The sequence below is a fragment of the Jaculus jaculus genome, chromosome 2 (genome assembly GCF_020740685.1).
Source record: "Jaculus jaculus isolate mJacJac1 chromosome 2, mJacJac1.mat.Y.cur, whole genome shotgun sequence".
NCBI classification, from domain to species: domain Eukaryota; kingdom Metazoa; phylum Chordata; class Mammalia; order Rodentia; family Dipodidae; genus Jaculus; species Jaculus jaculus.
In genome coordinates, this window is record NC_059103.1 from 129,680,938 (window position 1) to 129,969,295 (window position 288,358).

The 288,358-nt window shown below is 38.2% G+C and overlaps 1 protein-coding gene and 1 non-coding gene across 2 annotated transcripts; both read left to right on the plus strand.

Moving 5' to 3' along the window:
• The first annotated feature begins 10,508 nt into the window (after positions 1 to 10,508).
• On the plus strand, positions 10,509 to 145,129 carry LOC123458692. Its single transcript, XM_045143541.1, is given in 3 exon segments — positions 10,509 to 11,001; positions 11,302 to 15,963; positions 144,945 to 145,129. Coding segments are annotated over 3 exon segments (5,340 nt in total).
• Positions 93,201 to 93,306, plus strand: LOC123458997. Its single transcript, XR_006635929.1, has one exon. It is a non-coding gene; the product is annotated as a U6 spliceosomal RNA (small nuclear RNA).
• Positions 145,130 to 288,358: the final 143,229 nt, after the last annotated feature.

Sequence of the window (288,358 nt, forward strand, 5' to 3'; positions counted from 1 at the left end):
TACAAAATAAATACACAGAAATAAGTAGCATTCCTCACTGCTAACAACAATCACAGAGAATGAAATCAGAGAATCACTCCCATTCATAATTGCATCAAAGAAAACAAAGTACCTTGGAGTAAACCTAACTAAGGAAGTAAAGGATCTCCACAATGAAAACTATAAAACACTCAAGCGAGAAATTGCAGAGGACACTAGGAAATGGAAAAACTTCTCTTGTTCCTGGATCAGAAGAATAAATATTGTGAAAATGGAAATCTTACCAAAAGCAATAAAGACATTTCATGCAATCCCCATCAATATTCCAACAACATTCTTTAAGGAAATAGAAGAAACAATCCAAAAATTCATTTGGAATCACAGAAAAACCTCGAATATCTAAAATAATACCGAGCAACAAAAATGAGGCTGGTGGTATCATGATACCTGATTTTAACCTGTACTACAGAGCCATAGTACAAAACCAGCATGGTACTGGCACAAAAGTACACATGTAGATCAATGGAACAGAACAGAGGACCCAGATGCAAGTCCAAGTAGCTATAGCAACCTGATATTCGATAAAAATGCCAAAAAATACTCACTGGAGAAAAGACAGCCTCTTCAGCAAATGGTATTGGGAAAACTGGATATATATCTGTAGAAGGAGGAAAATAGACTCTTCTCTCCCTCCATATACAAGAATTAAGTCCAAATGGATTGAAGACCTTAACATCAGACCAGCAACTCTAAAACTGCTAGAGGAAAAAGTAGGGGAAACCCTTCAACATATTGGTCTTGGCAAAGACTTACTGAATACAATCCCAATTGCTTTGGCAATAAAACCACAGATTAACCACTGGGACCTCATGAAATTACAAAGATTTTGTACTGCAAAGGACACTGTGAATAAAGCAAAGAGGAACCTACATAATGGGAAAAAATCTTTGCCAGCTATACATCTGATATGGGATTAATATCCAGAATATACAAAGAACTCAAAAAATTAAGTAATAAGAAATCAAACAAGCCAATTAAAAAATGGGCTATGGAACTAAATAGAGAGTTCTCAAAAGAAGAAATATGCATGGTGTATAAGCATCCAAAAAATGTTCTAGGTCCCTAGTCATCAAGGAAATGCAGATTAAAACTACATTGAGATTCCATCTCACTCCTATCAGATTGGCTACCATCACGAAAACAAATGACCATAAATGCTGGCACAGATGTGGTAAAAGAGGAACCCTTCTACATTGTTGGTGGGAATGCAATCTGGTCAAGCCATTGAGGAAATCAGTGTAGAGGTGCCTAAGACAGCTAAAAATTGATCTACCATATGACCCAGCTATAGCACTCCTAGGCATATATCCTAAGGACTCATCTCATTTCCTTAGAAGTTCATGCTCTACCATGTTTATTGCTGCTCAATTCACAACAGCTGGGGAATGAAACCAGCCTAGATGTCCCTCAGCTGATGAGTGGATAATGAAGATATGGCACATTTATACAATGGAGTTCTGCTCAGCAGTAAAGAAAAATGAAGTTATGAAATTTGCAGGAAAATGGATGGATCTGGAAAGGATTATACTAAGTGAGGTAACCCAGGCCCAGAAAGCCAAGCGCCCCATGTTCTTCCTCATATGTGGATCCTAGCTACAGATAATTGGGCTTCTGTGGGAGAAGGAAAAAAACTCAGTAGCAGAGGCCAGTAAGTTAAAAAGGAGATATAAAGGGAGGAGAAAAGAAGGGAGGAGAGTACTTAATAGGTTGTTATTGTGTGTATGTAAGTAGAAGAATAGATTACTGGGGGTGAAAAGGCCCAAAGTGAGGTCAGGGGAAGAGATTAAGTAAAGGAGAGTGGAGGGAGGGTTAGTCAAATCTAAGAGGATGCAAATAAATCATATGGAATCCTCCAATTTCGGACAATGGAACACTCAGGAGCCATAGATCGTTGTTAGGAAATTTTCAGTGCCAGGGATGGGATACATCCAGTGAGTTGTTGGCCAGGGAGCTCCCTGATGCCCCCAAAACATTATAGGCCATTGCCGAGGCCCTGGGTTTCCTACCAGGAATCTATGGTAAGACCCTATTGCTGAAGACTCCACATACTTGGGCTGCAAGGCCACTGAGAAATCCTGCTGTAACTGAGTTGATAGCCTCCTGCATGTAGCAGCTGACAGACAGCTGGAAGAAGCCATTCTACATGTAGTTCAATGGAAGAAAGTGATACCATCAGTGAAGATACTCAACAGTGGACACTGCAAGCCTTATAATTGGCCAGCCAGGCAAAATGAACCAAAAGGTGCAATAGTGGCATGTCTGTCATGGTGAAAACCAACAGCCCTCCAATTGGACTAGATGCCTGGTCCTTGGGGGGGGGGAACACATCCCTGATACTGAAAACTTAAAACAGGGGTAGTCATGAGCCCTAGGGGTGTAACATCTGCTGATGTCTGGATAAGTGCATATACTATGCTTATCAAACTGCCCAGTAAGCACTTAATATTTATACCCTTATATTAACGCTATTCTCACTTTGGGTAGAGAATCTTCTCTTTTCAGATGGCAGTGACCTTGGGATGACTCAGAAGCTGTCATAGTGCTGGAAAGAAGTGACTGGAGTACTGTGTAACATCTCTATCACACCTTCCAAGGCTCATGGTCTCATGCGAAAGAGGTGGCAGAAAGAATGTAAGAGCCAAAGGAAGGGTAGGACTTCATACAACGTGCTCCCTCCAGATATAAAATGGCCTGGATATCCACGACTTCATAGTGCCTGACACTACCTACACAAGACCATCATGAGAGGAGGAAAAGATCATGACATCAAAAGTAAAAGAGAGACTTATTGATATGGGGAGGGGGTATAATGGAGAGTTTCAAAGTGATAAGTGGGGGAGGGAATGTATCACCATGGGGTATTTTTTATAATCATGGAAGTTGTTAATAAATAAAAAAATTAAAAATTTAAAAAATAAATCAATGATTGTCCTTTATCAACCACTGATAGGGGTGAGTACATGCTATGCCAAAACTAAGACAGCTATGGAGATTGAACATAGGCTGAATGGAATTTGAGAGTAGTAGATAATAGAACTGTCTGACTATTCCCTGAAACAAGCCATAAATAACTCATGTGAGAGGTGCCTAGCCTAGACCCAAGGAAAGGTTCATCTCTTCTCAAAAACAGAGATACTGAGAGGAATCTGAATGAGAAGTTTCTGCTAGGTTTTCTCCAGATTACCTATAGCTCAAGCCCTTTTTCCTGCCACACCTTTTTTTCTTTTCTTAAATGTATTTTTTTAATCTCAAAATTTTCCATATTGCTTTATTGTATTACCTATAATATATGAAATATATCTCTATGCTTTTTCTTGTCTTTTATTGCAAAGGTCAATATATGAAATGTTATTAATTAATCAAAAGTCTCAGAAATAAATTTATGTATACATAATATATATTAGCATATTTATATAAATTACTATGTTGTAAATTATATAAGATAAAATAACTGAAATTATATTTAGAAATTGAATAAGTTATATTTATAACTGTTAAGGCTATACTTTTGTGGTTCAAAGTAAGTGATACAAACTGTATTATATCTAGAACTCTGATGACAAAGTATATGTCTCATGAAGTAGACTAATGCTAATTCAAAATCATAAAACCAAAATAGAGTCAATTGAAAAATTGAAGAACATCATTTGAGATATTAGTATATGGTATATGACACTCTGATATGAAGTTAATAAATAGAAAGTGTTAGTAATTATTTCTGCTACTATTGATCTAAAAGTCCTAGCAACCTACTGTTAGCTAGATAAGTGTCACTTATAATATTTCTAAACATATAGGTAAATTTTCCATTTTCTTCTATTCTAAGAAGCTAGAAATCCTTTAATTATTAAAAAATATAAGTAAGCAATTAGGTATGGAAAATGAGAGCTGAGAGTGTATGAGAGCATAACTTTTGCATTGCTAGACAGAAATGCATATTTCTATTAATTTTTGTGGCATAATTACAGTTATTTCCAGAAGAAAAGATAACTCAAATGTATAAGCATATGTAACTTTTCAGCCACATACACAAGAGTGCTTTTCTCGTTTGTCATACTGTTCTTAACTTAAAGTATTCTGTATCTCTCAACAGAAATCATGACAGTTGATATTTTCTTCCTTTTACTTCTACTTCAACTGTTAATTGCATATTTACAATCCTTCAATCAAGAAGAAAATAGAAACAGATTATAAAACTTTTCTGTCAACAGAACTATATACTATAATGAAATATCTACTCATTAAATATAGAGAACTTCATGGCATCAATAATAAGTGTTAGAAAGGGCACAAAGGTACTATTAATTCTGAAGGAATGCAGAACTGGAAAAACAATAAGTCATTTTGACAGTTGCTATGAAGACTATTACCAAATGTTATGTTTACTTGACTAGACTCAATTTATAAAACAGGCCTACAAAAAAGTCTACAGTTTAATCAATTGAGATGCGCTATTATAAACAACTGCTAATGGACTGAAGCTTTGCTTCCCTGCTTAATGATTGAATATGTTACTGCATTTAAAAAAATAGTGTAATTACTAGTGTGGGCAGTTACTGTACATTTTTAAAATAACCTTAAATCAATGAAATAAAACTGTAGAACAGATTTAATCAAGACATAAATGTTTCTTTTTTAAGTTGAATTATGCTAAAGAGGCAAGTCTATTTAAATACAGTAGTTATTACCTGTTCAAAGAGAATTCATAAAGGTATTTGTTTATCATACAAATTAAGAAACAATAGTTGTTTAAAATCTCTAACTATAATCATTAATTAAATTACTCTGTATATCTCATATGAAAATCTAATTCAAAAGCACAGAGAAGAGTGTTTTAGCCTGAACTGGAATTTGTTTAGTTTAAAAGAAAAATATTTAAAACATTTGATTATGTAGAGATTCCAGTAGTTTAGAGATAGACCAGACTACAGTCAAAGGAGTTGTAAGGTTTTTTGTTTTTTTTTTTTTTTTTAATTTTCTACTTGATCTTGACAAACTCATATGGAAAGTAGGTTTTGGTCACAATACTGGCTTTTTGAAAATGATAACATTATTCATTTTTGTTTTTATTCCACAAGTTGATAAAAATTTTTATACAGTAATGAACAAAGATTGTTCTGAATATATAGACATGATTTAGACTTGATTTTCCTTAACATGTAAATGCTTTTCCTATATATGAGCATGTGTAAATATATATGCTTATATGTATTGTGTTTTATATGAATGTAATAATAACCAAACCAATCAGATAAGAGAAAAGGGATTAGGTAGGATTCCAGAAAGGCAGAAAACATAAGAGTGTATATTTTGGAACTTTGTGGATTTAAACATGTTCACAAAAACACACATGTGAGGTATAGCTAACCATTGTCCATTTAAAATACATAGCTGATACAGTATCTTAAATTAAAAAATGATCAGAATTTTCTAAGAACCCAACTCCTCAGAAGTGAAGACAGACCAACAACAGATACCAACCTTGTTTGGCATAATTTATATGCAGAAGGAAACATAAAATGACAGTGGGACATCTGATGCTACTCACATCAAAAGCTCACAGACAAACAGTGTTCACTAGATGCAGCAGGCCAACACTCCACAGAATAAGCAGGAGGAAGCTTCACCTATGTTGTAGTGATTGAGACTTTGGAGTCTGACTGCTATAGAGCATCCAAACCCACACATTCTCAGGTGGCAAAGCAGCAATGCTCCTTGTAAGTCTAGGCAAAGGAGATATACTTGAGAATGGAGTAAAATAGAATAGAGGCAAAGAAAGATAAAAGTTAAGATAAACATAGGTATAAATGATTCTAAGAAATCTCAGAAAGCAAGCAGCTATGTTTTCCTAACAAAATAGGAAAATGATAGGAATATGGTTGCCCCCACTTTTGAAGGTAGTCATGGTTACAGGCCCCCCAAAAATATCACTAATGAAAAATCCAGAGATCAGAGTTCTGGGACTGAATTCCAAAAAGCCTGACTCACCCTAACCCACAAAGATGTTAACTGATCACTAGCCCTTGTGCTTTTGTTCTTTGCCAACAGATCCCATATATGGTCAAAGAAACCTGCCCAACTCACCGCAATCCTGATGCCTAGTTTCCAGTGTAAAGGATATAAAGAACTCTGATCCAAGTCTTCACCTGAGCCACCTAGTCAGACCCCTCACAAGTTGGGAACTTTTTTCTTGCTTTTTTTCTACAATAAAAAATCGTATTTAACTTCCCTTTCTGCCATGTCTGCACTAGTCAGTTCTTTGCAGGTCACAAGAGAATGGACTTGAGAGTAACTGGCTGGAGGAATTCTAGTGTCCCTTGACTATCCAGCATTCTCATCCCTAAGCTAAACCCAACCAATGCTTATAATGATTCTGTCATTCTCACAATTTGCAATAAAAAGTAAAGGAATCTTTATATGTTAAAAACTGATTGGACTAATAGATAAATCTCTAGCATAAACAATTCCAATGGTATTGTAGATTGTAAACTTAATTTTTTTTTATTCATTTGTGTGGAGAGAGAGAACAAACCAGGGCCTCTAGCTGCTGCAAACACACTCCACATGCATGCATCTTTGTTCATCTGTTTTTGTGTGAGCACTGGGCAACTCAGGTCATCAAGCTTTGTGGGAAAGTCCTGAGGAGCCATCTCTCTAGCTCAAACTTCTGAACTTTTAAGTGTAAGCTGAATGTAATGACTTTCTCTAAGAAAAAAAAGACTCTTACCATTGAATAACTCAACCATCACCTTAGCCAGCTGATTAAGTCCAACGTAATCAGTGGTAAATCACAATGACAAAAAATACCCTTGACATGTGATGAAGATGGTACATTATCCTTATTGTCTTCATCCCCACTGACCATCACCCCAATGTAAAAAAAAGTGAAAGAATACAAGAAAAATTATGATTGTCAGACATTTTGCAAATATTAGTAAATTATATCTCATAACTGTCAAGATTGTTAAAGACAAGGAAAAACTTCTATATGCAAAAGTCTTTGATGAAGCATGATAAACATGACTAAACATGACTTGATGCCACAGGTGAAACACTTAGTAATTCAAGAAAACTTAAAGTGATCTGAATTAGAGTGATTTATTTATGATTATGACAGGTATATTAACCTAACACACCATGGTAATAGGACCCACTGACTGTAATAAATATGGAAAAATTCTATAATCATTTCACATTTTTGTAAGATTATATTTTAAAATAAAACATCTGTCTATTAAAAATTTATCTAAACCCAACTCCTTTGAACAGTTCACAAGAACTAGATTCAAATATTAACAAAGAATGGAAACATCTGAAATCAAATTCAACACAATCTTTTTTAAAAACAAAACACAATCTTAATATAAAGGGAAAAAGGAGTAAGGGCTACAATATATCCCTTCCATTCACATAAATAAATAAAAATTCTTAAGAAAAACATGCTAGAAGATTAAAATAAAAATAGTTGTAAAAATAGTTGTAAAGAAAAAAATCATATATGATGAAAGGAAATAAAAGCCAGATTTCTTTTTTGATTTATTAAGGTAGGGTCTTACCCTAGCAAAGGCTGACCTGGAATTCAGTATGTAGTCTCAGACTGGCCGTGAACTCGCAGCAATACTCATACCTCAGCCTCCAAGTGTTGTGATTAAAGGTGTGAACCACTAGGCCCAGCTCAAAGTTTTTCAAATCCCAAATTAGGGGAGAACAAAGTTGAGAACTGAAAATATGAAAAATATATGTCAGGAATTAATACTTAACTAGAAGGGATACAAGAGAAATCAACAGAATTGGTACTGCCAGGAGTAAACAGATGCAAACAGAAAACCATAAAATTCATGGAAAAGAAGCATAAAAAGGTTTGAAAGACAGTGTTGTATATTGAAGACAAGATCAGAAAGGAAATGAAACCTGTGGATAACTGGGGACTATAAAAAAGAAAAGAAATTAAAGAAACAATAAATATTGAAAGTCTAATTGAGGGAAACTTTCAGGAAATTAGAAAGAAAAATACAAATTTCAGTTAAAATAAAAAACCCTCCTTCAGTTTACTAAGCATAAAATCAAAGTACTTTTTAAGAAAACTGGCAGTTGGGTGTGGTGGCACATGACTTTAATCCCAGCACTTTAGAGACAGAAGTCGGAGGCTCTTTGAGCTCAAGGCCAGCCTGGGATTAAAGAGTGAATTTCATGTCAGCCTGGGCTAGAGTGAGACTGTATGAAAAAAAGAGAAAGAGAAAGGGAAGAAGGAAGGGAAGAAAGAAAGAAAGAAAGAAAGAAAGAAAGAAAGAAAGAGAGAGAGAGAGAGAGAGAGAGAGAAAGAAAGAAAGAAAGAAAGAAAGAAAGAAAGAAAGAAAGAAAGAAAGAAAGAAAGAAAGAAAGAAAGAAAGAAAGAAAATAGCGAAGGAAGGGAAGGAGGGAGAGGGGGAGGGAGGAAAGAAAGAAGAAAAGGGGGGAAGAACAACCAGCTAGTGTCATAACATGCATTCATAATTCCAGCACCCAAGAGGCACTGGGAAGAATATTGCTGTAAATTTTAGACCATTATTGTCTACATAGCCAGCCAGGGCTAAAAAGAAAAGCACTTTCTCAGGAAAATATAAGGAAGGAAGGAAGGAAGGAAGGAAGGAAGGAAGGAAGGAAGGAAGGAAGGAAGGAAGGAAGGAAGGAAGGGGGAGGAAGGGAGGGAGAAAGGGAAGAAAGGAAGGGAGAAAGGAGGGAAGGAAGGAAGGGGAAGGGAAGGAAAGGAAGGAAGAAAGGAAATGAGGAAGTCAGAAGAAATAGAGTAAAATGTTTAAGACCACACCAAAAAAAAAATCAGCAAAAGGAAATATGTATAATTATTGTGAGAAAATCTTTACATCTCACATTTTCAATTAAGATAAAATTGGCTGGAAATATGGCTCAGAATTTAGAGGAACTTGAATACACAAGGTTCAATTGCCCATTATCCACATAAAGCCAGATCCACAAAGTGGCCCATGTGTCTGGAGTTCTTTTACAATGACAAGAGGCCCTGGTGCATCCATTCTTACTCATTCTCTCTCTCTCTTTTATATTTTTTTTGGTTATTTTTTAATGTATTTATGTGAGAGCAACAGACAGAGAAAGTGGCAGACAGAGAATGGGCACACAAGGGCCTCCAGCTGAAAGGCCCAAGAATTCAGAAGCTCAGAAATACTATCACGCTCCAAAGGGAGCTTAAGCGGGCCACCTGCATACCTCAAACTCCAGGTTTTACTCTCTGTCAGAAGCAAGTAAAGAATCCCTCTTCTCATTGTATCAGAGCCCACTCCTAATATAAAACTAGGAAAAAGGGCATGAGATAGCCCTCAGGGATGGGAAATAAATAATAAAGTAAACCACTTATTTAGTTTCTGTAAATAGCCTGCACCATAAGCCTTAATAGCTCACACTGTAAGCCTTAGTAGCCTACACTGTAAGCCTTAGTAGCCCACACTGTAAGCCTTAGTAACTCGCACCATAGGCTGTAGCAGCCTGCCTCAGACCACCAAGGTCATAGGAGGCTGATACCATACTCTGTTACCCCCACCTAAGGAATTGCACAAGTGCTGACCTCCAAGGTCACAGGAGACTGGTACCATACTCTGCTACTCCCACCCAAGGACCTGCGCAAACGCTGACCACCAAGGTCATAGTCATAAGAGAGTGATTGGTCCATGAGGGGCTTGAGCAAAGTAAACTAATTGGCTTAGAAACTGTGGGGTGGCACAAACTGACTGGCTAACACCCTGCAGGGGCTCCTGATATTAAATAATGATTGGTCTAATACACAGGCTTTGTTAGAAACCCTATAAAAACTACCCCATTCCTGCATTCGGGGCTCTGCAGTCCTCTACCCCTGTGTGGTGTACGACTGTGGGCCCCAGCGCGCTTGGAATAAAATCCTCTTGCAGTTTGCATCAAGACCGCTTCTCGTGAGTGAGTGATTTGGGGTGTCGCTTTATTCGGGCAGAGCGTGGGGACCCCCTGGGGGGGTTTTTTCCCACATTGGGGGCTCGTCCGGGATAGAAGGTCCCCCAACACACACCCGAGAACTGACTTGGAGGTAAGCGGGCCCCTTTGAAATGAGTGTTTGCCGGCCGGTGTTTATGTTCTGAGTATCTGGTTTCTGGGACGCGCGCTTTTGGCTCAGTCTGATTTGCAGCTGTCCTCTAGGGCCTTAAAGGGCCAGGGGACTGTGATCCACAGACGTGCTAGGAGGATCACAGGCTGCCACCCTGGGGGACGCCCTGGGAGGTGAGGAGACCCAGGGACGCCTGGCAGTCTCTTATACCCGGTCAGAAGACCGGGTGCTGTTATTAGAGTGGAGGCTTCCTCCTCCGCGGCCGTCCGATTCTTTTGCCTGCTTGTGGAAGACGCGGACGGGTCGCTGGTATCTGGATTTGTTGGTCTCAGTTGTGTGTGTTGTTGTTGTTGTTCTTTGTGTCTTTGTCTATAGTTCTAAGATGGGACAGACGGTGACGACGCCCCTTAGCTTGACTCTTGACCACTGGACTGAAGTTAAAACTAGGGCCCATAATTTGTCAGTTGAGGTTAGAAGGAGACCCTGGCAAACGTTTTGTGCCTCTGAGTGGCCAACTTATGAGGTCGGATGGCCACCAGAAGGCACCTTTAATTCTGAGACTATTCTGGCCGTTAAAGATATTATTTTTCAGAGCGGACCAGGCTCCCGTCCCAACCAAGAGGCTTATATCCTCACCTGGAAGGATTTGGTGGACAACCCCCCGCCGTGGGTCAGGCCGTGGCTGAATAAACCCAGGAACTCAAGCTCCAGAGTCCTGACTCTTGAAAATGAAAAAAAACCCTCTCCCACCCCTCGCATCTACCCTGAGATCGAGGAACCTCCTCTGGCTTGGCCGGAGACTCAGCCTGCCCCTCCCCCCCCTTATCTAGTCCCGGGAGCTGATAGAGGGCCTCTCGCCCCTCCCTAAGCTCCACGCTCTGGCGTGACTGCTCTGCCCCTCGCCCCTCCCGAAGTTCCGCCCTCCACCCTTCCCACACCTCCACCTCTTGCCCCTCCCATGCCTCCGCCTCTCGCCCCTCCCGAAGCTCCATGCTCCGGCACTGCTCCGCCTCTTGCCCCTCCCGAAGCTCCGAGCTCCGGCGTGACTGCTCTGCCCCTCGCCCCTCCTGAAACTCCGCCCTCCACCCTTCCCAAGCCTCCGCCCCCCTTCCTCCCAGAGCCTCCACCCCCAAGCTTGCCCGGGCTTCCTTCCTCTGCCCCTCCCGAGCTCCTAGAAATGGGAAGGCCAGCTGCAAGGACGCGGAGCCGGAGAGATGCTACCCCAGAGGGAACAAATGGAATTGTAACACTGCCGCTACACGAGGCAGGTCCTCCCATGCTGGGGGGCCAACTACAACCCCTCCAATATTGGCCTTTTTCCTCTGCAGATCTTTATAACTGGAAAGCTAACCACCCCCCTTTTTCAGAGGAACCCCAACGCCTCACGAGGCTGATGGAATCTCTTATGTTTTCTCATCAGCCCACCTGGGATGATTGCCAACAGCTGTTGCAGACTCTCTTCACAACCGAGGAACAAGAGAGAATTTTAATAGAGGCCAGAAAAAATGTCCCTGGGGCCGATGGGCGGCCCACGCAGCTGCAGCATGAGATAGACATGGGGTTCCCTCTGACTCGCCCTATTTGGGACCACAATACGGCTGAAGGTAGGGAGAACTTAAAAATCTATCACCAGGCTCTGGTGGCGGGTCTCCGAGGTGCCTCCAGAAGGCCCACCAATTTGGCCAAGGTAAGAGAGGTGATACAGGGGCCAACAGAGTCTCCCTCAGTGTTTCTTGAGAGGCTCATGGAAGCATTTAGGAGGTTCACACCCTTTGATCCCACCTCTGAGATTCAAAAAGGCTCAATAACATTAGCTTTTATAGGACAGTCAGCTCCTGATATCAGAAGGAAACTTCAGAGATTGGAGGGATTACAGGAAGTTGACTTGCGTGACTTAGTAAAAGAGGCAGAAAAGGTATATTACAAAAGGGAGACAGAAGAGGAAAAGGAACAAAGAAAAGAGAGAGAGAGAGAAGAACGTGAGGAGAGACGTGAAAAAGAGAGAGAAGAAAGGGAGGATAGGCGCAATAGAAGACAAGAGAAAAATCTGACCAGGATCCTGGCCACAGTGGTAGAAAAAAAGGGAGAAAGGGAGAAAAATTTGCAAAAGTTTAGGACAGGCCCTAGGCAGATAGGGAACCTGGGCAACAGGACCCAACTTGATAGAGATCAATGTGCCTATTGCAAGGAGAAAGGACACTGGGTAAGAGACTGCCCTAAGAAGAACAGCAAAAGACCTAGGGTCCTAACCCTTGGAGAAGATGAAGTCTAGGGAGGACGGGGCTCGGAGCCCCTCCCCGAGCCCAGGGTAACTCTGAAGGTGGAGGGGAAGCCAGTCAGATTTCTCGTGGACACTGGCGCTGAACATTCAGTACTTTTGGAACCAATGGGAGGGCTAAAAGATAAAAAATCCTGGGTTCTGGGTGATACTGGACAACGGCAATATTCATGGACTACCCGAAAAACCGTTGACCTGGGAGTGGGACGGGTAACCCACTCATTCTTAGTCATTCCTGAATGTCCAGCGCCCCTCCTTGGAAGGGACTTATTAACCAAGATGGGTGTTCAAATTTCCTTCAAATCAGAAAAACCAGAAGTGTCTGCTGGAGGTCGACCCATCACCGTGTTGACCCTCCAGCTAGATGATGAGTATCGATTATACTCATCCCCGGTAGAGCCTGATCAAGACCTAAAGCCCTGGTTAGAACAATTTCCCCAAGCCTGGGCAGAAACTGCGGGCATGGGCTTGGCGAAACGAGTATCCCCACAGGTCAGTCAACTAAAAGCCAGTGCTACACCGGTATCAGTCAAACAATATCCCATGAGCCGAGAGGCCCGAGAAGGAATTCGGCCCCATATCCTAAGACTGATTCAACAAGGCATTCTGGTATCGGTTCAGTCCCCCTGGGACACTCCCTTACTGCCAGTTAGAAAACCTGGAACCAATGATTACCGCCCAGTACAGGATTTGAGAGAAGTCAATACGAGAGTACAGGACATACACCCAACTGTCCCAAACCCTTACAACCTCCTTAGTGCCCTCCCACCAGAGTGGATTTAGTATACAGTGTTGGATCTAAAAGATGCTTTCTTCTGCCTAAGATTACATTTGGACAGCCAACCTCTTTTTGCCTTTGAATGGAGAGACCCAGATACAGGAAGGACTGGGCAGCTCACCTGGACCCGGTTGCCCCAGGGATTCAAGAACTCCCCAACCATCTTTGATGAAGCCCTACACAGGGACCTAGCCAATTTTAGAGTTCAACACCCACAGGTAACCCTCCTTCAATATGTTGATGACTTACTTCTGGCAGGAGCTACCCAACAGGACTGTTTAAAAGGTACAAAAGCATTACTGCTGGAGCTGACTGACCTTGGTTACCGAGCCTCGGCTAAGAAGGCCCAAATATGTAAAAGAGAGGTAACATATTTGGGGTACTCCTTGCGGGATGGACAAAGATGGCTGACAGAGCCACGAAAGAGGACTGTAGTACAAATACCGGTCCCAACTATGGCCAGACAAGTTAGAGAGTTCCTGGGGACAGCTGGGTTCTGCAGGCTATGGATCCCAGGGTTTGCAACCCTAGCTGCCCCCCTCTATCCACTAACTAAAGAGAAAGGAAAATTCATTTGGACCTCTGAACACCAGGGGGCATTTGATGCCATCAAAAAGGCACTATTAAGTGCACCTGCCCTAGCCCTCCCTGATGTGACCAAACCATTTACCCTTTACATAGATGAACGTAAGGGGATAGCCCGGGGAGTCCTAACCCAATCCTTAGGGCCATGGAGAAGACTCGTTGCCTACCTATCAAAGAAACTTGACCCTGTGGCTAGTGGATGGCCTATATGTCTAAAAGCCATAGCGGCGGTGTCCACGTTGATTAAAGATGCTGATAAACTAACCCTAGGGCAAAAGATAACTTTCATTGCCCCCCATGCCCTGGAGAGCATTATCCGGCAGCCCCCTGACCGATGGATGACTAACGCCCGTATGACTCACTACCAGAGCCTGCTCCTCACCGACAGGATAACGTTTGCCTCTCCTGCCATCCTCAACCCTGCTACTCTTCTGCCTGAAGAAACTGATGAGACAGTGACTCATGACTGTCATCAACTGCTGGTTGAGGAAACTGGGATCCGAAAGGATCTCACAGATGTCCCTCTGACTGGAGGAACATTAACCTGGTTCACGGATGGAAGCAGTTACATTGTAGAAGGTAAGAGGATGGCTGGGGCGGCGATAGTAGACGGGACACGAACAGTCTGGGCCAGCAATCTGCCAGAAGGAACTTCAGCACAAAAAGCTGAGCTCATGGCCCTCACACAGGCCTTACGACTAGCTGAAGGAAAGTCTGTGAACATCTACACGGACAGCAGGTATGCTTTTGCTACTGCACACGTACACGGGGCCATCTACAAACAGAGAGGGCTACTTACTTCAGCAGGGAAAGAAATTAAAAACAAAGAAGAAATTCTAAGTTTGCTAGAAGCCCTACATCTACCCAAAAGACTGGCCATTATACATTGCGCTGGCCACCAAAAAGCCAAAGATTTTATCTCCAAAGGAAACCAGATGGCTAATCAAGTGGCCAAGCAGGCTGCCCAGGGGGTCAACCTTCTGCCCATAATTGAGAAACCAAAGAACCAAAAAAGTGAGCAACGATATACCCCAAGTGACTGGCAAGAAGTCAGAAAGTTGGGCCAGTTCTCTGAAACTCCAGAGGGGGCCTGTTTTACCCCAGAGGGAAAAGAGATTCTACCTCAAGCAAAGGGACTAGAGTACGTTCAACAAATACACCGCCTAACCCATCTGGGAGCCAAACATCTACAAAAACTGCTGCAGACGTCTCCTTACCATATTCTGAGGTTGCCAGAGATATCTGGCTTAGTAGTCAAGCATTGTGTACCTTGCCAGATGGTCAATGCTAATCCCTCAAGAATGCCTCCTGGGAAGAGGCTAAGGGGAGACAGCCCAGGTGCTCACTGGGAAGTGGACTTCACCGAGGTAAAACCGGCTAAGTATGGTAATAAGTATTTACTAGTTTTTGTAGACACTTTTTCAGGATGGGTAGAGGCTTATCCTACCAAGAAAGAAACCTCAACCGTGGTGGCTAAGAAAATACTGGAAGAAATTTTCCCAAGATTTGGGATACCCAAGGTAATAGGATCAGACAACGGTCCAGCCTTTGTTGCCCAGGTAAGTCAGGGACTGGCCAAAGTATTGGGGATTAATTGGAAATTACATTGTGCATACAGACCCCAAAGCTCAGGACAGGTAGAAAGGATAAACAGAACCATTAAAGAGACCCTCACCAAATTGACCACAGAGACTGGCGCTAATGATTGGATAGCTCTCCTACCCTTTGTGCTCTTTAGGGTTAGAAACACACCTGGGCAATTTGGACTGACCCCCTATGAATTGCTATATGGGGGGCCTCCTCCACTGGTAGAAATAACCTCTATACATAGTATTGATGTGCCACTTTCCCAGCCTCTGTTCTCTAGGCTCAAGGCGCTCGAGTGGGTGAGACAACGAGCATGGAAGCGACTCCGGGAGGCTTACTCAGGAGAAGGAGACTTACAGGTCCCACATCGCTTCCAGGTGGGAGATTCGGTCTATGTCAGACGTCACCGTGCAGGAAACCTTGAGACTCGGTGGAAGGGCCCCTACCTCGTCCTACTGACTACTCCAACGGCCGTGAAAGTTAAAGGAATACCTGCCTGGATCCATGCATCTCACGTCAAGCCTGCTCCGCCACCGGGCCCCGAATGGCAAGCCGAAAGGACAGACAATCCCCTTAAACTCAGGCTTCGCCGTGTGGCTTCTCCTTCTCCAGCTAGGTGATGCCTCCAATCCCCATGCCCCCCAAAAATTGACTTGGCAAGTGCTTTCTCAAACGGGGGATATAATATGGACTGCAACTAAGGAAGCGCCTCCCTGGACTTGGTGGCCTGTCCTGACCCCAGACATCTGTGCCCTGGTAGCCGGGATAGAATTTTGGGATATCCCAGAGCTCATCCCAGAGGAGGTCTCTAGAGAAGTCCACTCTCATGTGGCAAAGCGTGCCCTCACACAAGGGGTCATCTCCCAAGGCCAATACATGGCAGACAACCTGGGGTGCAGCTCTGGGCCAGCCCAACGTAAGATGCAGCATACCCCATTTTATGTCTGCCCCCGAACTTCTAAACGAAGTTGTGGAGGGACAAAAGAGTTCTACTGTAAACACTGGGGTTGTGAAACTACAGGCAATACCTACTGGCACCCAGCTTCCTCCTGGGACCTGATTACTGTGCAGGAAGGATTAGATGGGAAACAAGCAGTTCCTCTCAGCATCTCTTTCACCCCCCAAGGTCGAGCGTCCTGAGATTGGATAAAAGGAAAAACTTGGGGACTCAGGTTTTATATGACAGGATGGGATAAGGGCCTAACCTTTACTATACGACTTAAGATAGAGCCTCCCACCCCAAGACCAGTAGGACCTAATAAAGTTTTGGTAGAACAGGGACCCCCTAAAATGGCATTACCCAAGCTCCCACCCACAATGGCAACTAAGACCCAGCACATAACGACTGCTAGGACACCCTTGACTAGCCCACTCACGGAAGCCCCATAAGCGACAGGACAGAGGCTCTTTAGCCTAATCCAAGGGGCCTTCCTCGCCATAAACGCCACCAACCCCAACATTACCTCTGCTTGCTGGCTTTGTTTATCCTCAGGACCACCCTACTATGAGGGGATGGCGACTATGGGAGAGTTTAATATAACTAAAGAACATGATAGCCGGTGTTCATGGGGGACCAAAAACAAGTTGACTATCCCTGAGGTCTCAGGAAGGGGGGCATGTATAGGAAAGGCCCCCCCATCCCACCAACACCTTTGTAATGTTACTCTGACCTATAGACAGACTTCAGACAACCAATATTTAGTGCCAGGATATAACAGGTGGTGGGCATGTGATACTGGGCTGACTCCCTGTGTTTCTACTTCAGTTTTTAACCCATCCAAAAATTTCTGTATTATGGTCCAGCTTGTCCCCCGGGTTTACTACCATCCTGAGGAAGTAGTCATCGATGAATATGACTACCATCCCACCCGATCCAAAAGGGAGCCTGTAACCCTTACCCTAGCAGTCATACTTGGCTTAGGGATAGCTGCCGGTGTGGGGACAGGGACCACAGCCCTGGTCACGGGACCACAACAATTAGAAAGAGGGCTTGGTGAACTACATGCTGTCATAAATGAGGATCTCCAAGCTTTAGAGAAATCTGTTAGTAATCTAGAGGAGTCCCTGACCTCCTTATCTGAAGTGGTCTTACAAAACCGGAGGGGATTAGACTTACTGTTCCTAAAAGAAGGCGGATTATGTGCAGCCTTAAAAGAAGAATGTTGCTTTTATGTAGATCACTCAGGAGCTATCAGAGACTCCATGAGCAAGCTCAGGGAAAGACTAGAAAAGCGTCAAAGGGAGAGGGAAACTGACCAAGGATGGTTTGAGGGATGGTTTAACAAGTCCTCCTGGATAACTACTCTACTTTCCACCCTGATGGGACCCCTAATGGTTTTGCTCCTGATGCTTTCAGTTGGGCCTTGCATACTTAATAAGATTTTTACTTTTGTTAGAGAACGAGTGAGTGCGGTCCAGATCATGGTACTTAGACAACAATATAAGGGCCTTCAAGGCAGCAGAGAGGAAGATTATGACTAGTCTTTCTAAGTTCTAGGATTAGAACTATTGACAAGAGAAAAAGTGGGAAATGAAAGGCCCAAGAATTCAGAAGCTCAGAAATACTATCACGCTCCAAAGGGAGCTTAAGCGGGCCACCTGCATACCTCAAACTCCAGGTTTTACTCTCTGTCAGAAGCAAGTAAAGAATCCCTCTTCTCATTGTATCAGAGCCCACTCCTAATATAAAACTAGGAAAAAGGGCATGAGATAGCCCTCAGGGATGGGAAATAAATAATAAAGTAAAACCACTTATTTAGTTTCTGTAAATAGCCTGCACCATAAGCCTTAATAGCCCACACTGTAAGCCTTAGTAGCCTACACTGTAAGCCTTAGTAGCCCACACTGTAAGCCTTAGTAACTCGCACCATAGGCTGTAGCAGCCTGCCTCAGACCACCAAGGTCATAGGAGGCTGATACCATACTCTGTTACCCCCACCTAAGGAATTGCACAAGTGCTGACCTCCAAGGTCACAGGAGACTGGTACCATACTCTGCTACTCCCACCCAAGGACCTGCGCAAACGCTGACCACCAAGGTCATAGTCATAAGAGAGTGATTGGTCCATGAGGGGCTTGAGCAAAGTAAACTAATTGGCTTAGAAACTGTGGGGTGGCACAAACTGACTGGCTAACACCCTGCAGGGGCTCCTGATATTAAATAATGATTGGTCTAATACACAGGCTTTGTTAGAAACCCTATAAAAACTACCCCATTCCTGCATTCGGGGCTCTGCAGTCCTCTACCCCTGTGCGGTGTACGACTGTGGGCCCCAGCGCGCTTGGAAAAAAATCCTCTTGCAGTTTGCATCAAGACCGCTTCTCGTGAGTGAGTGATTTGGGGTGTCGCCTTATTCGGGCAGAGCGTGGGGACCCCCTGGGGGGGTTTTTCCCACACAGCCACTGCCAACTTGTCCATCTGGTTTAGGTGAATCCTGGGGAATCGAGCCTTACACCAGGGACCTTAGCCTTCACAGGCAAGTGCTTAACTGCTAAGCCATCTCTCCAGCCCCCCTCTCTCTTTTTAGAAGATAAATATAATATTTTTTTAAGTCAAAGTGTGACAAAGTACACCAATCATGTATATTCTTCCTAAGATCTCTTTCTTTTAAAGTAACCAGTGGACTTCTGGCCAAGATGGCGACCACCTAACTGCACTGCAGATCCCTGGGTGGGGTGGGGGGAAGACATTAAGGGTTCACTGGGTCTTTTAGGGGAGAGCAATTTCCAATAGATTGCCAGTGAGAGGGCACAAAAGGGGAAAATCAGGGAATCGCTGATTTCCTCGTGGGCAGGTAGTCCAGCCCTCCCCCCAGTCAGCCTCCATACCCACAGTCCCAGCTTCAGGAAACTCCCACACTTACCTGTAGGTAAAGGGTCCCAGGCCAACAAAGTTCCACTTGCCTCACTGCACAGGGGAAATCACCCTGCTCCTCCTGCCCACAAGTGACCTTGGCCAGGCTACGCCTGCTGGCCCATTGGAGCTCAGGCTCTTTTGATCAATTTGCACGCCAAATGGTGCCACTGCACCAATTGATCCCTGCTTGTGGAAGCTTAGATTGCTCTGCCCACTTGCTGACTTATTGCTCCCACAGCCACCCATTGCAACTGCCATGCAAGTCCAGACTCTGTCTGTTGCTTGCACCAGCTCAGGTGCCATCCCCTCCCTGTCTGCCATGCTGGCCATCCACCATTGTCCTGCTGTGTGGGAGTGCAGACTGCTTCTGGGTCCCAGTGTTCCCCCACCAGAGTTTTGGCTGCTTTAGTGTTTGGTGCCTCAGTGTCCCTCCTAGTGTGAGTGCAGGAAGCTTTGGCACATTACCGGGAGAGATCAGGCAACTTTGGGGTCTCAGCCAGGCATGACCTCAGGCGGTTTTGGCAAGTGAGAGCCAAAGACCAGGCTACTTGGCAACTGCCTCTGGCTGCATCAGATTCCCAATGTGCTTGAGCCCAGCCTGATCGACCAACCTACTTGCCCATACACTGTGATGGAGAGACCACAGCACAAAAGAAATAACATGAAAAGTCAAATGCAAGAAAATCCAGTTATATCACATAGTCCTACAATAAACAACTCTAATCAAAACATAGAAGAGTCATTAGGATCAGAACACCAAAATGAAGTTATTGGCAATGCAACCCTGACCAAGCTACTAGTAGAACTTAGAGAAAAGAAACAAATGACCGATAATAGTGTGGATGCTGCCACCACTAAACTAGACCTAACAGATAAGAAAATGTATGGTGTTCAAAGACAGTTAAGAGATTTGAGGGAGAGTGAAAAAAAAGAAGAGCTCAAAAATCAGGAGGCCATGCTAAATGAAGACATAAAGAAATATAAGGATGAATTCTAAGAAGAATCAAGGAAATCAGAAAATGATGTGAAAAGGGAGCTTGAAAGAGGGATGGAAATTACACAAAGAAAAGTAGTAGAAAATGCAAACCTAATTGAACAAGTCCAAAATTCTATAGAAGCTCTCAAGGATAGAGTCAGCCATGTGGAGGATAGAAACTCTAATCTGGAAAACAAGATGGAAGAAACAGTTCTAGAGTTCAAAAATTTCAGTAAGTTCAAAAATTTCTGTGAACAGAACATAAGAGAACTGTGGGATACACTTAAACGTCCTAATATCAGGATCATTGAGATACCAGAAGGAGAAGAAATTCAGACCAAAGGCATGGATAACTTATTTAAGAAAATAATTGAAGAAAACTTCCCCAGTCTCTTAAAAGAAAGGCCCATCAAGATACAAGAAGCCAACAGAACTCCAAACAGATGGGACCAAAGGAGAAACTCTCCAAGACATATTGTCATTAAGACTCAAACATTGACACCAAAGAGAAAATCCTAAAAGCAGCTTGGGGAAAACAACACCCCACTTTTAAAGGTAACCCCATCAGAATTACTCCAGACTTCTCAATGGAAACCCTGAAAGCCAAAAGGGCCTGGAATGAAACACTGCAAAGTTTAAGAACCTATGGCTTCTAAACCAAACTACCCTATCCAGCAAAAGCATCCCTCATAATAGATGGTGAAAGAAACACTTTCCATTACAAAACTCACCTTTACAATTACATAAACACAAAACCAAACCTACAAAGAGTATTTCAGGAAATTCTCCACAGAGAAGAAACAAATAATCAAACTCACATGCCTACAAGAAGCAGATCACAATAACCAAACTCAGAGTAGACACAAAAACTTAAAAGTCCATGAAAACACCAAACCATATATACCATCACAACATGGCAGGGATTAAATCAAACCACACAGTCATTACCCTAAATATTAATGGCCTTAATTCACCCATGAAGACACATGAGCTAACAGGAGGAATGAGAAAATTAGAACCCTCAACCTGTTGTTTTCAAAACACCAACCTCACCAATAAAGACAGACACCTCTTCAGGGAGAAAGGGTGGAAAACAATATTCCAAGGAAACCAGAATAAGAAAAAAGCGAGTGTAGCTATATTAATATCAGATAAAAAGCCAAGGCCCTTGGTTTCCCACCAGGAATAGATGGTAAGACCCTATTGCTGAAGACTCCACACCTCAAAAAACTTAAAAATAGATAAATTAACTTAATTAATTAAATTAAAAAAATAGACTTCAAGCCAAAAATTATCAAAAAATTCAAAGGCCATTTCCTACTTATCAAAGGAACAATCCAACAAGAGGATACCACAATCATAAATTTGTATGCACCAAACATAGGGGCACCATAGCTCATAAACAAAACCTACTTGACAATTAATCAGAAATAAGCACCAAAACCATCATATTGGGAACTTCAATACACCATTATCAGTAGTAGACAGATCATCCAAAAAGAAACTCAACAGGGCAGTAAGAGAGCTCAATAAAATCATAGATAACTTAGACCTAAAGGACATCTACAGAACTTTCCATCCCAAATCCACAGACTACACATTCTTCTCAGCAGCCCATGGAACATTCTCTAAAAACACCATACACTGGTTACAAAGCCTGCCTCTTCATATTTCAGAAGATTGACATAATTCCCTGCATGATATCAGATCACAATGCTATATTGCTAGAAATTAACAAAAAAGACCTACCAAGAATCTCAACAGCACCGGAAAACTGAACACCACACTTCTAAACAATAAGTGGATAGTGGATGAAGTAAAAAATGAAACTGCAAAATTTCTACAATTGAATGACAATTAGAACACATCATACTAAAATGTATGGGACGCAATGAAGGTGGTCCTTGGGAAAATTCATAGCACTCAATGCCTTCATAAAAAGACAGAGAGATCCCAAATAAATAACCTAACTACCCACATAAAGGGCACTGGAAAATCAAGAAAAATCCAACCCAAAGAGCTCCAGAAGGAAAGAAATAATTAAAGTCAGAACAGAAATTAATAAATTGGAAACCAAGGAAACAAAACAATTGACAAAACAAAGAGATGGTTCTTTGAAAAAAGAAAAAAAAAAAAAAAAAGATTGACAAACCCCTGGCCAATTTTATCAAGCAAAAAAAAAGAGATGCTTCAAATTAACAAAATTCAAAATGAAAAAGGAGAGATCACAACAGACATAAGTGAAATTGGAACAATCATCAGGACTTATTTCAAAAAACTCTACTCCACAAAACTGGATAATTTGGAGGAGATGGATAAATTCTTGGATGCATACCATCTATCAAAGCTAAACTCAGAGCAGATTAATATCAATGAAACTATCACATTCACGGAGTTTGCAAAAGTAATAAAATCCTCCCCAAAAGAAGAATCCAGGACCAAATGGCTTCTCAGCTGAATTCAATCAAACCTTCATGGAAGAACTCAAACCAATCTTCTTCAAATTGTGCCAGACAAATAGAGAACAGGGAAAGCTACCCTACTCCTTTTATGAAGCTAGTATGACCCTAATTCCAAAACCAGGCAAAGATACCACAAGAAAAGAAAATTACTGGCCTATTTCCCTGATGAACTTAGATGCAAAGATCCTGTACAAAATCCTCACAAACTGAATCCAACAACATCAAAAGCATTATCCACCTTGAACAAGTGGGATTCATCCCAGGAACACAGGGGTGGTTCAACATATGGAAATCTGTCAATGTATACACTACCTAAACAAGGTTAAACACAAAACCACATGATCATTTCGATAGACGCAAAAAAGGCCTTTGACAAGATACAACATCACTTCATGTTCATAATATTGCAGAGAATTGGCATGGCTGGTTCATATCTTAACATAATAAAGGCAATATACAAAGCTCCTTAGGCCCAAATAATACTTAATAGAGAGAGACTGGAGAAATTACCATTATGACCAGGAGCAAGACAGAGTTGTCCACTCTCACCTCTGCTTTTCAATGTAATACTGGAAGTCCTAGCTCAAGCAATAAGACAGGAGAAGGAAATAAAAGGGGTACAATTTGGAAAGGAAGAAGTTAAGTTAGCTCTATTCACTGATGACATGATTGTATATGTAAGACACCTGAGAGACTCCATCCCAAAACTCCTGAAGGTGATTAACTCCTATAGCAAAAGGAGCTGGATACAAAATCAATACACAAAAATCTGTAGCATTTCTATATGAAAATGACAAAGATACAGGGAAAGAAATAAGGGGCATGGTCCCATTTTCTATAGCAACAAAAATAAATAAAATACCTTGGAATAACGTTAACCAAGGAAGTGAAAGATTATACAACAAAAACATAAAAACACTCAAAGATGAAATTGAGGAGGACTTGAGAAATAGAAAGACCTCAAATGCTCCTGGATAGGCAGAATTAACATTGTGAAGACGGCAATCCTACCAAATGCAATATACAGATTCAATGCAATTCCAATTCCAATCCCTATAATGTTCTTCACAGAGACAGAAATGGAAAAAGACTTCCTGAACAAAACCCCAGTAGCTCACAATCTTAAACAGTTATTCAACCAATGGGATCACTTGAAGCTGAAGAGCTTCTTTACAGACAAGCATACAATAAGCAAAGCCAATAGAGTACCCACAATATGGGAGAAAATATTTGCTGGTTATCCAACCAAAAGAGGCCTAATCTCTAGAATCTATAAAGAACTCAAAAATCTAAACTGTAAAAAGTCATACACCCCACTCACAAAATGGGGCAAAGAGCTGAACATGCAGTTCACAGAGGAAGAAATGCAAATGGCAAACACACACTTAAGAAAATGTTCATCATCCCTAGTCATGAGAGTGATGCAAATTAAAATTACTATGAGATTCCAACTTACCCCAATAAGGATAGCAAATATCAAAAAAATCAAATGAAAATAAATGCTGGCAAGGATGTGGAGAAGTAGGAACACTCATCCACTGTTGGTGGGAATGTAAGATGGTACAAACACTTTGCTAAGCCATATGGACACTCCTGAAAAAACTGACTCTAGAGATACCAACAGACCCAGTTATTCCCTTATTGGGCATCTATCCTAAAACCTTCAAACCATAGGCAGAGAGATTTGCTCAACCATGTTTACAGTGGCTCAATTAGTAATAGCTAAGAGCTGGAAACAACCCACATATCCATCACTACAATAATGGATAACTGAGATGTGGTATATGTACACAAGGGAATTCTGTACGTCAGTAAGAAAAAAAATGACACAATAAAATTTAAGAAAATATGTTTGAACTTGGAACAGATCATTCTAAGTGAACTTACCCAATCACAGGAAAAAAAAAAAAATCACCACATAGTCTCACTCATCCACAGCACCTAACATGAATCTACCCAAGATGCCATACATACCCAGCGAGCATCTCATGCACTAGTCAACAGAAGGGGTTGGGATGGAGGGGAGGGGAAGGGAGGGTGTGGGAAACACAAATCTATACCCAAATGGCAATGGTACCATAAAATTCTATATCCTAAAAGGCAGACAAAATGGCTGAACCTTCACCAGGACCTTAGAGACCTGAGCCACAAGGCACTGGAGAGTGTATGATGAAGACTGACCTTAATCTTATAGAGCTTTTATCCCTCTCTCTCTCTCTCTCTCTCTCTCTCTCTCTCTCTCTCTCTCTCTCTCTCTCTCCCCCCCCCTCTAACCCCTTTATATAGTTATATTTTTCTTCCTTTTGTTAGTGGGCACTGACCTGTAACTCCCAGCACCAATATGTGGCTATCATCCACAATGAGCTTTTGATCAGGGAGACGTACAAGGTTTCCTAAAAGAAAGACAGATTTCTGTCAGAGTACTTGATGACCCACCACCCACCAAAGGTTAGTGATAAGACCCTACTGCTGAAGAAACCTTTTGTGTTTGACATGTAAAATGGAATGGCATGGCTGGAAGCTGGAAGAGAGTCAGTCTAGTGCCAGAAAGTGCTACATGGGCGACTGGAGAAAAATGTGCAATATCTGTCCAAGCAATTCATGATCTAACCTACTTAGCAGCAAATAACCTGTTTTGATGCCCACACAAGTGCAATAGTGGCACACAGCCATGGTGGGGAACCAACTGCTCTCAATTTGGCTAACTGATCCTATCAGTGGTATGGGACCCGTAGCTGGAACTGGGAAACAAGTCAGAACCCTATCCAAACATAAGCCTGCTCTCCATTGTCAAGTTACCACCAATCATGGGATACAAGAGGGCCTACACCTATTAAATTCTCTATAAAAAATGTAAAGGTTAACTTATTTGGCTGGTGCTAACTTACCCTCTGTTGGAGAATCTGCTTCTCTTTTCCAGATAGATATAAATCCTAAGGACATAGCCATCCCATCATGTTTCAAAATGGCCCTGGCTGAAACTAAGAATAATTGGCAAAAGAAGCAAGGGTGCTATTTTCTTGGTGAACTGGGTACCAGCACAAGGGTGAAGGAGATCAACTCAGAGAAAGATCAACTCCTACCAAATCAGAGATACAGAGACCCAGAGGCCCCAACACCTCATCATTGAAGTACACCAAAAATGAACCCAACATGGCTCAGGAAATTTTGCGGAAGAGGGGATGGAAAGAATGTCAGAGCCACATTTTGAGTCATGATATGCAGACATTTATCCTACCCATAACTGTGGGCTAACTCCACAAGGCATGACCCATATACCTCAACAAGGATGGGCCAGGTGGAGGGGGTAGGTCATAGATGAGCCTAATAATGGTACCAAACTGAGCTGTATTTGCTGAGTATAAAACTAATTAATAAAATATAGTCATAAGACCTAAACCTTCAAACCAAAGGCCAGAGATTTGCTCAACCATGTTTGTAGCGGCTCAATTCGTAATAGCTAAAAGCTGGAATCAACCCAGATGTCCATCATTAGAAGAATGGATAACAAAGATGTGGTATATCTACACAATGGAATTCTATACAGCAGTAATAAAAAAACGACACAAAGAAATTTGAGGAAAAATGGTTGAACCTGGAACAGATCATTCTCAGTGAACTTACCCAATCACAGAAAAAAAAATCGACACATAGTCTCACTCATCTACAACACCTAACCTGAATCTACCCAAGATACCTTACATACTCAGCAAGCACCTCATGGATTAGATAATAGGATGGAAGGGGAGGGCGGGGAGGGCATCGAAGGGTGGAAAACAGTAATCTGGACCCAAACGGCATTGGTACCATAAAATTCTACTTCCTAAAAGTCAGACCAAATAGCTGAACCTTCACTAGACCCTTACAGGAAACACATGAACCACAAGACACTGGAGAGGGTAGGATCAAAAATAACCTAAATCTTCTACATCTTCCCTCCCTCCCTCTCCCCCTTTCCCCTCTATCTCTCTCCTCTCTAACTCTTGTATATTAGTTATGTTTTTCCTCAATTTCTTAGTGGGCACTGGCCTGTAACCCCCACTTCCAGCTTGGGGCTACCATCCACAATGAGCTTTTGATCAGAGAAACCTACAGCATTTCCCAAAACAATGACAGACTTCTGTCAGAGTACTTGATGACCCACCAAAGGCCAGTTGTAAGAACTTATTGCTGAAGACTCCACATGTAGCTGATACGCAAAATCGAACAGCATGGCTGGAAGCCAGGAGAGAGTCAGTCCCCAGACAGTCAGCGTGTCTAGTGCCAGAAGGTGCTACATGGGCGACTAGGGGAATGACCAATATCTGTCCAAGCAACTCATTGTCTAATCTAATTAGCAACAAATAACCTGACGTGATGCTCACACAATTGCAATAGTGGCACACAACCATGGTAAGGAACCAACTACTCTTGATTTGGCTAACTGATCCACTCAGTGGTACTAGACCCATAGCTGGAGCTGGGAAACAAGTCAAAACCATACCCAAACACAAGCCCACTCTACAATATCAAGCTATCATTAATCATGGGGTACAAGAGGGCCTACACCTATCAATCTGTCTACCAAAAAAGTAAGTGTTATTTCAATTTTCTGGGTGCTAACTTACTCTCCGTTGGAGAATCTGCTTCTCTTTTTCATATAGATGCAGATCCTATGGAGAGAGCTGCCCCAACATACCTCAAAAGGGGCCCAACAGAAACTAAGGACAATTGGTGAAATAAACAAGGGTGATATTTTCCTGTGAACCTGATACCAGCACAAAGGGGAAGGAGACCAACGCAGAGAAAAATCAACTCCTACCAAATCAGAGAGCCAGAGCCTCAGAGGCCCCCAACACCTCAGCACTGAAGCAGACCAAAAATGAACCAACATGGCTCAGGGAAATTTTGAGGAAGAGGGGGTGGAAAGAATGTCAGAGTCACATGTTGGGTCATGATTTGCAGAGACATTTAGCATACCAATAACTGGGGACTAACTCCACAATGCACGACCCATTTACATCAACAAGGAGGGTCTAATGGGAGGGGGTAGATCATAGATGAGCCTAAACAATGGTACCAAACTGCCTGTATTTGATGAAAAAAAACTAATAAATCAAATTAAAAAAAAAATTCCTGGAATTGGAGAAAACTAGTCTAAATTTTAAATCTTGTACATCCTAGGGAAAACAAATTAGAATTTCAATTGAGTTTGGTGAGAAAAGGATAAAATATTAGCTGTAAATACTAGCTGTTTTTCTTCATACAAAATATTGTTTTGTACTTGAAAATATTTAACTCGATTTTATTTTAAAATAAATATATATATATATAAAGAAAAATTAAAAGGCATAAAATATGAAGTGAAAAAAAACTAATTAATGAAAAAGAGTCACAATGACCCCCCTCAAAAAAAAAATAAGCAACTAGAGATAAAACTTCAGAATTCCAAAAGATTAAATAGAGTTTGGCATAAATATTAGTGATATAGTTGCAGTGGTATTCACACCATGTTCACCTAAACTTGACTGTGCACCAAAATAAGCTGTCACAGAGCATACCTCATTGTGGAAAGTATGCTTCAAAGCTGATCTGTAAATAACTAGAAACATTGAAGATAATTTGAATTTATACCTCTAAAGAAAATCTTCCAGGAAGAAATGACAAAACCAGGAGAGCCACTTTGGGATGCTTGGATTAGCTTCTGACTTTGTGGCATAATACAGGGTTACCACTGAGCAACCCCCAGCTCCCAGTAAAGACACTTAGTGGACAAGACATTGAACTAAATCTTCCCAATAAGTCTTGCTTTCTGCGTATGGGATTTTATTTTCATAGTTTTTCCTTATCTCTTCTTCAGAGCTTGTTTGGAGGGTCTAGCTGGAGAGTGCCACTACTTGTGTACGCTTGAATGCAGACTGGTCCTTCACTAGTCTGAAAGGTTATCCTCTAAGACCCAGCACTGTAGTTTATGAGCACACCCACCTAGCCAGTCAAATCAGCCATAACAACCCTGGAAATCAATGGAGTTACAGATGTTTCAGCCAGATCATCCTCACATCCTCCTAGTTCATCTTAACAGAGGCTTACTTCACTCTTCCCTCTTCAGAGAACAATTGTAGTTAATCCAAGGTCAAAGAAAATATTTGAGTTTTAAGCATTTATTAATTTCTCTGAATTACCTACCATACATTAAAAGGGGCAACAAAATATTGAATTTGTTTTTCTTTTGTTAATCTGTCTTTTGTTTTAGGCAGTTTTGGCTAAGACATAATAAAGAAAGAAAACATCACTGCCCCCCCACCATAGTTCCTTATAGACTTGAGAATAAGAGTTTGAAGAAAGAGTATACATGTACAAAAAAAAAAAAAAAAAAAAAAAAAAAAAAAAAAAAAAACAGAGTCTGCTCTTCAACATCAAGCTCTTACCAATGTTGGGCTACAAGAGGGCCTACAGCTATTAAATTCCCTCTAAAATAATAATGGTTATCCCATTTATCTGGTGCTGACTTCACTCTGTAGGAGAATCTGCTTCTCTTTTTCAGACAGACTCAGAACTTCATCACAACACAAGCTGAAACCATAGAGGAATTGGAGAAATAAGCAATAGTACTGCTTTCTTGATGAATCTGGTACCAGCACAAGGACAAAGGAGATAGACCCAGACAGTGCTCAATCCCTACCAAGCCAGAGATCCAGAGACACAGAGACTCCCAAGACAGCATCACTAAAGTAGACCTAAAATGAACCCTACATGGCTCTGGGAAATTGGTGGAAAAGAGGACAGAAAGATTATAAGAGCAACAAGTTGGGACATTATACACAGAGATGTTGTCTCTTCCCCATAACTGATGGCTACTAGTAAACACAAGAGAGCAAAGGTAAAACTGGAAGAACTACAAAAAATGGCAAAAATGAATAAACACCTTTTAATAATATCTCTTAATATCAATGGCCTCAATGCCCCAACCAAAAGACATAGGTTTGCAGACAGGGTTAAAAAGCAGGATCCTTCAGTTTGTTGCCTCTAAGAAACTCACCTTTCTACATAGGATGGACCCTATCTTAGGGTGAAAGGATGGAAAACAGTGTTTCAAGCAAAAGGACCTAGAAAACAAGCAGGGGTTGCTATCCGAATATCTGACAATAATATCTGTAGACTTCAGTCCAACATTAGTTAAGAAAGATAAGGAAGGCCACTTTATATTATATTGATTAAAGGCACCCTCCAACAGGAGGACATTACAATCCTAAACATATATGCACCTAATATAGGGGCCCCCAAATTCATCAAACAAATACTATTATAACTAAGGTCACAGATAACACCAAACACAGGATAGTGGGTGACTTCAACATCCCACTCTCATCAATAGACAGGTCATACCAAGAAAAAAAGAAACAAGAAGGCATCTGGACTAAATGAGGTCATAGAAGGAATGGACCTAACAGATATATACAGGACATTTCATCCAAAGGCTGCAGAATATACATTTTTTCAGCAGCACATAGAACATTCTCTAAAATAGAACATATTAGTACACAAAGCAAATCTTAACAAATACAGGAAAATTGAAATAATTCCTTGCATTCTATCTGACCACAGTGGAATCAAACTACAAATCAATAGCAAGAAAGGCTATGGAGCATACATAAAATCATGGAAATTAAACAACACATTACTAAATGATGAATGGGACAATGAGGAAATCAAGAGGGAGATCAAAAAATTTATAGAGTCAAACGAGAAAGACAACACAACATACCAAAATCTCTGGGATACAATGAATGCTGTCCTAAGAGGTAAATTTATAGCTTTAAGTGCCTATATTAATAAATTAGAAAGGTCACAAGTAAATGACCTAGTGCTTCACCTTAAAGCCTTGGAAAATGGAGAACAAGGCAAACCTAAAATAAGCAGATGGGAAGAAATAATAAAGATTAGGGCAGAAATTAATGAAATAGAAACTTAAAAAATCCAAAGAATCAATGAAACAAAGAGTTTGTTCTTTGAAATGATAAAGAAGATTGATAACCCCTTAGTAAATCTGACCAAAAGAAAGAGAGAAGAGACACAAATTAATAAAATTAGAGATGAAAAAGGTAACATCACAACATATACCAGAGAAATTCAAAAAACCATAGGGACATACTATAAAAGCATAGACTCCACAAGGTATGAAAATCTGAAAGAAATGGATGTTTTCCTTGTTGATATGACCTACCTAAATTAAATCATGATGAGATTAATCACTTAAACAGACCTATAACAAGCATGGAGATCCAAACAGTTATCAAAAAACTCCCAACTAAATACAGCCAAGGCACAAATGGAGTCACTGCTGGATTTTAACAGACCTTCGGGGAAGAACTAACACCATTGCTTCCTAAGCTTTTCCATAAAATAGAAAAAGAAGGAATTCTACCAAATTCCTTCTATGAAGCCAGCATCACCCTGATACCAAATCCAGGCAAAGATAGAACAAAAAAAGAAAATTACAGACCAATCTCCCTCACGAACATGGATGCAAAAATTCTCAACAAAATATTGGCAAACAGAATACAAGAATGTATCAGAAAGATCATTAACCCTGACCAAGTAGGCTTTATCCCAGAGATGCAAGGATGGTTCAATATACACAAATCAATAAATGTAATACATTATATAAATGGATTGAAGCCATAGCAATAAGGCAAGAGACGCACATAAAAGGGCTACAAGTTGGAAAGGAAGAAATGAAGTTATCATTATTTGCAGATGACATGATTCCATATATAAAGGACCCTAAAGACTCTACTAGCAAACTGTTAGAGCTGATAAAAACCTACAGCCATGTAGCAGGATACAAAATAAATACACAGAAATCAGTAGCCTTCATATATGCTAACAACAAACACACATAGCATGAAATCAGAGAATCACTCCCATTCACAATTGCATCAAAAAAAAGTAAAGTACCTTGGAATAAACCTAATTAATGAAGTAAAAGATCTCTACAATGAAGACACTAGGAAGTGGAAAAACACCCCTTGTTGCTGGATTGGAAGAATCAATATTGTGAAAATGGCAATCTTACCAAAAGCAATTAACACATTTCATGCAATCCCTATCAAAATTCCAAAGGCATTTTTCATAGACATAGAAAAAAAAATCAAAAATTCATTTGAAATCACAAAACACCTTGGATATCTAAAATAATACTGAGCAACAAAAATAAGGCTGGTGGTATCACCATACCTACTTTTAACCTATGCTACAGAGCCATAGTAACCAAAACAGCATGGTACTGGCATAAAAGCAGACATGTAGATGAATGGAACCAAATAGAGAACCCAGATGCAAGTCCAGGTAATTATAGCCACCTGATATTCGATTAAAATGCCAAAAATACTCATTGGAGGGCTGGAGAGATGGCTTAGTGGTTAAGCGCTTGCCTGTGAAGCCTAAGGACCCCGGTTCGAGGCTTGATTCCCCAGGTCCCACATTAGCCAGATGCACAAGAATTAAAAAAAAAAAAAAAAAACTCATTGGAGAAAAGACAGCCTCTTCAGCAAATGGTGTTGGGAAAACTGGATATATATCTGTAGAAGGATGAAAATAGATTCTTCTCTCTCTCCATGTACAAGAATTAAGTCCAGATGGATTGAAGACCTTAACATCAGACCGGAAACTCTAAAACTGCTAGAGGGAAAAGTAGGGGAAACCCTTCAACATATTGGTCTTGGAAAAGACTCTTTGAATACAATCCCAATTGCTTTGGCAATAAAACCACAGATCAACCACTGGGACCTCATGAAATTACAAAGATTTTGTACTGCAAAGGACACTGTGAATAAAGCAAAAAGGCAACCTACAGAATGGGAAAATATCTTCGCTAGGTATATATCTGATAGAGGATTAATATCTAGGATATACAAAGAACTCAAAAAGTTAATTAATGAGAAATCAAAGAAGCCAATTAAAAATGGGCAATGAAGCTAAATAGATAGTTCTGAAAGGAAAAAATATGGATGGTGTATAATCATCTAAAAAAATGTTCCAGGTCCCTAGTCATCAGGGAAATGCAGATTAAAACTACTTTGAGATTCTATCTCACTCCTTTCAGATTGGCTACCATCATGAAAACAAATGATCATAAATGCTGGCGAGGATGTGGTAAAAGAGGAACCCTTCTACACTCTTGGTGGGAATGCAATTTGATCCAACCATTGTGGAAATCAGTGTGGAGATTCATAAAACAGCTAAAGATTGATCTACCATATGACCCAGCTTTAGCACTCCTGGGCATATATCCTAAGGACTCATCTCATTTCCTTAGATGTATGTGCTCAATCATGTTTATTGCTGCTCAATTTATAATAGCTGGGAAGTGGAATCAGCTTAGATGTCCCTCAACTGATGAGTAGATAATGAAGATATGGCACATTTATACAATGGAGTTCTACTCAGCTGTAAAGAAAAATGAAGTTATGAAATTTGTAGGAAAATGGATGGATCTGGAAAGGATTATACTAAGTGAGGTAACCCAGGCCCAGAAAGCCAAGTGCTGCATATTCTCCCTCATATGTAGATCCTAGCTACAGATGATTGGGTTTCTGTGTGAGAAGGAAAACCCTCAGTAGCAGAGTCCAATAAGCTAAAAAAAAGATACAAAGGGAAGAGAAAGGAAGGGAGGTTGGTATTGTATATATGTATGTAGAAGAACAGATTAACAGGGGTGAAAAGGCCCAAAGTGAAGTCAGGGGAGGAGATTGAGTAAAAGAAAGGTGGAAGGAGGGCTAATAAAAATCTAAGAGGCTATAAATAAATCATATGGAATCCCCCTGTTTTGGACAATGGAACACTCTGGAGCCGTAGATCATTGCTAAAATGTTTTCAATGCCAGGGATGGGATACCTCCCAGTGAGTTTTGGCCAGGGAGGTCCCTGATGCCCCCAAAACATTACTGGCCATTGCTGAGGCCCTTGGTTTCCTACCAGGAATCAATGGTAAGACCCTATTGCTGAAGACTCCAAATACTTGGGCTGCAAGGCCACTGAGAAATGCTGCTGGAACTGAGCTGATAACTTCGCCCATGTAGACCAATTGACAGAATGCTGGAAGAAGCCATTCTACATGCAGTTCATTGGGATAAATAGGTACCACCAGTGAAGATACTCCACAGTGGACACTGCAAGCCTTACAATTGGCCAGCCAGGCCAAATGAGCCAACAGGTGCAATAGTTGCACGTCTGTCATGGTGGAAACAAACTGCCCTCTAATTGGATTAGAGGTCTGCTCCAAGGGAGGGATTACATCCCTGATACTGAAAACTTTAAACAGGGTTAGTCATGATCCCTAGGAGTTTAACATGTGCTGATGTCTGGATAAGTGTATATAGTATGATTATCAAACTGCTGAGTAAGCACTTCTCTCAATATTCGTACCCTTATATTAATGCTACTCTCACTTTGTGTAGAGAATCTTCTTTTTTCAGATGGCATTGACCTTGGGATGACTAAAGTATAGAGTATCATGTCAATCACACCTTTCAAGGCTCAGGGTCTAATGTGGAAGAGGTGGCAGAAAGAATGTAAGAGCCAAAGGAAGAGTAGGACTCCTTACAAAGTGCTCCTTCCAGACAAAAAATGGCCTGGATATCCATGATCTCATAGTGCCTGACACTACCTACACAAGACCATCATAAGAGAAGTGAAAGATCATGACATCAAAATAAAAGAGAGACTTATTGAGATGGGGAGGAGATGTGATGGAGGATGGAATTTCAAAGGGGAGAAGGGGGGGAGGGTATTACCATGGGATATTTTTTATAATCATGGAAAATATTTAAAAATATTGAGAAAAAATTAAATTAATAAAATAAAATAAAAGCATCATCATACTATATCACTGACAACAAAATCTGAGAAATTATTCACTTTCTGACACAGAGTTTAAGAAGATATAGAAGAATTCATGGGAGTGTAATTGTGTGACTAAAGTTATAGGAGATCAAGGAAAACTAATATAGAAAATGTTTTAAGAATGTGTTTTAGTTTAAAAATGAAATTGAAGGCAATGTTGATAACTATTCAAATATTAATGAGAACTATGTAATTAAAGGGAAGAAAGGAAAGATTATAAACTGCTACTCATTCAGTAATTTATCAAACATCTTTTCATTCAGGGCAAGCATTGTATTAGGTGTTGCACTAACTGGGAAAATGATCCTCATCTGTAAGAACAAGAGTTTCTCAGGTGCACTGAATCTTAATTAAAGTTTCACAGAACACTTACCATTTTTAAACAAAATTGTTTTGTGTGTGTATGAGCTGTGTATAACTATTAATATAGTTTGTATATTTTGGGAATAGGGGATAAGGCCTCCCTTCTTATAGGTTCTCAGAAACTATCAATAATTTATGTGGGTTTTTTTTTCAAAACTCCTCATTTTAGCCTTCTAAGTATAATAACTTGAAAGTATCATAGCCAAAATCCCATTATCCTCACTCTTCAACTTTCTAAAATTATTGCAGTATACTGGCAAAAATTCAAATTTACTTCAGTCCTAAAGCATAAACTGTACTCATTTGAATTGTGGAAAGTCATTGATTGATATGGTACATTAACCAATCATCATATTTAAAAGATTGAAAGATATGTTTCCTTGTGTCCCCATGTACATAAAATATTAAAATAAGACAAGCCTTCAAAGTAATGCTGAGCAGAGAGTTATTACACATCTTCTATATTTAAATTAATAAACATATATGTTTAAATTCATATGGGCATGTGTGCATGTATAAATATGTAAGAACGCATTTTTTCAATATAAAAATTCAGCCTAAAATATAAAGGAAAGGAAAAATTTGCAATTCAAAGAAGACCACACTATGTCAAGAAAATCAAAATTTGTAGGGTTATCTCCCTGGAAAGCAAGGGTAAAAAAGGAAAGATAATTGCATTGCAATTCAAGTTCCAAAGCACAAAACTCTATCTAGAAAATCACAGCCATCATGTGCATGAATAAAAATTTGCTATTGCTGAGATACTGTGATTAAAAAAATAAAGTAATATCGGGGAGAATATTGAAACTGACAGTCCAAATATAGCAAAAAGTTAACTGATTCTTGCAACCTCATAGGAGATAGCATCAAGGTTGAAAATGTGTTCCTTTGGTTACTTTTTCTAGGAAAAATAGGAACAGGAAAGATTCTGGGGGAATATAACTTTAAGGAAACCATGGAAATAAGCACTGCCCTATGTCTCCTGGGTCTGAAACCAATCAAGTGTGGCTTAATAGGAAACAGGCTTTAGAAAAATGTAATATTCTCTCTCCTCTTATTTTTTTTTCTTCTTTGCCATGAGAGATCTATACTTTTGCTATGAACAAATGTTTTTGTTATTTTAATCTAATAACAGAAGTTGTAGAAGAGAAAGGATGCCTGGAAAGAGAAAGGTGTGACACCCCCACCCACCATGTGTGAGCCCAGATCCGATCATCAGCACCAGCCACTGAGATTCAATGCAAGCTTCCAGAGAGAGGGAAATAATCTTCAAGATGGTGATGCATGGGGTTAGAAAGGTATGTATGGGAAAACAAAGAGTGCAGCATCATCTTCTAATTCTCTTTCCTGGGTTTATAGTGATTCCCAATGAAACCATCCTGTGTGCAAGAACACAACCTGGCACTTAATTACACATGTCAAAGACTTTACCAGTGAGAAAGATCATATTAAAATGGATATGCTGGCACACGGGACTGCTGCTGCTGTGCTTTGAATAAATATAAGGGCACATGGATGGTGGCAAACCAGCTTACATTTTGCTAAGTCACCATCTGATCAAGGACCAGGAGCATGTCCTTTTGCATTTCCCTTTCTTCCTCTGCAACATGACATTGTAGGGACGCTATGCTATATCCTGTTTGCTATGGGATATATTCACAATGACCTTTTCAGTGCATAAGAATTGGCCAGGGGATTCTTTTAAGGGCAAGAAGTGGGTACAGTACATGCAAGAAAGAAAGAAGAAAGAAAGAAAGAAAGAAAGAAAGAGAGAGAGAGAGGGAGGGAGGGAGGGAGGGAGGGAGGGAAGGAAGGAAGGAAGGAAGGAAGGAAGGAAGGAAGGAAGGAAGGAAGGAAGGAAGGAAGGAAGGAAGGAAGGAAGGGAAGGAAGGAAGAAAGGATATTTCTGTGTTCTATTCTAGGCATAACACCAGAAACTTTGGGTGAGGATTGGAGTGAGGCCTGAGGGTCTGCTCAGGTGATTCTTATGCACCCAAAGAAGGAGAACCATTAGCTTAATAATGACTCAGTATCTCTCCGCACACAGTTACAGAGATGAGTTACTACATACATTTAAAGGCCTTCTAGACAAGCCACTCCTTTGACCGTAGGAGCAGAGCTAGTGTGAATGAACTTCCCTATCCTTGTGTTCTGTTTTCATAGTTCCATAGGCCCAGTTCTTCTAACACATTGTGATTTCTTTCATAGCATTTGTTACTATCCACTGTCCACAGGAGCGAAAATATATTTCATTGGGAGTTGTTGATTATTTCAGAAGTAGATGAATGTCCAGCTAGGACCAGCTCAGTCATGAAGATGTAAAGTTGTTTCTTTTAGAATACCTTAATGGTTCCAAAGAAAGCATATTTGTGGGGGAATATATCAACCTACTCACTCCTCGATCAATTTAAGTTCTTATAAAAAGTACAAACAATTTTTAATCTTGGACTACCTCTTTTTTATGGATGGAGTTTGCTTTAAACCAGAAGCACACTTCTTCATTCCTTAATCAGTATGGTATTGACTACATTTTCTGCCATTAAGCAAACATGGTTTTTATTTTATAGTGTACAAGCTATTTAATTTTTGGTTCATAAGGCCAGCATAGCTATATCTTTACATTGCCCAGTATCTACATTAGGTGCACAGTAAGTAATTTGTCTATTTCTTCCTATACTTGAAAGGCATGTTTATCTCTGGCTAATTTTTTTTTAATTTTTTTTTTATTTATTTATTTGAGAGTGACAGACACAGAGAGAAAGACAGATAGAGGGAGAGAGAGAGAGTGGGCGCGCCAGGGCTTCCAGCCTCTGCAAACGAACTCCAGACGCGTGCGCCCCCTTGTGCATCTGGCTAACGTGGGACCTGGGGAACCGAGCCTTGAACCGGGGTTCTTAGGCTTCACAGGCAAGCGCTTAACCGCTAAGCCATCTCTCCAGCCCCTCTCTGGCTAATTTTCAACTGGATCAGTATAAGGGTAACTCAAGTAAATTTTGAAAATTCACTTTTTATGTCTCAGAATAGACAAATCTTGTTGAAGTTCATCTTAGTTCATCTATGCTTACTGGCAATGCCAATCAAATTTTATGTTACCTTCTATTCTGTGGTATAAGTCTTCCTTAATCAGATTAAATGCATTTCCTCAGTTAGTTTTGAGAAGACAACTTCTCAAATGTAAGGTGTGGGCTTTGTGGCTAACCAAAGAAATGTGCAGTAGGAATGATAGGTAAGATTTGGAGTAGAATGGTTGATGCCTGCGGAAGCCAGTATGGCCTGGAGGAAGGGGCCTAATTAGAGATTTATTTCTTTCCTGTCATCTTATCTCCTAGCTTTGCCCCTTAGAAGAGTTGCTTAACCACAAACTATCTAAATGCAGGTAAATATGTCAGATCCTATCTTGTTAAAAGGATTGGAAATAAGATAAAAAATAATTACTGTCATTTAAAAAGTGATCTATAGCAATATGACATTGAATTCAGCCATTTTTAACATCACTAAGTACATAGAAATCATCAAAGCCAAAGCCAGTTGCTGGCATTTCTTTCAATCATTTGAAAGGCTAACAGAGGCTTGAGCATATGCTATATTTTCCTTGTCTTGATTTTTTTTTTTTTTTTTGAGGAAAGATGGCAGGATCTTACTCTAGCCCAGGCTAACTCAAAACTCATTCTTTTCTCCCAAACTAGTCTTGAATTCATGATGATCCTCCTACTTGAGCCTCACCAGTGCTGGGATTACAGACCTGGGCCACTATGACCAGGATTTTATCTATTTTTTAATTGTTTTGTTCATTTTTATTTATTTATTTGAGAGTGACAGAGAGAGAGAGAGAAAGAGAGAGATAGAGAATGGGCACGCCAGGGCTTTCAGCCACTGCAAAGGAACACCAGATGCATACGCCACCTTGTGCATCTGGCTAACATGGGTCCTGGGGAATCGAGCCTCTATCCAGGGTCCTTAGGTTTCACAGACAAGTGCTGAACTGCTAAGCCATCTCTCCAACCCTGTATCTATTTATAACTTGCCTTATTGAGATATTTGTAGTTTAACATCTATTTATAAATAATAATCATTCTGATTATCTTTTGCACATTATCGTCTGATGTAAACATATTGCATACTACAGTAGAATGTCAAAAAGTAAAATTGACCATGGCTCTTACTTCTGTCCATGCTTATTACTTACACCACCAGTTTTCATGAATTCATTTGTGTAACTACATATATTTACCTGCACATAACAGTAAAGATATGTTGGTTTCATTACCTGAAATATGCACCCCATTGCCTTTTGCAGCTATATCAACTACACTTTCACCCTCCTTCACCATGTGCCCTACAGTACTGACCTAGCCTCAATTTTAATAATTTTGTCACTCCAACAATGCTGTACAAAAGAAACCAAATTTCACCTGCTAGGTTTTTTTTTTTATTCAACATGATCACCTGAAGATTCATCCAGAGAATAGAATGTGTCAATAATTTGTTCTTTAATTTACAGCTGACTAGAATTCCATAGTACCTGTTCAATAATATCTGCCTTCTCTTTCAGGTCATTTAGACCCTCTGGACTCTTTCCAGTTTGGGAATACTATGAATAAGTAATGAAACTTTGACTGGTAGGTTATTCTATAAATCTAAATTAACATTCTTCTGACTTAAATGTCTAATAGTAAAATTGATCTATCATAAAGTACTTATATACATTCCTTGTTTTAGAAAATGGCAACAATGTTTCCCAGAGGGGGGTTGCCATTGTACATTCCTACTAGCAACATATCTATATCATCAGCCAGGTGTGGTGGCATGCACCTTTAATTGCAGTACTTGGGAACTTGGGAGGCTATGGTAGGAGGATTTCTGTGAGTTAGAGGCCAACCTGGAACTACAGAGTTCCCTGGAACTACAGAGTTCCAGGTCAGCCTGAGTTAAAATGAGACTCTACCTTGAAAAAATCATGTGTGTGTGTGTGTGTGTGTGTGTGTGTATTCATTGAATGATGTCACTATTTACTACTTAAGTATGTACTTACTCCGGAAGCTTTATGGCAACCACTGACTATGATCTTAACTTGTATTTACCTCATCTATAACAAAGTTCTGTACATTTTCTTTTTTAAATACTTTTTGTTCATTTTAATTTATTTATTTGATAGTGACAGAGAGAGAGAAAGAGGAAGAGAGAGAGAGAGAGAGAGAGAGAGAGAGAGAGAGAGAGAGAGAATGGGCACACCAGGGCCTCCAGCCACTGCAAATGAACTCCAGACACTTGCGCCCCCTTGTGCATCTGGCTAACGTGGGTCCTGGGGAATCGAGCCTCCAACCCGGGTCCTTAGGCTTCGCAGGCAAGTGTTTAGCTGCTAAGCCATCTCTCCAGCCCTTTTTTAAAAATATTGTTAAGTTCTGTACATTTTTATGTGTGTTTTTATCTGTATACTCTGTTTGGTACAATGTCTGTGTAAGTTTTGGCTTATTATTTTTTTTTAATTGGTTGGTTTGAGTTCCATATTTGCTTTTGTCTTATTATTTGTAATGGCTTATATTGACTTTCAGTTTGACAGGACTCACAATTACAGGTGAGACTAGGTAAGACTCTGTGCATGTCTGTGAAGAATTATGTCGAGTCGGTGAACTGAGATAGAAAGAGCTACACCTTAACTGTGGGTGGCACTGTTCAATGGGCTGGGGTCCAACAGCTTTGCTTTGAGACAATGGCAAAGATGCCTAAAGGTAAAACCCATTCATAGAAGGCTCAAAAGAGTAGGATTGAAAATTCTTTTGCAAAGAGAAAGTTTGAAGGATGAATTATAAAGGAATAATCTACTCCTCAATGTCAAGGTTTATTCCCTCCTGTATTAATAAATTTAGCTATGCCTCACACTTGGCATTAGTTTTGGAATCATGAAAAATACTGGAAAGACAAGGTCATTGGATGTACATCACTTATTTGTTTTTTGGAAATTTCTCCTGGACAAAGTTAAATTCCTGTGTAGAGGCCCAATAAGGGCATTGTAAGAAAATGAACTGGTTCAGTTACTGCTGAGATACACAATTGGGAAACAGGGTTGAAATCACTGGGTAGAGACCAAGTAAGGCCACTGTATGGAGCTATGAAAATGAACTATGGGTTGCAATGGAGAACAGGAGATGTTTTGGATATACCATGACTGTGATGACTGTGGAATGGCTGATATGGAGAACTACTGGCTTGCAGCAGAAGTTTTCCTGGGCTGCTCAGCCCAGCTAGATGGGCAGTATTGGAATCCATAGATTTTGGTTATAGATATTGAACTTGTCACACTGTATGTTTGATGGTTTCCTGCTAGTTATTGATTTTTTATTGATTCACCCTCTTTTTGTTATGCCTTCCTACTATGGTAATGTTTACTCTGTGCCATTTTGCTGAAGGTATATAGCTTGCATCTGATTTATACAGGGGTCACAATTATGAGAGAGACTTGAATCTCAGATGTGACTTTGAATTTTTGAACAATAACATTGGTAAAAGTATGGGAACTTTGAAGTTAGACTAAATGCAATTTTCATGTGATAAGATCATGATTTATGGAAACCAGGGTCAGAATGGAGTGATTTGAATATGAATTATATTTCCAATAGCCTATGCTATTTTTGATTAATCTTTCTACATAAGTCTCCAGAAGTCTGCCCATGGAGATGTGTAACTATGTGATGGATCTTGTAGACCAGCCCTACAAGATGTAGGGAGCCAATTTGAGCTCTGGCTATTGGTGCTAACTGCTATTGGTTGCTGCTTCTCTCTGCTATGGATGCTAAAGTGAGCCAGCTTACTTGGCCATTGATGGTGTTTTTACTGGAATTTGTAGACTTGAAACAAACTCTTTGTTCCCATAAGCTGCTTCTAGTTGGATGTTTATCCAAGCAAATGTAAGGTAACTGCAACACAAATCTTGATATTAGAAAAGTACCATGTAAAATGGTAAAGTGAACAGTGTACATAAATCCAAGAAGATAAACACCATATCTGTATGCTGAATATTATAAATTATTTATGAAATAACACAAAGAAGATTGGAATTACATAACATATTCATTGATGTGAAGACATAATCATAAAAGGGGGAAAGTGGCATATAAATTTAATATAAGTTCTATCAAAATGCCTGAAGGGATTTTATGAATACAAATGCAATACTGTAAAAGAAAAAACTTTGGAGCAGCTAAAACAGTGTTGTAAAAGAAAAATGGAAGAAATTGCTTTTCTTATTGATAGAATTACTACATAACCATAATAATAAATAAAAATATAAATTAGAGAAACAATTGACACAGAGATCAATCAAATAAAAAAAATCTAGAAAACATCTGTGCAATTGAATTTTGACAAAGAAACAAGCAAATAAAAGAAAGAACCAAAAGTAGCAATTTTAAATGAATAGGGCTAAAGGAATTGAACATTGGTAGCTTAAAATATTACCCCAAGTCTAAGATTTACATTTGATAAAAGGTTAATTTAAAATTGACCACATAAACATCAACTACAACTTAGATTTGGATATGAATGTATAAATTTTATAGGGACCAATTCTTTTCTTATAGACCACATAATTTTGCAAATTTTTTTTTCACATCAACTTTCCAAATCTATGCTTTATTGGTCAGTGCATTAAGACTACTTGTGTTTAATTTCATTATAACAGTTAGTAAGGTAGGATAGAAAGACAGGAAATTATGGTGGAGTGGGAAAAGAAACCTGGAAGAGAAAAGAGGCCCTGGGTTGTAGGTCTGTCCTGCCTTTTGGGCTGGAAAAGACAGTTAATTAGAGTCAAAAACTGATAGTGCCTGGATGGATCACAGAATGTATATGATTTCATAAAGGCATCTTGTCAAATACAGTAAATAAAGTATGTTTACTTAGGACCAAAATGATATATAACCTTGTATATTTGGCACATTCCTGTCATACCTAAGTCTGTACCATACCCCTTTTTAATCTTCCTTATATCTTTACTTACCAAAAAAATAAATAAATAAATTAAACAATAGTCAGGCATAGTGGTGCATACCTTTAAGTCTAGTACTTGGGAGGCAGAGGTAGGAGGCTTGCCAGGAGTTTGAGGCTAACCTGAGACTACATAGTGATTTCCAGGTGAACCTGGGCTAGAGGGAGCCCCTACCTCAAAAAAGAAAAAGAAAAAAAAAAATTAACTGTGTTGACAACTACAATCTTGGTACAATGTTAAAGGGGAGGCAATTTCTTAGTAAACCTAACAGGAGAGCCATCAAACTCCTTAAAAAGCCGATGACAATGATAGTTGCAACTCTCCCTTATAAAGTCCTTACCCACATGTGTGTATTATATGGTTAGACTAAAAGAGGAAAACCGAGTCCTACTATGTGTGGGGCCAAAAAATTTATTACTGTTGGTTATTAAAATCACTGTCACAGATGGGTGTGATGGGGTTCTAATGAGAGCTTTCAGTCAGATTGCCTCTGATTCCTGAATGGAGAGGCTTTCACCCCACTATTACAGCAAGTGTTTGTCATCTCTGGACAGAGAGCCTGCTGCTACAGGTAACCTCACATTTTCAAGCCTCTTTTTTAGGAAATTGGAGGTTTAGAAAAAGGAGATGGAGTCTATGTGGCATTCTTGTTGGTTTCAGGATGAATGGAACTAAAAGGTGGCTAGACATGGGCCTACGGATACAAGAATTAAAATAGTTATTGAGACAATGACAACATGTATTAACTAGGATATCCAGGATGAGTTCAGAGAACATTTGGAACTTCCTTTTAAATTTTTTTGAAGAAATTAACTATATAATCTTATTGAGAAGAGGGGTCATAGGTAAGTAGTATAGTAAAAGAAAGAACAGGCATTGTAAAAAGAGTATCCACAAGACCCACATTTTGGTGTATGTGTATGCTTGTCTCTCTCTCTTTCTCTCTCTCTCTCTCTCTCTCTCTCTCTCTCTCTCTCTCTCTGTATGTGTGTGTGTGTGTGTGTGTCCCATGAGCACACATGCAGAAGCCAGAGGAAAAACCTGGGTGTCCTCCTCTTTCCCTGTTCACTTTATTTACTTGAGATTAAGTCTCTCCCCAAAACCTAAAGTTACCATTTTTCAGATTAGCTGACCAGCAAGCTATAGGAGTGCTCCTGTCTCCACCTACCTCAGCATGGTGGTTACAGAGATGTGTTGCCATACTTAGCTTTGTATGTGGGTACCAGGGATTGAACTCTGGTCTTCATGCTTATGCAGTAAGTGATCTTGCCCACCAATCCATCTCTAGAGACCCAATATCCAAGTTTTTATTTTATTGGCTCCCTATATCACTTTCATACTTATGCAGGCTCATCTACATCAGATCCTAGGAAGTTTCCCAGGTGACATGGAACAGTGCTAATATGGCTCCTGAATACCCTAAGTGTAATGCCTGGTCAGCAGGGAACCACAAATTAAAATTCCCAGAGTAAAAGCCACACTTATGTCATTAGAACTTCAGTGATGAGCTTCAGGATTTGTGGACAGTGAAAATGTTAAGGTTCCAAAGCCAAAAATTGTTATTATTTTGGGCTATCTTAGCCTTTAAAATCATGTTATGTTATCTATCTGTCTATTTATCTGTCATCTATCTATCTATCTATCTATCTATTTATCTATCTATCTATATGTTATCTGTAATTTCCATGACAAGATTTGTGTGCCAAAAGAGTGAAATAGGTTTGCTTCAGAGAACATACTGCTATAAATCAATATATGATTTGAAATTTGATTTCATAAGACCCCCCCCACACACACACACAAAGAAGATACGTAATTGCTGATCAGTACGTTCTGAGATATACTTTCTGTTGCTGGAAAGAACATCCAAACCTGACAAGTTTAGGTAAGGAGGGGTTTACTTCAAGCTTACAAATGTGAGGAGGGGCTTCTATTGAAGAAGCTGCTTCTATACATCCAAGCACAGAGAAACCATCATGAGCCAGCAAACACTGAAATCAACAAGCACAAAAAAGGCAGCACAAAGCAGGAGCCCCACTAGAGGTCACACCTCTCTGCATACCCAGAGATCAGATCTGCCCCCCAAAACACCTTAGGACTAGACTCCAGAATCAGCATCCCCATGGCACCAGGTTGGGGGCTAGAGATCCAAGTTACAAGCTTTAATAAAACAGCTGAGTCTAAGAGTGATATACATGCAAACTACCACACACACCCTCTTCTGGGTTATAGTTTTAGAGATGTTCCTTCTTTTACTAGACCTATGCATGAAAGCTTTCTTACTGTCTCTGGAGTAAATGCATTGTCCTATGGCAAAAGCTGGCATTAGCTAAGTTCTTCCATTGCCTTTCAATATCATGAATATCATTAAGGAAGATCTTTTTAACTATTCTATTATCTCTTACAACTGTTTGTGCATATATTAACCAAGACAGAATTAACAATTACTCTTCTGTGTAAGTAATAAAGGGGCTCTAACCCACACATAAACTTGAATGCTAATAGATCAAAATCTAGGGTCTTACAGACTATTCTCATGATTCCTATTTTGTCCTTAACTCTTCCATTTACCATTTACCCCTTCTCATAAATGAACTAATATAGTTTACTTCTTCCAAAATTTAACTAGGCCAATTCAAAATTATTTCAAAACACATTCTGGACTTTCTGACTCACACCTCTTGTCACTCTCTTAGTAGCTATGTTTGATCATTATAACCATAGGCTTCTTTCTGGTCCATCTGCTGATTCAGATTATCCAGACCACCATCCAACATACTGCATAAACCAAGATGGTATAGATTCATATGGATATTATCCTCCTGATGAGCAAATTCAGATACGAGCCTCTAAACCAGAAGGCATCTCTGGGGGCCTGTCACCAAACAGAGGGACCTGTAACAATTCATCTCAGTGCACCAGGAATCAGCCAGGTGGGATTCAATGCCCTAACCCCTAGGCCTCTCTTTATCTGGTTTTATATAGAAACATCCCCCTGGTCTTTTTATGTAAACTAAGGGGCTAGAATGTTAGAATATAAATTTTGTTGCTCTAAATGAGAGTAGTGATGCTCCCTTGTACCTTCACTCCCTCAGACTCCAAGTAGAGTGAGAGCTGACTGAAAGGGTCAAACAGAACTAATGTGACCAGAGGCAGGGCATAAAAACAATACCAACACCCTTGCTGCCAGAGGTACAGGGTTACTTGAAGTATTGCATCATCCTTCGTCTAGTGATTATGTGGCACTTAGCATATAGTAGTAACAAAAAGCCTACCTTCTCACCAGGCAGGAATTCCCTGCCCTCAGAAAGGTATAGGAGCAAGGAACTCCTTTAATGGGTAAAACTGGAACTTTCGTTCAGCACACATGTAATGCTGTACACAGTATGATACCCTTCCTACCCCATTAACTTCTCTCCTAAAAGACATCCAATTCAGCACCTCTCCTCCAAACTGGTTTTGGAATCTTTCTTTCCATTTTCATAATTATAGGTATATCTTATTCTTCACATGAGCATCTATACACTCTGTGCTTAAGACTTATGATTAAATGTCAACAGTAAAATTACACTGCTTTATATTGGCTAATCCTGGAATTCCTTTCTGTGGTGAAGCCATGAATCTGGCTTTGGACTGAATGGAGGTGCCTACGGTACAAGGGAACTCCTCAGGCTACCGGGAGTGAGGAAATGAAAATGTGCCTCTTTTCCTACCACCAGTTACATTGGCACTTATGCATGTCCTATTGTTTGCTGCTTCCGTCTTTTCTTCTTATTCTTATACCTATAGAGAATGTCTTAAAACCCCATCTTATTTCTACTATTTTTGAATATTTGTTTTACATATTGGTTGCTCTGGATATGACAATATTTATATGTAACTGACTATAGCACATTTTTAAATAAATATTTCAGCTTGCAAATAATTGACATCTTATGAGTTCCTTTATTCTCTCTACATTTTAAATGTCTCCCATATTTGTATAAATTAAGCACCAATGGATACATTTTTTCCTTAATCGTTTGACATGATTGAAGAAATCTTAGTGAGATGATCATTCTGATTTACCTATTTTCATATATTCTGCTTTTCTTCTTTTCAAAATTTCATTTCATCATATTTTTCATTTCCCTTCTGCTTAGAGAAACTTCATTCATTCTAAATATTTCTCACAATTTCTTTACTTGCAAGTACTTCTTTCTTGAGTGATAGACTATAACATATAATTATAACATACAACTAGGTTCTCCATAATGAGAAAATGACTGATTCAAGTTTCCCTTAAAGGCCATGTGCTATTTATATCTTTGAATCCTTTTAGTTGTTAGGAGTTTGGTTAGCTTTCAGAGGGCCAGTGATGTGTCTGCAGGATCTCCCTTGGGTGATCGTCTTTGACTTTCCTCACATTCTTGAATCTGTCATTCAAGGCATGTCGTTCAAGTTTTTAAAGCTTCCAGGCATTATTCACAAATTATCTGAGACTCATATTTTCTTCACTTCTTCTGGGACTCTGACATTATGAATAGTTGATCTCTCACTGTTGTCCCACAGGTCTGAGTATCCATTCATGTCTGAAGTCTACTATTCCTCTGTGGCTAAGATTAAGTAAATTCTACTAATCTGTCTTTGTGCTCACTGATTCTGTTTTGTATCATCTTCTATTGAGTTCATCTAGCAAGTCATGAATTTGATTTATTGAATTTTTCAGTTGTATGATTTCTATTTCACCATCCTCTTTTATACTGTTCTATTTCTTTGCCATGTTCTTTAGTTTCTTATTATTTTATGAAGAATTGTTTTGTGATTGCACATAATCCCAATACAAGTTTGGCATCTCCACAATTTGAATTGCTCCTATACCTGCAACTTTCTGAATGCTGACATCACAAAGCAATACATACGTTACTGTTTCCTGAAGATGCAAAAGGACCCTCTGAGATCATTCAGCTTCACTACACAAATTATTTTGCATGCACAAAGTTATTAAAATATTATATAAGGTTACCTTCAAGTTATGTTCATGAGATATATCTGAAACATAAATGAATCTTGTGTTGATGTTTTGTTCCTATCTCTAAATTATCTCTTTATGTATTCTGAAACCAGTTAAAAACCTTAAGATATCCAATATCTTAAAAATAATGTTTTCATGTATTTTGGATAAGGAATATTTAGTTCATACCTTATTGATTTCATGTTGTGTGTTCTGAGATAACTTTCCAGCCCATTGTTACTATTATGAGCAGATAAGATGCCGTGCTGCCGGCATGGTGGGATATGTGCCTTGACCCACCTGAGTTCTGAGATGGTAACTGCTCAGAGAATACTGGGACACCACTGCCACTGAGGATCTCCCCACTACATTCCAACTGTGCTGCTGCTTTCTTGATCCAAGATAGAACCATTCTTGTTTTCTTTCTTATTTTCTGTATGTTACTGTTGGTTCTATAGGTTAAAAGCATGTATGGGAGATAAAAATTATAAGCATGGGATTTGTCACATTTGTACAAGTTCCGAGGTTACTTGCTAGCCTCCTTTCATTTTTTTCACATTTCAGATATGGTTATCTGGTGAATTATATCAGGAGTATATATGGTACTTAAAGAGAAAGAGAAGGAAAGATGGGTTGTATGCAATTTCTTTCCTCATATCTTTTTATTATCAGGAATATCAGCATGAATAACATAATTTCTCTTTCACTATTTTAATATCTATGCTCCAGATATTGATTCCAGGTATGATTGACAGCCCCATACCATCAAATATCTATGCTAGGAAGGGAATTGTGGAAAGTGCTAATGCTCCTATAAAAATATTTCCAATGAAATGAATACATATCCTAATATAAATATAATATAAATTTGAGCTACACAAAACAGTAGAGCTAACATTTTAAAATACATCATTCAGAGACATGCAGACATTTATTTTGTTGTGGGAATCTAGGACAGAAACTTCAGTGAGGACATCAGTATGCTAGACTTCTATAGCTAGCATTCTTGCTATTGTTAATTACTAGGAACTTGACAAGACACGGTATTTTATAATGCATGATTCACTCTACTGCAACATCAAGTTGAAAATTTCCACTTCCTGTCTTTTCAAATTTCCTTTTCTAGCCATCAGAAAATAATTGTGCACTACTGGAATTTTAAATAAAGTGTTTTTTATTTATTCTGTATTCTTTTTATGTTAGTTATTCCTCCTTTTTATCTTTACCTAAGCCTTTTCAATGCAATGAATGAGAAACTTCACAAATAATCTATTTTCTACTTTTACATTGTGTGCCCACACATGCACCACATGTATTTGTTGTCCCACTCAGTTTTATTAGGATTCCCTGCATGACAATGAATGGACACTCATTTGCCAGAGCACACACAACCTATCAATGACTATATCACTGCAGAAAATGTCTCCCACTACCCCAGCAACCACTAATTGCCAACAAATACTCAAGAAGTGATGGGGGCCTTATGACCTCCTCCATCATCCATGACTGAATGTTCTAGGCCCAATATTACACTGGACTTGTACAGATAAATACAGATGCTGTGAGGTCGTGAATGCAGAAATCATGATGTGTCTAGAAGACTATGATCCACATCACTTCTCCCCATCCCCTAGCTCTTACTTTCTTTCTGCAACCTCTTCCACCATGTTCTCTGAGTCTTAATAGATAATATTAATGTCTCTTTTTGTACTAATACTCCACAGTTACAGATTCTTAACACTTTGATAAGTTTTGAGTCTCTGGGAGACATTCAAATTTTAAGGCATGTCCAAAGGGTCAGAGATAGCCACAGAGTTCTACTGCTGTCCATAGGCTTAGTTCACAATGCCTATTCTCCTGAAGTAGAAATAAGCATCATGGGGCTTGAGTCTGTTTAATACTGCCAGAGAAAGAACATAGACAAAATTAGCCAGGATCTACTTGAATATAGAAAAGAAAGTTTGGATTACCAATTGAAAATACTATGTGAGCTAGAATGTAGTGACTCAGTGGTTAAAGGTGCTGGCATACAAAGCCTGATGGTCCATATTAAATTCCCCAGTACCATTGTAAAGCCAGATGCACAAAGTAATGTATACATCTGGAGCTTGTTTCCAGTGGCCCTGGCCCCCTCACACACTCTTCCTTTCCTCTCTAAATTAGTAAATAAAAAATACTATTTGTGGTGATATGATGAGTCCAAGAAATCATGACGTGCAAGAAATTTAAATCATGATATACCTTTCCTGTCATGATAGTAATTAATGGTTTTACCTGCATTACCACTCGTCACTTCAAAGATTTCATTTTATAGCAACTGCCATTACTTGTTGAAAACTAGCTTTCAACTTAACAAAATTTATATATAGACTCCTCACTAAAAGTTCTGTGTTAAGCTTTTATTATCATTCAAGTTAGAAAAAGAATTCTGCCTCTACTGACTATATTTGACAAATTGGGCTTCTTACATAACTTCTCTGTGATTCCATTTTCTCCTTTGAAAGATGGAAATATTAATCATTGCCTCATGGAAATGTTGTCAGGATTAAAATAGTCAGAACAATGCCAGACACACACTAAAGGCTCAGTAATGATAGCTGTGCTCAGTAACCATTGCATCAGGTCCAAGCTCCTGTTTGACTTTCAGAAATCCAGCTGTGATTACTACATCAAAGTATCAAAGTATCATTGTGGCCTTTGGAATATAATGTATTTATTAAATTTTAGCATGCTTTCTTCTAAGAACTGTATCTTCTTATACGTTTGACCTTATATTTGTTTTTTTTATTTAAATTTATTTATTTATTTAAATTTTTCTTGAAATATTTTTTATTAATTTCGTACTCAGTGAACACAGTCAAGTTGGTACCATTGTTACCCTCCTCCCTGTCCTACCCCCTCCTCAGGGACCCTCCCAGTTGGGGAATATGGGTCATGCATTGTGGGGTTAGCCATCAGATGTGGATAGGAGGCAATGTCTCCGTGTATCATGACCCAACGTGTGGCTCTGAAATTCTTTCTGCCCCCTCTTCTGCAAATTTCCCTGAGCCATGTTGGGTTCATCTTAGGTCTATTTCAGTGATGAGGTCTTGGGAGCCTCCGTGTCTGTGGATATCTGGTTTGTAGGAGTTGAGTGAGTATTCTCTGTGTCTATCTCCTTCACCATTGTGCTGGTTCCGGGTTCACCAAGAAACAGCACTCTTGCTTGTTTCCCCAATTATTGTTAGTTTCAGCTGGGGCCCTTTTGAGGTATGATGGGGTGGTTCTCTCCTTAGGGTCTGCATCTATCTGAAAAATAAAAGCACATTCTCTGACAAAGAGTAAAGTTAGCTCCAGATAAATGGGATAACCATTTTTTTAGAGAGAATATAATGGGTGCAGGCCCTCTTGTAGCCCATGATTGGTGGGAGCTTGATAATGGAGGGCAGGTAGTGCTGTCATCACTGAACTTTCTTTTCACTCAGTTGTCATGGCTATGAAAATCACACAGATTCTGCATGGTACAAATGATTATCACAAATATATCTACAAATACGTTATTAATTTATATAATTATTGTTTTTGCCTACCAAATTGTAAAGTCCTTTGTGTCTATCCTTGAGTCATTATGGGTGTGTATCTGTCTGTTACACTGACTGTAGCAGTGAAGGCTAACATCCAGAGGGGCTGATTTTAGAAAGTGTCTCTTTGTGGACCTTTTCTTCCATGAGGTTAGGAATTAATTTTACCTTACTTACTTTGTTCAGTCTATCTAAAAGAGATAAGTTAAGCTAAGCAGTTCACTCTTCTCAGACAAGTGAAGAAGTAAATACAAATCCTTTTTTTGTTCCAATCATCACATAGTGCTATGATAAGTGTGATCTCATAATCATAACTTTTAAAAGTCCTTCAGACAGAGCCACTATAAACAAAAATTATTCATGCTAAAATAAATAGCACATCAGAATATGAAAGCATATGTAATATGAAATAAGTATGTTTTATATGTTAGAGAATAAGATGTAGAAAGGATGGCACTAGGTACTATTTTGAAAGAAAAATTTGAGCCTACATAAAAAAATGAAAAAATGTAATTAAATTTTCAATGGTTTGAATAGGTCCTATATCATAATTAATTTTAATAAGGAAAAATCAGTGAGGTAAAAAACGAATGAAACTGAAACACAATTCCAGAACAGAGCACAGGGATAAAATGATAAGCATTGTGAGAAAGGAGGTCTTTTGTGCAGAATTGGATAAGAATATATGACATACAAATAGACTTTCAGAAAAGCTGCACAGTAATAATAAAGAAATGTAATATTTTAACTGACCAAGGCAGATGAGGAAAGATCAAAGCCCTGCCTGATCCTCAAGCTGAATTATATCTCTCCTACCCATGTGCCTTCATGCCTCTGCACACCCCTACCCCTGCCATAAGCAGGGAAGAACAGCTTCTTCCCCTTACAGAAGTTGAAGGGCCAAATGCCTTTGGTATCTCCCAGTTTCCATTTCCTAGCACATAGACTGAGTGAGTCTGGTGGCATGGAACTTTGCCCTTTCCCAGAGACGCATGAAATGGGACCACCTTGCTGTGTTCTTCAGTGACCCTGCCATGCTCCTCAATGGAGTACCAACTCCTTTCCTAGGACTTTAAAGGATCTTTCTCTTGGTTTGGAATCCACTGACAACTGTCCCAAGCAAGTTTAAGTTTAAAAGAACAATAGTTGAGCAGTGATGGCTCACAAACGTACGGTACTAGGTTTGTAACCTGGCCAAGGAAGAAAGAAAATATTTATGCTTTAAAAAGGTAAAATCAAGGCTTATTAAATAGCACTTACCACTTTTATTCATGTTGGTATAGCTTAAGGTAGCAACAAGGTGATTTAGAAGATAACTTGGAGGTCTATTTCAATGATCTACTTTGTGTTTTAAGGCTTTGGAGTTCTTTTGTTGTTGCATGTGCCACCACGCCCAGCTCTAGGCTTTGGATTTTTTAAAAAATATATTCTCTTTTATTGACAACTTCCATAATTGTAAACAATATCCCATGGTAATGCCCTCCCTCACCCCACTTTCTCTCTCTCTCTCTTTCTCTCTCTCTCTCTCTCTCTCTCTCTTTTTTTTTTTTTTTTTTGAAGTAGGGTCTCACTCTAGCCCAGGCTGACCTGAAATTCACTATGTAGTCTCAGGATGCCCTCGAACTCACGGCAATCCACCTACATCTGCCTCCCGAGTGCTGGGATTAAAGGCATGCACCATCATGCCCGGCTTCACTCCCCCCCCAATCAGTCTCTCTTTTATTTTGATGTCATCATCTTTTCCTCCTATTGTGATGGTCTTGTGTAGGTAATGTCAGATGCTGTGAGGCCATGGATATCCAGGCCATTTTGTGTCTGGAGGGAGCACGTTGTAAGGAGTCCTACCCTTCCTTTGGCTCTTACATCCTTTCCGCCACCTCTTCCGGAATGGACCCTGAGCCATGGAAAAAGGTGTGACTGAGATGTTTCAGTGCTGAGCACTCCTCTGTCACTTCTTCTCAGCACCATGATGCCTTCTGAGTCATCCAAGGTCACTGCCAGCTGAAAAGAGAAGCTTCTCTAACCAAAAGTGAGAGTAGCATTAATATATGGGTATGAACATTAAGAGAAGTGTTAAGCCGGGCGTGGTGGCACAGGCCTTTAATCCCAGCACTCGGGAGGCAGAGGTAGGAGGATCTCTATGAGTTTGAGGCCACCCTGAGGCTCCATAGTGAATTCCAGGTCAGCCTGGGCTAAAGTGAGACCCTACCTTGAAAAAAAAAAAAAAAAAGAGAGAGAGAGAGAAGTGTTAACTGGGCAGTTTGGTGAGCATAGTGTATACTTACATAGGCTTTGGATTTTTAAGTATGATTCGTGAAGTAGGATACTGAAAATAATAATGGGTCAAAAGAGTCCTGCCTCTCTAGACTAGCCACGTGCTCTAAATGAGTACTATCATCTTAACAAAGGTTTGAACAGATAACATTATAGTACTTGAAACAGGTTTTCTGTAGCCCAGCCTGGTTTCAAACTCACTTTGAAGATGAGAAGAAACTTGAACTCCCACTTCTCCTGCCGCCATCTCCTAAAAAGTACTAGCCTCGCAGGCCTGTACCGCCACATCCAACCTCTTTAGGTGGTTATATTTGCTTAATTTAGAAGGTTAAATGTTGTTACTCATGGTTTCTGTCTCTGGATTACATCTGTTGAATTTCCTTCTCTTTCTCTTCTCTTCTCTCTTCCCTCTATGTTTCTCTTTCCTTCTTTCTTTCTTTCCTTCCTTCCTTCCTTCTTTTTATTTTATGAAGCCAGGGTCCCATTTGTAGCCTAGGCTGACTTCAACTCACTGTAACTGAAGCTGACCTTGAGCTTGTTGAAGCCTAAGGACGCCAGTTCAAGGCTCGATTCCCCAGGACCCACGTTAGCCAGATGCACAAGGAGGCACATGCATCTGCAATTTGTCTGCAGTGGCTGGAAGCCCTGGCGCGCCCATTCTCTCTCTCTCTCTCTCTCTCTCTCTCTCTCTCTCTCTCTGCCTCTTTCTCTGTCTGTCGCTCTCAAATAAATAAATAAAAATAAACCAAAAAAAAAGAACAATAGTCCCAGGGTCTCTTTGATCCAGTCCTGCTCTTCCTCATGACTACCTGTCAGTCTGCATGCATTATTAGGATACTAAAATAATCTCCAATATCACCACAGCAACAAGAAAATAAATTCATATTTGAGTTCCACAATTGATCATTAATGATTTTTAACATCCTTTTTTTATGTTAAATCAAATCCAAAGTTATGCATTGTATTATTTTTGCTTTGTTCATGTGTACTAGAACAATTTTTCAGTCTATTTGATATCAGCATTATATTATGCATTTTGAATTTACTTTATGAAAAGCACAAAAGGATAGAATTATTTTGTCATCTTTGCATACCAAATTCCATGTATTATTATGTATTCACTGGCCTTATTTCTTTTTTAAAATTTTTTTTGCTTATTTTTATTTATTTATTTGAGAGTAACCGACAGAGAAAGAGAGAGAATGGGCCCGCCAGGGCCTCCAGTCACTGCAAACAAACTCCAGATGCATGCATCCCCTTTGGCATCTGGCTAATGTGGGTCCTGGGAAATCGAGCCTTGAACTGGGGTCCTTAGGCTTCACAGGCAAGCACTCAACTGCTAAGCCATCTCTCCAGCCCTGCCCTTATTTCTATTACTGTCTTTTGTCTGAAGGACTGTTTTATTCTATGTATTAATATAGCCACATAAACTTTGTTTGGGCTACTATTCACTTAATAAATATTTTTCTATTATTTTATTTTTAATAGTTTCATATCTTTTGCCTTAAATATGTCTGTGATAGTTGAAGTAAAAAATATAGCATCGTGACCTTCAGTGGAAGCATTGTCTCTGTATGGAAATATTTCTTGAATTTTTATACATCATTTCCATTTGTGATTCTCAGAAATTTAAAACATGGTTAATCATATTTAATTCATTTTCTCTGTTCTTAAAAATTCTTGATTTTGGAAGGAAAAATATCTTAGAGATTTTAAGGCTGTGTATGGGGTTAAATAAAGGATTCTTCTCAAATCAAGTTAGGGAAAGCAATAAAAACAATCTACCAAGACAGGTAAACATTATCCAGCTCTTGACTATGACCCTAATTTATCATACCATATCACATCAATCATGAAGAATGTCCTAAACTCTGTGTATCAGGTTCTGTGACTCTCATCAATGCCCTGGAAGACAGTGGTTGACCACAAAGCAGGACAATATCAAAATGAAAAAACTCAGCCTAATTTCTGTGCTTATGATATACTACATTGTTCTTTTCTATTCTTTTCTTGTCTGTTATGTTCATGCTCATGAACCAAGTTTAGCATTTTAATCTTTACATGATTCTTCTTTGTTTTATAAATGACTACAGTAAATGTAAGGAGAATAGCTGTAAATCACTGAACATATCTGAATGTCAATATGTGACAGCACAAAAAATCGATCCTTTAGTAAATGACATCTATTTTAACATAAATATTATCTCTAACCACTACAGGAAGAAATTGTAAAAGTCTATTATGAAATAATAAATGAATATTAAACATTTAGCCCTATTCACAACTAAGAGTAATTATTTGTTTGCTCAGCATAAACTTGTACCTGTTCAAAGCTACCTGCCTTCATGATAGTTACTAGGTACTGTAAATACAAGATAATGTTTAAGATTTGCACTTCTACTATTCCAGAGAAGAGATTTAAAAGAAGTAAGTTTTGATTTTTCAACTATGGTCAGTGTGTAATATTTTGATCAAGCTTAAAATGTTTATCATAAAAGATAACATTAGAAAATTTGATAGTAATTCTTTTCTATAGAAGTTATCTATAATACATACATCTCTGCTGATAAAATACTGTTATTGCACCATATAACTTTTGAATTTCTGAATTCAAATGTATATGTATGGGGAGGGAGAGGAGGGCATCGAAGGGGTGGGAAACACAAATCTAGACCCAAATGGAAATGGTACCATAAAATTGTACTTCCTAAAAGGCAGACCAAATGGCTGAACATTCACCAGGCCTTTACAGAGAACACTTGAACCACAAGACACTGGAGAGGATAGGGTCAAGGCTAACCTTAATCTTCAACATGTTCCCTCCCTCTCCCTCTCTCTGTCTCTCATATCTCTAACTCTTGTATATTAGTTACCTTTTTCCTCATTTTCGTAGTGGGCACTGACCTGTAACTCCCAGTACCAGCATGGGGCTATCATCCACAATGAGCTTTTGATCAGAGAGACCTACAAGGTTTCCTAAAAGACAGATTGATTTCTGCCAGAGTACTTGATGACCTAGGTTAGTGGTAAGACCCTACTGCTGAAGACACCATATGCGGTGGACACATAAAATGGAATGACATGACAGGAAGCTAGAAGAGAGTCAGTCCCCAGACAGTCAGCACATCCAGTGCCAGAAGGTGCTACATGGGCAACTGGGGGAAAATGAGCAATATCTGTCCAAGCAACTCATGGTCTAACCTCCTTAGTAGCAAATAACCAGTTGAGATGTCCACACAAGTGCAATAGTGGCACACAGCCATTATGGGGAACCAATTGCTTTTGATTTGGCTAACTGATCCCCTCAGTGGTATGGGACCCATAGCTGGAGCTGGGAAACAAGTCAGAACCATATCCAAACATAAGCCCACTCTCCAATATCAAGCTACCATCAATCATGGGCTACAAGAGGGCCTACACCTATTAAATTCTCTATTTAAAAAAAAGTAAGGGTTATCTCATTTGTCCTGGTGCTAACTTACTCTCCGTTGGAGAATCTGCTTCTCTTTTTCAGATAGATGCAGATCCTAAGGAGAGAGCCACTCCATCATACCTCAAAAGGGCCCTGGTTGAAACTAAGAAAAATTGGCAAAACAAGCAAGGGTGCTGTTTTCCTAATGAACTGGATACCAGCACAAGAGGGAAGGAGAACGACACAGAGAAAAATCAACTCCTACCAAATCAGAGAGCCAGAGCCTCAGAGGCCCCCAACGCCTCATCACTGAAGAAGATCAAAAATGAACCCAACATGGCTCAGGGAAATTTTGTGGAAGAGGGGGCAGAAAGAATGTCAGAGCCACATGTTGGGTCATGATATGCAGAGACATTTATCTTATCCATAACTGTAGGATAACTCCACAATGCACAACCCATATACCTCAACAAGAAGGTGCCAATGGAAAAAATAAAAATAAAAAAAAAAACTATTAAAAGGGCTGGAGAGATGGCTTAGCAGTTAAGCGCTTGCCTGTGAAGCCTAAGGATCCCGGTTCGAGGCTCGGTTCCCCAGGTCCCATGTTAGCCAGATGCACAAGGGGGTGCACGCGTCTGGAGTTCGTTTGCAGAGGCTGGAAGCCCTGGCGCGCCCATTCTCTCTCTCTTCCTCTATCTGTCTTTCTCTCTGTGTCTGTCGCTCTCAAATAAATAAATAAATAAATAAATAAATAAAAATAAAATAAAAAAAAAGAGAAGGTGCCAATGGGGAGGGGGTAAATCATGGATGAGCCTAATAATAGTACCAAATGGACTGCATTTGCTAAATACAAAAGTAATCAATAAAAAATTAAAAAATGTATATGTATAAGCAGAGTTACCTATTTTATACATAAGAAGCTCTTTAAATGAAAATGGTTACATGCTCAAATAACTTCAATCACATTGCCTACATATGAGTTGAAGAATTCAGCTTCTATTCAGGATGCTGTGTAAGACATACTTATATTTAGGCAAGAGGGTCACTTAGGCACTGAATCAATTTGAGAGAGTTTTGGTTCTGGGACCTCTTATGGGTATGAATACATGACTTCCCTATATAAAATGGTATAGTATTTTTATATTATGTATGTGCACACGCTTTAAACCATTTGTAAATCAATCAGAGTAACTAAATGAGAATGCTATTCAATGTGAATGTGATATCAACAGACATAGCCAACCTAAGAAATAAGAAGACAAATTAAATATTAATATATTTCAAACATTTTATATGGGATTGTTTGAAATGACAAATAAGCAACTCAATCACATGTAGAGGTCCAAAGGTATTTAAACTTAAAATTTTGATATATATATATATATATATATATATATATATATATATATATATATATTTGGTATATATATGTAGGGAGAGAGGGGGGTGAATTTGCATTATTTATTTTCACCAAGAAAGTAATTTTTTTCTTTCATTTATTTTTTAATTTTAATTTTTAAATTTAATCGCAAGCAGAAACAATGGAGATAGAGAGAATAAACTCCAGGTGCCTGAGCTTCTTCATGCTCTGGCTTTACATGGGTACTAGGGAATTGAACCTAAGTCATGGGGCTTTAAACACCTTATCTCTGTGCTATCTCTCCACCTTCTAAAATTTTATTTTTACTAACATTCAAATAATTCTCTTTCTTACAGTGTTTTTTAAACAATTTTTTTTTCCTCTTCATTTTCTTGCTTCCCTCTTCTCCCAATCTCCCCTACCCTGTTGTAGAGCATAAAGTCCCTTAGGTATATGCCTGGAAGTCATACAGCAAAAGACATCATAAACATTCTCTAGTAAAAATAGAACCTATTCAACCAATGGTGCTGCCAAAACTGGATATCAACTTGCAAAGAAAGAAATCAGATTCACATTTTCAGCCCAAAGAGACTAATTCAAAATGGATCTAAACGACTGATTCAAAACTGAAAATGACATAATTACTGGAGAAAAGATAGGGAATATATTTGAACGTATACATAAATGTAAGTATTTTCTGATAAAGACTCCAACCATATTGTAAACAGGTCTAAAAAATCAATAAATGGATCTACATGAACTTGAAAAGTTCCTTAGCACATAGGAAACAAACAGCTGAACAACAACAACAACAAAAGCCCTACAGAATGGCAGAACAACATCCAACAAGGAGCTGATATCAAGGCGTATAAAGAACTGCAAAGTGTAAACACCAAACCTATAAGAAAATTGCTAATCAATATAAGGGGTAACAAAATGAACCATTTTCAAAAGAATAAACAAAAGTGGGCATTAGATATTTTTTAAATAATATTGAACATCCTTGAGTCATCAGGAAAATATAAATGCAACTACTGGAGATTTTATCTCACTTCAGATAAAATTGATACTGTTGTACCTAGGGCAAACTTCGAAACACAAACATTTTGTGGGAGGAAAAGATATTTTTTTCTTTTCTTTTTTTTTTTTGGCTTTTTTTTTAAATTTAATTTATTAGTTTTCTTTCTAGCAAATACAGGCAGTTTGGTACCATTGTTTAGGCTCATCTATGATCTACCCCCTCCCATTGATTTTACAGATAGGCAGAAATTCTATCAATGGCAGAAAAAGACGGTTCCTTTTCATAGGTACAAGCAGAGACAAAACCAACAAACAACCACCAAGTACCAAAAGCAACCAAACATGAGCTCAGAGCTCAAACTCTTCTACATGAACCTTTGGACTAGAATCAGATCAGTCTCCACTGACACACTCTTTCCAGCAGGCTTCTTGAAACTTAATCAGGAATCATAAAGACCTATGGCTATGCAGGAAATATATTCACATTCAAACTATCACATTTCACCCCTGGTCTCCATAGATTCATAATCATATCATATTAAAGTTATATTCAGAAGCCAGACAAAGGTAGGAGGATCACTGTGAGTTCAAGGCCACCTTGAGACCTCATAGTGAATTCCAGGAAAGCCTGAGCTAGAGTGAAACCCTACCTCGAAAAGCCAAAATAATAATGATAATAATAATAACAATAATAATAATAATAATACATTCATTGCAACTTCAAAAGGTCTCATACCATTTACCAACATTAAGATTATTCCAAAGTCTCAAGTCCAATCTGAGATTCAAGATGTCTTTTACTGTGAGCCCTGTAAAATCAAAACAAGTTACATACTACCAACACATAATGGCACAGAACAAACATTTCCATTGTTATAAAAGGGGATCATAACAAGGAGAGACTAGACCAATGTAAAATAAATAACCAATAGGTAAACATCAAATACCTGTAGTTCAAGTCCAACACCCATAACCAGTGACATCAGTGTCTGGATTTCCAATTTCCATTCCTCCAGCTAGGCTGAGTAGCCAGGAGAAAACATCACCCTGGGCCAACAGTGCTCCACGGTAGCCTTTGCATAGTACTTTTATTTCCAAAATACCTTCTGGTCTCCACTACAAACCATGGTCCATCTCAAGCTCCATACACTGGCCATTTTGGTCCTCAAAACGAGAATATCATTCTGCTTCCCATTTTGCACTCAGCAATGGCTCCTAGTCAACCTTAGTCAATGACCTCACTTTTCATGCTGGGACATCACCCTGCTTCACATGCCACATGTCATGAAATCATGTGCACTCATGACCCACTTCCATACATTTTTCACACTTCTAAAACCAATACCAGGTGTGCAGTGACACTGCCAATTTGTTAATCAAAGGAAGAAATAAACCATGACCCTGATGAACTGGTTATCTTTTCAGAATTCTTCTTTCAATCATCTCCTTTCAAAAGAATTTGCATTCCTTTATCACTGTATTTCAGTCTTAGCATATTTTCTGTTGCTTCAATATAAAGCAAATAGCTCACACTTAATGGTGGTAATTTGTTTAACAATAGCAACTTAAAACCAGTCTTTGTGCTAGAAACTTTAAAGTTGCTTCAATTTTCCCAACTTTAAGTTGTATATATTTTCAGTTCTATACCTTTTACCAAATACACCTATTGCTTTTAGATTTAACCTTGATTAAAATTTCTGAGCATGGACACAAAAGAAAGTTCACAAGTTAACACCACTGTCTGTGCAGTTAGCATATTAAATCTCTCCCCAGAATAGTCCATGATATTTGGCTTAACTCTCTGTGCTGCTTCTGCAGTCACAAGTACCAAATCCATCAGAATTTCTCCAGCACACAAGTTCCAAAAGACCAAAATCCACACAGATTCATCCTCAGCAACATCCTAGTTCTTTGGTACCAAATTCTGTTGCAATAAGCTCCATGTCTTTTGGACATATTTCCCAACAGACACAGTTTAATAAAGGGATTTAATTCAAACTTCTAGATCCAGGGGAAAGTTCCATCAATGTTGGAACACACTAGTAATGGCATACACTGAATTTTGTTAAAATACAAATATATTTCATGTAATGAGGTCATAAGAAATTGATACTTAAGTTAGAATGTGGAAATATATATTTATATCAGAATTATATATATATATATATATATATATATATATATATATATGCTCTGTTAGTGGAAAGACTGTTAATATTGATAAACACAACTGTTTCTTCAAGTTATTGGGGCACTAAAATTAGGATACCCAAAGTTAATTTGTTAGCATAGTATTCAAGATGCAAGAAAAGATTAATCAGCTTGTTTTGCTTCATGATACTCTGAATTTTCTAATTTCTATGTTAGTCATCTTTGCTGAAGGCTCCTCTACTTAGATACAGCTTACTCATATCAGTGAAAGCTGTATCAGTAATGTATACTTCATCTTACTTATTATATGGGCCCCAAGACACTAAAACCAGCCCTACCAATTCCTACTGTACAGTTGCTAATATAATAGTTACTCAGATAAGTTCCACTATACTTGTCTTATCCTAACATATTATTTTATAATCAAAGACAGAGTTTCATTGTGCCTAAGACCTTTTTTCACTTATAATATTTTATATTATATATGTGTGTATATTATATGTATATATACATACCTATATATATGATGACTTTCTTATAAGAAAGTACTATAGAAAATCTGCTAGTGTACTTATTGGCAACTTGTAGATCTAATTTTGAAAAAAGTTTATTCAAGTTTTATGCCCACTTTTTACCTTTTCATAAAAAGCCTTACCTTTCAGAGCAATTGGCATTGACAGTTAACTGTGATTGAAAGTCCATTGATTTTTCAGAATCTAATGTTGTTAATATAGTCACATTCCCTCAACTTTTCTATAGACCCACTGTAGTACCTACCAAAACCATAGCTTGTTGAATCACAATGATGACTGACCATAAATTCATATGTGTGGCAGTTATCTTCTCATTGTTGGAATAAAATCTTGACTAGAAATAGCTTGTGGGAGGAAAGAGTATATTTCAAGTTTACAGATTCCAAGGAAAGCTTCATCATGGCAGAAGAAGATGGCTCACATCATCATACATTGACAACAGCAGATGACAGCCCGGATAAGCAAGCACAAGTTGACCCTGTACACCTTAGAATTGGACTCAATATCAACCCCCACCCCCTCGTAACACACCTCTTCCAGCAGGGCTCTGCCTGCTGGGGACTTAAGTATAAAGCATAATCTTAATAAAAAAAAAAAGAAAGAATACCTGAGGCTTTGGAGGACATTTACGTTCAAGCCTCCAATGTAATTACCAATGGCCCAGTGAAGAAAAAATAATAATAAAGAAGAAAGAAAGAAAGAAAGAAAGAAAGAAAGAAAGAAAGAAAGAAAGAAAGAAAGAAAGAAAGAAAGAAAGAGTTCAAAAACACAGAAATAAAGAATATTACTCATCCTAATTTCAAAATTCACCACAAAGTACTGATAGTTTCCTAGGCTTCATCCTCACTGTCAACATCCTCTATAGCATTAATTGTTATTTCATTTCTTGATGACAACCATTCTTACAGGAGTGAAATGTAATATCAAAGTAGTTTTAAGTTGCATTTCCCTTATGGCTAAGAATATGTAGAATATGTCTTCAGATATTTATTGGTCTTTTGAGTATGTTTTTTTTGAGAACTCTGTATTCAGTTCTATAGCCCATTTATTGCTTAGATTGTTTGCTTTCTTACTGTTTAGTTTTTTGAGTTTGTTGCAAGTCCTAGATATTGTCTGTCAGATGTATAGATGAAAAACATTTTCCCCCATTATGTAGGCTGTCTCTTTGCTATATTCACAGTGGCATTTGCTGTATAAAAGCTTTTTTAATTTTATGAGATCCCAATAGTTGACTAGTTGTCATGCTGCCTGAGCAACTGGGGTTCTATTCAGAAACTCTTTGCCTATGCCTATGTGGTGAAATGTTTCTCCTATTTTTCTCTGACAGTTTTATAGTTTTAGTTCTGATATTAAAGTCTTTGCTACATTTGAACTTGATTCTTATGTATAAAGAGATATAAGGATATATATTCATCCTTTTTATGCATAAATATGCAATTTTCCCCTACACCAATTATTAGATACTGTCTTTTCTTCAATGAATATTTCAGATATTTTATCAAAAACAGGTGACTATAGTTGCCAAGGTTTAAACTTGTGTCCTCTATTCTATTCCATTGGTCAACATATCTGATTTTTATCAGTACCATGATGTTTTTGTTACTATAGCTGTGTAATATATATTAAAATATGGTATGCTGATACAACCAGCCTTATTTTGGGTGCTATTTAAGTGAAGAATGCCATTGGAATTCTAATGATGATTGCATTAAATCTGTAGATAAATCTTCTAGTCCATCAACATGGGATGTTTTTCCATTTCTTAGTGTTTTCTTCCTTTTTTTCTCTTGAGTGTTTTTTTTTAAGTTTTCTTTTGTCTTTTTTTAATTTGTTTATTTGAAAGTGACAGAGAAAGAGGCAGAGAGAGAGAGAGAGACTGGGCATGCCAGGGCCTCCAGCCAGTGCAAACAAACTCCAGACGTGTGCGCCCCCTTGTGCATCTGGCTAACGTGGGTCCTGGGGAATCGAGCCTTGAACCAGGGTCCTTAGGCTTCACAGGCAAGTGCTTAACCGCTAAGCCATCTCTCTAGGCCTCTCTTGAGTGTTTTTAACTTTGCATTGTAGAGATCCTTTACTTCTTTTGCTAGGGTTATTCCAAGTTATTATTATTATTATTACTATTATTATTATTATTATTATGTGTGAAACAATTGCGAGTGGGAATGTTTCCTGATTTAATCCTCAGCACATTTGTTATTGGCATATAGGAAAGTTCTTGATTTTGTTTTATTATTTTTGCATAATGCTACTTTGCTGAAAGCATCATCTATCACCTGTGATAATTTTCTGGTAGAATATTTAGGCCTATTATGTATGGAATCATATCAGCTGTATATAAGAATAATTTGACTTCTTCCTTTCCTACTTGTATATTGAACCTATGTAATTCAGATCTGAATTATTTACATATTCTGGACAGAAGTTCCTCAGGATATATATTATTTGCACAGGTTTTATGCCATTTTCTATGTTTTTGAAAGACTAAGGTTTTAAATGTTGATGACATGCAAATTATTTATGCCTGTGATAGCTCATGTTTTTTCTATTTAGTGATCTTTTGCTATGCCTGTAATCACAAAGATGCACTTATATATTTTCTTTAGGAGTCAATTTGCTTAGCCATGTCTCAACTATTAGGCCTTGATTCACTTAATGTTATATTTTGTTTTCTCTTTTTATTGACAATTTTCATACATTTACATAATGCATTTTAAACACAATCCTCTCCCATTACTTTCTTTTGTCCCCTTTCCCACTCTACTTTGATGGAAGCCCTTCTTCATTCACACTAGTCTTTCTTCTATTTTCTTAAAAGTTTATTTATTTATTTCATTTTAAGCAAGAGGAAAAGAGGCAGATAGATAGAGATAATGGGTGTGCCAGGGCCTCTAACCACGACAATTGAATTCCAGATGCATGTGCCACCTTATGCATCTGGCTTACAGGGGCTTTATAGGCAAGCACCTTAAACACTAAGCCATCTCTCCATCTCTCTCTTCTATTTTGATGACTTTTTTTATTTGTCCTTCTCCACTATTCATAGTGACATGTTAGTGGGCTCAATATTTTACAAGTGACTGTACCTACTGTGGAATCTTCATTACAATGCCTACTTTGTGTCCAGAAGACAATATTCCAAAGCCCTACCACCAATTCTTTAACTCTTACATTCTTGACACTGCTGCTTGCACGATGTGCCCTCAGCCTTGGCAGGTGTGATAGAGATATCTCTTTTAGGGATAGACATTCAACTTTTGCTTCTCAGCATTTTGATGAGTTTTGAGTCAGGCCAGTAGTCATTGCCATTTTGAACAGTAGCATGTCTGACCACAAATGAAAGAAGCACTAATCTATGGTCATAAACAAGTATTTAGAGGGCAGTTTGATGGGCACCACACATCCATTCAGCCAAACAACAACAGTAACTTCCTTTCTAGGGCCTATGATCCTTTAATCCTTATACTTTCAAGCAGGTTTTTGGTACTAGACATGAAGTCCTCTAAACCCAATCAGTGAGCAGTTGGTGAGCACCTTGATCACACTGATGAGCACATCTTGACAGGTTGGGTGGTTGTGTAAGTTGCAGGGTCCACTCCTGGCTCATACTGTTGATTATTTTGCTACCTCAGAAACTAGCATAGCAATTTCCAGCAGTATTACAGCTAGTCATTCAAAAGGAGGTTTCTCACTAAGTTCTATCTTTATTTCTCAGTATTGCAACTGAAGTATTTGGTCTCTTCAACAATAGCATATTACCATCTAGGCCTAGTGTGCAACCAAAAACATTGCCAATGGCATATATAACTTGGGGCCTCATGAGCCTCCTTGACTAACAACTGATTGGAATATATCTTACTCCTAAAATTAGGGTTTTCCTGTATAACATGTGGCTTACACCTTTCCATTCCCAGTAATCTGTCCCTCTATTTACATAACTACTATCACCTCCCTTAAGTTATCCACCCTCCTCCCTTTTCCTTCCTTGTGCCCCTTTCTAGCTTCTTTCCTTCTACAAGTAACTCTTACTCCAAAACACACACAAATATAAAAATTAAAAGCCAGTAGCCATATATGAGAAAGAACATGTGGCATTTATTAACTCCGTATATATTCCAGTTCTATCCACTTCCCTGAGAATTTCATAATTTCATTTTCTTTACCACTGAATAAAATTCCATTGAGTAAATGTGCCACATCTTTATTATTCAGTCATCAGTTGATGGGTACCTGAACTGACTCAATTTCTGAATTATTGTAAAGGGAGCGTCAATAAAAATGGCTGAGCAAGTATCTCTACAGTAAAATGTGGAGTTCTTATGTCCTTATATGAGTAGGAGTGGAATAACTAGATCATATTTCAAATATATTTATAGATGTTTCACCAGTTTATACTCCCAGCAGTGAATTTGGGTTCTACTTTTATTACAAAATTGCTAGCACTTGTTGTCACTTGATGTTTTAATTATAGACATTTTAAAATGGTATCTCAAAGTAGTTTTAATTTGCATTTCACTGATGCCTAAATATGTTGGAATATTTCTTAAATTATTTAATGGGCATTTGTACAGTTTCTTTTGAGAAATCTCAGTGTAGTTCTGTGGATTATGTTTTTGTTGTGTTTGTTATTTTATTGCTTAGTTTTTTGAGTTCTTTGTATAGTATAGGTACTAATTCTCCATCAACTATATATCTGGCAAAGATGTTATTCTATTTTGTAAGTTGTCTCTTGGCTTAGCTGACGTGTGATACATTTGGAGTTGATTTTTGGGCAAGGTATGATACAAGGTTCTACATTCATTCTTCTACATGTATACTTCTTATTTTCCTAATACCATATGTTTTCACCAAATTGTGTTTTGTCAAAACTCAGGTAGCTGTTATTTCTTGATCTTTATACCTGCATCTTTTATTATTTTTATGTATGTGTCTGTTTTTGCATCAGCACTATCCTGTTTTTATTATTTTGACTCTGGGGTATAACATGAAAACTGGTATGATGATACCACCAACACGTATTCACTTTATTGGATATATTTTTGTTTTCCTTGGCCTTTTAAATTCCTCAACATGAATTTCAAGAGTATATTCTATTTCTGTGAAGAATAGTATTGGTATTTTGGAATTTTCATTGGGATTGCTTTGACTCTGTGTATTGTTTTGCATAGGATAGCCATTTTCAAAATGTTAAGTTTTCCAACCCATGAGCATGGGACAATTTCCCATTTTCTGCTGTCTTCCTCAGTTTGTTTATTTGGTGTTTTAAAGTTTTCATTGTGGATATATTTACTACCTTAGTTAGGGATATTCCAAGATATTTAACTTTGTGTGAATATTGTAAATTTGACTTTTTCCATTATTTCTTTTTCAGTATATTTGTCACTGCTATATAAAGTTATGGATTTTTGTGTGTTAATTTTGTATCTTGCCACATGACTGAAAGTGTTTATCAGCTCTAGGAGTTTTATGGTGGATGCATTATGGTCTAATATAGAGATATATATGATATGCACATAAGGATAGTTTACCACATTCCTTTTCAATTTATATCCCTTTTATTTATCTTGTCTTACCACCATAGATAAGGCTTCAAGTATTATATTAACTAGCAGTGGAAGTAGCAGACACACTTCTTGTTCTAGAAGTTAGTGGGAATGCTTTGAAATTTTTCTCTATTTAGTATGATGTTGGCTTTAAATTTGTTAACTATAAACTTTATTATGTTGAGATGGATTTCCTCAATTTTTAACTCTGTTGGTGAGTTATCTGCCTTCATGGTTTGAAGGCAAGAGGAGTTTTGAGGGTATTTTGAGTGCTAGAATTTGAATGCAGGTCCCAATCACAATGACAGGCTGTCTGTACTTGGGAGGTGAAGGAAAGAATATTTTTGTTTGTTTTTATGTGGGGGCAGCTCATGGACATTTCTGATCAACAGCTCACTGTGGGGGGGGGTGACCCACTAACTAGGACTGGTTAGGATACCCACACAAGATCTGCACTGTTCTGAGACCATCAATATTTTGACATGGAGGCAGGAGACAGATGAAAGGAATGAGATGTCAAAAGACTAACTTGAAAGTAGAGTGTTGCCATATACAGCTTCACATAGTTGGAATGAACAGCCAAACTAGGCAAAGTTTGGGGGAGGAAGGGATTTATTGCAAACTTATAGATCTGGAGGGAAGTTCAATTAGTGCTAGAAGCAGCTGCTTCTATATATCCAAGCTGAGAGAAAAACCAACACCAGCCAGCAAATGCAAAAAAAAAAAAAAAAAAAAAAAAAAAAAGCAGAGTGCCTCATATGCATGCAGTCTCCACTTCACTAGAGGTCAGAAATGTCAGAATTGTCTCCTTGTTACTTAAGGTTTCTTCCCTAAAGGAACTCCTCCTCTTTCCTAGAAGAGATAATATCTCCAATTGAAGAAAAAATACTATCTAGAGGACTAAAATTCCTGAGAAGTTTGCCTTCTTTTCTAGGCATCTTGACTCCCTACCTAAAAACATGACATCAAGACTAAACAGCAACAAGCTCAGCATCTATCCTATATAAGACCTTAATCAAGGTCTCTAGGCAGACAGTCCCATTTCTGGAAACACAATTTCTGCCTCCTTTGGGGCAGGATTTCTATATTCCTCCCTTCTCTTACAGTCTATAAGATCTATCTCTATATGCTCTAAATAATCTACTTTATCTTCTGGTCTGTGGGCTTTATTTATCAAAATCCATAAGACAAGAACCAGGAAGATAGTAATTGATTGAAAGCTTTTTGTGATCATGAGGGTCCTACAACCTACATCCTGAGTTATTACCTACCCAAGTGTTAAGTAAGGCTCCATTTCTCTCAATTCCCATATCAGAATGACAAAGAGATGTCTCTCATTGCCCCCCCTCTATTTCAGTGTGGATGCCAGACCGACAGCCAGGTTAGACACAGTGCATCCTTTGGAAAACAAATCTTTCTCTGAATTGCTTGGCTAACTTACAGATCATAAGATGAAAATGCTTAACCACATGCCATCTCTTCTAATTCTCCAATAAAACAAATGCCATGTGTTCAAGTCTACAGGTACAAGGTTAAAATCTTGAACTGCACTCCTCACACCTCCCAGGCCTGAGTTCCTTGCTGAGACAGTGATTGGACAGGTACCACAGGCTTGAGGGATTAGAACAGACCCATATTCAGGCTCCTTCCACTTATCTGTTCTGAATTTCTTGCTTGGACAGTGTGTGGGCAGGCATTGAAGGCTAGAGTGAGTAGGGCAGACCCATTCCTGGCCTCCTTTGATCTCCCAGGTCTGAGTTATCTGCTCTGGTCTATGTTCTGGAGGGCTCATCATAAAATAGGCCAGATCACTATTACCTTTCTCCTTTCAGTCCTCTGATTCTGATAGGTTCCATTGTGCTCTGGTTGGGGAGGCCTGCTACTTACAACACTTAACAATGCAAATAGAGAGTGTTAAAAGCAGCAGGAGAGAAGCAATTCACAACATACAAAAGCAGTCTCAGAATTCCATCAAATTTCTCAATTGAAACCCTGAAAGCCTGATCTAAAGCTATATTACAAAGTATCATAATAAAAACAGCATAGTACTGGAATAAAAACAGAAACATAGACCAATGGAACAGAATTGAAGACCCAGACCTTAGGGAAAGCAACTATAGCTGCTTGATCTTTGACAAAGGTGCCAATAATGTAGACTGGAGAAAAGACAGCATCTTCAACAAATGGTGTTTGACAAATTGGATAAGCATATGTAGAAAAATGAAATTAGATGTACTCATTTCACTATACACAAAAAAATCAACTCCAAATGGATTAAAGGCTTCAACGTAAGACCAGAAAATCTTCAACTACTGAAAGAAAAAATAGGAGGCACTCGCCATGACATAGGACTGGGCAAAGACTTCCAGAATAAAACCCAAGAAGCCAAGGAAATCAAAGAAGCAGTCAACCAATGGGAACTCAGGGAGCTAAAAAGCTTTTGCAAACACAAACATACCATAAGTAGAGCCATTAAATTACCCACTGAATAGGTGTAAATCTTTGCCAGCCCTACCAAGAAAAGAAAACTATACCTAAAATCTACAAAGAACTCAAAAAAATAAAAAATAAAAATATCAAACAACCCACTCCAAATATGGGGCAGAAAACTAAATAAGGAGTTCTCAGAGGAAGAATTACAAATGGCTAGTACACACTTAAGGAAATGTTCAACATCCCTAACCATTAGGAAAACACAAATTAAAATAACTACAAGATTCCACCTTACCTCAAACATAATAGCAAACATTAAAAAATCAAATGAAAACAAATGCTGTTGAGGCTGGGGTGGCGGGGAATAGGAACACTCATTCACTGTTGGTAAGAATGTAAGCTGGTAAAATGATTGTGAAAATCATTATGCAGACTCCTGAAAAGGATGAATATAGAGTTACCAACAGACCATGCTATTCCCTTAGTGGGCATTTACCCTAGAAGCTGCACATCTCAATTCATAGTAGCTAAAAACTGAAATCAACCCAGGTGCCCATCACCTGGATGAATGGATAACCAAGATGTGGTATAGCTACAAAATGGAATTCTACTCAGAAGTAAGAAAGAATAACACAATGAAATTTGTAGAAAAATGGCTGAAATTGGAACAGATCATTCTAAGTGAACTCACATGACCACAGAAAGACAACTGTCGCATAATCTCACTTATCTGCGGTTCTTAACCTGGATCAGCCCAAGTTGCTGAAATAATTGAATTACATATTGAGGCTTGGACAATAGAGAAGGTAGGGCTTGGGGGAAGGGAAAGGGTGGGGGTGCACACAACAAAATCCAAATTGAACTGCTACCATAGAATCCAATATCCTGGAAGTCAGAATAAAAGTGGAACCCTCAAGAAGACCTTAGGGGGAGCCCCTGAATCCAAGGTCCTTGGAGAGTGTGAGATGAAACCTAACCTGAAATTTCTCCTGTTCTTCTTTCTTCTCTTTTCTTTTCCCTTGGTGTAATTCCATGTACTAGGATGTGGTCTACATCCACAATGAGCTGTTGATCAGAAAGACCTACTAGAACTCCCAAAACAAATAAGGCAGACTTCTATCAGAGCACTTGATTACCCACCAGAGGTTAATGGTAAGACCCTACTGCTGAAGATACCAAATGCTGTTGGCAAGACCTAGAAACTTGGTTGCAATCCAGAGGAGAGCCATTCCCAAGACAATTAGCACATCTAGTTTTGGAAGATGCTATGTGAGCTTTGGGGGGGGGGGGAGTGGACAACATCTGTCCAAGCAACTCAAAAGCAAACCACTTGATGTGGTCCTCAAACAAGTGCAATAGTGTCACACAGCGATGATGGGTAAGCAGCTGCTCTTGGATTGGCTAACAGATCCCCTCAGTGGAAAGGAAACCATATCTTGCACTGAGAAACAAGTCAGAATCATATCCAGATAATGATTCTGATTTCCATAGTCAAACTCCCACTAACCTTATACTATAAGAGGGTCTACCCCCTTTTAATTCTCTCTAAATCAGTAATGACTATCTCATTTAACTGGTGCTGACTTCATTTTCTGTTGGAGAATCTGATTCTCTTTATTAGATGGGAGCTGGACCTGAGGAGATAAACAACCCAATGTATTCCACCCTGGCCCCATCTGAAACCACAGAGTAATTGGGGAAAGGGGCTAGAGTGCTACTTTCTCAGTGAATAATGATATCAGCACAAGGTTGAAGGAGTTAATCACTGAGGACACTCAATACCTACCAAACTAGATATCCAGAAGCTCCTGAGTGCCCATCACTGAAGAAGACTTAAAATGCTCCCAGCATGGCTCAGGGAATTTTGCAGAAGAGGGAACTGAAAGATTGTTAGAGCGACAAGTTGGGACATTTTGCACAAAGACATTGCCTCCCCACCAATAATGTATGACCCACAATCCCCATGGGGTTGACCTGCATCCCCAATGAGAAAAGCCTCTTAATAGAAGGGGCAGGGAGGAGGGAAAGGGAAAGGATTGCACTAACATGTTTTGCTTACATATAAAATATGTCCATATCTAATAAAAAATACTTAAAATGAAAAAAAAAACTGTTGACATGCTTGGTAATCCATATATTTTCTATCAAATTTTCTTATTCAAACTTGTTAGCATCTTCTATTTCTACAGGTGCTTTTAAGACTACATCTACATTTGCATTCATTGTTTGGAATATTAAGATATTGGGCTCTCTATATGTTTTCTTTTGCTATATCTTACAGTAAACTATATTGAGACTATCATGTCATGTGCTGTTTAAACATAGGTTAGCTGATTTTAAGAGACAAACACTCTCATGACTCAGATCCCAAGCAGATTTAATATAACTCCTGTATCCTCCAAGACCCTTCTCAAGAGACAGGCTGTTTCTCTGGCTCTGTTACAAAAGAAAGGAGAATAGTTCACGGGTTTAACAGTAAAAAGTTTGGCCATAAGCGCCACATGTTCTCTCTCATATGTGGATCCTAGCTACAGATGACTGGGCTTCTGCGTGAGAATGAAAATACTTAGTAGCAGAGGCCAGGAAGTTGAAAAGGAGACATAAAGGGTGGAGAAAGGAAGGGAGGAGGATACTTAATAGGTTGATATTGTATATATGTAATTACAATGATTGTAATTGGGAGGTAATATGATGGAGAATGGAATTTCAAACGGGAATGTGTGGGCGTGGGGAAGGAGGGAATTACCATGGGATATATTTTATAATCATGGAAAATGTTAATAAAAATTAAAAAAAAAAGTTTGGCCATATATATTCCCTTTCTTGTTTTTGGTTTCTTTGAATGTATCATACTCTCTCAAGGTCATGAAAGTTCTATTATTTCTTGTTAGAATATAGTTCTCAGACTTTAGTTAGAAGACAAAATAAATTAAAAAGCTTTTTGAAAATACAAGTGACAATTAATTTTACCTATGGCTTATAGCAGCATAGACCTTTTAAAGTTTTGTAACATGTAGAGATATGTGATCAATTTTTACATAATGTAATGAATATAATTCAGGTTCAACCCTTTCTTAATAAGTTGGCAAATTTTCTGATCTCATAATTTGTCATAATATCAAGGTTATAATGAAATTCATTTATAGTGATCTACTCATAATAACAGTTACAAAAATTTGCTTCAAAAATGACAGCTATGTTCTGTGTTTGTCAGGATTTTAATTACTAAGCAAACTGAGTATTAAAGAGATAGATTTATTTATTAGTTTCCGTTTGTTTATTTTATAAAACTTCAATTATGTATAATATCTTAAAAAGTTAAACCTTTGAAGGTAGTTAAATTTCTTCCTTGTTAAAAGATTAAAAACAAAACTAAATGATGCTTATTCTGTTCTGTGGTCATGACTGTATATATCCTTTATGTTTTATAAAGTGTGGTCATTTGAATAGAATAGGTGGTCCCCAATATATTCAATTGTTTGTTTGTAGTTTGCATCTTCTGGCTACCTGGCTGGAGGCAATGTCACTGGGTGGATCTTAAGTTGTGGTGGTGGGTTTCAGATTTCAATCAAAGATATGCTAAGTGTGTCTATCTGGAGTTCCTGAAGTGTGTTGTGGCTTTTGACCATTAGGCTTATACTTCTCTCTCTCTGTGCTTGGGCCTGTGAAGTCAGGCCAGCTTCTTTTGCCATTATGGAACTTCCCCTGGATCTGTAAGCTTCAATAAGTCCCTTCCTCCATAACTGTGCCTGGTCTGGAAGTTCATCTCAGCAAACCTGAAGTGGTCTGATACATAAAGTAAATAATCTTTTTTCCTAATTGTGACTTTTGTTCTTAAATAAGTTTCCATGTTTGACAACCTCTGTGTTTCCTTAATTTAAAGACATTTTGAGGGGCTTGATTGCAGGTTTTTGGATCAAAGTGAGTTAACTCCAAATTATGGAATCTGTTACTTACAAAAAAGGTTGGTACCATTTAGACATAAACCTGGATATCTTGTCTAAGTTTTATCTAATTTAGTAGTCATAGGTAACAAAAATAATACATGGAATTATTTATATTAGTCAAAATACCATTGAACAACAGATTAATTACTTTCCTTGCTATGCTTTGTTCTTTCAAACCAAGTTTATCAAGGTTCATATTTTGTACAATTTAGACAAAAATGTAAACTGAATAGCATGGTTTATTTTTAAACCACACACACATGCACACACACACATATAAACACACATATATTCAATATTTTATTCATATTTTATTTAGTGCCTGTCTCAGTTATGCTATCTCAAAAGCTCTGATTGCTTAAAAGTAAATGAAAAACTTGATGCTCTACTATTTAAACTCATGCTCAAACAATCATTTTCATGTAAGAGAAATAGTTCTCTGAGCTGTCTTTCTTTTTTTTTCTTTTTTTCCTCAATTTTTATTAACATTTTCCATGATTATAAAAAGTATCCCATGGTAATACCCTCCCCCCGCCCACTTTCCCCTTTGAAATTCCATTCTCCATCATATCCCCTCCCTATCTCAATAAGTCTCTCTTTTATTTTGATGTCATGGTCTTTTACTTCTCTTCTGATGATCTTGTGTAGGTAGTGTCAGGCACTATGAGGTCATGGGTATCCAGGCCATTTTATGTGTGAAGGGAGCACATTGTATGGTGTCCTACCCTTCCTTTGGCTCTTACATTCTTTCCACCACCTCTTCTGCATTAGACCCTGAGCCTTGGAAGGTGTGATTGAGATGTTACTCAGTACTCCATTCACTTCTTTCCAGCACTATGATACCTTCTGAGTCATCCCAAAGTCACTGCTATCTGAAAAGAGAAGATTCTCTACCCAAAGTGAGAGTAGCATTAATATAAGGGTATAAATATTAAGAGAAGTGCTTACTGGGCAGTTTGATAAGCATAGTATATACATTTTTCCAGACATCAGCAGATGTTACACCCCTAGGGCTCATGACTACCCCTGTTTTAAGTTTTAAGTATCAGGGATGTATTTACCCCATGGAGCAGGCCTCCAGTCCAATTGGAAGGCAATTGGTTTCCACCATGACAGACATGCCACTATTGCACCTGTTGGCTCATTTGGGCTGGCTGGCCAGCTATAAGGCTTGCAGTGTCCACTATTGAGTATCTTCATTGGTGGTATCTCTTTCTCCCATTGAACTAGATGTAGAATGGCTTCTTCCAGCTTTCTATCAGCTGAGCTCTCTTTTTCTTGAAGTCCAAAGATTGACTTGTCTCTGCTTTAATCTTTCCTTAAGTAACTGAAATGCTTGCCTCCAAAGGCATACACATTAACCAAAAATGCAAAAATGTTTTAAATGCAGATAGTAACATCTTAAGTTGCCTTATTTTAATTTTTGACAAGGACAATGATATAAACAAAGATTCTGGCTTACAGACTTCTGTATTTAATTTTAAATACAGATATCCACTTTTCTCCATCATATGTTTAGGGATTATAATACTAAGTTCTTAGATCCTTATGCCTACTTCCAATACAATAGGATCCTCTCTTACTATCTTGATAGCAATCATAATGTTCTTACTCTTTATCTTGTATAAATGTCACCTAAGATTTAAAAGAAACAGATCAAAGCAAAGGATCTACACAGACATGGTAACAAGACAGGTTCACAAGAAATAAACAAGCTTTTCCATCTGGCATGTGCTTCTAGATTCCTTAAAGGGGGGCTTTAACTTCCAAGCCTGCAACCCCACACAGATTAAAGAAGCTAGCGTGGTTATGGCCCGATTTCTATAACAGCAGTTAGAGATTCCTCTCAGGATGTAGGAATGGTATAGATTAGGAGCAAGGTAACTTTCTTTGCAAGCAGTCAGCTAGGGACATAGGCCCAAAAGAAAATAAATTTCACACTGCTCTAGTGTGAACATAGCTCCAGTCTGATTTACTCTGATCCAAGAAGGTATTAGAGAACAGCTTCCTGATTCTTCCTCAGTTTGGCATCCATTGCCAGGCCCTTCCTGAGTCTGCACTCGACTCATGAGACAAACAAATAATCAAATTCCTTCATATGTATTTGAACTTGTCAATGAGGCACTTCCCCATTGGATACCAAATTTATAAAGAGACCTGATCCAGTTTGCTACATGGATTTCCCAACTTGCCCTTTTGAGAACCTTCCTGGTCAGGAGAAGGTAAAGCCCCTTGGCTTGAAATTTTCTCTTTAAATCTTACTCTTCTTTAAAATAAATCCTTCATAACTTACCATTCTTTCCCTCTCTCTCTTCTCATTCTCTCTCTCTCTCTCTTTCTCTCTCTCTCTCTCTCTCTCTCTCTCTCTCTCTGTGTGTGTGTGTGTGTGTGTGTGTGTGTGTGTGTGTGTGTGTGTTTCAATTCTTTAGCTTATAATAGACAAGAACTTAAGACTTGAGAGTCAATGACTTAAACAGTGCTAAGTGCACACAGAGCCCGGTCTCTCTGCCTCTACAGGTTGTAACATCAAGCAACAGTGAGTGGCATTCCCACATAGCCATGTGATCACAAGGGAAAATACCCAACAGCAATGTACTGTAGCTAAGCCATGATGAAGGTACATTAGGTGTAGTATGTGGATTTTTCATTTTAAGATTGGTTTATATCATAAATTGCAGAGCATATGTATTTATGATGACTATTTTTAAGGTATTTTGGATTAAATTCCATATTTGGTTACTCTTCCCTGTAGTTAGTACTTCATAATTTTAATTCTAGTAGCATACCTCCTTTTTTCTTTACTATTTGTTAAAATATGGACATTTTAGATAATATACTAAGGCAGGTCTGGCTACTGGTTCTGTGTCAGCCTGTAGTTTACTATCATCAACCTGTTCATTTGTTTAGCAACAGGTTTGATTACTTCAGTTTTTCAGTTTTGTATCTCCCCTTGCATTTCGGAAAGCCTATGACTTCTTAAGGAATATGGCCTAGGGCATATCCAAGTTACTTTTCAACAACAGTGATACTTGCAGAGCTCCATCTTTTCTTTCCTTAACCACACCCACCTGTTAGAATTCACCAGACTTAGGTTGTTAGCTCTACTGTTTCAAAACTGCCCTCAGGCAAACTAACACAATCAAATTTGGGCTTGCAACAAAGTTCAACCCTGGAGCACAGTATTTGATATTTATTCTGACTTCAGGAGAGGGTCTCCCATCTTTCTTGTCAAAACTAATTATGTCATATTTTATCCTGTATCTGAACCTCCTTCCATTTTCTCCATAATAGCCTCCTCTGTTCTTAAGAACATGCTTAACCTTGACCTTTTCCACTCTCCAAAGCAAGTTCTTTGCTTTGGAAAGAGTTTGGGTGCTGTTGGCTTCCTGGTTCACATTGCAAATTATATGTCAGTCAAGTACTTGCATGTCACTGGACATTACTTCCCATTCTTAAACCTGAGTCCTTTAATGGAAGGGGATGGGCTTCAAGGTAGGGTCTTTTGGGCTTCTTTTTTAGCAGGGTTACACTGTTTCATGAGCCTGAGAAAGAATGAGGACCCAAGAGTTCCCTGCAGATTTTGTTTGATACAAAGCCTACATTTAACAAGTAGGGCCTGATCATAGAAAGGAGGTCTCATTTTTCATATGCACTTGTCCATAACTTGGCCTTAGCTTAGGTAGTAAGGGCCAAGATGAGAAACAAAGATTCTTTTGCTACTCCAAGAAAGATATCCCTCTAAGTGGAAGTTGGGGAAAGACAATATCCTGTGTTCTCACCTGAAGTAGTTTCTTCTTGCTGAGCTAGGAGATGTGGAAATGGAGTAATATTTATTGAAATAACCCAGACACTTCCTTTCTCTGCTGATTTTGCAGATTTTTCTTGAAGTGATATGTTCATTTTTATGCCACAAATACTATTTCCAAAGGCACTAAATGCTAATTAGTGAGTTTTAAAGTTCCCAGTTGTCACATGGAGCAAGTCCAGAGAACACTTTATGACACCATACTCAAGATTCATCCTCCTTTATATTACTTTTTTTCTGTTTCTATTTTATTTTATGGAGAGTGTGATAGAGGGAATAGACAAGCCAGGGACTCTATCCACTGCAAACAAACTCTAGATGCATGTGCCACCATCTGCATCTGGCTTACATGGTTTCTGGGAAATCAAACTTGATTCCTTAGGCTTCATAGGCAAGTACCTTAATCACAAAGCCATCTCTCCAGTTCCATTATTTTATTTTTAATTGACATATATTAGAGTAAATAAATATTAGGTACATAGTGATGTTTCAATACATTCTTATCTCCCAAAAGTTGAGACAGGGGCCAGATACTATGGCACATTCCTGTAACTGCAGCACTCAGAAGGTGGAGGCAGAAACAGTGGTAGGAGGATCACAAGTTTCAGAAGGCCCTGAGCTATGTAGTAACTCCCAAGTCAGCCTAAAGTATATAACAAGGTTGTCAGAAGAGAGAAAGAATTAAGAAAGAAAGATAGATAGAGAAATAAACAAGAAAGAAAGAGAGAGAGAGAGAAAGAAAGGAAGGAAGGAAATAAGGGATGGAAAAATGGAAGGTAGGGAGAGAGTAGAAAGAACATTGTTGAAAGGAGACTAGTTATCCAGTGTGGAGAGTGAGAAAGAGCTGGAAAATGCAGACTCTATGAGCATTAACTTACAATGGCATGGAATACATAAGTTCTGGTGTTTTCTTGCACAGTCAAGTGATATGTGTGTGGGCGTGTGTGTGTGTGTGTGTGTGTGTGTGTGTGATATTCATCACTTTAAACTATTACAACGGTGTCTGTGCCCCAAATGAAACACATGTTTTTATAGAAATTGAACAAACCCTGTGTCTAGTGTGGTATCTGCTCATCATATTAAAACAATCATGTGGGTTGGAGGGATGGCTTAAAAGACATAGGACCCAGGTTCAATTTCCCAAGACCCTTGCACAAGGTGGTACATGCATCTGGAGTTCATTTGCAATGGCTGGAGGCCCTGGCATGCCCATTCTCTCTCTCTCTTTCTCTCCCTCCCTCTTTCTCTCTGTCAAGTAAATAAATGAATAAACAAATAAATAAAAGCTTTTAAACAATCATATATCTACTTAAAATGGAAGAAGAGAATATAAGAAATGTTTTTTAAATAAAGTATAACACAGGTTGGTCTTGCATTAAACCTTTCTTGCTGCTTCTTTTCTAACTTGTACTGAGCAGACTGCTTCAAATGCAATATGCATTTACTAAGTAAGAGAGACTAACTAGAAAAATAGCATAAAACATATCCCCTGAGGATATTGGCCTTATATTAAATGATATGCTTTTTTAGGATAAGAAGAAAGTAATGAATGATTGAAGTGAAACTAGAACAAGTCAAAATGTGTCAAAAGATAAAATTAATCCAGTCCAATTTTTTCATGTATATTATACATCACAGTACTGCAGAACTTATAAATGACATGAAAGTTATGGAGATAATTTCACAGAAGATCAAATATAAGAACCTTATAAAATTTTCACATTGAAATTTGACAGAGAAGGTCCTCTGGATAATGAGTGTTTAGCCTGATGATAAAGTTATCTTTTGCATTCTTGCTCCCTGTTGAATAATCGATACCATTTTCAGCTTGAAATAACCTACATGGAATTGTACCTTCATCTGAGTATGAACTCCTCCATCAGTGTGCCAATGAGTGAGAAATGAGATACCAGGAGGTTAAGCTATTTTCCTATTTTTCTCATGGTAAATTGGCCCCAAGTAATTTCAAATCAGTTTTATTTTAAAGTAAACCAAAACTACATGAGAGACTCTGGCAATCTAGGGTCAGGGTCAAAGTCCCTCTGGAAAGTTGAAGGGAACAAAAATGAGAAGACAAGAGGCAGTTTAAAAATTTTAGATAACCTGTGAGTATATTTTAAATCCTAGAAATTTTTCTTGAGATAAGAAGTTTTATCTAAAATACATTTAATTTATAGCTAAAATAATATAACTGTGATATCTGTATTTTCAGTGTTGCTAGATTTTATTCACAACTTCAAGAACACTGGTGGATAATTTTGCTCAGATGTTTTGTTAAAACTTTTGGCTATCACTCAATTCCAAACTGTAAGAACTGACATTTTATGAAATGATCCCTTGAAACTGCTGAGTTTTAAACTGAAGTTTTAATAAGAGGAGATATAAGCTCCAGTTTCATAATGAAACCTAAGCAGCTCCGTTTGATCCAAGCTTCACATGAACATACCCACCCACCCCCACCCCCCGCCACACACACACACAAATGGAAACAATCACTAAACTTGAGACATTCAATCCAAAGCCAACCTCAGTTTACTCTCAGGGCTATTTTAATAATATGCTTTTAATCTTATCATTGAAATCCAAAGATCTGGAATGACCTGTGAAAACTCACAGTATTTCATAGCCAAATTTGCCTATTATCAGAAGCATGATTTTTCTCCTCCAAGTTATCATCCAATTCCAGAGTTGCAACTGTAAATTCAGGAAGCAATAATAGATCTCTATTATGTGTTAGGCACTGTGATATTCTGGGAAAAGCTGAATAAAAAGATACTTGTCTTCCAAGAATTATAGGGGAAGAAATAGCCATAAAATGTGCAGGGGTTATGGATTTAGAATGACATAGGAGTCAGAGGATACATATGAACTCTATCTATCACAGGGGAAAAAGGGAAGAGATTATACTTTTCATGGAACGGTACTGAACAAATTGAGGAAATTCACAATGGGGAAGTAAGCAGAGAGTAGATGAAAGATTTGGTTAGGCAATTTAGTAGTTCAAACAGAAGTAGGAAGACATGGAAACATGGAACCTTGAAAAAAAAAATAAGAAAACTTAAGTTCTGATTCTGAATTCCAAATATGTAAGTATGAAGAGCAGAAGTGTGCAGCACATAGAAGGCGGGTTGGTGAGCAGAAGGGTAACATAGTCATATTGAATTTTCCAAAGACTAAGCTGGCATCAGGTTGGCAAGAAGCAGCAAAAAGAGGTGGAGTCTTTGGACAGCTAGGGCATTACTATACCAACACAAGTGGAAAATCATTAGGATTTAACAACACATGGTCAAATGAAAAAGAAAAAAGCAGAAGAATATGAATATGTCAAGATAAAGAGTTCTGGATTGGGTTGAAGAACAAGAAAGAGAGAAAGATAAAGAAGGTGAAAGTGTGTGTAAAAGAGCAGCCAATTTGGAGAATTACATTCATTTGAATCCTGAACAGAGGTATTCACTGTGGAATAATAAATAGAAATACCCCTTTGAAGGTAGGTGTGTGGCTCTCAAGTACTATAGGAAAAGAGATGCTCAGTGATAAAGAATCACAAGATTTGCTGGTTAGTGGCACCGTCCATATATATCTATGAGTGACAGCCCCACTTTGTAATTATATACCAAGAAGGGAAGAAACTCAAACCTTACAGATCATAGGTATTTAATTGACACATGGACAAAAAGGAGAGAACACATCCCCACACCATACACAAGCCCTAAGGAGAAGGGTAAGATGGAAAACCAGGTGCAAAAGGCCTCACATAAACAGAAGGAAGTGATCCAAAAGAAATGAGGGAGCATTTAATTAATTAATTTGTTCACTCATTTGACAATGTATCCATTGACTATCTGGAAGAACTCCTCTCATTCCTGTAGTGGGGATGCAGGGAGAACGGGGGAAAAAGTTCTCACCACTGTTAGCCCCTTAGTCATGTTTCACCTGAAATTCCTGGAGGATGGGGACATTTATGTAAGCACTATCTTATTACCTGTCCTTTTTGAATTAAAAAAAAAATCCATGGACTAGAGTCAGACAATAAAATTTTGTGATGCTTATTTACAACCTCTGATCAAGTGATGAGAGGAGCTCTATCCCTGAGTCCTTTCACAGGCTGATCATTATTGGAGAATTTGAATTATTTTCCAATGTCCACTAAGGGGAAAAATACGTCATAAGAAATTATGGTTATACAAGGCCTGCAAATACTTTTACCTGAAAAGTGAATCTGATATTACATATTTTAAAAACCATTACTTTTATCTTTGATGGAAAGCAAAAAATTAAAACAAAATTTGAAAAATCAAAACCAGAAACGCATCTAAATTAGACTGGTTATCTTCATTGTTGCTTAGCTATTTAATTCATTTAACTTTGAAGTTAAGATTAAAAACATACATTAACTTTGATTCGAAATAAGTTATTACTTTTCAGGGAATGGAAAATATGATATTATGTAAAACTTGGGACTCATTTGGTCATGTCTACTATACTCTATAGACCAATAATAGATCTTTATGCACTTACTTTTTCATGAAACTTTGTGATTTGTGCCCTATTCTAAGTGTAGTTTTACTATTATAATGTTTTATTGTTAGTTTAAATAATATGTTCTTCTCTTTCAGCACTTTTTCTCTTTCAGAACTTCCCCACTAGCTACCTAACACAGAACATAGTAGCACATTTCCTGGAATTCATGACAATGTCTGGGCAAGGCTTAGTCTGTATAACCCATTTGGAAATAGTTGCATCTCAAACACCTTTCTGCCTATCACTGTCTGTACCCTGCAGAAGTATGGTTTCAATTTTGCTTCTGAAATATGAGTCAAGCTAGGCTGCTGACAAATACTTCCCCTCTGTCATAACATTTCACTTACTCTATAGTCCAGACAGTCTGTGGGTTCCATCTCTCACCCAGTCTCACTGAAACAGCATTTTCTGTTAGAGTTTATTTTTTGTTAAGGAATGCAAAATCACATCCTGTGCCCAAAGAACAGAAGTGTGAGGACTGTGGACATGTCCTCAATGATGTAACACCACCCTTTGGGTAATGAAGAGCAATCACATGCTGCTTAGCAGCTACTCCACCTCCTGGTGAGTGTACATGAGTATTTGTAGTCTTGAATGATTTGTACCCCAGGAATTAATCAAGCATGTCTAATGCAGAGTAGAAACAGTCTGAAATACATACTCCATTGACTGGAACTTAATTACTATTTTCTCTGTTTTCTAGCAACATGGTAAGGTCACGGATATAGGGTTCCAAATCTCACTGGACATTTGTCATGCCCCTGGTAAAGCATTAGGAAAACATCTACAGTGCTCTCAACTTTAACACTTGAGAACTAACACAATCTTATCCAAGTGTAAACAATTCACTAAAGTTAAACATGTGGGAAGTGATGTGAATTCTTAAGCAAAATGAGTAAAGCCAAAGTGCCAAGACACTCCACTGGGTTTATTAGCAAACCAATCATTTTCAAGTGTTACACTCAGCACAGTGAATATTTCGATTGAGATTCATCTCTTTAGGTATAAAGGTAAAAGTCTGATTGAATTTTAAAAATGTTTATTTCAAGTAAAAATAAAATTATCCATTTTTATAATGAATGTATAAACAGAATATTTAGAATAAAGATAGAAATAAATAGATTTCAGTATGAAACACAAAGCCTGGCACATTTTATTTTAAAAATATAATCAGTGTAATAAGAAGAGAAGAGAAAATGATGAATAAATAACTACCTGATTTTTGCATAGCACATGGAATTTTGTCATTAAAGGTGAGTTTATTGGAGCCAATTCACAAGACTAGCCTCAGGAGCAGAAAGTTACAGAATGGTTCTAATATAGTTTAAACCATGCAGTGAAGACCTCCAGCAGTCCTCTGTATTTTCTTTTCTTTTCTCTCTCTTTCTCTCTCTCTCTCTCTCTCTCTCTCTCTCTCTCTCTCTCTCTCTCTCTCTTTCTCTTTTTAGGAATGTACATAAGGAGAATGTAGTTTGACAAGTCAGTTTTCATTTTCAGTACATACTACAGGGTCTTGGAAGCCTGTAGGTTATGATTGAAAGTTTGCTACAACTTGTCTGAGCTTCTTGAGCTTATGTTAGCTTCCTTGAAAAAATAGTGTTGCCCAAAGAACAAACTACACCTTTATGACCACTGAAGACATGTTAAATGTAGGTGGGAACAAATGATACTAGAAAGGGAAGGGAAGGTGATCTATTGCAGGTTCCTTAAAGTAATGTCATCAGAATAACTTTTAAAAAGATAATCAGAAAAATATGGATAGCGATAATCTTCTAAAAGAGCTGAAAAATAAAAAGTAAGATAAAATGAACTGAATGAAATGAAAATAGCTTGATACTGAAGGAAGGAGACACATTAAAATCAAAAGCAAAAATAATCAAACTGATTCTCCAGGTACAAAAAGGTAAAAACAATTCCAGAGCTCTGTGAAACATATGAGAGCTGAATTCAACAGGCTAAATTGATCTTTGAGCAATTTTCTTCCTGGGGAAGATAATTCATTTTTTAACCTTAATGAATTTATTAAATTCCCCATAGGCAAAAAAGTCATTTACACTTTTTAAGTACAGAATGATCTGTGGGTTTTCAAAGCAGCTTTATAAGATATGAGACATTATTACAAGTGTGTGAACAATTGGGTTTCTAAGTCCTTTAAGTCCAACCTGTGCATGGTTTTGGAAATCTCTGATGCAATATCAATATCCATAACAGTGTTTTCCCTGGCAAAGTAAACAGAGCAGAAGGAAGATCAAGCAGCATCTTAGAAGGTGCCTTACTAATCTCTAAATAAAATGTGGATTGCTAATGCATTGTACCATTGTTGCTTAATTCATTTTGTGTGGAAATACAAAATATCCTAGATAATTGTCAATTGACATAATTTCTGTTCACAAAAAAACTATGCTTAAAATCCTATGTGCCATGCACACTCACACACACACAGAAACACACACACCCGATGTAAAGTATCTTTTTGTTTATTCTAGATATACATATTCATATTTGCCAAATTAGATTGCTAATTTAACATTAAAATACATAATAAGGACTGGAGAGATAGCTTAGTGGTAAAGCACTTGCCTGTGAAGCCTAAGGATCTCATCTCCAGGCTCAATTCTCCAGGACCCAGTTAGCCAGATGCAAAGGGGAGCATATGTCTGGAGTTCCTTTGCAGTGGCTGGAGGCCGTGGAACACCCATTCTCTATATCTGCCTCTTTCTCTCTCTGTCTGTTGCTCTCAAATAAATAAATAAAAATAAACATTTTTTAAAAAATACATAATGAAAATATGTTCCAAATATGAAAATACTGACATCATTATACTCCTAAAATTATTTCTGCCCTTAAAAGGAGGTTGATGGACTACTTCTGGCCAAGATGATAGCCACCTAGCTTCACTGAAAATCCCAGGGAAAGAAAGGCAAGACATTAAGGGTTCACTGAGTCTTTCAGGGGAGAGCAATCTCCCATAGATTGCCAGTGGGAGGGCACAGAGGGAGGAAAAACAGAGAAATGCTGATCCCCTCATGGGCGGGTAGCCAACCCCTCAACCAAAGTAGCCACTGTATCCATGGGACACCCCCTCGCAGATCAAGCAAGGGTGTTGTTTTCCTGGTGAATCTGGTACCAGCACAAGGGGAAAGGAGATCAACACAGAGAAAAATCAACTCTTACCAAATCAGAGAGCCAGAGACCCAGAGGCTCCCCAATACCTCATCACTGAAGAGACCAAAAATGTATCCAACATGGCTCAGGTTAATTTTGTGGAACAGAGGGCAGGAAGAATGTCAGAGCCACATGTTGGGTCATGATATGCAGAGACATTTCTCCTACCCATAACTGTGGGCTAACTCCACAATGCATGACCCATATACCTCAGCAAGGAGGGGCCAAGGGGAGGGGTAGGTCATGGATGAGCCTAATAATGGTACCAAACTGACTGTATTTGCTGAATACAAAACTAATTAATAATTTAAAAAAAATGGAGGTTGATGGGAGCCATCTGTCCCTTCTGGCAAATAGTACAATCAGTTGATATCACCTGTGAAGGAGACAGTAAGCTCAGGCCTTACTAAACATCACATCTGCTGGCATCTTGATGTGAAACTTCATTGCCTCCAGATGAGAAATTCTCACTGTTTACTATTACACTATTCTAAACAGGGACACTCACTCTCTTGACCCAGACTATTTTAAGTACTTTGTTGAAATACCCCCAAGATAGTCATAAAAACATATTTTCTGTGCTCAACTCTTTTTATAGCTAGAGAGATGATAGTAATATAATAGAGCGATTTAAGAGTATACAAATATTCTTAAAATATTTACTATAAAAGAAATATGATTGGCTGGAGAGATGGCTTAGAGGTTAAGATGCTCGTCTGCAAAGCCAAAGGACCCAGGTTTAATTCCCCAGGACCCACACATGACAGATGCACAAGGTAGTGAAGTGCCTGGAGTTTGTGTACAATGGCTGAAGGCCCTGGTAGGCCTATTCTCTCTCTTTCTCTCTCCCTCTGTCAACCTTTTCTCTATCTCTCTCTCAAATAAATAAAATTTAAAAAAATACATTTAATAACATTAACATAGTACTATACCTTATGGTATATATTCAAATTATGTAAATTCCCCATGTACATTATTTAGGTTGTTAGTACTTGGTATACCACTAACAAGATTTGTGCAAAACGTGTGGATAAACTTATAGATTGATATATACCACAATGACTCACAACTCAACACAAGACCACAAACATAATTACAGCATGGCACTAGTTATAAGTAAAGCTAAAAGATGCAGTAGTAATACCTCATGTCTGGCTCTAGCATGCCTATTCCCTCTCTCTCTCTCTTTCTCTCTCTCTCTCCCTCTCTCTCTTGTCTCTTTCTTTCTTTCCCACCTTTAACTCTCTTTCAAATAAATGAAACATTTTTTCCAAAAAATAAAAATAGCATTTTTCTTTAGTAATCATACTGCCATACATATGATATGACATTTATGTAACATTACTTCACAAATAATACTATTTTGTGAAATATAATTTGAATGGTTGGTCTAATCTAGGATAGGATAATTTCTTACTTATTGACTAGCAAAATGCATAGAGGGGTATAAGGATGGCTGGGTGAATGAAAACTTAGGAAACCTTTCAGAAGTTTATGAAACTGCATCATTTCAGTTCTTAAAATGTCATCAAACTTCATCTGTTAGTTCTATATCTGCAAATTCAATCAACTGCAGATTGAAAATATTGCCCAATTCTCTCTATACTGAACCCAGCAAAGTTTTTATATATCTTCATTCCTTAAGCAATACAGTATAACAATTATTTGCATAACATTTATATTATATCAGATATTATAAGTAATCTAGCAATAATTTCAAATATATGGAAGGCTTATATTTAAATGTGATTCCATACTATGTAGAAATTCAAGAGTCTGTGGGGGTTGGTACCTGAGAAAGTCCTGGAACTGATTTCCTGCTGATATTGAGGAAGAAGTTTACAAAGTTTCCAGAAGGTAATTGATGAGGTGACCAAATTATAACAGTTTCATATGCATTTAGATAACTTTAAATTTTTTTATTTTTATTTATTTATTTGAGTGTGACACAGAGAGAAAGAGGGAGAGAGAGAGAGAGAATGGGCGCTCCAGGGCCTCCAGCCACTGCAAATGAACTCCAGACGCGTGCGCCCCCTTGTGCATCTGGCTAACGTGGGTCCTGGGGAATCAAGCCTCAAACCAGGGTCCTTAGGCTTCACAGGCAAGCGCTGAAGGGCTAAGCCATCTCTCCAGCCCAACATTTAGCTAACTTTAAAACATTAAGACATTATTAAAACTACATAAACATTATTAAAAATTAAAATTTGACTTCAAAGATGATAAATCAAAAGGTTTGTCCCTAATTTCCCCATCTAAGACATCCTCCTCCAATATATTTATTGACAAATATCAGAATGCAGAGAAATTGCACAGATCTTGAGGGCATGCTTTCAATTGCTGTAACTGAGATTGATCAATATCCTTCTGGGAGTTTTTATAGTCAGTGGTAGCTATTTAATTCTTTTCTTGAATTAAAATTGATTGTCTATAACTCTACCTACAGCATTTCTTAGGATTCATTTTAACTGAAGTCATTATTTCATAGTGATTAATACCTCATGACAACTTCCCCAGCTTCATAAGACAGTTACTTCCTTCAATTTGACCTCTTATGTGGCATTTAATTACTTATAAAAAAGTTTTGAATGTAATGTGTATCCCTAACATTATGTCATTTTTCTCTGAGATCACTTATTAGAACATTTGGTAAGGCTGCCTATCTCATCTAGTAACAATTAATTTCACAAATGTTTCCAAGTCACCATCATTTCAATCTAAAAATTATTTGGTTATGTACATTAACACCACCTTTTCTAAATATCTCAAAAAGACTTTTTTTTCTTTCCTCTGAAACTATTAATGTGGAAATTTACCAAAGGCCTTCAAAATGGATTTGCATTTCAAAAATGAGTAGTTAGAGGAGTTATTTCCACCTCTATAAATCGTACTACTCCTACAATAACATTTTGCTTACATTCTCATGGATTTCATCTCTTATCACAATTGGATGACCTAGCTTTTATACCAACTTCATGGCCAATGTTACAAAGAACCTTAATGGAGAAGAGGTACTCATGTATTTGTGTGTGTGTGTGTGTGTGTGTGTGTGTGTGTGTATTTGTGTTAACATTCATATATATATATGTAAACTGTAGAACAATTGAACCCGCCAAATGTTAAATTTTGGCCTAAAAGATGCTAGTATAACTCCATGTAACTTCCCTGTGCTAATGAAACAAAGTTGGTAAAACAGCTCAGGGATAGGCACAGGCCAGTGCATTGCATGTAAGGAACTGGTCATTTCCTTCTACTATGCTAGAAATGGTGCAGCCCTTCCAAACACCGACTGTGTGGATTATAAGAGGTTGTGTGAACTACCAAAACTGTTGTGTCTATTCAACTAATTTTGTGTCTATGAAGACAGGGACTTTACTGACAGTGATAATTTAGCAAATTTCCTTTTAAATAACAATTTATTTTCATGTAGTTATCGACTTAACATTCTCTAAGTCACTTCCTATTTTGTAGAGCACATATAGTTTACATATAGACAGAAACAAAACAATTCATAGTTATGTCACTTTTCCTGAGTCCAAACTGATATTTTTTGTTTGCTTTTTAAAATAAAGACTAAATCTTAATGAAAGTGAAATACTTTCTTATCTTTTTTATCTTGATGACAATGATACTTTCTAGTAGGAACTCAGGAAATGTGCAATAAAATGTATCCATTCCTGAGTGCAGATGGCTGAGAAAATTAACTCAAATGTAAACCACATGCTTTGTAAGAGCTTCAGTTGCAAAAGGCAAATGTTCTTTAAAAAACGCTTGGCTGGCATTCTAGAGGCAGCCACTACAAACACGGAATTCCTTTGAAAGAACCAGATGTGGTGACTCTGAGCAGACTGTATTAGGATAGTTTCTCAAAAGATTAAGTGTTAAACTCTATGAGGAGTTTATGTGTAGGACAAGTAATTTCCTCTCAGATGTTACTCGCATAGCAGTTAGTTGAAGTATGTGCAATAAGATATTTCTAAATTGAGAAAGTGGCCAATATATGAGATCAATGCACACCTCAGATTTGGGGAAAATTTGAAAGGGAAAAATGATATCTTAGAGGACTGTTCATAGAATATCCCCAGAATCTTGTGGAAGGGGATTATGGGTCATGTATTCTTACAAGCCAAGTTTGTGATAACCCAAACCAATATGTTGAAACTTTAACCAAGAAAATGTCAGAGTGTGGCTTATTGGAGCTAAGACCTTTAAAAAGGTAATTAACTTAAAATGACTATATTTGAATATGTTGTGATCTGGTCTGATATAACATTGAAAACTGAGCCTGCAGAAGAGCTTGAGGTAGTCATACACAGAAAGAAATCACACTGTCCAAACAAGAAGAAAAGATGCCCATGCAAAAGGTGAGGAAAGAAAACCAAGGAGAAATTTACAAATGCCTTAATTTTGGAAATCTTGCCTTCAACACTATATACGTCTCAGTATTTTGTTATGATTGTGCAATGGTCAATTTTTGGGGGGTTGTCAGAACTCATCAATAGGGATATGGTCAAAGCAGAAGCCAGAGAAGTGGGTCTCAAAGGAAGGTACTGGAACTATTCTCTGTAATTAGGAGTGTTTTTCCTCACACTGGAGCAGAGACTTTCTTCCAGGGATCTGGACCTGACTGGGTTCTGCTGACCTTCAAGACAGGTCTTCATTCTTAGAATGGGTCTTGATGATGAGTAGGGCACATCTGAGAGAGATTGTATGCAGGGTTTCATACATAACCAGGTGGACCCTGATGAATTACTCAAATGCATATGAATTGAAAATGATGCAAGGGAAAGTGTGACCAAAGATGGCAGCTTGAGTTTGTGCCATGGCCAACACCAAGAAGCAGAGGCTTTCAAAAATTGGTAGAGATCTATGTGGCAGAAGTTACAATGGTAGTAAGAATTCTCCAATAGCACTCTATTCCTTACCAGGGGAAGGGCCCCCAGGCTGTTTTGGTACTAAGAAATTGGAGGAAGCACTTATGTGTCAAGTGTATGACATGAGTCTCTCAGTCATACTAGTTCTGATTAACAGTGGTGGTAGATGGAGCCCCCTCATGTTGCCAGTTATGATCCATCTGCTCCCTGCTTTGATCACAGCCAGGATTCCCTCTTTGCTCTCTAAGGAGTAGTTTATAGACATGACTATGTCTAGGCAGGTATATACTTTCACAGCTCTGACCCAGCAGATGATATAGAGAGCATTTTAGGATATATGATCAGTGATCAGGAATTCCATGAAACAGCCATTGGTAGAACTGGTAGAAACAAACACAAGTGTAAAGTGGGCCACATTTTCAAATCAAATACTATTATTATAACAAGGCTCCTTGTAGTTCTCATGAAAAAAAAGCAAAAGTAGATAGATGTGCCAGAATTGGGGAGTGAAATAATTGTAAGAAAATGCTGTTTGAGAGCACTTTAGAAAGATTTTCACCTTTTGGGGGTAGAATGAGATTGTCTGCCAACAGGCAGAAAATAGAAAGAAACCAAGGAAGCATATTAACGCAGATGCATTGTGACTAATACCTCTATAGCATATGAAAATGATTGTCAAAAAGTCAAAAACTTACAAAATGTTCAGAGGAAACTGTCCTTGCTCTATCATTCATTTAATTTCAAAATTGATAGTAAAAATATTTTTATATCTTGTTTACATAATCACTTCTTTCAAATGGAATCTTTCCAACTCTTAAATGAGTGACACATAATCAACATTATTAATCCTTGGAGTTTAAACATGCATTATTATCAGATATTTTGCTAATTCTTTGAATAGTTTTCAGTAGTTCCTTTTCTCTGCCAAAAAAAAAGAAGAGAAGAAGGAAGAGCTAGTCAAAACTAAAGATAAATTTTCAACATTATACCAACTCTTTAAGGGTACAACTTACTTGAAAGTTGGATATGTTTTAAGTGACCACAGTGGCCCCAAGGAGGGGCCACAGGGAGGGGTTAGTACATGGATGAGCCTAATAATGATATCAACTTGACAGTATTCACTGAGTGCAGAACTATTTAATAAAAATAAATAAATAAATATAACCATCCCTATAATTCATTTAGAAAAATTCAATTACCCCAGAAACTTCAGTTGTGTCCCTTCCATGACATTTCTAACTATTTATGGCTCTAATCTACTATGGACATGCTTTTCCCATCACTGTAGATTAAATGTCTCAGTTCTAGAGTCTTCTATATGCATAGTTTTGCAACATGAATCTGTTTGTAACTAGCACTTTAGTTTTGCAACATATTTTGAGAGCCATTTATGTTCCTTTTTATTGTTCAGTCATACACTATTGTGTGAAAATTATGCTTTATTTACATATTCATGTTCTGGCAAACAGGTATTGGGTACAGCTTGGGGTTTGTATGAAGAAAGCTGCCATGAACTTTCTCATGCATGGTCTTAGGAGGCCACACATTTTCTCTTGTCAGAAAATGCCCAGAAGTTACATTGCTATATCATTTGGTAAGTGTATGGTTGATACTGTAAGAAACTGCCAGTGTTCTGAAGCAAGTGTATCATTTTACCTTCTCCCTAGAAATATATGTTTTCTAAATCACAGGCATCATAGCTCTAATGTATTCTACTCCAGCCATTCTAGAGCATAAGGAATGGTACCTCCTTCTGATTTGTACTTGTTTTTTCCTGATGATGAATGATGTTGAATACCTGGTAAAGTGTATATTGTCTGTTTGTAGATCTACTTTTTGAAGTAATTGTTCAGATATTTTGTCTTCCATTACTGACCTCATTCTACTCACTACTGAATTATGAGTTATGTCTGCAAATCCTTGGTCAGTGACATATATTTACAGCATTTTTTTCTTTCTCCCATTGTGTTACTTGGATTTTCTTTTTTTGCATTATTTTTATTTTTATTGACAACTTCCATAATTATAGACAGTAAACCATAATAATTCCATCCTCTCCCCTACTTTCCCCTTTATAAATCTACTCTCCATCATATCCTCGCCCTTTTACAATTTATCACTCTATATATTAATGTATTTATCTCTTCCTCCTATTATGAGGGTCTTGTATAGGTAGTACCAGGCACTGCAAGGTCATAGATAACAAGGCAAATTTCTGACTGAACAGTTTCATTGTAAGCAGTCCTACCCTTTCCTTGGCTCTTATATTCTTTTCACCACCACTTCTGCAATGGACTCTGAGCCATGGAAGGTATGAAAGAGATATTTCAGTGTTGAATAAACTTCTGTCACTTCTTTTCAGAATTATGGTACATTTTAGGTCATCCCAGTGGCCACCATCACATGAACAGAGAAGCTTCTTGGGCTGGAGGGGTGACTTAGCAGTTAAGTTATTTGCCTGCAAAGCCAAAGGACCCAGGTTTAGTACCCCAGGACCCTTGTAAGCCAGATGAACAAGGTAGCCCATTTCTCTGGGGCTGTTTGTAGTGGCTGGAAGCCCTGGTGTGCTTGTTTTCTCTCTCTCTCTCTCTCTCTCTCTCTCTCTCTCTAAAATACATACATACATACATACATACATACATACATACATACATACATACACAAATCTTAAAAACGATAAGCTTCTCCAAAATTAAGAGTAGAATTAATATATGGGTATGAACATTAAGAAATATGCTTACAGTGCTCACTTTGGCAGCACATATACTAAATTGGAACAATACAGAGAAGACTAGAATGGCTCCTACACAAGGATGACACACAAATTTGTGAAGCATTCCATACTTTTACAACATTCCAAGCAAATGGGAATAAGAAACAAGCAGGCATAGCCATACTAATATCAGATAAAATAGACTTCAAGCCAAAAATAATAAAAAAAAAAAACTAGAGAAGGCCACTTCTTACTGATCAAGGGCACAATCCAGCAAGAGGATATTACAATCATCAATCTTTATGCACCAAACACAGGTGCACCACAATTCATAAAACAAAACATACTTGACAATAAAACAGAAATAACTACCAACAACATCATAGTTGGGGACTTCAATATACCATTATCATCAATAAATAGATCATCCAAACAGAAATTCAACAGGAAAGTGTCAGAGCTTAACAAAACCATAGAACATTTAGACCTAACAGACATCTACAGATCATTTCACCCCAATCCATGAAGTGCACATTCTCAGCAGCACACAGAACCTTCTCTAAAATAGATCATATACTGGGTCACAAAGCCTGCCTCCATATATTTAGGAAGATTGACATAATCTCCTGCATGATATAAGATCACAATGCTATATTGCTAGAAATTATTAACAAAACACACACCAAAATTAGCATCATCTCCTGGAAACAGACAGCACATTTTTAAACAATAAAAGGGTAGTGGATGAAATAAATAAAATTGTGAAATTCTAGATATGAATACAATGAGAACACATCTTACAAAAACTTATGGGACACAATGAAGGCAGTCCTCATGGAAAAATTCATAGCATTAAATGTCTTTATAAGAAAGACAGAGAGATCCCAAATCAATAATCTAACCATCCACCTAAAAGCACTGGAAAAGCAAGAATAATCCAACCCAAAAAGCTCCAGATGGAAAGAAATAATTGTGATCTGAGCAGAAATTCATGAATTGGAAACTAAGGAAGCACTAAGAAAATTGATGAAACAAGCATTGGTTCTTTGAAAAATAAACGAGATTGACAAACCCCTGGCCAATTATATCAAGCAAAAAAAAAAAAGAGGTGCTTGAAATTAATAAAATTAGAAGTAAAAACAGAGAGATCACAGCAGACATAAACGATATTGGGAGAATCATCAGGACTTATTTCCAGAAACCTCTACCCCACAATAATGGATAATATGGAGGAAATGGATAAATTCCTACACACATACTGACTACCAAAGCTAAACTTAGAGCAGATTAATCTCCTAAACAAACTTATCACACCCATCAAAATTGAAAAGGTAATAAAAATCCTCCCCAAAAAGAAGAGCCCAGGATCAGATGGCTTCTCTGCTGAATTCTATCAAACCTTCATGGAAAAACTGGAAGCAATTTTTCTCAAACTGTGCCACACAATTGGAGATCAGGAAAGGCTCCCCAACTCCTTCTATGAAGCTACAATCACCTTAATACCAAAACCATGCAGAGATACTACAAGAAAAGAAAACTGCGGGCCTATTTCCCTGATGAACTTAGATGCAAAGATTCTGAACAAAATCCTCACAACACATCAAATTCAACAACACATCAAAAGCATTATCCACCTTGATCAAGTGGGCTTCATCCCAGGAACGCAGGAGTGGTTCAACATATGGAAATCTGTCAATGTAATATAACACATGAACAAGGCTAAACACAAAAACCACACGATCTTTTCCATAGATGCTGAAAAGGCCCTTGACAAAATACATGATCAAAACATTGGAGGGAACTGGCATGGTAGGCTTATATCTTAACACAACAAAGGCTATATACAAAGCTCTAAAAGCCCAAATAATACTTAATGGAGAGAGACTAAATTAAATTGCCATTGACATCAGGAACAAGACAGGGGTGTCCACTCTCACCTCTCCCCTTTAATATAGTACTGGAAGTCCTATCTCAAGCAATAAGACAGGAGAAAGAAATAAAGGAGATAGAATTTGCAAAGGAAAAATTTAGGTAAGCACTATTCACACATGATATGATTCTATACCCAAAAGCACTCCATTCCAAAATTCTTAAAGTTGATAACCTCTTTTAGCAAAGTATCAGGATAAAAAAAGCAATGCACAAAAGTCAGTAGCCTTTCTATATGCAAATAGCAAAATTACAGAGAAAGAAATTAGTGACATTGTCCCATTTTCAATAGCATCAAAAAATAAAATAAAATACCTTGGAATAACATTAACCAAGGAAGTGAAAGATCTATACAATGAAAACATAAAAAAGAAACTGAGGAGGACTTAAGAAAATAGAAAGACCTCCCATGCTCCTGCAGTGGTGAATTAACATTGTGAAAATGGCAATCCCTCCAAAGGCAATCTACAGATTTAATGCAATTACCATCAAAATCCCAACATCGTCCTTCACGGAGATATGAAAATTAATCTCAAACTTCATGCGGAAAGGCAGAAGGCCTTGGATATCCAAGCATATCCTCAGCAAAAGAACCACCTCTGGAGACATCACCATACCTGATGTAAAGCTATATTACAAAGCCATAATAATAATAATAAAGCATGGTACTAGCATAAAACAGGACTATAGACCACTGGGATAGAATCAAGGACCCTAACTTTGGTCAAGTAACTGTAGCTACTTGATATATGACAAAAGCCATAACAATATAGGCTGGAAAATATAGCATCTTCAACAAATGGTGATGGACAAAGTGGATAATCATATGCAAGAAATTGCCATGCACAATAATCAAGTCCAAATGGATCAAAGACCTCAATATAACATCAGAAACTCAGCTACTACTGAAAGAAAAATTAGGAGGAACATATTCCATGGTTTAGGAATGGGAAAAGACTTCCTGAACAAAACCCCAGTAGCACAGGATCTTAAACAATCACTCAGCCAATGGGATCTTATAAAGCTGAAAAATTACTTCACAGGCATACAATAAGCAGAGCCAGTAGATTACGCACAGAATGAGAGAAAATATCTGCTGAATATCCAACTGACAGAGGCCTAATTTATAGAATCTACAAAAAAGTCAAAAATCTAGACAATAAAAAGTCAAACAACCCATTCACAAAATGGGGCAAGTACTGCACAGGGAGTTCACAGAGGAAGAAATACAAATGGCAAGCACAAACCTAAGGAAAAATTCATCATCCCTAACCATCAGGGAAATGCACATTGAAACAACCATGAGATTCTACCTTACCACAGTAAGGATAGCAGAAATCAAAAAAATCAAATGCAAACAAATGTTGGTGAGGATGTGGAGAAATAGGAATGCTCATCCACTGTTGATGGGAATGTAAGATGGTTCAACCACTTTGGAAATCAATATGGAGACTCCTAAAAATAACTGACTATAGAGTTACCAACAGCCCCAGTTATTTTCTTACTGGGCATGTACCCAAAAAGCTCCATGCCTCAGCTCAGAGAGGCTTGTTCAACTACATTTATAGCTGCTCAATTTGTAATAGCCAAGAGCTGGAATCAACCCATATGTCCATCATTAGACAAATGGATAACTAAGATGTTGGTATATCTACATGATGGAATTCTACACAGAAGGAAAAATGACACAATGAAATTTGAAGAAAAGTGGTCAAAACTAAAACAGATCATTATCAGTGAACTCACCAAATCACAGAAAGATAATCACCACATAGTCTCACTCATCTACAGCTGCTGACCTGAATCTACCCAAGTTGCTAACATACCTACTGAGTATCTTGAAGACTGGACAATAGTGAATGTTGGGAGGGAGGTTAGATTAGGGAGGGAGAGGGACACAAAACTGGAACCCAAAGGCAATGGTACCATAAAACTCTACATCCTAAAAGACAGATCAAATGGTTGAACCTCCACCAGGCCTTTAGAGGAAACACTGGATTCGCAAGGCCCTGGTGAGAGTAATGATGAAAACTGTATATTATCTCCTCCTATTTATGCCTCTCTCCCTCTCTCTCTCTCTCTCTCTCTCTCTCTCTCTCTCTCTCTGTCTCTCTCTTCTCTCTCATTTGCTGTCTCTTTTTTTATATCACTTATCCCGTTCTTCCTTCTCTTCTTGGGCACTGACCTGTAACTCCTGGTACCAGCAGGTGGTTATCAACCACAATGAGCTTTTGATCACAGAGACCTACAAGTTCTCCCTAAAGAAGACAGATTTATGTCAGAGAACTTGAGGACCCACCATAGGTTAGTGGTTAGACCCTATTTCTGAAGACACCATACATTTTTGGTATATCATGGAGCTACATGGCTGGAAGCTGGAAGAGAGTCAGTCCCCAGACAGTTAGCATGTCTAGTGCCAGAAAATGCTACATGAGCAACTGGGGGATAATGACTAATAACTGTCCAAGCTACGCATGGTCTAACCTACTTAGCAGCAAACAACCTGACGTGATGCTTATATAAGTGCAATAGTGGTGCATAGCCATGGTGGGAAACCAACTGCTCTCCATTTGGTTAACTTGTCCACTCAGTGGAATGGAACCCATAGCTGGACCTGGGAATCCAGTCATAACCATATCCAAAAATGAACCCACTTTCCATTAAACTCTCTCTCAAAAACAATGGTTACCACCTTTACTTGGTGCTAACTTTACTCTCCATTGGAGAATCTGCTACTCTTTTTCAGATAGGCTTAGATCCTGAGGAGATAACTACTCCATCCTACCTCAAAACTGCCCCAGCTGAAACTAAGAATAAGTGGGGAAGCATACAGGAATGCTTCTTTCTTGGCCAAACTGGAACCAGCACAAAGGTGAAGGAGATAGACAAAGAGAACAATCAACCCCTACCAAACCAGATATCCAGAGACACAGAGGCACCCAAGATCCAACATGGAAGCAGACCTAATATGAACCCAACATGGCTCAAGGAAATTTGTGGAAGAGATGGAAAGAATGTCAGAGCCACATGTTTGGTCTTTGCACGCAGAGACATTTCCTCCTACCCAAAACTGATGGTTGACCCCACAATGCACGACCCATATACCCCAACAAGAAGGGTCCCTGTGGAAGGCAAGGACAGGGAAGAGGCTAACAATAGTACCAACTTGACCATATACACTGACTACAAGAATTAAAAATATATATATTTTAAAAAGTAATGTGTTTACAATGAAATTTGGTGAGCATAACATATGCATTTAGCCATAAAAGTGCAGGCAAGACACACCTAGGGTTTATGACTTACCTTACCATAGGCTTTTGATTTAGGTTTTCAGTACCAGGCATGATTCTCTTCCATGGAGTGGCTCTCCAATCCAATTGGAGAGCTGTTGGTTTTACTCATAAAAGTCATGCCACTATTTTACCTGTTCAGTCATTTGGCCAAACTTAGGTTTGCAGTATTCACTGTTTTCACCACTGATCACTTCTCTCCCATAGTGCAGCATGCAATGTAGCTTTTCCAGCTTTCTATCAGATGGTCTATAGGGAGGAGTTTTTCTGCTCATCTCCAGCTTAATTTCTCAGTGAACTTGCAGCCCAAACATGTAGAGTCTCCAGCAATCCAGTTTCACTATCTATTTCTGGTGGCAAACCAAGAGCTTTTGCAATGGCCTGTAACACTTTGGGGCCATCAAGGACCTCCTTGGCCAACAACTTACTGGAATATCCTAATTCTGGCACTGAAAGTAACAGTCTATGGCTTTTGAGTGTGCCATTATCCAAAAATGTAGTTTGCATATGGCTTATTCCCAACATCTTAAATTTTGATTAACCCTCCTACTGGGATTTTTTTATTCAATCTGTTCCCGTGACCTCAGTTAGGGCTTTGCACCCCCAGTAATCTGTTCATCTACTTACATATATACAATACCATCCCCTTAAGTCCTTCCCCCTCCTTTTTCTATCTTAGTGGCCTCTTCTACCAATTTTAACTCAAATTCACATACAATTCTAAATATTTGTAGCTAGGATCTACATATGAGAAAGACCATGTAATGTTTGGCTTTATGGGTTTGGGTGGCCTCACTTTATATAAACCTTTTGAGATCCATCTGTTTCACTGCAAGTTTTATAATTTCATTTTTTTTTTACTACTCCATTGTATAAATGTGCCACATCTTCATTATTCATTCATTAGGGACATATAGGTTGGTTCCATTTCCTAGCTATTGTGAACAGAGTAGCAATAAACATGGTTGAACAAGTATCTCTAAGGTAGTGAGAAGAGTCCTTAGGATGTATGTCTAGGAGTGGTATAGCTAGGTCATATGGCAAATCAGTTTTTAGCTGTCTCATGAACTTCCACACTAATTTCCACAATGGCTGTACCAGATTACATTTCCATCAGTAGTGTAGAAGGGTTCTTTTTCTGTATCCTCACCAGCATTTATTTCCTTTTTTAAAATTATAGCCACTCTGACAGGAGTGAGTTGGAATCTCAAATTAGCTTTAATTTGCATTTCCTTAATTTCTAAGGATGTAGAATATTTGTGTAGATGTTTATATGTCATCTGTATTCCTTCTCTTAAAAAAGTCTCTATTTAGTTCCATAGCCCACTTTTTAATTGGGTTGTTTGATTTCTTATTTAGTTTTCTGGGTTTTTGTATACACTATATATTAATCCTCTGTCAGATATACAGCTGGCAAAGATTTTCTCCCATGCTGCAGGTTGTCTCTTTGCTTGGCCAAACTGGAACCAGCACAAAGGTGAAGGATATAGACAAAGAGAACAATCAACCCCTACCAAACCAGATATCCAGAGACACAGAGGCACCCAAGATCCAGCACGGAAGCAAACCTAATATGAACAGTGTCCTTTGCTGTAGAAAAGCTTTGTAACTTCATAAGCTCCCAATGGTTGATTAGTGGTTTTATTGCCTGAACAACTGAGGCTACATTTAGAAAATCATTGCCTATGTCAATATGTTAAAAGGTTTTCCCTACTTTTTCCTCAGTTTCAGAGTTTCAGATGTGATATTAAGGTCCATGATCCATTTTGACATGATTATTGTGATATAAGGATCTATTTTCATCCTTCTACATATATATATCCAGTTTTTTTCCAGCACCATTTGTTAAAGAGGCTGTATTTTCTCCAAGGAATATTTTTGGAATTTTTGCTAAAAATCAGATGGCTGTAGCTGCCTCTTAGTATTGCCTTCATTTTGTCCCAAAGGTTTTGGTATTCGTTCGATTCTATATTTTTTAATACATTTTTTATTTCTTCAATGACACATTCATCATTTGGTAGTGTACAGTTTAGTTTCCATGATTTTGTGTATGATCTATAGTTTTTTTCTTATTGCTGGTTTGTAGTTTAATTCCATTGTGATCAGATAAAGTATAAGGAAGTATTTCAATTTTCCTGTATTTGTTAAGATTGGCCTTGTGTCCTAATATATGGTCAATTGTGGAGAATGTGCCATGTGCTGCTAGGAAAAATGTGTATTCTGCAGCATTTGGATGGAATGTTCTGTAGATACCTGTTTGATCCATTTGATCTTTGGCATCATTTAATCCAGATGTCTCTCTGATTATTTTTATTTTTTTTTATTATTTCTTTATATATTTTAGAGTGACAGACAGAAAGAGAAAGAGGCAGAGGTGGGGAGGGAGGGAGAATGGGCACACCAGGGCCTCCAGCTGTAGACAAACTCCAGGTGCATGCACCTCCTTATGCATCTGGCTGACATAGGTCCTGGGGAATTCAGTCTCAAACTGGGGTCCTTAGGCTTCATAGGCAAGTGCTTAACCACTAACCCATCTTTCCAGCCCTCTCTGTTTATTTTTTGATGGGATGACCTGTCAATTAATGAGAATAGTATATCAAAACCACCCACTATAATTGTGCTTGGTTTTATCTGTGACCTTAAGTCTAATGGTGTTTGTTGAAATTGGGAGCACTCATGTTAGGTGCATATATGTTTAGAATTGTAATGTCTTCCTTTTGAATGGTTCCTTTAATCAATACAAAGTGATGTTCTTATCTTTCCTCACTAATGTTGGTTTGAAGTTTACCCTGGCAAATATTAGGAAATCTGCAATACCTGCTTATTTCCCAGGCCCATTTGCTTGAAATACCATTTTCCATCCTTTCACCCTAACATACTCTCTTTTATGGAGAGGTGAGTTTCTTTGAAGCAACAAACAGAAGGATCCTTCCTTTTAACCCAGTATGCAGGTCTGTGTATTTTGGCTGAAAAAATGAGGCCATTGATATTGAGTTATTATTGAAAGCTGTTTATTTATTATTTCCATTCTTCTTCTTTTGTAATTCTTCCTGTTTCTCTTTTACTGTCTTGTATTAAGTATTATTTGCATATTTTGTTCCTGTTTACTCATGTTTGTGTTATCCTTTCTCTTCAGAATGAAGGAACACTTTAAGTATTTTCTGTAATGCTGGCTTAGTGGTCATATATTCCTTTAGCCTGTTTTTGTTGTAGAATGTCCTTATTTCTCCATCAATTTTTATGAATAGCTTTTCTGGATAATCTTGGTTGACAGCTGTTATCTTTCAGGACTTAGAATACATCATTCCAAGACCTTCTGGCTTGTAAATTTAATGTTGAGTAATCTACTGTTATACTGATGGGCTTTCCTTTTAAGTAATTTGCTGTTTATCTCTAACTGCTTTAAATATATTGTCTTTGATTTGTTTGTTTAGTAGTTTAATAATAATATGATGAAGAGAGGTTCTATCCTGGTTTTGTCTGTTTAGTATTCTAAAGGTTTCCTGGATCTGCACTGGCATCTCTTTCCTAATTTAGGTGCAATTTTCTTCTATGATTTTGTTGAATATACCTACTATACCTTTGGAATAAAATCTTCTCCTTCTATTGTACACTGATTTTTTATGTTTGATCTTTCATAGTATCCTGAATTTCCATTCATACTTTCCTATTATTGTATTTCTCTGTGTTAGACTATATTAGATCTGCCACCTGGTCTTCTAGTTTAGCTGTTCTGTGCTCTCCTTCATCCATCCAAACTTTCCACAAATCCATCCATCCAACATTTTCTACAAGTACTTTTTTTTTAATTTGGTTGTGTGTGGGGGGACTCAAGGCAGGGTCTCACTCTAGCCCAGGTTGACCCAAAATTTATTATGTAGGTCCAGGGTAGAATCAAACTCATGGTGATCCTCCTGCAAATGCTTTCTGAATGTTGGAATTAAGGGAGTATGCCACCATGCCCAGCTTCTATAGAGTTTTTTATTTGACTTCCTGTGTTTTTCATTTCTAGTATTTCTGATTATTTCTTCAGTATTTCAGTTTCATTATTCATGTCTTATATTGTCCTTATTTAAGTGAGCTGGTTTCCTGTATTCTCCTTTAGGAGTTCATTTTCTTCTTTGATTGCTTTCATTTATTCTTTGATTATTTCTAAGCATAGTCATAATCATTCTTTGGAAAACTTCATCAGGGATTTCATCTAAATCAGTCTCACTGGAGGTCACTTCTTATGGATTTAAAATTTTTGGTGGAATTATATTGTCTTGATTTTTTGTGCTTCTTGTATTATAGAGATATTTTGCAACTTGGGTTAATTTGATGACTGCATTTTCTCATTATCTGCAGTATTCTTATACATTCATACACAAATCTGATGTTATATAGCTTCAGTGTAGGAGCTTAAGATACCAGGTGTGGCTCTCATATTACTACCAGAGAAACGAAAAACAGCAGAAGTGATCCTAGGTGTTGGGTTTGCCTGCTATGCCAGTATTCTATTAGGCTGGATGGAGCAAAATATAAGCAAATTCTAAAGTTCAACTGAGCAATATATACATTCAATCAAAACCAACATGGAGTATTTATGCAAGAGTGGGTATTACAACAAGCAGATAGCCTAACACTGTCAAAGTCCCTAAGGGTCTGTGTTGCACAACATCCTTAATCCTGTCAACTGGGAGGGTGAGATTTCTGGTCTATAAAAGGTTCCAGGTCAGCCTGGGGTGAAAGTGAGACCCTGACCTCAAGAATGCCAAAAGAAGAAGTAAAGGCATTATAAATCAGGAAGCAACAGAAAACAACCCAAAATATAGCTTATTTAAGAATGGTAAAGCCAACCATCAATCAAATCTAACACATAACCTTCCCTGATATGGAAGGTGCAATTAGCACTTCCAATGTAGGTCATATACCAGGCATTGTGGCATGTACTCATCCAGTGTAAGTAGGCCCTGTTTCCTTTTGGGATGCCTTGGTTCCCTTCTTACTGCGCTGTGGGCTTGTTTAGGCTGGCTGAGTCTGTGGGTCTGCTGCTTTGATCACCAGTGCTGGGTGCTATGTAGATGCCTTGTTTTGGCGATTGAAGACTTAAATCTACACATTAAATACTGATGAAAATTATATATTGATAAATTGATTAGAGTATAAAAATTGAGAATATTTTTAGAGCTTCAGTAAAAGAATATTACCGAAATAACAAAAGATGGCCAACCAAAGGCCTCTCTATAGTCAAATGCAAGTCAAGAAAACAGAGGAGCAGCTCTACTCCAACTCTGGATAAAAGAGTCAAGCTATAATTACTAGAGCTAGAAAAGTTTATATCATTTACAAAGGCAAGTAAAACTAGTTGATCACCAGATTCTGAAGATTTCATTATTATAAGCTCAGTAAAAGAAAGTTAAATTAACAAAACTTGTTTATTTCAAGGTAAGGTCTAACTCTAGCCCAGGCTAATCTGGACCATACTCTATAGCTCCAGATTGGACTCTAACTCATCACATCCCTCCTACCTATCACTACCAAGTGCTGAAATTAAAGGCATAACCCCCCATGCCCAGTAAGATCAATAGATTTTACATTTTGGAAAATTATTATTCAAATGTCAGTAATACAGAAAAGTAACTATAACTTGTAAGATTTCAGATAATATTTTATTTTGAGCCTATTCTAAGAGATTCATTGAAGGATGAAATTTATCCAACTAAGTGATTACTAAAACCTTCAGTGAAAAGTTGATGAATACAATTTCTTAAATCTCAACTACAGTGTGAATGTTGTGTCTTCCCCAAATTCATATATTTCAATCCTCACCCTCAAGGTGTTGTGTTAGGTCATGAAGGTAGAGCTCTCTTGAATGGAATTAGTGCTCTTATAAAAGTGATTATAGAGGATTGCTTTGGCTTTTCTACCAGTTAAGGGTCTTGTAACAAGATAACCATGTGAAAAGAAAGTTATAGGATCTCATCACATAGCTAATACTGCTACGCTGACAGCCTACAAGTCACTCACTCTACTGTATTTTATTATGACTACCCAGACACACTAAGACATATCTCTAAGGAAAAAAATAATAAAAAAAACTTACAAAGACTGTTGAATAGAGAAAAATAATAGGATTTAGAAAGCAAATATAAAAGAAAGAAAATGCAGAAAGTATAATAAGTTCATTGATTGTTCCATATATAGAAGTGGAAATCTGAAAGTAAAATCTGAAATTGAAAGCTAAGCAGAACACTTAACAACAAAGCAAGTATAAATGTAACTCTGCAATAAAATTCCAAACTTTCCAATTAACAATTTTTTGTTAAATCAAACTAAGCTACAAAGAAAAGACAATACAAAAAGTATATTATACATATGGTATTGGTTTGATTCAGGTGTCACCATAAATTTAGGTATTCTGAATGCTAAATTCACAGCTGATGGAGGTTTGGGAATTAATCCCTCCTGGAAGAAGTGTACTGGTGGGGGCAGGCATATGGGTATTATAGTCAGTTTCCCCTTGCCAGTGCTTGGCACACTCTCCTATTGCTGTTGGCCACCTGATGTTGGCCAGGAGGTGATGTCCACCTTCTCTGCTTATGCCATCATATTCCCTGCCATCATGAAGCTTCCCTTCAAATCTGTAAGCCAAAGTAAAACTTTTTATCCCAAAAGTTGTTCTTGGTAGAGTGCTTTCTGCCAGCAATGTGAACTTTACTGCAACAGTAAAGTTGCTAGCAGAGGAGTAGGATGCTGCTACACAACTGACTGTGTGACGTTGGCCTTTTTGGAACTGATTTTCACATGGAATGTGGAAGGATTTGAAACCTTGGCCTGAGAGAAATCTTGAAGTGCTGTAAGTACAGCTTAATGCTCTATTCTGGTCAGGGATGAAAGACTTGAATGCAGTGAGAACTATAGGCTCTGTGAGGTTTGGCATGTGAGGGTGAGAAAGAGCTCTTCCTGGACTGGGCTAGAAAGATTTTGTGTGAGAGGCTTGTTGTTATGCCTGTGTCCTAAGAACTTGTACAGGATTTCTTTGCATAGAAATGGACTGGAGTGAACAGACGGATATGGCACAGAAAAAGAAATGAAATCTTTGGGCCAAAATTGCTGCCTGTACAACTGCAATAGAGACATTACAACTACTGAGATTGGGTCAGCTGACCTGCACTGGGACAACAGAAAAAATGCAGTCTTTTGAAGGTTCCTGAAAGCTCAAGGAGTGTCCTGTTCTTCAAAGTCTGCTTTATTCTCCCTGGATCAACAAATTGGCACCCCATCTGATATTATGGAGCATGAGAAATGCAGGAAAGAGATGGTCTTTGAATTTTCAACATGGTCTTCTGTTTTGGAAATTGCCATGGCCAGGGTGAAGCAGGTTTGCTGGATGCCTACAAGGCGACCCAGTGGAGCCTTGAAGATGGATCGTGGTTTGCAGGGGAAACACAGTAGGATACTAGGACCATGAGATGGCTGCTATGGAGAGCTGTTGGCCCTGGATGTTTTCCAGGAATGTGAGTAGCCTAGCTGGATGGTCAGAACTGGAACACCAGAGACTTATTGTTGGTTAGAACTTTCGGACTTGAAGATTTGACACTGGCTAGAGTTGTTGGACTTGGACCTATAGAGTTTGATGTTTGTCCTGTTTAAATCTTGTGTTGGTCAAATATTTCTTTGCTATGCCTAATGCCATCTTTTGCAATGTTAATGTACATTCTGTGCCATTATGGGTTGTTTGATTTTGTTTTTTTGGATTGGTTTTTTTCTTTTCTTTTTTTGGTTTTTGTTTTGGTATTATGGCTCAGCTAAAAGATCTCAGACTTGGAAATGTTTGAACATCATTAATATTGATAAGTACTAAGGGGGTTTTTAAAGTTGGACTGAATGGATTGCATTTTATATCATGGGCAGTTATCAGTTTATGGGAGCCAGGAGCAGAATGTCATGTTTTGATTCAGGTGTCCCCCATAAAGTTAGGTATTCTGAATGCTAGGTTCCTAGATAATGGAGATTTGGGAATTAACACCTCCTGGAAGCAGTGCATTGGTCAGGGAGGGCTTATGGATAGTATAGCCAGTTTCCCCTTGCTTGGCACACTCATCTGTGGCTATTGGCCACCTCATGTTGACCAGGAACTGATGTCCACCCTCTCCTCATGATATTGTTTTCCCTGCCATCATCGAGCTTGCCATTGAGTCTGTAAGCCAAAATAAACCTTTACTTTTTATTTTTCCCCAAAAGCTTCTCTTGGTGGGTGATTTCTGTCAGTAGTGCAAACCTGACTGCAACATATATAAAGGAAACAAAAATAATAGGACAGAATCATGCCCTAGTGATATCAATAATCATTAATTTGTTTCAAGTATATGTTAAAGATGTTTCCAAATGGCTTTGTAAAGCAAAATTCTAGTACATGTTTTATATAAAAGGCATACCTCAAAAAATAATTTTTGAGAACAAAAAAAGATGGGCAAGCATATACTGGAAAATTGAAAATATAATACAATAAAATTTCAGATAGAATAAAATTTAGATCAAAAGGATTAAGACACTATGAGAAACATACTTTGTAATATTAAAGTCTAACATATATAATGATCTGACAGCTATTTTGAGTAACACTTTACCAAAATTACAAAGTCTCCCTCAAAAAAGATGAATGACATGTGAACAAGGAAATGGAAAGTGACACAAAGATAGATTTTAGGGACTGGAGAGATGGCTTAGCAGTTTAGGTGATTGCCTGTGAAGGCCAAGGTTCAATTCCCCAGTACCCACATAAGACAGATGCACAATTTAGCACATGAATCTGGAGTTAGTGTGCAGTGGCTAGATCCCCTGGTGTCCCTCTCAATCTCTCCCTCTCTTTCCCTCCCTTTGTCTCTTTCTCCCTCTTCCTCTATTTCTCTCTTTTTGAAAAATAAATAAATGAAATATTAAAAAATTAGCACAAGTTGAGTGGGCCAAAAAATGATTTCAAAAGACTTAACAAATATGACTAGGTAGCAGAGAAATTCATTCATTTATTTTCCAATATTAGACATATTCATATTGTTCTTGAACTTATAGAAAACCATCAAAGTTCTCCCATGGGGCTGTAGAGATGGCTTAGTGGTTAAGTTACTTGCCTGAATAGCCAAAGGACCTAGGTTTGATTCCCGAGGACCCACATAAGCTAGATTCAGAAGGTGGTGCATGTGTCTGGAGTTCGTCAGCAGTGACTGGATGCCCTGGTGCACCCATACTTCTCTCTCTCTATCTCTGTCTCTGTTTCTCTCTCCTTCTTCCTCCCTCCCTCTGTCTCTTCCTCTCTCTCTCTCTCTCAAATAAATAAATAATGCAATATTTTAAAAAAACTCTACTATGAACCATGTATAATTTTCTATCTGCATTTAAGAAAAATATTCACTAAGTTTCTAGGGTGATGGCTCAGCTGTTAAAGGTGCTTGCTTGTAAAGCCACCTTGTCTGGTTTCAATTCCCTAGTACCCACATAAGGCCACATTCACAATGTGGTGAACGTATCTTGGCACATCCATTCTCTACCTCTCAAATAAATAAAAAATTAATAAAAAATAAATATATCCATCCCAAAGAGGAAATTCTTTCCAAACCACTTTGCTTATAACATGATAAAAATTCTAAATAACATATTAGCAACAAAATAATAAATTATGACACATTTGTTCTACAAATGAGAGTAGTTAAGTATTAAAAGTCTATTGAATAATTCATGCTAACAGATATGAGGAAATTATAAATATCCATTAATGTTAAAATAACTTTAATAAAATTCTACACTGGCATAAAATTCTAAGTAACATAATTTGAGGATTATGTATATCTCAGTTTCAAAATCAGCATGCTTCTCAAAATAAAATATTATAAGCTTCCTAAACAAAATGTAAACCTCCACAACTTCTTACTATTGATTTGGAAGTGGTAGCCAATGTAACTACTCAAGGTAAAATCTTTAAGCCCTTATTTGCATCTGAGATCTCTACTGTAAAGGAAAATAATGTACTTTCAGAGTGGGAAGTAATCTAAGTTGATAAAGGCCTTGCCATGCAAACATGGGGACTTGAGTTCAAATCCTCAAAACCTATGCAAAAGGATCCCAGTTTGATTTTCTAGGACCCACATAAGCCAGATGTGCAAGAGGGTACATGCAGCAGTGGCTGGAGGCCCTGGTGCATCCATTCTCTCTCTCTCCATCTTTCCTGCTCTCAAATAACAAATTATATATATATATAACATTTGAGTCGATAATACAATGAGTAACTTGGATTTCTAAATCTGTACAATTTTTTCACTTAAATCTGTTGTTGCTTCAAACATTTTTTTAATTTTTTTTTAAATTTATTTATTTGAGAGCGACAGACACGGAGAGAAAGACAGATAGAGGGAGAGAGAGAGAATGGGCGCGCCAGGGCTGTCCAGCCTCTGCAAACGAACTCCAGACGCATGCGCACCCTTGTGCATCTGGCTAACGTGGGACCTGGGAAACCGAGCCTCAAACCTGGGTCCTTACGCTTCACAGGCAAGCTCTTAACTGCTAAGCCATCTCTCCAGCCCTCATGCGCACCCTTGTGCATCTGGCTAACGTGGGACCTGGGAAACCAAGCCTCAAACCTGGGTCCTTAGGCTTCAGAGGCAAGCTCTTAACGGCTAAGCCATCTCTCCAGCACTCAAATATTTTTTTTCTAAACATCATTGGGCGATATATTTCCATGGATTCCACTTCAGCTTATACTGACTTACAGAATGTAAAAATCATTCCACAGTGGAACATGCCCTTGAGATAGCGCAAGTTAAGTTTATCAAGATATATTTTTTTTATTTATTTTTTATTTTTTTTATTTTTATTAACATTTTCCATGATTATAAAATATTTCCCATGGTAATTCCCTCCTTCGCCACCCCCACACTTTCCCACTTGAAGTTCCATTCTCCATCATATTACCTCCCCATTACAATCATTGTAATTACATATATACAATGACAACCTATTAGGTGCCCTCCTCCCTTCCTTTCTCTACCCTTTATGTCTCCTTTTTACCTTACTGGCCTCTGCTACTAAGTATTTTCATTCTCACACAGAAGCCCAGTCATCTGTAGCTAGGATCCACATATAAGAAACATCATGTGGCACTTGGCTTTCTGGGCCTGGGTTACCTCACTTAGTATAATACCTTCCAGGTCCATCCATTTTTCTGCAAATTTCATAACTTCATTTTTCTTTACCGCTGAGTAGAACTATATTGTATAATTCTGCCACATCTTCATTATCCACACATCTGTTGAGGGTCATCTAGGCTGGTTCCACTTCCCAGCTAATATAAATTGAGCAGCAATTGAGCATGTACTTCTAAGGAAATGAGATGAGTCCTTTGGATATATGCCTAGGAGTGCTATAGCTGGGTCATATGGTAGATCAATCTTTAGCTGTTTCAGGAACCTCCACACTGTTTTCCACAATGGCTGGACCAGATTGCATTCCCACCAGCAGTGTAGAAGGGTTCCTTTTTTTCCACATCCCTGCCAACATTTATGATCATTTGTTTTCATGATGGTGGCCAATCTGACAGGAGTGAGATGGAATCTCAATGTAGTTTTAATCTGCATTTCCCTGATGACTAGTGACATAGAACATTTTTTTGGATGCTTATATGCCATTCGTATTTCTTCCTTTGAGAACTCTCTATTTAGCTCCTTAGCCCATTTTTTGATTGGCTAGTTTGATTCCTCATTGGTTAACTTTTTGAGTTCTTTGAATATCCTAGATATTAATCCTCTATCAGATATATAGCTGGCGAAGATTTTTTCCCATTCTGTAGGTTGCCTCTTTGCTTTTTTCACTGTGTCCTTTGCATTGCAAAATCTTTGTAATTTCATGAGGTCCCAGTGATTAATCTGTGTTTTTATTGCCTGAGCAATTGGAGTTGTATTCAGAAACTCTGCCAAGACCAATATGTTGAAGGGTTTCCCCTACTTTTTCCTCTAGAAGTTTCAGAGTTTCAGGTCTGATGTTAAGGTCTTTATTCCATTTGGACTTAATTCTTGTGCATGGCGAGAAAGAAGAATCTATTTTCATCCTTCTGCAGATATATATCCAGTTTCACCAACACCATTTGCTGAAGAGGCTGTCTCTTCTCCAATGAGTATTTTTGGCATTTTTATCAAATATCAGGTGGCTATAGCTCCTTGGGCTTACCTCTGGGTCCTCTATTCTGTTCCACTGATCTACATGTCTGTTTTTGTGCCAGTACCATGCTGTTTTTGTTACTATGGCTCTGTAGTATAGGTTAAAATCAGGTATGGTGATACCAGCCTCATTTTTGTTGTTCAGTATTATTTTAGATATTCAAGGTTTTTTTGTGATTCCAAATGAATTTTTGGATTGTTTTTTTCTATTTCCATGAAGAAAGCCTTTGGAATTTTGATAGGGATTGCATTAAATGTGTAGATTGCTTTAGGTAAGATTGCCATTTTCACAATATTGATTCTTCCAATCCAGGAACAAGGGATGTTTCTCCACTTTCTAGTGTCTTCTGCAATTTCTCCCTTGAGTGTTTTAAAGTTCTCATTGTAGAGATTCTTTACTTCCTTGGTTAGGTTTATTCCAAGGTACTTTATTATTTTTTTTTTTGATGCAATTGTGAACGGGAGTGATTCTCTGATTTCATCCTCTGTGTGTTTGTTGTTAGCATATATGAAGGCTACTGATTTCTGTGTATTTATTTTGTATCCTGCTACATTGCTGTAGGTTTTGATCAGCTCTAACAGTTTGCTAGTAGTGTCTTTAGGGTCCTTTATGTATAGAATCATGTCATCTGCAAATAATGATAACTTGATCTCTTCCTTTCCAATTTGTATCCCTTTTATGTGTGTCTCTTGCCTTATTGCTATGGCTAAGACTTCCAAAACTATATTAAATAAGAGTGGGGATAGTGGACACCCTTGTCTTGTTCCTGAATTTAGTGGAAAAGCTTCCAGTTTTTTCCCAATGTAGTAATATGTTGGCTGTAGGCTTGTCATAAATAGCCTTTATTCTATTGAGATATGTTCCTTCTATTCCCAGTCTCTGTAGGACTTTTATCATGAAGGGATGTTGGATTTTGTCAAATGCTTTCTCTGCATCTAATGAGATGATCATGTGATTTTTGTCCTTCAACCCGTTTATGTAATGTATTACATTTATAGATTTGTGTATGTTGAACCATCCCTGCATCTCTGGGATAAAGCCTACTTGGTCAGGGTGAATGATCTTTTTGATATACTCTTGTATTCTATTTGCCAATATTTTGTTGACAATTTTTGCATCTATGTTCATGAGGGAGATTGGTCTGTAATTTTCTTTTTTTGTTCTATCTTTGCCTGGTTTTGGTATCAGGGTGATGCTGGCCTTATAGAACGAGTTTGGTAGAATTCCTTCTTTTTCTATTTCCTGGAAATGCTTAAGAAGCAATGGTGTTAGCTCTTCCTTAAAAGTCTGGTAAAATTCAGCAGTGAATCCATCTGGGCCTGGGCTTTTTTTAGTTTGGAGATTATTGAAAACTGTTTGGATCTCCATGTTTGTTATAGGTCTATTTAAGTGATTAATCTCATTTTGATTTAATTTAGGTAGGTCATATAGATCATGGAAACCATCCATTTCTTTTAGATTTTCATACTTTGTGGAGTATATGCTTTTATAGTATGTCCCTATGATTTTTTGAATTTCTCTGGCATCTGTTGTGATGTTACCTTGTTCATCTCTGATTTTATTAATTTGTGTCTCTTCTCTCTTTCTTTTGGTCAGATTTGCTAAGGGTTTATCAATCTTGTTTATCCTTTCAAAGAACCAACTCTTTGTTTCATTTATTCTTTGGATTGTTCTTTTTGTTTCTATTTCATTAATTTCTGCCCTAATCTTTATTATTTCTTCCCATCTACTGATTTTGGGTTTGCCTTGTTCTTCTTTTTCCAAGGCTTTAAGGCGTTTACCTGCGACCTTTCTAATTTCTTAATATAGGCACTTAAGGCTATAAACTTACCTCTTAGAGCTGCCTTCATTGTGTCCCAGAGATTTTTGTATGTTGTGTTCTCATTATCATTTGACTCTATAAAGTTTTTGATTTTCTTCTTGATTTCTTCATTGAACCATTCATCATTTAGTAGTGTATTGTTTAGTTTCCATGATTTTGTGTATGCTCTATAGCCTTTCTTGCTACTGATTTGTAGTTTAATTCCATTGTGGTCAGATAGAATGCAAGGAATTGTTTCAATTTTCCTGAATTTATTAAGATTTGCTTTGTGTCCTAATATATGGTCTATTTTAGAGAATGTTCCATGTGCTGCTGAAAAGAATGTATATTCTGCAGCCTTTGGATGAAATGTCCTGTATATATCTGTTAGGTCCATTCCTTCTATGACCTCTTTTAGTCCAGATGCCTCTCTGTTTATTTTTTCCCAGGATTACCTGTCAATTGATGAGAGTGGGGTGTTAAAGTCACCCATCACCTCTGTGTTTGGTGTTATCTGTGACCTTAGTTCTAATAGTGTTTCTTTGATGAATTTGGGAGCCCCCATGTTAGGTGCATATATGTTTAGGATTGTAATGTCCTCCTGTTGGAGTGTGCCCTTAATCAATATAAAGTGACTGTCCTTATCTTTCTTGACTAACGTTGGAGTAAAGTCTACCCTGTCCGATATTAGGATAGCAACCCCTGCTTGTTTTCTAGGCCCATTTACTTGAAACACTGTCTTCCAACCTTTCACCCTAAGGTAATGTCTATCCTTTTTAGAAAGGTGAGTTTCTTGGAGACAACAAATTGTAGGATCCTGCTTTTTAACCCAGTCTGCGAATCTATGTCTTTTCGTTGGGGCATTGAGGCCGTTGATATTAAGATATATTATTGAAAGGTGTGTATTTATGTTTGCCATTTTTTTTTTTTTTGTGGTTCTGGTTCTACCTGTGCTCTCTTCTGTTAACTAGTATTTGAGTATTGCTTGTTTTTTCTAGGTTCCTTATATGAGTGCTTTTCCTTTTCTTCAGCATGGAGGATTCTATCAAATATTTTCTGTAGAGCTGGTTTTGTCTTCAAATACTCCTTTAACCTGCTTTTGTCATGGGATATCCTTATTTCTCCGTCTATTTGAATGGATAACTTTGCAGGATAAAGTAACGTTGGTTGACAGTTGTTATCTTTCAGAACTTGGTATATATCACCCTAAGCCCTTCTGGCTTTAAAAGTTTGTGTTGAATAATCTGCTGTAATCCTGATGGGCTTACTTTTGTAGGTAACTTGATTTTTCTCTCTAACTGCTTTCAATATTTTTTCTTTGGTTTGTGTGTTTGGAAGTTTGATTATAATATGGCGAGGAGAGGTTCTTTCCTGGTTTTGTCTGGCTGGGGTTCTAAAGGCTTCCTGTATCTGTATTGGCACCTCTTTCCCAATTTGAGGGAAATTTTCTTCTATGATTTTGTTGAAGACACCTACTATCCCTTTTGAGTGAAATTCTTCTCCTTCTACTATGCCCTGAATTCTAATATTTGATCTTTTCATAGTGTCCCGAATATCTTGAAATTCCCACTCATACTTTTCTATAAGTTTGTCTTTCTCTTTTTTGGCCTGTATTAGATCTGCCACCTGGTCTTCTAGCTTAGATATTCTGTCCTCTCCTTCATCCATTCTACTGGTGAGATTTTCTACAGAGTTTTTTAGTTCATTAACTGTGTTCTTCATTGCTAGTAATTCTGACTGGTTTTTCTTTATTATTTCTATTTCCTTATTTATGCCTTGTTTTACCTTACACATTCACTAACAATGTATGAGAGGTCATTTTTTTTAAATTTATATATTATTTATTTGCAGAGATAGGGAAAGAGAGAGAGAGAGAAACAGAATGAGAATGCCATGGCCTCTGGCCACAGCAAATAAATTCCAGGTGAATTTGCCTTTGGCTTTACTGGGGATTTGAACCCTGGCTGGCTGGGCTGGCTTTACAAGCATTTAACCACTAAAAGACTTCACCAGCCCCTAGTTTCACACATTATTAGCAGCATTTGGTGGTGTTGTTACTTTAGCTGTTCTGCCGGGGTCAGAGCAGATCTCTGATCTTCTTTAACATTCTCCTGATGGGTTATGTTGACTATCCATGTGCTTATTTGGCACATATATCTTCTTAATTGAAGCACCTATCTTCTTTTATTAATGCTTTTTTTTCTTATTGAATTGCTTGCTTTCTATTCTTAAATTTTGAATCCTTTCTCAGATATCTGGTGTTTAAATATTTTCTTCCATTCTTTAAGTTATCTTATTACCCTCTTCAAAGATTTTTTTTTTAATTTTTTTATTTATTTATTTGAGAGCAACAGACACAGAGAGAAAGACAGATAGAGGGAGAGAGAGAGAATGGGTGCGCCAGGGCTTCCAGCCTCTGCAAACGAACTCCAGACGCGTGTGCCCCCTTGAGCATCTGGCTAACGTGGGACCTGGGGAACTGAGCCTCGAACCGGGGTCCTTAGGCTTCACAGGCAAGCACTTAACCGCTAAGCCATCTCTCCAGCCCAAGATTTTTTTTTTTATAGAACAAAGGTTTTTACTTTTTATTAAGTCCAAGTAATTAGTTTCATCCTTTTATATATTGTTATGATCTCATACCTAAGTACTCGCCACCAAATCTTATACCCTACAAATTTTATCCCACTATCAGTTAAAGGTTTTAATATTTAATATTTTACATGTAAATCTCTGCTCTTTTTACTTAATATTTATGTGAACTGTGAAGCTTATGTCAAGATAACATATTTTGTGAGAGACACCTAATTGCTCAATGGCATTTAATTCATTCTCTGCTGTGCCATTTACTTTCTGGTTGCTGGGACAAAATACTGAACCAAACAGCTTAAAAGTTTATTTTCAGATTAGAGTTTCAAGGGGAAATTTGATGGGGAAAGTCTGGCAGGAGCAGGAAGTTAGTAAAATCATCATAACCGCTTTGAAGAGGCAGTACAGAGAGAACAGCGTAAACCAGTATAAAACTTTGAGGCTTAAGAGGTTTACTCCCACTTCCTCCAGCAAAGCTTCACCTCCTAAAAGTTGCAGTTTTCCAAACAGAGCTGGCATTTAAGGACCAAGTATTCAAACACATGAGTCTATAGGGAACATTTTACTTTCAAACCACTGAGCCTAAAAATTGCTTTTACCTCTGTGTCAGAAATCAGCCATGCATGTATGGGTCTTCAAATATATATATATTTGCAAGCTTAGAGAGAGATAGAAAAGTAGAAGAGAAACAGAGAGAATGGGCTGCCAAGGGCTCCAACCACTGCTAACGGACTCCAGACACTTGTGCTACTTTGTGAATCTAGCTTTGCATTAATACTGGGGAATCAAACTCAGGTCATTAGACTCTGCAGGCAAGTGCCTTGACCACTAAGCAGTCTTCTCTCCATCTTCTAAGATTTACTCTATTCTATTAATATATATTTATGTTTGTACATATATGTTTGCATGTATAAACCCACACATATCCGTGGATAGTGAATTTGTCTATATTAATACAGGGTAATTTTTAGTTAGTAGAGTGGGTTAAGATTATTTATACTTTTCAAGGACTGAGTGCATTTTAACCTAATTGTCAAATGGATGTGCAAGAAAGTTTGAGTCTTTGATGAATCTCAGTGCTTGCAGGGTCCCTCTGACATAGACCCAGTGGGAAAAGAAATGCTCCCTTATTACTGACCAGTGGACCTTGAAATTTAGGTTCTCAGCTAAGTCCTTTGTGGCAACTGGAATGTTGGGCTCCTTGTCACTTTTGGGAAGAGCTAGAAATTCAGACACTGGAAGAGGTACTTGCCTGCTTCCTTACCATGCGTTCCAGATACTTTATATCATTTCCACCCATACCACACTTGTTTGAAGGGAGGACTCTGTGCACAGGTGCACGTGTGTGTGCACGGGCACATGTGTATGTGTGTGCCTATACAGCAAGGTAGCTTACCTCTGCAAACAAACACCAGACACATGCACCACTTTGCATCTGGCTTTAACATCAGGGCTGGGGAATTGAATCTGGACTAGCAAGCTTTGTAAACAAGTACTTTGTTTGTTTGTTTATATTTTGACTCACATTTATTTATTTATTTATTTATTTTTGTAGTCAGTGAATACATTTATGTTGGTACCACTGTTAGCCTCCTCCCTGTCCTCCCCCTTCCACTGGAACCCTCCTTGTTGGGGTATATGGGTAGTGCATTGTGGGGTTAGCTTTTAGTTTCGGGTAGGAGGAAATGTCTCTGTGTGTCATGACCCAACTTGTGGCTCTGACATTCTTTCCAACCCCACCCCTCCACAAATTTCCCTGAGCCATGTTGGGTTCATTTTAGGTCTGCTTCAGTGTTGAGATCTTGGGAGCCTCTATGTCTCTGGATATCTGGTTTGGTAGGGGTTCATTGTTCTCTGTATCTATCTCCTTTATCTTTGTGTTGGTTCCTGGTTGGCCAAGAAAACAGCATTCTTGCATGTTTCCCCAATTATTCTTAGTTTTACCTGGGGCCCTTTAGACGGATGATGGTGTGGTTCTCTCCCTAGGATCTGTGTCTTCTTGGCTGTTTGTTTTTCTTTATTTTGTTTTGTGAGGTAGGGCCTAGCTGTAGCCCAGCCTGATCTGGAATTCACGCCGTAGCCAAGCACTGAGCCATCTCCCAGCTCCAGTGATGCTGTTTCTTCACTCAGCCTTTAATCTTCATGGTAAGATTTTGTGGCCCCTCCTCACAGGAACATCCATTCTTACCAAGATCATCTGATAGGGTTATCAGATGTTATCTGATAGAGTTGAGAGTTGGCCACAAACTTCCTACAGTGTTTATTAAGCAGGATTCAAATGGCTGTTAGCTCTTAGGCTCTCAGCCTTATTAGGTAGCTCATCCTGGGGCTCATCAGCTGCACAAACCAGGCTCATCTGAAGAATTTGTTTCATCTATTTCTATTGGTATTATTACATCACTGGCTTCTCTTTCCCCCAAATATGATACATTTAAGTCACAAGAAGAGTCAAGGAACTCACTAGTCTGTCATCTGTTAAGTACTATGCTGCTCATTCAACCTGTCTTCTCTCCACAAGAGTTATCATATGTTTTCTTTACTATATGATATCCTATATTTTTAGCTGTATTTAGTGGAAGATTATGGCAAATATATTTACTCCATCTGTTATACTCAATGTCCTCGACTCTGCAAGCAACTATTCTGACTAAAAGGCTAATAATCTTAATCAAGTTTATTTTCTCTGGACATATTATTTCATCTGGTGCAATCACATACAATTTAATTAACTCAACATTAGGTTTTCTTGCTTGGCTAACAAATGAGCTAGTCAAACTCTGATTCAAGTCTCATTTTAATTATATTTTATTTTTTAATTTTCCTTTGATGAAAAAATATACTTGAAGATTCTTATTTTTTTGAATTTTTCTGAGAGTATATTATAATTATTTATTAGTTAAGTGATGTTGTTGCATACTGTGTTTTTTAATATAGTTACTATGTTTCTATACAGTAAACATTATGTTTTGTCATCAAATTTTATGGAAAATAATCCATATTCCATTAAGCATTAAAAAATGCAATGCTCCCCACAGAGTTGTGGTTTATGAATTGTGAGACCAGCAGTCAGTCATCACTGGAGAGAACAATGCCTTTGGATATTTCCTCCCAACCTATGGCTCTTACAAACTTTCTACCCACTCTTCCACAAAATTCCTCACTGCGGAGGGCCTTAATGGAATGGTGGTAAGAAGTAGAGAAATGATGGAACCAACACATGATATGTCCATACAAAGTATATACTTAATAAAATAAAGAAAAATGTAATGCTCAAAGCTTACTTGTCTTATGTTGACATGGTGGGTATACATTGTAGATAATAATAAATAAATACATAATTATATACCTCCACACAGTACATGCCACTTAAAATGTTAAGTTGTAACATGGTGTTATAATGTAATGAACTAATCAGTAGTGGCAAGCAATGATAGTGCAATACAGCTATGGTCACAATTACCAAGCACTGGTATTATACTATAAAAACACTTCCAAACCCTGTGATCAAATGAACAAGGCTGTGTTCCAATAAAACTTTATTTCAGATACTGGACAAGATTTGGTAAAACTAGTCACAAAAGAGTAGCCACTGTATAATTCCTTGTTTGCGAACTTAATGATCTGTTAAGACGTGATCAAGACAGATAACAACAACGATTTCCTCTGGGTTTCCTCTGGGAGTGAAGCAGCACAAGAAAAAGAATTGACTAAAAAGTTGCATAGCTGAATTTTATTATGTTGTATTCTTTATCACAATTAGGTTGTTGATTAGATGAGTGCATGCATTTATGAAAACATTAAGTTATGTACTCAAATCTGTATGTTTTATTACATGTAACCACTAAGAAAAATGATAAAATATATTATTAAGGTACATGAGATATCTAAAATATAATATGCATATTAAATTTATATTAGGGCCTGGACAGATTGTTTAGCCATTAAGCCAATTGTGTGAGAAGGCTAAGAATCCAGGTTTGACTCTCTGTACCCACACAAGCCAGATGAACATGATGACTTATATATCTAGAATTTGTTTGCAGTAGCTAGAGGCCCTGATATGCCCTTTCTTTCTCTCTCTCATAAATTAAAATAAAATATTTTTAAATGTATATTAAAACAAACTTGAATTTCTTGATTTTATAGCTATATTTTGGATCTATGTGCAAATGACTGTAGTATGAATTTTCCTGAGACATATTCATCTGTTCACCATAAATAGAGCACTGATGAAAGCCCAAAAACATGGTTTCACCTAACTGTATCTTGATAAACAAGGGAATTTATTAGGGTTAATTACAGGGTGATGGTTGACTCATAGGCAGTCACTCCGCCTTAATGGCTACCCATGAAAGCTGCATGCTTGGATCGTGCTGCCCACTTTCCAGGCTGCTCCATCAGGAAGTCTTCTTACTACACCATTTTTTTTTTTTTTTTTTACTGTTTTTATAACCTCGGGTTTTTTAATCTTATACCTTACATGAGATTCCTGAACCTTGATAAGTTTCATCATTTTCTTGAGTCTTATGAGCCTCCTTCCTCCTTCCAGGAGGGAATGTTGCAATTCATAAGAAATAACTACTCCACAATGGCATTCTTAGATAATGCATCTGAAATATTTAGGATTACGATGTCTACAACTATGTGCAAATGAGTTTTAACACAAAATAACCTCTCTGTGCATGTGTATGTGTGTGAGTGTGTGTGGTGGGGAGGATAGTTGTTTGTATAATAAAATGTTTTAAAAAATCAGTGCATTTTGAAAATGCTAATATTTTTTTATTTTATTGTAATTTTTATATGCATTTGAAAATACCCAAATCAAAAGGGAAGAAAACAACACAATGATTCATTTAAAATCCTGGACCGAAAAGGATTTAGTACAATAATGAATCTGGTAACACTCCTGAAAACCAATAACTGTAGACCCTAGTGAAAGCTGTGTGGGAGACCTGTGTGTATGAGAGAGAGACATAATTGACCAATCAACAGCTTTTTTAAGGCAAAGCTTAAAGTTACAAACAAATGTGTACTGCCTCTGGCTGACAGATGAACAGTAGCAGTAGCCACTTCAGTGGTAATGTGGGCATGTTTGCCCTTCCTTTAGCATGAAATTTTTCTAAAACTCCTAGAACACTACAATTAATACCAAGATAGTTTTAGCATATTATTTGTTACTAAGTAAAACTTTGATATTATAGAACTGCCAGTTTTAAGAATATCTGATACTAGATCTTTCAAATATTTTTATTTATTTATTTACTTACTTATTTACTTATATAACAGAGAGAAAGAGAGAATGGGTGCACCAGGGCCTGTAGCCACTGCAACTGAACACCAGACATATGCACCCTCTTATGTATCTGGCAAAGGTGGGCCCTGGAGAATCAAACCTGGGTCCTTGTACTATGCAGGCAAATTCCCTACCCACTAAGCAATCTCTATAGCCCTGTTACTAGATCTTTTAAACACTGCTGTAGCATCTAAAACTACATTAGTGTCATGGCTCATATTCTTGCTTTGAATTTTAGTAGCAGCATCTCCAGGGTAAGTCAAACACTCAGGAAATAAGATGTCTCCTGGTTTTACTTTTTAAATGTGATATTATTTATCATGTTCACTTCACCATTAGCTATGTGAATACATTTCTTCATTTTTACTATAATCGGCCATTCATCTCAGACTAACTTGTATTTCTTTTGTCTTGATTTTCCATGTCTATAGTATAATGCTTAAGATCATAACCATTCCTCATTTATTTAAAGCAATTTCATATACATGCCTTTAAAATACTTTTACCTAATTATAAATTATAAGTGTACCTTTATGACTTGTCAAGCACCTTTTACATTTAATATAAAAACATCATGCTGTATTTTAAGAACTTAATTTGTTAAGATATTTGTCAAGATATGAGTCTATATAAGCAAAACTGAGATATTTTACATCATAAAATTATTTTTATTTAAACAATAGTTCTTCAAAAAGTAAAAGAGAGTAAGTAGCTAAATGAGGGAAAAAATTACAAGATTGAATGGCATATCATAGTTTCTTTGGAGAAAGTATTGAGCAAGTCTTGCTTTATAGTCCAGACTGGCCATGAACTCCTAGTAGTCTTTTTGCCTCAGCTTCCTGTGTGCTATAATTATAGACCTGAGCCTCCAAATTCAATTCATATTTACAACAGAAAATCTGTGTATTTATACCTTATAATATGTTACAACAATGGTTTATCTATTGCAATAAAAATAAAAACAATGAGAGTTGATTATTGCTATTGTTAGGGCACAAAAAAAAAATGTAACTTCTTGTTAATGGAAAATACCCTTCAAGACTTGGGTATTGGAGTCCTATGGAGGCCATAGAGACCAATTTGACCTCTGGTGAATTTCACTCTACCATCAGATACACATTCATTTGTTGACACTTGTCTTACACTGTCAACTAGTACTCAGTAGGTGTTTTGCAGGTTGGCAGGGATATGTTTCTTATATACGTTAGTACAAAACCACAAATAGTAAGACACTGTCATATAAACAGCACACTTGGAATCCATTACACCAACTAAAGAGAAACACCTCATTTATGAAGACTCAAAAGTTCAAGTTTTAGGCTGCTCCCTCTTTTCTTATACTTATCTGAACAAATTAGCAAATATTTGAAAATATATCAGAATGTTATGCTAGTAGTTTTGTTCACAGTTGCAAATCTCATCATCAATAGACAACAACTTTGTACAAATTCCTCAGCAAGAATGTCCAAGAGGGGCTGGAGAGATGGCTTAGCGGTTAAGCGCTTGCCTGTGAAGCCTAAGGACCCCGGTTCGAGGCTCGGTTCCCCAGGACCCACTTTAGCCAGATGCACAAGGGGGCGCATGCGTCTGGAGTTCGTTTGCAGAGGCTGGAAGCCCTGGCGCGCCCATTCTCTCTCTCTCCCTCTATCTGTCTTTCTCTCTGTGTCTGTCGCTCTCAAATAAATAAATAAAGAAATTTAAAAAAAAAAAGAATGTCCAGGAGAACGTGAGGTATTAGAAATCCCAGAGCCACAGTGTTGGACTCTACCTGTAAAGAAACAACCAGTTGGTAGTTTGTGGTCAGTATAGCTCTCACTGCTGCACTTCAGACCATTATTAATAACCTACTGACTCTGGCCTGATACTCCCCATTGTACTTTCAAAGTCTCCTCCAGAGTCAGAGTCAAGCTAACATTTCCTCCCAGCCAGTCACAATAAGAGGTCAGGACATCAATTTTCAGCCAGGGTGAAGGTATAAGGACTGTTTTAGGGTGGTGTTGCCAAGTCTAATTCAAAGAAGAATCTGGGGCATTTGCCTAAGGTAGGCCATGAAATTGTATGTAAAGATACTGAATAGAGAAAAGTGCTTCCAGAGTGAGTGAAAATATTTGTCACTCTTCAGATCCAAACACTCTGTTATCAATCTTAAGAACCAAAAAGTGGACAGAACACTTGGTTTGCCTTGGATACCAAGCAACTTGAGAACAGAGGTTATACAGGGCATACTAGCGTGTCCCTACAATGATGCGTTTGCTGAATGAAGACCAGCATACTAAAACTGGTTGTCACATAGTCGCTGTACATAGGGTGGTCATCATGTAGAAATGGATGTTCTCCCATCAAGCTATGTGTATCAGGTCAAAATGAAGTCGTTCTTTATCTGAGAGGCTGACAGACTCACTAGCTTCACTTGTTCCCACCCAAGCTCAAGTTTGCTAAGTAAAAGCCCTGTCAAAGCCATGAGAAAACAGCAACAACAAAGAGATGGGAGGATGTTATATAGGATTCAAGTGGAAGCCTCCTTACACAAGTTGGAGATCAGGTCATTATCCCTTGAATCTGAGCCCACAAGCTTGTTTCAATTTCTGGTTTCCCAGCTGATAGACCTGTATTGGAAGGTTTTGGAACCTTTAGGAAGTGGGACCTCACTAATTGGAGTAAGCAGTGGTGGTGGACTTTTGAAAGTTATACCCAGTCTGTGGTTATGGTTGTGCCTTTGCTTCCTGTCCACCATGATGTCAGCAACTCTACCACTTGCTTGTACTACTGTGGCTGAACTACTCCAGCTCACCTATCACATAACAATGTACTGGAACCTGAAATCATGAGCAAAATAAATCTTGCCTACTTTAAGTTAATATATCTGGCACTGTCCTTACACTGCTGTGAAAATTGCTAACTGACTGGAAGGCATGAATTGTGGTGTGAAGTTGTGGGATAGATCAGACAATACACAGGCATCTGCCACCAGTGGATGGGAAATGGGCAAATTTCTTAATCCTTTGCAGTTTCTGTTTCCTTTTTCATAAAGAGCTTAGACACCATCCAAGTGTTGCTGAAGCATTCAACAGTTTGTGTGAGCATTAAGGGATATCTATGTGAATTGTGCTAAATTATAGTGTTGTGTGTGTGTGACAATCACTGTGTAAGTGTTCATCATCATAAGTAAGACATTATTAGGACTAATATATTTGATACTAGAATCAGAGGTAATTGAAGTTGCTACCAGGAAAGTCAGAACAAGTGACACAGAAAGAAGATGGGAAGCTCCAAGTTCAAAAGTGAGATGAAGGGCTGGAGACATGGCTTTGCACTTAAGGTGCTTGTCTGCAAAGGCAATGGACCTCAGTTCGATTCCCCAATGCCTACCTAAGCCAGATGCACAAGGTGGTACATGCATCAGGAGTTCTTTTGCAGTGGCTGGAAGCCCTAGCTCACCCATTCTCTCTCTCTCTTTCTCCCTTTCTCTCTCTCTTTCTCTTTCTCTTTCTCTCCCTCTTTTCCTCTCTCGACTAACTAATAAATAATATAAAATATGTATTTAAATTAGATGAAATCAGTGTTTGGGAAGATAAAAGATGACATTCTATGTATTAGATGATCTACAAGGCTGATTTGATAGTTTGCATGAGATTTGTTACCTGATGAAAAATTTAATAAATGCACTACCCTAAAAATCATACCATGAAGTTTGACAAAAAGATTGTCATGGTCATACATCTTAAATAATATCATGTAACCTTGTCTAACTAAATTTTTCCCCCATTTTCCAGAAAAATAGGCATTTCTAATCTAATGCACTGCACCAATATATTTGAAGACTTTTCTTAAAAGAAAATCATTCACTAATGACAAACCCTGTCTTTTAATGCCATTTCAACAAATAATTACTTTTAACATAGCAAATGGGAAATAAACTGTTGTTTAAAGTACCATAATTTAATTGTCATTGTTTGAACTCTGGGTTTGGTCTTAAGAGTAAATTAAGATGATTCATTTTTCCTTAAAGACTACTAACTACTAGAAAATGAAAGTTACCAAATTAATTCTACATTTAAAATTATTTATAAGATTTCAATTAAGCAAAGTACCTATCCTATGAACTTTAAATATTATTGTTTCTTAGCTGTCTCCTCATAATAGTTTTCTATAGTTTCTCCTCATGAGAAAAGAAATGAAAGTTAAAGAAAGGAAGCTTGGTTTGGCCTCATGGTTTAGATTACAGCCCATCATAGTAGCAAAGGTATGGTGGCAGAAGTGTGTAGGAATGGTGTGTTATATCTTATTGGATCAGAAAGTGGAGAGACCTCAGAAACAAATCAGATATCCTCCTTGAAGCCATGAGCACCCCACTTTGGCTAGCTAAATTGATCCCAAAGATTCATCAGTTTCTCAAAACAGTACTACCCAGCTGGGCACTGGTGTTCAGACATACAAGGTTGTTGGGGATATTTCATATTCACTATAACACTCATTGCTTGTCTTGCTGTGTTTCACATTCATCTTATTCTATGACATTTTTCTATAAAACAAATTGTACTCTTATATTTGTTATAAATCCTCCATTATTTATATATATGAATATGTTGATTCTGTATGTCCCTTGGAATTTGAAATTAATAAATACCTTATTGCTTTGTCTATATTATTCTGAATTTTTAACTACTTGTAATTTCAGAAGATTTTAGTAATCCCATTGTTTCATAGATAAAAGCACATTTCTTATTAGTTTATAGTAAAAGTTTGTTTTCTTATTAAATATTTTCCATATTAATTGTTCTCAACTGAATGCTTAATAGTATGTTTAAACTAACAACAAAGAATTTAGTAAATATGTACTAGAGACTTTTTTGTAGGGAAGATTTTTGAAAGAAGCCTAGGCTGACCTGGTCACTCTGTTGTACCAGGCCTGGCCTCAAACTCACAGCAATCCTCCGACCTATGTTCCCAAGTGCTGGGATTAAAGGCATTATATTAAAGTGCCACTACACTTTGCTTTTTAATAGAGACTTTTTACCCTTAGCCCACATCAAGTTTTTACTAAGGAATTTATTTTATTAAACTTCAAAACTATAAGTATCTATCATGTCAACAGGTAAAGTTTTTTTGACACATTTGCTAGTGCATATTCAATGATCTCATATTCAGTCAATACTTGGTACAAAAATAAGTGAAAATATTCTGAAAGCAACTGACAATGTATCTTTTGATCACAGTGATAAACACTGAACAAAAGAAGCTTTTCCAGTTTCTCAAACTTTAAAGCCTAGGTCACAAGGAAGTTGGGCAGCCCCAAATGGATTTAACCACAAATATTTGGTGAATTAAAACAGAGCTCAGAAAACAACTAAGAATTCAGCATTGGCCCAGAGACTCCACTGAGGTTTTTATAATAAAGGAGGTCTTTCAGGTACTTGTAAAATTAGGACCATGAAGAATAGTGATTCATTCTGTACGGTCCTTTATAATAAGTGTTCAATCAAAATTGTAAAAGCATTTTTAATCTAGTACATTGATGTGGATACAATCCTTCCAAAGAAATGTCTTAAACCAAATTTTATACTGCTTTTATGATTTACCCACAATATATGTTTCATGTCTCTATGACTGTGAAGAGGAATCACAGATTGCTTATGCAGGTTCACATTTTCAACAAGACTTCCAGCTACAATAATCATTTTAATCTATTACCGGTAATCAGTGTCGACTATATGAATGAAATTAAGAAAAAATTTAGAAGTGATGCTTTAGGTATCAGACACATATTTTCATAATATCAATCATCAAGAATTTAGTGTCTTCCAACATCTTTAATATGGACTGAGGCATTTGGGGAGATGATTGAAAGCAGAGTTAGGGGAGCATTCTTCCTTCCATGTCAACTTTTCCCAACAGAACACCAGTTGATGAGAAGACAGTGCATGATGCTAGCTTTGAGGATAAACACTTTCATGCTACTAAATATAATATGTAAAACAAGTCCAAGCCAAAAAAACGAGGCAAAATTATCCTAACTGGCTTTAAAACACAATAAAAGGCAATGTTACTTGTTGAGTGCCTGTTATGACTTAGACTAACATGTATATACATATTCTAATACATAAAATATAATATAAATGTCTTTCTTTACATTTTCAATTTTTATAATTAAAATTAAAAATTTATAAAAAATTTACAAAACCCCACTCATCAGCCTTCTCCATCGTATTCCAATGAAACCCCTCTTCTTTTCTGGTATTCTCTCTTCTATTTTTATATCTTCTTTCCCCCCTCATTTGTTATTTGTTACAACCTCTTGATGGGCCTAAGATTATGCTGGTCTTGTGCAGGTGACAACAGCTGCTGAAAGGTCCTGAATCAACTACTTTTTGTCTGTAAGCCAACATCCCAAAGCACTCCTCCCCATCCTATGGCTCTTACATCCTTTCTACCACCTTTTCTGTTATTGTTCCTGTGCCTGGAGAGATAAATATAAATTTCTATATTCTTATGAAACTGTAACCTGTGACAAAAATGCAACCAAAATTTCCATAGAACTTTATTTTTTTATTGCTATGGTAGAAAAAGTAAACTAATAAATAAGCTTGAAATATATCCCAAATATCATTTCTATATGTAATCAATCTTGAAATTGAGATCTTTAAATTTTATTTTTGAGCTGAATAGTCCGAATCCCTTCTTCATTTTACACTACACTCATTAGATCTGCATAAGGTCTTTAGCAAATGTGGCAAGGAGGTACACGCATATTGGACAGTATTAGTGTTTAGCACTTGGCCCATATGTCTTTTATAAGTCTTGTCTAATTTAGTCCTCACAACTCTCAGATAGGCCCACCAACAACCTACATTACTGATGGGAATAATTTTTCAAGGTCCCTCAGCTTGTAAGGCACAGAATTAGGTTATGACCCAGCAAGTTTACTTCAAAATATCTGCTACTAGGCTAACATCAAAAATGTGAGTTGGGGCTGCTATGTCAGGAAAACTGGTAAGTATGTTATATATGATTAGAGACAAGAGAAAGCCAGGAGTACCTGAGTTCCTCAAAGAGATACAACTAGTTGTGATCATCTCACAAGAAATCCAGCCAGTGGCAGGAAGGAGAACTAACACTAGCTCTGATCAGATGACAATTCAGCTTCAAAGAAGCCAGTTGAATACAACACCAGGATTCCTAGAACTTCTTCCTATACCTGATACTGTAAGTGGACCCTGATAATCTCAATATTTCTGGGAAAGGCAGCATAACAAAAGTGCATTGTTTTGAGACATAGTAATTTGGGCTGTGTACCATCTGGGGCCAGTCTCATAAGCATTTTTTTTTGTTTTCAAAAATTTATATTAACAACTTCCATGATTATAAAAAATATCCCATGGTAGTGCCCTCCCTCCCCCCACTATCCCCTTTGAAACCCCATTCTCTATCATATCCCCTCCCCATCTCAATCAGTCTCTCTTTTATTTTGATGTCAAGATCTTTTCCTCCTATTATGATGGTCTTGTGTAGGTAGTGTTAGGCACTGTGAGGTCATGGATATCCAGGCCATTTTGTATCTGGGGGAGCACATTGTAAGGAGATCTACCTTTCATTTGGCTCTTACATTCTTTCCACCACCTCTTCCCCAGTGGACCCTGAGCCTTGGAAAGTGTGATAGAGATATTACAGTGCTGAGCACTCCTGTCACTTTTTTTTCTAGCACCAATCTCATAAACATTTTGAGCCTCAGCGATTTTAAGATCTGAAACTAGCTATCAAAATAGACTTTCCAGTTGTTTTCTTGCTTGTGTGCACTTGAGATGAAGTCTCAGCCCAGGTTGGTCTCAAAGTCACAATCCTTCCTCAGGGTCTCAAGTGTTGGGATTACAGGCATATGTCACAATGCCAAGATTCAAACAATATTCCAAAAATTATGATAGTGTACATTAAATTATATAAAGCCTTTAATATAGTCTCCATTGTGGTAGGCATTGAGTATTATCTTAGATATAGTTCTTTGGGAAAGTTTGAGCTTTAAATGGACAAACACGGAGTTAAATTTGAACTCAGCTACTTTGTTCTAAATCTATAAACTAAAACCATATTCTATACTTGATTCCAGGTATATATTCACATGTACACATATATGTATTTCTATATGCTTGACTGTAACTACATATGGAATTTTTTCATGTCTAAATATCTGAGAAATCAGAGAATAACAAATACAACACAGACACAACAAACCCAAATTATTTATATTCACTCATTCAACATTCAACCATTTAAGCATTTACATGCAACCATCAAGAACCAAAGGTTCCTGAACCTTTCATAAAATATTATAAAACCTGAATGATTCCGACAAACTTTAGCAACATTAAAGACAACTTTTTGTAGTGTTGTGTGAGTTGTGTTGTGTTGTATTCTCTGCCCCATAAACTAAAGAAATTATCAATATATGTAAAGATTAATACATAAAATTAGCGTATGTGTATTGTAATGGAAAGTAAAATATAATGCTTCTGATTTTTGTTTGGACCTGTAACGTGGAAGCTTGAAAGTTCCTTGAAAGTCAAAATTCCTATCCTGATAACACAAGCTGAAAATCAATAGCCCTTCTCAAACCTATCAGATAATTGAGGTACTAGGGGAAAATACCATCCTACAATGGAGAAAAGGAATAGCTACCAGAACAACCCCCAGAGTAGCTACCTTCTTAGGCAAGTGCTTTTCCTCCTGCAGTCTCCTCAGATCTCACAGCAAAGGCTTGAGAAGGATCTTCTGCTGTGGGTCTGGAAAAGGGAGGGGAAGTATTCAAATAAAAATCATCCAGCAAGTGTCTGGAGGACTAGACAATAGGATGGGTGGGGAGGGAGGGGATAGGGGGAGGGGTGGGAGACATAAGTCTAGATCCAAATGGCAATGGTACCATAAAATTCTACATCCTGAAAGGCAGACCAAATGGTTGAATCTTCAGTAGGCCCTTGAGGAAACACCTGAGCCACAAAACAAAGGAGAGGGTATGATGAAGACTAACCTTACTTTTCTACAGATTCTCTCCCTCCCTCTTTCCCTCTCTCTCTCTCTTTCTCTCTCTCTCTGTCACTCTTCTCTCTAACTCTTTTATATTAGTCATCTTTTTCTTCCTTTTCTTAGTGGGCACTGACCTGTAACTCCCAGTATCAGCATATGGCTTACATCCACAATGAGCTTTTGATCAGAGAGACCTACAAGGTTTCCTAAAAGACAGACTGATTTCTGCCAGAGTACTTGATGACCCACCAAAGGTTAGTGGTAAGACCCTACTGCTGAAGACACCATATGCAGTTGACACTAAAATGGAATGGCATGGCTGGAAGCTGGAAGAGAGTCAGTCTCCAGATAGTCAGCACGTCTACTGCCAGAAGGTGCTACATGGGCGACTGGGAGAAAATGACCAATATCTGTCTAAGCAATTCATGGTCTAACCTACTTAGAGGCAAATAACTTGTCATGATGCTCACACAAGTACAACAGTGGCACACGGCCATGATGGGAAACCAATTGCTCTTGATGTGGCTAACTGATCCCCTCAGTGGTACGGGACCCATAGCTGGAGCTGGGAAACAAATCAGAAGCAGATCCAAGCCTGAGCTCACTATCCATTATCAAGCAACCACCAAACATAGGCTATAAGCAGGCCTACATCTATTAAATTCTCTATAAAACAAAATAAGGATTATCCCATTTGTCTGGTGCTAACATTACTCTCCCCTGGAGAATCTGCTTCTCTTTTTCAGATAGACGCAGATCATAAGGAGAGAACCACCCCATCATACCTCAAAAGGGCCCCAGCTAAAACTAAGAACAATGTGCAAAACAAGCAAGGGTGCTGTTCTCTTGGTGAAATAAGTACCAGCACAAGGGTGAAGGAGATCAACACAGAGAAAAATCAACTCCTACCATATCAAAGATCCAGAGACCCAGAGGCCCCCAACACCTCATCACTGAAACAGACCAAAAATGAACCCAAAATGGCTCAGGGAAATTTTGTGTAAGAGTGGGCAGAAAGAATGTCAGAGCCACATGTTGGGTCATGATATGCAGAGACAATTCTCCTATCCATAACTGTGGGCTAACTCCACAATGCATGACCCATATACATCAACAAAGAGGGGCCAGGGGGAAAGGGTAGTACATGGATGAGCCTAACAATGGTACCAATTTGACTGTATTCACAGAGTACAAAACTATTTAATAAATCAATCAATAAATAAATCACCTAGAAACTGTTCCCTAGCAAAAGCCTCATCCAGGAATGATTTTTAACAGAGCTTTATGATATTTTGCCACTTAACCTTTCTGTAAGAGGAGGGAGATTCTGTTTCTGGACAATGAACCTTAATGTTACTAAGATCCCATCAATTAGGGTGCAGTAAAGGCCTTCCTCCCACCCAGGGTCCATTAGTCTTCCTGCCTCACTAGAGGGCAAAACAAAGCAGCCTTCAAGGATCTCAAGGACAGGAACTGATTATTCCTCAACCAAAGAACTATGAAGAGCTGAGTGAAGTAGAATTAGGGTAAATATTTGTCAACCTCAATTTTTAGACACAGGAAAACCTAACTAGAGGTTACTAGAATGTTTCCTTCCCTCGTGTCTTTTCACCACATCCACAGGGCCCCCAAATAACCAATAGATGAGAGGTAAAAACCCATACTACATAGAAGAAGTATACTGAGGGGAGGCCAGAGCCAAGAGTGGCAAAAACTAGGACAGTAAAGAAATTTGAAGTTTCCAATCCCTGGAACAACACCAAATGTTAACATTAGCACTGTTTATTTCCTACCTTGATTGACATCCATATACATTGGAAAGGCTGAAATAACTCTGTTACTATTACCTAGTACAGCTTGAACACCTTCAACCAAAAATTACTAGATATATCACTAGACAGATAAACAGAACAGCATAATGCCCAAATATGTTACAGATGTTTGAATTGACAGACTGCAAACTTAAAGAAATCCTGATTAATATATCCAAGGATCAAGTTGAAAAAAATGTAGCTAAATGCCAGAATGAATAGGTATGTGAGTAGAGGGGTAAAATCTCAAAGAAGAATCAAAAGAAATACAAAGAGAAAAGCTCAATAATAGAAAAAAATATATTTAATGGGCTTATAAATGGATTCAACCCAGCCAAAGAAAGAACCACTGAGCTTGAGCACAAATTATTAAAACTATCACATTCACATATAACGTGGCTGTTTTGTATGGAATAATCAATATAGAAGATTCAACAAGAAAACTTCTGTAAGTGCTAGTAGTTGCGGTAAGACTATAGGATTCAAAGATGCATGGTACACCAGCAGTGAGCAATTCAAGTGTGAAATAAAAAGTGCAACACCATTTGCATCGATATACCAAAAGAAGACAACTAAACACACAAATCTAATCCTCTTTGGAAAATATGGCAAAATTGTTGAAGGAAATAGTATATTTATGTAAGTAGAAGGAGATTCCATGTTTGAAGAACAAAATCTAATATTTCCAAGAATGTTAATAGCCAGCAATCACATGCCTATGCATTTATCCAACTGATTTGAAAGCTTGCACCTACACAAAAACCTGCACATGGATGTATGTGGCAGCTGTGTTCATAATCATCACAAGCTGGATGGGGTTACGATATTTTGCAGTAGGTCAATGTATAAAGAAGCTATAACCCATACTGTTGTGTGAAATTTTCCAGGGGGCAATGTGAACAAATGCCTATTTACCAATGGATGACAAGGTAAGGACTCCAACCAAGTTGGGATTGGTGGACCAGTGAGTTTATTGGGCTTGCTTATAGGAACATAGGGAAGGGTTTGTTATTAGGAGTTTGGGTTATCCAAAACAGCAATATCACTGAAAAGTCTCACATCTGCATTGACAATGAATGTTGTAGGTAAGCAGACATCAGGATTAGAGGCCATTAAAGGAAGGACCCTACCTCCTATTTCCCTGTTAAATTAATGAAGAGACACTTCCCCCTGATCAGAGGAACAAAGTTATCTGGTTCTGAGAGACTTTTAATCACTCTCTGGGTCAAGAGACCACCCTTCACCTGCAGATATGCTAAATAATGAAATAATGCACTATATCCTCCACCACCAAAGCCCCTGATTGGTCCAATTTCTCACAGACTCTCACTAGAGAACCTGCCTGCTTTACTGAGTTCTAATTCAAACATGTAACTTTTTTTCCTTTTTTCCTTCCTTTGTCTTCCTTGGATGCCAGTAGAAATCTTTTTTTGAATTTATATTTTTTATTGACAACTTTATACTTACAGACAATAAACCATGATATTTCCCTCCACTCCCTGATTGTCCCTTTCACAACTCTGCTCTCCATCATATGCCCTCCCTCTCGCCATTAGTCTCTCTTTTAATTTGATATCATCATCTTTTGCTCCTATTGTAAGGATCTTGTGTAGGCATTGCTAGGGCCTGTGAGGTCATGAATAGGCCAATTTCTGTCTGGACAGTTGCACTATAAGGAGTTGGCTCATGCATTCTTTCAGCCACCTCTTTTGCAATGGACTCTGAGCCTTGGAGGGTATGAGATGTTTCAGTGCTGGACACTCCTACATCCCTTCTTCTCAGCACTATGTTGCCTTTTGGGTCATCCCAGTGGTCATCACCATCTGAAAAGAGAAGCTTCTCTAACCTTAAGTGAGAGTAGCATTAATATATGAATATGAACATTAAGTATAGTGCCTTCCAGGCAGTTTGGCAAGAATAATAAATACGTTATTTCCAGATAACAGCAGGCTTCATACCCTTAAGGCTCATTACCTCCCCTGCCATAGGCTTTTGATTAGGTTTTCAGTATCAGTATTCCTTCCCATAGAGCAGGCCTTCAGTCCAATTAGAGAGCAGTTGGTTTCCCTCAGAACAGACATGCCACTATTACACTCATTCTATCATTTGGCCTACCTGGCCAAACTTGAGGCTTCCAGTGTCCACTGTTTTCATCACTGATGACTTTTATCTCTCATAGGGCTACATACAGTGCAGATTTTCCAGCTTTTATTGGCTGGTCTACAAGGAGAATGTTTTCTGCTCAGCACCAACTTGATTTCTCAGTGACTTTGCCAGTCAGCATATGAAGTCTTCAGAAATAGAGTCTTACCATATATTTTTCAAAGGAAACCAGGGGTCTTGGCAATAGCCTGTAAGGTTTTGGAGGTAACAGTGACCTCCCTGGCTAATAACTCACTGAAAGGTATACCACGCCTTGATGCCAGTAGAAATCTTATGCTTATTCTGACACTTTAGGGCTTCTCTTTATATTCCCAGTGCCAAGCTCCACAACTCTTTCTTTGGGAGACCTTTTCTCTTTCTCAAGAGTGTTTTTCTATATTTACCCTAATAAAGACTACTTTTAGCCTCCATACCTCCATGTCTGCAATCCTTAATTTTTCTTTGGCTTGAGACACAAGTCTTCCCACTTGAATCTAGTCAATCTGGGCCGAGACAGGTCATATAAATCTCAAAATTATGTAACATGAGGACTTACCCAGTGCTACATGGATGGAGTTCCCTACCTCAATTACCTTTTCACCCTCTATAGGCTCCATAACCTTTTGAAACTACATAAAGCTGATCCAGAATTATTTATGTGCAGCTAGATGGGGGTTGCAAGAGGGAGTTGGTAGAATCTGAAGTAAAAGACTAATGGCTCTCCCATCTTCCCTTTCTATGAGGAAATGGCAATATGTCTGAGCTTGTTAAAGTTGTCTTGCAGGGGGGCTGGAAAGATGGTTTAGCAGTTAAGCACTTGCCTGTGAAGCCTAAGGACCCCGGTTCAAGGCTCGGTTCCCCAGGTCCCACGTTAGCCAGATGCACAAGGGGGCGCACGCGTCTGGAGTTCCTTTGCAGAGGCTGGAAGCCCTGGCGCGCCCATTCTCTCTCTCTCCCTCTGTCTTTCTTTCTGTGTCTGTTGCTCTCAAATAAATAAATAAAAAATTTTAAAAAAAAGTTATCTTGCAGGTAGTCATAGCTGCTCTGATTGAGAAATTCATGACTGTTATTCTCAGAGTATAGCATTCTACAACATGTTCATGCCATGGAATGTTGCTCACCAATAAAAATCACGAGCTAAACTTTACTCTCCATTGTAGAATCTGCTTGTCTTTTTCAAATAGATGCTGATCCTAAGGAGAGAACCACCCCATTATACCTCAAAAGGGCCCCAGCTGAAACTGAGAATAATTGGGGAAACATAAAAGAGTTATCTTTTCTTGGTGAACCAGGAGCCAGCACAAGGGTGAAGGAGATAGACACAGAGAACAATCAACCCCTACCAAACCAGATATCCAGAAACACAGAGGCTCCCAAGATCTCAACACTGAAGCAGATCTGAAATGAACCCAATGTGGCTCAGGGAAACTTGTGGAAGAGGGGGCATAAAGAATGTCAGAGCCATACCTTGGGTCTTGATACCCAAAACTGATGGCTAACTCCACAATGTACAACCCATATACTCCACCAAGGAGGATCCCTGTGGAGGGGGGAGGACAGGGAGGAGACTAACAATGGCACCAACCTGACTGTATTCACTGAGTAAAAATAAAGTAATAAATAAATAAATAAATCATGAGCTAGGCTGAAGAGATGGCTTAGCTGTTAAAGCACTTGCCTGCAAAGTACAAGAATCCATACTTGACTCTCCATATCCCTCACACATAAGCCAAATGCATAAAGGTAGGGCAAGCACAGTGTCTGGATTTGATTTCAGTGGCTGAGGCCTTGGCGTGCCAATTCTCTCTTTCAATAAAAAATTTAAAAATTAAAAATCATGAGCTATTGAGCAAGAGAAAAGCATGGACGAATCTTGAACACATACTTTAAAAGGAAGAAGCTGGCATTTACAAGATATATACTCTGTGATTCCAATTATATGATATTCTAAGAATGGGAAAACTAATGCCAAATCAATAGTGTCCAGGAGTTCACAGTGATGGTTAGAATACAGTTTTTATTTTATTTTATTTATTTATTTGAGCGAGAGAGAGAGAATATGGGCATACCAGGGTTCCCAGCCACTACAAAGGAACTTCAGATGCATGTGCCACCTTATGCATCTGTCTTATGAAGTTACTAAGGAATTGAATTTGTGTCCTTAGGCTTCATAGGCAAGTGCATTAACCACTAAACCATATCTCCAGCCCCACAAAAGATTTATTAATGCAGGAAACTATTTCTATAATATAATAATACTGGAAACAGAACACTATGAATTAAGAAAAATAGGTCTTTGTGATACTGATAAAGATAAGGAGCAAAGTAGTCCATATTCCTGGTAGGTAGTTAGCTAGGGACTCACCTACAGAAGCATGGATGCTACCTTGCCTATCCCGGCAGCATTAGGACCTGCATCTGATCCAGTCCCATCCAAGATGGTGGCAAACAACCATTGCTCAGCAGCAGCTTCCATCTTCTTTCTCAGCTTAGCACACCTGTGGGCTGCCCTTTCCTGAGTCAGCCTCTTGAGCTTACCAACCAATCAAGTCCCTCCTATATAAACACCTGAGTCTAATAATTAGGCTCATTCTAAATGGATGTTTGACTCATATAAATTGGCTTAAGCCATGTGTGTGAGCTCTCTAAGCCTTTTGCTCCCCTTGGTTGCTGTTGCAGTCAGGTTTGCATTGCTGATAGAAATCACCCAGCCAAGAACAGCTTATGGGAAAAAAGTTTATTTTGGTTTACTGGCTGGAGAGGGAAGCTCTAGGATGGCAGGGAAAATGATGGCAGAGGGTGGACATCACTCCCTGGACAACATCAGGTGGACCATAGCAACAGGAGAGTGTGTCAAACACTGGCATGGGGAAACAGGCTATAACACTCATAAGCCCACCCACAATAATACACTGCCTCCAGGAGGCATAAATCCCCAAATCTCTATCAGCTGGGAACCTAACATTCAGTACACCTAAGCATATGGGGGACACCTGAATCAAACCACCACAGTCTCCTTGGCTCTCTTGGTATATCTTGGCTCTTGGCCCCTTCTGTAAGCTCTTGGCTCCTCTGACCCTCTGGCTTGACTCCCTATGTAAGGATGGATCTTCTCCATGCTAGAAAGGGGGTATTTCTTTTTGTCCAGGAACTTTTCTGCTTTGCTTTGGGTGCTTTCTTACTTTGTTATGTGTGTGATCTCTCCTTAAGCTCTTAACTCTTTACTGTCTATTCATCCTTTCTGACCCCCTGTACAAGGGGCATATTTTGGCTTGGGATCTTCTGCTTTGCTTTCCAGTTGTGTGTGCTTAGACCTTTCTCAGTGTGAGAAAGGTTTTCTCCTTCTCTGGAAAGGAAGAAATTTTCTTTTTGCATGGTCTTTCTTGCTAGCCTTTACTCTGGATCCTAACTCTCCCTAAAATAAATCTCATAATTCATAATATATCCTCCTGTGAGTCTGAATGTTTTAATTCTTTCATGTCTTGGACAAAGACCCAAAGTTGAGATTCACTGGACTGGAGTCTCCTGCACCTTTATGAAGATCTAATGCCCCCTCTCCGGGACTACAGTCCCACGTCAATACAAACAGTAAACTTAAATAAGCATGAGCTTTACAAAGTTACTTAGGAGGTTGGGGTTCTGGAAGAAATGCATGACATGGTAGAACAATCTAAGTGTATCACTCATGATTTTCTACTTTGTGTGTGTGTATGTGTGAGTGGTATGCATGCACAGTCAGATGTATATAAATGCACATATGTGTGTTTATGCATGTGCCTTTGTATTTAAGACAACAAAAAAAGAAGGAGGAAAGATGTTACAGCAGAAACACCTGTAAACAGTAGCTCAACAAGGTGATCAAGGTCAATAGCAATACGATGTCATGTTCATAACACCCATCCTTGATGTGATAGGAAAACATTACATTCTATTATAATCTTTCCATAAAGCCACTGGAGAAACTATCTTGTGATAAATTCCAACAGAACAACACTCAGAACTCCTCAGAGTTTTGAGACATCAAATATCAGGAAAGAGTGAAAAGTGGTCATGGCCAGGAGAAAAGAAATGACAACTAAATTCAGTGTAATGTCCTGAGTGGGGTCTTGGAAGGGAAAATGATAATTATGGAAATGTAAAAAATATGAAATTTAGTTAATAAAAATATATTACTTAGTCCATTAGATGTGACAGATATACCATAGTAATAACAATGGCTGTCTATCATTACTTAAATGTTTTTCTGTATATATAATATTGTTCTAAAATAAAATGTTTTGTAAGTAAAATTTTCCCCACCCACCCCTCATGGGTAGCTATCATCATCTTTCCTCCAAGGCATAATCCTCTAACTATTATTATTAGTAGTACTTTATTTATTTGAGAGAAAGAGGAAGGGGGAGGAAAGGAGACAGAAAATAGAGAGCGAGAAAAAGAGATAGAGATAGAGATAGAGAATGAGTGTGTGAGGGCATCCTGTCACTACAAATGAACTCTAGACACATGTTCCACCATGTACATCAGGCTTACATGGGTTCTGAGGAATCGAAGCTGGGTTCTTATCCTTCACAGAAAAGCACCTCAACTACTAAGCCATGTCTAGCACTCTAATTATTTTTTTGATGATGCTTGTCAAACATTGTATTTAGGATTTATTCAGCAAAATGCTACCTCCAAAACACAATTATATTTAAAAAGCAGGTGATAGAGAAATTATAATGCTAATTAATTATATTCAATAATGTTTTCTTATTTTTGAAGCTTATTTATTTTTATTTTTATCTTATTCAGAGTCATAGTACCACTATGCATTCCAGACTAGCCTCAAACATAATCCTCTTGCCTCAGACTAGCCTCAAACATAATCCTCCTGCCTCAGCCTCCTGAATGCTAGGCTTACAGGTATGTATCACCATGCCTGACTTAATTCTAGATCATTAATCCTGTAACTGCAAAAGTAATCTTTAATATTTGTATTTGACAATTACTTTTATGTGTATAATTTTGACATATGACTCCACAAGTTGGGCACAACACATCCTCACATTATTCTCAAAGCTGTAGATATGAAAACAGGTATTCAATAGGAGATCCAGGTGTTGCTCAAGAGAATGTGGTCTATGCAACCCAGCATTGGAGCTATGGATCTTTTTGTTTCTTTATCTACCATCTTAATTCCTGTCTCACTCTGCTTGCACTCCGATACCCTCCACTTATAATATTTATAACTACCATCCTGGGAGTGGGGAGATGGCTCAGTGGGGAAAGTGCTGAGCAAGCATAAGGGCCTACATTCAAATTCCCAGCACACATAGAAAGGCCGCTGGGTGTGGGCAGTGCACATATGCAATTCCAGCAGTGAGGATGGCCAGGATCCCTAGGCCTTGCTGGATAGCTAATCCAGAAAAATCATTGAGCTTTCGGGTGAGTGCATGATCTTGTCTCAAAAACTAAGGTGAATAATGAATATTAAAGACATCCAGCCTCACACCTCCACATACACATGTACACATGTACATACACACCCACACACACATCATACTGAAGGAACTTCGTCACTAGAATACATTTAAATAGAAGGTTAAGAGCGAGAATGTGTGACAAAACTCAGCCACTGAAAAGTAACAAAGCTATTTCACTCATTATGTAGGTCTATAGCAACTCCTCCCTTTTGACAGGCTAGTAATGAAGGCGGTGTGTGTGTGTGTGTGTGTTAAGTAATGTGAAGAATACGTGGAAGTGCCAAAATCATCCAACACAGGGAGAATATGAAATTCAGACCTGAAGTTCTGACTGGTGGTTGCCATCTCTACTTTCACTGGGATTGGCAGAAATATCAAAAGTGACTTGTGCACTTTGTGGCTTTGTGTGAATACTGTGTTTTCTCATCACTGTTTCTGTCCAAAGTTGTAAAGACAGAGACTGGTCTTCATTTCAGAGTATCTTAAACTGTGCCAAATGACTTCAGCTGTGAATGGATACAATAAAGAAGAGCAATGATAAATAAATGATTACATTTCTGGGTGGTTGAAGTAGTCCCAGCTGCTGGTCTAATTCTATCTATACAGAAATCTGCTTTCAGCAAATTCATGCCGAATTGCTCAACTAGCTGGAATGAAAGAGATTTTATTGGAAAGCTTACAAAATGTGGTTCATAATAATTAGGTCAGAAGTATAACCTAGTAAATAAGGAGATAGATGACTTCTCTAAAGAATGAATATTGAACTCAAGAGGAATGAGGTGTTCATCAAAACTTGATATTAACTAATATTAGAAATTTACAGGTACTAGATTTGATCTTAAAAGATTATTTGAAACACCTTATTTCCATTAGCTATTTGTGGGATATATGTATTATAAAAACTTTAAAAGTTTTTTCTATCTACAAATAGCCATACTTCTTGGATATTATAATATACCAGTATTAATATGATCAATGTTGTCCTTAGATTTATGCAATCAGATTGAGTCCTGTGCATCAATTAGACCAATATTAGTGAGATGTCTGTGTCTTACATCATTGCCTGACAGAAGATAGATTAGAATTTTGTGAAATCTAGAAAGTCAACAAATATGTTCAACAGGTTAGACAAGATTAAAATGCTAACGCTTCAAGGAAGGAAGGATGGTTCAATACATCTATTTAAGTTTATCAATGAGTATACTGAGCACCAGCATTGCAACCAAACCCCAGCACTTGGATTTAGTCATTATGAGCCATAGTCCTAGAATGTTACTAGCCTCTTCAGTCACTAGTCCTGCTGTGGCTGGGTCAGTATGTTTCTCCCCATGTGAGTCCCTCCACACACCTCTGGTTCCACCTGCTGACACATCAACCAGTGCTTCTCAGAGCTTGGTTTATGGAACAACACAACTATCTGACAGCTCAATGCTAAAATACAAACCACTATGTGCAATTCCAGTCCTTCTAAATCCAAACCTTCAGGATATACCTTTAAAATGCCAACAGCTTATTATATTTGGCTTTTGCCTAATTGCACTCAATCAGTATTTATTCTTCTTGTCTGGTTACCAAAAGAACTCACCCAGAACTTATCAAAAGTACAAAATTCTGAGCCTGGTGTGGTGATGCATGCTTTTAATACCAGCACTTGGGAAGCTGAGGTAGAAGATGAATTCAAGGCTAGCCTGGGGCTACAGTGAGTTTCATGCCAGCCTGAGCCACTGTGAGACCATGCCTCAGAAATCCGAAAGAATCCACGTGTGGTGGAGCACGCCTTTAACCCCAGCACTCGGAAGGCAGAGGTAGGAGGATCACCGTGAGTTCAAGGCCAGCCTGAGACTACATAGTTAATTCCAGGTCAGCCTGGACTAGAGTGCGACCCTGCCTCAAAAATCAAAAACAAAAAAATATGAAAGAAAACAAAGTTCAAATTCCAAAAATGCTTAGAACTAGACAAATTCATATGCATGTCCACAAATGAATGCAGTTTTTTAAATAATGAAAACAAGATAATGGTCAATCTAGTTAAAAGTTATGTATCACTGTAAATATCCTGTTTTTAATTGCCCCATAGCTATATAAAGTATCACCATTGGGGAAAATCAGAAAAAAAATGCACAAAATATTTTATGTACATTCTTCCACTCTCACTGGGACAGACTGACTCAGCATATAAGAGTAATATAGCAAACATGTTTTGTGTATGTTTTTGTATGTTATTTTTTGTATTTGTACACGAATGTTTGTGTGTGCAAATAATCTTGTATAGATCTGTATTTTTGTGAGTATATTGCAAGAATCCTAGTGATTCTTCAAACTACATAAGAACTACCCAACATATGCCAGCTCTCACACAGCTCCTATTACAATCTTTCAAACAGAATTTACTCAATATTATAAAGTAAGGGCTCTGTTTAAAATCCTGCAAGAAATTTAATAAGTGCTTGCAGATCACAGGACTTATAACAATGATTTGTATTCTACAATCTAAATAATAGATTTCATTTGCAGGTGGATGGATATATGGGAAAAGAAATTGAGAGTAAAGAAGCAGTCTGGCTGAGAGGAAGAGTGTGTGGCTCTCAGACATGAGGACACAGGTTCAACACACACACACGCACACACACACACACACATGCACACACACATGCACACACACACATGCACACACACACACACACGCACATGCACACACACACATGCACACACACGCACGCACACACACACACACACACACACACACACACACACGTAAAAACTAAGCCAGGGGTCTCTTAAAATGGAGTAATATAGATGAAAATTGCACAGAGTATATCTTTTCACTGCTGGAATATGAGTTAAAAGCAAACATTTGTCCAGAGTCCAAATAAGACAACTCAAAAAACATAATAAACCCCTGCACAATTTATTAGACCACAGAGACATAATGGTGAACCAATGCCAGTACTTCATACATTCTAGGTACATTTTTTAATTAAGTAATGAAACAATAAGGCAATAGTGAGTACTTTTATCATAAATGACAAATTAAATTCTAGAATAAATTCAAGTCCATGAGACCAGCCCAACACAAAATTAATAGAAAGATTAAAGATATTTGAGTTTCTATGTGAAGTTGTCTATTCCAGTTATATTTTTCATTCATCTCAAGTCTAACCCACCTTTCATTGCAAATTCATTTCACAAAGGGCAGAGCATTTTGAATATGAAGATTATTAGGCATTGAACTAAAAATAATACAGCTGCTAAGTCCATCATTATTAGCTACAGAAATTCAAGGGCAATATACTTCAAATGATCATTTTCAGATTCATCAACTTATTCTTTCAAACTATTTGGAGAGTTGAGTAGAATTTCCATTTCCCAAGACCATTGCTGCTACCAAAAGCAGCAGCTACCACAGAAGGACAGTCCTGTGGCTGTACTCAGGGGTCAGCTGCTACATAAGGAACAGGATCAACCAAAAAGTTAAGATCCAGATCAGCAATGAAATGTCAGATGCACCCATGAATAGACTTTGCTATTTTCATTTGTGTTGAATAAGAGTGCTAACACCTCTTTTCCTAGGTATGTATTGGATCCAGAGCTTCCAAGAATATGGCCTGTGGACTGAATTTTTCATGGGCAGTCTCTAGCAAAGAGTGAAACTTCTCAAATCTTTGTTTTATACAATTCATTATCTCATACAAAGATCTAGCTCCAGTAGCATTTCTGTGAACTAGGGTAATATGCAATTCATACTTTACACATGACATTAAGCTAGATGATAGTTTTACATATAAATGTCTTCTCTCTCTAGCTATAGCTTGACACAAGGTCTCTCCCATCACAATACTTGGAATGTAGCAAACAAATTAATATTGACTATGTGAATACATTCCCACTCATGGTTGGATATTAGGATTAAATCTTGTTCTAGAACCAGGGAAATCATCATCTACTAAGAATAGCATGGGTAGTGTAATTTTATTTTGGCTTGGAGGATTGCTACTATTGTTGAAGTAAAGGTCTCGCTATGATCTCAGACTGGCATTGAACTCATGATTATCATACTGTTGTCACCCTCCATTCCAAGATCTGAATGACACACATACACCACCATGTCTCCTTGATTATATTTTTATAATGTACACATTGGTAACTATTTTATGTTTTTTTTATTTTCGCAAATTTTATTAACATTTTCCATAATTATAAAAAATATCCCATGGTAATACCTCCCCCCTCGCACTACTTTCCCCTTTGAAATTCCATTCTTCATCATATTACCTCCCCATCTCAATCATTGTACTTACATATATACAATACCAACCTCCTCCCTTCCTTTCTCTTCCCTTTATATCTCCTTTTTAACTTACTGGCCTCTGCTACTAAGTATTTTCCTTCTCATGCAGAAGCCCAATCATCTGTAGCTAGGATCCACATATGAGGTAGAACATGTGGCTCTTGGATTTCTGGGCCTGGGTTACCTCACTTAGTATAATCCTTTCCAGGTCCATCCATTTTTCTGTAAATTTCATAACTTCATTTTTCTTTACCGCTGAGTAGAACTCCATTGTATAACTGTGCCACATATTTATGTTTTTAATAACCCCTATTATATTACATTTATATACATGCATTTATCTATGCATATATATACTTATGTATTCTATATAATCTGTGCTATTATATAGTCATTTTAATTAGCAGCAGCTTGACCTTGTATATAGAAGTCAATAAATAATAGTTTTAACTCATAAACTAAAATAACAAGAACCAAAAGGAAGATCAAATTTTTCACTTGCTCACAATTCAACTTTTTGAATTTTTAAATACAGTAATCCTGTTTGGCCACAATTTCAATTACCTATGGTAAACTGTAGCCTCAAAATATTAATGTAAAAATAATGGAAATAATTCATAATTTTAAATTGAATGCCATTCTGAAGTTACTGATGAAACTGCACTTCAGACTCCTCCAAACATGAAGTACCTCTTTACTCAATGTATCCTCACGGCATATGCCAACTGCACATTACCCACTTAGTTCCTTCAGTTACTAGACTGTCCAACATGGAATTACAGTGAATATATTGTCACACCATGATGTAGCAGCCTCATTCTCTGTTATAATGCCTGTCATTCATTCCACTATGTGAGTATTGGCTCGTCTTACATCACCATAAGAAGTAGAGTAAAAATATCTAGATACATGAAAATATTATTATGCTGCATACATGGCTATGAAATGTTCTGCCACAATTACCATAGTTAATCTCTTACTGTGCCTAATTTATAAATTAATTTTCATTTTAGTTATGTATGATGGGAAACACACACACACACTGCAATGGTTAAGGTGTTATCAAATAGATAGGAAGTTATATGAGGAAGTTGCCCAAATGCCTATGGTTTCTACTTCTGTTACAATGACTTCTGTCCCCAAGCATGCACCTATGGCATTATGAGGTGTGTCCTAGATTAACTGACTGAGGAGGAGAGGAGTAGGGTATGGTTTACATATGGTTCTACAAATTATGCAGGCACCTTTCAGAAGTGGACAGCTACAGCATTACAGCCTCTTTCTGGGACAACTCTGAAGGACTGTGGTGAAGGGAAGTCTTCACAATGGGCAGAACTTTGGGCAGTGCACCAGACTGTGCATTTTGCTTGGAAGAAAAAATGGCCAGATTTGTACTTATACACTGATTCATGGGCTGTGGCCAATGGTTTGGCTGTATGGTCCAGGACTTGGAAGGAGCACAGTTGGAAAATTAGTGAGAAGGACATTTGGAGAAGGTGTATGTGGATAGAACTCTCTGAATGTGCAAAGGATATATAAATAGTTGTGTCCCATGTTAATTCTCATCAGAAGGTGACATCATCAGAGGATGACTTTAATAATGAAGTAGATAAGCTGACCTATTTTGTGGATAGTGGTCAACCTCTTTCCTCATCCACCCCTGTCATTGCCCAATGGCCCCATGATCAAAGTGGCCATGGTGGCAGAGATACAGGCTATGCATGGCCCAACAACATGGACTTCCACTAAATAAGGCTGGCCTGGCTATGGCTGCTGCTGAGTGTCAAATCTGCCAGCAGCAGAAACCAACTCTGAGCCCCTGATATGGTAGTGCTGTTCAGGGTAACTAGCCAGCAACTTGGTGGCAGGTTGACTACACTGGACCACTTCTACATGGAAAGGTAAGCATTTCATCCTTATTGGCATACACACTTATTCTGTGTATTCATTTGTTTTCCCTGCAGGTAGTGCATCTGCCAAAACTACCATTCATGGGCTTACAGAAGGCCTTATCCACTGTCATGGTATTCCACACAGAATTGCATATGAACAAGGAACTCACTTCACAGCCAAGGAATTCTTTCGTCTTACCATGTGGCCCCACCATCCTGAAGCAGCTGGCTTTATAGAATGGTGGAATGACCTTTGAAAGAAATAGTTACAGCACCAACTAGGTAGCAGTAGCTTGAAGGGCTGTGGAAGTGTCTCCAAGTGGCTTTATATGCTCTGAATCAGCATCCTATGCATGGTGCTGTTTCTCATGTAGCCTGGATTTACAGGTCCAGGAATCAAGGGGTAGAAATAGGAATGGTCCCACTTACCATCACCCCAAATGATCCATTAACCAAATTTTTGCTTCCTGTTCCCACAACCCTACATTCTGCTGGTCTAGAGGTTTTGGTGTCACAGTGGGGAGTGTTTTTGCCATGAGGCACAAAGAACATTTTGTTGACCTAGAAGCCAAGGTTTCTCCCTGACTACTTTGGGCTCCTGTTGCCCTCCAGTCAACAGGCTGAGAAAGGAGGTTCAGTATTAGCAGGGGTGGTTGATCAAGACTACCAGGGGAAAATTGGACTGCTCCTCCAAAATGGATGTAAGGAAGAGTATGTCTGGAGTGCAGGAGATTCTTTAGGGTATCTCTTAGTGTTACCCTGCCCTGTTATCAAAGTCAATGGACAACTGCAACATGCCATTGAGGTACTGTGACAAATGGCCCAGATCCTTCAGGAATGAAGGTGGGTCACCCCTCCGGGTAAAGAACCAAGACCTGATGAGGTTCTGGCAGAAGGTGGAGGGAATATAGAATGGGTAGTAGAAGAAGGTAGGTATAAATACCAGCTAAGACCACTTGACCAGTTACAAAACTGAGGACTATAATTGCTGTTTCTGTACTACCTTGACATGATAGCTAACTGCTATTGAATTTATATTTGACCTACTAAGCATTCATCAAGGAAATTTGCTTTGTGTTGGGGAGATTGTGCATTTATGGTTGTACATGGGATAATTATACCATGTTAGGCAGAATTATGAGTTTGTTACTGTTTTCATTTGGAAATTAAGTATGATACAAGGAGATATGGTTTGGACTCAAGTTGACAAGGATTGGACTTGTGATGGTTAAGGTGTTGTCAACTTGAACTGTTTAGTAATCCACAGAAATTCCTTTTGAGTGGGTCTCAGAGGTTGCTTCCAGGAAGGATTAACTGAAGGAGGAAGCCCTTCCCCCAGAGTGGGCGGCCTCTCATAGATGGGAACTTTATATAAGGAAGCTCTGAGTTGAAAGAGCCCCCTTCCTTCCACTTGGCTGCCAGAGCTGCTTGCTGCCTTCCAGCATGGATTGAAGACCAGAAACAACTGAAGACCAGCATGCATTGAAGGCCAGTGGCTCCTCAGGAAGCCTCCAGGCATTCAGTGCTGGATTGGGACTGCTGAGGCATCTAGCCACATGTACTGAGCAGCTTCTGGTTGCCTTGATTCTCAGGCCTGCAATTGCTATTGGACTACAATAAGCTAATACAATAAATTCCCTTTTTAATATAATTCATTCCAGCAATTCTGTTCCTCTGGAGAACCCTGACTAATACACACACACACACACACACACACACACACACACATATACATATATATATGCCTTTGGTTTCAGATATACATGGAGATTCTTGAATTGTAAAGTACTGTATTTTCCAAAAATAAGGAAAAAAAGTGATATCCATTGTGTGACTGGCTGTTATACTTTTCTATTTCTTATGATATCAATGTATTCAGGAAGAAACACTAAAAATTTTCCTCTATTTCAATAATAAGCTATTGCTCACTTATTTTTCATGTAAAATTTTTCATTCTCTAAGATATTCATATATTTTTCTATACTCAAAGTAATCAAATTTTTCCTTAATACAATTTCATATGTACTTATATTCTTGATTATATTGAATCTTTATTTTACATGCTAATAATGTTCTGTCATTGAGAGTATATATCTCCACTGAGAAATCAAATTCCTGTTAATAATTGTGTTGCCTTTGGCAGTATGTCTGCCAGTTTCCAAAGCTAAACATACCAAAAATATTTTAAATACTTCTTATTCTATGTTTTTAAATCTTTCATATAAATATGACAACTATTTCAGAATAATTTCTCAGCTAAGATTTATTGAATTTAGTATTTTTAGTAACCTAGATATAAAAATCTGACTGATAAAACATTAGGTGCCAAATTTAATTTTCACTTACAACTTCTGATTCTGCTTTTCATCTGTGTTTTTATTCATTAATTTGTCTTTTCAAATATTACCAAGCTTTTATCTTGTACACATTATATCATGTAAATTACATAATATAGATGCATATTATAAGATGAATATGACATACTCATTGCATTTATAATATTCACAATTTAAAGTGACACAGATGCCCCAATATAGCTATAGTATAACACACACACACACACACACACACACACACACACCAATTGTTATATTGTTATATTATTCATGTTAGTGATTGACAGAATCAAAGATTCAAAACCTGAGAATGTGCCTCAAGCCTGCAGGTTTAATCACTTTACCGTATTGGAGGTGGTAAATTACTTCAACATTGCAGTTCTGTCTGGAAGAATGATGATGTCATTATAAGTAATGGAAAACTCACAAAGAAAAACATAATTTAAAAGTGAAGAAAATCTTTGTTTTGAATCTATAGTACTTATTTTGAGCATATATACAATAAGCTAGATATGTATTACCTAACAATACCAAGGAGATCACAAAGAGAGCAGTTCATTCTTTTAAACCTTGCAGTTTTTGATATGTAAAAAGTAAATTTAGGGGCTAGGGAGATGGCTCAGTGGTTGGAGGCACTTGCCAACAAAGACTTCCAGTCTGGGTAGGCCCTGGTTTGCTTTCCTAGTATTCAAATTTGTACATGCATCTGAGTTGGTTCACAGCAGCAAGAGGCCCTTTCATGCTCATTTACTCCTCTTTATCTCTCATAAACAAATAAATAAATAATAATTTCTAAGTAAGTTTAGAGACCCTTCAATGCAATATGGCAAAAGTTTAAAAGGTCTTTACTCAGTATAACAACACACCTTGCTCTTTGGTTTCCCAAGTGACAAATGAAAAAACCTTAAATTGCTTAAATACAGGGAAATTGAGAAGCTAGTATTTTGATAAACAAAAAAAGGAACTTACTTTCTCTTTAAAAAGAAGTCAGTCTAAATTGTTTGATATGCTAGTTTCTGGAATATCTGTGCCCCAAAAAACTGGCTAGAGGGCTAGAGAGATGGCTCAGTGGTTAAGGTTGTTTGCCTGCAAAGCCTAATGACCCGAGTGCAATTCTGCAGTACCTATGTAAGGCCTGATGCACAAATTGGCCCATGCATCTAGAATTCATTTGCAACCCCTAGAGATCCTAGTGCACCCATTCTCTCCCTCTCTCTGCTGGGTATTATGGTTTATATCTTTTATCCCAGAACTCAGGAGGCTGAGGTGGGAGGTTCACTGTGAGTTCAAGGATAACCTGAGGCTACATAGTGAATACCAGGTCAGCCTGGGCTAGAGAGAGACCCTACCTTGAGAAATCAAATAAATAAATAAAGGTGGCCATAGTGGAAAATATTAAAGCCTGCCTTTGCTCTAAAAAATAAGGGAATAAAAGTTGTGTTTTGGATTACAGTGCTATAGATGGTAGGAAGTAAAGCCCACACAATCAGATGCCGTAGGGTAGTGAATATGACCTTAGGTTTCCTTTTCAGTAACTGGACAAATTTAGGCATGGCCCACCCAATTTTAACTCCATCATCTACAATGTAAAGATAATAGTCTAGAAAGCCATGAAGTCCTCTTTGAATTCTAATATTCTATCACAAATATAAGTGGTTTAGGAACAGTGTGCTTAGTTTTGATAGACTGATGAAGAGGGATCAAATTAAGGAATTTTTCCCTACACTGGATAATGATCAGAGACATTTACAATGGGCTGTGTCTCAAAATGGCTCACTGGGTGAGAATAGTAGCTGTATAAGAATGACAACCTGAATTCAGAACACCAGGACCCATATAAAGCCAGGTATTGTAGGCATGTCTGTAATCCTAGTTCACCTACAGCCAGAGGAGAGGCAGAGACAAAACTTCCAAAAGCTGAAAGACCAGCTATTATGCTGCATGGAGTAGCAAGGTAAAGACCCTGCTTCAAAATAAGACAGAAAGTAAAAACTAAGCCAAAGTTGTTCTCTGACCACCACAAGAGGATCAACATACACACACACACACACACACACACACACACACACACACTAATATATGTAGGGTGGGGAAGAGGGAGAGGGAGAGAGATTAAAGAAATCAATTGCCTTAAATTATGTTTCTTAAGGAAGAATAATGCCGTTTTATTCTTCAGGCTTTTTTTTTTTTTTTTTTCACTTACAACACAATATGGAATCAGCCAATAGACAAGGAATATGGGTAGTAACCCTCAAGATACTGAGTTCTGGCAAAGATCTTCTCCTTGAGCAAACTCTAGCCAGGCTTCTCCAGGCCTATGTTACTTCACCTTAACCATGATTTATTAAGTCGTGAACAGGGTAAGGGTATCATAGTGGCAGAGCACTTGCCAAGTATGTTCTGTCCTCAGCACTGAATAAAACAAACCAAAACAAAAGATTTGGTATTTGTTCTAGCAACACCCAATGAAGGGCCTCTGTGGATAAGCCTTCCATTGATAAGAAATAGGAACAAAATCAGAAGGCTTTTAATGCACTAATCTCCTACTCTTACCTTTTGTAAATGTTTTCCTTCCATGGTTCTATGGATCCCAACTTTGTCTTATCACTTTTTCATCATTCTCCTATTCAAACATCCATTCACCTTGTAAAAAACAAATCAGAGTTATTGCTGCACCTTATTACCTATTGCATGAATATATTACTGATTAAAATGTAATCTTACCACTTTAGTATCTGCCTTTGTTTATCCTGAACAGGCTGAGTGATGACTCACTATGAGGTCTTTTGTAGCACTCAGTATAACTATGGAAACCATTCTTGCTTCTTGGAGGGTAAGCCCTTCCTCATAAACATCTTAGTAGAGTTCCAACTGGCTGTCAGGAAAATGAGCAGGATTTAAAGACACCCATCTCTTCTGTAATTTCCATTTATAAACTATTTCAAGTTTATTAGTGCTTTAGTTCTTTGTAGAGCAATAACCAGTGTTTTGCCAAAACTAAGAGACACAAAAAAGTAGTTCCCTACTACTGATGACATTTTTCCATGTAGCAAAATGGTAACTATAGAGGAAGACTAATTTGATTCCCACTAAAGAGATCTCTGACTGTGCTTGGGCAGATAGCATCAGCTAGTGGAAAATTTAAATTTGATGAGCTTTAGTGCTAAAGCTGATGAACCAGGACTGCAATATGTGTTATAAGGAGGTGAACCCAGTAACACTTCTTGATAACTTCCATGAGCAAGTTTATATATTTCTTCCCAATAATCTTTAAACATGTGTAAAAAAAATTAACAACAATGCTACTTTGATGGTTAAAAAAAAAAAACAAAACACTTGAAACAGATATCTGAAGTAACTTGCAAATGTGAGTACACTGTAAGTTAGCAAGCAAAGGCAAAGATTGTATTCTTGGACTCTGTCTACAGAGCTCTTGTAAGCACCTTATCCTGCTACTGTGACTCAACATAAAATGTTTACTTCCTTGTCTGCTCCATGATAGGCTTGATTCCTTCTACTATTTCTACAAAGCTTCCTTCAATAGATTTTCTCTACAATAATTAACAACTTCAAAAACCCAACAGTGCAGTTGGAGATCCTTTCAGACAGGCTAAGTTCCCTTTTTGTTCTTCAAAACTATGATTTCTTAGTTTCTTCCAGCTTTCAACGATCCACATTAATTTCAGTTACCACTGGAGAAGCAACAGAGTGATTTACTGGGACAATTATTGAGGCAGCTGGAGGGGCAACCTGAAGAGTATTGGGAAGAAAGGAGAAATAGGGGCAAAGGAAGTGGCTGCTTTCAGGACCCTAGCAGACATCAGCAACACAATGTAGCTTTCACTGCTGAGGCTCAAAGAGCTGAAGTCTAGGTCTCAGGGGCTGGTAGAAAGCAGTATGGTTAACTTGTACAAATGATAATCACTCTGACTTGATCAGTTACTATTAATAAATGTTTTAAAGGTTTAAGGAGATAAAAACCACCCTGATTTGATCATTGCATGCTATCAACATTTATCAAATTGTCATACTGTATCCCATAAGTATATATATAATCACAACAACAACTTTTAAATACGAATGCATTAAACACTTCACATAGTTAAATATTTTATATATTATAGTATTTTATATACTATTATCATCCCTTATGAGATGTGTGCATAAATGTCTACATTCTGTTAATCGGAGATATTTTTTTCAAGGTAGGGTCTCTAGTCTAGGTTGACCTGTAATTCACTATGTAAAAAAAGAAAAAAAAAATACAAGGGTGGCCTTGAGCTCAGAACTCAGGGTGATCCTCCTACTTCTGCCTCCCAAGTACTGGAATTGAAGGCATGCACCACCATGCCCAGCTCAGAGATTATCTAATGGCTTTGTTAACTATAATAATACTACATAGGAGCTAAGAGAAGACAATTGTTACAGAAATTATCATAGGAGTGAGAGTAAAACAAAAAGATGGAGCACAAGCCAATTCATACATGTTCCCTTTAATAGATATTTTGAGAGGTATGGGATGTAAAATTAGCATAAAAATGCAATCTGTCCTCACCTAGTGACATGAGAAGCTGGTGGAAGCATGTACTGCTATATTCACTGAATTTGGACATTAAATACTATAATGACATAAAGTTACTTCAATTTTAGTTTTTGCACTATTGCCATTACATTAACCTCTGAAGCGCCCCTTTACATGCTTATTTCACAACAGTTTTACCTGAAATCCCATTCATATTAGTCCAAGGCCTACCCAGATATTTCTTGAAGCTCTGGAATGTATTATAGCCCAAGGGTGTATAAAGATGGGCTTCTTTATTGCAGACAAATACACTACCTTCTGTATGAGATCCTATTCATTTTTATTGCTGCATGAGTTCCATCAGCCAAAAAAAATGGGTTAAAGTGATTTTTTTCTGCAGAACCAATTTTTCTTCATATGTTCAGCAGTGCAGCAAAAGTTAATTCATTCTAAAGCACATGGATTTCTAGCAACATTGTCAATATTATAATGTTCTCTTGCAGCTCTGGCCTAGCCAGTTTATTAGATGAAGGGAAAATACAGATGGACTGACAAGCAGGGCTATAGTTTGTGGCAGTAGAAAAATAAAAAAACTATCAAAGGGCTCTTCTGATTCATTTTCTTTATTCCAACATATAGGCTTTTGCTAAAGTTCAGAAGCAAGATTTTTTTCTTACTTACCATCTTCTTACTAGCTAAGTTATTTATATAAATATACAACTTATAACAGGATATTTTCTCCTTTAATATCAGCAAAAGAAGACAAAGAAGGAGAATGAGGATGAGGAGAAGGAGAAGGAGGAAGAGGGGAGGAAGAAGATGAAAGGTTACCAATTATTCTTGCTTAGGCTTCGCTTTAAAAGGAAAAATTCAACTTCTTTAGGAAATGTACTCTCACTTATACAAAGCAAAGAAAAAAAATGTGCCATTTTCTACAGTAGTAAATGCATCCACTTGATAGTTTCCAAACAACAGATAGGGATATATACAAAGGGCATCCACTGTAATCTGTAGCATCTGCATTAAAACAAACCCAGACGGTATCTCAATATCAGAAGCAGAACAGCTTGACCTGATTAAGTATTAGGGGGCATGTGGTGGCATGACTGCCATCTTTGTTATCTTAAACTTGCCAATAGGAGAGAAGCTATAGGACTTTGTGTGAATACAGGGGTCAAAATCAGGACATTCAGATAAATTTCCACAAAATTCCACCTGACAGTATGCCTATTGATTTGTTGGTACATTACTTTCCACATTATCCCTGCCTTCTTTTCAGCATGGCATTAAATTAGTAACAGCATTTAAAATAATCTGTCTACTTTATTTTGCATTGTGTTGCTCTGGCCAAGCTCTTTGCTACCTGGGATACAAATGTGGTCTCAAGTGGATGCTGTTCATTAGTGGTTGTTATCCATTATTAGTTGCACAGAGCTGGATGTCAGAATATGTTGGGCTTTTCCACAGTGTGGCACACTAGAAAACCAGATTCATCCAGTGCATCTCATTCCTGTTATAGCCTGCTTTCCATGGAGGATACAATGGTGCTTTATGTCTGCTCCTTATCTTCAGTGAGTTTGTAGTCTAGCAAAGATAGATGGACAAAATCATTATAGCACTGATTAATTAGAATTGACTGTGCATTAACTAGAGTACTAAGGAATTTCAGGCATTATTTTAATATAGTTCATGGTTTTATACATGAGGAATGGCTTTCTAACCTGTCATATTGCTAATTCTTGCTTGAGGATTCCAAGTTGGCTATATGTCTGAAGGGATTTTGCTGCATAAATTAATAAATAATTCAAGGTTAAAATTAAGCCTATGCCATTTCACTATTTTCAAGTTAATCATCGATATGATGCATGTTTTTAAATCATTTGTTCAAACAATCTAGTAATGACAGTTTCTGGATGCTGACAGCTACAACTTTACTTTGGATCCTAGTTGTTACTGGCAGTGTGAACAAACCAGACAGTTTGCTTGGTTAGAAGTGCAGTTCTAGTTTTTCTGAGAGTAAAGCTAAATGCATCCATATATTGCATCTTGATTTTGTCTCTGTAGTTCAAATGATCTTAGATGATTAAAGTATACATGTCATGCTTTGTTATTTTGGTTGTTGTTAGCAATTATCATGATTTTGTAGGATCAATGATACAAAGAAAGAAGCAACAATCACATTTGGATCATTAAAGAAATGTTACTGTCTCTCCACATAGGAAATACATCACATCACAGAGAAGTAAGTCTTGTATTTTTAATGGCAGATTATGAGATCCATGTGATTGTTTGTTTGTGTTTTAAAGTGCTTACTTGTTAACTTAAATCAAGCATATGGAAAAGGCATGATGTAATATCAAGTCTGTAGGTGTCACACTAGGAAAGACCCACTTTGAAATCCTAGCTCTACCATTTACTGTCTTTTTAATCCTAGGAAAGATAAGAAGCTTTTTGAATTTCTCCAAAATGTAAGTGGATTTTAAAAAACCTTTTTTAAAAATGTTAAATAACACAATAAACATAAACGTCTTCCATTGGAGTAAAGATTTCTTCATTCTGCTACATAAACACTCCAAAGTCAAAGATAATCTAACACAGACATTACCAAGTTTTTGTACAAAAAAAGAGAGAAGTTTTATGTTCTTGGCTAAGGCTAAAACAGAGAAAAGAATAGCAAGCAAATGTAAAGGAGAAGTGGAGGAAAATGTAAGTGAAGATGAGAATATATAGAAGGAAGAAAAAACACTTGCTTCTGAGAACCCATAAGACCTTACTCAATTCTAGGATATTTACAATAATGATGACTAAGCCTTTTAATATATGCCAATGTAGAGCCAAGATTAACATACAGCAACATTTAATTTAGAAATTAGGGAAATGCTACAATCTGGATAGGCATATACAAAGTTATCTCCAGAAAATTTATTTTCACATATGAAGTTGGAATAAATCTATTTTAATGAAGGCTTCAATTGTCCTTTCCTAGATTAAACCATATGTAATTTAAAGAATTTTGATGTGCTTCATTTTAAAAGCATCTTTAAAATCTATGCTAGGCAACTCCCTGAGATATCACACACTTTCTGAGCCCCCACAAGTGAAGTGTGATTCAAATTAGTCCTCAAGCTGTTCAAATAAAGAGCTATGCCTGAAAGTATTACAGTGCGACAGGAGATATATGCACTTTAAAAGTTACTTCTATCTTAGAGCTAGGCCTGACAAAATGACTCAAAAGTGAAATCCAAAGGAATAATTTAGATTTACCATTGAACTCCTTTCATCTTGAAGGCAAGTCAAGATCATTGGAAAGATAAATATTTCTTGCTCAAGTCTAGTGGCTGCTGAAAGTGGTCTTCAAAATAGTATTATTCTCATGCATGACACCATTTGAGATTGGGATGCACTGCTTGAGTTGATGAACATCTAACACAGTCTTGCCACCTCCATCCACTTTCAAGATTGTGCCATTAACTCCATTGTCAGAATACTCAGTGATAGCACCCTCAATCTCAATTTGCAATTGCTTTTTCTCAAGTACTGATGTACAAGATATAGTTGACTCTACCTGACTCTACCCCCTTAACAGAGGGGTGTTGCAGTGGATTCTGATTCTGGCATTAGGATGCACAGCTCTAGCAGCACTGCTGACTTTCAGAGGTAAGTGGGTCACTTGACCTCGCTCACCCTCATCTTAGAGTAAAGAGTTGACTAGCTCGTCTTCAAGATTCCTTCTGGCTCAGTTACCCTGTGATTCTATAATGTACTTCTAAGTGATTTGCTTAATCGCATGATTACTCAGTGGTCTTCCTGACCTGAAAATGGAGGATCACTTGTCAGGGCCATCACCCGGAGTATTTGTGAATTAGCCAGAGGTCAATGTTTAACCTCTGAAGTTCCTGCAACTTGGAATCTGACCTAGCTTCTGGATAGGCTGACTCCTAGCCCCATGTTCAATCCATCAGGAGGACGTTACCTCCCTTTGGCAGCAGCCAATTTCTACGTCATTAATAAAGATATTTTAAGTATTAAAAGCCGGCTGTTTGAGTAAATGATAAATATAAACCATTACCAACTTGTCCTCATACCAAAATAATTACATACAGAATTCTTTTCATTTCATTGTAAAATAATTCTTGCCATGAAAGGTAAAGAAAACAGAGGCATCATTTTGGTGCCCCCAAGTGGGGAGCTTTGAAGGCTGCAGTTAAATTGCACCATTGTTAAGCATCTAGGGGTATCCTGCAGACACTTGAAAGGGACCTTTGGCCCTCTCATTCATGTTTCGTTTTGCTCTAAAATGCCTTATAGAGATTGTCAGTCTCAGCACAGGGAATCTACAGTTGTGTAAGAAGGGAGAGCCATTCTGAATATCTCCAGGCGTCTGTTCTTTTCAAAGATTACAATTGACTTGGATATGTTCCCAAAAGTTGGTCTGTGAGGTAGGACTTCAGATATCTCTGTGAATTCATTTGAACTAAGAATCCTGGAGCTATTTCATTCCCTTTGTACTAAGAATAATGGAAAAATAAAATATCTCTTGGAATCATTAAGTCCTAATCCACCCCCTGGTTTCCTTAGCTTGCGTTATACACAGGAAGATCCTCAGTGGCAGCTATCTGATGAACCTTTAGCTTCATGTTGAGAATGCTTTTTGTGTGCAAAAGAGCCCTGACATCAATTTGTCACAATAACCAATGGCCAGATGTATTGAGCATTCTGTAATATCTCCAAAAGTAAAGGTTTGGTTAAGACATGCATGCCCATACATGCTTCCAGGGATTTTTTTAAATAATATAATATGTTAATTTGAATCAAGTGTCCAGTGATTGCCATTACTATTGCTTACTTTGAACAAGTTTCTATTGAGCTTCATTTTTGCTAAACCTCATAGTAACTGTAAAATTTAACATTGTGTTAATACTTTATCTTTTAGGAGAACTATATTTGAATGATATAAATAAAGTACAAAGGAAAACATACAGTAAATCATATAAGCATCATTTAGATTGAAAATGTTGTGAGTACCTGAAATATGTAAGGCAGCTTGTTAGACAAATAGTCCTCCAACCAAGGAGATTACTACCCAGAGCTGGCAAGTGCAAACAAGCTTCATCTATGCCAGAAACAAAGAAGCCCTTAGAATGCAATTGGAGAAACAACAAAGAAAAAGAAGAAAAAGGAAACTAATACTAGAAGCGGTTATTAGTACTTCATACAAAAATGTTCCACAATCTATTCCAAAGTACTGTAGGCTTAAATGATAAATGAGCAGTTCAGACAACCTGAGTTATAGAATGTCAGGTGACAGTGTTCTAGATGAAAATGTTCTGAGAAGGCTTTATGGACAAGAATGGAATTATCTGAGAAGCAAAAAGGGCAGAAAGGTAATTTTTAAAAAGTTTCTTGCTTAGGAAAATATGTAAACAAACATAGCATGAAAAATTGGAAGATGTATTTGAGTTTTGTTGAAGGAAATTATTAGGAATATAAATAACTAGAGATGCTACTTGAAGAGAAAGCATGAACCACAGCCACAAACCAAAACTTTAGTCTTTGATGTCTTACTTAGATTAATAAAACATATGTTTATCCCATAGGCCAAGAGTAAGCAAAATTAACACATATTGGATATCTATCTATATTTTCTTGAGGCAGAGACTTGCTCTAGCCCAAGATAATCTAGAATTCACTATGTAGCCTCAGGCTGACTTTAAACTCACTATGATCCTCCTACCTCAGCCTCCCAAGTGCTGGGATTAAAGACATGAGCCACTATACTAGGTAGAGGGAAAGAGAATGGGCGCATCAATGCCTCTAGCCACTGCAAATGAACTCCAGGTGCATGTGTCACTTTCTACACCTGGCTTTTACATAGGTTCTGGGGAATTAAATTTGGGTTACTAAGTGTCTTAACCAATGTGCTATGTCTTCAGCCCTGTCTATATTTTATTTCCCATGATCCATGACAGCCATCACTAAACAATCATCACATTCCCTCCTACTAAGCACTACCGGGCCCTCAGAATCGTTCCTAATGTTTAAAAATCACAACACAACTCAAGAAGGTTGTCTCACAAGATAAAACCAGTTTGCCTCACGTGTGCTAGAAATAAGTAAAATTCTTTTTAAGGAAAGGAGACATGTTCTGTCATAGAAGTAGAAAGTAAATTAAAATCCTACAGTGGATTGGCATGTAATGAAAGAACAGTTTTTTGTTCAAGATAGGAAGCAAGAGTATAGAGATAGAAACAGTGAAAAGTGGGCTGGAGAGATGGCTTAGTGGTTAAGTGCTTGCCTGTGAAGCCTGAGGACCCTGGTTCAAGGCTCAAGTCTCCAGGACCTACATTAGCCAGATGCACAAGGGGGGCACAGTTTGGTTTGCAGTGGCTGGAGGTCCTGGCGTGCCCATTCTCTTTCTCTATCTGCCTCTTTCTCTCTCTCTCTCTCTGTCATTCTCAAATAAGTAAAAATAAACAAAAAAAAATTAAAAAAAGAAACAGTGAAAAGTATATACAAGTATAGTGAAACAAGAGGAAATATTGAAATATTTCTATCAAATGTTCTTAGCTAAATAGAAAATGTAATAATTTTCAGAAAGGAATCAATAAGTAGAATGCAATAGAGCATTAGTTTCAGGTGGAGAATGCTTAGTCAAAACAGGATGAATATTTTATAAATATATTATATACAAATATATTACATATTGCAAGTATATTACATATTAAAAATTACTTTTTATAAGCCTGTTTTGTGTCAGAAAGGATGGTACCTGACAAAGGACACATAATATATTAAATTAATATTGTCTCTATACTCAATACTCATTTACTATAAAGAAAGGTAGATATAAAAATAAATTTAATTAGAAATAAAATAATTGAAAATCATAATAGGTGCCACAGAGATAGAGTTCAAATCAAATATGTTTTAAAAAATATTTTTCTTTATTTATAAGGAGAGAAGGGGAAAATGTCATGAGACAGAGTATCAAGCAGGAGTTCAGTAGGAAAGGAGGAACTCAAAGGGCAGAAGACATAAATGAGGAAAGTTATTCATGATGACTATTTAGTGAATAGAAATGATATAACCAAGACAAAGTATGCAGAGGGAAAGAGTGTGAAGGGCCCAAGTCTCCACAGCCCACAAGTGGTTCACTTGGTATAGCAGTGAATGATACAGCAAGTCAGGCTTAAATTAAAAGAATCTGAGATATACTCCACTTTAGCAGTGTCCTCAGAAGAAAACGGAATATCATAATGCCTACCTCACAGGGTTGTAAGGGTAAAATTTTCTGCCTGCAACATGCTTAAAACAGTGCTTGTTTTTGTATACAAATCAGCCCATTATCGGCAATTTTATTGTCAACACACTAAGGCACAGTAGCAGAGGTCATAGAGTTGACTGAACACCCTGGGGAACAATGTGCAGGATGAATGAGGCCAGAGTTAAAGGGCCAGCCCTGGCAATGATGCTACCCCGCAGCCTATCCTATCTTGCCTGTGCTACCATAACCTCAAACATCATGAAGAGAGTCTTCATAATCAGAAACTGGACCCTTCCTATATGCCATCCCCTTGACGTAGATTCTGGGAATAGATCCCAAAGCACCCTGCTTTGGTGAGGTCAGCATCTAATTAAGCGGGCACAGAAGAAATGGACCTTTGGAGGCTTTTCTATGACTACGTACAAATTAACATTGAGCTTGGGATAAGCCCTTTGAATCTGGCTTTGTGCCAAACAGAGAAATGTAATAATAATAGAAGTAATGGAGACAAATACTAATTAAAACTACAGGACTTCAAAAGTTTACTGCAAAAGTAGAGAAATTCTTAACAATGAACTAATAAAAGCAAAAATCCAACATTATGAAATTTTCCATGTCCCACATTTACAGATTTGTATTTAAGACCTTATTGCTACTATATATTGAAGTATAATGGTTTTAACCTATCTGCTGTATGTATTCCTAATATCCCAAGGTGTTTTCACACTATAAAGCATCATTCTGTATTATTATAGTACATTAGTTATTAAAATAATGAGATATTAATCCAGTAAAGCTCACGTCATACAGATTACAAGAAGCCAATGAAACAGAATTCTTTAATAGTTGAATATCATCAATGAGAAATAGACAGCTTTACATTTCCCTCTATAATGTAGTCTCTGTTTTTTTTTCAAATTATATTCCTGAATGTGCCTCTGGCGTTTGTTTGCCAAGAAATCTGGAGTGGCATGGTACTTGGTAAATCGCATTATCTGTGGAGGAAAATCACACATGCAGCCCCAACGAAAACACTCCCTCACTATGAAATGCACAGTATTTACATGAGTTTTCTTCAGAGTTTCAACAATGAACTTTCTTTCTTCTCCAGTTTTCAGACACTCAGGAAAGAGACCTATACCAGACATTTAATATCACAAATTCCTGGGAGTCTGGGAGCAGAGGTCATGACAATCCCAATTCCTCACACAAGCTTGGGTCTTGCTGCTCCCAGCTCACCTGCTCAAAGTTCTGGTATGGATTTACATTTCTGCATTTGTGGCATAAACTGAACACAATTGCATCTTCTGTTGTGTCTTAAAAACAGTTCAATCCATTATCATTTCAATGGATATGATTAACTAGAACCTTTTCCTGGGAGGCTCAAGTCTAAGCCTCAAACACATTATATCATAAAGTCCCCACAGCAGTACTCCGAGTTCCATACTATAATAATATTCAGTTATAATATTGGCTTTATTGAAGAGATCTGACTTTGGATATACTTTCACATAAAGTCACACAGGTAGTAAACAAGTAGAGCCAGAATTTGAATCCAAGAAGTCGGCTTCTGGAGTGTCAGTGTTCTCATCTGCTTCACCATCCTTCCTCTTTCTGGACTACGTCAGATGGTGTCCTTGTCCAGGTGTGCATACCAATGCATTACACTCACCTCTCTAGGCTGAAACAAAAATAAACAGTTGCCATCAAAATCTCCAAAATTCAAACTCATGAGCATGACACATACTTATGCCCTAAATGGAAATCCAGGAGGATAGGTTTTACTAACACTAGTCACAATCATCCCAGGTGGAAGAGCTGCAATGACACAGGCACTATTTTCATGGGGATGGAGGTGACTAAGTCGGACTGCCTGGGTATAAAACCTGGCTCCAGAACACTTGCAGTCTGAACTCTGGTAGGGGTTTTACCCTCTATGTGCCTTAGTTTCTCTATCTGTAGAACACCTGCAATGTCAAATTTATTGTATTGCAAGTATTTAATTACGTATGGAATTACATAACTGGTATAAGATCTTATAAAATTCTGTGGTGTTTGACACCCAAGAAGCCACTAAGTGTATGTTAGCTGTGATTCCTCAGGAAGAGTAGGAGAGGTAGGAAGAGGAGGAGGAAGGATAGCAGTACCAACATTCACAATTTTACTCATTCTGTTAGTTTTGTTTCATTTGGAGAAGAAATGGTAAATTATATCAGGTGTTTACAAGAACCCTTTCAGATCATTAATTCCACTAGTAGTTACCAGATACATCAGTAGTGGGGAGAAGGAAGCTAGGAGGCTGAGTAGGTTATAGCAAGCAGAAAGAAAGGGTACAAAAAACAATCAAACCTGGCTCTTGCTTCCTTGAGCCCTCAGTCTTATCCATGGTTTGGAACTGGTATTGAATGCTGCTATAAATCTGTCCTTTGCTAGGGCTTTGATGGGTGGAAAATGGATGAAGATGTACTGAACTGTCTTTTCACTGAGAAAGCCCATTGACACCCAGCACCACAAGGCATCCTTCAAGACTAGAGGTGACCACATTCAAAGTACATCAGAGACCAGCATGGTGGCATTCACCTTTAATCCAGGAACTCAGAAGGCAGGAAAAAAAAAGGATCACCTTGAATTAGAGACCACCCTGAGACTCCAAACTGAATTCTAGGCCAGGTCACCCTGGGCTGGAGTGAAACCCTACCTCAAAAACAAAAAGAAACAAACAAAAAAAAAAAAAGGAAAGAAAGCAGTAGAACCCCATTATAAAACACTGAAATAAGCTATGAAACACAGTATTCAAGATGATATAGCATTAGAGAATTTCTAGTAGCATACTAGAAAATTCAAAGACTAACAGTAATTATTTGCTACACAACTCTGAAAGAGCTCTATACAGCACCCAAATGTCAGCATTGAATATTAGAGAAGAAGGAAAAGACTTATGTGGTTTTTGAAGTCCTGCCTCAGAACCAGAGAAGCCATATAATTTATCTTCCAAATAGGTCACTTAAAAATGTTTTTATTGATTATTCATTTGCAAGGAGAAAGAGAGAGAGAGCTAGAGAGAGAGAGAATGGCATACCAGGGCCTCCTGCCACTAAAAATGAATTCCCAATACATGTGCCACATTATATATCCAGCTTTATGTGGGTACTGAGGCCTCAAACACAGGCAATGTAAGCAGATGCACTTAACTAGTGAGCAATCATTCCAGCCACAAGTAGGTCACATTTTTCTTTTCTTTTGTTTTCTTTTCTTTTCTTTCTTTCTTTCTTTTTTTTTTTTTTTTTTTTTTTTTGAGACAAGCCCAACAGACTGCCCCTGCCTTATGAGAGGGGAAAAAGAGAAAGAGAGAGAACTGGCATGCCAGGACCTCTGGCCACTGTAATCAAACTCCAAACTCTTGTGCCACATTGTGCACATGTGCAAACTTGCACACTTGTGTCACCTTGTACGTCTAGCTTATAGCTTATGTGGGACCTGGAGAGTCAAACTTGGGTCCTCAGTCTTTGAAGGCAAGCACCTTAACTGCTAAGCCATCTTTCTAGCCCTAGATCACTTTTTAAAGTAGTGACTATTGGCAACTGGCAATCAGAACAAAAGGTACAACTAACTGGAGCTGCCCGGGAAAATTGGAAAGCATTGTTTTAAAGATACCAGCTAATTATGGCAGAGAAAGAAGCCTTTGATTTACCCACTAGAAAGCAAAGTAAGAGGCTTGCCTCTCAAGTATGAGGACTTGAGTTTGGATACCCAGAACTCATGTAACACTGGGCACTGTGGGACACCCCTGCAATCCTAGCACTGAGGAGGGGAGGCAGAGACAAGAGCACCCCTAGGGTAGTTGAGTCAATAAACTACATGTTCAATGAAAGACCCTGCCTCAAAAAATATAAGGTGAAGAGCAAGTGAAGAAGATACCCAGAATCAAACTGGGCCTCCAAGTGAGCACATGTGTCCACACACATATAAGCATGCATACACACACACAGTAGAAAATAAGCATTTCCATGACACAAGGATCAGTAAGAAGATGTGCACAGCCTCAGAATGACACCTGGTGTCCACCAGAGCAGATCTCCACCAGCAGACACCAAGGGAATACCTTCAGCTATCTACATTATGTCGGACAGGAATGGGTAGGAATACATGATCTTCAAAATCATCTACAGCACTGACACTTTAAGAATAATTTTTGCCAAGATAGTCAGAGACATCAATTCATTTCCCTGTACATGGGGAAATATATTTCTTCACGTTTTTCATTTTTTATAACAAATGTAGACTTTTACATTATAATTAACATGTCCATTTCTAGAAAAAGAAAAAATCATATTTCTCCAAAATTACACCTTACACATAAGTTATTTGGAGTAGGGTTCAGGAAGAATGAATCTCAAACTTATGTAATTTATAAGTAGATTACTAAGAGAAGCAAATTAAATTCAGACTCAAAGAAAATAATATGATGAATTTCTAATTTAAATTAATACCATTAGAGGTATATGACTTTATTTTTAAATAAATTTAACTGGATGGGAATAAGTAACAGAGTTGAGGTAAAATCCCATCTCTTTGGTCAAACATAAGCCATGTACTTCAACCCAAACATGAAGCCCAAGCAGCAATGAAATGCCCAGAGTCGACGCTGTGCTCACTGGATTGCCCCCACCCCATCATGCTGAGCACCACCAGTGCAGCTATTCTAGGAGACTGGCTGCTTTCACTTGGTAACAAATCATTTAAATGCTCAGAAAAATTGACTTATGAGCCAACACAATTTCTTCATTATAATAACATCATCCTTCTATTTACTAAGATCTAATTTGCATTAGAGAAACTTACATAGGATCAGAAAATTTATCTGCACAGTCCTCTTATTTATCTTAGCATATTCATACTGAATTCATTCATTCATTCATTCATTCATTCATTCATTCATTCCATCTATACCATGTACTTGTCATGTGCATGATATTAGGCTATGCCTCAAGGGAAGCAAAGACATGAATTGATATAAATGTGGACGACAATACATTGTTATTTGTTACAAAGCTTAATAGTCATTTTTAACAATGAATTCTCAGGTCACAATGCGTAACAACCACACAGACAGATCATTTTGAGCTGGACACAGCAGCGGTTATCTGGACTCTCCCTGCCACATATGTAATATTCTGAAGTGGGCTGAGGTACGTTATTCCCCTTTTCTTGTTAAAGTCGTTCTCTCAGAAACTGATTTGTTTTGTGCTGTTTTCCATTCACATCACGATCCAATCAAACCACAGAATATAGGAAAGATCAAAGTAGTGCAGTCTAGCCATCTACAGTAATTCATAGAATATATGAGGCATTAAAAATTTCATTCCTCATTCTTATAAGAAAGACTATAAAGGTAACCAAAAATGATGCAGAATATGAATTCATTCCTGAGACAATGATTGTAGCAAGACCGGGGGAGGGCATAAACCAACAGGCGATTTTTTTCTTGGCCTGAATCTTAAGCCCTTTTTGAAAAACAGTTCTTGCCTGTATCATGTTCACACTTTCACTTTTATCCTTGATCCCTTTAACTCTTCTCTTATTTAAATGGTACATGAAAAATAAAAAGCTCAGAAAACTTTTCAAGTATTGGCTCCTACATTTTCATCCAAAGCAATCTTACAAGTATCCCTATAAACATAAGGAAAAACGGAGCAAATGCAGAAACAATTGATTGAGCAATTAAAATTTGGCTGAATAGTAAACAGGAGGGTTGGGAGGCTATACAGCAGTGTCCCACATCACAAGTTTGGCTCTATAGCATGTATTTATTTGCAGCAACCATTGTTTTATCCTAGTATGTTTTCATTTCACATTTTTGTTTAAAAATTAAGGCAGTAACTAATGATTTACAGGGGGAAAAAAAAAGCTAACACTTCACTCATTTTCAGAATTTTATCCAAACCCAAAATGGGACATATGACCTGATGAGATTAGAATGCAAAATTATATATTTCAACTAGTGATAAACACGGTGTGATCAAAATATGCAAGGGTTGGGAGTTGCCTCCATATGAAAAGGGCCTGCTGCACACAGCTGGAAAGTCATTTCAGATCCCTGGCGCCCACATTGGAAAGCTGAATATGGGACACGCACTTGTAATCCCAGATCAGGGAAGGTGGAGACAGGTGCTTCCTTTTGTCCTGCTGGCTAGCTTGTGCAACCAAATGAGTAAGCTCAAGGTTCAGTGAGAAACCCTATCTCAAAAAAATAAGGAAGGGAGTAATAGAAGCCACTGGATATCAATCTTTGCCTTCTACATGCATGTGGAAGTACAATTCCAGACATATTGCCTTTCCACTGAACAGAAAATATTGATGGCCAATTATAACTTTGACTAAATTACAGTCTAAAAAAATGGAGAAAGAAATTTTCTTTGCTAGTTATCAATTTGTGTGGAAAATGCTGAAAATGAAGGGAGGGTTGGTGGCTCCACATGACATTCTCAGAAGTGCTCATGAAGCATGGGCCTCCCCACCCGGCTCAGTAGGTGGTGATTTTCTGAGGAGGACAGGTCCTAGACACCTCAGACAGTAACAGAATCAAAATGCCCTAAGACCTCCATTACAATGACCAAGGTGGGGAACTTGTTCTCTTTGCAGTTTAGTTTCCTTTAAGTGGTCTCCCACCTGCAGCGACAACTTCTCATGTGACTCATGAACTACCCAGGGCACTCCACAAGTGCAACCTATCATGCCAAGAGCCTGCTGGAAGCAATGTCATGAAAGGCATGGATTTATGTCCCATGTTATGTATATTTATATTGTTTCCCTGTCACTGACCAACTAGATGAACTTGTACCTATTGCTTCGTCTCTGCAAACCACAGTTGCTATATCCATAAAGTTGGAAATGTACTAGGTTTAGATACCACACGTAAACTGCTAGGCACAGATTGGTCCAGGCTCTGAAATAACATGGGGTTTAAATGTTGGTTTCACAACTCAACTGCTTAAGACTTGATCAGTGGCCACTTGAATCTCTGCACAGTGGCTGCAAATCGGCAATGATGAAAGCACCTACCTCCAAGAGTTATGAATGTTCATTGCTTGTTTCCTTGTAGAATATTTGAATAGTATCTAATACAGAATGAAAAGTTGATTCAAAAATTTATGGTTCTGAGATTCAGTTGCTATGCATAATTGATAATATTAAAATTAAAAGGTTTACAGATTAGCAAGTAAAATATTTCCACATTGCAAAGGTTTGGCAAAGATATAGAAAAAAAAACATGAACACACAGTTTTGAAGCATTTTGTATTACTGTTGAAGAGGATGGAAATTGGAAATAAAATAAGTCACTAGAAATTGTCTCCATTGGTAAAACCATAAGGGGCTGGAAGAAAAATGAGAAAATTAATAGAAACTACATACAAAAAGAAACGAAATCGAATGAAGTCACCATTATAGATCAAGCAATCAGTGAGACTTAAGTTTAAATCACACAAAAATTTACAGAAAAATTACTCTGTACTCAATTATACTAGTTCTGTGCTGGAGACAAGAAATCAAAATACACATACTGAAGAGGGAGGCACTGGTCGAGCTGTTCCCCAGCAAGGAATGTATGTTATTTCTGACATTGTGTAGAATTGCCAGCACACTGTGATAATAAAAAGCTGGCCAGCCTTCACTCACTATTATTATTGTTTATGAATTCTGTGCAGAAAAAAAATCACCTAGTACCCAATGCAAACTGTTTACTGCCCCTCCTTTCACACACCAGTGACACCAGATGAGACGTGCCTGTCCCTAAATAGATGTAGCAACATCTACATGAAGAGGCCATCTAGGTGAATTGGTTGCAAGTGCTGTGTGAGCCACACCTCTTATTAGTTACAGGGATAATCTATAGATAATATGACATTTATATGTTTCAAATACAAATACTTAGGGGCTAGAAAGATAGCTCATGAGTTATACATGCTTGCTTGTAAAGCCTGATAGCCATGTTCAGTCTCATAGCACCCATGTACAGCCAGAGGTACATGCATCTGAAGTTCTTTTCCAGTGCCAAGAAGACCCTCTCTCATTATCATTCTCTCTCCTTGTAAATAAATAAGATATATTTTTCAATTTCTTTAAAGACTAAATCAAAATCCCAAAGCAGAACTACTAGTAAATTTTTACTTTATCTAATATTAAGCAGAAGTGTTGGGCTGGAGGGGTGGCTTAGCAGTTATGGCGTTTGCCTGGAAAGGCAAAAGACCCAAGTTCGATTCCCCCAAGACACACGTAAGCCAGATGCACAAGGGAGCACATGCATCTGGAGTCCATTTGCAGTGGCGGAAGGCCCTGGTGTGCCCATTCTCTCCTTCTCTCTTTCTCTTGCTGCCTCTTTCTCTCTCTATCAAATAAATAAATAAGTAAAATATTAAAAAAAAAACAAATGCTAAAAAAAATCTAGTAGTACATTGTCAAACTTAGCAAATAAAAAATATATCATGGCCAATGAAGCTTCAATTTCAGATGAATAATGAAAAGAATTTTAGTATAAATATATTTCAAATATTGCTTAGGCATGCTTAACACTCAAATCATTTTATGCTAATATGAAATTAATATTTAGTTGAGTGTTTTATATCTTACCCAACAACCTTAAAACATGGCAAAATGAACATTTAACTTCTCTATATCTTACAGGGCTTCTGCTACATGTTCGGTACAGTTGAAAGCAAGAAGAGGCAGGTTCTTATGCTTCTATATTTGCACTTCCCCACTCCCTTCACAAGGCCAGTGGGAATCACGTGCTTTCGTATGATGTAAGTAAGTAATTGGACTGTAGTGGGTTTATGCCACTTTCTGTTCCTCATCACTGGTACCTTCTACAGCACTCATCCTCGTATATGGTGACAATGTAAAAGCTGCAGGTAAGTGCAATTCTTTTCTGAGAAAGTAAGCTGGGCATAGTCGTTTTGTGTTTAGTGGTTTATATTTTGGTGCTGTGCAGCCACTTCTGATTTCATTACATTGTTAGCCATCTGGATGTGGCTGTTTATTCCAAGAACACTAGGAGCTCTCTGTGCTCATTCAAGTGGCCAGTGTGTTTCATCATCTGAAAATGTATGTGACTCTTTACCTACATATTCACATATGTATGTTTGTGTGTGTGTGTGTGTGTGTGTGTGTGTGTGTGGTGGGTATGTGAGTGAGAAATTTTGCTAGCATAAAATCCTCCCAAATCACTTACTTTCTATATGAGTGAAATATGACTGTTTCCTCAAATTTGATAAGAGGTATAAAAATTCACATTATGTTACTCATAATAGTCACAAAGTAAAAGGTAATTTTTCTAAATAATCAAATATAAAACAAGTTTCAATTAATCATGTTAAAAACTTTCATTTTTATTTTCCTGCAATGAAAATTCTGGTCATTTAAACTTTTTTTTTGATTCAAAAGGATGGAGCAAAAATGTTAGGACTAATCACTCTTTTAAGTTTTAATTTTTATTGATAACTTCTACAAACATAGACAATGCTATGATCATAATTTCCTCCCAACACTTCCTTTGTCCTCTTCGCAGATGCTCCTCCACTGAATCCCTTCTTCTTTCCAACTACTCCCTCATCAGTTTATTATTATTTTTTAGTTTTTTTCACAAAGTTTATAGTCTTATATCCCCTTTCCCTTGTTCTCGTTTTCCCTTAGGGCTTTCCTCAGTGGGGTTATAGGTGTTCACTGTTAAATAATTAAGGCCTCAGTCAGTCTCTGTAGGGTGGGGTCTGTGCCTCAGGATACTTATTTTCTGGTACTTGAAGCTATGTGTATGTGTGTGTGCGTGTGTGTGTGTGTTTGGTATAAGTGTGTTGGTGTGGTATTTGAAGATACATGTGTGTGTGAGTGTGTGTGTGGTATATGTGTATTGGTGTGGGATGGTATGTGTGGTGTATGCATATTTATGCCCATGAAAGTGCATGGCAAGGCCAGAAGAGAACACGGAGTATCTTCTCTTACTACTCATGCACATACTTCCTTGTGATTAAGTGGTCTCTGTCTTCTATCTCCCTTCACCCTTACTGGGGTTATAGACATGCCTAGCCACACTCAGGTTTTGTTGTTGCTGCTGTTGTTGTTTTTTAATGTGGATTCTGGGGAGTTGAACTTGATGATTTCCTGCCAAGAGGCTCTCATGCTTAAACAGAAAGTTCCCTTAACAACTAGGCCATCTCCCCAGCCCTCTATATGTTTTGAAAATATGTAATTTAGTATAATTGTCTTTACCATTCCAAATAAATACCAATTTTTGTGTATGATAATATGTTTTTGAGAGATGGAATATGTATAATCTGCAAAACTTTTATCCTATGTCATGCAAAACATGGTGGCAGGAAAGTTATCTGAAAGAAACAATGCATTGGATGCCACTCCTGCCTAACTTCTGTAGTTAGACATGTTCCACTAGTCAAGAGATGCACCATGTGACAGAACCACTCAAATATTGATTTTTTTCTGAAAAAAAAAAAAATCACAGCCAAGTCAGCAGGCAAGATTCTTAGGTTAGAGTGTGTTCCCTCCAGTAACCCCAAAGAAAGCAGTGTTATGTCAAACAAAAAATATTGCCAAAAACTGAGCAACAAGTGGAATCATCTTCCCAGTGAATGAAGCTCTCAATCTGTCTGTAACTGAATGCAGAGGGTTGGCCTCTTGTTGAGTGAGAGCCAAGAAGCACAACCAGTGGGTAGGAGAATGGAGCGGGGCCTAATACTTGTGGCAGGTAAAGACAGCACTGTGGGTAATCTCTGAAGTACTGTCTATTCAGGGAAAAAGAAAACTTCCCATGTTGAAAACACTCACCAGCACATGCCACAACACACACATCCAGAGCATGCTCAGAGATAGGGAGATCATGCTTCTCACACAGTGAGTATTCCTAGACTCACCTTGTTGGCAATTTCTTACTCTACATTATCTAAAGAATTGCTCACAGTGACTTCATGGTTTTGGTTGGTTCCCTGCAATGCCATAGTAGGAAGTGTTTAGTCATTTGTAGAGGCAGCACCTTGCCACACAAAAAGTACCTGCCCAGAAGATACACACATGATTCTTTTAGATAGTATAATTTCTAAATACCACAGACATCACATTTAAATAAATACACAGTATATGTGACAATTTTAGAGCACTTCCTACTGGAACGTGAGATAGATTTAAAATACCAGTGTAATCTTGACCTTGAGTTGTATATTCATTACATTCTGCAAACACAAAGCATACTTGTAAACCAAAAAAAAAAAAAAAAATCTTGTATTATTGCTGTAGCATTCTAATATTAAATTTACCACGAAAATAAACTCTAATATTTTGTCAGGAAACTTGCTTGATGCACTTTCTTCCTTTTAGCCACAGAGGATCATCATTTCCCAGGGTCATAATGAACCTATTTTGATAATCCACTAAGAATTTAGTGTTCTAGAATGATGAGTACATCAGTTTCGATATATTTTAGATTATATATTTAGCTCTGAGTTGAATAAATTACACAGGCTAGGAGAATGTCATTCCATTTTCTTTCTTCATTAAAATTTAGCTTCATTTATGCCCTTTCTCATATTAGCAATCATATTTTCAGTAGAATTTTGAATAGCATTACTTCAGTTTTAGTGCACAAACAAGTGATAGACGCATTCTTTGGATGCATTATAACCTTCCTAGCTTTAATTATTGTTCCTTAGAACACTGTGTCTTCTTAGCTTATGGGCTTTAAAATATGTTCCTATTTTCTATTGTAAAACAGTTCTTTTTACTTGAGAAGGAAAAGAGCACTTACATATATGTCATTCTTTTGAAACTGTACTTCATCATTTCAATGGTCATTGTATCCAACCCATTAGGTATTGGAATATGATATTGTGCAATCATAAAAGAAACAGAATTTTAGAAAGCTACAGAGCTGAGCATAAATCAGCAAGTAGGATGAATTTAGAATCAAACATTAGATACTGTAGGAATTCCAAAATTGGGCTCTCATTTTAACTGTTTTAGATGGTAAAGGAGTACTCAATTCCATTTAGGAGCTCTTCCATATAAAAGATAGGAATCACGGTGTGGTTATTAATGTCCAAACATTCTGAACTAATATGTAATGTCTGTGCTTTTATAATAATTTTCTGTCAAACCAGAAATGGCAAACAACTTTCAATGGTCCTGACAAGCCTCATCACTTGGTAAGACCTAACTGGGAGTTTGCTTGGAGGGTTTTGCAGTCTCATTTTGGAGCTGCAAAGCAAAGCTCTGTGCTCAATAGTAAGGAATGGAGAGGACGGGACAGCCTGCACACCCTGTGTCTACTAGGACTCGTTGACACCTAGTGAGCTACCATAGTGCAGTTCAAACCTCAGATCTGATGCTAAATATCTCAGAGTCTCTTGATAACTTGGCATTTCATTTTTCTTATTTCTCAACAATACTCATTTTCTATAGTTACTATAAAATTTAAATAAACATATGCTTGTTTTGTTTTATGCTAAACACTCAACAAATATTGACCGAAAATTAGGTTATCTCTACAAATGGAAATGGACAAGGTGACTATACTAAAATATAAATGCAAAAATGGCTGTTATTTATGAAATTAAGAAATTTTTCTATTTATTTGAGAGAGAAGGAGTGAGAATCCATGCTCCAGGGCCTCCAGACATAGCAAACAAAACTGAACCTCGGGCATCTGTCCTACATGGGTACTGGGGAATTAAACCTGGGTCCTTTGGCTTTGCAGGCAATCTCTTCTGTCCCAAGAAAAGGTGTTTAATTGTGCTTTTGTTGTTGTTGTTTCTGCAGTGCTGGATCAAATCTGGAGCCCTGAACATGCTAAGCAGATGGTATCCCACTGAGCTATACCTCCAGCACAAAGGATGTGATCATAGAAACAGAAGTGCTTTTATTATGTGAGCTCTAGACCCTCCATGCCTAATCTCTCCAGTGTTTTGATGGTGAAGTCCTTTTTGTCTTTTTTTGCATCTTTTGAAAGGATCATGTTGTTCTTGTGTCTAAGATTATCTATGTGGTGTGTAGGATCGTGTCATCTGCAAATAGAGCTAGTTTGACTTCTTCCTTTCCAATTTGTATTTCTTTTATATCTAGAACTTCTAGCATTATGTGGAAGAGCAGTGCCACTGCAAGTGAGCAACCCTGTCTTGTTCCAGACTTTAATTGGAATACTTCAAGCTTTGTCCCATCAAAATCTCTCTAAAGTAGCTGGGTGTGGTGATGCACACCTTTAATCCCAGCACTCAGGAGGCAAAGGTAGGAGGATCCCCATGAGTTCAAGGCCACCCTAAGACTACATAGGGAATTTAGGACAGCCTGGGCTGGAGCGAAACCCTACATTAAAACATCAACAACAACAACAACAAAAAACTCCCTAAATTAGAAATGCTTATCTACTTTAACTTATCTTGATTTCACCATCCATTGGAGAATCTGTTTTTTTTTTTCTTTTTCAGAAAGCATCAAGAACCAAGGACAACTATAATCTACCAATAAGATAAAAATAGATAGCTGGCTCTCCGACAGGAAATGAACCACCCTTCACTCATCAGCCAGGGCCCAGGTGGAACCACAGAACAACAGGCAAGATGAGCAAGAGTACTACTTCCACCAGGAGCCTGATGACCTGGGCCAGGGTGGTGCAGAAAAACAATGAGGATACACAAAATACACCACAACAGAAATCCAGAAGCTTCTGGGAACTCAACACTAGAGTAGAATTAAAGCACACCCAAGAAGGCTCAGGGAAGTTTGTGGAAGAGATGGCAGAAAGAATGTAAGAGCCGCAGGGTAGGAAGAAATATCTAGAGACATAGCCTTCCCCACTATGACAGGCTGCTGCTCTCACAACTCATGACCTCAAACTCCATGGTGAATACCAGTAATGTCACTAAGAAGGGCCCTCAGTGTAGTGAGGGCAAGGAAGGAAGGAAATGATGGTATCAACATATCATGTGTTCATAAATAGTTTCTACTTAGTAAAAAGAAAAAAAAGAAAGAAAAAAGAAAAAAAGAACTAAACAGAAGTTCTCTATAACAGGAGATGCTGAAACCTTTCTAGAATCTCTTCAAGTATTAGTAAATTCCCATCTGCTCCACTAAGGAGAATACAAATTGGAAAGTGAGGCACAATAGAGTAAAAAAAAAAAAAAAAAAAAAAAAAATGCCACCTGGTTCTGTTAACCATCCTTATCAATCCTTCTCTGTTGTGATATTGGACAAGTATTCTGTCTTTAGGTACTGGCTAGAAATAGTAGATTATCTTGGAAGCCTTGAGTTTTCAAAGACATTTTAAAAGGGCTACAATCATCCCAACAATGTGACCCAAGTCATTAGACACTATGTTAGGCTTTATTTAAGGCTGTATATGCTAAGGTTTGGGCTCAACCAGGAAAAGACACAAAAGAGACTGTGTAGAGATTGGTCAAGAAGAGATTCTTTGCTAGCATATACATGCATAAAGGTACATGCGCCATGATCACATGCCATCAACAACTGCCTATGGTACACATACACATCTCAGGCACACAATTATACACAGTACACAGGCAAAGAAACTGTTAATTTATGGTCTAATAACTTAACCTAAAGTCTTAGTAATTGTTTCAAAGCCAACATTTTAAACCATCATTCTCAGTATCTAGAGCCTAAAGTCTAACTTAATGTGTAAACACTTCAGCACGCATGAGTCTCTCATTATATGTGCACGTGTAAGTGACATGATGAGGAATGTATTCGAGCACTATGCACCCAGGAGTAGTAAATCCCAAGGAAGTATTCTGTGTTTGTGAAATTTGATGCCCAGTTTGCTTTAAAACATACCCATCCTTGTATACAGTTTACAAAAAGCCTACATGGCAAGACCAGCTACTAATCACTTCCTGGTGCTTACCAAATATAGCCACACTTCAGGTGTTTGACAAAAAGGCTATGAGTCGTATCTTTCCTATGACTCATGTGTATCTATCTAAATACTCATTGCTTGGTATTCCTTTTCCATAAACTTGGCACAAGAATGGATATACTCATTCTTACCCTAGAAACATGAGTCTTTTCCCTGAACACATAAAAGACTGCTAGTATAATTCACCATTTCTAGTATATCATCTTCTTTACTTTTTCCTTTTTAGATGACTACTTTTCTCTATGAATTTCTCTATGAGTTACACATAATTACTAAAGATTATGTAATCAAAATTCTTCATGAATATTTGTCTGCAGTTTTAATTAAGGTATTTACTGGGTGAAACAACATAAAATTCTTAAAGCTTTTGAAACCTTATGGCAAACTGCTCTGTAGGAATGCTAGTTCCATTTCTTTGCTTTGAGCAATGCTTACTGGTTTCACTGTAATCACATCAGCATCAATTATTCAACTTTAATGTATTCTTTAAAATTTTATGGATAAAAACACATCTTATTCCATTTTCATTAATTTGAATAATTATATAAAGTTGAACATTTTAGCATATTTATTTTCATATTTACATCAGTTTTGTAAATTGTTTATGGCTCGTCTAATTTGAAAAATAAGATTTAAAATTTGTCTTAATTATTCATGACATCTTTGCATCTAAGATAATCAAGAGAATAGAATTTATATATTGTATGTTTAATATAAATAAAATATACTGTATAAATATAATAAGAAGCTAAGCATACAAATTATAAGTGAAAGTATAGTTTTACTGCATATATATCACTTTTTTGGCCTTTAATTAAAATTTTGATCATATATATATGTATGCATGTGTGTACAGACAAATACAGATACATACATGTACATGCAATCACGTACACACACACACACACACACACACACACACACACACATACACACACACACACACGGACTCTTCCATTCTTTTTTTTTTTTTTTTTTTTTTTTGGCCACATTTTTTGTGTGTGTAGTGCAGGCCAGCCTAGAATTCACCAAGTAACCAAGACCAACTTCAAATATAACATTCCTCCTGTCTCAACTTGGGGTTATAGGTGTGACCTACCAGGTCGATATCTTTGTCACTCTTTAACCATGAGCTTCCTGAATTCTGTAAACATTTTTCCTTCCTGCTGTTTTGTGAAAATCATAACATGCAGGCTGACAACAGAGAGCAGTACCTTTGGAACATGGAAGTGATGCCAAAGGCAAGCGGTGTGGAACACATGCTTGCATATGGCAAAGGAGCAGCTGTGCTCTATCACTTCTCCACAAGCGATCTGGTCCCCTGTACTTGGAACTGGGTGTGATGCACACCTTCTTTCTCTCCAGTAGACAGGATGCTGCATTTTTGGGTGCAGCTTTATGCCTGTTGATGCTCATCACACCTCATCCCTTCAGCATCTCTGGCAGCAGACAGCCTTATTGTTGACATTGTGACACATCATTTCTTTATTCTATGTCTTCATTTCTTCATGAATATTTTCCTGGGAATCTGGCATAATGCAGATACCATTTCAAACGGCCTGCCTCCAAGTAAGGAAGGAGCATCCTCCGCCTGTCATCTAAAGCCACAAGCCCCCTGGAGTCTTGCCCTTTTGTTTTCCCCACTTTAGAGTTCACAAGTCCTATTGGCACGTAAACCTGATTCTTTGTAACCATTACATATTGTTTTGAATATTTAAAATCCAGTTCACTCATTTGGGTGTGGAATTGGTTTGGGGGTGATCTTGAAGGACGGGGCTCTTTTCTGGATTGTGCCTGCACCGGCTGCTTACTTGTGTTTCCTGTGGTAACAGTTTTCACTTGGTATGAGCCACTCTAAAGTCATTGAGACAGAGGAAGGTAAATAAACCAAAAATTTTAAATGATTTGAGTCAGCCTTAATTTCTAAATCTATTTGGAAACCCCTAGACAGTTTCTACACTTTTTTGATGGCTTTGGAGAATTCATACTTAAAACTCAATATTTCAAACACAAGTGACTGCCCAGTTCTCCAGCTTGGGGTGTGTGTGTGTGTGTGTGTGTGTGTGTGTGTGTGTGTATGTTTCCCATTGAGCTTTTTTATTGCCAGTTGATTGATTTTAAGCATATTTTTACATATTATTGAAGTCATGCTATGCATTAAAAATAAATTACTAAAATTTTAACCATTTGTTATTAAAGATGTGTTTTTCACAGTTTTAAACTTTATTAAGATGGCATTTGTAACTGCTGTTATTTAATTCACACCCAAAATCCTTTCTTGCCTAAATTGAAACCTTATTGGAGACATTTATTCAAACTGTAACTGTTTTCCCTAGTGAACTACCAATTCATTCTTCCCTCAGCATGTTCTAATTTGGGCTTGTAGTGCTTTCTAGAAGCATATGGATACCAACTGTGGTTATGTTTTGGGATCTTCTGTACAAAACATGATAATTGCTTTTGTTTTGCTGATTGCTCTCTAAGACAGTTTCAACCTTTTTCAACTTTTTCTTTATCCATCAGGTTTTTAATTGTATATCCTCCTCTGTTTTGTAAGATGAATTTCACATGATGTGCTTATTGGGTAGGGCTGCTTAATCTTTCCAGACATTCTATGATCTTTAGGAAAGATTGGTCCCTTGCAAATACTTGACAAATGGTTCCCAGGTATCAGACATCATCAGACTTGTTATTTCCATAGTGCTATAAACACAAAAAAAGCAGAAGAGACATAAAAGGTACCAGGCTTTTTGCAACATAAAAGGGAAAGCAAGATTGGCATATCCTTTCCTTATTTTTTTTTTTTGGTGGGGGGATGTAGTAGCAAAAGATACAATAATACAAGCATCTTCCTGATTGATTAAAGTAGTGAAGTGTATTCTTTGCTTCATAAATAATGCTCTATTACTTTTCTTCAAAGACAAGTAAACCTTGACAGACTGACCTTTTCCAGGGCAGGAGTTGTTTCAGTGCCATAAATTATACTGTAAAACGAGTGAAAATGTTACTGAGAAGTGTGTGACAAAATAAGATTAAAGATTACTACACACAAAAGATTGTTGTTTTATTAATGGATTCCTGTCAATGGGATGAAAAATCTTCGGTATTCTACTGAATCCTGATCACGTAAGCTGAAAATTGGGAGGGCATTTTCTAAGAGGCAGCTAGATGTATCAAAATAGCAATGTTCTAATGAGTTTCTTCTTCCTTCTTAATTATATTTTCTCCTGAAACAAATTTTGTTATTGAAGAAAAAACTTGTACCATCCACAGTCATTTCCTTTCAGGGGTTGGCTTTGGCCACATATGCCTATCTCTCCTGCTATCTATGTATGCAGGTGTCTGATTTAGGTGAAACACAGGCTATCTTCATCTGTGTGCTGCACTCACCAAAAAGAGGAAGCACATGGTAATTCTCAAACCTTTAATTTATCTGGCAAATGTTTAATCGGACAGAGCCATCTCTTCCACTTTGAACAAAGGAAAAATAACCACAATACAGCTTAACCTATATGAGGTGACTCTTCTCTTGTCTATACAGTTGTGTCTAACATTATTAATTAGAAAAAAAACCTAAATTATAGAAACTAAACATCATTTAAAATACAATGAGGGAAATTAATCTACTTAAATGAGAATTCATGAGATAGAGTGATTTTTAAGACCTTGAATATCCACATCCTGTAAAAAACAATAGAATACATATAATTACTTTTAGTTATTTTTGCTACATTTTTGGTTTTATTTTAATTCTCTCTGCCCAGCTTTTTACTAAGTTAAAGTTGTGTGTTTACAACATTTCCTCATGGTCTCACTAGAAATGCAACCACAATCATAAACAAACAAATAAAAATAATAATAATGAGAGCATAGAGACCATGTCAGCAAAACAGAATGGAGAAAGAAAAGAAAATGAAAGGGGGAAAAGTCTACAATGTATTAGAAAAAATATATTTTGAATGATAAAAATCAATTCAAGACTTATGACCCCTTTCTTTTGGCACTAGTAGATATAAAATGGAGTAAAATGGGGAGAAAAAAAGCCAAAAAGACATCTTATAGAATTTAATTAAAGTTTTCAAAAGTTTCCTTAGAACTTGATCTAGCATGGTTCACTTCAATAACAAGGCCCCTTGTTAGATAGAGCACATGCTCAGCATGGTGTGTTGCTATAAATCACTCCTTGTCACAAAGAAGAATAGATACACTGGCTTTGTGCTGCTTTGCCATTCTTTATACATAGAAACAGGGTATCAGTGTTACCTTCATTACAGTGAGAACAGAAATGTGTTCCTTAATCCATACACACCATTGTAAAGATAGGCGTCAGGAAGCCAAATGACAAAACGATAAGATTAATGTTGTGATGGACAGCTATCCACTTCCCAAATATAAATCTCTGGTAGGTAGTGCAATGACATGAGAATTTGGCAGATATCTTGTACATATTTTCATTGTATAAAGCAAATGATACACCTATTCTCTCCAGTATGTATATATTCTCTTCAGTTATTTGTGAGCCAGTTGAGGAGTGTTCAAACTATTTAAAATTTATATTTATCCTGTACAAATCAAAGAATGTATTATTACATTACACTAGTTTTTATAAATACTTCCTTATTTATTTCTTGTCAGGCAGTAAAAGATAAGCTAAATAATTAATGTTTTAGAAGTTCCAGGAGAGTTTTGTGATATACTCATACCCTTCTGATTCTTCATCAGGCTCTGCTCTTTTGAGCATGTAAGATCTCAGACAGGGCAGAAGTGAACATAATATACTGATAAGTTTAATAACTCAATACAGTCTTAGACAATATCCACAATCTACAAGTCAGAACAACAGAACAACAATTCAAATACAGACAACAAGCTTTTGAGTATCCCTAATCTTAGCACCAAATGACTTATGTTGAACACCTCCATCCATCACCACATAGGCACAGGTTACCGGTCATTGTAAGTGGGACTGGAGCATGAGTATCAGCATCCAGATTCCCTTTAGGAATCCTCTGTCCATCACCCCATAGATGCCCAAGGTGTACCACTAGGGCTGGGACTTGTGCTGAGTTCAGTCCCTTCACTGAATAAGCATCGACAAAGTACCCACGAGTGTTAGGACTGACACAAAAGTCCAAGTGTGACTGTAGCAATCCATCCATAATGCAGTACCAACTACCTCCAAAAAAAAAAAAAAATTAAGGAGAACAAAGACAAGAGAACACAAATTAACCTCAGATACCAATCAAAGAACTCATTTAACACAGGTGGACCATAAATCCTGACTAAGGGACTATAACTAGAGAGCTAAGTTCTCAATGCAAAATTGGGTAACATAAAAAACCAACCCAATAGGTTTGCTCCAAGGAAAACCCAACTGATAGTAGAGGACCTCCATGAAAGCTACTTTGAGGAAATTCCAGATAAAGAGCTCAAAAGCATGAGTAGGATATATACAAACAAGACATGGATATACATATGAATGAAATCTTAAATTCAGTAATAAAACAAAAATGCATGAATTCCAAAAGAACAGAAACAGCAGGACAAAAATAAAGAAGTATAATCAATATATGACAAAGGAATTCAATAAAGAGAAGGAAATCATGGGGAAAAACACTGAAATATCATATATAGCCCTTATTATGTTGATATATATATATATATATATATATATATATATATATATATATGTATACTCTAGTATCTCCAGTTTTTGGTTTTTTTTTAATCATGAAGGGATGTTGGATTTTGGCAAAAGGTCTTTCCTGTATCTATTGAATGGATAGTGAGATTTCTAAGTCCTAGCGTGTATTTATGTGATGTATTATATTCACTGACCTACATATGTTGAACTATACTGGAATCTCTGCTAAAAGTGAAAACCTCAGTAAGTCAAACAAAAAGCTCAACAAAAAGTTCCACCAGTAGACTGGTCCAGGTCTATAAACCTCAATGAACACAGAACTATGATACCACCATGACCAGAAATCTCAACTCAGCTTACAGGCCTAGATTCATACATTGATCTAGAGCACAATACAGCAGAGTGAACAGGAAGCCAAAACATAGATCTTTGTTTGCTCTTCTTCTGATAGAGGGTTGATCTCTACAGTATATAAAAAACTACAAAACTGGTGGTAGTTTGAATCAGGTGTCCCCCATAAACTCATGTATTTCCAATGCTTAGTCCCCAGCTGGTAGCTATTTGGGAGGTGGAGCCTTGCTTGAGGAGTGTGTTTCTGGAGGTGCACTTTGGAGTGTTATAGCTAGTTTTCCCTTGCCAGAACCAGATTCATTCTCTTGTTGCTTTTTGCCACCCACTGGGCAAGAATTAAAATCCAGCCTCTGCTCATTCCATGCTTTACCTTACCATCAGAAAGCTTACCCTCAAGGCTGTATGCCAAACAAACTGTTTCCTCCCATTGGCGATTAGGTCTGGCGTTTTGTCCCAGCAATGCAAAGTTAACTGTAACAGAAAATTGGTATCAGAGAAGTAGTTGTCTTGCTGCTATGAACTGAACTGTGTGCCTTTTGATTTTTTGGAAGTAATTGGTAGGAGGAATGGAGAAGGATTAGAAATTATGTAGAAAGAAACAATTTGCTGTGCCATAAGCACAGTTTAACAGGATAATCTGGTCAGAGTTTGAAAGATCTGAATGCAGAAAGAATTGTGGAGCTGGAGAAATGTCTTAGCAGTTAAAGAACTTGCCTGCAAAGCCAAACAATTTCCCTGGACCCACATAAAGCCAGACACACAGGATGGCACATATGTCTGGAGTCGTTTGAGACCCTGACATGCCCATTCTTTTACTCTATCTGCTCCTCTCTCTCTTAAATAAACAAATAATAGAACTGGAGGCTTGGCTTATCATTGGAAGAGACCTTCATTGTAACTGGTCTAAAGGCAGTTTCTCTGAGAGGCTGGTTGTGTTCTGCCTGTGTCCTGAGAACTGAACTTGAGCAGAATTTAATTTAGACCAAAAAAAAAAAAAAAAAAAAAGAAACCCACTATTCAATACATTGAAAAGGGAAATAAATAAATAATAGTAGGGTTTATACCAGAGATTCCAGTATGGTTAAACATGTGTAAATAAGTGAATATAATACATCACATAAATACACTCTAGGACTTAGAATTCTCACTATCTATTCAACAGATATAGAAAAGACCTTTTGCCAAAATCCAACATCCCTTCATGATTTAAAAAAAAAAAAAAACACTGGAGATACTAGAGATGGAATAAATATATCTCAACATAATAAGTGCTATATATAACATACCTATGGCCAACATCATATTAAAGTGAAAAAGACCTGAAATTTTCCTACTAAGATCCAGAACAAGATGAGTGTTCATTCTCTTCCCTGCTATTTACTATGATGCTTGAAGTCTTAGATAGAGTGATGTAATGGATTAAATGAAAAATGCTTCCCATTGTCTTAGATGTTTATGATTAAGCTTCCTGCTTAGTCCCTACCTGGTAAAGCCTTTGGGAAGTGACCCTGCTGGAGAAGATGTGTTAGTGGGGCCAGGCCTTGAAGATTATTAGTACAAACCAGACTACTGGGTGTTTAGACCTAAGGTCACTGAGATGACTTCTGTCCTGATGATGATGTATGAATATGTGAGCCAGTTGCCATGTTTTCTCCACCATGATGAAACTTCCCCTTGAAACTGTAAGCCTGAGATAAATCGTTTTTTCCTATAAGCTGCTTCTGATTGGCTGTTTGATTTTTGCAACCAGAAGGAAACTCCTACAAGAGAAAGAAACAAAAACGATATAAATTGGAAAGGAAGAAGTCAAAATGTCCTCATTTGAAAATGATGTGTTTCTGTATATAAGTGATCCTAAAAACTATACCAGACAACTCCTAGACCCAATAAACACATTCAGCAAGTAGCAAGATACAAAATCATACACAAAAATTCTTTGTCTTCTTAGATAACAATGACAAATATATTTAGAAAGAAATCAGGGAAGCAGTCCCATTTACAATAACCACATATGAAATTAAGTATCACAGACTACCTAAGGAGGTGAAATAATTCTATAATAAAAACTTTAAAACATGGAGAAAATAATTCAGAAGATGGAATGATCTATAATGCTCATGGATTGGAAGAAATAATATCACAAAAATATCCACCGACCAAAACAATATACCAAGTTGTTGCAATCTACATCAAAATTTGCATACCATTCTTCACAGAAATAGAAATAAAGATCTTAAAATGCCTATGGACTCACACAACCCTGAAAAACCAAAATTATTCACAGCAAAAAATAAAAAAAATAGGACTTCCGGTCAAGATGGCGACTGCCTAGCTGTACTACAAACAACAAGGGGAAAAAAAGGTAAGTATTCAAGGGAAATTAGGAACTTTTTGAAGAGGGAGGGCACAGATCAGATGGGGTAAAAGAGGGAAGCACACACCCCCGCAACCCACACCCCGCCACCCCTCCCACCGGGAATCACTGCATTGGGCACGGCCCGGCGCCCCGTGTGCACCAAGCCCCACGCAGCCCGGCGACCCGCGCGGGCGCACCCCCGCCCCCCCAAGCGCGCCCCTCCCCCCCAGCGCGCCCCACTATCCCTATCCACACGCAGAGGCGTAGCTGGAGTGAACCTAAGCTTCCCGCGCCCCCACGCCCCCCCCAAGCCCCAGACCCTCGTGCCCCACCCCCGCACGCCTCGAGACACCCCTGCCCCGCGCGCCCCACGCTCCCTATCCACACTCAGCAGGCGCGCCCCAAGCGCCCCACGCCCCGGGCGCCCAGGTGTGCCCCGCACCCGTGCGCCCCGAGACCCCCGCGCCCCACCCCCACGCACCTCGAGCCCCCCCCCCCCGCGCGCCCCGCCCCCGCCGCCCCCCCCCGCCCCCCCCCCCCGCCCCCGCCCCCCCCCCCCCCCCCGCGCCCCCCCCGCCGCCCGCCCCCCCCCCCCCCCCCCCGCCTCCCCCCCCGCCCCCCCCCCCCCGCCTCCCCCCCCCCCCCCCCCCCCCCCCGCCTCCCCCCCCCGCCCCCCCCCCCCCCGCCTCCCCCCCCAACGCTCCCTACCCACTCACAGCAGGCGCGCTCCAAGCGCCCCGGGCGCCCAGGTGTGCCCCCGTCCCCCGCATGCCCCGAGACCCCCGCGCCCCACCCCCGCGCTCCTCGAGCCCCCCGCCCCCACCCCCGTGCGCCCCACCCCCGCCGCACATCCAGAGTGCCCCGCGGTGTCCTGCAGCGTCCACCAGCGTCCCACGCTCCATCTTACCTCAGCGTGCTCCACACCCCCTGCAAGACCCGCGACCCCCTTGACCCCCTCCCCCGCACGACCCGCCCCTCGCCCCCAGTCCAGAGCACCCCGCGGCTTCAGCCCCCCCCCCAGCCGTCTACCCTCCCCAGGCGCACCCAGCATCTGCGCCCTGAGCCCAGTGCGCCCTGAAGCGCTCCCTGCCCCCCCTGCGCCCCGCCCCGGCGCCTCCCGCCCCCCACCCCGCAGGCCCCTCGTCCCCCCGCCACAGGCGGCTGGGGAGCCCCTGCGTGCCCAGGCGTGCCCCGTGCCCCCTGTGCCCCACCCCCATGCGTCCTGCGCCCCAGAGTGCCTCTACCCCACCCCCCTCCACGTCCTGCGCCCCACGCGCGACCCCCTCACCCCCCTGCAAGCCCCGCCCCCCGCCCCCGCCTGTCCAGAGCACCCTGCGGTGTCCCTTGGCAACCCACACCCCAGTGTGCCCCGCACCCCCTCCCCTCATGCGCACCCTGTGCACCCCCCATGTGCCCTGTGCCCCTAGCCCCCCACGCCTCCCGCAATTGCCCGGTGCCCCAGCGCACCCCGACTCCCTCCCCGCCGCGTACCGCACTCGCTCCATACACACCATCGCACCCCGCGCCCCCTTCTGCCCACCCGCCCACACACCCTCTGCACATCCCGCGTGGCTGTGCTCTGATCGGGCACCCACCAGTCACGCCTGCCACCCTGCTGCACTGAAGCTGAGACCTCCTACCTCGCCCTTGTTCTCTGATCCTGTGAGTAGACCAGCCAAGTGGTGCTCGGTTCTAAGGCCTGTGGGGGCCACCCCTGCCGTGAATAGGTGGCGGCCAGATCCCCTGCTGCTGTGCTCAAATCACTTGACACCGGTCAGCTTCTGCTGTGTCCTGATTACGTACCCACATCATCTGCCTCTGCACTACAATTGCACGTGTAGCGGGCCCACCCCATAGCAAGAGCCATACAAGTCCACACTGAGTCACTAGCGCCAGCGCAGCTGCCATCCCCTACCTGTACATCGTCACCCAGCCCCCACTCCCCTGAGGCGGAAGAGCACAGACTGTTTACAGACCCCAGTGTACCCAGCCAGAATCTAGGCACCTTCAGGGCTTGCTACCTCAGTCCCCTTTCAAGCTCAAAGGCAGGCAGCTTAGGTGCATTACTGGGTGAGAATTCAGGCAACTTTGGTGCCCCTGCCAGGCTATAGGTAGGCGGCTTTAGCAAGACTGAGCAAAAACCCAGGCTGCTTACAACTGCCCCAGGCTGCCTTGGATTCGCATTAAGCTAGATCCCAGGCTGCTCAACCCACCTACCCGCCCATACACTGACATGGGTAGACCACAGTGCAAAAGAAATAACACAAAAAATAAAATGGAAGAAAATCCAGACAGATCACCCAGTCCAACAAGGATCACAACTAACCAAAACATAGAAGAGTGTTTAGGATCAGAACATCAAGTTGAAGCAATGAACAATGCAACCCTGACCAAACTACTGCTAGAACTGACAGGAAAGCTACAAAGGATAGATAATCGTATGGATGCTACCATCACTAAGCTAGAGCAATATGATAAGACACTGGAAGGAATTCAAAGAGAGCTAAGAGAGTTGAGGGAGAGTGAAAAAAAAAAAAGAGGACCTTAAAAATCAGCTGGCCACACTAAATGAAAACATAAAGAAATGCAAGGATGATTTCCAAGAATCAGCAAGAAAATCAGAAAATGAGACAAAAAGGGAGCTGGACAAAGCGATGGAAGTGATACATAGGAAAGTAGTAGAAAATGCAAACTTAATTGAACAAGTCCAAAACTCACTAGAGGCTCTCAAGAATAGAGTCAGCGAAGTGGAAGATAGAAATTCTGATCTGGAAGACAGGATGGAAGAAACAGTTCGAGAATCCAAAAATTTCAGTAAGTTCAAAAGTTCCTGTGAACAGAACATGAGAGAATTGTGGGATACACTTAAACGTCCTAATATCAGAATCATTGGAATACCAGAAGGAGAAGAATTTCAGACCAAAGGCATGGAGAACTTATTTAACACAATAATTGAAGAAAACTTCCCCCGTCTCTTAAAAGAAAGGCCCATTAAGATTCAAGAAGCAAACAGAACTCCTAACCGACTAGACCAAAGGAGAAACTCCCCAAGGCATATTATCATTAAGACTCTAAACATTGACACCAAGGAAAAAATCCTAAAAGCAGCTAGGGAAAAACAGCACACCACTTTCAAAGGAAACCCCATCAGAATTACTTCAGACTTCTCAATGGAAACCCTGAAAGCTAGAAGGGCCTGGAATGATATCTTCAAACTCTAAGAAACTATGGCTTTAAACCCAAACTACTCTACCCGGCAAAAGTCTCCCTTATAATAGATGGTGAAAGGAAAACTTTCCATGACAAAACTCAGCTTTACAATTATATGAACACAAAACCAAACCTACAGAAAGTACTCCAGGAAATTCTCCACAGAGAAGAAACAAATAACCAAACACAACTGCCTACAAGAAGAAGATCACAGCAACCAAACCCAAAGTAGATAGAAAAAAAAAAAAATTAAATCCCATGAAAATGCCAACACACCTCTACCACCACAACATGACAGGGATCAAATCAAATCTCACAGTCATCACCCTAAACATTAATGGCCTTAATTCACCCATCAAGAGACACAGGCTAACAGGGTGGATCAAAAAATTAGACCCCTCAATCTGCTGCCTTCAAGAAACCCACCTTACCACTAAAGACAGAAACCTCCTCAGGGTGAAAGGGTGGAAAACAATATTCCAAGCAAATGGGAATAAGAAACAAGCAGGTGTAGCTATATTAATATCAGATAAAGTTGACTTCAAACCAAAAACAATCAAAAAAGACAAAGAAGGCTACTTCCTACTTGTAAAGGGAACAATCCATCAAGAGGATATTACAATCATAAATCTGTATGCACCAAACACAGGGGCACCGCAGTTCATAAAACAAAACCTACTTGACAATAAAATAGAAATAACCACCAACACCATCATAGCTGGGGACTTTAACACACCATTATCAGTAATAGACAGATCATCCAAACAGAAGCTCAACAGGGAAGTAAGAGAGCTCAACAAAACCATAGAGCACTTAGACCTAACAGACATCTACAGAACTTTCCATCCCAAATCCACAGACTACACATTCTTCTCAGCAGCCCATGGAACATTCTCTAAAATAGACCACATACTGAGTCACAAAGATAGCCTCCACATATTTAGGAAAATCGACATAATTCCCTGCATGATATCAGATCATAATGCTATAGTCCTAGAAATCAACAACAAAAAAACCAACAAGAGCCCCAACGGCAACTGGAAACTGAATAGCACACTCTTAAACAATAAATGGATAGTGGATGAAATAAAAAATGAAATTGCAAAATTCCTGGAATTGAATGACAATGAGAACACATCATACCAAAACTTGTGGGACACAATGAAGGCAGTCCTCAGGGGAAAATTCATAGCACTCAATGCCTTCATAAAAAAGACAGAAAGATCCCAAATCAATAGCCTAATCATCCACCTAAAGGCATTGGAAAAACAAGAAAAATCCAACCCAAAGAGCTCCAGAAGGAAAGAAATAATTAAAATCAGAGCAGAAATTAATGAATTGGAAACCGAGGAAACAATTAAGGCAATTGACAAAACAAAGAGCTGGTTCTTTGAAAAAATAAACAAGATTGACAAACCTCTGGCCAATTTGATCAAGCAAAAAAAAGAAAGACTCCAAATTAACAAAATTCAAAATGAAAAAGGAGAGATCACAACAGACATCAGTGAAATCAGCAGAATCATCAGGACTTATTTCAAAAACCTCTACTCCACAAAACTGGAAAATGTGGAGGAGATGGATAAATTCTTGGATGCATATCATCTACCAAAGCTAAACTCAGAGCAGATCAATCACCTCAATGAACCCATCACGCTCATGGAGATTGAAAACGTAATAAAAAACCTCCCAAAAAAGAAGAGTCCAGGACCAGATGGATTCCCAGCCGAATTTAATCAAACCTTCATGGAAGAACTCAAACCAATCTTCCTAAAACTGTGCCACACAATTGAAGAACAGGGAAAACTACCCAACTCCTTCTATGAAGCTAGTATCACCCTAATCCCAAAACCAGGCAGAGATGCCACAAGAAAAGAAAACTATCGACCTATTTCCCTAATGAACATAGACGCAAAGATCCTCAACAAAATTCTCGCAAACCGAATCCAACAACACATCAAAAGCATTATCCACCTTGACCAAGTGGGATTTATCCCAGGAACACAAGGGTGGTTCAACATACGAAAATCTGTCAATGTAATACACCACATAAACAAGCTTAAACATAAAAATCACATGATCATTTCGATAGATGCAGAAAAGGCCTTCGACAAGATACAACATCACTTCATGATCAAAAATTGGAGAGAATCGGCAAGGCTGGTACACATCTTAATATAATAAAGGCAATATACAAAGCTCCAAAGGCCCAAATAATACTTAATGGAGAGAGACTGGAGGAATTCCCATTGAGATCAGGAACAAGACAGGGATGTCCTCTCTCACCTCTGCTTTTCAATATAGTTCTGGAAGTCCTAGCCCAAGCAATAAGGCAGGAGAAAGAAATAAAAGGGATACAATTTGGAAAGGAAGAAGTTAAGTTAGCGCTATTTGCCGATGACATGATTGTATATGTAAGAGACCCGAGAGACTCCATCCCAAAACTCCTGAAGGTGATTAACTCCTATAGCAAAGTAGCAGGATACAAAATCAATGCACAAAAATCGGAAGCATTTCTGTATGCAAATGACAAAGACACAGAAAAAGAAATAAAGGACATAGTCCCATTTTCAATAGCAACAAAAAAAATAAAATACCTTGGAATAATGTTAAGCAAGGAAGTAAAAGATCTATACAATGAAAATATAAAAACTCTCAAAAAAGAAATTGAGGAGGACTTGAAACGATGGAAAGACCTCCCATGCTCCTGGATAGGCAGAATTAACATTGTGAAGATGACAATCTTACCAAAGGCAATATATAGATTTAACGCAATTCCAATTAAAATCCCTACAATGTTCTTCACAGACATAGAAAAAATGATCTCAAATTTCATATGGAAAGGCAGAAGGCCTCGCATATCCAAACATATCCTCAGCAAAAGAAATACCTCTGGTGGCATCACCATACCCGATATAAAGTTATACTACAAAGCCATAGTAATAAAAACAGCATGGTACTGGCATAAAAACAGGAGTATAGACCAATGGAATAGACTGGAGGACCCGGATTTTGGGCCAAGCAACTATAGCTACTTGATATTTGACAAAGGCCCAAACAATATAGACTGGAAAAAAGATAGCATCTTCAACAAATGGTGCTGGACAAACTGGATAACCGCATGCAGGAAACTAAAACTTGATCCACACATTTCACCATGTACAACACTCAAATCCAAATGGATCAAAGACCTCAACATAAGACCAGAAACTCGAAAACTACTGGAAGAAAATTTAGTAAGTACCTTCCATGATATAGGAATGGAAAAAGACTTCCTGAATAAAACCCCAGTGGCTCAAGTTCTTAAACAGTCACTCAATCATTGGGATCATATGAAGCTGAAGAGTTTCTTTACAGACAAGCATATAATAAGCAAAGCCAATAGAATACCCACAGAATGGGAGAAAATATTTGTAGGTTATCCAACTGATAGAGGCCTTATCTCTAGAATTTACAAAGAACTCAAAAGTCTAAACAATAAGAAGACAAATACCCCACTCACAAAATGGGGCACAGAGTTAAACAGGCAATTCACAGAGGAAGAAATACAAATGGCAAACACACACCTAAGAAAATGTTCATCATCCCTAATCATCAGAGAAATGCAAATTAAAACAACGATGAGATTCCACCTTACCCCAATAAGGATGGCCAACATCAAAAGGTCAAATGAAAATAAATGCTGGCGAGGATGTGGAGAAGCAGGGACACTCATTCACTGTTGGTGGGAATGCAGGATGGTACAACCACTTTGGAAAGCAATATGGAGACTCCTGAAAAAGCTGACTATACAAATACCAACAGACCCAGTTTTACCATTACTGGGCATGTACCCTAAAACCTTCAAACCAAAAGCCAGAGAGATTTGCTCAACCATGTTTGTAGCAGTTCAATTCGTAATAGCTAAAAGCTGGAATCAACCCAGATGTCCATCATTAGAAGAATGGATAACAAAGATGTGGTATATCTACACAATGGAATTCTATACAGCAGTAAGAAAAAACGACATAAAGAAATTTGAGGAAAAATGGTTGAACCTGGAACAGATCATTCTCAGCGAACTTACCCAATCACAGAAAAAAAATCGACACATAGTCTCATTCATCTGCAACACCTAAACTGAATCTTCCCAAGATGCCTTACATACCCAGCAAGCACCTCATGGACTAGACAATAAGATGGATGGGAGGGCGGGGAGGGAATCAAAGGGTGGAAAACAGTAATCTGGACCCAAACGGCAATGGTACCATAAAATTCTACTTCCTAAAAGACAGACCAAATGGCTGAACCTTCACTAGACCCTTACAGGAAACACCTGAACCACAAGACACTGGAGAGGGTAGGATCAAGACTGTCCTAAATCTCCTACATCTTCCCTCCCTCCCTCTCCCCCTCTCCCCTCTATCTCTCTCCTCTCTAACTCTTGTATATTAGTTATCTTTTTCCTCAATTTCTTAGTGGACACTGACCTGTAACCCCCACTTCCAGCTTGGGCCTACCATCCACAATGAGCTTTTGATCAGAGAAACCTACAAGGTTTCCCAAAACAATGACAGACTTCTGTCAGAGTACTTGATGACCCACCAAAGGCCAGTGATAAGACCCTATTGCTGAAGACTCCATACACAGCTGACGCGTAAAATGGAATGACATGGCTGGAAGCCAGTAGAGAGTCAGTCCCCAGACAGTCAGTGTGTCTAGTGCCAGAAGGCGCTACATAGGCGACTGGGGGAAATGACCAAGATCTGTCCAAGCAACACATTGTTTAACCTAATTAGCAACAAATAACCAGATGTGATGCCCACACAAGTGCAATAGTGGTACACAGCCATGCTGAGGAATCAATTGCTCTTGATTTGGCTAACTGATCCACTCAGTGGTACTAGACCCTTAGCTGGAGCTGGGAAACAAGTCAGAACCATACCCAAACACAAGCCCACTCTACAATATCAAGCTACCATCAATCACGGGGTATAAGAGGGCCTACACCTATCAAACTGTCTATCAAAAAAGTAAGTGTTATCTCAATTTTCCAGGTGCTAACTTACTCTCCGTTGGAGAATCTGCTTCTCTTTTCCAGATAGATGCAGATCCTAAGAAGAGAGCTGCCCCAACATACCTCAAAAGGGGCCCAACTGAAACTAAGGACAAGTGGTGAAATAAGCAAGGGTGATGTTTTCCTGTGAACTGGATACCAGCACAAAGGGGAAGGAGATCAACACAGAGAAAAATCAACTCCTACCAAATCAGAGAGCCAGAGCCTCAGAGGTCCCCAACACCTCAGCACTGAAGCAGACCAAAAATGAACCCAACATGGCTCAGGGAAATCTTGCGGAAGAGGGGGCGGAAAGAATGTCAGAGTTACATGTTGGGTCATGATTTGCAGAGACATTTATCATACTAATAACTGGGGGCTAACTCCACAATGCACGACCCATTTTCATTAACAAGGAGGGTCTAATGGGAGGGGTAGATCACAGATGAGCCTAAATAATGGTACCAAACTGCCTGTATTCACTGAAATGAAAACTAATAAATTAAATTTAAAAAAAATAAATAAATAAATAAAAATAAAAAAATAAAAAATAAATGCTGTTGTAGGCATTATTATACCTGATTGAAGTTATAATATAGAACCATAGTAATAAGTACATCAAGAAACTGGTAAAAACAGAGACATATAGATCAATGGATTAGAATAGCGGATATTGGCTTAAGTTCATGTAACTGCACCCACATGATTTTTTGCCAAAGTTCAAAAACACACATTGGAGAAAAGATGGTATTTTTTAACAAATGGTGTTGTGAAAACCAGGTATCTACTTACAAAAGTATTAACCTAGACCCCTTTCACTCCCAATGCACAAAAGTTCATTCTAAATGGATCAATTATGGTAATGTAAGAACTGAAACCCTGAACCAACTAGTGTAAAAAGTAGTGAAATCCCTTCAAGATATGGGTGTAGGGAAGGACGTTCTGAATCAGAGCCTAGTAGCTGAGGAAATAAGACAGTCAGCAAAAGGGAACTTATAAAACTATAAAAGCCATTATATACCTAAGAAAATAATAAATCAAGTCAAGGAACCATGTACAAAATGGGCATCTTCACCAGTTAAACATTTGGCATAGGATTAATATCAAGAATATACAAAGAACTCAAAAAAATTTTAAGGGGGCTGGAGAGATGGGTTAGTGGTTAAGGTGTCCTCATGTGAAGTGTAAGGACCCAGGTTTGATTTCCCAGTACCCACATTATCCAGCTGCACAAAGTAGAACATGTGTCGGAAGTTGTTTTCAGTGGCTAGAGGCCCTGGCATGCCCATTTTTTTCTCTTCTTTATCTGCCTCTCCCTCTCTTTCCCTCTCACAAATAAATAACTAAAATACTTTTTAAAATAAAACCATAGCATAACAAAATACCTGTCACCTACCTTGCTTATACTTATGTTCATGCCAATATATTAGTGTTGCTTTCACTTTTGGTAAGAGAAGTTTCTCTTCTCAGATGATTGTGACTGCTGGCGGGATTCAAAACTCATTTATGCAAGTGCTGAGAAAAAATAACAGTTGAGTGTTCATCACTTAGTGAGACATTTCTATAATACACTCCAATCACTCAGAGACTATAGTAGAAGGCATGGGAGACAGAATGTAAGAGCCAAAGGATGGGAAATAGTGTTTTGGAATGTTGTTACCTAGACACAACATGGTCATTGTATTCACAACAATCACACAAGCTCACATAGCCTACAAAAAAGGTTTGTGTAATATTGGGACCATAAACAGGTTGTCATGGATGACAGAGGAAAGAAGCCAGAAAATTACATCAATATGGAAGAAGGAAAAGCATAAAAGGAGACTCAGTGGAGGATGATGGGGTAGAATATGCATCTTTTTTAAAACTTTTTTTTTCATTATAATTAAAAAAAGAAGAAAAAAGCCTCTTCTGGCACTAGTTGCTTTTTGAGAACTAAAGTCATAGCAAGTGGTAAGCAAAACATTTAGAAGCCTCTTCTAGGAGCAAAGACAGCATGCCAGACACAGGAGTGAATATACAGGCACAGGCTTCCTGGAAGAAAAAGTGTCAAGGTAACTAGGTTGGGGCTTCTATTAAGAAAAAAAACAGAAACTATCGAAAAATGGACTATGGAAAGGAGCATAAAGTTCTTAAAAAATAAGAAAAAAAGGAAATACTGACCATATATATATATGGTGAGAGAAAGAGAGAGAGAGAGAGAGAGAGATACTTTCAGTCTCTTCAGCCATCATGGAACTGCAAAGTAAGATTCTACCCCACTCCCCAACGGAAATGACTATCATCAAAAAAAAAAAAAAAAAAATCAAATGAAACAAATGATAGCAAGAATATTTGGAAAAGAGAAAAAGCTATCCAGTGTTAGTTGGACTGTAACTGATACAACCATTCTTAAAACCAGTGTGGAATTTTCTTAACAAGCTAAAAATATATTTATCCTATGACTCAGCTATACCATCCCTGGGCATATATCCTAAAGATCCACACTTTACTACAGTTACATGTTCAGCCATGTTTTTGCTACACTATTCACAATAGCTAGGAAATGGAATCAGGCCTATATGCTCATTAAATAATGAATGGATAGGGAAGATGTGGTACATAAACACAGTGAAGTTTTATTAACTATATAGAAAAAATTAAATAGTGAAATTTACAGGAAAATGAATGGATTTGGATATTATACTACTTCAAGAAGCTCAGGCTTAGAAAGATACACCATGTTTTTTCTCTCTTATATGTGGAGCCTAGCTTTGAATTTTTAGATTTGTGTGGAAAGTAAGAGAGTAGAGGTCAGAAAGCTAGAAAGGAGGCACACAGAAAGGGGTGGAGAAAGGAGAGCTCAATGGGAGGCTATAGTAAACATGGATGGAGAGGGCTAGAAAGACTAAAGGGAAGGTCAAGGGAAGAGATTGGGGAGGAATGGAGAAATGGGGAGGTTTAACAAAAACTAAGAACAATATAATAGAGCCATCATGTGACCTACATGAGGTAGTTTGGGTAAAACCTCCCTATGGAGTTGAACAATGCTGTTCTCTGGAGACATAGGTTTTTGCAAATAAATAAATAAATAAAAATAAAATAGCACATAGGGTGAGATACCTCCCAGTGAATTTATGGATCAAGAGGAACTCTGAGGTCCTCAAAACAATACAGGTTGTTTTCAAGGTTCTTGGTTTTCCATCAGAACTAGATGGTAAGACCCTATTGCTGAAGTCACCATATTTATTGGTTGTGGAATACTGAAAAATTAGCAAACTGGATCTGAGCTAGAGGCTTTCTTCATGCAGGCTAGCTCTCACTGTGCAGAAAAGTACTTCACAGCTGGCTGGAGGGGGAAGTCATCAACAGTCTTACCCAATGGTGGATCCTCTTCCTTGCTACATAACCAATGAGCCAAGCAAGATGGACCTACTGGTGCATTAGTAGGCATGATTATTCTAAGAGTCACCGACTGCTCTGTGAGTTGAATCTGAAGCCTGTTCCATAGAAAGGAATCTAGTTCCAGTACTAAAACCCTAGTTAAAAGCCTACAACTGAGAAGCTTATAGACCCTGGAAGGGGGAAGCTACTACTATTGTTTGACTAAATGTATATGATGTGTTCATCAAATTTTCCTTTAAAATTTATATTATATTTATAACCATGAATTAGTGCACCTCTCACCATTGGCCAAAGAAGCTTAGTTTTGCAAGTCAGTGGATACTGGGGAGAATAAAAATTTGCAAAAGAGCTGAAATAAGTAACTACTGAGTTTTCTGTGCTAAGTGAGAAATCTCTAGTCCAAGACTCAAGGAACATTGCTGAAGAGGAGACAGTAAGTATTATGTTATTAGCATTAAGGACAAGAAAAGCACATAGGTTAAGAGAGTGCTATTTCTGCTTTGGTCTTATAAAAGTGCTTAGCAACTTCCAAAAAGATTGTTTCATTTGCTGCTTACATCTAATCTTTATGTTTCTGGACAAAAACATTCAAATTCCTTTAAATGATGCTAAATTTAGTTAACTCAGACCACTGATTAGTTTAACTGGTAGAAAAATTACTTAAGAGATTCATCAATTGTGATACATTTTATATACATTTCAGTCTAATGAGTTCACTGCATACATATACATGGCGAAAGGTTTTGCCACAATGTTTCCTGATCATTTGGTTTATTTCTTGCTAATATTTTTAATAATACAATAGAACAATTCTCCCATCTGTAGTATCTCTAAATTCCACTTATTTCTGTCTTCTATACTTCTGAATGTAACCCTCTATTAAGATAAAGTAAATATTCATTTATATAAGGCATAAAATTTTATACATTTTGTCAATGAAAAATTTATTTTTAAATTGTTTTGTTACTATCTTGGTATAAAATTTCCTTCTAAGCTTAATAATTTACATTACCTGAACTTAGTCATTGACATTGGGGGTCATAAATTCTGTTCAGTTTAGTGATTAGGAAGGTTTATTTTGAGCGAAGTTTCTTGTCCTCAGCTCCATAAGCTTTTTTGTTCCTAGGGATAAGGAGACATTGATTTTCATTATCACTAAAGAGGGCATATTGTACTTAACTATTTTTCTATAAATGTACCTTTGATTACGTTGTCTAAAACAGGCAAATTTGTTGTACAACTCAAGTAATTGGATTAAGTAAGGTGAACCCAGTGATGAACAGAATTCATACACAGTAATGGATATTTTATCTGATTCAAAATGTATAAAAACGTCTTTTGAAAAGTGAGGAAGTTGTATGTTGCATGGTAGGGGAGATTTTCATTTAGTTTTTTGGTGTCATTTTGTGCCATCTTAGTTTCCTTTCCAAATTACATTAGCTAATTTTGTTAGGCTAAATACCTAGAATAATTATGAATTTAGTAATCTTGAGACTACCTACATGTACCAAAATTCAGTTCTGACTTTCATAAGGATTAGGAATAAAAGGGCTGGAGAGATTGCTTAGTGGTTAAGGTACTTGCTGGTAAAGCCTAAGGACACAGGTTCAACTCTCCAGAACCTATGTAAGACAGATGCACATAATGGCACATGCTTCTGAAGTTTGTATGGAGTGGCTAGAGATCCTGGAGCACTCACTTGTTCTCTGCTTCTCTCAAATAAATAATAAATAAAATAACAATTTAAGACTTAAAAATGGAAATTAAAAATATAGTCTCTATGACTCCTTTTTGATGTCTCTAATGCCATTACTTCTACAAAAATGTTGTGTTTAAAAAGAATATGAAAACAAAGGGGGTCCAAGCATAGTACCATTAATTCCTGATTTTAAAGGAACCCTCCTTTAGAAAATTAGAAGACACATATTTTTAAATTTTTATTTGTTTATTTGAGAGAGCAAGAGAGGGAAAGAGGCAGACACACACACATACAGAGAGAGAGAGAGCGTGAGAGAGAGAATGGGAGTGCCAGGGCCTCCAACCACTGCCAACAAACTCCAGACACACGTGTCATTTAATACAATGGCTTACATGAGTCCTGGGGAATCGAACCGAGGTCCTTTGGCTTTGTAGGCAAATGCCTTAACCGCTAGGCAATCTCTCCAGCCCTAAAACATATTTTTCATTACCTTAAACAGTAAGGTTGTTCTTTCAGCATTCAGCAAGCCAACAACCAGGTGTAGGGAAATTAGTGGGTCAAATTATTTGCCTATTTTTTGTAATTAAATTATGAACAAATTAATTGCCTTAACTAGTTTATAACATTAAATTATTAACTATGAATAAAAATCATTTATAGGCATAGTTTCATATATTTGTCACTAATACAGAATTACAAATACCTACAAAGAACATTTGTCACAAAAATATTCAATAGGATGCTATAAAGTGATTTATAGGCCTTGCCTCCAAAGTAGCTGAAAGAATGTGACTATGAATGCTAGAGCAGAAAGAGAAAGTAAACAGAATCAAACTGCCATGGACAACATAAGAAATTACCATGTTTACTAAGTGCTGCTGGATGCTTCTATTACATTTGTGACTATTATATATTGAGTCAATAAAAATGTAATACTGATGCGAAATAGAAATGCAAACAAATTAGTACAACAACAGTAGGCTAGGTACAATATTCCTAGTTGCCAAGAAGTAGGTGTACCCTATTGAAAAATCAAGTAACTTCATCTAAAGCCTATAAAAGGTAAGCATTGTCAGGGCAGATGAAAGAGTAGAACTTACAGTTTCTTCTAGAAAGAGGGTGATATGGTGTCTATACCCAAGTAAACATCTCTAAATTTCCTCCATAAAATCCCAGGATATGCTGAAAAAAAATTTCATTTCTCCCCCTACTCACAGGAAATTTCAATACAATTAACCTAGAGCAGGACACAAGACACTTTTTTAGGCTTCCTGGGTGACATCATGAAGTTTGGTGCCCTGTTAGTGTACTGAGCTAGAATTAAATGGACATGAGTTATGAAAAGCTGTGAAGATGAGTCAGGTATGGTTTTGAAGACCATGTTTTAAAAAGATAAATCTAAAACAGATTTCCCTGGCCTTTAATGTACATGTGAGTCACTTCTTAGTAAAAGCAAATTATGATTTAGCAAAATGGGAGGACTGAATGCAGCTAGTTCTTAGGTTCTACTGATGGTACTGCTCAGTAACCATAGTTGCTTGATAAATTGACATGGGAAAGGATATATCAGATGTTAAAATTTGATAGGTTGATGATAGTGAATGCTTAGATCTTATAATGTTCATTGGTATTTTAGTATTTTGGATAGGCAAAGGAGAAATGTGAGTGATTTTTACTCTATAGAAAGTAAATGTGTATTAAATAGAGAAACAATATAGTGCTAAGTAGAAGATAAAGATTATGAGGCCAGACTGGCTGGGTTTCAGTTGTGCCTTCATTCTTTAATAGCTATGTGATATGTTTAATAGCTATGTTAGCATGGGAAAAATAAATTTAACTTCTGTATACTACTTTGCCTTATTGTAAAGTGGAGCTCTAATTTTCCTGGAGGATGGGAAAATGAATAGTTAACATGTTAAAAGCCCAAAAACTGAGCTTGGGTAGGCCAAGCAATATAGCAACACCTGCCATTTTCTCATCTTTGTTTGTTTTAACAGATATCAACCAGATGTCACACTGATACTGAAAACAGTGATTTTCAACACTGTTTTTCTCACAACTCTTCTGGCTTTCTGATAACTCTGAGTTTCAATCTTATTCATTTTTCTAGCAAAATGGTGAATTCTCCCTTCTATTTTTTATCTTTATTATTATTTATTAGTTTCATACAGGTATCTATGCACAGCATGTTTGAAAATAATATACCTGGGGCAAGAGATATGGCTCAGTGAAAGGCTCTTGCCTACAAGCTTCCTGCATGGAGTTAGAACCCTGTACCACATAAAACCAAGTGCAAAGTGCCATAGGTGCACATGTCTGTGACCCCAATGTGTCACAGTAGAGCTAGGAGAATAGGCTCATAGCTGCATATGTAATGGGAAAACATTAAGAGAGGCCCTGTCTCAAAAAGGTAGAAGGATCGAGGGGTGGTGGTTCACACCTTTAATCCCAGCACTCAGGAGGCAGAAGTAGGAGAACTGTTGTGAGTTTGAGGTCAGCTGGGGCCAGAGTAAGACCCTGCCTCGGAAAAAAAATAAAAGGCAGGAGAGGACAAACATCTCAAGGTTTTTCTTTGACTTTCAAGTGTGTACCATAGCACACACTCATATACACACAGCAGGTGCATCACACCTACATGCACATTTACATACAGAAATACAAACAAAATACTAGACCTTTTCACAGCTTGCATTTTCTGGTGTCTAATACAGTCTTCCATAACCTATGAAACCCTACAACTCTCAGAATTCAGTCCATGTCATCCTTCACAAGCTCAGTGAACTCTAGGTATATCTATTTTTCATGTTGTTTGTGACCATTTTTCAGAATTCTATAAATTTTTCTGAATTAGTTTAAAATAGAGTTTAAAATATATATTATATTCACAATGTTATCAAAATTGTCATGAAAGTAAGAGAGAGAGAGAAATAAAGGAAAACAGAAAAAAAAGAGAGAACAAGAAATCAGAACATAAAAGGAAAGGGAGGGAAGAGGGAGGATGGAGAACAAAAGCATGATAATTTGGGGTTCCATAGATTATTTAAATGTGGAAATGTATACAGATTGGTAAAGACTGAAAGATAAATATTCCAGAGGACAGGAGTACAAATAACTGGTTGACTATGGAATTAAGTAGAGAACTACTTTAAGAGATGTTGGGGGAAGTGCTTGAAGTTGAATAATTAAAAGATATAAGATTGATAGTTTTGCCAAATATGACTTTGTGCCACATCAACTTCCCACCCTGCAATTGTTCCCTATAGAATTCCCTTCTTTCAAACTTACAAGTTGTGTTGTACCAAAGGGAAGTTTACTGAAGCAGAGAAATGGAAATGGTTTTTGTATAGTCACCACTGCTCTCTGCTGATGGATCTTGAAGGTGGGAGGTGGTGATAGAGAAGTCCTGTGAATGCTGTTCTCTCTGCTCTGCATCCAGCTTCCTTCCCAGATCGGACTCCCAATTCTGTTAAAAGATACTCTAGAACACCCTCCCATGCTTTCCCTTGGATTCGCCCACCTTTAAGGTGGTTGCATTCTACCCAGGATGCATCAGGCATCAACTCAGCTCTAGCCCTTTCATTCCCCAGCTTTCTTAATCAACCATGAAGTGAGATTTCTCAAATGAGTAGTAGCATATCTCATAATAATGCAATGCTCCTACATCCTGGGGTGACACTTGACTGAATTCCACTTTAAAATTTACCTTCAACCTCATAGAAAATAACTGCACATTCAAGGCTCTCCACAAAGAGGCGTGGTAAAAGTGATCCTCAGAGAGCTTACTTTTTAATGGTGGTTTCATCCTAGATTGAGAGATTTAGCAACTGAAAGCAGGGAAAGGACCACACTCTCAAGAAGGAGACAGAGCCCCAGAATAGAGGCAAATGAAAGACTCCATCACTGCCTCTTGTAAGCATCATCTCGCTATGTCTTCCTTACAGTTGTCATAGTATGAACAGACCAGGTACATAATAGAAATGTGGGAAAATTTCACAGACATGAAAATAAACTATATGCATAGAAGATGTGTTGTATATTTTTTCATTAACATGAACCAAAATATTTCCCAATTTCTACTGAAATGTAAAATTGATTAGAATGTGAAAGTTGATGGTTTACCTTTACTACTAAATCTTCAGTGCCAGGCATATATGAGGGTGTGAGTAAATGTCTACTGAGTGAACAAACCAATGTATGATGTCCATAGGTACCTCAAACCCATATGTAAGTTGAAAAAAATGGGATGTTTATTGTGATGTTCTTTTCAAAAGTAAGTTTGCAACATCCATTGAGTTTATAGAAGAATAAACAACCACCTAAAGACCTTCAAGCAAAGTCTAATATCTAAACTTAGAATTATGGAAAGCAGAGTCCTATAGAAAGTGATCTGTCAAAAAAGTTTATGTTCCTTATCTAAGAAAACAAAACAGTTTGTTTGATACATTTCTGTCACAGGGTTCTTTATTTTTGTTGCTTTTTCCCCCTTGGGCGAGAAATGATCTTAGAGGTTTCCTCTACCATTGAGGAAAATCATTTTTTGGCTATAAATATTAATGGGTTTAGCAATAAATTACACACTTGAATGACATTTTATTACTTAAAACTAAAATATTAAAAACCTTATTTGAAATGCACAGAGAAATCGTGTAATTTAAATTACCTTAGAGTTGGAAATGGACTAGAAGCCACTGCTTAGAAAGAAGTGCGATTCTTAAAATATGTATTTTGGTAATAGGCCAACATATTCCAGAGAATCATCTAAAAAGAAAGTGGACAGGTCTTCTGGTACACTATATTTTCTCCAGATAAACAATCTCTTTATTTGCTTTCTCAGGGCATTCTTCAAAATTAATAACATGAGCACTGCAGTTAGAATTAGTAATGTTTTCATCATCAAAGTAGGATTTTCTTCTCTCTGAAAATGAATTTACTCACAATGTTATAATCCAAGAGCATAATCTTCTCAAAACTAAATCCTTAAACATTGGCCTCATGAAATATATACTCGAGAGTTTTTCTTGAAATCCTATTTCTTCCTTTGGAAAATTTGGAATTAATAATTTAAATTGCTCAGATTAGTTCTATCTAATCATTTTAGAGAAATAAATAATAATTTTGTTCAGGAATCGATCACTATCATTGTACCTACAATTAGCATTTATCATGACCAGGTATAAAATACTGTTATTGCTGTCAATAAGTGTGCCCTAAATTCCTCAATCCTAATAACTTATCATATATATCCAGCAGCCAGAGTGATGCAGACACTGAGGATACCCAAAATGTACCAAAGCAGAAATTCAGAAGCTGCTGAGTACTCAACACTAAAGTAGAATTAAAGCACACCCACCAAAGTCTGTGGAAGGGGACAGAAAGAATGTAAGAGCCACAGGGTGGGAGGAAATATCCAGAAACACAGCCCTCCCAAAATGACGGACTGCTGCTGTCACAGCTCTTACACTACATCTACATAGTGAAAACCAGAAATCCTACTAAGGAGGCCCCTCAGTAGAGTGGAGGTAGGGAAAATGGAAATGATGATAGCAATATATCATGTGTCCATACAAATTTTCCACTTAATAAAAACTATATGTACCTGACTGATGTTTTTTTAAGAGCTGAATGTAGTAAAAATTTACTTTTTTTATGTAGAAGGAAATAGGTGCTCAATTTGCCCTCCATCAGTAATTATTTTTATGCCACTTCCTACTAAGAACTTTCAGTGACTCACTATGCATGCCAAATGAAACTCGGATTTTCTTAGCTTGATAGTCAAAGAAACATCCAATCCACCTGAAGTCTTCTTCATCAGGCTTATTCTCATTCTTCATGCTCAGTCCACTTATATCACCCCTATTTGGCCATACTGATGGCCTCAGTCTATCCTGTCAAGATGTCTTCAGCATGGGTGACCACTCAAAACAGTTTCTCCTTTCCTATAGCAGACAAGACCCACTATAGCCCCCAAATTTTCCAAAATTTTCTCAACACACCCTGACCAGCCCACTAACTTCATAGTTTATACCAATTCTCCAGCTGTATTTGAATTCTTTGAACATCCATCTGCCTTGTTTGCATTGCTGTGGGACTTTGATGAAGTGGGGTTTTGTCTTGTTCATATTTGCAAAGATCACAGAAATAGGTGGATTAATAGTTACCAATTAACCTGAAAAAATGGACCAAATTAAAGTAAGACCCAGTGTGGTTTGGGGGACAACAATGTCCCTTTCAACCAAGCTTCTCATTGCAGTCACATATGAGTGAGCAAGTATGTCTTCACTATAGAATCTACATAAAAAGAAAAACACCTACAAGAATCCTCGAAAATAATGCTTTAAATGAGCTCATTGAAGAAAGGTTATGAGAGCTAAATTTGACCAGATGAGTTAGACACAGCATCATATTGCCTTCAGCCATTTATAGGTAGCATTCCATTTACAAATTGAAACACTAGGGCCAAAGGAAACATCCCAGTTAGCAGCAGAATAAAGATGCCAGTTCAACAAATATCAGGTCCCAGGCTTGTGCTCTGGACCACATACCTTCTTACAGTAAGTCTTGTTGCTCATACTGTAAAGACTAGCATTCCTCTTTTTACCATTAAAAAGTAAGTAGAGAATATACATGTTGAAAAGTATATATTAACTCATATTCCAACTACACAGAATTAACCAACTAATATATTTTGGTCCTTTTCTATGAAATAATTATCATGTATGTTTCCTAATATTAGGTCATTTTGTATATGTAACATGGTATAATAATTTTCCACTTTATTTACTTTTATGGGGGGGGGTTCAAAGTAGGGTCTCACTCTAGTCCAGACTTACCTGGAATTCACTATGTAGTCTCAGGGTGGTCTCACATTGATCCTCCTACCTCTCCCTCCCAAGTGCTGGGATTAAAGGCATGCACCACCACTCCCAGCTTATCTACTTTTTATATGATTCTTAAACTCATGAAAAATATTGGTTTTATGTTATATATTATACCAATTATTAACATGAAGTATCCATAATCCAATTGTCAATCTTTGATCACTATTCCTACTTTATTTTTGTTTGTTTGGTTGGTTTTTTTCAAAGTAGGGTCTCAGTCTGGCCCAGGCTGACCTGAAATTCACTATGTAGTCTCATGGTGGCCTCAAACTCATGGTGACTCTTCCTACCTCTGCCTCCAGAGTGCTGGGATTCAAGGTATGTACCACCACACCCAGCTTTAAGGGATTTTCCACCTTTTAGTACAATTAATAAAATCTAGTAAGTATCCTTGTACATAAATATTTTGCACATCTCTCATTATATTTTTTTAGAATTAGAGAGAAAGAATTGCCACTCCAGGTCCTCAACCACTGCAATTAAACTCCAGATGCTAGCATCACCTAGTGGGCATGTGAAACCTTGCCCTTGCCTCACCTTTGTGCATCTGGCTTACATGGGATCTGGAGAGAGAGCAAACATGCGTCCTTAGGCTTCACAGGCAACTGCCTTAACTACTAAGCCATCTCTCCAGTCTTCTGATGATTTTTTAGTGCCCAGTTTGGGGCTTTTGTGAAAAGTGGGGAGATGCACAGTGAAATTCCTGGATTTGATTTCACATTCTGAGAAGACATAGACTAGGTTTCAATGGAACACATGTACTCTAGGATTCCCCCAACCTCAAACAGTGCTAATTTTTTGTGCCAGATAATTCTTCATTGTGAGGGGATACCCTGAACATGGTGAGCTATGAAGCATTACCCTTATGCTTTAACTCTAATTTCTAATAATAATCCCTACCCAACCATCCAGGTGAAACTAGCCAATCAAAACTGTCTAGAGGAATAGCCTCCCAGGCATGTGCAAGGATGTAGGTTCAATTCCTTCTATCACATGAAGAGTAGGAGGAAGAGACAAATGAGGAGAAGTGAGCAAACCAACAAGCAAAGACACCAAATGTTCTAGGTTGGTGAAGTGGGCTGGATAACTTTAAATGTTTCTCTAAACTCCCACTAAAAATCACTGAGCCAATATACTAGGTTCATGGCCACAATATATCCATCTACATTTATACTGACATGTTTTGTATAGAGAAACACATATCAGTATATAAATATCTCACTTCCAAAAACTGGTGGGCATCCATAAAAAGGTATGACAATATTTTGCATTGTATGAAACTACAAACCAGCTCAAATTCAAGGAAGTAAAGTAAACATTTTTGAACACCAAACAATATCCCAAACTGGAAAGAAAACAAAGACTAGTATTGTGCCAAGCATGACAAAGCTAAATGTATAAAAGACAGCCTTTTAATAGCCTGCAATATAAGATACTTTGCTGTAACTATTGAAAAATGAAGATAAAGCTTCAAATGGAGACAGATTGATATGTAAAGAAAAAGAAGGAGTAGAGGTTAATGAATTATTTCTAAATCAATATAATGTAATAAAATTCTCTCTTCTGTGAAAATGGGAAATTTGCATTTATGCCCAGTGAAATATAGATGAACAGTGATTGTGCTTATTACACCTGTCACAGTGAAAAAAATCAGGGCACATTATCTACTAGTTACATTTCTCCAAAACTGATTAACCTTAATACATTTCTCCCTTCACTGATCTTATAGAGTTTACTGAATATAGCATGTCTTGATTAAAATTCCCACATCTTAATTTAACTCATCCTTTTTTCTAAGTCCTATATCTTTGATCATTTCTTTAAATTAACTGTTTAACTAATGGGAATAATGAAATTTCTTATCCATGATACTTAAAAACTAAAATGGGGCAGCCCTCAAAGTGAAATTTTCAAGAAGATGAAAAGAAAATTTTAAAACAATAGTGCCTTTGCCCATTTCTATCTATTTAGGGTAGAGACTCTTTGAAGGTAAAATGGAATAAGAATCACAGAGAAAAATTTGCCTGATGTTCAGAAGTGCTACGGATTTCAGTTTTCATCCATTCTCCTGCTTTCTCTACCTCAGGCATTTTTAAAGTTATATTGTATGATATATAATCCATGAATCAGTATTTGTTGTTTTTACCTGGGGATGTTGTTTATTTGCCTACCTAGAAACTGATCAAATTTATATAGCAGTTCATATGATATTGTGATTGCAATATTAAAAATACTAATTCACTATTTGTTAGCCCACAATATGTGAAGAAAATGGACAGCTCTCATGTTTTCACCTGGATATTATCTATTAGAATTGTGGCCAAGTGACTAAAATATCAGTGGACTTCTTCTATAATAAGGAGTATTATAAAATGTAAGATCATAGGCCTAAAAGGGGTATTTCAAATAGAATAAATGAGATCAGAGAATCTTCCAATCACTAGAATAGTGGTTTCCACATGCATGTTTCTTAGTAAAAGAAGGACTTTTTAGTAAATATGGAAAGGTTTATCTCAATAGTTTTCAATTGATCCAATAAAACTAATTGCAGCTTTGTAATAATTGTGAGCTATAAAACCAATACCATTTTTACCGTAGAGGGCAAGTTGGGCTTCAATTTCCCATTTTCTTGCCTCATCCTCCTATATGCTGGGTCACATAGACCCCCACCCCCTGACACACACACACACTCAGCCTATGTCTTTTCATTGAGGTGCAAAGGATTGAATTTGAGGTGGTTAGTGTGCTAGACTAGCCTTTTTCCATTGAGCTATATCCACATCCCTATGCTTTTAATTAATATTATCTTGGAAATATATTGTTAAAATTTAGAAGAATAAATTTATTCACTGTGTACACATGAAGTATAATCTAAAGATATGCCCTTGTCATTTTCATTTATAAAGGTTACTTCACTGATTAACACATGTCCAGTCTATGGCATCTGTATCGATTCACACAGTCATTATGACCCTTGCCCACTTGCACACATGTGCATGCAGACACACACACACACACACACACACACACATACACCATAATTAAAATAATTCCTTCTGTGGCTCTCTACAATGAAATCAAAGGGTGTGATATGAGCTTAAGGTAAACAAAATATTTATATATTTAAACAGGATTGAAATCATAAATATTCTGTTTGAATTAAAAAAATAATCAATTGCCCTATTAGGTCTGTCAGTTGTAATGCCATAGACTAAATGTAATGTACATGGACATTTTTCTAGAAGAAATTTTCTTCTGCCAAGTTTCCTTCAGAACATGGCAAAAAGCATGCTGCTTACTAGGATCTCCTCTCTCTCTCTCTCTCTCTCTCTCTCTCTCTCTCTCTCTCTCTCTCTTAGTAGGGCTTTAAAGTATGCCAAATGTCCTGTGTTTATAGAGCACTGAAGTAGTCAAGCCTAAGTTCTTAAAATATCTTTGAACTTCTTTTAATTAATCTGAAACACAGACACTGTGAGGAAGAATGCACATTATAAAGTGATAAATGCTTCTGTCTGTAATGAGAAAAATTCTAGGGAGAATAAGCAGGGATAAGCACAAATCTAGTTGTTTTTAGAACCTGCTGAGATTCAGTTCCTCTGCAGCAGATCCAAGAAAAGAGTAAGACAGAATAAATGTTCTATTTTCTTTCTTGTGCTTAGAGATTACTTTAGTTGAATAGGTGACTTCATCATTTTCTTACATTGTTTGTAATTCTAGGACAACTGCCAATGACATATTTTTCTCAACTATTCCAAGGCATCAATTCAACCCTTGTTTATACAAAATTTTCCAGGAAAAAGATTAAGCTGCAATATAGCCCAATTCATTCTCTTTGGTCAGTGCTACCCATCACAAGGTATGAAGATTTTTTTTTTCCCTGTGGCAATTGACATGAAATTGCCAACATATATCATTTCTAATGCATGTAATGCTCACATACATCAGGAAAATGTGTTAGACAAACACAGATTGCTTCAAGGTGGTCTCAAGGTCAGGCACAATCAACCCCAAAATTTGCAGAGAGTCAAAATTGCTTATAATTTGTCATTAAGCATTTTGGAGCACTCTTCAGGAGAAAGTTGCAACTTTGTAATTTGAATTTTTTTGGTGGCTTGATTTGGTTTGGTTTGCTCCGTCTGGTCTGCTGTGTTGTGGTTTGGTCTAGTCTGGTTCAATTCTTTTTACTTTATTAGGTTTCAATGTCTACCCCAGGCTTTGAACTCAAAATCCTCTTGTCTCAGCCTCCCGAGTCCTGGAATCACCAGCAGGCACTAAGACAAATTTTATCTCAGAGATTCATTTGGAGCAGATGATAAGAGAAAACACATCTTTCTCAAGATAAGATGAATTACAGGCCTCTCCATCAGCATTCTCTCTAAAGAGGTGCTGTTTTGCCTCTTCAGTTTAATTAAGTTAAAGAACAAAGTCTTGTACCCATGTTTGTTTATAAAAGTAAAACACCATGTGTAGTTTAAAAATATCTAACCTTTGAATTTTTAGTAAAAGCATTAGTGATTGAACAGATGTGGAGAAGATAACCTACAGGACATTGGCTAACTTATATATTAATACCCATCCAGTTTTTAATTGGTTTTGAAGATGTCACTGTGTTACTTTCATAAGAATGAGGATCTCTAAGTCCAGACACCTAGAAGAAAATTTAAAATGAAATAAATAAAACTTAAAAACCAAGACAAAAATAACATATTCTTGTAAGAAAGATGTAAAAATCACTGACAATTTAATAATGCAGACACTAGAAGTAAAATGAATGTTCCTTTTTGGGTCTAAAAGAAAGAAAAAAGCCTATGGACTGAATCCCCAAGGAAGTCACTTGAAAGGAAAGAGCCAGTGTTAATGCTGTCATACAATTTTAAAATAGCATCAGATTAAAAGAACCACTGGGTACTTTTGATGTGTGCTTTTTCCATGAAGAAAAGTCGCCTCAGCTCTGGCAGAGCAGATCAGATGACTTCAGAAACCACATCCTCATTACTCAGAACCAGATTCCAACCTTTCAGTATTTCAGCATTATTAGTTCTGTCCCCAACTTCTTCCCTTGAAACCACTACATGTGTTCTCAGTGGTCCAGTGACCACTACTGATGCTAATCAGGACCCTCATTTTCATAATCAGCAACACTTAACATGAAGTAGGTCAGCAAGAAAGGGAACTCTGATAGCTGAGCAGTAGGTCAGTTTGTGCCAGAAATACCAAATGCATACACATACATCATTAAGTTTTTATTTTTAAATTGACTATTCAATTAGAGTTTGAAAGGCTTGTCTGATTTCCCAGCTCTAATCTTTCCATGATACATTTTCACTAATGGTGAACACTTATTCCATTTTGATATTCCCAAAGCAGTGCATAAGCATCATAGTAAAGATTCTTGTTCACACTCCTGGCAGGGGTAGATGTGGCTTATTTGATCTGAGAGGCTAAAGGAGTGGTAACTCGTCATACACAATCATTCCATGGAAATGAAGACACCCCCTCCTCTCTTGTTCCATTCAGGCACAAGATGCTCCCTCTCTTCTTTCCGTCTTATGAAGAAGGAAGAGAGGGTCATTGCCCTTATGTAGCTTCTTCACTTGTAACTTGAATTGTCACTTGTTAATTCAGGATGCATAGGAGGCTGGCCTTTGTCTAATATAATTTTACCAATGTAGTAGTTATCTACTGCCACATAACAAGTACCCCAAAAGTTTGTGCCTTGCAATGTATTTTTTTAATTGTTCCAAGATTATGTGAATCAGAGAACTTGTCAAAATGCAGTGAAGTCAGTTCATTTCTTCAATGTCAGAGCCTGAACTGGAACCCTTGATAGAATTGACCTTGAATTAGCAAGTGTCATAAATTGGCAGAAAGCTCCTTCACTTCCCAATCTTGCTGTTGAGGCAGTCTGAAAACTTTGTAGAACTGTTGACTGAACCATCTGCAGTGGTTACCCATGAGCACCAGCTTCATTGTACTCATTGACTGGCTTCAACAGCTGAAAGAAGAGAGTAGCATGGGCTGTGACCCCCCAGATTCCATTCTTCAGGACAATCATATAAGAGAAGATAAAGACCATCTTTTATTAACAGAGGTGGCCAACATATAAAAAGAGGATGAAGGATGTGTCTTTAGAGCATCCTTGTAAAATATAATCTTTCACTGTCCATAATAAAATAACACTGTATGCTAACCTCAGTGACATTTTGGAGGAAAGTTAAATGGTTAGATGCCAGGCTCCTCCCTGGGCAGGAAGTGCTGTGGAAGGACCAGGCCTGCTGGTTCCTCCCAAGGGGTTAAGGAGGAAGATGAGCATCAGACGACTCAGACCTCTCCTGGCCACCGGAGAAAAACCCACACTGAGTCGGGAGTCTTTTCGAAGCAGGAACTCACAGAAACTCGCTTTATTGCTATGAGCAGTTGCCTATATAATGTTGGAGATGAAGGTGGGGATTTTAGGATGGGGGATGAGGTAAGGGCCAATAGTAAACTGTGACTATTGAAATGGTGATTTCAACTCCTGCGTGGAAGTAGCAGGCCAGAAGCCATTAGGCGTCTTGCTGAGTCTTAGCTGGCCAGAAGCAGGTCGCCAAATTTTAGCTAGGCTCAGGAAGTTCCACTAGGCCTCACGCCTGGACCTTTCAGGGCCCAACAGTTAGACTCCATCTTCCAACTATTTTCAATTATTATTTGAGTCCATAAGTGTGAACATATCTCCATGTACTAGCCAAAAAACCCAGGAATAACTATTCACATATATATGACATAAATATTCTTTTTATGGACTTAATAATCTTTACTGTTTTACATTTATGCAGGGATTGATTATGATTATCTCATATGTGAGTAAACTAAATTCTCAAGATTTTCAGGCCGGGCATGGTGGCGCACGCCTTTAATCCCAGCATTGGGATGCAGAGGTAGGAGGATCGCTGAGAGTTTGAGGCCACCCTGAGACTACATAGTGAATTCCAGGTCAGCCTGAGCCAGAGTGAGACCCTAGCTCGAAAAACCAAAAAAAAAAAAAAAAAAAAAAAAAAAAGAATTCAGGAACTTTTCAGTCATCTCAGTGATAACATAATTGAGACAAAAAACTCATAGACTAAATTTATTAGGAGTTAGGTATTATCCAGCAAAACATTTTCAACCACTTTTATTCTATTCCACTAGGTTCTGGGAATAAGATCAAACCCATAAAATGCTAGTTACAATATAATAGTTATAATAATCTTGTGATGAAACTCCTTATCCCATGGTTAAAAAAAAAAAAAAAAAAAACTACCTGGGATACTTAAGGGCAAAATATATCAAAACAAAAGGGCCAATAGGGACAGATAACTCAATAGCAAAACGGATGTTTTCTTTGCTATTAGGTCAGACTGATTATGTAAGAGCCAAACACAATGGACACCAAACACTACTTGGTGCTTGACCAATACACTTTACTTGCATTTTAAGAAAGTCCAGGGCTGGAGAGATGGCTTAGTGGTTAAGTGCTTGCCGGTGAAGCCTAAGGAGCCCGGTTCGAGGCTCGGTTCCCCAGGTCCCACGTTAGCCAGATGCACAAGGGGGCGCATGCGTCTGGAGTTCGTTTGCAGAGGCTGGAAGCCCTGGCACACCCATTCTCTCTCTCCCTCTATCTGTCTTTCTCTCTGTGTCTGTTGCTCTCAAATAAATAATTAAAAATTATAAAAAAAGAAAGTCCAAAAGCTAAACATATAGGTAAAAATGAAGGCATGGCAGTATATTTGAAAAGACCTCTAATATTTGTATGGAATTTGTATTGATTTTTTTTTTTTTTGCACCACTAGAACAAAGTACCACAGACTAGATGATTTCAATGACATAAATTTATTTTTTCATAGCCTGTAGTATCAGCTATTAAGGTATTGTTGGACTTGTTTTAACCAGTAAGTTTCCATCTTCTGTGTTTGTATGGTGCTCTGCTATGTGTGTCCTGATTCTTCATAGTCATTCTCTTTACAAAACTACTAGCCATCTTAGAGGATAGCTAAATAATCTCAGCTGAACAAAGTGACACCAATGCTAAGGTAAGACTACAATCTATAGATCTGTATAGAACACAACTCAACACTTAATATTTTAATGAACTCTCCTTTTAGACAAATAAGCAAGACTTACAGACTTATTAACAACTTTTAAGATAGCATAGGAGCTCACAAACAAGAACAAGAGATGAGTTTCCACCTAAACTACTGTAAGAGTTACACCAAAACTACTGGTCAAAGGTGACCTCTGTATTTTCACAGTGGCACAAGAGCCAATGGAGTAATATTTTTTTTTCTATTACTTTTTAGTTATTCTACACACAACCATTGACTTACTTTACTTGTCCCTATAACTCTTTTGCATATCTGGACTTTTTAGTCAAAAAGCTATTATTAATGGACTTGCTATCAAATGTGCACATAGAACCCAGGGAATATATGAATAAAGAGAAACATTCAGGTACCAAGCCAATTAATTCAGAATAAAATTTCAAAGCATTGAGATAAAGGAAGGTAAGTTGTCATTCGAGACAAATCCCAAAACTTTGGACTTCATTACTTCAATGTGACTTTTCAATTATTATCATTCTTTAAAATTGAAATAAATGTCATCTATAGTAAGTATGTTTATTATTTTCATGTTTAGGTTTCTTCTTATTAAAACTATGGAAAGAAAGTTAGTATCCTATGGTATCATTATTCTGTTAATGGACTCTCTTTTACAAAATGACTCACATGAGTAAGTGCTAATCATGTCAGATGTTAGCAGCACAAGTCCTACTTTAAAATGTTTTATTATGAATACTTTAAACTATGAAAAAATAAGACAAGATGGGGAATGGAAAGTTAGCTCAGTTGCCAAGTGGTTGCCTTACAAGCATGAGGACCTGAGTTTGATCCTAATCACTGATGTAAAATGCCAGGAATGGGGGCATGCAATTTGTAATCCAGTTCTAGCCTAATTGGTGAGATGCAGGTAAATGAGAAAAGCCTTTCTCCAAAAGAGGTGGAGTAGATACTCCTCCAGATAAAAACCCCTGAGATTGTTCTCTATCGTCTACATGCATGCACACATGTGCACATGTAACTGTACTCACACATGTAACTGTATACACAAATATACCCACACATACAAATACAACACACACACACACACACACACACACACACACACACACACACACAGGAAAAACAGGATATATTTTCAAATAGACTCAACACAAATTTCAATAATTACAAAGAATTTGCCACAATTATTTCATCCACTACATTCTTCTGTATGTATTCTATTTTCCTTAAATAGGTGTAAATAACTTAAGATATGGCCAATATTTTACTCCTGTATTACTCTGAACATCTCTATAAATTGTAACTATATTCCTATAGTTTTCAGTGCTTTCATCAAATCTAACAAAATAATTCCTGTGGCATCTAAGGCACATTCAATTTTCTCATATTGTTTTCAAGTATTTTATAGCCATTTTATTTATGTGTATGTGTGTACATATGTGTGTGGGCACATGTGTATGTGTGCAGGCACATGGGCACCTTTTGTGTGCATGTGCATGTACAGGTCACCTGTCCTCCTCAGTTATGCTCCTACCTTGTTTGAGACAGTCTCACAATGAATCTAGAGCTCAAGGATTCAGCTAGACCAACAAGCCAATAAGCCCCAATGATTCCATGATTCTACCTTCCCTACACTAGACCCAGAGGTCCACATCTCAGTGACACCTTTTCAAGCAGCTGCTGGAGACTTAAGTAGGTAGCTAACTTTGATGAAAAATCCATGAGGATATGGGGTGCCTTTATTTGCATTCAAACTAACACCTCTCATCACTGGGTCCCATAGATTCATGACTATCTCACAGTGCAAAGTGCATTAGTCCAATGTCAAAGGCCCTCATTTTTTTTTCCAACTTTAACACTGTTCAAAAGTCTCCTCTTCAAGACTTTCTCATAACTGAGCCCTATAAAATAAAAACACAAGTTATATATTGCATAATGGCATAATATAAACATTCCCATAGTTAAAAGACATAACAAGGAAAGAGTGGAGTAATACAAAATCAATAACTAGAAAACAAACATAAAACATCTATAGTTTCAAGTACAATATCTATAGCCAGTGATGAAAGTCTCTTGATTCCAACTCTGCACCTCCAGCTGGAATGAGCAGCCTAGGAAAAATTTTGTTCTGAGCCAGCAGATGTACATGGCAGCATTTCCACAGTTCCAGGATATACAAAATATCTTTAGGTCTACCCGGAAAACCACATTTCATTTTCATTACTCCCTACAATTGACTTACTTGCTCTCCACACAGAGATTTCAACCTTTTTGGCCATTGTCACATCTCAGCAGTGGCTAGAAACAGTTTATGATCATGCAATGGCCTTCCTTGGTCTCCACACAGGGATTTTAACAGCATTGCTTCACATCGTGCGTCTCAGCAGCCCCAGTTCACCTTCATACAATGGCCTTCCTAGGTCTCCACATGGGAATTTAAATTCTATCTCACTTTTCCCAGGGACCATTTCCAAAAAATAAACAAAACCATGTTGTATATCCAATAACCCTTTCTTTCCACCATTTGTTACAATCCATAGTAATTGGTGAACTATCAAATCTGTTAGTACAAAGGGGATTAAACCTTGACCCTGAAGAGCAGCTCTTCCTTTAAGCCACCTCTTTTCAATGGCTCATACTCAGGCTTCATTTCCATTGTTTCAATGCAAAACAATTGGCCCACTCTTAATGGCAGTAATCAACTTAATAATTGCATCGTAAGTAAACTAAAACCAGTCTTTCTTCCTGTAACTTTGAACTTGCTTGAATATTTCCTATGATAAACTGCATCGTTCATAGCTCTGATTTCTATTTCCACCAAACATGCCAGTTTATGACATTAAGTTCAACCTTTGTTGGGCATAGGTAGAAGAAGAATTAAGCCAGCCTTTATGCCAGTAGCCCAGTTCCAACAAAGTTCCCTCCTTCTCCTTAAAAATTCATAAGCAAACCTTCAAAGTGCACAATTATCTCTGCAGTTAGAATTTGAAACTCTCATAAGAATCTCTCATCAAGTCCTGTTTATAACAGTGTGAGACTCTCCATTACGAAGGACCAAATCCATCGACATTTCTCCCACAAACATGTTTCAAAAGATACAAAATAAACATGGTCAGATTCATGGCCACAGTCCTCCTGTTGTTGTTGCAGTTAATTTCTCATTGCTGGTACAAACACCTTACCAGAACCATCCTATGGTGAAAACAGAACACAGGGGAAATACTAACAAGGATGGAAGAAACTAGCTCATTTTCACAGACCCATGGCAAAGAGACATCCAAAACATTAGTAAATTAAGTAGGAAACTTAACTTGGACAGAAAAAAAAAAAAAGTCCCAAGTCGATGGAGGTTATGTATTCAATTCCAACCACCACAGATACAATGCCACAGAACTCCAGCCACCTCTAAGATCCAGGACTGCCCTTCCCCAACACACACACACACACACACACACACACACACACACACACGTACGTACGTAAGCAATTGAGCACCTCATCTCTCTCCACACAGACCTGGATTCTAGTAAGTTAAGTTGTAAGACAACTTTGTTTCAGATTGTATTCCTTTGAGTTCCTGAGCCAAAGAGCCAACCTATCTAGACCCACGACCCATGAAAACTAAAAACTATAAGCACATATTATCTTAATGTTAAACTTATGGTAATTTTATATACAGCTGTAGAACATTGCTACACATTATGCCTATTTATATATTATATCTGTACATATTTATACATGCGAATAACAAATGTCAACTACTTTGAAGTCAAGAGATAAAGTAGAACTGTCATAAGCAATATAAGGAAAACTATTTGAAAAATGAAAGGGCAAAGAGTGACCTTTGGATGCCCCAATGATAGCCATTGTCTTCTTTCTTGCTGCTGAAACCCTATTTGATTCAGCACCGAGGTAAGTCCAGGTGAAAATTTTAGCAGCCTCAAAGGGGGATTTTACTTTTATCAGTGCTTAGTATTATGGACTCATTTCTTCTGTGTAGATAGGATGAAAATCTGAACAATGAGCTATGAGGAGAAATCACCAGCATAAGTGTTCACTGTCAAAGTCACACACAGAAGGAAACATTGTTTTTTATTTCTTTAGATGACTTGAATGTGTGGCTTTAATTTCATCTGCTGTGTTTGGATAAGTTATAGTATAAGAAAACTATCCAAAGTGCTTAACCTGGCAGAATAGAGAAATACTTAAAGACAGGAAATACAAAGCTATGATATTATTGTATTCATTGACCCTTTATTTAAGAAAGCATAAAGCTGACTTCCGGCCAAGATGGTGACCACCTAGCTGCACTGCACATCCCGTGGAAAGAAAGGCAAGACGTTAAGGGTTCACTGGAGTTTTAGGGAAGAGCAATGTCCAATAGATTGCCAGTTGGAAGATACAGAGGGGGAAAAACAGGGAATAGCTGATCCCCTCACGGGCAGGTGGCCTACACCTCCCCCAAAGTAGGCATCATATCCACGGTACCACCCAACGCGGATGGATCCTGCCCCTGCTTGCAGAAACTTAGACTGCTCTGCCCACTCGCCCACTAACTGTTCCGGCCACCGCACATTCAGTGAACACCAGCAATAACAGGGAATTGCTGATTCCCTCATGGATGTGCAGCCCACCCCTCCCCCCAAGTAGCCACCTTACCCATGGCGACACTATGCGCTGATCTATCCCTGCTTGTGGAAGCTTAGACTGCTTTGGCCACTTGCCCACTTACCACTCCAGCCACTGCACATTCAGGGAATCTGGGCAGTAACAGGGAATAGCTGATTCACTCATGGGTGGGTACCCCCCCAAGTAGCCACCATATTCAGGGTGCAGCTGCATGCCAATCGATCCCTGCTTGTGGAAATTAGACTGCCCCACCACTCACTCACTTACTGCTCCTGCCATCACACATTCAGCAAGCCCAGGCCCACAGCAACTGCCACACAAGCTCAGACTGTGACTGTCACTTGCACCAGCTCAGGTACCATCCCCTACCAGTCTGCCACACCGGCCATCTGCCATTGTCCTGTGGTGGGAAAGCACAGACTGCTTCTGGGTCCCACTGTTCCCACACTAGAGGTTAGGATGCTTCAGTGCTTGGTGCCTCAGTGTCCCTCCTAGTACCAATGCAGGCAGTTTTAATGCATTACCACTCCAGAGACCAGGTAACTTTGGCTCCCTGGCCAGGCAGTAGATCAGGTGGCTTCGGCAAGTGAGAGCCAAAGCCCAGGCTACTTGGCAACTGCCCCAAGATGCCTCAGATTCCCATTGTGCTTGAGCCCTGGCTGACAACCCACCTACATGTCCATACACTGACATGGGCAGAACACAGTGAAAAAAAAAAAAAAAGAAAAATCAAATGCAAGAAAATCCAGTTAGATCACCCAGTCCTACAATGATCATATGAACATAGAAGAGTCATTAGGATCACAACACCAAAATGAAGCTTTGAGCAATGAAACCCTGACCAAGCTACTGGTAGAACTTGCAGAAAAGCAACAAAGGATCGAAAATCATGTGGATGATACCATCACTAAACTAGACATAATAGATAAGAAAATGGAAGGAGTTCAAAGACAGTTAAGAGATTTCAGGGAGAGTAAAAAGAAAGAAGACCTCAAAACTCAGCTGGCCATGCTAAATGAAGACATAAAGAAATGCAAGGATGAATTCCAAGAATCATCAAGAAAATCAGAAAATGATGTGAAAGGGAGCTTGACAGAAGGATGGAAATTATACATAGAAAAGTAGTAGAAAATTCAAACTTAATAAACAAGTCCAAAACTCTCTAGAAGCTCTCAAGAATAGAGTCAGCCATGTGGAGGATAGAAAATCTGATCTGGAAGACAAGATAGAAGAAACAGTTTGAGAGTTCAAAAATTTCTGTAAGTTCAAAAGTTGCTGTGAACAAAACATGAGGGAATTGTGGGATACACTTCAACATCCTAATATCAGGATCACTGGAATCCCAGAAATTTCAGACAAGACGCATGGAGATCTTATTTAACAAAATAATTGAAGAAAACTTCCCCAGTCTCAAAAAAAGAAAGGCCCATCAAGATACAAGAAGTCAACAGAACTCCAAACAGACTGGATGAAAGGAGAAACTCCAAGACATATTGTCATTAAGACTCTAAACATTGACACCAAAGAGAAAATCCTAAAAGCAGCTAGGCAAAAACAGCACACCACTTTCAAAGGCAACCGCATCAGAATTGCTCCAGACTTGACAAGAGAAATCCTGAAAGCTAGAAGGGCCTGGAATGAACCACTGCAAAGTCTAAGAACCTATGGCTTCCAACGCAAACTACTCTGCCCAGGAAAAGTATTCCTTATAATAGATGGTGAAAGAAAAACTTTCCATGACAAAACTCAGCTTTACAACTATGTGAACCTAAAACTAAAACTACAGAGAGTATTTCAGGAAATTCTCCACAAAGAAGAAACAAATAACCAAACTCAAATGCCTACAAAAATCAGATCACAATAACCAAACTCAGAGTAGGCAAAAAAAAATCTTCAAAGTCCATGAAAACACCAACCCACATATACCATATACAATATGGCAGGGATCAAATCAAATCTCACAGTCATTACTCTAAATATTAATGGCCTTAATTCACCCATCAAGAGACACAAGCTAACAAGATGGATCAAAAAATTAGACTCCTCAATATATTGCCTTCAAGAAACCCACACCACCACTAAAGACAGACACCTCCTCAGGATAAAAGGGTGGAAAACAATATTCCAAGCAAATGGGAATAAGAAACAAGCAGGCATAGCTATATTAATATTTGATAAAACAGACTTCAAACCAAATATAATCAAAAAAGACAAAGAAGGCCACTTCCTACTTATCAAGGGAATGATCCATGAAGAGGATATTACAATCATAAATCTGTATGCACCAAACACAGGGCACCACAGTTCATAAAACAAAGCCTACTTGACAATAAAACAGAAATAACCACCAAACCATCATAGCTGGGGACTGCAATACACCACTATCAGCAATAGACAGATCATACAAATAGAGACTTAACAGGGAAGTAAGAGAGCTCAACAAAGCCATAGATCATTTAGACCTAATGGACATCTACAGAACTTTCCATCCCAAATAGACAGACTACACATTCTTCTCAGCAGCCCATGGCATATTCTGTAAAACAGACCGTATACTGGGACACAAAGACTGCCTCCACATATTTAGGAAGATTGACATAATTCTCTGCATGGTATCAGACCACAATGCTATATTGCTAGAAATCAACAACAAAAGACCCACCAAGAATCTCAACAGCACCTGGAAACTGAACATCATACTTTTAAACAATAAATGGAAAGTGGATGAAATTGCAAAATTTCTAGAATTGAGTGACAATTGAATGATACATCGTACCAAAACTTATGGGACACAATGAAGGCAGTCCTCAGGGGAAAATTTACCACTCAATGCCTTCATAAAAAAGACAGAGAGATCCCAAATCAATAACCTAACCATCCACCTAAAGGCACTGGAAAAGCAAGAAAAATCCAACCCAAAGAGCTCCAGAAGGAAAGAAATAATTAAAACCGGAGCAGAAATTAATGAATTGGAAACCACTGAAACAATTAAGACAATTGACAAAACAAAGAGGTGTTTCTTTGAAAAAATAAGAAAAAAAAAAAGATTGACAAACCCCTGTCCAATTTGATAAAGAAAAAAAAAAGAGAAGATTCACATTAACAAAATTCAAAATGAAAAAGGAGAGATCACAACAGACATAAGTGAAATTGGGAGAATCACCAGGACTTATTTCAAAACCTCTACTCCACAAAAACTGATAATGTGGAGGAGATGGATAAATTCCTGGATGCATACCATCTATCAAAGCTAAACTCAGAGCAGATTAATCACCTCAACGAACCCTTCACACTCATGGAGATTAAAAAAGTAATTTTTAAAAAAAAAATCCTCCCCAAAAAGAAGAGTCCAGGACTAGATGGCTTCTCACTGAATTCTATCAAACCTTCATTGAAGAACTCAAACTAATCTTCCTCAAACTGTGCCACACAATTGGAGAACAGGAAAGGCTACCCAACTCCTTTTATGAAGCTGTAATCACTTTTATTCCCAAACCAGGCAGAGATGCAACAAGAAAAGAAAACGACTGGCCTTTTACCCTGAGGAACTTACATGCAAAGATCCAGAACAAAATCCTTGCAAACCGAATCCAACAACATATCAAAAGCATTATCCACCTTGACCAAGTGGGATTCATACCAGGAACATAGGGGTGGTTCAATATACAGAAATCTGCCAATGTAATACAACACATAAACAAGGTTAAACATAAAAACCACATGATCATTTCGATAGATGCAGAAAAGGCCTTTGACAAGATAAAACATCACTTCATGATCAAAACATTGGAGAGAATTGGCATGGTTGGTTCATATATTAACATAATAAAGGCAATATACAAAGCTCCTAAAGCCCAAATAATATTTAATGGAGAGAGACTTGAGGAATTCCCATTAAGATCAGGAACAAGATAGGGTTGTCCACTCTCACCTCTGCTTTTCAATATAGTACTGGAAGTCCTAGCTCAAGCAATAAGACAGGAGAAGGAAATAAAAGGGATACAATTTGGAAAGGAAGAAGTTAAGTTAGCTCTATTCGCTGATGACATGATTGTACATGTAAGACACCTGAGAGACTCCATCCCAAAACTCCTGAAGTTGATTAACTCATATAGCAAAGTAGCAGGATACAAAATCAATGCACAAAATCAGTAGCCTTTCTGTATGCAAATGACAAAGATATAGAGTAAGAAATAAGAGACATAGGCCCATTTTCAATAGCGACAACAACAACAACAAATACCTTGGAATAACGTTAACCAAGGAAGTGAAAGATTTATACAATGGAAACATAAAGACACTCAAAAAAGAAATTAAGGAGGACTTGAGAAAATGGAAGGAACCCCATGCTCCTGGATAGGCAGAACTAACATTGTGAAGATGGCAATCCTACTAAAGGCAATATACAGATTTAATGCAATTCCAATTAAAATCCCTACAATGTTCTTCACAGAGAAGAAAAAAATGATCTCAAATTGCATATGGAAAGGCAGAAGGCCTCACATATCCAAAAATATCCTCAGCAAAAGAAATACCTCTGGAGGCATCACCATACCTGATCTAAATCTATATTACAAAGCCATAGTAATAAAAACAGCATGGTACTGGCATAAAAACAGGAGTATAGACCAATGGAATAGACTTGAGGTAAAGCAACTATAGCTACTTGATATTTGACAAAGACCCGAACAATATAGGCTGGAAAAAAGACAGCATCTTCAACAAATGGTGCTGGACAAACTGGATAACCATATGCAGGAAACTGAAACTTGATCCTCACATTTTACCATGCACTACACTCAACTCCAAATGGATCAAAGACCTCAATATAAGACCAGAAACTTGAATACTACTGGAAGAAAATCTATGAAGTACTTTCCATGACATAGGAATGGAAAAAGACTTCCTGAACAAAACCGCAGTAGCTCATGATCTTAAATAGTCACTCAACCAATGGGATCACATGAAGCTGAAGTTTGATTACAGACAAACATACAATAAGCAAAGCCAATAGATTACCCACAGAATGGGGGAAATATTTGTGGGTTATCCAACTGATAGAGGCCTAATCTCTAGAATCTACAAAGAACTCAAGAATCTAAACAGTAAGAAGTCAAACACCCCACTCACAAAATGGGGCAAAGAGCTGAACAGGCAGTAAACAGAGGAAGAAATACAAATGGTCAACACACACTTAAGAAAATGTTCATCATCCCTAATCATCAGGGAAATGCAAATTAAAACAACTATGAGATTCCACCTTACCCCAATAAGGATAGCAAACATCAAAAAATCAAATGAAAATAAATGCTGCCAAGGATGTGGTGAAGTAGGAATACTCATCCACTGTAGGTGGGAATGTAAGATGGTTCAACCACTTTGGAAAGCAATATGGAGACTCCTGGAAAAGGTGACTATAGAGATACCAATAGACCCAGTTATTCCCTTACTGGGCATTACCCTAAAGCCTTCAAACCACAGGCCAGAGAGATTTGCTCAACCATGTTTGTAGCATCTCAATTTGTAATAGCTAAGAGCTGGAATCAACCCAGATGTCCATCACTGTAGGAATGGATAACTAAGATGTGATTTATCTACACAATGGAATTCTATACAGAAGTAAGAAAAAATGACACAATGAAATTTGAGAAAAAATGGTTGAGCCTGGAACAGATCATTCTCAGTGAACTTACCCAATTACAGAAAAAAAGCACCACATCATATCACTCATCTTCCCAGGATAGCTTACATACCCACCAAGCATCTTGTGGACTAGACAATAAGATGGGTGGGGAGGGAGGGGAATGCAACAGGGTGTGGAAAACACAAATCCAGACCCAAACAGCAATGGTACCATAAAATTCTACTTCCTAAAAGGCAGACCAAGTGGCTAAACCTTTACCAGGCCCTTAGAGGGAACACCTGAACCACAAGACACTGGAGAGTGTATGATGAAGACTAACCTTAATCTTTTACAGCCTCTCTCTCTCTCTCTCTCTCTCTCTCTCTCTCTCTCTCTCTCTCTTTCTCTCTCTCCTTTCTAGCTCTTGTATATTAGTTATCCTTTTCCTCCTTTTCTTAGTGGGTACTGATGTGTAACTCCCAGTACCAGCATGTGGCTATCATCCACAATGAGATTTTGATCAGAGAGACCTACAATGTTTCCTAACAGACAGATTTCTCTCAGAGTACTTGTTGGCCCAACAAAGGTTAGTGGTAAGACTCTACTGCTGAAGACACCTTATGTGGTTAACACATAAAATAAAATGGCATGGCTGGAAGCTGGAAGAGAGTCAGTTTCCAGATAGTCAGCGTGTCTAGTGCCAGAAGATGTTCCATGGGCAACTGGGGGAAAATAACCAATATCTGTCCAAGCAACTCATGGTCTAACCTACTTAGTGGCAAATAACCTAATTGTGATGCCCACACAACTGCAATAGTGGCACATAGCCATGGTGGGGAACCAACTGTTGTTGATTTGGCTAACTGATTCCCTCAGTGGTATAGGACCCATAGCTGGAGCTGGGAAAAGTCAGAACCATATCCAAACATAAGCCCACTGTCCATCATCCAGCTACCATTAATCATGGGCTACAAGAGGCCCTACACCTATTAAATTCTGTATAAAAAAGTAAGGGTTATCTCATTTGTCCTGGTGCTAACTTACTCTCCACTGGAGAATCTGCTTCTCTTATTCAGATAGATGTAGATTCTAAGAAGAAGGCCACCCCATCATATCTCAAAAGGGCCCTGGTTGAAACTAAGAAAAATTGGCGAAACAAGCAAGGGTGCTGTTTTCCTGGTGAACCAGATACCAGCACTAAGGGGAAAGAGATCAACACAGAGAAAAATCAACTCCTACCAAATCAGAGAGCCAGAGACCCAGAGGCCCCCAACACCTCATTACTGAAGCAGACCAAATATAAACCCAACATGGCTCAGGGAAATTTTGCTGAAGAGGGGTCGGAAAGAATGTCAGAGCCACATGTTGGGTCATGATATGCAGACACATTTATCTTACCCATAACTGTGGGCTAACTCCACAATGCATGACCTGTATACCTCAACAAGGAGGGGCCAAGGGTAGGGGTTAGGTCACGGATGAACCCAATAATGGTACCAAACTGACTATATTTGCTGAATACAAAACTAATTAATAAAAAAAAGTAGAAAAAAAAAGAGAGAAAGCATGAAGTCACCTTACCATGATGTTTTATTCATTGAGTTAATAAATAATAAATTAAACCATTTTAGCTGTATTTTCCATTACTTTGTGCCAAATTCATTATAATTTGGACTTTCATGTAAAATTGTACCCTATGTATAGAGAAAGAGCACATACAGAATTACTGTTCATTATCCAGAGGTCAGTGTGTCAAATCCCTTTCTCTCTGGGCACATTCTAGACCCACATTCACTATTGTAATACTGTCATTCAGCTGGAATAAAGACACTGTAATATTGAACCTGAACTTAAGCAGCCCATGCTTAATGCTCTCATGAATATTTTCTTTCTGAATCTCAATAAGCTTTCGGGTGTAGACATATGTAAATGTCCACAATGTCAGTTAGAATCTGTGGTTCATATTGACAATATTTCATTTCACCATACTCTTATTTGTAGAACCCTTTCTTTTTTAGTATTAACTGAAATCTGATTATTTCTTCCCTTCAGCCTTCTGAAGACCAATGCCAAGATGGCTGGATATGAAGCAGCCCTACAGTTTGTACACACTGATGCTCCCAGACCTTCTCCCTGCTTAAATCTCCTATGAGAGTGCATCTTCCACTATCTTTGGTTTCCTATCCATACCCATTCTTTCCTTTTGTGGTTTACTATCATATCCAAACTACTTGTTTCTTACCCCTTGGGCATTTCAGTATGCACATGTGCAGTCTTCCCAATATTTTGCTTTTTATCTTTGCAGTTCTCTCAGTTTATCTTCACTTTTATCTCTATTACTTTCTTTAAGATTGCCTTTATCAATACCCACAACATGTCTGCAGTCTCAGCTCCATGAATCCCTTTCTCTGACCTCTACCTCTATCCAGCTTGGGCTTTTAGCACTCCATTTCCAATGTCTCCATTGAGACTTTTAACTCATTCATCCCATGACTTTCCACCTTTCATCTGCATGATTTCTTGTCTTCCCTCATTATCCAGCTGAAATTCCATAGACAATCATTTTAATCACTTCCAAAGCTCAATGTTTTTGCCCTGTATAGATGTTTTCAGACTTATTTGGCAAAAGCACAGCCTAGATAAGCCCAATCTCTGCCTTTTGCATCTGCATGACAAAATATCATTTACCAACAACACTACCTGGCACCATTATATAAACAAGTATGTGATAATATCCAGTAAAACACAACCACAACATGAAACTAAAATACTACAGTGTAGTGCTCTCATCAACAGATCCATGTCTAACTGTTATAATTGATTCACACTTTCCATTTGTTCCTCAAGCCTCCTGTTATTCCTTCTCATCCTCCTACACTATTATAAAACTGAATTTAGTTTAGACCAGGACAATGTTACAAAACAAAGTCTTTAAAAATGAATAAACAGCTATGCTGAGTTATAAAAAATTAAATGATTAGGAACAAGAATAATTATTTAAAAGACAACAAAAATGATAGAAAAAGAGAACATATAAAATTGGAGTCAAAACTATAGTTAATTTTGCTATCACCTTGACGTGATCAAGTAACAGCCCAGATCTTTAATGAGATACAACTTTGTATGTGTGCCTGTGAGAACTTTTCCAGAGGGAAATAACTGGCAGCAAAGCTCCACTTGAATGTTTGCAGCACTAACCATGTGTTGATATCACAGCCTAAATAAAAAGGGGAAAAGGAAAAAGTTGAGTATTGGAATCTCCTTTTCTCAGCCTCCAGAACAGAACCATTGGCCAAGCTGTTTCTGCCACCATCTCTTCCTTCTACATGGATTACATTTCTTTGAACTGTGAGTAAAAATAAATCCTCCCTCCATTAAGTTGCTTTATGTCAGGCATTTCATCATAGTGATGAGACAAGTAGCTAATGCAGAGAGTAGCTAGTAACATAAACACAAACACATGAGTAACATTATTAACTAAATGGTACTAGGAGTGAGTGCATGTATGTATAAAATACTAGAATGCACATATATATGCTCAAATATATGGAAGTGCATGGGCGTTCATGTGCATGTAAAGGCCACAGGATAACCATAGCTGTCATCCTTGAAAACATCATGTCTGCTGTGAGGTAGGGATTCTCACTGGCCTGGAAATCACCAAATTGTCTAAACTAGCTAAGCAGCAAGCCTCTCCTGTCTCTTCCTCCCCAGCACCGAAATTATATGTATGTGTCACTATACCTAGCCTTTTATGTGTATACTAGAAACCAAATTCAAGGGTCCTCATGCTTGCAAAAAATTCCTTTACTGACTGAGCTGTCTCTTGAGGACCCTAAGTGTTCCTATTTGATTTCAGTTTATTTAATACCCAATTGTATGCTTCTAGGAAGGGAACATTTTTTAATGAAATTTCATGCTCAGCCAACTTCTTTTTTAATATTCTCTATTTTTTTCTTATTTTATTTGAGAGCAAAAGAAAGTGGGGGAGGGAGAGAGAGAATGGGTGCTCCAGGGCTTCCAGCCACTGCAAACAAACTCCAGATGCTTATACCCCCTTGTGCATCTGGCTAAAGTGGATCCTGGGGAATCGAGCATTGAGTTGGGGTCCTCAGACTTCACAGGCATGCTCTTAATTGCTATGCCATCTATCCAGTGCAGAAATATTTTTAATATTATGGTCTGGAATACTTAGCAAAAACACTTCAGAGTGATTATAAGGACATAATCTATTTTCCTCATTAATACCAAGAGATTTAATTCCAAAGATGGTCATCAGAATGGCTGGATGCCTGACATGGTTTGAATTTGACTCCGTTGATTGGATAAAGCAAATGAGACAGTAGCAGAATTATCAGGAATAGTCATACTCCAGTCAAACTTGACAACAGTACAAGTGCCCCTGAGCAGCTGGAAGGATATTTCAAGCCATATGGTTTGTGTAATTGCTTTCCTCATTATATGAATTTCAAGAAAAAAAGGAGAAAATCCATGTCCTGGGACATAAGAACATGCAAACTTCAGCTGGTATTAGGTACCCAACAAACTCTGTCCATGCCAGGCTTATGGTGCCTCAGGCCAGAGGCCCGTGGGTATGTCTGGACCCTCTCCTATGTCTGTTAAGGATTTTCTAGACTAAGTGAAAGGGGAGACCCACTCTAACTGTGGGCAGTGCCATGTAGGGACTGAGGATGATTGACTGCATAAAAGGAGAAAAGTAGCTGAATAGGGGCGTTCATACTGCTCTGTTTTCTCACTGCACACTGAATGTGACCAGCTCCTACCACCATACCTTCCCTGCCACGATGGACTGTAACCTGGATCTGTATGCTGAAATAAACCCTTTCACCCTGGAGTTGTTTGTGGCCAGGAAGTTTGTCCCAGCAATGAGACAGCAAGTGTTGCATAAAATTGGTAATAAGAATTGGTGTCATGTTTGTGATCCAACTGACAATGTGGTTTCCATAGGTTTTTTTTTTTTTTTTGAAATGGTTTGTGGGAGGTATGTGAAAGGATTTGGAATTTTGGATGAGAGAAGCTATACAAATCCATAAGTAGAGATTAATGGGCCATTCTGGTGGGAGTTTGGAAGACCAGAAGGCCAAGAAAAATATGGAGTATGAGAGCTCAGCTTATGAGGCCTTGTGGAGGTGTGTGGGGGGGGGGCTTTATCAGGAATTGAGCTACAGGTACATCATTTGATATTCTCACACACAAAAGAAAAGACTGACTGCATTCTGCCAGTGTCCTGAAAACTTAAAAGTAATATACTGAATGCAGGCACGGTTGTACAAGTACTGGGGAGGTGGAGGTATGTGGGTCGCTGCAAGTTTCAAACAAGCATGGGATATAGGATGAGTTCTAGGTCAGTCTGAACTACAGTGAGATTCTGCCTTGGGGGAAAAAATTATTTTGCCCTGCAAAGGAAAATTCAAAGCAGAAAAGTGTTGAGCCTATGACATAATTTATCTTTTTTTTTTTTTCGTTTTTTACTTATTTTTTTTGTAATTTAATTTATTAGATTTCTTTTCAGTAAATACAGGCAGTTTGGTACCATTAGTTAGGCTCATCTGTGATCTACCCCTTCCCATCAGACCCTCCTTGTTAATGAAAATGGGTCATGCATTGTGGAGTTAGCCCCCAGTTATTGGTATGATAAATGTCTCTGCAAATCATGACCCAACATGTGACTCTGACATTCTTTCCGCCCCCTCTTCCGCAAAATTTCCCTGAGCCATGTTGGGTTCATTTTCGGTCTGCTTCAGTGCTGAGGTGTTGGGGGCCTCTGAGGCTCTGGCTCTCTGCTTTGGTAGGAGTTGATTTTTCTCTGCATTGATCTCCTTCCCCTTTGTGCTGGTATCCAGTTCACAGGAAAACATCACCCTTGCTTATTTCGCCAATTGTCCTTAGTTTCAGTTGGGCCCCTTTTGAGGTATGTTGGGGCAGCTCTCTTCTTAGGATCTGCATCTATCTGAAAAAGAGAAGCAGATTCTCCAACGGAGAGTAAGTTAGCATCCGGAAAATTGAGATAAGACTTACTTTTTTGATAGACAGTATGGTAGATTTAGGCCCTCTTATACCCCGTGATTGATGGTAGCTTGATATTGAAGAGTGGGCTTGTGTTTGGGTACTCAGTGGTACTAGACCCATAGCTGGAGCTGGGAAACAAGTCAGAAACATACCCAAACACAAGCCCACTCTTCAATAATTTATCTTTGATGCCCTAGCTCAATGCGTACAATGAAAGAGAGCACAATACAAAACAAAAATATAGTTTCACACAGAAATAAATGTAAGCAAAGTTAAAGCCCCAGGCCTAGAGATTCTCACCCCTTAGATTGTAATTGTTAAAAAGAGTACCATCATTAAAGGGAAATCTACTGCTCTGCACTGAGGCAGTAGGAAAGATTCTCTGAGGGCAAGACCCAAACTACAGCAGGCTCAAGATGGAAATAATTCTGTTACTTTTGAAAGAAAAAGGCCTGGAGGAAGACTATGGAAGGCTATTTGTCCCAAGATCAACATACAGAGGCTACTACAGCTGTTTTTTTGTGGGCACCAGGTTGAATCCCAATGTGACAGGAGAACTTGGAAGCATTTTCCACATTTGACTAGTTTTAGAAGAAATGAAGCTACAAGATTGAGGAGGGCATAACATATTTCATTATGTCCCTTGAAAGCCACTGAAACCAAATAATATGAATGAAGCCGTGTCAATGGCCATGTGAGGCCACTGCAGGAAGCTATCAAGGTGAATCCTCAGTTGCAGTGGAGACCTCAGGATGTTAGAGATGCCAAGGTCCATGGGAAATCTGCCAAGGAAAGCCTTGGGCTTCCAGCAGATACTGATCAGAAAGAGGATACAGATAGCACAGCTGGATGGCAGGAGCTACCGAAGTCTCTTGGAGCCCAGAGGGTCATCATGAGTCTCAGATACTGCATATATAGCTATAGAATTCGGTGTTTACTCTGCTGGGTTTCAGCTTTATTTTATCCAATATTTCCTAGCTGTGTCCCTTCTCTTTTGGAATGGAAATGTTTATTCAGTGTTATTATATGTTGGAAGTATTTAACTTGTGTTGGGTTTTAAAATGTTCACAGCTAAGACTACTTTGAGATTTTAGACTTTTGAACAGAGGGAGCTATTAAACAATAAGAGAACTTTTAAAGTTGGACTGAACATATTTTGAATTGTACGATGGCCATAAATCAACATAGACAAAGAATGAAAAGTTATGTTGTGGAAAGTGTTGCATATGAGTGTCAAGTTGACAAGAGGTGGGCTTGTGATGGTTAATCTCTGCTTGTCAACTTGACAGGATGTACAGTCACCATGGAAACAAATCTCCTGGGATATCTGTTAGGGATTCTCTAAATTAGATTAATTGAGGTGGGCAAACCCACCCTAATAGGGGGTAGCACCATACCATGGGCTAGGGGTCCTGGACTGTTTAAAAGGAGAGAGCCTGCTGAGCAGAATATATTTATTGCTCTGCCTTCCTTCCTTACTATGGACTAAATGTGACCTGTTGCTACTACTATGCCTTCCCTGCTGTGATGGAGTATAACCTGGATCTGTAAACTGAAGTAAACAATTCCTCCTGTAGGGTGGCTTGGGCTGGGTATTTTGTCCCAGAAACAAGGCAGTCATTGATACAGGAAACAAAGGATAAAGGGTGAGATAGGAGCAATGGCAGAGTCTGTGGGAATGAAAAGCCAAAGAGAAGGCTATCTTGTCAGAATGCTCCTTTCTGGAAAATAATGGATTCAAGTCATGCTAGAAGAATAACTTATTTTCCCTTTCAGGACTACTAGTTAACTATGCCTGCTTTCAACAACTTCTTGTTCATTTACTCTAGCCATTGCTTTTTTTAGAGTTGGAGGTAATTCCCTGGGTAAAAATATATTACCTAAAAAGAATTAGTATTAAAATTTTAAAAAAAAATCACCTACACTTTAACTCTAATGGAAATTCAGAACAAAAGAGACAATTCATTCATATTTGTGCATCTTCTCTATTGCCTAAGAGCTCAGGCTTTTTCTGGTTAATTCCTTTTTCTTTCTTCATTTTAAAATTCTTTTAGACCTTTCTTAGGTAAGACAGCTTATTCCAATGAAGTAAGAAAGCACATATCATTTTCTTGCATTAAGCATTTTGGACTTAATCCAGAAATAGAAAGAGAAATAATATAATCAATTTTCTTAAACCTGTGGGGAAAGGTAAGCCTAAGAGAATTTGAAACACAAGACAGTGTTGTTAATTTTTAGTTTCTTTATTTTCTTTTCTGTTCTTTTTCCTATGATTATGCCAGGTTCACTAAAGGATGCACAGGTAGAAGATAGGGAAGGAGAAACACTCTAACCTGCTGGTCTCAGAGGACTCAGAGTGGGCAAAACTCTTTTTCCAGACTAGGGGAATCTAAAATTGGTTTCTCTCTTTTTAGGTTCACTATGAAAAACTCACCTTCAATTTCCTTGAAAAAGTCACTATGATAAATCCTCAAGAGTTGGCATAAGCTTGTGTCCGGTACTGCCAGGCACAGGGTGGAGCCTTCAGGAGAGTGGTCTGAACTGCCAGGCATGGCTGAGGACGCCTGGGCTATAGGAAGCCACTCCCTCTCCAAACCCAGCACACCTGAATTTAGGCTTTCCCCATAGCCCTGTTACCTTTGGCCAGTTGCCTAGGAAACTCCTTATCAGCCTTCACACAGCCCATCCCCCTGAGACCCTAGATCACCTGATGCTCCCCCACCACCATTGCCCATGTTCTGGAATAAATAGCCCCATATGCTAATTGGGCATCAGAAATGCACTTGGTACATCCAATCCCCCTTAGGACCTTTCCCCCTGCCCTCCGATGTTTATAAACCCATTTCCCTGACAACAAGCACAGAGTTCCTCACCAAAACTATCTCTCAGGGGTGATGCTTTCTTTCATCATGTGCTCACCCACCTCAGTTGGCCCTGGAGGACCCAGGAACCCACAGCTGGCACCCAAACAGGGACCCCATGATACAGACAGGGGAGATGAGTATTCTCCCAGAGGGACTGGGAGACATCGGCCCATGCAGTATTGCCTCCATATTTTTGAGAGCTGGCAGATTTCGCTGTTTCCTCCTTTATTTTTGGTTAGTGCCATTGTGTGGGACCAGACATGAGGAACTGACAACTGATGTCACTTGGTTGAGGCCACTCTTCAATATTGACTGAAGGCCAGCCATCCTCTGCCTGGACCCTGTCAGCCCATTGGGTGTTGGCAAAAACCCTCTATCTATTTCTCTTTCCTCTATCAGACAAAAGATTTTTTTTTCTTCTTTTCTTCCTTCACTTTAATATTATCTCCCAGAAAAGGGAATCACAGATTTGTAGATTACAGGCTCTTCTGAAAGTTAAGGGAATTAAGCTCTCCCAGAGGGAGGCTGACTCCTATTGGGAAGTCCTCCATGTTGCCACCCTGGATGATTTCTGGGCATCCATGTGGCCCAGACACATGGACCCACATAGCTTATCTGGCTAGGAAATGAAAAGTTCTGGAAGGAAATTTCCCCTCACTCCCTTTAAGTGGTGAAACTGCAAGCCGGCTTTGCAAGTGCTCCAAAGCAGCTAGAGTCAGAGTCAGGCAGTGGGCTCACATGTTCCCAGACAATGGTGCCTCGGGCTGTGCAGGTGCCATGTCTCCACCTCCTCTCCCAGCAGCCCCCCACAACTTCCTCTTTTCCCAGCACCCCCCCCCGCAGGTCCCCTTCTTCTTCAGCGGCCTCCTGGTGGTCCTGGAGACCCCCTCTTTTCCCAATGGTCCCAAGGACCCCTCCCTTCTTTCCCCTACAGGTAGCCAGACTCAGACTCTGACAGTCATCTATGCCAGTCTCAGCCATTACCTCCACTTGTGCTAGACCAGACCAGACCCCATGTGAGCGCCCAGGAGCTGGGTGGGGCTGATCTAAAGTGTATGCAAGCCCTGCTCAGCCACCCCAGTACCAGCATCAAAAAGCAGCCAAAAACAAAAGGTCACATTTAACTAAAGCCTATGGTGAACTGAAGTTTTATGTAAACAATAAAATACTTTGTACATGATATCACAAATATAATTACTGAGTTTGTGTTCTATGTCAACTTCAACTTACACAGAAGATTATTGAAAACAACAGAATTCTCTCTGAAGTGGTGACTTATAATATGTCAGGTATTTTAAAATTAGTAAAAAGATTATAATGTCCTGTTACTTAAAAGGAGGAGGCAACTGACCTGAATTCTAGGCCAGTCTGCCTCAAGATAGCAACAAAATTTGCCTTAGTTACTCTTAATAAAATCATTTCCAAGTGTGTTATTGGTATTAATGACATAAAATTGTCTTTAGACTACTTGCTTGTCAGTGAGTAATAGGATTAATCAATTTGGTGTAGATTTTCTTAACAGCCTTATAAGAAAGATGGTTAATAATGGGGTGAGATAAATTGATTGAAGGAACTGGGAAGGAATTTTTCAATGTTGGGACATAGACTGCTCATTAAAAATGCTTTTTGAGTGGTACTTAGATCAGAATGTTAAAGTATGTGGAAAAAGATGTGCATGTGTAGAAAAGAATTTTCAGTCTAAACCTAAACGCCATGCCTAAAGTTGGAGATTTTTCAAGTGTTTACAAACTTCTAAGGAACAAAAAACTAATTTTCAAGCTATGTTTGGATAGCTTGCATAAGCTTTATCAAATTTAAGTTATGGGTAAAACATAAAATTGTTTTATGTTAATAAGAATTTCTATGGTACATAAAATCAATATCTATCAAGATTAAGCCAAAATCATTGGTTGTCAAATGATGTCTTTTCTTTCAAAAGAGATTTATCAAAAGTTATATTAAAATTTAGCTAGCTGTTTTGGCTCAAAAAAGACTAGATTATGCTCTATTGTATGTAAAGTAACTTTCTTATGTTGGGTATCCTAAGTCCAGTGCATATAACAAAATTGACTCTTAAGACATATTCCCTACTTTAAGGTACAGCCTCATGTTCAAACAATGTTCCTCATTTGAGAAAAATAACATTCAAGCTCTGTGGTTCTGTTTTCAATGTTCTCTGGGTAATTGGACCCACACAGGTATCTGAACTAATCAAAAATGTTTTTGAACATAGGTGCTAAGACTTTATACTGTCTTATTTGTCCTTTTCTGACAATTTCTAGGTTAAATTAATTATTTTGTTTGGAAATTAATTGGTACTGTTTTGAAGACTGGTAACAGGTTCTTCCTGTACTTATAAGTGTTAGATATTTCAAGTGCAAAATGTGCCTACTTTCTATACCTCAGATATATGGCCTGTGCTGCCATAGTATAACAAAAGTTTAAAAGATTGGACAAAGTGATTTTAGAAGCTCTTGTGCCATTCTTTATCTAAATCTAATTCAGTAATCAAATGTGCTCTATATGTACATACATCCAGGCTGGTGTAACTTCCTTTATAAGTTGGTTAATTACCTATGTAGAAGCCAAAGCCAACTGGAGTCATTAGAGAAAAAAGGGCCAATATTTTGGTCTGTGTTCCCAGGCCATGAGGCCACTGAAGATGATGGGACTGTTCTACACTGGGCCCCTGGTAAGTCACCTGTCTTCCTAAACAGGGAGGATACAGAGATCAAAACAAAATTGGTGTACAGTCAAAAACAGGAGAGTCACAATTGAAGAGCAATCAGTCCTCATCACTTCCCAAAGAAGGGAAAACTACTTGGCCAGCATGGCCCTGAACAGACAGAAGACACCAGTAAGCTATGGGGCTATTCCTTGGTCCCTAAAATCTATTTGGAGTACCATTAGTGACCTCCAAAATTAATCCTTAATTAAATTTTGGCTATCTGCATGGTCTTAAATACGCAGAGAGAAATGTGTAACCAAAGATAAAAAAAAAATGCCTTAAATAGATAAATGGCCTATAAAGTAATACAATAAGAGCTTTCCAAGAGGGGGAAAAATGCAAGACATTAAGACATCTTTTCCCCATAGTTCTAATTCTATTTTTTTAAAAAAGTAGTGATATCAATAAGTTTATTTTCAAATCTAAAATATATAAATAAGTTCTAAGACCAAAAAATATATTTTCACAGCCTTTAATGACAACCAATAGCTCTCTATTATCAAGGTTAAATGTTATGTATATGTTTCTGATAACTCGGCTAATGTCTCATCATTTTACAAACCATGTCAAATACTACTGTGCCATTTGATGAACAGTTCTGGAAGAAAATCTCAACCAGCTCATGCTCAGATGGTCTTGAGACAATCCAAGCCCATCTACCTGGATTCTGTAGACCTCAAAAAGGACCAGTTTGCTTTGGCCTCACTTATCATTAGCTCCTTACTTTTATTCTTTCTCCCCAATGCTCTCTTCCAAGACTATCTTCCTGCACTCTGGAGTCCATTAGAATAGGTCCCCTCTCTGGGAGAGACTCTCTAACTGCAACAAGTCACAACTTGATATCCCATTAAGCAGGAAATAGTAAGTGATCTGATTTCTTTGGTCCTTGTCCTCTAATAGCAGTTAGTGTCTTCTCATGATAGGGAAAACCAAGGGGGGATAGAATTAGTGTGACTGGGCCCCTGAAGGTAAAAAGGGCAAGAAAAACTTTCTTATCTCTTGCCCAGTTCCAAATAACTGCTTTTCCATGTGTGCTCTGAGTCCCTGACTCTGCAAATGACAGGCCTCACCCTCTTTGATGCAGGTCAGGTTATGTTTCTTTGCCTGTCCAGCTCGAAGCCTACCAGTGCTAAATGCCCGCTCAATATTTCCATAACCAGGACCAGTTGTATCAAGGCACCTGCTCTCCTATGGTGTGAAGGGCTAACCAATCCATGCATAAATATTTCCTCTCCCACTTATTGTTCCCCAGTCTTGATTGCTTCACACATATATATCTACAAGAAAAAAATCTACAAACTCCACCTGCACCAACTGCCAGTGCTAACCGAAAGAGATCTTCATCCCTCTGCTGGTGGGTCTCAACATGATGCTGTCTCTGGGTGCCTCTGGTAACTAACAGCCTCAAATCTCTCCAGAGACAATTGAACTTCCTCGTGGGTGTGGTACTTCAAAACCGGCTAGCCTTAGACTTCATTACTGATGAACTTGGAAGGCATGTATGGTCTTGGGACAAAAATACTGTTTTCTTTGTTAATGAATCAAATGTTGTTAATCTGCTTGACTGCTACACACCTGAGGACCCCACCACTTGGTTCTCTAACCCTTTTGTTGCTTGGCTTCTCCTTAGCCCCTTCCTTACTATAGGAACCCTATTGCTTGTAGCCCCTTGCCTCATCAAATTTCTCAGTTAACAAATAACTAATACTGCTAAGGTTGCTACTACTCAGGTTCTCATGCACCACAACAGTATTTGAACCTATGGTAAATTATAAAAAAAAAAACTCATTCAGGATGACACTTCCCCATTATAAAAAGAAAGGGGGGCCGGGCGTGGTGGCGCATGCCTTTAATCCCAGCACTCAGGAGGCAGAGGTAGGAGGATCACCGTGAGTTCGAGGCCACCCTGAGACTACAGAGTGAATTCCAGGTCAGCCTGAGCTAGAGTGGGACCTTACCTCAAAAAAAAAAAAAAAAAAAAAAAAAAAGAAAGGGGGAGTTGTTGAGCACTTCCAGGCACAGGCTGGAGCCTTCAGGAGAAGGAACTGAGTTGCCAGGTATGGCTAAGGATCCCCGGCTTACAGGAGGCCACTCCCTTTCCAAGCCCAGCACACCTGAACTTAGGCTTTGCCCTTAGCCACATGACCTTTGCCCAGTTGCCTAGGCAACTCCTTATCAGCCTTCACATAACTTATCCTCCTGAGACCCTAGATCACCTGACCACCTCTGTCATTGCCTACATGCAGGAATGAACGTCCCCATATGCTAATTAGGCATCAGAAATGAACTTGGTATGTCCAATCCCCTTAGAACCCTTCACCCCACCCTCAGATGCTTATAAACCCATTTCCCTGACAATAAACTGAGAGAGCTGTTTAGCTATCTCCTGGGAGTGATTCTCTCATTACGTGCTCACCCACCCCAGTTGCCTGGGCACCTTTAAGGGCACCACATGTGGCCCTGGAGGACCCAGGAACCCACAGGTTTGATCCTGAGAACCTAAAGAAAAAGAGAGTAGTATTTTACTATTCGTTGTCTTGCCTCAATTCAAGGTAGGTAATGGGGAACTTTATCCAGAGATATAAGCTTAAATTGTAGTTCCACTCTAAAGGACGTATTCTATAAGAATCAGGAATTTAAAGCACATTATATTTAGGCCTTTGTGGCTTTCAGTCAAGAAAGAAAGTTATGCAAAGTAAAAGAAAAAAGGGAATACTACCATATCTTAGACCTCTGTTTATTTAAAATTCTGCTTTCAAAATAGGAAACAATGGACTTCATAGTTCAAGTGAAGTATCTCATCCACTCTGAAGATCTCTGCCCTACTTCCACAGTATCCCATCCACCCCAGCTTACCATAGAAAAGAGAACTCAGGCCTTCAAGACATACTGCCAATCATCCTCTCTTTTACACATAGCTCTCCTTCATAAAGAGAATGTCTGGTAAAGCTGTGAACTTCATAACTTTGTAAAGCAAGATATAAAGCAAATACAAGAGGAAAATAAAGTACTTTTTTTTTTTTTTTTTTTTGGTTTTTCAAGGTAGGGTCTCACTCTGGTCCAGGCTGACCTGGAATCGACTGTAGTCTCAGGGTGGACTTGAACTCACGGCGATCCTCCTACCTCTGCATCCCAAGTGCTGGATTAAAGGCGTGTGCCACCACGCCCGGCTAAGTACTTTTACTAAAAAAAAAAAAGAGAATGTCTGGACCTACAAGGACAATCAGATTACATGTTACTTTTCAATCACAGGCTTTCAAAACTTTCAAAGAGAATTGAGGAAATTTCTGAAAACTCATCTCAACTTACCAATTAATTCCAAATCTTAAATTTAGCTATTAAACACCTGGTGGAAAACAGGATCTGGGAAGAAGCTAAAAAGCAGGTAGAAATACTAGTCAAAGTTCTGATGCCCATCAGCCCAGTGCAGAGGTTACCTAGATCAAGATCCTACTAATTGGGGTCATCACAACATAGCAAGGGTCCATAGGTGTAGAATGATGATGAAAAGCCTTATTGCAGGAATTAAAACTTACATTTGAAAACCTGTTAAATATGACAAGGCCAGAGAGGCTACTCAGGAAAGGGATGAAAATTCCTGCTCTATTTCTCAGCAGGTTAACTGACGCTTTCAGGAAATTCATCAACCTGGATCTCTCATTCTTTAAAGAGTAAACTCCTTAGGGCCAATGTTATACTAGCTAGTCAGCCCCTTACCGGTACTCACCATCATCTGTTTCAGCCAGGACATCTAGTGTTCCTAAAGATCTACAGGGAATGACCCTAAGGATCATTCATGTAACTAGATTTAGCCTCTCCCAGAACATCACTGACAAACTAGTACAAACAGTCCATGTCTAAATCTGTCTCCTATTTTCATTTTTCTCTTGCCTCATGGGGACTACAAAAAAATTTCTGCCCCATATCACAACAGACTCTTGCCTTCCTACAATGATTTTCCTCATGCCTGCTCTACTGCTATTTTTTCTTTCTATGACCTAGAGACTGTGACTATAACTCACTAACACAAATCATTATGTTAGTCCAAGAATTCTGAACAATACAGGAACTTCAAGCCTCATAAACAGCTGCTGAATCCAAAGAAAGTGATCAACTGCAGATATGACCAACATACATAACACACAATAGCCCAGAGTAAACATTCCACTGCAAATAGAAGGCATAGTAAGGAAATATTAGATCAACACAAGATATAAAAACAGCAGGTCACACATTAAATCCTACAGTTCCATGTCAACATCTAGGACCCCCTTAAAAAAATCTCCATATTCTGCCTTTTAACATTACTCCTTACCTTCTAAACAGATATATTTAAGCTATAGGATACAGATTTCTTTGTAGCTACCCTATCATCCTGGCAACTCCAAATCCTAGGGTTTTTTTTCTGCAAGCAATGGTTTCTCTTCAAGACACTGTGCCATGGCCTCATCATGCCTTCTGAGGGGACTCTGACCTTGCCCCATATTGCCCTTTTGTCTTATCCAAAACTGTTGCAAATCCAATGACCCTTTGTTACATCTGTCATACTTCCAAGATCAGAACCAGGTTTTCTACCAAATTTATTAATCTGTGTGGGCAAGAAATAAAGCCAACTTTAAGACCAAGAAAACTCCTTCAATATTCTTTCTTTCCCTAATGCTGAACAACTGCCTCAAACCCAATAATTGTAATACCTCAAACCAGTCAACAATCTCCAGCCCAAAACTTACATTTATTTCTTGCAAACTCTGTATCTTTTATATCTTTCTGCTCTGACAAACATCAAGTTATTAGGACATAGGTGGAATAGCCAGCTTCTCACACAAACTGCTTCCAGCCCAGTTCTGACAAAGTTCTCTTTCCCCTCGAAATCCTCATAAGCTAAGCTTTTCACAGTTCATAGTTCTCTGCATTTAGATTTTTCAAACTCTCAACACAATGGTCCTTTAAACTCTGCCTAGAGCAAAGCAAGGCATTTCATAGTCTAAAATTCCAAGCTTTCCAAATTCTTATAGCAAATATGTTCCAAATCATCAATCAATCAATCAATAAAATGGGCTTATTGCAGTGACAACCCTACTGTTTGGTGTCAGTTTTCTTTTCTGGTTACTTTCTGGTTGCCAGAACAAAATAGCCAACCCAAGAAGCTTATAAGAAGAAAGGGCTTATTTCAACTTACATTTTTGAGGGGAAGGTTTTATCATGACAGGGAAAGCAAAGGCTAACCAGAGGTTGAGGATCACATCTTGCCACAGTGGCTGACAGGAAATAGCAAAAATGAGCTGAGCTCTGGCAAGGGGAGGCTGGCTAAAACACCCTCAAGACTTCCCCCAGCAACTTGTCTCCACCAGCAAGGCTCCACCTCCAAAATTGCCACCAGCTAAATACCAAGTAACATGAGGTTATGGAGATGTCTCATTCCACCCTCCACAGTATCCAAAGGAATTGACAGAAAAACAAAGGCAACCTCACAAATCCCACAGGGCTTCCCTTTTCCCTCCAAAGATAAACTGAGTTAAAAAAAAAAAAAAAAAGCTTTTAGCCAGATGTGGTAGTGCATGACTTACTTTAATTCCAGCACTTGGGAGGCAGAGGTAGGAGGATTACCATGAGTTTGAGACCATGTTGAGTCTGCAGAGTGAATTCCAGGTCAGTTTGGGCTAGAGCTAGACCCTACCCTGATAAACTAATAAATAAGTCTTTTTACCTTGTTAATGTAATTGTGTTGTGGATGTGGATTATTGTTTTCATGTGATTGTATATGGTTCCATGTTAAGATAGCATGAAACAAAACTCAGTCTGTCCATAGGACATCCCAAAATGAATGAGTAACAAAGCTTATGGCCACTTCAATTTTTCTCATTCATTTTTTTAAAAAAATATTATAATTTATTCCCAGCTCAACACCAATTTATATTAAGAATTATCAATATTATTTGACATTCTTTTTATTAGTTATGGACAAACTTAGTATGGAAACAACACACGTTGGTTCCATCCTTTTCTTTATCCCTAACCCCTTTCCCAAAGGGGACCTCCTCATTGGGGTCACAGGTTATCCATGTGGGGATTGTGGGATGTTCATCGTGGAAGCAGCAGTCAAGTACTGGAGAGAAGAAATGCACCTGGGCAGGATGTCCCAACTTGGGGCTCTAACAATCCTTCCTCCTCCTCTTCTGCAAAAATTACCTGAGCCATGTTGGATGTGTTGTAAGTCTACTTCAGTTATGGGCTGTTAGGTGCATCTGAATATGCTGTTAAGTGTTGAGTATCCTTCAGTGCCTACTTCCTTCACCCTGGTGCTAATTATCAGGTTCACTGAGAAGGCAGCATGCTTGCTCATCTCCCCAATTCCTCTGTGATTTCAGCTAGGGCTTGGCTAAAGTGCAATGGGTGGTTCACCTCCTCGAGTTCTGCTTCCTTCCAAACAAGAGAAGCAGATTCTTCAACAGAGACTGAAGTCAGCACAGGTTAAATGGGACAAGTGTTACTCACTTACAGAGAATTTAATAGGTGTACTCCCACTTTGAGCCCAAGATTAATGGCAGCTTGATATTGGAGTGCAAAATCATTGTCTGACTATGATTCTGACTCGTTTCCCATTTGCAGATATGCCTTCCTTTCCACTGAGAAGATCTCTTAGCCAATTAGAAAGCTGCCGGTTACCCACCAAGAATGTAATCCAGTGCTGCACTTATGTTGCTTCACATCAAGTTGTTTGCTACTAAGTAGGTTAGACCTGGGGTTTCTCAGACAAATATTACCCACTTTCCCCCAGTAGCCCATGTAGCACTTTCCAACACTACAAGGGCTATTTGTCTGGGGTCTGGCTCTCCCAGATTCCAGCCAGGTCTCTCCATGTTCCCTGCCAACAGCATATGGTATCTTCGGCAGTAGGGTCTTATCATTAACCTCAGAAGGGACAGAAGTCTGTCTTGTTTGGGGGACCTTGTAGGTCTCTCCAATCAACAGCTCATTGTGGGTGCTAATAACATCCTGGTACTGTAAGATTTCATTCATTTTTTAATTTTAATTTTTATTATTATTTATTGACTTGACAGAAAGAGGAAGAGTAAGAATGGGTATACCAGGGCCTCCAGCCAAAGCAAACTAACTCCAGAAGCATGCCCCACCTTGTGCATCTGACTAATGTGGGTCCTAGAGAATAGAAACTGGGTCCTTTGGCTTCGTAGGCAAATGCCTTAAGCACTAAGCCATTGCTCCAGCCTGATTTCATTCATTTTTATTATGATGATATTTTATTTTTTTATTACTTGGTAAACAATGTAAAATGTGTGGATGCTTACAAATATGAATATTGTTGGATACATTAAAGGACATAATAAGCAGGGCATGGTGGCACATGATTTTAATCCCAGCACTCAAGAGGCACAGGTAGGAAGATCGCCATGAGTTCAAGGCCACTCTGAGAATGCAGAGTGAAATCCAGGTCAGCCTAGGCTAGAGTAAGACCCTACCTCAAAAAACTAAAAAAAAAAAAAAAAAAAAAAAAAAAAGGCCAAATATAAACAAATAAGTCTATACTCATAAGCTTAAGTAATCTTCTTTAAAATTATTAATATTTTGATCTATTAAATAAAATAATTATAATATTTATAATAAAATAATATAACATAGAATTTTTATGTTAATATAAACACCTCTAATTAAAAAATTGAAAAAAGTCTTTTAGTTAGATTAAAAGCTATTGATTTCTTATCCTAGTATATTCTTAATATCTAAATGCTAGATGTATGATTTTTTATCAAGGCTTTCATAACTGCAAAATAATGAGTTATATATGTATGTCAAAGATCATTGAATCAAATGATGAAAATTAAAGAAGACATAATTCAAACCAATAATACCACTAAAACTCTGGGTAACTTTACCCTGTATGTAATTAAATGTGCCTAATATTTTACATTCTAAGATAAATTTAACTTGTATTTATGTCATTGTGTATCAAGACCATGCCTGTCTACTGTGTTCTTCTTTCACATCAGTTTTCTTGAAGTTCTTATCTTGTACAATTTAAGAAGAAAACAATCATTTTTAAAACAAATTTCTTGGGCTGGAGGGATGGCTTAGTGGTTAAGGCATTTGCCTGCAAAGCCAAAGGATCCTGGTTCAACTCTTCAGGACCCACGTTAGCCAGATACACAAGGGGGCACAAGCATCTAGAGTTCATTTTTAGTAGCTAGAGGCCCTACCACACCCATTCTCTCTCCCCCCCCCCTCTCTCTCTCTCACTCTCACTCTCACTTTCTCTCTCTCAAGTAAATAAATAAAACATATTAAAAATAAATATTTGTTAATTTCTAATCTCATCAATTTCCAGATTATAATCTCTGTCTGTTAGACCCAGTGTTTTTACTTTACTTTGTGAATAATGTGTTAAAAAGTGTAGATTATAGGTTAATAATTACTAATTCTACAGAAATGATCAGATAAACAGTCTCATTTTGAAATGGACATGCAATAGGTATAGAAAAAAGGCTATAAAATCTTTGCTTTTTAATATGTATATTATACATATATAGACAGACAGACAGACAGACATATATATATATATATACATATATATATATGTATATGCTGTCTGCATGTGCTTATAATTTTATAATATTTCATGGTACCAAATTGGCTTATAAGTAAATGGTCATATAAATTAAATTAAAACTTAAATTAGCCCAAGTTCATTCTAATGCATAGTGTAACTAAAATTTTAAAACAATAATTGGATTACTAATTAAATTGGCAATATTTTATTTGGTTGGTTGTCTCAGTGCTGATTCCACAACATGGTCCTGAAAGTCCCTATTTCATGAGAAGATAAACTATTTGTCAGGACATGATGGTTTGCTGTATCTCCCTTTAATCTACTCTGCCTTTGGATTGCTACGAAACATTATTTTTATTTGTTTGTTTGTTTTGAGTTGGTTTGTTCTTTTGCCACATTATCAATACATAATCACACTCTCCTAGAACAAGCATGGCCATGGCTTTCCAGGCTCTCACCTTTTCTGGGGTCATTACAGAGCATAAACATTTTACTCTTGCTTAGATCTTGTGTTTTCCATCTTGTAAAATGTCTGCCTTCTAGAATATATGGTGATTTAAAACAAAACTGCTGTGGTACAGGAAAATCCCAGCCAAATTCTATCAGAAAAATCTAAAACCTCCTTCCAACCAACAGAGTAGAAAGGCGATCTCATCAACTTGTTATTTTCATATAATACTTTTGTAGTCTTTGTGCAAATTCTTTTGGACCTCATTCTCTGCCCCTCGTCTGATCTCCTCCTTCAGGAAGACATTTGCAGCATGTATAACATATCCACAATATATCAACAGCCATTGTGATGGAAATACACAGCCCAATATAGAAAAATGGTTAAAGAACTCGAGTAGATACTTTATAGAAAAACATATCTAAATAGCCAACAGAGTTATGAAAAGATGCCCAACTTCCATAGTTTATTTAGGAAATGCCAAGTAAAATCCACACTCATGAATAAAGTTTAAATGTAATAGTTAATTTAAAATGTTAGAGAGAATTTAGAACAATGAGAACATTCATACATTACAAATGGAAATTCAAATGTTATGAATAAATGATAATAATTTACTTTATCTTTCAGAATAGAATATATGCATGCTCATTGATCCAGCCACAAATTCCTCCCTATGTTTCCATAATAAAATTTATGACTGACTAAAAGCTCAAAACTGGAAACAATCCAAATACCCTTCAACTGTAACACAGAAAATTAAATTGTATAATCTCATAACATAATACTCTGTGGAAATGAAAAAATATAATTGTATGAAACAAAATGAATGCATTCAACATACTATAGTAACATAAATACAAAACATTTTGTGTAGAGTTACTATACTTATTTAAAGCCATAAACTAAACGGCAGCATAATAATTGAAGCTATTGGTGACTTTGGATGAAGGGAAGGTCCTAAGGATTATGAAGAAACATGTGAGAGGTTTTAGAGTACTTGCAATGCTTTATTGTTTGATCAAGCCAGTAACAACACTGTCTTTCCAAGATGACAACCCATTAAATTGTATAATGATATTTGGTGTGTTTCTCTGTGTTTTTAAAAAATTTTATTTACTTATTTTTAAAGAGAGAGAAAGAGGCAAATGGAGACAGAGAATGGGTGCAACAGGGCCTCTAACTTCTGCAAACAAACCCCAAATGCATTTGCCACCTTGTGCATCTGGCTTATGTGATTCCTGGGGAGCTGAATCTGGGTCCTTTGGCTTTGTAGGCAATTGCCTTAACTGCTAATCCATCTCTAAAGCTCAGGGTGTTATTAACACCCTATCTTCCTATCACTCTATAAGATCTTTTATGTTTTCTTCTCAGTGAAGCATTTTCATCAATAACATCCAAATAAAAATTACTTATTTTACTGAATATTTATGTTAAGTTGACTCAGTTTCCCATACTAGCTAATACATTTTGTTTCCTAGTACTTCTGCAGTACAATTTCTGTAGATAGATATGTGTGTTCCCTTTGTTTCCTTCACTCTGTCTTTTGTCTTGATGTTTTAAAACGTACTCTTAACCTTCCTTTCTCTTCATCATTGTACAGTCTTCAACTCCTCCTCCTCTCCTACAGTAACTTCTTTGTATTGCTCACATGTGACTGCTTATGAACTCCAACATCTTTGAACATACCAATTTCAACTTATTTCCCTCACTTCAATGCTCTTTGCCTCTATAGTTAGTCTATCTTTCTTTAAATATTTGTTTTATTTACTTGAGAGAGAGAATAAGAAAGAAAGAGGCAGACCCACAAAGAGAATGGGCAAGCCAGGGCCTCTAGCCACTACAAACGAACTTCAGATGCATGTGCCACCTTGTGAATCTGGTTTTATGTGGGTACTGGTGAATCAAATCTGGGTCCCTTGGTTTTGTAGGCAGGTGAACAACCTTTCCAGCCCTAATATAGTTTTTCAAGACTTTCTAAGCCTTCTATTTCAAAGTCCAGTCTATTTCTTTCTCCATTTCATTCCTGATTCCATTATTCATAATAACACTAATAGCACTTATTGTCTTGAAGATAATAAATAATAATATTTGTTGTGCTTTCTATATGTTATCTGGCTCCTTTTCTAGAATGTAAGGCTACAGGGTATTAATAATAAAAGTTTTCTTGATTAATTTCAAATAGTGATACATAGTAAGGTTCAATAAATACATGATAGATAAATGAATATATGTAGGACATCCCAGCTCTTTTACATTCTTCATGAGCAAATCCAAGGTTAAACACCTCACTTTAAAATTATAAGCAAGTGGTGCAGTTATCTTCTTGTCACTGAGACAAAACATCTGACCAAAGGCAGCATGTGGCAGCAAGGGATATATTTTTTTGCTCACAGTCTTGAGGAGAAATTTCATCATGGTGGAGATAGCATAGCATAGAAGCAGCTGGGCATCACATCTTGCCACATCAACTGGGAAGTAGCAGCAAGAGTAAGCTCTCCCTGAAAAACAAGTGGTATGAACCAGAAACCCATCCCCAATAACATACCTTCTCCAGCTAGGGTCTGCCTCCCAAAGGCTCTACCAACTGGTATTGAATATGACTTAATGACAAACTCAAGGCTATGAGAGAGCTCCACATTCAAACTACCACAAGTTAATTTTTTTTTCAAAGCAAAATAAATAAAATACATGTGAATGATTTTTAAGAAAGTTGGAAGTGTATCAGATGTATGCATGTTTATAGAAACAAAAAGATCCATCAGTTTGAGCATGGAAAAGGATACATTCTACCCCTGCACCAAACACATACATCAAAAATACTGCTTCAGATTCTGTCAAAGGTATGAAGACAGAAATAAGTTTAAATTTGGGAAAACACAGGGAAAAGAATACTACACAAACATGTGACACTCAATAAATGGGAAGAGATTTGGTGGCTGACAGAGGGAAATGCTTATCATCCTTCACCAGGAGAAGTAAGAAAAATCTCCATCCAAACTCAGTGCATTGGCTCACTCTCAATGTTTCCATATCTTAGGGCAACAGTATGCATAATTGCCACATTGGTAAACATCGTTTTCTAAAACTACAAAATATTGGTTTTTATCTAAAACTCTGTAAACCTAAGTTATTTCCCTAGATATATACATAAAGATAAACTATTTTATAAAAAATATTTTATTCCTGACATGGAGTATTTAAACATGAAAAACAACAAAGAAACCAGTGCTTTACCACCTCAGAAGTTTCAGACATTAGGAAGGCAGAGGCTACTTCAGAAACTAGACTTTCTTTTAGGGCACACTTTAATTTTCCAAACAATGAGAGTTGTCTTGTGGCTGAATTTCTCAAGATCTTTATCTAAGATCTTTGGCAATATGGCTAGCCTTTGATCAGAAGCAGAGTGTCACACCCAGGACTTTGCTTAGAAAATCAAATAGAAACCAAGATCTCCATGAAGAATGCATAATCACATAAATTCCCTAATTACCCTAAAATATTTTTTAATTAGAATAGCCTTTTGCTAAAAATTTAAAAGAAAATAAAAATATGATTCCATTGGTGCACTTAAAGAGAAGACTCTGATCCACACACTTATAGCGGATAACTCCATCTGTATTAATCCAACTCCTACCATTTGCCAAAGACCAAGATAAAAGCTTCTCAACAAGCTAACAATGTATTTCTTGGAGTAGACAATTTGCCAGTACTTTGAATATATATATACATATTCAAATATATATGTTATTAAATGACTATGTAAATATTAAAATTAATAACAAATAATTTATAGACCATATGATCAAACAAGCAGGAAAATAATCTTAGCTCAAATTAAAAGAGATTGGATCAACATGTCAGAAATCTAAAGAAGTATATAGGAAACAAAGAAAATGGGGAATAGCAGTCTTCAGGAAGAAAAAATCTAAATTCACCCAGAGAAGATAAAATCTAAGTTCCTTAAATAACAAGCAGCCTTCAAATTGTTTGAGGTGAGGCTTGTTTGTGGGAAAGGTTGAGAGCTACAAAAGGAAAAGCATGGACCCAATTTTGAAATACCTTGCTTGCGACGTTGCTCACCAACTTACTTTTCCAAGGGTTAGGGAAACCCACTGACTAAATTAAATCACAGAATGCAATGGTTTTTATTTGCCTTTGATATTAATGAGAAAGTACAGGTAAAGATGAATTACAGAGAAAACATGTCTCAAAGCAGGAAGAACATTTAAATTATGATAGTAATGGAGGTAAGATGATTTTTTGATAAAGTAGTAACGCCTAGAAAGGATAATTTGAAATACAATATCAGAAGTAGATTGTACAGGTTTTAGTGGTCACATGAAGGCTGATTTAAGTTTAAAGTGCCTGGATGTGGTAGCGTCCCTGATAAAATTAGAGGATCAGTATATTTAAGGGCAAAAGCATAGAGTTTTGTTTGGACATGTTGATTTGAGGTATGTGGAGGACAACCAGAAAAGAATCAGAAGCTGGCATATGATAAAGATTCTGCTTCCTTGGTGAACCTGGTCCCAGCACAAAGGTGAAGGATATAGACACAGAGAACACTCAACTCCTGCCAAACCAGATACCCAGAGACACAGAGGCTTCCAAGACCTCAACACTGAAGTAGACCTAAAACAAACCCATCGTGGCTCAGGGAAATTTGCGGAAGAGGGTTGGAAAGATTGTTAAAGCCACATGTTTGGATATTATGCACAGAGACATTGCCTCTTCCCCATAGCTGATGGCTAACCCCACAATGTGTGAGCCACAATCCCCAATTAGGATGGTCCCCTTGGACAGGGGAGGACAGGGAGGAGGCTAATGATGGTACCAACATGGCTATTTGCATAGTGAGTATGTACATAACTAATAAAGAGGAAAAAGAGATTCTGACATGGTTTATGGATAGGCACTGAAACAGATTTCTACATGGAATTCCTTCATTAACATAGGCCACTCTGTAGTGGGATATTCTCAGAATCAAACTCCCAGATAAAAGAAATTGCTTATCTTTATAACTTTTTAGGAGGGTTCTCTAGAGAGAACCTCTTGTAAATGATTGTGGTGACTCAGGTTACTAGTGTTAGGGGCTAAGAGCAACACTGCATAGGTTACAATGTGTTATCAGGTCCAGGCTAGGGACAGAAGAACCTTTAGTGGGGTGTGGCCACTTTGTCTTCATAGGATTAGCACTTGTTCTTTTAAAGGAGCAATGTCTATGACCTAACAGTATCTGTGTATGTAATTTTGAAGCTAAGAACTATGGGTTGTCAATTAAAAGATTGTCATCAGGTTTCTTCAAGCTTCCTGTTGTCGGATGCATACAGTGAGAAAAATTAGAAGTCAAAGATTATTCTCTGAGAAGGACTAAACTTCCATCGTTGTCTCAATATGAGAATCCATCACAAGAGACTAGCACCACAAGGCTTCAAGATAGGAGAAACATGGAAGTAAGAGCAAGGGAAACAAAACAGAAGAGAATGGTTCAGTAGATCAGATTCTGTGAATGACTATGTAAGCAGGCACAAAAGAGGTGTTGCATTATTTAGAGGTTATGAAATTAATGATAACTTTGATTAAAACAGCTTCATGAAGTGGTAGGGAAAGAATGAGGTATGCCGAGCACAGGACTGAACATGTGATGAAGTATAAAATATATCATCATTAGAAAACATTGTCCTCAAAATAGAAGGAGAGGTGACATAGCTAGTGGGACAACTTTCATTTGAAAAAGCAGCTTTATAATGGTCAATGTGATTTGAATATGGTGGGGAAAGTTTCTGGTGCGTTGGCAAAATAAGTAAATGCCCAAGGACTTAAGCAGGTAGACGATGGTGATCTCCAGACAATAAAGATACTCATTGGATATGGGCAAATTGAAAGGTGAAAAATATACTTCTTAAACATTTATACACTTCTGGTGCAGTGGAGTAAGTAGCCCAAATTCCCTATTTCCCAGCTCTTACCAGTTCTCTAGTCCAGTTCCCTGCACCCTGCACCAGAAGGTGTGCAAATGTGCACAGTGCCAAGTGAATAGGCCAGATACCTGGTCCCTTGTCCCAGCAGGTCCCATCGTGCCTTGCTTGTGGAGGCCTGGTCCCTGAGTGGGTTGAGGAATCAGACCTTTTGCTATGGTATCCAGACAGATCACTAGGTACCAAATACTGTTGCAGTCTGGGTCGCATTGCTGTTAGAAATCACCCAACCAAGAGCAGCTTCTTGGAAAAAGAGATTTATTTTGGCTTACAGGCTCGAGGGGAAGCTCCACGATGGCAAGGGAAAACGATGGCATGAGAAGAGGGTGGACATCACCCCCTGGCCAACATAAGGTGGACTACAGCAACAGGAGGGTGTGCCAAACACTGGCACAGGGAAACTGGCCATAAAGCCCATAAGCCAGCCCCCAACAATACACTCCCTCCAGGAGGCATTAATTCCCAAATATCCATCAGCTGGGAACCTAGCATTCACAACACCTAAGTTTATGGGGGACACCTGAATCAAACCACCACAGTCCTATTCATCTGAGTCAGAGGGTGGACTGTCCAAAAATGAAACACTTGTTCCTCTTCAATAAAATAGTCTTCCTAAAATGTGTAGAAAACAATGCAAAAATACCAATAAAAGTCAAAAACCTGAGAGATTTTTACCAAGAATGTCTAGTCCTACCACGCTTGAAGCCTCCAATGAAATCACAGAGAAATTCATTCCCAAAATGAAAACACAACCAATGAGACCCTGACCAAAAGAAGCACTGAACTGAAAGCAAACCATCAAAGAGCCAACAATCATATCAACAAAACTGAATGAAATTGTTCTTAGAGAGTTCAGCTTTTGACAGTAGACTTAACTTGATTGAAGAAAATGTTAGAACCCTCAGAAGAGATATGAATGAATTGAAGGTAAGTCAGGAAATGGAATATCTCCAGCTGGAGGGATGCCTTATCTGTTAAGGCCTTTGCCTGCAAAACCAAAGAACCCAGGTTTGATTCCCCAGGACCCATGTTAATCATATGCACAAGGGGGTGCATGCATCTGGAGTTCGTCTGCAGTGGCTGAAGGCCCTGGCATGCCCATTCACTCTCTCTCTCTCTCTCTTCAACTTTTTCTGTCAAATAAATAAGTCAATAAAAATAAATATTTTTAAAAATGAAATAGAATAACTCAACAACCAACTGATTAAGCTAAATTAAGACTTGATCAAACACAAGAATGAATTCCAGGAAGCATCAAGAAAATCAGAACTCAAACTGAAATCATACCTCAAAAAAGAGATGGGCATGATGCAAGATAACACAACAGAAAACAAAACTTGGATAGAAATTAGAAAAAGCTCTCTAGAACAACTCACCAACAGACTTACTCATGCCAAAGACAGACCTGGAAGACAAGATATAGATATATGAAATTGTTTGGGAGACCAAAAACTTTACTAAGTTAAAAAAATTAAGTGAACAAAATATGAGGGAACTGTGGGATAAGCTAAAACAACCAAACATCCATATCATGGTATACCAGAACTAGAGAAAATCCAGGCCAGAGGCATAGAGAATATATTCAACAAAATTATTGAAGAAAATTGTCTGAAACTCTCAAAGGGGAGGCCCCTCCAGATACAAGAAGCCAACATAACTCCAAACAAACAGGACCAAAGAAGAAACTCTCCAAAACACATCAGAACTTTTAGCAATGGAAAAAAAGAGAGAGTGTTAAAAGCAGCAAGAGAGAAACAACTCACAGCATATAAAGGCAAACCCATCATAATTACATCAGATTTCTCAATGGAAACCTTGAAAGTCAGAAAGGCCTGGAATGGAACACTTCAAAGTCCATAAAACTATGGCTTCCAACCCATGCTACTCTACCCAGAAAAAGTTTCCCTCATAGTAGTTGCTGAAAGGAAATCTTTCCATGAAAAAAGTAAACTCTGATTATATGAACATAACGCCAAACCTACAGAGAATACTGCAGAGAATACTTCACACAGGACAACCAACCAATCTAAAGAGCCAACAAGAAGATAACAATAACCAAAATTAGACCAGACACAACATAGTTCAAAACATAAGAAAGCACTAAACCCCACAAATCACCTCATCATGGCAGTGACTAATTTAAACCTCACAGTAATAACCTTAAATATCAATGGTAGTAACTCACCCATCAAAAGATTTAAGTTATCAGGGTGGATAAGAAAAACTGGTCCTTTTTATCTTCTGTCTTCAAGGAACCCACCTCACCACTAAGATAGATACCTTCTCAGGGTGAAAGGTTGAGAAAAGGTATTCCAAGCAAATGAAAATAAAAAACAAGTGGGTGTTGCTATATTAAAATCTGATGAAATAGACTTCAAACCAAAAGTATTCAAAAAAGACAAAGAATGCCACTTCTTACTCATTAAATGGATGATCTAAAATGAGTTCATCACAATCATAAATATATAACCACCAAAAAAATACACCACAGTTTATAAAAGAAAATATAATTGACAACAAAACAGAAATAAACGCTAACACTATCATCAATACACAGAATATCCAAGCAGAAAATGAACAGAGAAATAATAGAGCTCAACACCATCATAGCTCAACTTCACCAAACTAATACCTACAGAAATTTCCACCCAACTCTACAGAATACATGTTCTTCTCAACACCACATGGACCCTTCTCCAAAAATTGACCATATGGTAGGCCATAAAGTGTGCCACGACAAAGTCAGAAAAATTGAAGTAACTTCTTGCATCATGTCAGAACACAATGCTACAAAGCTAGAAATTAGCAACAATAGATGCATCAACAACTCCACCAGCTCCTGGAGAATAAGCGGCACACTTTAAAATATATATATTTATTGACAACTTCTATACTTACAGACAAGAAACCATGGAATTCCCCCTCCCTCCCCTCCACCACTTTCTCCTTCAGTTATAGGTCTATTTAAATGGTCTACCTCATCTTGATTTAATTTTTGGTAGGTCATATGATCAAGAAAAACATCCATTTTTTCAGTATTTCAAACTTAGAGACATTATATATTCTTACAGTATGTCCTTGTAATTGTCTGAATTTCTTTGGTATCTGTTGTAATTGTTCCATTTTTATCTCTAATTTTATTAACTTATATCTCTTCTCTCTTTCTTCTGATCAAATTTACTAAGGGTTTATCAATCTTGTTTTTCCTTTCATTGATTCTTTGGATTGCTTTTTTGATTTCTACTTCATTACTTTCTGCCATAATCTTTATGATTTCTTCTTGTCTAGTGATTTTTGGTTTGCCTTGTTCTTCTTTTTCCAAAGACTTAAGATGGAGCATTAAATTGTCTATTTGTGAACTCTCTAATTTCTTAATATAGGCACTTAGAGCTATAAATATTCCTCTTAGGACTTCCTTCATTGTGTCCCAAAAGTTTTGGTTGTTGTATTATCATCATTTGATTCTATGAATTCATTTATTTCCTTTTTTATTTCTTCATTGACCCATTCATCACTCAATAGTGTACTGTTTAGTTTTCATGAATTTCTGTATGCTCTGTAGCTTTTTTTTTGTTGCTGATTTTCAATTTAATCCCATTGTGGTCAGATGGAGTACAAGGGATTATTTCAATTTTACTATATTTGTGGAGATTTGCTTTGTGTCCTAATATATGGTCTATTTTAGAGAATGTTCCATGTGCTGCCGAGAAAAAATGTATGTTCTGCAACATTTGGATGGAATGTTCTATAGACACCTGTTAGGTCCATTTATTCCATGACACCATTTAATTCAGGTGTCTCTCTGCTTACTTTTTGCTGGGATGACCTGTCAATTGATGATAGTGGGGAATTTAAGTCTCCCACTACAATTGCATTTGATGTTATCTGTGACCTTAAGTCTAATAGTGTTTGGTTGATGAAACTGGGAGCCCCCCATGTTAGGTGCCTATCTGTTTAGGATTGTAATGTCCTCTTGCTGGAGTGTTCCTTTAATCAGTATAAAATGACCTCCTTTATCTTTGCACACTAATGTTGGTTTGAAGTCTACCCTGTCAGATAATAGGATAGCAACCCCTGCTTGTTCCCTAGGCCCGTTTTCTTGAAATGCATTTTCCATCCTTTCACCCTAAGACGGTGTGTATCTTTTATTGAGAGATGAATTTCCTGGATGCAACAAATGGCAGGATCCTGCCTTTTAATCCAGACTGCAAGCCTGTATCTTTTGGATGGTGCATTGAGGCCATTGATATTAAGAGTTACTATTGAAAGGTATGCATTTATTTTCACCATTCTTCTTATTTTGTAGTGTTTCCTGTTTTCCTTTACTCATTTGTTTTAACTGTTGTTTGAATGTGGTTTATGTTTTCCTGTTTCCTCCTGTGTGTGTTTTGTTTTCTCTTTGGCATTAAGAGTTCCTTCAAGTATTCTCTGTACAGCTGGTTCAGTTGTCATAAATTTCTTAGCCTGTTTTTTGTTGTGGAATGTTCTTATTCCTCCATCAATTTGGATAGATAGCTTTGCAGGATAAAGTAATCTTGGTTGACAGTTGTTATCTTTCTTAACTTGGAATACATCATTCCAAGGCCTTCTGGCTTTTAAAGTTTATGTTAAGTAATCTTCAGTTATTCCAATGTGCTTGCCTTTGTAGGTGACTTGCTTCCTCTCTCTAACTGCTTTCAATATGTTTTTCTTTGGATTGTGTGTTTAGTAGTTTAATTATAACATGGAGAGGAGAGGTTTTTTTTCCAGATTTTGTCTGTTTGGGGTTCTACAAGATTCTTGTATGTGCAATGGCATTCCTTTCCCAATTTGAGGAAAATTTTCTTCTATCATTTTGTTGAAAACACCTATTAAGCCTCTGGATTGAAATTCTTCTCCTCGTGTTATACTCTGAATTCTTATGTTTGATCTTTTCATAGGGTCCTGGATATCTTGAAATTCCCATTCATACCTTGCTGTTAGCTTGTCTTTCTCTTTGTTGGACTGTATTAGATCTGACACCTGGTCTTATAGTTTAGCTATTCTGTTTTCTCCTTCATCCATTCTACTGGTGAGACTTTCCACAGTTTTTATTTCATTGATGGTATTCTTCAGAGCCAGGATTTCAGCTTAGTTTTTCTTTAGTATTTGTATTTCCTTACTCAGGTCCTGTAATAACCTGTTTATTTCATTTAGCTCATTTCCTGTGTTCTCTTTCAGAAGGTTTGCTTTCTTCTTTAACTCCTTTCTTTTCTTCTTTGATTCCCTTCACTTCTTCTCTTATTTCTTTGAGCATAGATACCATCATTTTCTTAAAATCTTTGTCAGGCATTTCATCTATAACAGTCTCATTTGTGACCATTTCTGATGGACTTATAGATTTTGGTGTGACTGTGTTGTCTTGATTCTGAGTTTCTTGTATTATACTGTAGTGACTTTTTGCATCCTGAATTGATTTGATGCTTGGGTTTTCTACTTATCTGCTGTGTTACCAGACATGGAAATCCACCTCTGTATACCCTCAGGATATGAGTAAAGGTGTCAGGTGTAGTTCTTGTCCCCCAAACATGCCACAGAAGTAATCCTAGGTGTTGATTTTGCTTGCTAAGCAAGTATTCTGGTAGACTGGATGGAGTAATTTACTGGAAAATTCTAAACTTCAACTGAGTAACATACACAATCAATGAAAACCAACACAAAGTATGCAATTGTGGGGATTAAAACAAACAGATAGTCATATAAAGCCAAAATCCCTAAGGGTATGTGTTGTTCTACACCCTTAATCTTGTCAGTTTGGAGGTACATATTTCTGTTCTGAATTGGGTTCCAGGTCAACTTGGATCTGGATCAGACCCTGTCCCCAATAATGAGAGAAGCAAAAAACAAAAGCACCATGTGTATGTGTATATATATCAAAGGCAATAAAATTCAACCCCCCAATACAGGTTATTTTTAAATGGTAAAGCCAACCAAGAATATATACCCTATAACCTGCCCTGACAAAAAAAAAGAGAGATTAGCTTTTGCAGGACTGTGTATCTGTTTTTTCATTTCGTTTTGTTTTGTTTTGTTTTGTCAGTCTGCCTCATTACCTTTTGGGTGGCTTCTTATCTCACCAATGCTGAATGCCTGTGCTGATCCCTCTGTGTTGTGCTGTGCAACTTCACATCTGATCTGATCTGCTGGCTGTGCTGCCACTGGGGGCTGAATGCTGTTGGTTCATGGTTCTGATGGTGGGGGATGGGAAGGTTCAGAGTTCTGGAATTGCTCCACTTTCAGCAGCTCTTTAGTGGATTTCAGCTGTCTTTCATTCACATTTCTTACTTTGCAAGAAGGCTGATGGAGTTGAAAGATCTGTTGCATGGTCACTGCTGCTGCTGCCGCCTGGTGCACCTAGCGGGCCTGTGCCAGGCGGGCACATGGATTGTGGGCCGTGATCGCCTCAGTGGGACTGTGGCAGTTTTCCTCCTTTCAGGTGTATCTTAGTTTTTCTGGCTTCTCTGCTGTGTCTAAGAATAACCTACACTCTTTCACTTTTCAGAAGAGTGTATTTTGCTGGGGTTCTGCATAAATCCCTCCCTAGACTGGTTTTGCCTGGCTCCTAATCTACTATCTTAACTGGAAGTTCAGCAACACACTTTTTAACAATAAATGAGTCATGAAAGAAATCAAAAGAGAACTTGTAAAATTCCTAGAATTGAGTGGAAATGAAAACACAACCTACTAAAACTTATGGCACACAATGAAGGCAGTCCTAAGGGGAAAATTAATAGCACTAAATGCCTTCTTTACAATGACAGAGAGGTCCCAAATTAATAACCTAACTGTCCGCTGGAAAAACAAGAAGAATCGAACCCAAAGAGCTCCAGGTGGAAAGAAATAATCAAGATTTAAGTAGAAATTAATGAATTGGAAACTAAGAAAACATTTTTTAAAAAATCAATGAAATGAAGAGCTTGTTCTTTGAAAAAAGATAAACAAAGTTGATAAACCCCTGGCCAATTTGATTAATCAAGACAGAGAGGGAGAGAATTCTCAAATTAACAAAATCAGAAATGAAAAAGTACACATCATAATGGACATTAATGAAATCATCAGGGCACACTTCCAAAATTCTACTCCACAAAACTGGATAATATGGAAGAAATGGATAGATTTCTGCACACATACCACCTACTAAAACTAAACTCAGAGCAGATTAATCTCCTAAACAAACCTATCACATCCATGGAGTGAAATGGTAATCATAAACCTGCTCACAAAGAAAAGCTTAGATGGCTTCTCAGCTGAATTCTATCAAACCTTCATTGAAGAACTGAAACCAATTTTTCTCAAACTGTTTTGCATAATCAGACCAGGGAACCCTCCCTGACTCTGCTTATGAAGCAAGCATGACCCTAATACCAAAACCAAACAGTGATGCAACAAAGAAAGAAAACTAAAGGCCTATATCCCTGATGAACTTATATGCAAAGATCCTGAACAAAATCCTTGCAAAACAAATGAAATAACACATCAAAAGCATTATCCTCCTTGGTCAAGTAGGCTTCATCTCAGGGATGTGGTAATGGTTTACCATCTGGAAATTGGTCAATGTAATACAACTGTTGCATCAGATTTGCAGTGCTGGTAGAAATCACCCAACCAAGAGCAGCTTGTGTGATAAAGAGATTTATTTTAGCTTAAAAGCTAAAGGGGGAAGCTCCATGTAGGCAGGAAAAATGATGGCAAGAGCAGGGGTGGACATCACCCCATGGCCAACATAAGGTGAACAATAGGAACAGGAGAGTCTGCCAAGCAATGGAAAGGGGAAACTGCCTATAATAACCATAATCCTGCCCCCCAAAATACACTGCCTTCAGGAGGCTTCAATTTCCAATTGCCATCAGCTGGGGAACCTAGCATCCAGAACACCTAAGTTTATGGTGAACACCTGAATCAAACCACCACATTATGCCCCTGACCCCCATAAACTGATAACCATACATGATGTAAAACATAATGCATTCAGTCCAGCTTTAAAAGTTCTCATAGTTTTTATCAATCCCAATGTTGCTCAAACATCCTCATAGTTCAGGATCTTTTAACTGAGCCATAATACCAAAAAAAAAAAAAAAAAAAAAAAATCCCCCCAAAACCCATAATGGCACAGACTAAACATTCACACTGCAAAAGATGGCATTAGACATAGCAAAGAAATAGTCAATCAATACAAGATTTAAAATAATCAGGGCAGAGATCATACTCTGTAGCTTCAAGTCCAACAACTCCAGCCAGTTACAATTCTCCAAGTTCATTAATTCTAACCAGCAATAAGTCTTTGGCATTCCAATTCCACCCCTCCAGCTAGGCTACTTACCGTCCTGGAAAACTTCATCTGGGGCCCACAGCTTTCTTTAACAGCCATCCTATGGTCTTGGTAGCTCCACTGGGTCTCCACTGCAACCCAAGGTCCATCCTCATGGCCCCATGGGGGTCTCCATACAGGCATCAAGCAAATTTGCTTCACAGCACCCATGGCCATTCCCAAAACACAAGACCGTGTTGCAAACTCAATGGCCCTCTCTTTTCTGCATTTCTCATACTCCACAATACCAGGTAGGGTGCCAATTTGTTAACACAGAGGGAAATAAAACAGAATTTGAAGAACAGGACACTCCTTGAGCACTCAGGCCCCTTTAAAAGAGTCTACATTCTTTCTGTTGTCCCAGTGCAGGTCAGCTGACCCAGTATCAAAGCTTGTAATCTCTCAATTGAAGCTGAATGGGCAACAGCTCACCCAAAGATTTTTCTTTCTGGTCCATATCCCTCTGCTCATACCAGTTCATTTCTATGCAAAGCAACCCTGCACAACTCCTCAGGATCCAGGCATAACAGCAAGCTTTTCACACAGACTGCCTCTAGCACAGTCCAAGCAAAGCTCTTTCTCACTCTCATAAGCCAAACATCACAGTCCATAGTTCTTACTGCATTCAGGTCTTGTAGCTCTGACCAGAATAGTCATTAGTGCTGTACATACAGCACTGCAAGGTATCTGTTAGCCAAGGTTTCAAATCCTCTACATTCCTCCTGAAAATCAGCTTCAAAAGGCCAAAGCCACACAGTCAGGTGTTTCGCAGCAATCCCACTCCTTGGTACCACTTTATTGTTGCAGTCAGGTTTGCACTGCTGGTAGAAATCATGCAACCAAGAGCAACTTGTGGAAAAAAGAGGTTTATTTTGGATTACAAACTCAAGGGGGAAGCTCCATGATGGCAGGGAAAACAATGGCATGAGCAGAGGGCGGACGTAAGGTGGACAATAGCAACAGGAGAGCATGCCAAACACTGTAATGCGGAAACTGGCTATAACACCCATAAGCCTTCCCTCAACAATACACTACCTCCAGGAGGCATTAATTCCCAAAACTCCATCAGCAGGGAACCTGGCATTCAGAACACCTAAGTTTATGGGGGACACTTGAATCAAACCACCACAACAACATATAAATAAACTTAGCCATGAGAATGACATAATAATCTCAACTGATGCAGAGAAGGCCTTTGACAAAATACAGCACCACTCACTTATTTATAGGGTTTATATCTCAACACAATAAATGCTATACATACAGCTCCCAAAGCCCAAATAATACTTAACAGGAAAAACTCAAGGAGTCCCTGCTGAGGTCAGGAACAAGACAGGGGTAGCCACTCGTGGCACTGCTCTTCAACATAGTACTAGAAGTAGTAACCCAAGCAATAAGACAGGAGAAAGAAATAAAAGGGATTCAAATTGGGAAGGAAGAAGTCAAGTGAGCCCTATTTTCAGATTATATACTCCTATATATAAGTGACTAAAAAGTATCCATATCAAAACTTATAAAGGTGATAAATTCCTTTATCAGTAGCAGGATAAAAATCAATGCACAAAAATCAGTAGCTTTTCTATATGCAAAGGACAAATATACCAAGAAAGAAATCTGTGAGGCTTTCCCATTTTCAATAGCAACACAAAAAATTAAATACCTTAGAATAACAGTAACCAAGGATGTGAAATACCCATACAATGAAAATGTTTTTAAAAACTCAAGAAAGAAATTGAGGAGGACTGGAGAAGATGGAGAGTTCTCCCATTCTCCTAGATAGCTAGAATTAATATTGTAAAAATTAATATTGTAAAAATTGCAATTTTACCAAAAATGATATTAACACAATAACAATAAAAATACCAAAATTTTTCTTCACAGAAATTGAAAAAGTGATCTCAAAATTCATTTGGAATAGCATAAGGCCCTGGATAACCAAACATATCCTCCACAAGAATAAATAAAATAAACACCTGTGGCAATATCGCCATATCACCATACCCAATCTAACACTATATTACAAGGCCATAGTAATAAAAATAGCTTGGTACTGGAATAAAAACATAAGCCTAGACCAATAGAACAGAAAAGAAGACCCAGACCTTAGGTCAAGTAACTATAGCCATCCTTCAGTACTGCTTGCTGCCAAGAGCATCCCATCACATCTTTCACCATGACAGGTCTGTAGCTGCTTGACTGAAACAAAAGCAACAACAAAAAAGCCAAAATACCATCCTCATGTGTCCTTAGGAAGGAAAGGAGTAACTAAAATTTATCTTCATTCATTACCTCTGCTGTGACTATTGCTGACACCACTGATGACACAGAAAAAGAAAACCTCAGCTCCTTGCTGAAAACAGAAGTTGTCTCTGTTCCCCCTCCGCTAGTGTCTCTCCCTAGCAGACTTCAAACCCCAGAAAATGCTTGGTGAAAGTGCATCCAATGATAGTGTGGGGTGTCATTCTTTTCATCCTACCTCCAGTGAGCAAGGTCTCCAAGCCCTTCCAGCCTAAATGTTTGGATGTGAGTGCTCTGGAGTTAGGTTTCTCCTTATGCCAGGTCTAAAGAACTGAATTCTTGACACTTCATATTTTAAAAGTTCACATGTGCATCTACATTTTCATGTATAATTTCATTCTTAAAAGGATTTCTATATATGAGAGAGAATATGATTTTTGCCCTTCTGGGGTCTGTGTTAGCTCACTTAGTATTTTTTCCAGCTCCATCCATTTTCTGACACTTTTTTTTAATTGGTTTTCCAAAGTAGGGTCTCGCTCTAGCCCAGGCTGACCTGGAATTCACTATGTAGTCTCAGGGTAGCCTCAAATTCATGGAGATCCTCCTATCTCTGCCTTCTGACTGCTGGGATTAAAAGTATGTGCCACCACGCCTGGCTCTGATGACTTTTATAATTTTGCTATTCTTTACAGCTAGCTAAAAGTCCAAATATATTCCATATTTCATTAACCAATCAGCAGTTGATGGGCATCTAGTTTTATTACATTTCTATCTGTTTTGGGTAGAGTAGCAATGAATATGGATATGCAGGATATTGGGTCCTTTGAATAGATGCTTAGAAGTGGTTTGTGAGTCTGGACTACGAATCAAGTTTGTAGAGCATTAGAGATGAATAAGAGGAGATGAGAAGCTTGGAGGGACAAAACAAATGTAGTATGAAAGTGGAAAGAATGTTATGAAGGAGAGGGCACAAAGGGGGAGAAAAGGAGGGTAAAGAGAAATGAAAACAAAACTTTGAAATATAACATAATTAAAAAATAAAAGACACTCCTCACATTTGGGTAGAATGCTTTCCAAACAGGAACTAGGTCCCAGGTTCAATAATTCCTACCACTCCCCCCAACACACACCCCAAAAAATCTCTTAAGTTTTCTTAACAAACTATGTCTACATCAAATTATATGTATTTTCTACATGTTTCATATACTACAATTTTCAATCATAATAAATGTTGCAAGATAAAGAATTAGCCAAGAAAAGTCTTAACTACAAAAGACATCTTTTCAAACACACATTAAATAATATTGTAACTAATCACTGCAATACAAAATTGTTGTTTTACATCTTGCATATATTTAATTTTCTAACTCTCTGCTGTCATCAGTTTCACATTCCATTTCTGTTCTTATGGGAAGTCTGCTCAAGTCTCTCTGTTTTATATTAACAGTACAAGGAGCTCACTTCTTTCATAAGGAGTCTTTCTCTTTTCTCTAACCACTCATTCAGGTGCTAAGACCAAGAGTCCAGAAGAGTCAGGCACTGTGGTTCATGCCTATAATCACAGGACCAAGGTTCAATTCTTCAGGGCCTATGTAAGCCAGATGCACAAGGTGGCACATACATCTGGAAATAATTTGCAGTGGCTAAAGGCCTTGATGTACCCATTCTCTCTCCTCTCTCCCTCTCTCTCTCTCTCTCTCTCTCTCTCTCTGTCTGTCTGTCTTTCTCCATTTCTTGCTGTCTCTCTCTCTCAAATAAATAAATTAAATTAAAAACCCTTTTTCCTTTTCTTATGTTGTTTCTTCCACCAGATAGCACACATCTGATTATTAGGTCAGTGTACTAGTTACTTTACTAACTGTTTAATCAAAATATTTGACAAAAATGACTCAGGGGAGAAACATTTATTCTTATTTAGAGTTCCAGATGATGGAGTTTATCATGGGGCAGGGGGACGCTTGGTGGCAGGAGCTTGAGGTACAGCTTGTTGCATTACATCAGAAGTCAGGAAGGAGGAAGGGGTATAGGATTATAAAATGTCAAGGCATGCCACCATTGACCCACTTCCTACAGCAAAGCTCAACCCCCGAAGATTTCCACAACCTTCCCAACTAGCACCAGCTGGAAACCTGGTGTTCAAACACACAAACACATAGGGGCATTTTACATTCAAACCACAATAGGAAGGGACTATGCCAGTGTGAAGAATGCTAGAGCCACACTCATCATGTGATCACAGCAAGGGCTCTTGTCTTCTGTTTGAAGCATGTGTCACCAGCATGTAGAAATGTGATTTGCAACCAGTAGACACTCAGTAAGTCAGCCGTCCATTCGTGTTTTCAGGAGGATGGTTCCAGGACCTCCCCCCCCCCCCATGGATATACTAAGCTCAAATTCCTTATATAAACTGAAGTAATATATACATGTAACTCTACAATCCTCCCATATCCTATAAATTTAGCAGGTCATTCCCTTTTATCCCCTTGCCCCATCTCCCATTATGCTGGGGGCTGCCTCAGTGGGGTCATGGTAATCACTAAGGGGTCATGAAAGCCATAGTCAGTCCCTGTGGTGTAGCAGGGAACCATGCCTCAGGATATTCCCACCCACTCTGTGGCTCTCATAGTATTTCTTCTCCCTATTCCACAATGCTCCCTGAGCCATAGAAAACCTGATGGCACTCTGATTTAGTGTTGGGTTCTCAGTAGCCTCTGTATTTCTGCTTTAATAGGTTTTGAATGATTACCATATTTGTCATCATCAACTTGGGGCTTGTTTTCAGGCTAGCAGTGAGAGCGGTATCCATGATGCCACTTTCCCTAAAATTTACCCTGGGCTCTGGAAGATGTTTCTCATGGTAGGCAGTTGGCTACCTTCTTGTGTTATTGATAGATCTTTGCTCCCCTCTGTTCTCTCTGCCTTCCATAATATACAGCAGACTCTCCAAACAAAAGTGAGAGCATCTGGAGTTACATGTGGGGGGATATGTATTTGAGAGGTTTTTGCTATGCAAGCCCATTCTTCTCCAGAGAGTAGTGGGGCCTTCTGTCTGAAGTCTATGTCTTTCCTGATAAATGGATGCTGACGTAGTTTCTAGTACCAGATATGATTTGTCTCCCACTGAGAAGGCCTCATATCTAATCAGAGAATAGTTGCTTACCCACAGATGCTGTGTGCCACTATTTCATAAGTGTGAACTTCTTGACAAGCTGGTTGGTTTCATAGTCTGTAGGGTCTCCTGCTTATTCATTCTGTTGGTGAGCATTTTCCTCAAGCCAGGTGGGAGCTAGTTTCTCCTTTAGTTCCAGAATGATACTCTGATGTCCTGTGACTTCAGCCAGCAGTGACTTCAACGATAAGGTCTTACCTTTTAGTTCAGAAAGGTAATCAAGGGTTTTGCAATAGGCTCCATTGCCTTGGGGAACTCAGAAGTCTCCCTGGCCAATAGTTCATTGTAGAGGACAACCCAATTCTGGGTCCGGGGGTTTAACATTCAGAATCCATAGTTTTAAAGGTAAGCTTTTTTCACCTTCTTTCCAGACTGACTATCCCTCATCCCTCTGTATTGCTAGTTATATCTGTGGAATGCTGGCAAACTCAATGACCCTCTCTTTCCTGCATTTCTTATACTCTGCAGTATCAGGTAGGGTGCCAATTTGTTAATGGGGCAGGGGGAGACTAAAGCAGACTTTGAAGAACAGGATACTCCTTGAGCATTCGGGCCCCTTCAAAAGAGTCAACATTTTTCCTGTTGCCCCAGTGCAGGTCATCTGGCCCAATTTCAAAGGTTTTAATTTCATATAATTTAAGCTGAACAGACAGAAGTTTAAGCAAAGATTTCATTTCTGTGCAATATCCCTCTGCACACATCAGTCCATTTCTACACAATGCAACCCTGCACAAATTCTCAAGACACAGACACAAAAGCAGGTCTCTCACACAAACTGCTTCTAGCCCAGTCCAGCAAAGGGCTTTCTCACCCTCACAAGCCAATCACCATAGTCCATAGCTCTTACTGCATTTAGGTCTTTCAACTCGGAGCAGAATAGTCCATAGCTGTACTTACAGCACTGCAAGGCATCTCTTAGGACAAGGTTTCCTAGTCCTTCCACATTCCTCTTGAAAATTAGCCCTGAAAGGCCAAAGCCACACAGTTAGGTAACTAGCAACAATGCCACTCTCAATACCAGCATTACTGTTGCAGTCAGGTTCACATTGCTGGCACAAATCACCCAACCAAGAGCAGTTTGGAGGGGGGGGGTTTATTTTGGCTTATAGACTGTAGGGAAAGCTATAAAATGGCAGGGGAAAACAAAGGCATGAACAAAGGGTGAACATAACTTCTTGCCCAACATCAGGTGTACAATAGGAATAGGAGACTGCCAAACACTGACAAGGGGAAACTGGCTATAGTACCCATAAGCCCAACCCCAACAATGCACCACTTCCAAGAGGTGTCAATTCCCAAATCTCCATCATCTGGGAACCCAGTTTCCAGAAAACCTAAGTTTACGGGGGACACCTGAATCAAACCACCATAGGTTGCTCAATTTTTTTTTTGTTATTTATAGATGCTAGATATTAAACCTTTGCCAAGGGTATAGCTGGTGAAGATTTTTCTCCCATTTTGCAGGATGTCTATTGACTTTGTTGATGGTTTGTTTTGTCTGTACAGCAGCTTTTTAGTTTTATGAGGTCCCAGTGGTTGAGTGTTGATCTAATTTCCTGTGAAACTGGGGTCTTATTCAGAAAGTCTTTCCCTACACCTTTATCATGGAGTGTTCTCTCTGCTTTTTCTTCTACTTATTTTAGAATTTCTGGACTTATATTGAGGTTCTTAATCCATTTAGAATTGTGTGCAGGGTGAAACAAGTGGGTCTAATTTCATTCTAGTACATGTGGTTATCCAATTTCCCCAGCACAATTTGTTAAGGATGTTGCCATTTCTCTACTGTATACTTTGGGCCCCTTTGTTAAAGATGAGGTAAGTGTATTTGTTTGGAAATGGGTTTTCTATTCTATTCTATTCTATTCTATTCTGTTCTGTTCTGTTCTGTTCTGTTCTGTTCTGTTCCGTTCCGTTCCGTTCCGTTCCGTTCCGTTCCGTTCCGTTCCATTCCATTCCATTCCATTCCATTCTATTGATCTATATATCCATTTTGTGCAAACATCATGATGTATATCTTGAAATCAGGTATGTGGCACCTCCAGATGTTTTTTCTTTTGTTGAGGATATTTTTGTCTATCTATTGACTTCTGTTCTTCCAGATGAATTTTGAAACAATTCTTTTCTCTATTTGTGAAGTATGTTGCTGAAATTTTCATTGGAATTGTATTGAATCTGCATATGCTTTTGGTAGGATGGCCATTTTTAAAATATTAATTTTCCAATCCATGAGCATAAATAGTATTTCTATATTTAATGGGCTCCTGAACTCTTTCGTCAGGGTTTTTTATGTTTTCATTGTTTAGATCTTTCATGTCCTTGGTTAGTGATATTCCAAGATGTTTAAATTTTTAATATCTATTTAAAAGTAAATAGCATTGCTTATCTCTTTCTTCATATGTTTATCTTTGACATATATGAAAGCTCCTGATTTTTGTGTGTTGATTTTATATCTTGAAATTTTATGAAAATAATTTATCACTTTAGGAGCCTTTTGGGTTACTTATATATAAAATTATGCCTTCTTCAAATAGAGATAGTTTCAGCACTTCCTTGACAATTTGTATATATTTTAATTTTCTTATCTTCTTGCTTGAGCTAAAACTTCAAGAACTATGTTGAAAATAAATGGTGAGAATTGGAACACCTGTCTTGTTCCAAACTTTAAATGGAATGTGTCAAGGTTTTCCCCATTTAATGTTATTTGAGCCTTGGATGCTTTATAAATAGCCTTTATTATGTTGAGATATGGTCCTTATATCCCTAGACTCTCTGGTGTTTTGTTTTAAATATTGTATTATTAATTTATTTAACAGAGAGAGAGAGAGAGAGGGAGAGAATGGGCATGCCAGGGCCTCCAGCCACTGCAAATAAACTCCAGATACCTGTGCTCTCTTGTGCATATGGCTCACGTGGGTCATGGGGAATCAAACATGGGTCCTTTGGCTTTGCAGGCAAACACCTGAACTGCTAAGCCATCCCTCCAGCCCATCCAGTGTTTTAATAATGAAGGTGTGTTTTATTTTGTCAAAGGCTTTTTCTGAGTCTATTGAAATAATCATATGATTTTTGTGTTTAAATTTATTTATGTGGTGTATTACATTATCTGCTTGCATATGTTGAACCATCCCTGAATTCTTGGAATGAAACCTATGTCATTGATGTGGATGAATCTTTTGATGTGTTCTTAAATTTGGTTTGTAAGGATTTAAATGAAAATTGCATCTAAGTCCATTAGGGATATCAGTCAATAATTTTCTATTTTTCTAGTGTCTCTGTCTGGTTTAGTTATTACAGTAAGGCTGGTTTTATAGGAGTTTGGGAGCATTCCCCCTCAATTGAGTGAAATAATTTGAAAAGTGGTTTTAGCTCTAGAATAAAGGATTTTTAGAACTCAGCAGTGAATCCATCTGGGCCTGGACTTTTTTTTTGTTGTGAAAAGTTTGATTACTTTTATCAATTTCTTTAGAAGTAATGAATTTGTTTAGGAAGTCTATCTGTTTTAGAATTACTTTTAAGGTGATATGAGTCAAGGAATACATCCATTTCTTCTAGGTTTTCCAAATTTGTGGAATACAAGTTTTTATAATATGCCCTGATTTCTTCCTATTTCATTGATATCAGTTGTGATATCTCGATTTTCATTTCTAATATTGTTGATTTACATGTTATCTTTTTTTCTTTTGATCAATTTGGCCAGTGTTTTATCAATATTGTTTACTTTCTCAAAGAATCAACCCTTCTTTTCATGAATTTTTAATTGTTTTCTTTATTTCTAGTTTGTTGATTTCTGCTTTGATCTTGATAATTTCTTTCCATCTGGTACTTTTGGGCTTGGACTGTTGTTCTTCCAGTGCCTTCAAATGGACACTTTAGTTATTTATTTGAGATCTGTGTTCTTGTAGGTAGGATGCATATATGAGAGAGAACATGCAATGCTTGGCTTTTTGTGAATGGGTTGCCTCACTAAGTATAATCCTTTCCAGGTCCACCCATTTCCCTTCAAATCCCATAATATCGTATTTCCTTGCCACTGAACAGAACTCCATTGTGGAAATGTAGCACATCTTCATTATCTACTCATCACTTGAGGGACACCTAGGCTGGTTCCAATTCCCACCTATTGTGAATAGAGTGGCAATAAACATGTATGTGCAAGTATCTCTAAAGTAGTGTGACAAATCCTTAAGATATATACCTAGTAGTGATATCACTGGTTCGTATGGTAAGTCTCTTTTTAGGGGTCTCTGGAACCTCCATATTGATTACCAATTTCCACAATGACTATAACAGGTTGCATTCCTACCAACAGTGTAGAAGGGTTCCTCTTTTTCCTCATCCTTGCCATCTGGTGCACAATTGCCTCTGCTTCAGCCCTTCTTTAGATTAAAAAAAAAAATTGTGGGGGGCAGGTTGTAAAGTGGATATGAAAAGTAGAATCCAAGTTCCTCAGCTGCTCATTGTTGACCATCTGCTGTTTTGTTCCCTCCAAGGCCAGTGATCTGTAATGGTATCTAGCACTGGCAAGAAACTCAGGAGCTCAGCTTCATCTCACAATGGTACATAGCCCTGCTCCTCTCTGACCTTCTGCAAGTTTGTTCCCTCCTAGGCAGGTGCCCTCTACATTTTTGATACCACAGTTGGTTGCATCTGAGGAAGAAGAACTCATAGATAGAAAGGAGTGATCATACTTACTTAATGAATAATCTAATGAGGATATGTGTGCATATAATAATATTATACGTAGAAAAGCAGACTAATTACTTTGGTATATAGATTTTTACTCTATTTAGAGAAAATGTAAATAGATTTTCATTTAATGTCTTGTACTACTCTTGCTTTGTTTGAAGTGGGCATGTTTCTGTAAGGTCAAGTTATTTTGTTCTTCCTAAATCAATGTGTAGCTGTCATTCCATGGCCTGACTATATTTGTCCTTACAGAAAGTGAGTATGTTCAAAGAGAAAGGGCAGCCTATTAGGAAAGCAATTGTATTTTCATAACCAAGAACAGAATTTCCTTCTGGAAGTACAAGTGCAAACAAATGAGGCTGTAGCTGATTTGAGTTTGTGAGAATTACAATTTGAAATCTTTAGAACCTTCCAACAAGTCAAATGAAATTTCTGATTTTTTAAAACCACAGGCCAAAACTTCAATCATGACCTCTAGCTAACCTTCCTTAATAATAAATTTTCCACTGAAATTTACCCCAGGCTATGCCAGACCCAATTCTAAGATACTCAGTGGGCCCAATATGCTTTCATATTCAATAAGATCATTTCTGTAGTTGTTTCTTGCTTATACAGTCAAAGATTTACAAATTCAAAGCAAATAGCCATGGTTATATTTTATTAATTTCACATCAAAATGTGTATTTTTTTTTCTCTAGAGTATTTTCTCATCAATTCAACACTGCCAACAGTAAATACCAACATGCCTCAGTTCATCATGTTTAAATAACACACACACACACACACAAACACACACACAATTAGATGTTTAAGTACCTATAGTATAATAATGAAAGGAACTTTATTTCTTCCACTGTAATAGGCTTCATTGTATTCTCTATCACAAGTAACTAAATAATTATCCTTTCCAAGTCTACATTTTCCTTACTCAGGCTGTTTTATAACGTTTCTCAAAATGTCTTGTCTCTATTGACCCTGCAGCCAATTTCAGAGTCTCTATCCAATCTCAGTTCTGAAGTGCTTCCTTCCCTTCTCTTAGTTAGGTGTAAGAACTACTGCAATGACTGATCTCACTGACAACTTGTTTTGACTAGGGTCACCTAGGACTCAATTTCCAGGTCTGTCTTTTAGTTGCCAGGTTACCTTATTCCAGGTGGGAAGATTTACCCTAACTATGGGTGGCACCATTTCTTTGGCTGATGTCCAAGGCTGAATAAAGAAGAGAAGCTGAGCACCAGCATTCTTCATTCTTTCTTCATACAGCTCATCTCTTCTGTTTGCTCAACTCTGCAGGGTACTCCTACTCTCCTCAAGGAATAGCTGTATGTATGCTCTTCCTTGGCATAAGCATTTGAAAATGACAAATGAACTTTCCCACCAAGCAGATCATAAAGTTTGACTGAATGTGTATGGCAAGTTTTGTTTTGCAAAAGAGGCTCACAACAATGAATTCCATGCCCAATGTTTTTTGACAAACTTCCCAATGAGAAATAGAAACTATGACCCACCCATACAGTGTTGGGCTATTACTCATTTTCAAAAAATAAGTTGTACCTGAGTAATGCATACACAATTCTACAGACTAAGTTAGAAAAGAGGATGCTTCTATCACTGACAGACTAGTATTAGCAAGGTCCAGTGGTATAGGCCTGTAATCCCAGCTACTCAGAAGGCAAGAAGATTGAGGAGCCTCTTAGCAAAGTGTTTAGGAATTATATGATAATTGCTGGGGCAAAACACGCAACCAGAGCAGCTTATGAAATACAAGGTTTATTTTGGTTGATAGTTTATAGTGGAAGTTTCATCATGGCAGGGAAATGATGGCAAAAGTAGACATCTGAGTATCATGTCTCCATGGCAGCAGGGAACAAGCCAGTAAGATTGAGGTCTCTAGTACTGGCAAGCAGGCCTAGGCTATAGAATCCCAGTGATACATGTCCACCATCAAGGCTCTACCTTCTAAAGGCTCCAACAGCTGGGGATTAAGTACAAAGCTTGAAACCAAACACATGATGTCATAGGAAGGAATTTTGCACTCAAATCTCTACAGGCTTCAAGGAAAGCCTTAGAAAATTAGTGAGACCTTGTCTAAAAAAATAAAAAAAGTAGGGGCTGGCTTGGCAGTTAAAACATTTGTCTGCAATGCCAAAGGATCCTGGTCTGCACAAGGGGGCGCATGCATCTGGAGTTAATCTGCAGTGGCTGGAGGCCCTACTGTGCCCATTCTCTCTCTCTCTCTCTCTCCCCCTCTCCCTTCTTCCCTCTCCCCTCTCCCCTTTCTCTAAAATAAATTATATATATACATATATATATATATATATATATATATATATATATATATATATATATATATTTTAAGTACAAATAGGATTGGGGATAGAGCTCAGTGTTAGACTGCTTGCCTAGCATTCATGAAGTTATAGGCCCAAACCCCACTACTGCACTAGAAAGGGAAAGGTATACAGAGCATTGGAAAGAAGTAAATATGAGGGCAAGAGAGGGGAGGGAAGGAAGGAAGAGGATATGTACTCAGATCATTGAGCTGTTGTGAAAGAAGCCCAACCTCTCCAAACCCCATGAAAAGACCAACATGGGGACCAGTCCTGTGAGTGAACAAGCCTTCGTATAAATTCATCTCACAGTCATAGGGCCATGTCCAGTCCCTGTATTGTCCTAGCTGCATACCTGACATCACTTAATGAAGACTGTACTCCATGGGCAAAATAAAACCATTATTGCTTCATACCAGTCCATTTGGAGTGGTGTGATAAGCAACATTAGCCACTTAACTGTCTCCTCCTCTTTGTATTAAGGCCTGATGTAGCACATGTCACAGTGCTGTCATTTCTTGTGTAAATAAATATGTGGTCCCAGGAGAAGAAACTTCAGTATGCCACCATCTGTAACTCTGTACCACCCAGTATTACTATATCCTCAGTAATTATTTTCTTAATGACAAAAGAAAGTTCCAACAGAAACATTGAAATCATCTTCAACTCTTCACTTCTTGCATTTGTAAACTCTATGTGTTCTATTTCCTAGATGTCTGTCAAAGCCATTCACTTTGATTCTTTGTTGAGCTGATCATCATTTTCTGTTAAGAATCTTCAAAGACAACTCTGTTTGGTCTCATTGCCACTTTCCTTTCTTAACAAAGTCCTGGTGGAAAAAAAAAAAAAAAAAAAGGTGAGCCATACCACTTTCTGTTTTCAACCAGCAGGAGATAGTCTCATCTGAGCAACCCATCCTAGTGCTACTGAGCACTTGTATGCAAGCTCAGTTCCTACGCATACACCAACCTCCAGGTACCCTAGATGTATCACCATCACCCCATTCCAAACAAACATGCTCCTTGTGCTTCTTGCTTTCTATTCCAACTCTCTTCACTTGGGGCTAGAGACTCCTTGAACCTGCCACCCAAGTAACCTCTCAACCTTCCAGATAGCTGGATTTTTTTCTCCATCCAGATGACTCTGTTCAAGCTTTCACCTTTGTGATTTCCAAATTGTGTTCTAATTTACCTTTCTAATGAATTTGTCTAACTAGAATTCTTCAAGCTGACAGAATTATAACTTACTCATTTCTTTATGATCTAGCCTCTACCATACTTTTGGGAGACATTGGTTCTCAGTGTTTGTTCAATAAATAAATGAATGAAAACTTCAATGTGGAAGTTATCATATAACATGTATGTAAACCCAACATGATCAATATTTTAGAGGAAGGGCAAGTATGGGACCATGAGGATATTTTATGAGGAACATTTTTAGATATACTATATTCTCAATAGTAATGCTTTGCTTATTTTTACTAAAATGACCAAAAGTAACTAACAATAAGGACTCATTACAATAAAATTTTGAGAGATCTATAGGTGCAATGAGTCTTAATTTTTTTGCCTTTTCCATTTCAGGAAAAGTAATTAATATTGTTACTAAGCATGGGTCCTTCCTATAACTAAGAAAGCTGAAAGTAGCTATTGGAGAAAGAATTTTTTAAACATTTTTGTTTACTTATTTGCAAGGAGAGCCAGAGAGAGGAAAAGAGAGGAAGATACTGGGCATGCAAAGGCCTCTTGCCACTGTAAACTAACTTTAGACACATGTGGCATTTTGTGCATCTGGATTTATGTGGGTACTGGGGAATCAAACCAAGGCTATCAAGATTTGCAAGCAAGTACCATTAGTCACTGAGCCATCTCTCCAGCCTCAGAAGAAAAGATTTTTATTTACAAAGTAAATAAAATATTTACTTCCTGTACTGTCATAGCATGGGCCTTTACTATTTCTAAATGCTAATTGTGAAATATTGATGTAAATATGCTCAAGTATAGATTACACAAACAAGATTTTTCTTGTGAGGGGAACATAAAAAGAAGGAGCTCTTCATTTGGAGTAGTACTAGACAGTTTTCCCTGCCTGAAATATTTCAAAGCTGACATGTGGTGCTAAAGGACTGAAGCTGAGGGGATAGGGCATTTGCTACAGTCAAGTGCTGGTTTCATAGCCTTGTTGGATTTCAAGCTCTGCCAAATATTTGGGCCCTAAAATGCTCTCCTCCACAACACCTAGGGGTGCTTATTAGGTCCAGTGATATATAATACCAAACCTCAACATCTATCACAAAAATTACCTAAATATCTGGGAAATGATTGATGAATCTGAGAGATATGGGACCAGCCTCCCTCAGTTCTAATGAGACTGAGTGTAACCCTGAGTAAGCTGGGAATCAACAACCCTATCCCAAGACCCACTCACCCCACCCAAGTAATAACACCCACCATGGGAACATCATTTTCTAAATCTTCTGAACACATCAGATGGGACAAGTTTAACTTTCCAGAAATTCTTTCTAAGGGGTGCAGAAATAGTCATGTAATGAGCATTTTTCAGAAACACAGCTGACAAAATTTTTAAGGAGAATTATAGCCTGTAGGATTTATTATATATTATTAATATATATTTATCATATATATATATATATATATATATATATATATATATATATATATAGTAGTCACATATAGTCCCAGTAGATAGTCTACTATCCAGGCTCACTCCAGTTCTCCATTAGGATGAAAATACCATAAATCATGATTAAAAAGAAAATGGAAATAGTATTTTTTGAGTAAACACTCTATGACAAGTACTGTGGTAAGTTTTTGACATGTTTTAACTTATCAAATCTTCCTAATAATACCTCCTAATATCAGTGTTATTAATATTAGCATTTTGGAGGTCTAGAAACTGAAACATAGACCTGTTATGTTCCTTTCCTAAGGTTACTCAACAATACAAAATGAATTTCACCACAAATGACTCTAGTCATATGCTCTCAACCAGCTGAACTGAACAATACTGAACAGTACTGAAACAATGAAAATTTAGCAGGTTCTCCAGTTAAAGTAAATATGGGAACTAAATATGTGGCAAGAGCTTTTGCTCCACATTTGAATCTCAAAGCATGTTTACCACCCCCAATTCTGTCCTCATCATCGCCATCATTGTCCCATGTAAAGTATCCAATCCAACCCCATCCAGTAATTGCCACATGCACCAGTGGTTTCCAACATTGTAGAGAACCAATCACAAAAAGTATTGTCAGATGTCTCATCTTCCCATGAGAAAATAAATTCTATGGGCTGGGAACCACTTTTGCTTTGTTTAGGCTTAGAATAGAGGCAAACACATATTTTATTGAAAGAAAGATTAAAGGATAGAAAGATGGATGCCACTAGAATTCAACAACTGAACTTGATCTTCTTTTCATTATTTCCTAGTTGATTTGAGGAAGTAATTTAGGTTCAATAAGAACTTCATTGAGTTATTTGAAAATTTTTCATTTAAAAAAATCATTTTCTAAACCATGTTTTTCTCTGAAGCAATGTTTCTTAAGATATCAGAAGAAATAATGGATAAGTGAAAAGTGCTGAGTTAAATGAAACTCAATATGGTTCTTTAGTGCAATATTTCCTTAAGATTTCCATTTTCTAAATTGGGTTCAATGAAATTGCAGCACTTGAAAGTGTTCCCCAGACTTATCTGACACAATATCCTGTACTTCCTTCAGACCATACAATGTGAGAGAGTCCTCTGTGAAACATTTTGGAATAGACAGAGTCTATAAACTCTTAGGCATTTACATTGTTATTCTACAATTCTTAAATGGATCATTAAATTTGCATTACTTGAAGCAGAACAAATGTAGTCAAATTAGATACCAAATCACATTGAATATTATGGTGAGATTAGATTAATGTGAAAAGCTTTTCTCTAGCACCAATAAATTTTAACTTCTATCCCTGTGTAGAATCATAGATCATAGGTGATCACCAAGGAATATACTATATTTTTTTGATAACTAAGCGATTCATCATGATATGAAATGCATGCAGAAGAAGCTTCCATTTTGTTATCATTTATGCAGAGTGATAAATTAGCACTGGATACTAAAATAAAGTGTCCAATAAAGTTCTTTTTTATAAGAAAACTCAGTTTATTAGGAAGAGGAGAGCCTTATCTAGTTTCATATCCTTACATTGTTTAAATGAAAAATAAGATCGACAAAGTCAGGGGACACATACTTATTATTTGAGAGAGGGAGAGAGGATGCACCAGGACCTCCAGTCACTGCAAATGAACTCCAGATGCATGTGCCTCCTTGTGCATATGGCTTACAAGAGTCCTGGAGAATTGAAGTGGGATCCTGTGGCTTTGCAGGCAAATGCCTTAACTGCTAAGCTATCTCTCCAACCCCCTACCTAGTAAATTTTAGAAAGGCTTGGGAACCTACTGTGTGCCAAGTCTTCCTTCAAACAGAATAGTTAGCTCTTGATTTGTGCTCATCCCAAAGAGTGGATTACATCACCACACCCCTTTACTTGATGTCAAATTTTCTCTTCTAAGTCAGTGACAGTACCAATAGGGCAGAAGGATGTTTTCAGTCCAGAATCATATTTAATACTGAGCATGCCTCTACACAATGTTCTTCTATTTAAAGGAGACAGCAGCCTGCATAGAACTACAAACTGTCATGCTCACATACTTATAATTTTGTACCAAGATATATATTTTTTCTGAGAAAAATTAAATACAAGGCCAAGACTACTGAATGTTTTCTTGCAATTAAAAAAGGTATAGGGCTGTACTTCAAGGTAAGATGGCAGCATAGGAGCCATGCCAAACCAGTCTAGGGAGGGATTTAAGCAAAACCTCAGCAAAATGCACCCTTTTTCTGTAAAGTGAAAGACTATATGTTATTCTTAGACACAACAGAGAAGACGGAGAGACCAAGACCCACCAAAAAGGAGGAAAACTGCTAGAGTACCACTGAGGCACTCAAAGCCCACGATCCACACTCCAAGTACTAGGCAGCAGCAGCTGCAGAGACCAAACCACAGATTTTTCAATTTCATCAGCCTTAGTGCAAAGTTAAGAAATCTGAAGGAAAGACAGCTGAGATCAACTAAAGAGCTACTGAAAGTGCAAGCAACTTTAGAAGTCTGAACTCTCCCATCCCCACCATCAGAAACTCAAACCTCTGGCATTCAGCCTCCAGTGTAAAAACAGCCAGCGCAGCCATCAGAACTCAAGCTCCACAGCACAACATGGAAGGATGGAGGTGGGCGTTCAGCATTGGTGATATTGGAAGCCACCCCAAAAGGTAATAAGGCTGACTGACAAAAACAAATGAGGTTAAGATAGCGTCCACCTAACTGTACCACATATCCCAGTGAAGGAAAGATTTCACTGGGTCTTTTAGGGGACAGCAGTCTTTAATAGACCGCCAGTGGGAGGGTGCGGAGGGGCAATAAAGGGAATCGGCTGATTCCTATGCTCTTGGGTAGCCGACCAGTTCCCCAATCTCTCCAAGCAGCAATTCTAGCCATAGTCCCAGCCTCAGGTTACTCTCGAACTAACTGCAGGCAAGGGGACAAAGGCCAGCAGTTTCACCAGCACTGCTGAGTACTGCCAATGCCCTGCCCAGCTCCCTGTGCCCATCCGCATGACTACAGATCTGCTCCCCAACCCATGCATGACCTCTGATCTGCTCTGCCTCACCCCCACATGTGCAACCTTATATCCAATCCTACGACCAATGAAACCTCAGTCCCCCATGTTACCTAAACCCACTCTGCACCCCACCCACCCCCACATGACCTCAGACCCACTCTGCCCCCTCCCCACAAGATCTTAGACCTGCTCAGCTCCCCCACCCAACACCCTGCACGACATCACCACTCCCCCCACTGCCAAGGGACCTCAGACGTGCTTTGCCCCCCCTGCCTGTGTGACCTCAGACCACCACTACACCACACCCCCAGGCAACTCAAACCCACTCTGCCCACCCCAGCCCGCCAGACAGCAGATCCAATCTGCCCACCCCCTTGCCCACACAACCTTAGATCCGCATTCCTGCCCCCAACCACAAGACCTCAGACCCACTCCGCCCCCCACCCTACAACCTCAGACTAGCTCCACCCCACACACATGTAGGACCTCAGACCCTTTCTACCCCTAGCCCCATGTGAACTCACACCAGCCCTGTTCCCCCTGCAACCTCAGACCTGCTCTCCCCTGCACTCACCCCCGCGTCCTCACAACCCCCAAGCGGCACCACATCCCGCCCATCACAGACACAGTCCCACTCTCCCTACCACTACAATGTGATGGGAAGACCACAGCACAAAAGGAATAACATGAAAAACCAACTGCAAGTAAGTCCAATAAGATCATCCAGTCCTACAATGGATGTTTCTAATCAAAACATAGAACAGATATTAGGATCAGAACCCCAAAATGAAGCTGTGAGCAATGCAACCCTCACCAAACTATTGGGGGAATTGCATAAAAGCAACAAAGGACTGATAATCGTGTAGAAGCTGCCATCACTAGACTAGACCTAATAGATAAGGAAATGGAAGGGATCCAAAGACAGTTAAAGGATGTGAAGGAGAGTGAAAATAAGAGGGCCTCAAAAACCAGTTGGGTATGCAAAATGAAGACACAAAGAAATGCAAGGATGAATTCCAAGAAGCATCAAGAAAATCAGAAAATGATGTGGAAAGGGAGCTTGACAGAGGGATGGAAACTATACACAGAAAAGTAGTAGAAAATACAAACCTAATTGAAGCAGTACAAAACTTTCTAGAAGCTCTCAAGAATAGAGTCAACCATGTGGAGGATAGAAAGTCCAGTCTGGAAGAAAAGGCAGAAGAAACAGTTTGAGAGTTCAAATTTTCAAGAAGTTCAAAAATTTCTGTGAACAGAACATGAGGGAATTGTGGGATACCCTTAACCATCCTAATATCAGGATCATTGGAATACCAGAAGGAGAAGAAATTCAGACCAAAGGCATGGAGAACTTATTTAACAAAATAATCAAAGAAAACTTTTCTACTCTCTCAAAAGAAAGGCCCATCAAGATACAAGAAGCTAACAGAACTCCAAACAGATTGGACCAAAAGAGAAACTCTCCAAGACATATTGTCATTAAGACTCTAAATATTGACACCACAGAGAAAATCCTAAAAGGAGTTAGGGAAAAACACCACATCACTTTTAAAGGTAACCCCATCAGAATTACTTTAGACTTCTCAATAGAAACCCTGAAAGCCAGAAGGGCCCGGAATGGAACACTGCAAAGTGCAAGAATCTATGGCTTCCAACCCAAACTAATCTACCCAGCAAAAGTGTCCCTCATAATAGATGTTTTTAAAAAAACCCTTCCATGACAAAACTCAGCTTTACAACTATATGAACACAAAACCAAACCTACAGAGAGTATTTCAGGAAATTCTCCACACAAAATAATCAAATAATCAACCTCAAGTGTGTACAAGAAGCAGATCACATAACTATAAATCAGAGAAAGCACAAAAAACTTCAAAGTGCATGAAAAAAAGCAAACCAGATAAACCAACACAATAAGGCGGGAATCAAATCAAACCTCGCAGTCATTACCCTAAATATTAATGGCCTTAATTCACCCATCAAGAGACACAAGCTAACAGGGAGGATCAGAAAATTAGACCCCTCAAATTGTTGTCTTCAAGAAACCCACCTCAACATTAAAGACAGACACCTGCTCAGGGTGAAAGGGTGGAGGAAGTTATTCCAAGCAAACAAGAATAAGAAGCAAGCAGGTGGAGCTATACTAATATTGGATAAAATAGACTGCAAACCAAAAATAATCAAACAAGCCAAAGAAGGCCAATTCCTACTTATCAAGGGAACAAGCCATCAAGAGAATGTAACAATCATAAATCTTTATGCATCAAACAAAGGTGCACCACAATTCATAAAACAAAACCTACTTGACAATAAAGCAGAAATAACCACCAACATCATTATAGTTGGTGACTTCAATACACCATTATCAGCAATAGATAGATCATCCAAATAGAAAATGAACAAGGAAATTAGAGAGCTCAACAAAACCATAAAACATTTAGACCTAACAGACATCTACAGAAAATTCCACCCCAAATTCACAGAATACACATTATTTTCAGCATCACATTGATCCTTCTCTAAAATAGATCACATACTGGGTCACAAATCTTGCCTCCATATATTTAGGAAGATTGACATAATTCTTTGCATGATATCAGATCACAATGCTATATTGCTAGAAATTAACAACAAAAGCACACCAAGAATCCCATCATCTCCTGGAAACTGAACAGCACACTTTTAAACAATTAAAGGGGAGTGGATGAAATAAAAAATGAAATTGTGAAATTTCTAGAAATGAAGGAAAATGAGAACACATCGTACAAAACCTTATGGGACACAATGAAGGTGGTCCTCAGGGGAAAATTCTTAGCATTAAATGCTTTCATAACAAAGACAGAGAGATCCCAAATCAATAACCTAACCATTCATCAAAAGGCACTGGAAAACTAAGAAGAATCCAACCCAAAAGGCTCCAGGCAGAAAGAAATATTAAGATCAGAATACAAATTAATGAATTAGAAACTAAGAAAACAGGAAAATTGATGAAAGAGCTGGTTATTTGAAAAAATAAGGAATATTGACAAACCCCTGGCCAATTTCATTAAGAGAGAGAGAGAGAGGGGGGGGGGGGAGAAAGAGAGAGAGAGGGAGGGAGAGAGGGAGGGAGAGAGAGGCTTCAAATTAACAAAATTAGAAATGAAAAAGGTGAGATCACAATAGACATAAGTTAAATTGGGAGAATCATCAGGACTTATTCCAAATACGTCTACTACACAAAACTGGATAATATGGAGGAAATGGATAAATTCCTGGACACTTACCATCTGCCAAAGCTAAACTCAGAGCAGATTAATCTCCTAAACAAACCTATCACACTCATCAAGATTGAAAAGGTAATAAAAAAAAAAAAACCTCCCCAAAAGTAAGAGTCCAGAACCAGAAGACTTCTCAGCTGAATTCTATGAAATCTTCATGGAAAAATAATCAATCTTTCTCAAACTGTGCCACATAATTGAAGAATAAGGAAAGTTCCCAAACTCCTTCTATGAAGCTAGTATCACCTTACTTCAAAAAACAGGCAGAGATGTCACAAGAAAGAAAAAAAAAATACTGCAGGACTATTTTACTGATGAAATTAGACACAAAGATCCTGAACAAAGTACTCACTAACCAAATCCAACAACACATCAAAACCATTATCCACCTTGATCAAACGGAATTCATCCCAGGAATGCAGGAATGATTCAACCTACACAAATCTATCTATGTAATACACCACATAAATAATCTTAAACACAAAAAGCACATGATCATTTTGATAGATGCAGAAAAGGCCTTTAACAAAATAAAACATCACATTATAATCAAAACATTGGAGAGAATACACACAGATGGTTTATATCTCAACATAATAAAGGTTATATATAAAGCTACTAAAGCTCAAATAATACTTAATGGAGAGAGACTGAAGGAATTCCCATTGAGATCAGGAACAAGACAGGGTGTCCACTCTCACTTCTGCTCTTAAATATACTACTGGAAGTCCTAGCTCAAGAAATAAGACAGGAGAAAGAAATAAAAAGGATAAAATTTGGAAAGGAATAAGCTAAGTTAGCTCTATTTGCAGACGACATAATTCTATATGTATGAGATTTGAGAGCCTGCATCCCAAAACTCTTAAAGGTGATTAACTTCTTCAACAAAGTAGCATGATACAAAAATCAATGCACAAAAATTAGTAGCCTTTCCTTATGCATATGACAAGGATACAGAGAAAGAAATAAGGGAAATGGTCCCACTTTAAATACCAACAACAAAACAATACATTAGAATAATGTTAGCAAAGGAAGTGAAAGGTCTATGCAATGAAAACATAAAAATGCTCAAAAAATAAATCGAGTAGGACTTGAGAAAGTGGAAAGAACTCCCATGCTCCTGGATAGGAAGAATTTACATTGTGAAAATGGCAATCCTACCAAAGGCAATATACAGATTTAATACAATACCAATCAAAATCCCAACATTGCTCTTCACAGAGATACAAAAAAAAAATGATCTTAAAATTCATATGGAAAGGCAGAAGGCCTCAGATATCCAAGCATATCCTCAGCAAAAGAAACAACACTGGAGGCATCACCATACCTGATTTAAAGCTATACTACAAAACCATAGTAATAAAAACAGCATGGTACTGGCATAAAAACAGGAGTATAGACCAATGGAATAGAATCAAGGACCTGGATTTTGGGTCAGGTAACTACAGCTACTTGATATTTGACAAAGGCCCTAACAATATAAACTGGAAAAAAGACAGCATCTTAAAGAAAAGATGCTGGACACACTGGATAACCATATGCAGGAAATTGAAACTTCATCCACACATTTAACCATGCACAACAATCAAGTCCAAATGGATGAAAGACCTCAATATAGGACTGGAAACTAGGCTTCTCCTGGAAGAAAATATAGGAGGAACTTTCCATTATATAGGAATGGGAAAAAACTTCCTGAACAAAACCCCAGTAGCACAGGATCTTAAACAATCACCCAACCAATGGAATCACGTGAAGCTGAAAAGTTTCTTCACAGACAAATATACAATAAGCAGAGCCAATAGATTACCAACAGAATGGGAGAAAATATTAGCTGAATATCCCACTGAGAGAGGCCTAATTTTTAGAATCTATGAATAATTCAAAAACCTAAGCAATAAAAAGTCCAACAACTTTCTCACAAAATGAAGCAAAGAACTGGATTGGTAGTTGTCAGAGAAAGAAATACAAGTTGCAAACACACACTTAGGAAACTGTTCATCATCCCGAATCATCAGGGAAATGTAAATTAAAATAACTATGGGATTCCACCTTACCCCAGTAAGTATAGCACACATTAAAACATCAAATGAGAATAAATGCTGGCAAGGATATGGAGAAATAGGAACCTTCATCCACTGTTGGTGGGAGTGTAAGATGGTATAACCACTTTGGAAAGCAATATGGAGACTCCTAAAAAAGCTGACTATAGAGTTACTAATAGACCCAGTTATTCCCTTACTGGGCATCTACCCTAAAAGCTCCACACAACAGCTCAGAGAGATTTGCTCAAACATATTTATAGCTGCTCAATTTGTAATAGCCAAGAGCTGGAATCAACCCAGATGTCCATCAGTAGATGAATGGATAACTAAGTTGTGGTATATCTACACCATGGAATTTTACACACCAGTAGGGAAAATTAACACAATAAAACTTGAAGAAAAATGGCCAAACCTGGAATAGATAATTTTCAGTGAATTCACCCAATCACAGAAAGATAATCAACATATAGTCTCACTCATTTCCAATTCCTAACCTGAATCTACCAAAGATGCTGATATACCTAGCAAACATCTTGAGGACTGGACAATAGGGTGGGTTGGGAGGGTAAGCAAGGGGATGGGGGACTCAAAACTGGACCCCAACAGCAATGGTACCATAAAACTCTATATCCTGAAAGACTGACGAAATGGTTGAACCTTCACCAGGCCCTTAGAGGTAACACCTCAATTACAAGGTCCTGGAGAGAAGACTGACCTTAATCTTCTACTGTTTCTCTTTCTTTCTTTCTTTCTCTCTCTCTCTCCCTCCCTCTTACCTGCAACTCTTTTATATTATTAATCTTTTAATTCCTTTTTTTTTGTGGGCCCTGATCTGTAACTCCCAGTACCTGCAGGTGTCTATCACCCACAATTACTTTTTTTAAATTTAATTTATTAGTTTTCTTTTCAGAACATACAGGCAATTTGGTACCATTGTTTAGGCTCATCTATGATCTACCCCCTCCCATTGGACCCTCCTTGTTGATGTAAATGGGTCGTGCATTGTGGAGTTAGCCCTCAGTTATTGGTATGCTAAATGTCTCTGCAAATCATGACCCAACATGTGACTCTGACATTCTTTCCGCCCCCTCTTCCGCAAAATTTCCCTGAGCCATGTTGGGTTCATTTTTGGTCTGCTTCAGTGCTGAGGTGTTGGGGGCCTCTGAGGCTCTGGCTCTCTGCTTTGGTAGGAGTTGATTTTTCTCTACGTTGGTCTCCTTCCCCTTTGTGCTGGTATCCGGTTCACAGGAAAACATCACCCTTGCTTGTTTTGCCAATTGTCCTTAGTTTCAGTTGGGCCCCTTTTGAGGTATGTTGGGGCAACTCTCTCCTTAGAATCTGCATCTATCTGAAAAAGAGAAGCAGATTCTCCAACGGAGAGTAAGTTAGCACCCGGAAAATTGAGATAACACTTACTTTTTTGATAGAGAGTTTGATAGGTGTAGGCCCTCTTGTACCCCATGATTGATTTTTTGATCACAGATACCTACAAGATTTCCTAAAAGAATGACAGATTTATGATAGAGTACTTGATGACCCACCAAAGGTTAGTCATAAGATCCTACTGCTGAAGACATCATATGCTGTTGGTATGTAATATGGAGTGACATGTCTGGAAGCTGGAAGAGAGTCAGTCCCCAGACAGTTAGCTTGTCTAGTGCCAGAAGGGGCTACATGGACAACTAGGGGAAAATGACCAATATCTGTGCAAGCAACTCATGATCTAACCTGTTTAGCAGCAAATAACCTATCATGATGCTCACACAAGTGCAATAGGGGTGCACAACCTTGGTGGAAATCCAAGTGCTCTTGATTTGGCTAATTGATCTGCTCAGTGGAATGGAACCCATAGCTGGACCTAGGAAACAAGTTAGAACCTGCCGGAGACAGCAAGCATGCCATTTCAGGATCACGAGGAATCGAGTGCTGAAGAGCTGCTTGACATAGTTCCAGCCCAGCTGTCTCTTCCTTGAAGTCCAATGTGGCCCCTCTATAGAAAAATCCTTGGCTCTCTATGCTACAGAAATATGTGGTTTTTCTATATAATGTTTGTCTTTCTCTGTCTTTCACTTGGTGTCCCAATCTCTAAGTTTACTTTTCCAGTAAAAATTGGTGTCGGTAAAGTGTTGGTCAATGTATCTGAGAGAGGCTCTGGCATAGAATTGGAAAAACAAGAAAATGGGTCAGAGATAATTGTTTTCCTTAAAGGCCTTAAAGAAAGTCAGGCATGGAGTACAGTAAACTTAGGAGGAAACAATGAACCTCCTGGAACAACATAAACATTGTTATATGACTAATTTTTCTAAATGGTGGCAATTGCAATTGACTCTTTACCAGGAACCCTTACAGAAAAACAACCGAAGTCAGAAATAGTTCAATTGGGGGGACCAAAGTCTAAGTATTGGAGGGACATAAAAAGGAAACTTCAAAATAAATAATTAAGGGATAAATGGATCTGCTGGATCAGTGATTAATGATGGGAAGCCCCATTTGTGGCTGTTTTGCCTCTCACCTTTAATAGAGTAGTTGAAAGTAGAAGTCCAGGAAATCACAAGTGCTTGACTGCACATACATGGGGAAAATGTGAAAACAGTTAATCATTACAGGGGCCTGACAACTTTACTTGAGGTGAATAATTATGGGATTGTTTGATGATAAGGAATAACAAAAAGTTTCTATGAATTCTGTGAAATTGTACCTTTCTTGAAGTTTGTTCTTGCATGACATGATCAGAAAATAAAAGACTGAGACTAAGAGCTGTGGCAGCAAAGAAGCAGAGAAATATAGAAGCATGGAAGCATAGAAACAGGGAAAAATAGAAAACAGAAAAAAGACAAAAAAAATAGAAAAAGAAAAAACAAGAAAAAAATAGAAAAATAGAAAGAAAATAATAAAAAATATAGAAACAGAAAAGGAGGCAGAGAGAAAAAGATAGAAAAACTCAGCTGCCTTCAGCATTAGCCTGTCAGCTTGCACCAGAACTTGACTTCAAGTCGTTATTTCACCGCTCCCTTTCACACCTCTCTTCGGGGACCCTCCTTCAAGCCAGGGCTGGACCCCGGCAAGAACCATGTCCAAAACTGATCCTGCTCTCTTTTAGCAAGCTACCACTAATCATGGGCTACAAGAGGGCCTACACCTATTAAATTCTCTAAAATAAAATAATGGTTATTCCATTTATCTGGTGCTAACTTTACTCTCTGTCAGAGAATCTGACTGTCTTTTTCAGGTAGACACATATCCTAAGGAAAGAATCAATCCATCATACCACAAAAGAGCCCCAGATGAAACTAAGAATAATTGGCGAAACAAGTAAGAGTGCTGTTTTCTTGGTGAACCAGCATGAGCATAAAGGTGATGGAGATAGACACAAAGAACAATCAACTACTACCAAATCAGATATCCAGAGACATAGACACTTCCAAGACCTCATCACTGAAGCAGACCTAAAATGAACCCAACATGGCTCAGGGAAATTCGTGGGGGAGTAGGCCATGGAAAGAATGTCAGAGCCACACATTGGCTCATTATGCACATAACTGATGGCTAACCCCACAAGGCATGACTCATATACCCCAACAAGGAAGGTTCATGTGGAGGGGGGAGGACAGGGAGGAGGCTAACAATAGTACCAACTTGACTGTATTCACTAAGTACAAAACTAATATTAAAAAATATATATATATATCTAAAAAATGTATAGGGCTGAATGGATGGCTTAACAGTTAATGCATTTGCCTGCAAAGCTAAAGGATCCCACTTTGACTCTCCAGGACCCATGTAAGCCAGACGCACAAGGGGCACATGTATCTGGAGTTCATTTGCAGTGACTGGAGGCCCTGACATGCCCATTCTCTCTCTTCTCTCCCTCTTTCTTGCTCTCAAATAAATAAATAAATAAATAAATAGAAAAATGTGTAGTTAGGTTCTTTTTTCCTCCTCATCCAAATATTGTGTCATTTTGTCATCAAGCCAGTATAAAAATCGTTAGGAACTTGGATTCTAAAAAAATTCACTCAGATCCAATGGCTATTTAAAAGAATAATTAAAATAAATATGAAATTCTTGGATTAAACTTGGTTCAGTTTAATCAATTACTGAAATCATATACTCATAGGATCATGCATTCTAATTTTATGAGAGATTTTGCATTTATTCATACTAATTTACATGGGATAATTATCTTTAAGTCAATAGTTTTCCTAATTGATACTTTTATTATCTTAGGCCCTAGTAAAAAATCAATTTTTCAGTCAATCTTACTGAGGTATAGTTAACTTATAATAAGGTGCACATTTAATGTAAACATATAGTCAGTGAGTGTTGACAAATGTGTACTTGTATACCATCCAAGTCAAGGTTCATATAGGTTTCTGTGGCAAATGGTCCAGAAATATTCCAAGTGCATGGCCCCTGCAGACCCTGCAAGCCTGGATTATTGCCATCAGACTCTTGACAAGAGATTCCCAGTCCATGCATTTGTAAGATGTTCTAAAAGTTCTGATGTTAATAAATCTTCTTACTTAAAGTGAGAATTACCTGGGCCAACTAAGATTTCTTGCCTTCTATCATTTTACCACTTTTCAATCTACAGTGTGGATAAAAATGAATTCTGGGGACTGAATACACCATGTGTATATTACATTGAGACATACAGAGAGGAGGAGAAAGAGAAAGGAGAGAGATTACTACTCATGAAAAATTACGTGTGATCCCATTTCAGTTAACGTCCATAATCTCTGCTGTAGGCCAATATCAAATCTGATATAAATAAACATAAGTTGAATTTGCCTGTTTATATGCTTTATATTAATGGAATCATACTGTGAGTCCATTCTTGCTTATATGTAAACATATATTAAATGTTGCCCCTTACTCCAATTTTGTGATTAAAGTAAGGATTCTATATGGTATCAAAGCTGTTGAATATAGACATATTTGAACATGATTTCTTCTGAAAGTCTAGTCCCCTTGCAGCAGAGGTCTTCATGAAGACCATCTACCAAATTTAGTATGCTTCTCAAAGTCATTTAAAGATTATAAGTCACCTGAGGAATTTTTCCTCCCTCTTTTTTCCAAAATTTTGACTCCTTAGCAAGAAGAAATAATTATAGCAACCATTTGCAGTTATTTAGTGGAGCTGTCACTATTAAAATTCAAAAGGACTTTTTGTTGAGTGCAGGTCATGGCAAACCTGGTGCTTCCTTCACCTAATGCCATGACTTCCCATGAGCCCTGGGTATAGACGGCCCTGGGTCCATCTACTATCGTCTACACCTCAGGTCCAGTAGACTCTGTGCCCAAGCCAACATTCACTGAACCCCTTGACTAAGAGGCTCTGTACCTGAACCAACATGCTCCAGGTCCAGAAGGCCTTGCTCCTGTCCACTTCTCAATGGTCCCTAACCAAGGAGGCACTGGAACCCAGTGTCACTGGTCCTCATGCCTCACCATTAGGAAGCTCTGCACCACCCAGTGAGTCCCAGGTGGTGGAAGCCACAGTGCCCACCCACTCTGCATTGGATCACAGGCTCAGGAGGTACTGCATCTGTGCCATCTCTCAGTCAGCCATGGGCACCTGCACAAGTGCCACCTTTGCCATGGACTAGGTAAAGGAGTCCCTGAGCATACCCATTGTTCTCCATACTCTGGGACAAGGAGGCCCTGCACCTTATCACCCTTCACTGTGCACCAAATCCATGAGGTCCTGCACCCTTGCCACCTCACCTTGAGCCTCACCTTAAAAATGTTCCACTCCTGTGTCACTGTTTGCACAACCCAGTGACTAAGAGGCTCTGTGCATGTACCAAGGCTCACTGAGTTCTGGGTAAAGAAGGCCCTGTGCCTGTTCACCTCTCCATGTGCACCAGGTAAAGGAAGCCTTGTGCCCATGCCACCATAGACAGCACTTGGAGGCTGTATACTGGCCCCACTGCTCACCAAATCATGGGTAAAGGAAGTTTTGCACCTGCCCACTGTTCACCATGCCCCAGGTTCAAGAGGCCTGCACCACTACCATGTCCTGTTATACCTCAGATAAGACAGCACTATGCCCCCACAGTCATTCATTGAATGCTGTGGTTACTAGGACCTTTGCCTAACCTACATATTGCTATGTGCTAGACCCAACATGTCCTGAATCTACCACTTACCATTACACCACAGCCTAGCAGCCGTGCACCTGCTCAACCTCTCACTGCTACCTAGGCAAAGAAGGTACCACACCTGTTTCACCACTCTCCAAGCCCCAGATCTTGCAGGCCCTGTGCTTCCACACCTGTCACCATAACTCAAATAAAGGAAGCCCTGTGTCTACCCATTATTGATCTTGCCCCATGTCTAGGAGAACCTAAGCCCAACCACCAATGATTGTACCCTGGGAACAGCAGTCCTATATCAGTGCAATCACTTGTCCATGAACTGCCATCACTCCTCTTCAGGTAAACTTTGTTCAGGGTCACAAATGTAATACGAAGAGAAATTTTACGGTGAGACATGACCAGAATTTCTGATAAGTAAGTAAGAGCACCACTGCAATTCAACTCTCAGAGCTGCATGGAGCACAACTCTTAGTGAAGTGGCCAGTAGGAGGGCATGCAAAAAATGAAATGAACCACCAAAACGTGCTGGAAATAAAAGGAAAGTTAAACCTGGAAGAGGTGTGAAAAGAACAAAAGAATATGAGAGAACAGCTTACCAATAACATATTCTCAGCCTCCCAACTCCCCTATACCAGAAGCCAAATATACAGAGATAGGGGAAATGTTAAAGAATTCAAAACTCTATTTTTTAAATTTTCTTTATTTTTATTTATTTGAGAGTAACAGACAGAGAGAGAAAGAGGGAGAGAGAGAGAGAGAGAGAGAGAGAGAGAGAGAGAGAGAGAGAGAGAGAGAGAGAATCGGTCCACCAGGGCTCTGGCCACTGCAAACAAACTCCAGATGCATGTCACCCATCTGGCTTACGTGGGTCCTGGAGAATCAAGCCTCAAACGGGTTCTTAGGCTTCACAAGCAAGCACTTAACCACTAAGCTATCTCTTCAGCCCCAGAACTCTCTTTTTAAAAAGGATCAATGACCATACATCAAAATGAAATAAAGAGATGAATAAAGAAATCCACTCAAGAACTTGAAACAGATACTGTTAGCAAAATGAAGGAGAAAGTCAAAAACATGAAGGACAAACTCAGCAAGGAAACTGAAACACTGAAAAAGAAACAAATAGGACTCTTAGAAATAAAAGAAGTAATAACTCAAATAAAAACCACAGCAGAGGACTAGAAAGGTGGCTTAGTGGTTAAGTCACTTTCCTGAAAGCCTAAGGACCCCAGATTGACTCCCCAGAACCCACTAAGCAGAAAGTACATGGTGATGCATGTGCACAAGGTTGCACATGCCCACAAGATATCACATGCATTTGGAGTTGGATTATAGTGGCTAGAGGTTCTTGCATGTCAATTCTCTCTATATATATATACAAATAAAACCTTTAAAAAAAAACTTTGAAAAACATAATAGAAAATATTGGCAATAGGCAAGACCAGGAAGCCATAGAGGAAATAGTTGTGGTACTAATAAACACAGAAATATATAAAGACAAAAATAAAGGAACATGAACAGTATGTCCATGAAATCTGGGATACATTTAACAGTCTAAACCTTGGAGTCCATGGGATAGAAGGAGTGGAGAAAATATCTAAAGGGATTGAAGGATTGCTTAATGAAATCATAGCAGAAAATTTCCCAAATCTAGAAAGAGAAGATAACAAGAAGCACTGAGAACCCTAACATGAATGACCAGAGAACTTTACCATAATACAAGCTACTCAAGATGTTAAGACTACAAAGAGAAGAAACAGTGCTAAAAGCTGAGGTAAAAACATCAGAATTACTACATATCTAACATCAACAAACCAAAATGCTAGAAAAGCATGGAATAATATATTTCAGGCCATGAAAGTAAACAACTTCCAACCAGAGTGGAACCAGCAAAAATATCTTTCAAAGTTTTGATGGGGAAATTAGGGCTTCCAAGACAAGCAAAAATTAAGGCAATTCATGACAACCAAACAAATATTACAGAAAATTCCAAAATAAATACTACATAGGGTGGAAGGACAAAGAGTCTCATCTGTAAGAACACATGTAAGAATGTTCACCAAGAAAGAGACAAGAGAATAGAGACCTGGAAATGAGACAACTGTGTTCAGCAAAGTAAGGAGCAAATCTCCAAAGCAAACAATGGAGTTGAAAAAATATACCAGCAACATAGACAACCACAAAAAAGACACTCTCAGTAATAAAATGCCATGCAAAATTTCATACGGAAGCACCAAAGACCACAATTAGACAAAGTAAACATCAGTAGAAAGAACACTGCTGGAGGTGTCTTAACCCCTGATCTAAAATTGTACTATACAGCAATAATGGCAAAGATAGCATGGGACTGGCACAAAACAGACATTTAGATCAAGACATATGGAATAGAAGATCCCAAAATAAGTCCACACAGCTATGCTCACCTATTTTTTATAAAGGCATCAAAAAGATACATTGGGTAAAAAAAACATAGCCTGTTCAACAAATGGTGTTAGCAAAACTGGATATGAATTGCAGAAAAATGTAATTCAATCCACATCTCTCACCCTCTACAAAGATTAATTCAAAATAGAGTAAAACCTTAATTTAAAATCTAAATGATAAAACTATTAGAAAAAACATAAACAATAGATGAGAATTTTTAGGCATAGGGGAGAAATTTCTAAACAGTACTCTGATAGAATAAGATATAGTCCCAAGAATCAACAAATGGGACCACATGACATTAAAAAAGTTTCTGCACAGCAAAGGAAGCCATAGGCAGAGCACATAGCCTACAGAATTGTAAAGTATGTTTTCCAGCTATTCCTCAAACAGGGAGATAATAGCTATATATCTACATATCTATAGCTATCTATCTGTCTTTCTAAAGACAGATAAAGAACTAAAGAATTAAACCCTCACAAGCCAAAACTTCAAGAAGTAAATGGACTATTTAAATGAACAGAAAGTTCACAAAAGAAGGAACATAAATGGCTGATAGACCTGTAATAATGTTCAACATCCATACGCATCAGGGAAATGTAAATTAAAACCACTTTGAGATCACATCTTACCCTAGTCAGAATGGCTGTCATCAAGAAAACTGAAAATAAATACTGAAGAT